Consider the following 237,861-nt stretch of genomic DNA (forward strand, 5'->3'; position numbering starts at 1 on the left):
ATCCAAGTTGCTGTGTGTGTCAATTGTTGAACAGCCTTCAGTTACGTGTCATCCCCATCTGCTAATCCATTCAGCAGTTGGGGGACATTTTGGTGGCTTCCATTTTCTATTACAAAGAGGCTTCTATACACATGCGTGTCTTTCTGCCGACATAGATCTCTTTTCCTCTTGGGTGAACACCTCAGAGTAACATGGCTGGGTCACATGGTAACTCTATGTTTCATTTTTGAGGAACTGCCAAACCGTTTTCAAGTGACTGTACCATTTTTATGTTTCTACCAGGGACATGTGAGTTCATCTTTGCTTCTTTTTAAAAAGCACACAAGAAGTAAGTAAATATCGGTGGCTGTAGAAAGAAAAAAAATATATTTTAATTCCAAAATATAGAGAGTAAGGGAAGGTGAAGTTCCCTTTTCTTCCATTCCTTTCCTAGTTCCTCATACATATTTATTATTACAATTTTGGTGTGCATTCATCCAGAGGCTTTTCTTTGTACGTGCGTGTGGGTGTGTAAGTGAGATTCTGTGAGATCTGTCCCCCTGGCCCCGGCTTCACCCGATCGGTGCACAGGGAAGCCTAGAGATCTCTCTTCGCCAAAGCACAGAGCTCTACCTCGACCTTGCGAATTGTTGCTGAGAATCCTACTTCAATAATCGGGATTGGTAGGGGTTGTTTCACAGCGTTAGACTTTTATTTCCCCATCCCACAAACGAACGAGGCAGGTCTCCTCAACATTGTAGATGAACGTGACACTGTTTCTTCTCCCAAAAGAGGGAAGGCGGCCCATGAGAATGGAGTCCATTTCTCGTGGTTGATCCTGCTCTCCTTCCTGGCAGCACCACAAGCTCGGCCACCCTCCTGGAGAGTGAGAGAATGTTCGGGGACAGCGCAATGGTTGACCGTATGTTTAAACAGCTCTGCCACATGTTATGCGTCTCCCTCTCCCAGGTTTGCCCGGGCAGATTCGTCTTTCCCAGTCGGCCATCTGGTCCTGGGCCTCCTGACGAGGAGGCTCTCTTGAGTTTAGTTGCTCTGAAGGGCAAAAGGGCTTCAACTCTTCAACTTTCAGTTTTGGAGATGAGTAAAATTAGGGGCTTCTTTTTCTCATAACAGCAAATGTAACACTTCTGCCCAATGTGGTGAGACACCTCGCTCTTGCTTGAAACAGATAACAGTGTAATCCATGCCTGGTGAGCGCTCTAAAGTTTGTACTGGGTTTTTTTCCCCTATTTTCCCGCGACAGTCATGATCGGACCAGGACGACATTAAGAGAGTGGTAATTCCTCTACTTTCCATTGTATTCTAAGCATGTGTTCATGTTATTAAATAGAATTCCAAGCGTTAAATTAAATCCAGATCGTAATTGTTAATGACTTCACAGTATTTCCAACATGGGCATGCTGTAATTTACCTAACCATCCCCTTACCGCTGATCAATTTTCACTAGCAGAGGAAGATTTTGAGTTGCACTAAGTGAATACAAGTATAAAAATCCTTAATTGGGGCGCCTGGGTGGCTCAGTTGGTTAGGCGACTGCCTTCGGCTCAGGTCATGATCCTGGAGTCCTGGGATCGAGTCCCACATCGGGCTCCCTGCTCAGCAGGGAGTCTGCTTCTCCCTCTGACCCTCCCCCCTCTCATGCTCTCTCTCTCATTCTCTCTCTCTAATAAATAAATAGAATCTTTAAAAAAAAAAAATCCTTAATTGCCCCCCGTGGAAATTAGGTTCTGGTGGCAACACCAAAAATTAGTTATCAGGTCTTGAATTTTTTTTTCTTTTACTTATCTTCTCATGATTATGCCTTCCTCATTATGTTGAATAAATATTCATGTCAGTCTTTTTCGTGTTACTCACTTTAAAGACTTCCATCTTTAGAAAATGTTGTAACATTTTTTTACTCGTTATTTGATAGCAACTTATAATTACACATTACTTGCCAATCTCTAAGGAGTGTGGTTGGTTCCAAGTCTGTGTATGCATAGGACAAACAGTGTGTGTGTAAAGAATAAATTAGAGACGGGGCACCTGGGTGGCTCAGTCTTTAAGTGTCTGCCTTCAGCTCAGATCCTGGTCCCAGGGTCCTGGGATCGAGCCCTGCATCAGGCTCCCTGCTCGGCGGGAAGCCTGTTTCTCCCTCTCCCGCTCCCCCTGCTTGTGTTCCTGCTCTCTCTGTCTCCCTGTCAAATAAATAAATAAATAATCTTTTAAAAAAAAAAAAGAATAAATTAGAGACATCATGACATGACCTCCTAAATATTTCAAAATGCATTTCTAAAATTAGTAACGCTGGCCTATGTAACAAAAAAAAAATGACACTATCACACCTAAAATTAATAATCATACTCTAATAGCCGATATATATTCAAATTCCCCAATGTCCCCCTAAATGCCTTTCATAGCCTTTTTGTTCATACCAGGAACCAGTCCCAAACCACGCATTCCACCTGGTTGCTATATGTCCTCAGTGTCCTTTAATCTAGACACTAGTCTCTTTCTTCATGGACTCTTACTACAGCCAGTGGGCCGGCCTAGAGAACCCCCCCCACCCCTGCTTGCTTAACCTGTGGTGTCATTTAGCTTCTTCTTCTCTCTTCTGTATTTCCCAGAAGTTACATTTGTAGGATTATTAGACCCCAAGTAAATATCGTTGGCTAGACTGCATCCCAGGGGATTCTGTGACCCCAGAAACCATGATACCAGGAGAATGGGTACTATCTGGTCGTCCCACCATTTCTGATGCTAGATCAACCATTAGTTGGGGTGATGGCAGTCTGAGCCATCCGTTGTACAATTATCTTTTTCTCCTGATGACCAGAACCCCATCGTGTGGTGTTACTTTGGATCCATGTAAATGCCCAGGTCCCGTCAACTACCCACCTCATGTCCTTCACACAAGCTGATAGTCCTTTCTTGGCTCTACATTCTCATGGGAATGGCAAGATTATGATTTTCTAAGCCTATCCTTCGACATCTAGCTAGCATCCTTATGTAAAATAGTTGTATCTTGTCAACGGGAGCTATTTGGTTACCCTGACATATAGTTCCCACTGGAAAGACATTAAATGTATTTCCCCTTTAATCACATAGTTTCCAAATAAGGAGTCGGTACTCACTGCCTCAAATGAGTTTCTTCTGGCTTTCTCCTGAGTATCATTATGGACTCACGAATTTTCATATATTCACTGGGTATGTTTTTATTGAACTATTCTTGGCTCCTGTGATAAGACTATTCTCACCAGAACCCAACCCAGCCCAGACTAAGTTTAATTTAAAGCAAAGTTTCAAAACAAGGGTGGTTCTAATTATAACCTTCACATATTCCAAATATAACCTTCACATATTCTGGAAAGAGGAAGCGCTACTTTCTAAGAGAACAGTGGCAAGCTAATCTAATAAATTATTGTTATCATTTTTATTCACATGCATGCTTTCTCCTCCTCTTCAAGATATGGGAGAGTTCCAAATGTGCACCCAAAGGAGGGCTGCGAGCTTATACCTGTTATGTTCACTTAGACGTGTTGTCATTACTAATACAGCTCAGAGACACTCATATTCAAGAGCTAGTTGACTGACCTATACTTTCAGATGCTTCCAAACCACAATAGCCACCGAATTTTTTTTCTTACCTACACCCAGCCTAGGCTCTTTCTTTCTCACCTAACAGATGGTAGAAACGAGGATCAGAGCCCACCCTCACCAAGTCATGGTTTCCCCACCACAGTTTGCAGAAGAAACAATGAGGGGACCAAGCACTGTTGTTGTTGTTGTTGTTAAAATAACTGTGGAGGAGGGTGTATTGTGGAAACCCTCTCTCCTCAATGGCCGGCATGGTCTCACAGGTCTGCCTTTGCATTTTGTCCTGGGTCACTCCTGGTCCCTTCCCTGGGGAGCAGAGTCACCCGAAAAGAAGTCAAGCATCCTAGTGCCTCACCTTGTGCATGGCCATGCTTTGGTCCCCTTCAGCACAGGCTGAGACCATATCCCGGGCTGTTGCTCACGTCCCTAGCAGTTCCGAATGGAGGCAGCAGAGCCTGCGATTAAGCTGCAAGTTTCTCCAACGGAAGAGCAAAACCTTAGAACCAATTCACATGGCGTTAAGACCCACTTTACCTCCCAGGAGCAGAGACCGTGTTTGTTTTCCTTACTATTGTGACCCCAGAGTCTACGGTGTGCCTGATATATATATTGGGTCTCACTATACATATGGTGAACAGATAAATGAACTTGGCTTCCAAAAGTCCATAGCTGGCCACATATCATTTTTATATTCTCATAAAAAAATGAGCTTCATAAAACAACAATGATCAGGTTCATAATAAATGACATGAATGTCCCTCACAGCTTTCCGCTTCTGTAAGGAAATGTCTTTCTTAGGTAAGGGGTGAATAAATCTTTCCAGTTAGTTAACGCTGAGAGGGATAATCAGGGAAGCCTAAGAAAGTGGTGGACCTCAAATCAGTTATTTGCTTTAGATTGTCATAAAGTGCCAATCGTGTTAGGTTATGGTCTCACCCAGGGTCTTACTATTTGTGATTCTGTTCCTTGTATCTACAAAGAAACGGGCATCACACACACACACACGCACACGCGCTCCTGAAGTTGTAGTATATGGTTTTTATCTGAAACTAGCAGCCAGTTAGAAAAACCTTTTAGGAACAAGCAGATATATTAAACTAGCTTCTGGCTCGGAAGAAACAAACACGTAGCAAACCAAAAGGCGCTTCTGGGCTTTCTGAGCTTTCACGTTTTTATCAGTGCTCTCAAATTCACTCATGATCCGTCTTCCCTTTTAACATTAAAAATAAACCCTCCCTTGAACTTTTGCCCTCTGAAAGTTTGATCTCTGAAGGGTGTTTTTTTTTTCCTTTTTGCTTTTTTGCATTCTTTCAAAATAACTATAATACCCACAAGCGGTATCTGTACTGAGATTAGGTGGTTTGGAATAAATGCTCCCCTTGGGCCCTCTCTGGTTTCCCAGAAGGGGTGTCGGCCTCTCCAGCCTCAGCACCTTCCTGCAAGGCCAGTGTGCTTGGACCCGGTGCTGAAGAGTTACTTTTCTCTCTAAAAATAATCCCCAGTAAAAGACCCGGAAGAAATCCATCCAAAGGAGAGATGAACAGAGAAACAGTTGACAATGGACTGGATCAGAAATCAGTGGAGAGATTTAAGTTGGAAATCTGTCCCAGCAGCAGAATAAAAGGTGATTTTTAACATGAAGTTGGGAAAAGATGAAACTGGTTTGCATGTGGTTAACTAGCTCCCCTACTTCAGAGTTAGTATGCGAACCCCTTGAGCTGAGTCTCCTCGTTGTGCCAGCATTTATGAGAAACCATGAAAACTCAGGCTTCCCTGCACCCCGCGGCCGGCTCCCCCGACCCCCGGAGCTGCGTCTGGCCGTTGTGGTCCATTTCCAACATGGCTCGTGCGTTCCACTTGCTTTGAATGTCGCACAGAATGTAAAAAACAGAATAGGAGCCTGGCCTGAGGATGTTGCCAAAATTTAAAATAATAAAAGATTAATTTCAGGCAAAGAAAACGTTTGCCAGCCAAAGAGAACTCCACAACTCTATTACCAGAAAAGTAGATTATTCACATTCGCTGATGCTACTCTGTTCATCACCTACAAAAAAGCATGTATTAAGATAAGCTTCTCATAAATGCTCATCCACCATCTGATTTATTTTAGGGTTCCAAAGTCCTCTCCTTTTCCCTTCTGCTCTTCCCCACTAACACATACACACACACACACACACAACACACACACACACACCAATACACTCGTGCACATGCATACACACATATTCACATATGCATGCATACACACACACATCCATGCACAACACATACACACATATATAGGGACACACATACACACACACACAACACTCACATAACAACACATACACATATGTATGCACACACATACATGCATACACACACTTATGGACACGCACTCTTCTTTCATTCTCTTGGTATAATTTCTCAAATATTATTATTTGTAGGTGCAAATTTTTAAATCTACATTAAATCTTTATTTTCTCCCTCTAAAATAACAGTGTTTGTTCATCATGCCGTGATCCTTAGAGACTCTTAGCACCATATTCTCTGATTAATATGCAATTAATGTCATTCCATTTCAAGTTTCCTTTTTTCTTTTTTCAAGCTTTTATTTCAATTCCACTTAGGTAACATACAGTATAATATTAGTTTCAGGTGCAGAATTTAGTGATTCATTACTTTCGTACAACACTCAGTACTCATCACAAGTGCCCTCTTTAGAGCCCATCACCCACTTAGCCCACCCCCCACCCACCTCTCCTTCCAGCAACCCTCAGTTTGTTCTCTATGGTAAAGAGCCTGTATCATGGTTTGCCTCTCTTCACCACTACCTCAGCCACGCTCATCTGTTTGTTTCTTAAATTCCACATATGAGTGAAATCATATGGTATTTGTCCTTCTTCCCTTAGCATTATACTCTCTAGCCCCACCCACGTCACTGCAAATGGCAAGATTTTATTCTTTCCCAAATTCTTATTTATCAGAAAGGAATTTTATATCAATCCTGCACACTATTTAATAAGTATTCCACGTAATGTTCTGTGAAAAATCCACACTCATCCACTCATTACTTTTTTCCGTTTGCAAATGAGAACTTAGCCCTGTGGTGTCTTTTGTCAGTGCAAGATAAAAGTATCCGCATAAACCGGGGGCCTGGGTCACACGTCCTTCTGATAGGTGTAAGCAGAGTAAAAAAAAGTTTAGACCCGACTTGAAGGTTAATTACAAAATGAAAAATTCTTTCAGCATATTCTTCTAAAATACAGGAAGACACCTGAAACTAATATTACACTGAAAGTTAATTAACTGGAACTTAAATAAAAATTTAGAAAAATAGCATACAGGAAGAGACCAGTTCTCATTTCTGCCCTGCACGTTGAATTGTCAACTTGTACTGTCCAAAGAAGCAAGATCCTGCATTTTGTCTTTCATTTTGTCTTTCAATTAGAGCCCTATTTATTTGTCCCTGGGAATAATCTTCATGAGAAATAATATTTCTACCTCTGTCCCTATTACTCAGAGAGCTTCCTGGAGGCTCATTGTTCGTCATCAGTGGGTTCATCTCAGTGATGATGAAGTCAATCAACCTCGTCTGAAAACCACAGTTTACAACTTGAAGTGAACAAACATCGATGTCTATAGTAAAAATCCCATAAAGAACCATATTCAACCTCAAGGCTCAAATCAACAATTCTTAGATTTTTTTTAAAAGATTTTATTTATTTCTTTGACAGAGAGAGACACAGCGAGAGAGGGAACACAAGCAGGAGGAATGGGAGAGGGAGAAGTAGGCTTCCCGCCGAGCAAGGAGCCCCATGCGGGGCTCGATCCCAGGACCCTGGGATCATGACCTGAGCCGAAGGCAGACGCTCAATGACTGAGCCACCCAGGCACCCCTTAGATTTTTTTTTAATGATAGCATTACAAGAACACTCTTTGCCCTTTGAGTAAAGACTGACTCACCCTTTTGATGATGAGATAAAATAGGAGTCCAGATTTAACAAAGTTCCTTAGCCTTTTCCTTTGGATCTAAACAAAGGTTCTTTCTTTTTCTTTTTTTTTTAATAAATTTTTTTAAAAGATTTTATTTATTTATTTGAGAGAGAAAATGAGATAGAAAGAGCATGAGAGAGGGGAGGGTCAGAGGGAGAAGCAGACTCCCTGCCGAGCAGGGAGCCCGATGCGGGACTCGATCCCGGGACTCCAGGATCATGACCTGAGCCAAAGGCAGTCGCTTAACCAACTGAGCCACCCAGGCGCCCTAAACAAAGGTTCTTTCAAAGAAATAGTGTCTATACCTCCTCATTCTCTCAAGATTTTGATTTCTTTTTCATTGAGGGGGCTTTAAAAAAAAAAAAAAGGTTTTGTTTCGGGCGCCTGGGTGGCTCAGTTGGTTGAGCGACTGCCTTCGGCTCAGGTCATGATCCCAGGGTCCTGGGATCGAGTCCCGCATCGTGCTCCCTGCTCGGCAGGGAGTCTGCTTCTCCCTCTCACCCTCCCCCCTCTCATGTGCTCTCTCTCATTCTCTCTCTCACAAATAAATAAATAAATAAATCTTTTTAAAAAAAAAAGGTTTTGTTTCTATGGTGTATATGTAGCACGCGGGTAGAGTTTACAAAATATGGCGTGCGATGGTGATTTTAACAAAGGATAGAAAAGATATTAGGGATATTAGAAAGTTCTCTCCATGGCACGAGGTAAAAATGTAAGCAGGTGTATCATGTCGTTCACCTGTCCCTTTGAAGGCTGTCAGCTCCCGGAACTAGGAGTTGAGGATGCAGGTGACAAGCAGGGTCTGACGAGGAAGGTTTACGGTCATCCTCTGATATGATGGGTGAAACCCGGAGAGGGAGTGGAATGACACGGACAAGGAGGGTACAGTGGGCAGACGGAGCCGCTGAGGACAGACGTCCAAGGGACACCACTAGTCAGAGGTGAGCAGAGGAGGAGCCGACCAGGCGAGCGAGGGGGAACAGAAAAGAGAGAGCAGGATAAGCCAAGGCAAGGGTTCAAGGAGGAGGAGCTGGTTTCGCTGCCAAGTGCTCAAAGCTGCCAGATGAAGCATCCATTTCAAGAAGGAGGGGATCATTTGAGGGCTTGGGGGGCAGTCTGTGTCCAGGAGGGAGGGGTGACTGACAGGTGAGGTATGCACAGTCAGCAGGGAGGCCCCGCTCCAGGGGCTCCGCAATAAGCCGAAGGAACAAGTTAGGGCAGCCAAGGATAGAAAAGTTTGAACAAAGGAAAGGGTGTGTTTGCGGTTGTCATTGTTTTGGTTTGTTTTTAATAGGGAGGAGATGCGAGCCTGATTTTCAACAGAGGAAGGGTCAAAGAGAGAGGAAGAGAATGAAGGTATAGGAGCTTACCAAAAAAATCCGAAGGGATCATTGATGGAGCTGGGTCTCCTGGGGGAAGTAGAAGGGGTTGGCCGGGGCCACAAGAACGGGATCCTAGTTAGCCTTGGACAGGAGTTCCTCCGAGAATCAGTGAGGCCAGGAGAAGAAGTACAGGGGTGTTCTAGAAGATAGGAGGAGAGCTTAGATTATCTGTGTGGCCCTTGTGATACTTGCCATACATCTAATAAGTTTGTCTTCTGTTTCTGGCAAAAGGCTGACAATAATAAACCATGATTGATAATCATTGTTCTCAAAGTAAGTCACACCAAAACTGAAATACACCTTTCCCATAAAAGATATTCCCCGTAAAGCAGTAAAAAAAAAAAGACACTAAGTAAAAAAAAGACAAAAAAGACACTAATGTTTATAATATTCTATATTCTATTCTATTCTATTCTATTCTATTCTATTCTATTCTAATAAAGTAGGGTATATCTCTGTATCCAAAGATATATGCCAGCTTCCTGTTTAATTTTGCTATAAAATATCTAAATGGGACCTGCCCGCTGAACCTCATTCAAATCAGACAGGAATTTGACATTCCTCCTCAGAGAGGTCATGAACAAGGTTATGCAACAATCAATCCAGGGCAAGTAGAGTCCTCCCGTTGGCCCCAACTACCCCACCTCCATCGTGGGAGAGCCTGGGACTGCTTGGCGGTGGCCATGTGGAAAGGAGGTAAGAAAGCTCACAAGCAGAGGGCTCCAACCAAAGTGAAAACATCTAAACCTTAGCAGTAGCATGTGGAGCGAAGAATAAAAAGGAAAGAGCATGTTCCTTTGGGTGGTCTCTATCTAGGGCCCTTGGTGACCTGAAATCTCCGACCTGAAATTGCTGAGAAAGGAAACAGGAATGAGGCCTGGCCCTTTGAAGGAAGGTGCCTTGGTTGTGGTGAGCACTAAGACGATGGCGATGTGGCAAAGACTGTGATTTTTATTTTCCCTTTAGATCATTGAATTATTAAAGTAAGGCCCACGTAATCACAAAATCCAAATTACAGGCGTGTATCAAGCAGAGGTCAACCATCCTCTCCCCATCATTCTATCACCCTGCCCAGATTCAAGCATAAAGAGGGTATCGCTTAATCTTTCTGAATTTGTCTGTCTGTGCATTCGCAAGCAAGTGGGCTCCCCCCATGACTACCCTTCTCCGGCTCAGTTTTCTTCATTTCATTGTGTATTGTGGATCTCTCTCCATGCCAGTGGGTGTGGGTTCTTCCTCCTACTTTGTGACAGCCGCAGAAAGTCCCACTTTCCTACAGCATCATTTATTTGGTCATTGGGCCAAAAGAGAAACATTCACACCTACCTCAAGATTGTTACCACATCAAAACCACAGTAAACATCTCTGTACACACATCTTTGTGCTCTTGTTTTTTCTTAAATACTTAGAAGTGAAGGCAAATCACTGGGTCAAAGGGCGTGTGCATTTTCAGTTTTGATACTAATTTCCAGTTTGCCCTCCAAAAAAAAAAGCCATACTACTTCATCCTCCTACCAAAGTTTTTTTTTTTCCTCGTGCCCTAGGCAATACCTAGTGTTAATAACCCTGAAGTCGTTCCTCACTTATCCATGAAGGAACTCACTTGGAACAGCAATGCAGAGACATCAGGGGAGCTTACCCTTCTAGAAAAGCAGGAGGGGAAATCATCTGTTGGGACTGAAGAGGGAGAGACGGAAGAATATTTGAGGATGAGGAAAACTTTAAGGGACAGCCCCTTGGGTGAAGAGGGATGGGAGTTGACCCAAAATGTCTAAGCAGCTGTATTTCCCAGAGGACATTGTTGGGGGCTGGGCAGCACGGGAGTCACTATGTGACTAGATGAATTTCATGTTGGAATCCCTTGGGTTGGTGTTGTTAACAGTGAGTCAACTGGTAAAAAATAGAAACTTCTCAGGCTCGAGTGATGACATGGATCTTCAGAGCTGGGACCGAGAGAAGCAAGTCAAGGAGAAGGGATGACAGGGCAGAAGAAAAGATCACAGGTGGGTCAACCAGCCACATGACCTTGCAAAAGTTATCTATACTCCCTAAGCCTCTCTTTTGTCCCTTCAAGAATGAGAGTAACCATAGTATTTTTTTTTAATTTTATTTATTTATTTTGACAGAGAGAGACACAGCAAGAGAGGGAACACAAACAGGGGGAGTGGGAGAGGGAGAAGCAGGCTTCCCGCCGAGCAGGGAGCCCGATGTGGGGCTCGATCCCAGGACCCTGGGATCATGACCTGAGCCGAAGGCAGACGCTTAACGACTGAGCCACCCAGGCGCCCCGAGAGTAACCATAGTATTTATCTCATGGGGTTATTTTGAGGAGTCAATGAAATATTGCGGTTTTTTTTTTAAGATTTTATTTATTTATTTGACAGAGTCAAATAAGACTAGATTTTGTTTTTTACAAGACCAGATTTTTTTAAACAAGACCAGATTTTGTCAGGTAAGAACAATTGGGGACCTTTTATAGCTAATCTAATCATAAAGGTATCGAGCCTACGTGTGTTAGATGTTCAAAGGTACCCCCCACAGGTCTGTTTGTGGATGATTTTATTTTATTTTTTTAAAGATTTTATTTATTTATTTGACAGAGAAAAACACAGCAAGAGAGGGAACACAAGCATGGGAAACAGGAGAGGGAGAAGCAGGCTTCCCGCAGAGCAGGGAGCCAGATGCGGGGCTCGATCCCAGGACCCTGGGATCATGACCTGAGCCGAAGGCAGATGCTTAAGGACTGAGCCACCCAGGCGCACATGCAGACGATTTTATAAAGGTGCCCCTACCCCCACGTTTCCTCCCCACCTGTACTTGAAAGGGACAAACCCCATCTTGCTCACGGTTCCCTTCCCCACAGTGTATTCCCCGGGTTTCCAGGAACAATCCCTGGAGATAAGGCCTGAGCCTGTAGATCTAACACAAACGGCTATGTACGTGTGAGGGTGTGGAATAAGGATTTGGGGCATGTTCCCGTATTTACAATCACTTTTTCTCATACTTCACAAGAAGGCATTGCCCACCACCGATCCCTAACCCTTTTAGACTTCACTTTTTGATGGGTCGGGTGTTTGTTTCCTTTGGGGTGTTTTAATATGTGGAGATAATCACTGAAACAGATCTAATCATTTGAGCCAAGAAATTGCTGTCATCTACACAATCTTAAAGGGAGTTGTAGTATTTATGGTGAACCACTTCCTTGCCTGACCTCTTTTAATGCATGTGATAGTGATTTCACTGAGCGAATTTGTCAGCATCCGCCAATACCCTGCTGGTCACTGGAGCATTCTGAAACCAAGCCACTGAGGGAGTAAACAACAGAAGAACCAAAAGTAATCTCTTGCCCACCAGAGACCCACTCAGCTGCCATAGTTCCTGTAAAGACTCTCAATCCTGGCTTCTTCCCTTCTTTAAAGTCTTGGCTACTTTCCCGGTTGTAACCAGGTAGGACTGGGGAAATAGGAGAGGACCCTGGGGGTATTACACGCCAGAAGCCATACTCCAAAGACTCAAGAGAATCCCCCACAATGATTTTCCCCGAGCCATTCCCCACCAGTTCGGTGTTTCTCCAACTTTCCTCTTCCCCACGTCACCTTTAAGATTTTTGTCTTTTCTGTGTACCACCTGCACCATTTTTTTACTAAATCCCTTTCTCTGTTATTTGGTGCCCCCCTTCCCCATCCAGACCTTAACCAAAGCCCTATAGGGTAGGGAAAGCTGGGGCCTCCTGAATCCCCCATATCTCTTCTCAGATTCTATCACAACCACAGCAACCTGCACATACAAGGGAGAGGCTCTGTAAATAGTGGCAGATCGAGTGAATCTGTCGACACCGCTAAAAAGAGCATAATGACCTTCCCATTCCTCCTTTTGCCTAGCGTGGGTTGCAAACACCCTGAAATTGGTGGTGCCCGTGTTAGGACTGGTAACCTATGAACTCACAAGAGTCTCATTTCCAAATCATCTGAAGAGACAGAGTTGGTCTTTGTTTTATTTATCTTGAACTATGCTAAAAAGTATATAATGACCTCCGTTGTGTGCCTCCCATCTACTCCTTCCAAATTTACATACACATACACACACACTTCTAAAATGGTCACAGCAATTTTTTTTTTAAAGTGTGAGACTAAGAAGCTTGCTATTAAGGTAGGGTGGAGCTGTTCTCCCCCACAGCTCGTACTGTTTGCCTTGGTAATCAACCCAGGCTAGTAAACAACCTGAAGCACAAGTTCAGCCTCTTCGTGAGCCAAATTCATCAGTTGAAGGCCAAAAATACATGTTCATATTTGCTGACACTATTTAGACAGCTTATGTAACAACAATCAACCCAGCTGGGTAGATGGGCTAACCGTGATTATTATAACCCCCTTGGTTCAGAAGATTTTAGATTAAAATGGAATTTTAAATTAAAACAACTACCTGATACAGCTTTGCAGAGCAACCTGAAAAATCCCCAAGCCACAAACATACTCACGAATGACATATTTGCATTATCTACCCACTCTTTTTGTCCCCTGGCATTAATAACACTTAGTAAGCATAGATAGGAGTTTGCCTGCAGGAAAATACACTTAGGTTTCCTTCGAGATGCAAACTGATGAACAACTTCACCTAAATGTCGTAAGAGTGGTTATGAAACTCACTCTCTTGCATCCACGGCACCCAGTAAAGTGACCTTCCCTCTATGTGAACTCATGAATATCCACTGTGGTAAGAAAGAGCCAGAGATGGTGAGGATGAACTATTGCCCTGGAGTATGCCTAGTCCATAGATGGCAACCATTATCAAATTCAACAAACACTCTACAGAAATGTGAGAGATGGCATGATAAAGTGGACATTTAACTAAGCTTGGAGGGGGTCATGTTGCGGGGTGTGGGTATTGAGACCCTGACGTATAGGCCTTGCAGGGAGGCAGAAATTCTGCCCAGATGCCACTGGGAGGCAATGGTAAAGCTGGGCAGCCAAGGCAGTACCTCTAGAACATCCTTCCTTGCCTGCGGCTGCTCCAGGTTACACGCAGGGGCACCCGGCCCACTGTTCTTCTTGACCCTCGGGCTCAAGGTCCTTCCATGGGCAACTACATACATATCATCCCTTGATCATTTAAGAGAAGGATTCCTGACTGTGCCCCCAAGACTTTGCCAAGCTTCAAGCAAACTGGAAATCTACCCCTCTGTCCCCTGCTTTTCAACTGCCACAGGATACTCTTAAGCTCCCCTAAACAGAAGGTAAGGTGCCGTCCGTTCACAGAGGTGGGGGTAAAACTGAAAGAGAAAGCCGGGGCACCTATATTTGGGTAGAATTAAATGGTTGAAAAACTCTCACCAGTGATCATGAGATTTGGATTCCAGACCTGACCCCGCTGCCTCTGTACTGGGCAAGACCCTTTCCTTTTCTGAGCTGTCATTCCGCATCTGAAAATACTGTTTCCTCCTAGCTCTTAGTTTGTCTGAATTGAAACTTATCCATTTAGATTATTTCCATTGTACTGTATTGGCCGTTTAACTTAATAAACGTGTGTTCATTGCTGTGCCTCTTTTTCTAAAGACATCATCCATTCATAAATTCCACAGGATGTATCTACTACCACTTTGTTCTAGCAATGGAAGTTTCAAGTTTATTTTTTAAAGCATTGAACTTGCGTCTTGGGACAACTCCTAAGCCTGATACATAATGTGGTATATGGTTTATGTTGAATTAAATGAAGGTGGCAAGAAATGAAAAGAAAAATGAAATTCTTGAAACCAGAATATGATTTAATGTCCCCTGTACCAGAAGATTTCACACCTACTTTCTGGTTTTTCTCCTGAAAACATATTTGTATTAGTTTCATCACGGACTCCAACTTCAGATGCTTCGACCTAGCCCTCTGAGGACCCAGATACGTGGCCTCAGCTCTCAATCTCCCTATCCATAAATGAAGCAGGCAGAACTGGGACTGTGAAATCCTTTCTAGACTTTTAGGTCCCCATTGTGATCCACTTTAAGTTGCACTGTGTAGTGGCCAAAATCAACACAAACCCCGAAAGCATGATCTAAGTTGGCTTATCTAATCCTGAGTCAGGACCAACCCATGCCAAATAGCCTCTCCTGAATTTTAAGTCTCCCAGATTCTCAGGAAGCTCCCCACTCTGTGCTCCTTCCTATTTCAGTGTCTACCATGCCAAGCTCACTTTTTAGCTTATTCATTCCCTCCTCAGTGTGTCTGGCTCATGCTTCTGTCTTCTGAGCCTGCTGAAATGCCCAGTGAGTCGCCCAAGCCCACTCAATGGCTTTCACCCACCCAGCCCCAAGCCCCTGGTACTTGCAATAATCTGTTTTATCCTGTACCTTTGCCTCTTCTAGGACAGTCTCCTTCCTTCCTCCCTCTCTCCCTTCTTGCTTTTCTTGATATAAAATTGACAAAGAAAATTCTAATATGTGTGCAACATGATAATTGGATATGCATATACACTGTAAAAAGATTCCCCTCGAGTTCATTAACACAGCCTTTCCCTCATCACCTCATATATTTACTTTTTTCATTTTTTTTAAATGAGAACACTTAAACTCTACTCCCAACAAATTTTAATCACCCAATACAGTGTTATCAACTACAGTCACGTTATACATGAGATCCTCTGAACTTACTCATTTTATAAATGAAAGTTTGTACCTTTTTGCCAGCATCTTATTTCCCCCACCTCCAAGCCCCTGGCAATCGCTTTTCTATTCTGTTTCTATGAGTTTGACTTTTTTTCCCCTAATTCCACATTTGAGTAATACCATGCAATATTTGTCTTTCTCTTGTGGCTTATTTCACTTAGCATACATAATACCCTCTAAGTCCATCCATGTGGTACCAAGTAGCAAAATCTTACCATTTTTATGGTTGCATAATATTCCATATTGTGTGTGTGTGTGTGTGTGCATACACCACATCTTCTTTATCCATTCATCTATTGATGGGACACTTGGATTGCTTCTATATTTTGACTGTTGTAAATAATGCTGCAGTAAACATAGGAATGCATATGTCTTTCTCAATTAGTGTTTTCGTTTTCTTTGGGTAAATACCCAGCAGTGGAATTACTGGCTCATATAGTTCTGTTTTTAACTTTTAAGTAAACTTCATACTGTTTTTCACTGTGGCTGTACCACTTTATGTTCTCATCAACAGTGCAGGAGGGTTCTCTTTCTCCACTTCTTCCCCAACACTTGTTATTTCTGAGTCTAGCCCTTCTGACAGGTGTAAGGTTGCTTTTGGGTCCCTGGTCACTGGAGCATTCTGAAACCAAGCCACTGAGGGAGTGGTTTGATTTGCACTTCCCTGATGATTTAGGGCAGTGTTTCTTTAAGAGTGGTCTCCGATCGCTCCTGGTGTGTGATAAAAACTGCAGATTCCAAGCACCCAAGCTAGACTTCCTGATCCAGAATTTCTGGAGGGGTGAGGCCCCAGGAAGCATTTGTTCAGCAAGCTTGCCCGGTGACTCCAGGCATAATAGTTTGAAATTCGCTGCTCTTTCACCAACTCTTTTTGCGTTTAATTTTTAAGGATAAAGCAGGACTAAAAGAGGGGGGAAAAATGAGCGGGGCGGGGAGAGAGCCATTCATAGCTCTATCCTGGCACCTGGCAGCGCTGGACAGAAGAGCAATCAGTCCGGGCCGCCCACGCCCAGGCCCCCTGAGACCACTGAAAAGTCGGTCTCCCAAGCCACAGCCGGCGTCGTCACCCAGCCCGGGAAGGGAGGGACAGCCCTTCGGGGCAACCCTGACTCCAACGCTCCGGAGCGCCTCTGAACGTGAGGGTCCAGGCGGCCTCCCCCCTCCCGTTACCATTGGCAACGCTGGCCTGCTCACAAAGTCGGCGTGGCGTGGATAGGCGGGACTTCCGGCTCTGGAAGCAGTGCGCATGCGGCGGTCGGCCGGTCACACTGCACTTCCTGTCGCGTGATCTTGGGGACCAATAAAAGTGCATCACTTCGGGTCACGTGCCTCCGTTCCCATTAGCAACCGGAGGCTTCTAAACAAGTTGCCCTCCCTCCGCATCTTCTGCGGCCCAACCACCCTCGGCGACCCCAGCTTGGCGGGGCTCGGCCTGGCCTCTCCCGCTCCTCTGGGCTGCGACTCCCGCCGCCGCCATGGTGAGTAGCCGGCCGGGAGCCACAGCGCGCGGAAGAGATGCCGAGATGGGGCCGAGGGAGGGCGTGGCTGCAGCCGGGCTAAGCCCGCTCCTGGGCCTCCCGGCCGGCCCCCAAAGTTCCGTTAACCTCGGCCGCAGCCCCTCCGCCGTAGTAGCAGCCTCTGTCCCCGGCGTCGTGACATTCCTCGCTCCCGCCTGGGCCGGCCGGCCCAAGTCGCACCTTGAAGGTGGCTGGTGGAGGGAGCTGGAGGGAACGGCCGCCTGCAGAAGGCGCAGGGCAGGATTTTTCATTCTGTTCCTAGAACTCCCCAAGTTTGTTTTTTGTTTTGTTTTTTTTTAAACACACACCCTTTCGCAGCATGAAAAGTTATGTATTATAACGAGTTGTGGAGGGAGAACATGATGGAATCCGGCTTTCGGATGTGAGAGCGACTTTAAGAGTCCACACCATCCACTTTACAGCCCAAGAAACTAGGGTGATCCTTCTTTTATTTTGACCTGTTCAGAAAAGACCAGCTGTCCCGTATGCTAAAACATATCCATTCATCTTTCCAGCGGATATGGAATGTCCGCTTAAATAGCAGCCCTACTCAGAACAGTGCACAGTGTTCAGAAAAAGGGCTGAAACCAGAGTTTCAGGGGCACCATTGAAATGGGCCACTGAAATACATCAGCAGTGAAATAAATGTAACATTGTGGGTCAGCTGTACTCAAATGTAAAACAAAAAATTTTTAAATAAATAAAAGCTCCCAGGTGATCATAATAATAAAGTAAAGCTGCTGGTGAGCTTTACAAAAGCAATTTGAGTAGGTATGGGTTTAAGGACTAGGGGATAGCATGGGGATAGCAAGGGTAGAAAGGGTGTGGAGAAATGCAAGGGTAGCTAGAGGGATTCTCAGGTTTGAGGGTTTTTTGGGGGAGGGGTTTAAGCATGAATAAGGTTTATGTATATAGTCTTCCCTATAGTCTGAAGGAAGAAGAAACCTGTAGAATGTTGAGAGGGGAGAATACTTGGTTAATCAAGTTCTCCAGGAATTTGAAAGAGAACCGATTAAGGCCTGATGAAGTGACCTTCGAAAGGAGGAACGCCTTGAAATTCATTTGTCGGCACACGTTTTGTCGGCACATGTCTGTTGCTTGGGATGCACCGTGCTGGGGATGGGGGTACTCAGGGAACCGGATGGGCAAGATCCTAGCCTTTAGAGACATATGTCCTAAGGAAATCGAGACTGCAGAGAGAAGGTGTGTGGATGCAGAAAAGCCACCGCGAGTGACTTGGGAGCGGAAGGAGATCATGCCTGATTGTTGGCCCTTGGTGTTGGAGGCATCCCAGCCCTGTGTGTTGATAGTGACAAGCCTGAAAAAGAGGCTTGGAAGTTAAACCTTAGTCTCCCATAGGAAGGCTATGACATATGATAGATCATTATTCTTAAAATAAAGATCATTCCTGACTCATTTAGTCTCTGCATTAGATGTTCAATTGTATGATGTCCTTTTCTTTTCAGCATACTATAAAATGAAAAAGAACTTCATTGATCTCTAGCTCATAGTTGTCAAGCTCTCATCTGGTTTAAAATAAAGACCCAATTAATTACTATTTCAAAACCAAATTCATTTTTTAAAGCTGTATGAGCTAAGCTAAGGTTAAGTTGGTGTAGTAGATATCCAAAAAACCAGTGGCCTAAAGAATACAGAAGTATATTTCTCTCACTTAACAGCCATACTCATCTGAGGTCTGTAGGTCAGCGCTGCTCCACAAAATCAGTCAGGGATACAGGTCCCTTTCATCCTGCTGTCCACCCGGCCCCTCCAGAGAAACAGGTGTGACAAAGACATGCCCACATCATAAGGCTCAGGCTTTGGAGATGGCCCATATCTCTTCTGCTCACATCCATTACTGAGCAGTAGTCATGTGGCCACACCTGGCTGCAGGTAGGGCTGGGAAGTATCATCTAGTTGGGCAGCCTTTTACCCAGGAGGAAGGGAAGAACAGAATTTGGTGGACATCTAGCAATCGCTACCTGGATATCTTACATATTTTCATTGTTGGTTCCTTCGTCAGATCTTCAAGACTAACGATTGCGTCTCTCTCTTCTAGGCAGAGTTGGGCCTAAATGAGCACCACCAAAATGAAGTTATCAATTACATGCGTTTTGCTCGTGCAAAAAGAGGCCTGAGACTCAAAACTGTAGATTCCTGCTTCCAAGACCTCAAGGAGAGCAGGTATCAGAGGACTCTAAGGAAAGCCGGGGGGAAACATGGATCCTTTCTGGGAGCCATAGTGGGGATGCTGTAGGAGAGGCCATAAAACCGTTGCTGGGATTATCGTCATCAGTTATTCACTGAGAGTAGCTACACCACGCCTTGTGGATATGTGAAATTCAAGAAATTGGATCGTGGTGGGAGGAATCCATTACCAAACATACACATATGATAATTATGAGATTGCAAAGTTTCAGAAGAGCCATCAGGAAGTAGTGAAACGCATGTAGGTTAAGGATTGGCTCGCCGTATTAAAGATCCCAGAACTTCAATTACCTGAGTTATTAATTAAAGGATTAGAGCCATAAGGCATGACAATTAGCAAGAAAACCCCTACATAGTTCATAGTGAAGAATTAGAAGGGGGAAAAACAGAGAAAACCATGAAAAACCATAACGAGCAGAAATTGTTAGTAGATGATAACTGGTTTCGTTGAACCAGTCCTGGAATAAAGTCCGTAGAAAATGCATACCTGATCTAGAGAAAAATAGGGGAACCAAAGAAAGAAAAGGACTAAGCAATAAAGAGACATCAGATTACTTGGGGGTCAGCCTCTGGCACAGTTAAATGTCAGGTAAGGTGGAAATGCACAAGGCCTCCACGTGAGCACCGAGTGCCATAAAGCCATGCACGGCACTCGGGAGCAGACATCGTCAGCTGTAGAGGGGAGGGGAGGGGCCATTTTACTGTCAAACTGCCCTTGAAAGTAGGAGCCCTGCACAGCTATTGGGCATGTTGCTGAGATTGCTGGAAATGATTGTGGGGCTGAGTCACTCCCCTGCGGGACCAGGGGCACACCACCTCCACCCTCTGAACCTGCATTCCCATCTGAAAGTGAGGGGATTGAAGAAGATGGCTCTGAAGTTCCCTCCCGACCCAAACATTTTCTGTGGGAGAGTGGGTTTAATGTTACTGATGATGATGATGAGTGGTCAGTGCTCAGAGGAGCTTTATTTTTTTTAATTCAATTAACATATTGTATTACTAGTTTCAGAGGTAGAGGTCAGTGATTCATCAGTTGCATATGACACCCAATGCTCATTACATCTCGAGCCTTCCTTGATGCCCATCATCCAGTTACCCCTTCCCCCAGCCCCCAGCAACCTTGTTTGTTTCCTACAATTAAGAGTCTCTTATGGTTTGTCTCCGTCTCTGATTCCATCTTGTTTTATTTTTTTCCTCTCTTTCCCTATGATCCTCTGTTTTGTTTCTTAAATTCCACACATGAGTGAAATCATATGGTAATTATCTTTGTCAGAGGAGCTTTAACTAAGATAAGTCAGTTTCTTTTTCATTTGGGCCTCAATGCTAAGAGAAGCAACATATAATGACCATTGATTTTCTTATAGTCATTTACTCTCGTGAATAGTTCATACAATTATTGAAATGCTAAACAAATAATAGAAAGAAAGGAGAAATAACACCTTCCAGGTGACTTTTGAAACTACTAAATGTGATAAGACTAATTTTGGTGGAGATTAAGGTAAAAAAATTTTTTTTAACTGAAAAACTAAAGAAAAAAAGTAAATGTTTGGGGGACTGTTTGTGAGCACATACCTTGTGTTAGAGGATGTGCACACCCACTGTGTGATCATTTTAGTAGACCTCAAAAATTACCCGAGCTTAGAAAAAAATGAACTGAACTTAAATTATTTTTAGTATGTTTTATTAAGAAAGAAGATAGTAAAAAAAAAAGAAAAAGAAAGAAGATAGTTCCAAGAGAGATTTTCACTATAACCCTTGAACGCTTTAGATGATGTAAATGTGAGTTTCTGAGTTTTGTTGTATTTCTTAAATGGTTTGGGTTGTTTCTCCTGAAGGCTGGGCCTGTGGTTGTTTTTCAGGTTGGTGGAGGACACCTTCACCGTAGACGAGGTCTCTGAGGTCCTGAGCGGGCTGCAGGCTGTGGTCTACAGCGAAGTGGAGTCTGAGCTCATCAACACGGCCCACACCAACGTGCTGCTTCTGCGGCAGCTTTTCTCACAGGCCGAGAAGTGGTACCTCAAGCTACAGACCGATATCTCTGAACTTGAAAACAGGTACTCAACGTTCATACCTGCAGTTAGGACAAGAGAGGCCCAGGCATGATCTCAAAAGTTAGCGAATGCCTTTGCCACTTCTTTTCTTAAGACTGGGGGGTGAGAAAGTCTGGGGAGAGCTGCAGCAACGTGTCTGGTCACCGAGTGATCTCTTAGGTGCAGGATACTGGAATATTCCAGTTTGGTCCATGTGGTTTGGGTTCCGGGCCATTAGTAACTAAGTCTCATTTTGGATATGGTGACTTGCACTGTCCTCCCTGCCATGTTGTAGTAGATCGGTACCTGTGATTGTATTCTGTGGGTGTGGTCCAGATCTAAACGAACATTTTTTTTCGTATTTGTTTTTATCTTCAAGAGAATTATTAGAACAAGTTGCAGAATTTGAAAAAGCAGAATTTACATCTTCAAATAAAAAGGTAATTTTTAGTCATTCTAAGTCCGTATCTTAATAGCCGGTGTTTAAAATCCTCAAGTTGCCCAGAGCATTCAGAGGTTAAAGTGAAAACCATCAAGGAAGAGCATTCAATTCAAGAGCAGACTTCAAAGATTGCCTCATATTTTCAGGCAAAAAAAGAAACTCTTTAAAAGGAACCATGAAAAACTACTACTGTCTCCTCTCGCTCACTCGTACGTGCTCTCTCTCTCTCTCTCACACACACACACACAGAATCCCCGCAATCCATCCCATTCCCTGCCATATAAACTCTTCACCCAGATGATGCTCAGCATGGCTGTCCATCCTGGCCCTGTCTCTCCCACTGCATGACCTTGAGCGGGTTGCCTGAGAAAGCCGAGCCTTGTTTGCCTCATCTGTCAAATGGAGACAGTCCTCGCAGTGACTAGTGACCTGCTTCTCTTTTCAATCATTCTCTTTATTTGCAGTGACCACGTAATACGGCATCGTGCAGATGCACCGCAAATGCTCCCTGGTGTCCGGGCAGGAAAAATGGTGCTGAAAAGAGTTCACGAGCATACACATACAAAACAATTTCCCAGTTATTCCTTTGGAATGTATTTCTGGCTAAGACATTTCCGGGTCAGAGGGCATGCATTCCCCCATTTTTAACACGTATTGCTAAACTGCCAGAGTATCTGCGCCCAGTCACTCCTCGCCCGCGGTAGAGCCGCACTAGGACCATTTTCCCCGACTCAGGTTCATGCGGAAGTCTCTTTCAGCCCCCACTTGTTAAAATTCCTGCCCCTAGAGGCCAGCATTTGTATCTGCTCTGGCTTCAGGCACCTTCCCTCCTGCCTTTCCTCCCTCCTTTCCCTTCCATCTGAATTTATTTAGAAGGATATGGGGAGGATGGGTTCACTTGCATCTCTAATCTGTTTGGGGCACCACGGGCCAGGCACTGTCCTCGTCACTGGGGCGTAGCAGAGAACCAAACCTACAAAAACCCCCACCCCGTGGAGCTGGCATCCCCGTAGATATGATTTTACAGTGTTTTCCACTTAGAAAGTGCAGGTGTTGAGTGATTACATGTGGTTTCTTCTGCGGTGATTTTGGTTTGGTTTCTTTCTTTTGTATCAGCCCATCATAGATACCATGAAGCCAAAACTTGCTCCACTTAACGAAGGTGGAACCACGGAACTCCTGAACAAGGTAATGTCCTCGTGGCGAGACAGGCAGACCCTCTGACTCAGCCCTCTCTTGGCCTGCACAGCTGGAGGGCAGAAAACCTGAGGTAGGAGGCAGCGGATTCAGGCTTTGGTCCACTGAGGGTAATTAGTCCATTGTAGTTGGTCTACTTCATGGTTCCCGGGGGCCAGAAGAGGGCACTCACCTTCCAGAAAGTCTGAAGCAACTCTTAACTGCATCTTTTCATGGTGACCTGAAGGGTATGGCATTTCGGACAGTGTTTATTGATGGACATTTGAAGTTCATGATCTACAATAGCAATGATGGGGTTTTTTATTAGGAGGTTTATAAAAATTAACTACCAATATACAAATATTTTTCACGACTTCTGTATTCTCAACATTGTGCTAGATGTTATTAGATAAAAAGCAATGTAATACTTAGTCTTTTGTCCTCAAAAACCTTATAGTCTCATTGAGAGGGGAGAATTAATCTTCTGGAAACGGGAGAATGCTAATCTGTGTGTGCCCAGGTGGCCGAGAAAACATAGTTCCACCTGGGTGCGAGCGGTTGAGGACAGACTTTGGGGGAAGGTGGTCCCTGAGCTGGGCTGAAGGCTAAAGACAGATGAAGTTGTCAGAGGGAAGAAAGGGGGCATGGCAGACAGGGCAATGGCATGGGCAGCAGTGAGAGGCAGAAGGAAGGCTGGCGTGAGTTGGCACAGAGTGCTGTGCTCTCTGACTGCGCTGATGCGTGTGTCGGAGCGCAGGGAGGAAGAGGACTGGGCTCACAGCTGACTCTCATGATGGAGCTGCTTGGAGCGAAGGCCCATGTCCTCAGCTCAGACAGAAGCATCTAGAGGCTTGGTCATACAGCATGGCGCTGATAGAGACCATGTTTTAGGATAAGTACAGGTGGTGTGCTGTGTCAGCCGGGAAAAGACCCAAGAGTGGCAGGATCAGCTAGGTGAGAGGTGGCATGGGAGGGCTGAGGACAGAGGCCTGAAGGGAGCCTGAGAGACTGGGAAAGAGGCTTAGAGCCACAGGTGACTCACAGGTGTGGAGGCCAGTGGGCTGGACGGGACAAGGATAGCACCAGCAACCAGGGCACGCAGGTATTCAAGCTGTTCTATGATTTAAATTTAATTTTGCAATTAAATTTTTTTAAAGATTTTATTTATTTATTTATTTGAGAGAGAGAGAGAGAGAAACAGCACGAGAGGGGAGAGGGTCAGAGGGAGAAGCAGGCTCCCTGCTGAGCCGGGAGCCCGATGTGGGACTCGATCCCGGGACTCCAGGATCATGACCTGAGCCGAAGGCAGTTGCTTAACCAACTGAGCCACCCAGGCGCCCTGCAATTAAATTTTTAAGAGCAACACTTTTAAGTATTAAAACTACCGTAGCTAAAATAATAAACCTTGAATTTACTCACAAAGGAAATTTCCAGACTTCAAGAAGAGAACGAGAAATTGAAGTCAAGGCTGAAGACCATTGAAATGCAGGTAACTGAGAAATACTTTGACAAAATTATTGAAAGAGTTGCCTACAGACTGAATACTGAATGTGTTTTGTTTAAATCTGCTTATAGGCAACCCATGCATTAGATGAGAAATCAAAGCTAGAAAGAGCACTGCAGGATTTACAGCTCGACCAAGGAAATCAAAAGGTGAGAGAAGTTTTGAATATAGTCGATAATACTGTAATAATTTTGTGACCATGGGTAACTGCAGTATCACGGGGATCCCTTTGTATGGCACAGAAATACCGAGTCTCTGTGATGGACACCTGAAAATGATAGGGCATTGCATGTTAATTATACTTCAATTTTTAAAAAAAGGCAGAATACATTTCAGCTGTCTTTTTCACCTTTTTCAAATAGAATAAAGGTATAAACTTATTATGAAGTGTTGGGGCGCCTGGGTGGTTCAGTTGGTTGGGCGTCTGACTCTTGATCTCGCTCAGGTCTTGATCTCAGGGTCTTGAGTTCGAACCCTGCATTGGGCTCCGTGTTGGGCTCCACAAGGGCATGGAGCTACTTTAAGAAGCCGTCTTAGTTACTGTTCATTTTGACCCACCCCTGCCATTCCCTGAGAGGGACGCCACTGTTGTCCTGCCTCGGGACACCCCTGTCCAGGAAAGGCCGGGGTGGGGGACGTCGCTGGGGCAGGTACACAGCTCACAGGCTTCCCACGTCCCCAGAGCCCACTAGCACACAGATATTCTGACGTTTATTTTTTTTTAAGTTCTTCTTCCTTTTACCTTGACATTCCCATTACAATGGGGGAAAAGGAAGTGAAGAAAGGAGGAATTTTTAGTTCATTGGATGTGTATTCGGTTTTGTTATACAGAACTTATTATTAGTTAAGTCAGCCTTCGGTAAGTATGACAAGATAGAATGAATTTACGGAGTCTGCATCCTCACATCCACCTGCGTCTGGCGGTACTCGGTATGATGCGCTGAAATGCCTGGCTCTCCAGGCCTGTCTGAGCAGGCCACCGAGTACCGCTCCCGCTGCGGGACATTCTCACGTGCTCAGTTCTGTGTCCTGGGGCCTCCCCGTCGGCGCCAGATGCTGGAACAGACTTCCTGTCAGCCGGACCATGTGAGCGGATTTGCAGGGCGGCCCTGGCTTTTCTCATGTCTGCTAAACAGTCCCCAGACTTACTTCGTTAGGCTTCTGTTGTTACACTTTTTTTTTTTAAGATTTTATTTGTTTATTTGACAGAGAGACACAGCAAGAGAGGGAACACAAGCAGGGGGAGTGGGAGAGGGAAAAGCAGGCTCCCCGCAGAGCAGGGAGCCCGATGTGGGACTTGATCCCAGGACCCCGGGATCATGACCTGAGCCGAAGGCAGACGCTTAACAACTGAGCCACCCAGGCGCCCCTGATGAATTTGTTTTAAAAGCCATTTTGGACTTTGTTCCAATTTTACTTTTCAGATTTTGGCAAAAGCAAAAGGTGTACGTGCTTTCACTAGCTGCAATGAAGTAAAATCTTTTCAAAAGACTAGATTTCAAAAATGAGTGAGGAATTTTGTTGGTAGTACTGCTTTATCTTTATATTTAGCAAATATATAGACCATTTTCCTGTTGAGTAATACAACTTTTTTCTATTACAAATGTATCCAGTCAAAAACAAGATCCAGCTGCTTTTATCATGCCAACACAGTGTGCGAACATGCATATCGCATTTATACAAAAAAAAAAACCCTTAAAATCTTATAAATTTAGCAAGCCATATAATCAGTAAGCATTGATTAGGCTCTCATATCTTAATGTAAATAATTATTAAGACATATGTCTATTAAATTTTTGATATACGGGCGCCTGGGTGGCTCAGTTGGTTAAGCGACTGCCTTCGGCTCAAGTCATGATCCTGGAGTCCCTGGATCGAGTCCCGCATCGGGCTCCCTGCTTGGCAGGGAGTCTGCTTCTCCCTCTGACCCTCCCCCCTCTCATGTGCTCTCTCTCTCTCATTCTCTCTGTCTCAAATAAATAAAATCTTAAAAAAAAAAAAAATTTTTTGATCTAAACTCTGTTAGGTTTACTATTTTTCCATCTGTATCATTCAAAAGTCTTCACCAGGGTTGTTTTTTTTTAACCTGACTTTTCAAGAACGGAACTTGTTTGCCATCCCTACCCAGGGACACACAACCTTGTCAGATTTAGGATCTCACCTCTCTCCTGTTCCTCTTTGGAATTCCAGCAATTCATAAATGATATTTTACATATCTGGAGATGAGTGACTACTGAGCGTTGCCATGTGCAGGACATGGGGCATGGGGGCTGAGGGTGAGCTAGGCGTGCCGGCGACCCTCTAGGAGCGGGAGCTTACCCGGGCTGGCGGGGGCGGGGGGGGCGGTGCGGTGGGGGCAACATGCACACACACAACATTTGCTTTCATGTCATGATGCTGAATCACTGTTGTAAAACAGTCACCAGTTAGGATGTCAACGTGAAATTATGTCAGTGCATGTATCTTTCATAGGATTTTATAAAAGCCCAAGACTTGAATGACTTGGAAAACACAGTTGCTGCTTTGAAGAGTGAGTTTCAGAAGACACTTAATGACAAGACAGAAAACCAGAAGTCCCTGGAAGAGAATCTGGCGACAGCCAAGCATGACCTACTGAGGGTTCAGGAGCAGCTGAGCATGGCTGAAAAGGTCAGATTTGTCTGTGTGAGGAACAAGGGTCACTGAGGAACACACTGGGGGCCAGCCGCAGATCTTCCTTTTTCTCAGTGTATTGGCCAATACATGTTAGAAATTTATCATTTCTGGGCACTTTGATATCTATGGTACTAAGCTACTATGATATCTATGGTATCTATGATAGTCTTTGGCACTAAGATATCTATGGTAATAAAAAGTCGCCACTCCTTCCCATGGAATGGTCAAAGACTCCTCCACGGATCGCTTACGTGAGCTGCCCTGCCCCCCCACGTTGCCCATCCATCCCACAGCCCTACAGGGATGGGTGACTTCTCTTTAAAGGATTCTATCCCTTGTTCTTAATTTCTATGAAATACGTAGAGAACCATGTTCTTCAGTTTAGGGATTAGACTCTTAAGCATACGGGAGCTAAAATGTAACTGAACAAAAAAATCCTCTTCCTAGAATACTGGTACCACTTTGGGATTTGGGGCAAAGTCATGCTTATTTCACCTGAGAATTAGTTTACTATTTCACACAGACTTCTCATTGTACTTAGTTACATGCTGACAATATTACTGTTTTCTGGACTTCTCCTTTGAAGGAATGTATTTTTAAAATTTGCATAGCCTTAATTTTATATAAGTAAATTTTAAAAAGAAATTAGAAAATAATATAAATGGAGTATTAGTAAAATTAGAGCAAAAATATACATGTTTATGAGATGTGTTACTTCTTCACTGTTTCGTAGTAACGGACTGATATTTTTCACTGTGCAGGAATTAGAGAAGAAATTCCAACAAACAGCAGCTTATCGAAACATGAAAGAGATTCTCACCAGGAAGAATGACCAAATCAAAGACCTGAGGAGAAGACTGGCCAAGTAAGCCTGGCTGATCCTGTGCGGCTCTTGGATTTGTCTCACCGCCGGTTGATGTGTGTTCTTCACTAAATCTCAGTTTGTGTCCAGAGAGGTCAGGCCAGGGGGTGCTTGCTGTCATTTAGTCCAGAAGGCTGTGTCTGAGGAGAGCAGAGGGGCTTTGGCTGGGTCTTGTCCATACTGTCTGTAAGGGCTTCAGTGTAGGTTCAGCCAGGACTTGAGAGAGAGAGAGAGAGACACACACACAGCTACACTAGACTACCCTTGGCAATGGATTCCTTTAAGCAGGATAGCAGAAAGGAAACCCAGCAAGCTAACAGGGCACCCTTGGGCCTTTCTCCTCAGGAGTGTCGTCAGGAGCCTAAGACCTGGTCATCCCGTGCCCTCCCTCAGTGACAATTTAGGTGGTAGAGAATGCGGTCCCTGCAGATGGGCGCCATCGGAGGACCGGGTCTCTAACCGCGTGCTGCCCTGGGAGCAGGAGGGACGGTGCCGTTACCCGAACTCAGTGTACAGCGCGGGGAGTCTGCGGTGGGCCCACCGGTAGTCACGGCTCAACCCCCAGTCCTCCCGGCCCATGTGTGCTCTGCTCCTCGGCTCATTTCTGTCCTCCGCGGTTTGGTCTGGAAACTCAGCTGCCGTTTTACCTTTATCAGGGCTCCAGGGGAACAGAGCGAGGAAGTAAATCCCAGATCCAGTTCGTCTGTAGAGAGGGAGCTTTGTTAACCTTGTCCTCACGTGGTCCTATCAGCACTTTGTGTCCATCCGACAGCTCGGATAATTATACAGAGTTTCTGCTGTCCTAAGCTGTCATGGGTCTAAATGCCAGATCCAGAGAGTTGGAGTCCGAAGGTGTCCTCACGCTTCGCTGGTCCTTTGTCCTTTGTCCGCCTGTTGGGGGAGCCCCCTCATAGTGCCGTGACTGTCTTTGACTTCCACCCCAGTAGTGATTCTGCGTTACTGGGGTAGTCCCTGGAGAGCTTGCAGGTAAACTCACTGGGTAACAATGACAGCAACAAAAAGTATCATGATGTTATTTGTGGTCTTAGCGGAATTTTTATCTCTTTCCAGGTACGAACCTGAAGACTAAATCCCGAAGATTTCTTCTGGAAGCTGCCACCACGTGGAAGTACAAGCTGTTTCGCACCTCAGGCATGTATTTTGAAGCAGTCTGTCACATTCCCTCTCTCTATTTTTCTAATATATAGACTTCGCTTCTAATATTTAGAACGAGACTTCCTGTTTCAGTTTCCTAATTGAGAAGAGGGGAACCTACTGGCCGACTCTGGCCAGTCGTCCCAGACTCCTCTGAGCGCGCCTGAGTCTTAGTTCCGGTGCAGTGAGAATTCTCTATTAGTAAAGAAGAGACGTTTAGAGTGGGAAGAAGAGTCTTAGCCTTTTGCATTAGCATAAAGAGTATACTGTTTTAGTAAATGTTAAAGCTAGCATCGTCTGTTCTTGTGCATTCCCCGGGGTAAAAATAAAAACAGAGTTATTAAAGATAGTTATTACAAATAAACCTTATTTTTCAAAATCAAATTCATTTTCTCTATTTCATTATAAAATATGAATGCATTGAAAATGTGCCTACCAACTTTTATAGGTAGCATTTTTATCAATTATAAGGAAAATTAATAGAACCACGAGGATTCGATTAACTTCCGTCTCTCTAGCTAAATGCTGTAATTATCAGAGGACGTGCAGACATTTTTTGCAACCCGACTTACCATGAATCTGGATTACTGATGGAGAAGTCAGATCCATCCTGTACTTCTACAGTTGAGAAAGTATCCGGACCCAGAATAAATATAATCTTTATACTTCAGTTTTCCAGAATATTCTCTTAAATTATACTTTTAAAATGACTTATATTCAACATAAAATCAGTTACCAGACCTAAGATTCAACTTTGATCATAGTTTATTTGTATGCATCTACAGTAACTGCATTTTCAAGGGGTTCTGAGTATATTTCCATTGGTTCTGCTTTTTTCTTGAGTGATTTTGGATAAATCATTAGAAATGAGGCCTCAGTCTCCGCAGTCATGTATTGCAACGATTTGCCATAAAGATAAATAAAATAAGGTCCACAAAGCAGCAATGCGTCAGAAAGAAAGGACTGACTTCTCTCACGTTATTTAGAAAGTAATTGTTCGCATTTCCAGAAGCTGAGTGTCACACCCTAAGTGAGTGCTGTCTGCTGAGAGAGGCCATCCCACTTGGACAAATGAAGATTTTATTCACTAAGAAGAGTTTACTGATCAGATGATAAGGCTCGTTATTATTTTTATTCAAGCTTTTAATATTAGCCTTGAATTTGCTGTTTTTCTTGGAGGCTTTATGTTAAAATATCGAAGGAAGAAATGATAAATGTCCCCTGAAGAGGACACAGAAGGCAGTCTTAAAAAGGTGAATGGATTAGAGAAGGGAGGGAAAAATCCAACAGGCCAGCATTTATTGCATATTCTCTCCCCACCTCCCCCTCACCGTTCAGGTCACTCATCAATCTCTCTTCCTTCTAGAGCTTTTACCCACATAGTTCTTTAGCCCCAAATTGATAGTCTCTCCAAAAATCTATCCCATTACTTAAGGACCAGGACATTCTATATATTTCAGAAACAGAACATGCTAGTAGATCCGTCAGAGACCATTTAATCATTCCTTCCCTGCATCTTTCTGAATGTGATGCCCAAGGGGGAGGAAGAGGTGCTGAGAAACCTATATTGCTAAGTAAAATTTCAACTTGTTTTTTGGTAGCAACTTTGAAATATTCTGTATAGTGTGTTCCAGTCCGATAATAAATTCAAAAGTATTTCTGAAACCTTAAAACCTAACTGTGCCCCACGTGAAGATACATACGACATTCTTTGACATAAATCAAGGTGATGATTCTGTCACATCTAAATCCCTTGTACTCTGCTTTTGCCCAGTGTCGGGCTCCCTGCTCAGTGGGTGTGTGTGTGTGTGTGTGTGTGTGTGTGTGTGTGTGTGTTTAACTCATGCCTTTAGCAAAATGAAGTTCTAAATGTTTATTTTTTGCATATTTACCTAGTTTTAAGATTTATCTCACTCGACTGAGAAAGCAAGCCTTTCTGGTCTATATATTTTGGGTTCCTAAGAGCATTGGCTCAAGCCTTGCTTAACCTTCCCATGTGCTAAGCCGTCTAGACGGTATATCTACCGTCTTCCCGTGTGCTAAGCCATCTGCACGGTATGTTCCTGGCTGTCATGATGCAGCTTTGGTTTAACTTAAAAATTCAAGGCTCCTGCTAAGTTATGACTCAGACCTTTGGTTGACAAAAGTAAGTATAAAGGGTTTTTATTATTAATTTCTTCTGTTCAACATGTAAGCATTCATTTTTTCCTCACTATGTGGTATGTTCTGAGTCTCTGTTAACTGTCTAATGATCATCCACTTGCGTCTTATAAGACTATTAGGAAAATATTGCTCTACATTGAATTGAATGTGTAATTCTGTTTCATAAGACCTCTGCTATTTGTTAATTCCATTCCGATGAATGAAACAGTCCATGGAGATGCTTATATTTTTAAATGCTAGGTGCTGTTAGATAGAGTGGATTGCACACATTTGGCATTAATGATTTCCTTGGCTTATATGTAAATGCTTATTATATTCTAAAGCTTTGCCATTAGAAGTTCGAGACCTGATTCCTCTCGTGTAAGCAAGTCTTTTAAAAATAAAAGACAAGGGGCACCTGGGTGGCTCAGCCGTTAAGCGTCTGTCTTCGGCTCAGGTCATGATCCCAGGGTCCTGGGATCGAGCCCCGCATCGGGCTCCCTGCTCAGCGGGAAGCCTGCTTCTCCCTCTCCTGTTTCCCCTGCTTGTGTTCCCTCTCTCGCTGTGTCTCTCTCTGATAAATAAATAAATAAAATCTTTTAAAAAATGGGAAATAAATAAAAATAAAAGACAAAATAGTATTTAGACAATACTATTTTTTAAAAGATTTTATTTATTTGAGAGAGAGAGCACAAGCTGAGGGGAGGGTCAGAGGGTGAGGAAGAAAACAGACGAGCCCGATCTGGGCTCGATCCCAGGACCCCAAGATCATGACCTGAGCCAAAGGCAGACGCTTAACCAACTGAGCCACCCAGAAGCCCCTAGATAATACTATTTAAACAACAATTTTTAATACCACATAGAAAAAAAAGTTGGAGTATTTTACAGATTAAAAAACCACTGATACGAGATAAAGCAAAATTGGAATTTGAAAATCCTTCATAAACTTTTCAAAGTAACAGTAGGACATGAGGTGGGGACGGTGTACCAGAAATGAGGTGGACGGCCCCTCACTGCCTGGCAGAGGAGGGGCCACGTGCTGCCCACAGACTCACGTTCTGGAATCCTGTCCATTGGAGAATCGGAAGTCCCGGGGACCCGGGTTGTGCAGCAGCCCTACTGTGCACTGGGGCCCACAGAGGACAGCCCCCAGCGAGCTGCTCGCCAGCACGCATCGCCTCCCTCCTTGTTCGGGCGGGGGGAGTGCCAAGGGGAGAGCTGTCTGCCCGCCGGCGGGCTCTCCTGTCTGGTGCCCACTCCAGCAGGCCCTCCCTCTGAGCCCTCTGGCCCCATCCTCACTGCGCCTTGGCCTCCAACCTCCCGGGAGGCATTGCAGCAGTGTGGTAGGACTGGCTTCGAGTGCCCCTGCCAAGGCACCAAATCCCAAGTCACAGAGGAGAACCCACGTCTCGGGAAACTCCCCTTAGCCAGCTTCTGTTCTGTCACCCGCGGGGCGCCCACGCACGCTCTTCTAGCTCCTGCCGGCCCATGTGAGCCAGCTTCTTCAGCTCTTCGCGGGGAATAATTCCCTTCCTTTCCAAGCAGGACAGTATCTCTTGCCACAGGCCATGCTGGTAGTCATCCCCGTTGTCTGATTTAGGAGAAACGAGTGCAAGTGGGGGCAGATCGTGGGGAGGACAGAGGTTCTCTGGCCAGTCTTCTCTGTCAAGAGAGGCCTTCCTGTGATTTCCAGGTGAGGGGAGGCTGCTCTCTAGCCCGGGCATGAGCCATTTACTAGACCCAAGCATTCAGGGGGGGTCTGGGGTATCAAGGCTCTTGAGGGCTTCTGCCCAGATGGGCCCATCTCACATCTCAGAGTCCCCGCCCTTCCTAATCAGAGCCTGGCTTGAGCCACGGGGACTTACCAGGCCTGAGAACTCAGTCCACTTGGTGATCATGGCCCTCGAGATCCCATCCTGGCCTGATTCTCAGCACATCCTGTCGTCTGCATAGAGGAGATGTGGGTCTCTTCAGTGTGCCTGGGGCATTCGGATTGTCACAGCGTCTCCTGTGGTGACAGCTGGTTGGCCAGAGCCTGCTGCTCTCTTCATCACCGCGGTCGTTCCCACGCTGGAGTTCAGTAGCTGGCCCAGCAGCACGCCGGCGTCTGTCACCTCTGCACTCCACATCAGGAGTGGGATCCTGTTGTCGTCTGGCTGGCATCCAAGTCCAGTAGTTGGGCTCCCCTAAAAGCAGGTCCTCAGACAAGGGTTTTGGTTGTAGTAGTTTACTTGGGAGGGGACCCCAGGAAGCACAGTGAGGGCATGGGGGTGTAAGGCAGGAAAGGGAAGCAAGCCGAGAAAGGGCGTGTTCATGCACAGGTGACCACTGTGGACCACCAAGCTCCATCCCACTCAGGAGTGAGGAGGCCAGGGCGTCATCCACCAGCTCCTTGTTTACCAGGTTGAGCCTTGCTCCTGGGATGTTAACTCCCAGCTCTTCTTGTGCCTGGGTTGAGCATGCTCCAATGTTCAAGAAAGGCCCTTGGGTGAAGAGACACAAAGAACCTTCTGCAGGCCACCTCCAGGTGAGGATAAGTGGGATGTGTGGGGCATTGATAGCACGTGGTCCCACGATGAACAGAGAAGACAGAAGCTAAATGCAGTGGATGTTCTATACACGCTGTCAATACTTCTCAAAGGGTGAACTCAGAGGAGAAGTCACAAACCCTGCTCAGCCTTTCAGCCCAGTGCGCTCACGTGGCCAGACCACAGCTGCCTTCCCATAGTAGCGGCTCTGAGGAAAAGAATATCCCTGGACTGAGCGAGCACTCAGGCCAGACCTCCCCTCAGTGACTCAAGTATGAGGGCCCATTATAGAAGCTCAGTCCTAGTGTTTGTGAAACTGCACCTCTACGTCCTGCACAAGCACTGCTTAGCCCATGAAAACCTTGGGTAGATTGTTCAAAATAAGATACTAAGTTCGTTTTCTAATACCAAAATTTCCCCATACCAATGACCAAAATTTTTGAAAACCCGGCCACTAGAAAAATCTTTCATACAGAACATAATTCCCGTCCTTTTAAGTGGTGAGTCACAAACATAATTTTCTCTTTTCCTGATGACTGGAAGTCAGTGTTATAAGTATCAATGACTGTCCAGTGACCTCGGGCAGCTGAGGTGTGGAGTGCTGTTTGCCCCAAAAATAAGTGGTTTACAAGCACCGTGTTTTTTTTTTTTTTTTTTAAGATTTGTTCATTTGAGAGAGAGAGAGAAAGAGAAATAGTGCGCAAGCGAGGGGAGGGACAGAGGGATAGAACCTTCAAGCTGACTCCCTGGCGAATGCAAAGCCCATGCAGGGCTTGATCCCATGACCCATGGGCTCACGACCTGAGCCAAACCAAAGAGCTGGACACTCAACCAACTGAGCCACCCAGGTGGCCCAAGCACCATGTTTTTTGAACTATTGCATCTTTTCTTAGGGTTTACCCACATCCACTGATGTCCTTTCCTATCAGGCTGGTAGCTCACTGATTTTGACCAGTGTGCCAGTCTCTGTTTCTAAGTGGTATGGGCTTGGAAAATAAAAAGAGAAGCTTATTATAATTATTTATATCCCCAGAGTGAGGGCTTAAGGGATTCCTCTTCTATGGGTGAAGTGCATAGACTTTGTGGTATCTTGGCAGTTCCAAGACATTTTTAGGTGCTTTATAAGAGAACATTAACCTGCCAGGTTATCAGCTTTATTTCAAATAGTTGCAGTTTGCAGGTAAATAATTCTGGATAAGTGGGATATTATGTCTTATTTATTTCTCTTGCCTTATTGCATTGGCCAAGACCTCTAGTACAATGTTGAATAGAAGGTAATAGAGGACAGCCTTGCCTCATTCCCAGTCTCTGGGGTAAAATTTTAAATACTTCATGAATAAGAATAATGTTTACAAGGGGCGCCTTGGTGGCTCAGTTGGCTAAGTGTCCAGCTCTTGATTTCGGCTCAGATCATGATCTCAGAGTTGGGAGATCAAGCCCCACATCAGGCTCCATGCTGTGCATGGAGCCTGCCTAAGATTCTCTCTCTCCCTCTCCCTCTGCTCCTCCCCCACAAAAAAAAAAAAAAAAAATGTTTACAATATTCTGTATTAGATTAAGGATGTTCTTTTCTATTCCCAGTTAGCTAAGAGCATTTATAAAGATTATAAAATGGGTACTGAATTTTGCCAGATGTCGAGATGATATACTTTTTCTCATCTTTTTCTGTTAATGTTGTAAAATACAACACTTAAGTTTCTGATGTTCAACTATCCTCAGTGTCCTGAAACCACTCCACTCGGTCACCGTGACAGTCTGGCATGCCGGCCACGCAGGCAAGGGTTAAACCACAGCTAATCTGAGTCCTGGCAGGCGGTCTTGCAATTCTCCCAGTTGACAAGGGGGAGGGGGTGGGAGGCTTGTGAGGAACTAGTCCAAAGCCACCTCCCACGAGCTGCCCACCTCCCCCGGGAGGGTTCTGATGAGCTCAGGATAGACAATATAAACTGCTTCCATGCGGTCTAGACCTGGCCCCTCAGCAACGCGGTGACCCCCAGCTCTTGTGGCAGCCATCCTGCCCCTTCTGGCATGTGGGAGAAGGACCCAGGGAGCCGGCACCCTCGCCTGGCTCTCTTCCTTTCATTGTGGATGGAGGTAATAAACTGCCAGAATCTAAAAGTGGCTCCTTGTCTCTTCACCATCTGACTCAGTCCCGCCTTGGCTGCAGCTGTGAGCTTGGTAATCCCTTCAGGATAAAGGACTGGGGCCCCAGCTATGGGAATGTCGCTGGCAGTTGGTCCTCAGCTGCCTGTCCTTTGCAAACTGCCCAGCTAAGGAGAATCTCCTTGGCCAATTTTACGCGCCCCACAGGGTGACAGCATCCGACAAGGGTCAATGCAGAGGTATAAAAGCCAGGCCCTCTTGCCCCCTTCAAGACCCCCACAGGGTCGAGACCCTTTCCATGGGGACTGCCCAGTCCTGCTTCCTTCCCCTTCCCAAGGACCCCCCCCCCCCCCAGCTGGGGTCCTGCACACCAATCTCTCTGTCAGGGTCTGCTTCCCAAGGGGCCCCACCTGCAACAGTCAGGATGCACTATCCTTTAATATCTTGCTGGTTCCTATTAGTTGACATACTATTTGGGGGGTTTGCATCAATATTCATGTTAGCGTTTGGTCTGGAATTTCCCTTCCTTATAAAACAGCTGTTATCTGAAAGCCACCAACAGTACTTCTGAATGAATCACTGCTTCACATTCAACTAAACCTCTGAATCCTTGAACCAGTGCCTGTCCCACTTGGTAACTAAAATCCATGATCTGCTATCAGAATCAAGCCCATCCTGAGGGAGAGAATAAATAGATGGGGAGAAGCCCAAGGGAGGTAGGCGGGGGTAACAGGCAATCCCCAGTGTCCCCCAGGACAGCTGTCCTGTTAACTCAGTCAAGGGCTCCTCGCCGGCTGAGGTTGCTGGTGGGTTCCAGAGGCCTAAGCAGCAGGTCCTAGCAGGAGCTGCGGGGTCGGAGACGCGGACTCTGCCGACGGCGCCGTCTTGTAGGTGCATCCTCGGTCAGGCTCCAAATAGCCCTGTCTGTTCTCTGTCCCTTCGGTTTTACCTTTTCTGCTTCCTTGTACATTCTCGCATCTTCACACCTCCAGGATCCCCAGTGGGGATTTGCTTTAGACAATTATTATATTATTCTAGACAAACCACCTGATGATATCATCTTTTCGAGATATAATTTACATACGATAACCTGCACCCATATGAGGGATCCGGTTTTATGAGTTTGCTCAGATGCGGATGCCTGACCGAGTGTCCACAACGAGGAGGGACCATTTTCACCACCCGCCAAAAAGTAGCTCGTTCTCCTGTACGGTGACCCTCCTGTGCCCTGGGCTCGGGGCCACACTGACCAGCTTTCTCTCGGGAGCGCTCAGCTGGTATCATACAGAATGCTGTCTTTTATGTCTGGCTCCTTCCGCTCAGCAAAATGCACTTGAGCTTCATCCTCATGGCTGTGGGCAGCATCCAGTCTGTTGGCGCTGGGCGGCCCCCCAGGGCGCCAAGTGTCACCACTCGTTTATTCGGCTAAGTCTTAGAATACTTCAGCCAGGACTGACCACGCTGAAATCAGTAAACCAGTTCTTTTTCAGGCTTGAGTGCCTAGTAGGCGCCAGGCCCTGGTGTTTGAAATGCATCACAAACAAAATAGTCATTTGTGCCCTCATGGAGCTCACAGTGAGAGACACAGAAAATAATAATAATAAATCAATGAAATGGTATATACATGAGCTTCCTAGAGTTGCTGGAGCAAATTACCTCAGAGTCAGTGGCCCTCTGTGTGTCTTCTCCCCTTCTCTTCTTCTCTATGGATACTTGGATTGGAGTTAGTGCTCTCCCTAACCAGGATGCTCTCATCTCAAGACCCTTAACTTAATTGCATCTGCAAAGTCCCTTTTCCAAGTGAGGTCACACCCATAGGTTCTGGGTGGACATTTTTGGGGGGCTACCATTCAAACCGTGCAGTGTGTTGGAGGAAGAAGGTACTGGAATAAAGTAACAAGAGTAGTGTAGAATGAGAAGGAACAGGAGAGCTGAGGGTGCTGAGTGCAAGGTTGGTAGGCCGGTCAGAACAGGCCCCCTTGAGGAGTTGTCCCCAGGGACTCGGAAGGGAGTGGCCGGGCATGAGGGAAGGCAGGAAGGAGCCCCAGGGCTGGATCCTGCCGGCTGTGGGGCTGACTGGGAAGAATCCAGATTTTACTCAGAAGGAACCGTTTGCGGAGGTGAGCCTTGGGATGATAAAACCCGACCACTCTGTTGGCTGTGTTGAGAGCAGACCTCCTTGGGCAAGCCTGGGAGTGGGGCAGCTCAGGAGTCCCCCAGCTGGGAGCCCAAGGCTTGCATCAAGGGAGGAGCCGTGCAGGTGGGAAGAGTGGTTGAGTCTGGGTGCTCTGAACCGAAGGAAAACTTAACGGCAAAGCGTGCAGATCCTAGATGTACAGCTCACAGCACTTCCACAAGGGAAGTACTTTATTTAGCACCCAGATGAAGACTCGCCCGTCATCTGCCCCTAGAGGCCTCCAGTGCAGCTCCGAGGCGGCCCCGTCTCTGCCCAGAGACAACCACTCTACCGCCTCCCAGCACCTGAGGCTCCTCGAGGCTGTCCTTGAACTTGACACACATGGAGTCACACCGCGTATCCCGTGTGCAGCATCTTTCCGCCCTGTGCATGCGGTTCATGTCCCACCGCAGTCCGTCCCCCTCCTCCTCCTGCCTCGCGTCTGCTCGCGTGAACTTTCCACGGCTTCCTGACCGTCTCACCGCCGCTGGACATTCGCCGGAGTTGCGGGGCGGGGCTGCGACACGCTGCGCGGGACTTTGGTGGGATCCGTGCGCGCACCAGTGGTGGCCGTGAGACTTTTCCACGCCGCCCGCTGACACGCCTGCCAGCTACGGAGGAGAGTCTGACCCCGGGTCTGTGTTGAGGGTGAAACAAACAGGACATCGGGGCAGACTGGAAGTGGGGTCTGAGAGAGGGGCGCCCGGAATGACTCCAGAGGGTCCGGCCTGAGCAGCTAACGGCTCGGTGACACTTGGGTCAGCAGAGATGAGGAGCAGGTCCCGGGAGGTGAAGGTCAGGAAGTCTGTCTGTGCCTCGCAGACACCCCAGTGAGGACGCTGGAGAGACGGCAGACAGACAAGGCTAGACGTCTGGGCTGGAGAGACAGTGGTGTAGATGGCTTTAACCATGAGAGAGGAAGACGCACCAAAGAGGTGAGTGTGGGTGAGAAGCAGGGGTGCTGTAAGATATCACGAGAGCAGGGAGAAGAGGAAGACTCGGCAGAGGAGACAGGGAGGGGCTGCAGGAAGGAGCAAACAGCAGCGGGGTATGGGGGGGTAAGGAAGGGACACTGAGGACTGGCCTTCAACGGAGCCATGTGGGGTCACTGGTGACCTTGACCAGACAGTTTCCTTAGACTGGGGGCTGGGAGGTGATAGGTTGGTGCAGGTGAAAGTACCGGGAGGAGAGAGACTCGGAGTAAGCATAGACGCCTCTTGATGAGTTTTGCTATAAAAGAGCGAATTCAAAACCAAAACCAAAAGGCAACAGGGCAGAAGTCAGAGGGGAAAGTGGTATCAAGCAAAGGGACCCTTTCCCTGGGATGGGAGAAGCCCAGCGTGTTCTGTCTTCCTCCCCACTAGAACATGCGCAAGCCCGAGATGGTTTTGTTGACTCTGCAGGCATTTTCATGAAAGCGGGAACGGCCGGAGAGAGCGGGCAGAAGTGGGCCGTTCACCGGGAGCCCCGGGAAGGGTGGGAAATGGAAAATGTGTGTTAACGCTGCACAGAGGGTCCGGATGTGCAGCCAGGTCTGCGAACCCTGCGTGCACTGCGGGGTGTGAACGTGCCTACAATCACCCCCCACCCCGGGGGTCCTGCTACGGCGTGGACTTTGACTTAAGGGGGCCCGGGGAGGGGCCCGCGTGAGTCTGCATTTCTCACAGGCTCCCCGGCGGTGCCCACGCTCCGCCACAGAGCCCATTTCCAGGACCGACAGGAGAAAGAAATCCAAAATAATCTGAACTGGTGAGCTTGCGGAATGAAGCGCGTGTGTTTTCTGGCAGAGTGAGGCTCATAGGGCTTCTCCCGTTAGGAAGGTGAAGAACAAGCACAGAACAGCACCGCAGGACACAGTGGAAGTCCTTAGGGGGTCCCCGATGGGGACAGCGCGGCCCCCGGGACACCCTGACCCTCGAAAATATTTTCGCAGCGCCCCGTCTGTTCTTCCTCAGCAGATCACGCCTCCTAGCCGGTCCTGATTGTTTGTTCCCCACACAAATATGTGGGGCGAAGAAGCACACGGGGCCAACGCCAACAGAAAGTACGGAGGGAATCTCGGCTGCCCACTGGGCCCGGTGTTTGCCCAGGGGATCAGCTGAGCGGTCCTGGGGAGCGGCCGCGCTGTTTTCCCACTAAACCCTTTTCTGCGTCTGTTCGCTGGGGCCTGAAAAACACCTGTTTGTTCCACTCAGGCCTTTCTGAAGGATGCCCCCTTGGTGGTGTTTATGCTCACGAGCTAGACAGCACTCTTAGCAACTTGCCGAAAATCGCTTCAGCTTACTTTGTTGAAGGCGGTCGTCCTTGGGAAGGGGTTTTGTGGACAGGAGGACCCCGGATGTCACACTTGTGGTTTCCTTTAACCTCACTCCAAGTCTCTCGAGGCCCTGAGTTCTCCCCAGCATAGACTCTGTCAAGTCTGCAAATTCAAGCATTCGCTTCAGCGTTTTCCCTACATTAGTTTACGTTTCGGCCTTCTGTGCTTGCAAGCCTGAGACCTCTTTTCATTTTCTTTTCTCTCATTTTTAAGGCTGCCATGAATGTCACCTGTGTCCGTGACTTCATCCTGTCCCACAGCGGCGGGAGGGCCAGAAACAGCCACAGCCTGCCGCCGCCGCCCCCAGGCCCCATTCTGTGTGGCCGTCCCCGCCTTGGTCATCCTTCACCGCCCTGGGGTCGGCCGCACAGTCCGAAGGGCTTGGGAGCGCTCAGTGAGGAAGGCCCGCAGTCAGTCCCATGCTGCAAATGTAAAATGCAAACTCAGAAAGGTCATACGCTCATTTTTTCCCCCAAAGTCCATCAGTCACGATACAGTCAAGTGCCTGAAGTGCATATACAGTACTACCTGTCACAGGTGCCATGGAAAGGCTAAATTGAACACATTTTCTACAAGTTCCAGGGAGAAGAAAAAAAAAAAAAACAGTGTTCGATGAGCCCCAGTGAAACCATCAAGACAAATTCTCAATGTAGGCCGTTCTGCAACTGACACAATTAGCCCAGTCTCTCCAGAAAGCTCATGCCACGAAAATTAAAAGGTGGGAAAACCATCCCAAAAGCAGCTCTGGGGACACCCGAGTGGCTCACTTGGTTAAGCGTCTGCCTTCGGCTCAGGTCACGATCTTGGGGTCCTGGGATCGAACCCCGCGTGGGGCTCCTTGCTCAGCGGGAGCCTGCTTCTCCCTCTGCCTGCCACTCCCCCTGCTTGTGCACGCATGCTCTCTCTCTTCTCTCTGACAAATAAGAAATCTTTAAAAATTAAAAAAAATTAAAAATTAAAAAATAAAAGCAGCTCTGTTCGCAACAGCCAAATGCAAGGTGTGAGCCTGATTTGCTCCCGGATAGTCATAAAGCACTGGGGACAACTCCCTGAAATGTTCACTTTGCATATTTTGACAAAGCCTAAAGTTACCTCCTTAGAACATTTTAACCCCTATCACGCTTCTAAGTTACGTGCCCAAGATTTAAATTCTACCTTTTTATTTTTTCAAAATTGCACAAAGTAAACGCTCTTCTGCAGTGAGAACTTGGTCATGGATTAAGGGCTCACCGTGACGTTCTGGCTCATCCTCATGATGTATCTTGATACATATTTTTCTTTTTTTAAAATCCTACCTGGGATTCATTGGGCTGCATGAATCTATAGTGGGAAATGATGAGCTCTTAGACTTTAAATACCACTCTGTCTTAGATTCTCCCTCTTCTTCTAGAATTCTAAGAAAGCATATGCTACTTTATTGCTCTACATATCTTAACCTTTTTCATATTTTTTAACCTCTTTGTCTCTGTGCAGTGTTCCAGAAAATTCCTTCTGAGAGATCCTTGAGTTCATTGACTCTCCCTAGCTGTGTCTAATCCATTCTGAACCCATCCACTGAGTTTCTGATTTCAGTTACTGCGGTTTTCTTTTCTAGAAGTTCCACTCGGTTCTTATTCTAATGATCTGTATTGTTTTCCGTTCTCTGCTCTGTTTCCTGCTTTCTCTGCCAGTCACGGACAGACGAGTATAGAAGTCTCTCTTGTGATTGGCAGCCAGATCAGTCTCTCCTAGCGGTCCTATCAGTTTTTGCTTCCAGTTTCTTGAAGCTGTTTTATTCATTGCATCTGACTTTGAAAATGTTACATCTTTCTGGTGACAGATGTCCTTTCTGTCACTAATAACACTTTTTGATTTCAAGTCTGTTTCGTCTGATGTAATACAGCCCTCCGTGGCTTTCTTTTGGATACTATTTTCCTGGTACTTCCTTTTCATCATTTACCGTAAATGATGAAATGCTGTCCTGTCCCCAGAAAAGATGGGACCTTCTTTTGCTCTGCTCCTCCACCTCTCGGGATGCTGAATGCGACCCCTCATCCTCCCACTGGGAGGCTGGATATGCCCCAGGTGGCTCTGTCCCCTGAAGCCCCTCCAGCTGCGAGAGGGGAAACCCCAACCCCCACCCCTCCTACTACGGGTCACAGGGAAGGCTCATTCTAACCTAGGTCCAGGGGCCACGTTACTCCCTGATCAGAGGTAAAGGAGTGAATGGTGGGACAAGGGATGGAGATGGAGAATGTGGGACACACACACAGAGAAAAGCTATCTGCCATGTCAGGGAGAGCCGGGTGGCCGGTGGGACAGACACCAGCCCCAGGAGGTACAGGAGACAGTAGGAGCCCACGCTCAGGGAGGCTGGCCACGAGAGAGAGCTACAGGTGAGGTCCCAGCCTGGAGGGAGTGCCCTCAGCTGGCCAAGCGGTGCTCAGGACCTGGGTTAAGTCATCAGTAGGCTGAGGGGGATGGAAAGAGAGGCTTGAGAGGTGCACAGAGAAGATGGGGGACCCCGGCCCAGGGCGATGAGACAGGACAGGACAAACAACAACAGCAACAAGGCCCTGCTGAGGCCTCATGGCCCGATCACAGCTCTGCGAGATCTTTCCAGAAGCACCTACCAGCAGTCCGGGGAGCCCAGAGAGGCTCGAGTTTGGGTGGCACAAGGCTGAGAGACAGCAAAAGAACTGGGAGTCAAGGGGGTTAGGAGGGCAATACGTGGCATCGGCTGCCCGTTAGGTCCGGGCCAGGATGGGGCCCTGGTCCCCAGGAGACAGACAGGTAGTAGGAGGGGTGGGGGTTGGGGTTTCCCCTCTCGCAGCTGGAGGGGCTTCAGGGGACAGAGCCACCTGGGGCATATCCAGCCTCCCAGTGGGAGGATGAGGGGTCGCATTCAGCATCCCGAGAGGTGGAGGAGCAGAGCAAAAGAAGGTCCCATATTTTCTGGGGACGGGACAGCATTCGGACATGGCTGCATCCCACTCACTTGCTCACAGTCCGGGCCCAGCAGGTGGAAAGCTCTCTGTGGGAGGAATTAGCACAGAACCCCCCCTCCCCCGCCAGGCTCCCCAGACCCCAGGCAGGAGGACCCGGCGGGGCTTCCTGCAATGATGGGGACGCTCCATATCCTGCTACGCAGCACGGCAGCCACCAGCCACACACGCTGCCCCGCTCTTCAAGCGTGGCTAGTATTGATTTCCTATTAGTTCATTTAACGTTAAGTAGGGGACGCCTGGGTGGCTCAGTCGAAGCGTCTGCCTTCGGCTCAGGTCATGATCCCAGGGGCCTGGGATCGAGTCTTGCAACAGGCTACTTGCTCAGCTGGGGGCCTCCTTTCCCCACCCCCACCCCCTTCCCCGGCCTGTGCGCGCACTCTCTCTCTCTCTCTCTGACAAATAAATAAGATCTTAAAAATAAAATAAAGTTAAGCAATGGCAATGTGGCCAGGGGCTGCCATGTTGAACAGTCCAGCTTTAGCTCCCCTCCTTGAAAACAGAGGCCTGGCCTTGGCAGTGGGGCTCCAGTACGTTTGGGGACCTTAACACTTTAGTCCAAGTTCTCCACGGAAACCCCGTATCTAAAAACATGCTGGTGGGGCTCCTCCGCTCGGGCTCCCCCTACTGCCTGCCAAGCCGCGGGCACACCGTGGGAATTCCGGGGCTCTGTGGGCGCGGCCCGTGGGCAAGGGGTGGGGTGTCTGCACTCGCGACGCCGGGAGGACCCCAGGCGGCTCGTGGCAGCGCCACCGACAGACATTGTGCAGCTGGGATATTTACCAGCTTGTCTTAAAAGGCATTAGACCAACACCAGCTTTACAGGTATGGTAATGATGGAAAGCTTCCTTTTAGAATCCATTTAAGTGAAAAGGTGAATTCATTTAAAGGAAAATGATAGATAGATAATAGTCCCCGTGGTTCACAAATGGGGCAAAATGGAGGTTCAAAATCCTGGCAGACGTGGCTGCAGCGTGGGGAGCACTGAAGGGTCTGATCTGGGGATCCGGGGATTTGGACCAGGGCCAGCGGCATGCCCTGGCACCTTGTTGGAAACGCACACTGGGAGGCCCCATCCTGAACCTACTGAAGCAGGACCTGCGTTTTTTTGTTTCTTAAAGATTTTATTTATTTATTTGAGAGAGAGAGAGAATGAGAGACAGAGAGCACGAGAGGGAGGAGGGTCAGAGGGAGAAGCAGACTCCCTGCCGAGCAGGGAGCCCGATGCGGGACTCAATCCCGGGACTCCAGGATCATGACCTGAGCCGAAGGCAGTTGCTTAACCAACTGAGCCACCAGGCGCCCCAGGACCTGCGTTTTAACGAGCCCCCAGGGCATCTGTGGGCACATCAGTGGGGCTGGCTACTGCCGAGAGTCCCAGGGTGGAGTCCAGGAGCTCCACTTGCAGCCAGGAGAGGCTCAGGTCTCCTGGGAGCTCCTGTCCCCTCAGCACCACACACACACACACACCCACACACATATGCACACACATGTGCATGCACACACTCAGCCCTGATGCGGGGGCCCCCAGCCTGGCTCTCGGGAGAACCCTCCTCCTCACCCCTTGACAACCCCCCCACCGCCACCCCCAGCAGCTCCTCCTGGCTTCTGCACTCCTATCTGCGCTCCCCCAGAGAGAGCAAGCAGGTACGTTGGGCAGGAGGGAGGGGGCGCTGTCCTGCCCCCGAGGTGTGCCTCCAGTCCCCCAGCCTAGCAGGCTCCTGGCACATGGGAGGTGGGCAACAAAAACTCGAATGTCTGAGGAAAACTTCTGAAATGTGGGCGCCTTAGTTGTCGATGCTATGGAGCAATAATGATGAATTGACACCAAAGTGCTCATTTATCAGCTCGCCTTTACTGAGACTCAATGATGCACCTGGAATAGGGAGAAAAAGATGAATAAGACGTGACACCAGTCAGTTAAGCGTCTGCCTTCGGCTCAGGTCATGATCTCAGGGTCCTGGGATCAAGCCCCCTTTGGGCTCCCTGCTCAGCGGGGGGCCTGTTTGTCCCTCTCCCTCTGCCTGCCGCTCCCCCTGCTTGTGCTCTCTCACACTCTCTGTTAAATAAATAAAATCTTAAAAAAAGACGTGACACCAGCCACGGAGCAGAGGGGACACAGATCTTGCACTCTTCGTGACAAGGCTGCATGGACAGAGGACAGGACAGCATTAGAAACCACATATGCAGCCCCAGGCTGGGGGGCGGGGGAGAGGGAGCAATGTAGCCTGGCCCGAGTGGTGGGCGGGGTGCTGGACTTCCAAGAAAGGGGTAGTATTTGGGGGCGCGTGGGTGGTTCAGTTGGTTAAGCGTCTGCCTTGGGCTCAGGTCATAATCCCAGGGTCCTGGGATTGAACCCCACATCGGGCTCCCTGCTTGGCGGGAAGCCTGCTTCTCCCTCTCCCACTCCCCCTGCTTGTGTTCCCTCTCTCGCTGTCTCTCTCTGTCAAATAAATAAAATCTTTAAACAAGGGGGTGGGGGCTAGTATTTCATCTGGGTCAAGAAGAATGGAGAGCCTTCTCCCAGGTCAAGAAGGGAGAAGGTGATCCTGGCTGAGGGAACAGCCCAGGAGGACAAAAATGCACAGCATTTTCCGGAAGGTGAAAAGCCTAAGTGAGCAAGGGTCAAATTCCTCCTGGCCCAATCAAAAAATAAATTCCTCAGGGCCGAACAGACCAGGCTCAGGAGTTTGGACTTTATCTCATGAGGAACTAGGGATTGATGGGGAGTTAACAGCATCATCTCGAGGGTGGGTACATTAATCATTAAAAGCTGGGTGGCTGGAATTGGTGGGGAAGAGTCTGGAACCCTGGCACGGGGCCGTGACCACACCTGTGCAACTGAATCAGGGCCGCCCCTCCTTTCTCCACCATCCTCTTCCCCAAGTCAGATAACTGGGGCAGACTGGCCTTCTGTCCTGATTGACATGGGGCCCGATGAGATCGGACAGGCCTGTCGGAGGGGAGGATTTCTTCCATCCTGGCAGTGGGAGCCCCCAGGGAGCACTCAGGGTGGGGCTGCCCTTGGGCACCGGACCTCTGAGACCTGGACTCGCTCCCCGGGGCCCCTGCCACACAGAAGTTGCCAGCTGGTACCTCTTCCAGAATCCTGTGAGCTGATTGTTAAAGGCAGCCAATATTAGAACTTCAGTTATATAAACTAACAGGTAAATGGTGTAAACCAGAGGATAAATGCGCTCAAACCCCACCACTTCCTAATTGTCCACTGCACCTCCGTCATGCTCTCGAGGCTGTGTCTACTGCGTGTGTGTAACGGAGATCCAGACAACGGTGGGTTCCTGCGCGTCTCTGCCCAACTCCATGTTCAGTGGCACCGTGTTGGAAGTTTGGACTTGGCCACAGGGGGAGTATTTACACTGGTGAAATTGGCGAGCACAACCAACCAGAGTTCTGTAGAGAGCCGCGGCTTTAGCATTTGCCACCACTCACCCCCACCCCCTGCTTTGCTGGTTTCCCGTGGAAGCGCATCCACCCCTCCCAGGCCTGTTCTTCACGCTTCCAGCAGCACAACCAGTCTTCTCAGCTTAGAGAGAGCTGTCGTCAGTGGGCATGAGGAAGGTGTGAGGACCTTACCAGGAACCCTAAGCATCTGCCCCTGAGGATTTACTTAGTCCTACTATGGGATGTCTCTGTGCGCTTCCCACAGCCCCCACCCGGGGTCCCCTGGCCCTGATCAGGCTCCTGGGGCGTCTGGCAGTGTGACTGCTGGGACCCTCTGGCCTGACCCCTGGGGGTGGGGAATGGAAGAGGGGCCTTGACTTTGTCACACCAACCACCTGCAAGCAGACGGCAGGCAACCGCACTGGGCGTCCGTCCGGGGTGGCCAGCTCCTGAATGCCACCGTGTGGCCGGCCACCCTCTAGGGAAAACTCATTCACGAGAGTCGTTTGTTAAGAGTTTGTTAAAATCAAGACCGTCCGTTCATCAGAAGACACCATTGATAGAATAAAAAGACAACCCGAAGGCCATGGGAAGGAATTCGTAATACCTAAAACTGACATGGGGCTCATACTCAGAAGGAGTAAGGAACTATCTAGGTCAGGAGGAAAAAGACAAGTCAATTACAAGCTGGCAAAAGAACACGCACGTCATGAAAGAGGATATCCAGATGACCCAGTTAGCCTATGGGAAGGTATGCAGCCTCATTCGTATGAGGGGAAATTAAAATTAAAAGTCACAGAGAACCATCGCGACACACCCACCAAACCAGGGAGCACTTTTAAAACAGAACGACAGATGTTGCTGAGGATATAGAACAACAGAAACTCTCGTGGGAGTGCAAACTGGTACTACCTCTCTGGGCAACAGTTTGGCAATATCTGCTCGTGCTGAACCTCCAGTTAACCGTCCAGCCCGGAAGTTCCCAGCGATGAGCGTACTCGTCCCTCAGTGGCACTAGAATGTTCATCACCGCCTTATTCACAATAGCCCCAACATGGAGACAATACCATGTCCTTCGGGCATCGCCTGGAGTCGGTTCACAGCGTGGAGTACTATGCAGCAGTGAGGAAGAACAGCCCGGAGAGGTGCGCACTGGAGCAGAATGACTCGCACAAGGAAGCCGGGCATGAAAGCGCACATACTGCCCAAGTTCATGTGTGCAGAGGTCCAAGCAGCGGAAACTAACCTATAGCCATAGACACCAGGATGGTGGGTCCCTCTGGGGAGGAGGCAAGTTGTAGGAAAAACACTCACTAGAATCCCAAAGTTTAAAAAAGCAAAAATAGTCTCCCTTGCTGTGTTGTGGACTTCTACGGCTTTGGCTGTTGGAGGTGGAAAGTTCAAGGACAGGCCGCACGTAGGAAGAGCCTCCACCTTCCTTATCACACTGCCCTTCCTGAGCCACCGGCCAGGCAGGGACTCCGGGGATTGATTTCATTTTGGCTTCAAGGAAGATTTCCACTAGCAACTCCACCTTTTCATCTCTTTTTAATTTTATTTATGTATCAAGCATTTTCTTAGCAGGCACTGTACCAGGCACCGTTCAAAGTATATCATCATTATTAACTGATTTAGCGTGCTACCTTTTCCATTCATTCAGACCTCTGGGGACTCATACCAGTGGCCCCTTTGTCAAGCACGTACTATGTGGCAGGTAGTAAGCTATCAGTTAATTCTGACATGAGCCCTTGGGAGGGGGCGATGTTTGTTTCCATTACAGATTAGGCAACAGAGGCTCAGAGAGGCTCAGTGACTCGTCCAAGGTCGCACAGCTCAGTGGCAGAGCTGAGATCCAAAGCCAGCCCTTGGCGCTTCTCCAAAGCACCAGGCTTAGACAGGTCTAGCGACCACCTTGAGCGGAACCACCTTTCCAGACGGCTTTTTTTAGGCCTTAACTCCTGTATAATGAATCAGAATCTCTAGCCCTTAGACCCACCTGAGCAGTAGAGTATCCCACAGAGCTTGTTCAAAACGGGATTCCTGACCCCCACCCGGCACTACAGAGCCAGACTCCCCGCCCTGCACACAGTAGGCAATTAGGGCCTGTCTGCAGATGGAGGGAAACCTGGCTGCCCCCATTGCTCTTCCTCCCAGAAGTATTTGTCTGCAAAGGAGTGGAGGCCCTGGAGAGTCCCCCTCTCCTTCCCTTCCTTTCTTCCAGTCTCTGGGCAAATGTCCTGTCTCCTCCTCCGGGAAGCCCTCCGGGACCACGCAAGCCTACTGCCCCGATACTGCTCACCGCTTTGCTTTGCCTTAGTTGCCTCCCTCCTGTCTCAGTCTTTTATATGGACTAAAACGAACCACATGAAACTGTCCCTTCTGTAGGTCAACAGTAGTTGAAACTGGGACCTTTTATCCCGGCCAGTTTAAGCATTTCCCTCCCGAAATGTCAGTTCCCGGAAGGGCCGGGGATGTGTGCGTGTGGCTCACGACGAAGCCCAGCACCCAGTAGGCACCCAGGAAACGAGGGTTAGGTGGCTGGGAGAACCTGACGGCTCCCAAGAGCCGCGCAGCAACACCCCGGCCCGGCCGTGGCGCCGGAGAATCCCGGGCGCCGCCCCGCAGTCCCGGGCGCAGTCCCGGGCGCAGTCCCGGGCGCCTCCCCGGCCGCGGCGGCCGGGCGGGGTGGGGCTCGCCGTCATCCATTTACCAGTCTCGCCCCTCCGGCGGGCGCGCGTTAATGAGATTAGCAATTAAAAAGCGAGCGAGCAGGCGCGGCCGAGGCGCGAGGCCACCCGCAGGCCGAGCGGGCAGGGACGCGCCGGGCAGCCGCGCTCCGAAGCAGCCCCGCGCGGCGCCCGAGGGGAGCCGGCGCCCAGCTCGCGGCCATGGAGAAGGCGCGGCCGCTGTGGGCCAACCCGCTGCAGTTCGTCTTCGCCTGCATCTCGTACGCCGTGGGCCTGGGCAACGTGTGGCGCTTCCCCTACCTGTGCCAAATGTACGGCGGAGGTGAGTGCGGTCCGCGCGGGGGCACCTGCCCGGGTGCCCCGACTCCGGGCCGGCAAACTGAGGCTCGCCGCGAGCGAGGGGCATGGGGGCGCAGAGCCCGCCGTCTCGGACCCAGCACCTCCCGGTCCGCTGCCGAGCTGTTATCCAAACCCGCCCCCCGACCCCCGCGCCCTCTGCACCCCCCCACCCCACCCCACCCCAGCCTAGGGGCCGCTGAGTCCCCTCCGCACCCCTGCTCTTGTGAGCCGAAGGAGGCTCTGGACGTCTTCCCCCTGGGGCAAGGGTCTGACTTCTAGTGAGTAAAGCTGACATTTACGTGTAAAAAGTGAGCAGGAAATGGTTTTGTTCAACAGAAACTCCCGCTACAGTTTTCAAATCCGAAACATATTCCCAGCAGTTCGTTTTGAAACCGGTTAAAAGGATCTTGAGCCAGTTCTTTACATGTTTTATTAGAACGTTGGTTTGGATTTGGAGTCACAGATAGCAGGAAAGGCAAATCATTCTATTCCTGTTTGGGGGGTTTTTGTTTTGGTTTTACAAATGTTTCCCCTAAAGCATCAGGGCACACTCACTAGATAGACCCACCCACGCCCATCGCATTCCCTTAACGTGGCCGGGTGCTGGGGACACCTTCGTGACATGCGAGAGAGCCTCTGTGCAGGCCAGCCTGTCGTTTTGGAAGGCGGTGTGGCAAGAGGGATTGAAGTCTCAGCATGAAACAGAGTTTTCCTCCTTGGTTGCATTTCTAGAATTCTACTGAAAGGAAATTATCAGAGGTCTGACCGAGGGTGGCGATGGAAGGACGGTCTCAATCTTTTAATAAGAGGAAAACGTTAGAAACTTCCTGAGCCCTCAACGAACGGGGTTGGGTCAATAAGTTATGGAACATCCGTGCAGTGGGGCTCTTTGCAGCTGCTAAGATGGAGTTTTCAGAAACTTTCATAGGAGTTTTCTCCTGTCATGTATTCAGTGGAGGGAGAGGAAGTTAGATTCAAAACTGTATAAAAGGGATGGTCTCAGTTACGTTTAAAAATATGCCAAGAAAAGAGAATGAGAAAAAAATACACCAAAATGTTAACAATAGTTATATCTCAGGGTGATTTTTCTTTGCCTTGGATCATGTGGGGGGGGGGAATGTCTTCTATAATCAGGAATGTTTTTTCACCATAAAGAACAATAAAAGATGTTAGACCAAAGTATTAAGATTTAACCCATTTAAGGACCAAGACCTAAAGTACTGCTCCCCCTTCCCCTCCCCCCACCCGCTCAAAAAAAAACACAACTTGACAAAAGGTTATTTCTCTGATTCCTTCTTTTATTTGAAGGGCATTAATACAGCATAATGATGGGAAGGGCATGTGTTGCCATGTGTTGTAACAGCTTCATAACTGACTTTTGAAAGAATTGTTTGTCAGGATGAGATTTCCAGGTCATTCTGTGCTCAGCACCCCTACCCACAATACCTTTGTCCCGGCTGCGTGTTTTCCAGCTATCGGGCCAGGTGAGCCTCGCTGTCACATGACTGTTAATTCCTTGTTTCTAACAAAACACGATCCCCTGAATAGACTGCCGGTGACATGGGTCAGTTGGAGTAGTTCTGAAATAGAATATATGTAAGGAGTTGCTAGGGGAACAGCAGGACCTTCAGGACCCAGAAAAGACAAGAAGAAATCCTGTGTCCGGTACGGAGTATACTCGGGCTGGCTGGCTGGCTGGCTGGGTGGAGAGAGACGGATGATGGCTCACGGGTGGGCAGACACCGAGGAGAGGCTGGATTGGTGGCTGGCTGGGTCTGGGGTGGGCAGATATAAGCGGGGCGGGTGGCACCCTCTTAAGCATAAGTGTCTACAAAATAAAGATCCATTGGCTTATCCTGGCCCAGTAAGGGCTTTATCGCCCGACACCTGCTCTTCTTTCCACCCCATTTCCCGCCACTCATCTTCCAGCCCCACCAAATGTTCTGGACTGTTCTGGACAGTTCCCTGTCAGCGAATGCCTACTGTCTGCCTCCACACTTTGCACGAGCTATTTCCTCTACCTGGGAAGCTGTCCATAGCCTGGAGCCCTCCTTTCTCTGCCCCCCCCCCCCCCCACCCAGCCCCACTGGTGGAGCCAGAGAAGCACCAAAGAATATTTGTTGGATGGCTGAGCAGGCTCTGTTGGGAAAAGCGCGGGGTACGTGAGGTAGGGATGCTGGTGGTTTTCCCCAAGCCTTTCCCTGTCCAGGGGTGGTCTATGTGGCCGGAAACCCAGGCCGTTTGCAGACCTATTCTTTACCTAAAGCTAAAGGGTAAACCAACCACATCATGAAAGAAAGGCTCCAGAGGAGTGTTCAACCTCCTTCTAAACAGCGCTGTGACCCACCGCCTCCAGACAACAAAGAGCTTGTTTATAAACTACCGAGCCAAGCTGTGCCAAAATACTTCCCAGAATAAAGCGGATTAGGGGTCCGTGCTCCTTTCCACGGGGCTGGGCCTGTGACTGGGGAGGCCTGTGTCCTTCCTGCTGTCCAGGCCAGGCCCAGCCCAAGGAATGTTAATTCTGAAGATTACGTTTCGGGTACCAGCCACGTCTGTACAGCACGCCGGCGCTAGAGGAAAAAGAAAAGCCTGCCCAAAACCTCTTCTGGGACAAGGCAGCAGGTCTCGGCGACCGTGTCAGCGTCTAAGGCGGTGTTGTTCTGGAAGAAATTCGGGATGCAAACGCGTTGTTCGCCCGTGTAGAAAAGAAAGGCACCAGCAACTGCTTTCTATACCAATGTGCTCGAGTTATGGAAGAGACACGGACCGATGGGAATAGTTGCCTGGCTGGTGGCAACGTGGTGCTTTTCCTCCTAAGTTTTCTCGCTATTATTGTGACCTGTGAAGGGGAGGAAGTCGGAGGACACCTGCCTGCATTGGTTCGATGACACTCGGACTGGATGTCCCATTTCCCCTCGAAGCCCCCTCTGCTCCTCTCTGGCGCTTAGAGCATCGCGCCTCCAACCGTAGCCTTCCTTCCCGGGGAGCCTGATAAACGGCAGGTCTCTGCCCCCCCCCCCCCCCCCCCCCGCCCCCAGAGATTCTGACTCAGACACCTGCCGTGAGGCAGGGGCAGGATCTGCCTTTCTAGCAAGGTCCTAAGTGGTGCTGATGCTGCTGGTCCTCGGAGCACACCTTAGACCGAGGTCAGGGTTGTTCTCAGGCCGCCCCCCAGGCCACCCGCTGCGGGGAGCCAGGTAGCAGGGTGCTGGGAAAACGTTGAGCAGCCGGCTTTTGGTGGCAGAAGTAAGACCTGATTTGTAGCATCCGATGATTATCGCCGTGTAAATACTCCCACCATGGCCAATTTCACACTGTAAGGTCCTGGGACATGTCCCAACGTGAGGTCCCGGGACGCGGGGCTGGCAGAGATGTGCACAGCCGGCTCTCGTGAGCTGGTCTGAGCTGGCCCCGCACCCCCAGCCCTCCAAGCCAGTATCCGGCCTGGGACCGAGCTACAGCAGCTCAGCGCACGGATGGACAGGTGGGTGGCACCTGCTGCTGCTTGCTCTACAGCGTGCATGCGTGCGCGCGCGCGTGGTGCGTGCGTGCCCCTGCGTGGTGCGTGCGCGCGTGGTGCGTGCGCGCGTGAGTGTCCCTGCGTGGTGCGTGCGCGCGTGGTGCATGCGTGCCCCTGCGAGGTGCGTGCGCGCGTGGTGCGTGCGTGCCCCTGCGTGCGCGCGCGCAATGTGCTTCAGTGTTTCTACGGTTCCACTGGGCGGGACGGAAACCTGCGGTTCAGAGGTGGTAGTGCATCAAACCCGTGAAGTTTCCACGGTCAGCTCCGAATGGTAGGTGACAACATGGGCTCTGTGAGTCCCTCGAGAAGCCACGTCTGGTGCTGCTGCTGGGGCTTCTAGACTCAGTGCTGGGAAGCGGCGCGTCTGGGCTCCTAGCAGCAGGTCCTCGCCGTCCTCCTCCCAGCACCCCTGCAGTCGGTCCTGTCTGCCCCACTCAGAGATGGGGGACAAGTCCAGAGAAGAAAAGGGGGCTCCTGGAGGCGGAGCTGGGGCTCAGGCCGCTTCCGTGTGGGAGCCAGGCTCTGCCCAGACCCCCTGGTGTCAGGGTTTCCTGTTCTGATAAAGGCAAGACAGAAGCGACTGCTGCAGAGGCCTGGGCCTCCTCCCAGGATCGGACTTGCCCTGGCTCAGGGCCCTTCCCCACACGGTCTGCTGTGACACTCACCCACGGCTTCCCCTGCACACCGGAGGGCGGCTGGCCAAGCACCTGCTATCTGCCGTGTCCACCCAGGAGAAGCCCTTGTCGCTTGCAGGCCAGCCCTCTCTCTGCCCCTGCCCTTGCCCCAAATGTCTGGTGGCCCCCCCTCTGCCGGGGGGCACCCATGCTTCTCGCCCTCTCCAGGACACCTCCTCCTCCCTAAGTTAAAAGTGGCTCTAAAGCCATGTCTTACCGTGCACAGCACCGTGGACTCTAACGCGGCTCACCCCCGTCCCCCACAGTGGGGAGGAAAGGCCCCCAGCCAGGACCCTGCGTCCACCTGTCAGTGGGGAAGCCTCTACCCATCTGCACATTAGCATCCCCTGGGAGCTGGGCGACATGCTGATGTCTGGGTCCACCCCCAAATCCTGAGTTGGTCTCACGAGTGACCTGACCAGTAGGCATTTTAAAGCTCCCCAGGGGATCCTGCTGTGCACCGGGGCTGAGAACCACCATCTTAGATCCTTTCCCAAACAGGCAGGAGCATAGAAAATTAAACCATCAACAATATAAACCTCTTAGGAGTTTAATTTCAGTCCTTCAACAAGCATGGATTGAGTATCTGCTGCCGGCCAGGGACAAAGATGGTCATCTCCCCTGAGGATGTGACACCATGGAAAGGTCCCTTCCGCATGGAGCAGCAAGAGCATCCTCAGAGGGCTCTTTGGGAGGCTTGACTGAAGTGACTCAAGAGGAAGGACTAACCGCCCGAGAGAACCCAGGAAGACTTCCGGCAGTGGTGGCATTCCATCTAGGCCTGGACAGATGAGTCTGAGCTCATCAGGTAGATTTAGGGACAAAATCATTCTGGGCAGAAGAAACCACATGTGAAAACGACACAGAAGGATGTGCATCTGAGGGGAATGGCTGGAAACTCTTACGTGGCCAGGACGTCTGGCGTGGGGGCAGGACCATGGCGGGAGGGCACGTAAGGAAGGGTCCAGCATGAATGCAAACCAAAGGGCCTTGACTAACAGGCTGGCAATATGGAAATTCACTGGGGCAGCGAAGCCAGGATTCCAGGAGGGGAAGCCGTGCCTTTAGGGCTTACAGAGCAGGGGGCAAGACAGACGCCAGGACCACGTTCACCAGGGTGGCTGCTGAAATGATGCTGCTGCCGAGGGGCTGGGCCAGGAGCAGGGGGCGCCTGTGGCCAAGGCGTCAGGTAGGGTAAGTGGGACTTTCATTTTTCTTACTTGTGTCTCTGTTCTTTGTTTCCAAAAGTTGACCGGAGTTGACTCCAAATAATAAACTTTTGGGGGAAAGCCAAGATGCGAGGAGGTGAATGAGGAGGAGGCAGGCGGTGGGATGGGGTGCTGCAGAGAATAGGACAGCGCTCCTCAAAGTGTGGTCCCTGGACCAGCAGCTTCTGCATCACCTGGGAACTTGGGATCTGTGCCCCTTAAAGACACACACACACACACACCCCAAAAAGAAAAAAATGAGGGTAAAAAGTCCCTGTGTGGTTTTGTCAAGACAGAGGTGTGGAAATGGAAAGACAGCATGAGTTTGAAAGGCTGAGCAAACTTTCCCCTGAAAGTGGCCGCATCTGGTTGTTTGGTCTCTTTGTGGGCCTCAGAGGACAGAAATTTGCGGAGATAAACTTCATATAGAGAGGAATTTCTCTTGTAGGGAGCTTCCTGAGTGTAGCAAACAGATACGGTACTGGCTGCGATCGTTAGAAAAATAAGTAGCAACATGCTCTTAGAATGACGTATTTGTGTGTGTGTGTGTGTTGGGGGTCATAAATGTAATAATACATGCTCGTGGTAGAAAATTTGGAAAATAGAGAAATATATAAAGAAATAAAATACAAAATCACCCCAATCCCAGTACCCCAAAAAGTCATGACCGTTACTTTTTTTTTTTTAGCCTAAAACAACTAGAGGTATATTTTGTATGTAATTTCGTGTCTTGCTGATTTTACTTTCCCTGTGACAATCAACGATTGTTTCCAAAATCATTTAATATTCTTTGAAGCTGTGAACTTACACGGCTCTTGGAGATTCCATTTACAGGTAGAGCGTTAACTAATTTGCCCATTCTCCAGTGTGGTCTGGGACTTGATCTCACAAACCTTGTAGGCTATACGTCTAGGTCTTAAGTACATTCTCATCAGTTTTGCCTCGGACTAGTATGGCTCCCGGCATGCAGGGTGGAGACCCTTCCCCATATCCCCTGCTGATTACAAACGTCTCGAGCCAGCTGTTGACCCACTGGAGGGTGCACCAGAGCTCCTGCTGGGAAGTCAGTCCTTTTTGCAGATATTATTAGCCCACTTGTCCTTGTGAATGGCCTGCTGGGGCTGCCTGATGAGCTGGCTGACAGGTGAAACCCTCAGGGGTGGGCTTCCCTGGCGAGAGGGCCCAGGAGTCCCCCCTTGCTGGAAAAGGCTGCTCTGTGCCTCTCCTCCCCCTTTCTCACAATGGGTGAGGCAGGGTGCCTCTCCTCCCCTCTTTGTCACAATGTGACGCTCTGTCAGGTCAGCTGCAGACGGGGCTGAACGACCCGAGTGGTCTGCGGGGCGAATCCTGCAGGCGAGGACACTCAGAGCTGCACCTCTCCACCACTTTGGCTGGTAGCTCACAAAACTTTTTTTTTTTTTTGCTTACAAAACTTTTTAGAAAATGTTAATGTGGGACTAGTGAGCCCTTTCAGTGACATGGCCAGGGAAGCATCTGGTAGAATTTGTTGTTCCAGCTGCTGTGTCCACAGCCTTCTCTCCCGCTTGGTTCTTTCTAGAGTCACAGGAGATGCGTGGGCTTGCCGTCCGTACCTCACCCTGTGTCATTTCCGCTTTATTCTCTTCCCCTGAGCTACGGGGGTAATTTTTTTACTTTTGACTTACAGCCTCCATTGGCTTTAAATTCATCCGCCATATTTTTTTTTTTTTTTGTCTTCATAAAATCTTTTTTCTCTTTAAATTGTCCTTTCTTCCTCATTGCCTGATGCCGTTCCTTAAGCACAGTGTCCTCTTGACTCTTAGAGACCAGGTACTAGAAATTTGCTACAAATTTCTTCTGTTTGTCACAGCAAATTGATTTCGGAGGAAGGCATTTGCTCTAGATGCTTTAGAGGGGCCCTTGTGTCTTGAGCTGTGGTGTATTATCCTAGGGCCAAAGACTGCCTTCTGAGTGCTCATCCTTTTTGAGGGAGGTGCAGGCCAATGTAGAATTGCCTAAGGTCCGTATTACCTAATGCAGCCACAAAATAAAGCTAGAGTTCAAAGGAACCTTCTATGAAATTTTATGGTTTTAACATGATGGTTTTAGCAACCGTGACGAACTTTCCCAGACCTCTCTGTCATCTCTCTCTGGTAAGAGCTTCACAAATTGCCCACCCACATAGAACCACCATCAAAACCACTTACCATCAAGCGGCCATTCAGCAAACACTCACTGAGCAAGCACCCACTCCATATCGGGCCCTGTGGTAGGAACTGGAGATTCCGCTGTGGGCCTGGCAGACCCCATCTCCGCACTCGGGAGCTGTTTAGGGAAGTAGAGGTGGACAGAGCAGTAGACAGTGAGTAAGGGGCTGTGAGGAGGGATACCCCAAATTAGCTTTGGGTGATCTGGAGAGGTTCCTGGAGGAAGCCATGTGTGTGGAAGGTCCAGTGAGCCTGAAGGATTCTGTCCTGCATCCACCAAATATCCACTGTGCTCTGCTCTCTGCCCAGCTCTGTTCCGAGCAGACCAGCGGCGAGAGCATCCATGCTAAGGGGAGACAGACACCAAGTAGACAGCTAAAATTACAGCATCACTTTACAGGAGTAACTGCTTGGAAGGAAGGTCCAGCACGGTGAGAAGTTGGAGGGTCCCTCTAGCCTGGGGGCCGTGGTCACTAAGGCAGACCAGGAAGGCCCCTCTGAGGGGGGCAAGTTTGGCAGAGAAATGAGAGAAGGGAGAAAGCATTCCAGGCAGAGGGAACAGCAAGGGCAAGTGTGCAGACGCCGGACCAATGGGAAGGGCCACGGGGCTGCAGTGGCCAGAGGGAGGCCACCAGCCTGGAGAGGAAAAGGGAGCCCTGGGTCTCAGAGCCTCAGAGGCCACAGGAGGGAGAGTGGGTGTTATTCTAGGTGTGAGGAGACCCAAAGAGGCTTTGACCAGGTGTCGGGGGGATGGGGGAGGCAGAGAGGGACACAATCAGACGATCAGCTGTCGGGGGGCAGCTGTTGGGAGTGGACGGGCCCAGAAGACCAGCCCCGAGGCACTGTGGTGAACGCTGGGGAGGTGGCAGGGAGTAAGAGTTCCCCAGGCTCAGAGATGTCTTTACGTCCTCGGAATAGAAATGTCCTCTGTGACCGTAAACATCCCCCTGGCCCAGGGTCGTGCGGACGCACACAGGCCCGCGCCACCCACACTCCCTGACCTATCTTGGCAGCCCAGAGCACTCTAAAACTTAAGGACTTAGAAGGAATGATGGAATTAGAGGGTCACCCGTTGGCAACTAACACGACGATGGGTGTCCCCCGCCAAGAATCCCCCAGGGCTGCTAAATCTAGTGGACAGCGGTCTGATGGGAAACAGGAAGGCGACCTTGGCTCAAAATACCTCCCTGCAAAGTCACATCATTTCCAAGGGGCAAACCTGTAACTTTCCACAGAGAAACCTGGTCGATCCCCACACCCCTTTGACCAAGTCAGCCAAGTGAACCCGGCCAAGAACGGGTACAAATCTTTTGTACATTTTTTTAATGGGTTCTTCGTTTGCTCACTGTTGAGTTTTGAGCGTCCTTTATAAATTCTAGATACTGTCTTTGTCAGATACGGGTTTTGCAGATGTTTCTCCCAGTCTTTAGCTCACCTTTTTAATTTTCCTAACCATGTCTTTCACAGAAGACAATTTTAAAACAAAATCCGACTTACCGATACCTTCTTTCCTAGATAGTGCTTCTGATGTAAGCCAAGAAATCTTTGCCTAGCTTATGGTAAGAAAGTTTTTTCCCTGGGCTATCTTCTAGAAGTTTTATAGTTTTGAGCTGTGCTATAGGTCTGTGATCCATTTTGAGACATTTGGGGGGGGGGGTTCTAAAATGTGAGATGTGGGTTGACATTTTTTTCTGCACGTGGGTGTTCAGTTATTCTAACACCATTTGTTGAGAAAACAGTTGCAGAGCAGATTCACTGGGATCACGTGTTTGGATAGTTAGAGGATGGGAGGGGTGATAGAAATGTGTGATGGGCAGGCCCCAAGAGCCCCCATGCCCCCGCCTGGGCACCAGGCCTTGGATTGCCAGTTTTCCCATGGGCAGTGGGCCATCAGGCAGGCCCTGCCAAAGAGAAAATCCTGCCATGGACCTTGTCAGGCCCCATGTGGTTACTGTTTAACACCTTGGGTGAAAATGAGCTTTTCTTGTAACCACTGAGGGTTTGAATGTTGCTCCAAGCAGATGGTGCCCACACAACCTTGGTTGTTAGGTTTGTGGTGGGTGGGAGCCCCCAGCAGCCTGCCTCTTGGACTCCCTGCTCCAAGAAGAACCTGGAGAGATGCCAAAACATGTTTCTGCAGGGCAGGACAGGAGCCGGGCCTGGCAGAGGGCAAGTCGTCAGAGCAGAGTCCAGAAGTGAGAGGGGGAGCACTCGTCGTAGGCCCCAGTGTGAGCAGGGAGGACGGAGCCGGGAATGTGAGGCCTGGTGGTCCCGTGTGCACCGTCGGTGCATTTCTCTCGGTGATGGGACACAGCCCTGCTTGGGCTCTGCTCGGTCTTGACGCCAGCCATCATCCTCTTGGGATTTCTATCCCGAGGAAAGAACCAAACACGTGGGCCAGGCTTTGTCCCACTGCTCTGTTTAGGATGGCAGGAAACTGGCTACAGCTTAGCGGCCAAGGACGGATGAAATGAGTCTGGGTGCGTTTTCCTAGTGGAACTCCGGGCGGCTGCTGGAGGGGTGAGGCACACGTACGTGTTGTGGTCGGGAGAGGGTTTGTGAGATCCCGCCGGGGAAGAAAAGTGGGCTCTGGGGCCGCGGGTACGTACAGTGAAGGCATTGTTGTAAGTATTAGCTGTTCATGGAAGCATCTATATTTCATTCTTTACCTGAACACTTTTGGAACCAGTTCCTTCTGTAACCAGCCCCTCATCCCTGCAGCTGTAGTGTCAGGGTTTTATTTTAATCAGGAGTCCTGCCCTCTTCTCCTTCTGGACCCTTTCTCAGGTCCACTGCCAAGGAGCCAGGAGCTGGGGGAGAGATGAGCAGGGCTTCAAAGAAGGAGGGAAGGAGGGGCGGGGCTCACGGGAGAAGCAGCGGGACAGCGCTCTGCAGGGCAGGGGTGGGGGGCGCCCCTAGCAGGTGTCAGCAGTGGGGAGAGCTTCCATAGCTCCAGCCACACTCCCGAGCTCCCCACTATCATCACAAGCACTTGTCTGCAGATGGCTCCTCAGGAGCCAGCGGGCTTTTAATTTGTGTTAGTCATAGTACTCTTTATTAAAATAAAATTTTAGACTGAGGGCCACTGTATAAAACAGATACACATACAGTAGAGGTGTTCTGAAGAAGAAGCATTATAATTCAGCTATAATTTATTTTTTTAAAGATTATTTGAGAGAGAGAGTACTCATACACACAGAGGGAGAGGGAAAGGGGGAAGGTGGTGGCCTAGGCTCTGTCTGTTGGGGACCCCTTGTCTCCCCACACATACACACCAACCCTTGCCTATGCCATTGGTTGCTACAACAGAAGATGGATTAGGGTTCTGGCAGAGGAACTGGGGCAGCTGAGCCATCGAGGAAGGCACTCAAGGGGCTCGGGACAGTGGCAATTACCACCTGGGATGGAAGGATTTAAACATTTTAACTAGCAAGTCCGCATGTCATCCATGGATAGATGGATGAACAGATGGATGGATAAGTAGAAAGATGAAAAGATGGATGGATGGATGGGTGGATGGTGGATGGATGAGTGGATGGTTGGATGGATGGATGATGGATGGATAGATGGATGGTGGGTGGATAGGTGGTTGGATAGTGGATGGATGGGTAGATGAATAGATGGGTGGATGGTTGGATGGTGGATGGATAAGTGGATGGTGGATGGATGGATGATGGATGAATAGATGGTGGGTGGATAGGTGGTTGGATGGTGGATGGATGGGTAGATGGATGGTTGGATGGATGGATAGATGGATGGATGGGATGGTCAGATGGATGGATGATGGATAGATGGATGGTGGGTGGATAGGTGGTTGGATAGTGGATGGATGGGTAGATGAATAGATGGGTGGATAGTTGGATGGGTGGATGGATGGATGGAGTGGATGGATAGATGTGTGGATAGATGGATGGATGGATGGATGAATAGACGGATGGATGGATAGGTGGGTGGGTGGATGGATGGATGGGTGGATTGATGGACAAATGGAAGAACACAGATGGATGGATGACAGATGGGTGAGAGGAAAGAAAGAACAGTGGGTTGTGGAACAAGATGGAAGAGAGTGAAGGCAGATGGATGGAGGATGGATGGAAAGGTGGGAGGATGGGTGGGTGGAAAGGTAGAAGGATGAATGGATACGTGGCAAGACTGAAGGAAGGAAGGGAGGGTGGATGGAAGGACATGTGCATGGAGGTTATGTGGGCTCCAGAGTAATACCCGTCAGTGACGGCCTGCTCTTGGCTCTGGATGCCCGCAGGGAGCTTCCTGGTGCCCTACATCGTGATGCTGATGGTAGAGGGCATGCCTCTCCTGTACCTGGAGCTGGCAGTGGGGCAGCGCATGCGGCAGGGCAGCATCGGTGCCTGGAGGACCATCAGCCCCTACCTTGGTGGTGTTGGTAAGTGGGTCCTCTCTCGTCCTTGGCCACCTGGACCCCTGTCCGGGATGCAGCAGGGGCTGGGGGTGGGAGCCCACTGGCAGAGCAGCTGGGGCCAAGGAGCAAGCACAAGGCCTAAGAGAAAGCCCCTGGATGGGTGGACACACGGCCCGGGAGGTGGTGCCCCCGCATGCCGGCTGGGAGGGGCTGGACTTCTTAGCCACAGGCCAGCGAGAAAGCGGGGATGCACACGCGCTGGGCAGCTGGTGCCACATTGCTTCTCTTCTCTGGGCCTCAGTTTGCTCTTTTGTAAAAGGGAACTAGCTGCCCAGCTGAGGGGCTATAACGCAACGTCCCAGCCGGCTACCACTCTGGGAACTCACCTAGCTAACTGCTCCCTGCCACTTACTAGTAACAACGTCTCCCTGTCCGTGAGCACCTCCTCGGTGCCGGGTGCCAGCCTGTACGACAGATGCTCATGAGCCCAGGCGAGCTTTGTCACAGCACTGAGAGGCCACGGGGCGCCGTTCATACCGCCGGTGCACGGAGCCAGAGGCTGCACGGCCCCCCCGCCGAGCCACTTGGAGCTGGTGTCCCGGGCACCGCTCAGAGATGGTTAACCTGCCCCGCACAACCCTCACGTTGCAGGGCTGCCTGGGAGCAGCGGGAGGAACTTTGGGCCACACTGGCCACCATCTCTTCTGCTCCACCCTCCCGCCCCCAGACAGGAAGGCAGGCAGGGAAGCAGAGGGTGTTCCAGGAGCAAGGAGGACGTACACGTCCGTGGCCTCCCGAATCGTCTCTAAACCCCAACTGCCTCCTCATCTTGAAGGGCTGTTAATTTTTTTTTTTTTAGATTTTATTTATTTGACAGAGACAGAGACAGCGAGAGCAGGAACACAAGCAGGGGGAGTGGGAGAGGGAGAAGCAGGCTTCCCACGGAGCCAGGAGCCCGATGTGGGGCTCGATCCCAGGACCCTGGGATCATGACCTGAGCCAAAGGCAGTCACTTAACCAACTGAGCCACCCAGGCGCCCGGGCTGTTAATTTTTAACAAGGAGGCGTGTGGCTTTACAATCTGCCCACATAATCAATCACAAAGGGCTTCTCTGAGGTGGCATTTGCTGCCTAATAGGAAAGATACCGGATGCTTGTGCCAAGCAGGGGTGCGGGCGAATGTTTAACCACCAGCCCTCGAGGAGGGCTGCGGTAGGGAGGGCCTGGCGGTAGCGTTCACCGAGGCCGGTGGTATAAATACTTGCACTGGGGCGGACTGCAGACCCCCCACGCGATGTCCCACGGGGTGGGGTTGGGTGGAGACGCGCACAGTGGCTCTGGGGGGCTGGCCGACCCGTCCCCTCGCCTCCTGACACCCAGCCCCATGCCCCCGCTCCCTGCCGCCATGAGGCAGGGCTGGACACAAGGGACCCCACTTCGGGGGAGCCCCGGGGGGAAGCATCGGGGTGGCGCTGGGCAGGCTCAGCAGGCCACTCACGCTCCGTGCTGAGTCCACGTCTGCCACATCGTAGCCCGGCGCTCTCGGGCAATCTCTGTGCCTCGTTTTCTCCTCCGGGAAGGGCAGGTAATGACGCCCCCGTGACCACGTTGTCACGAAGACCTAAAGCCCATCAAGTGCTCGGATTGCACCTGGCACCGAGGGGTGGCAGACATGGCCTCGGCCTCGGCAAAGCCGGGGAGTGAGTTTGCAGGGACGGACCGGCTCTTAGAGAGGGCCCGCAGGCGCCCGGTCATGGCTGGCCCTCCCTCAAAGCTGTCGGAGGAGGAGGTTTGCTCTCCTGGGGCAGTCACCCAGGCGCGTCCCGGCCGGCGGACCCAGGCCGGGCCTCAGCGCCCCTCTGCCTCCTCATAGGCCTGGCCAGCGTGGTGGTGTCCTTCTTCCTGTCCACGTACTATAACATCATCAACGCCTGGGCCTTCTGGTACCTCTTCCACTCCTTCCAGGTGAGCCGGCCCAGGCCGGAGCGGGAGCCACCCCCAGGGGGCAGCTTTGGGAGGGCAGGGGGCTGGGGAGGTGGGGAGGCTGAGCACCCCACGCCAAGCAGAGCCTGGCCTCCACGGGCCCCTGCCATGGTGTGTGTGCACGCGTGCGTGTGGGTCCGTGTTTCTGGGGCGCAGGTTTCTGGCTTTCCCTGGGTTCTCTCTGAAAGATGTGACCCGCCCCTCCCGCCACCCCTCACAAAATATTGAGTGCCAGCCCTGGAGAATGTATGGAGAGAGCCAATGGGGAGGGATTCCCCCAACCCAGCAAGACGGGAGGAGGCCCCTTCCTTCTCCTCTGATTCACCCCCCCACCCCCTCCCTGCTCTGGTCACTTGTCCTTCCAGCTTTCCAACTCCAGGCCGAGCCCCCACTTTTCCCCACAGACCAGAGTTCTCCTAGAAGGACTAGGGGCTACTCCCAAAGAGAAACATTTTAAACATGTATTTCTGATGATGGCCACAGCTGACGTTCATGGTAGCACGTGAGAGGGGGCTGAAAATCGTAGAGAAGAGAGAACCCCGATTCCTCGCTGAGGTGCTCTTTGTCTCCAAGCCAAGAGGAGTCTTCCCTTCTGCCGCCCGTGCGCACTGCTTTTCCTCAGTGCCTGCCCTTCACTCTGGGGGACCCCCCGCCCACTGCCCCCTCTTGCCCTCCAGCAGCCCCCCTCTGTCTCAGACAGAAGGTCACTGGGCAGATGCCCCACCCTTTGCCCCTGAACCAGGCCTTCACAGGACAGACATTGTCCCCAAGTTCCAAAAGCAAGGCAGGGCTGGCCATGCACTGTGGACTAACCCCAACTTGTGGGGCCACTGTCTGGAGTACTGGGGCACAGCCTTGAATCTTTGGCACCCCAAGGAATGCTTGGGTGAATGACTTCTATAATCGGGACTTGGCATTTACACTCGGAAGATACTACATCCACACCCCACTCTGGCTACCCAGTCAGCCCTACCCGGTCACCGCAAATGCCCTGTGTACATCCTTGACAGGAAGGACTCTCTGCTCTGAGCTTAGTTGCAGCCCCTCATCTTCTCCCTGACTCCACAGCCCTGCCTCTCCTCCACCTTATGGGCGGAAACAGTAGCTCCTCTTACTCTCCACTCTGGTGACGATTCCTCCTCCTCTGTGCAGATCTGTCATGTACATCTGGGCAGGTTGTGCACTGAACAACAGCACCCCAACTAAAGAGCTGCCATACACATCACCGGCATTACAGATCTGTATACTCATAAAGACAGTTTTCCAAAGGTGGAAGCAATGTGTCTTGTTCTAACAAAATCAGAATAATTTGACGACCTTCCAAAGATGAAGATAAGGTTGTCTCAAGAAATGAGACCCATTTTTCTAACTCTCAGAAGTTCGAGGACCAGCGATTCCTGAAAATCACTGGACTGTCCATTCATTCCGTCATTCACCCTCAGTCCCTCTGCTCTGGAGCCCTCGTCCGTGTTCACATCAGGATAGGACCAGCCGCAGACACTCACTCACACTTGCTCTGGGCCAAGCATAGACACCGGCAGCCTGGCTTCAGGGGCCCTGCTCCTGTCCATCCCACTACCTGGGCTTCCCAGCCTCCTGTCTGACCTTCCCCGACAGTAGCACCAGGGGCTATTAGAAATGCAGATGCAAAGACCCCAGCCTGACCCAGAGGCTGCATTCCTGCAGACACTGTGGCTGGAGTCCCCTGGGCTCCTCGCTGCAGAGGTTGTGGGTTCTACCGTCATAGATGGTCTGGCCATTGTCCGTTTGGTCCAGTCTCTTGGAGCCATGACAGAGCTAGGTAATCCTCAACAAACACCTGTTTGTTGAAGTGTGGAGCATGTGAAGCCTTCGGGCCGCCTCTCTCCCACCCCGCAAGCCCTTTCTGTGCCCCTGACCAGCCCTCCCGTTCCCTGTCTGCCTTCAGCTATCAGGCCACCTGTCCTTTGGGGACCAGCGCCCTTCTCCCCCACCACCCCCCCCAAGCCCCTTCTCAGGGCCATTCCCATCCTTCCCACTCAGCCCTCCAGCCTCAGCCCTCACTGGTCTGTATAATGCTTCTTTTGATCCCCCAAAGGATCCCCTGCCGTGGTCCGTGTGCCCGCTGAATGACAACCACACGGGCTATGACGAGGAGTGTGAGAAGGCATCCTCCACGCAGTACTTCTGGTACAGGAAAACCCTCAACATCTCCCCGTCCATCCAGGACAGTGGGCACGTGCAGTGGGAGCCGGCGCTCTGCCTCATCCTGGCCTGGCTGGTGGTGTACCTGTGCATCCTGCGGGGCACCGAGTCCACCGGCAAGGTGGGGACAGCAGAGCCTCTGCCCGGGCCTGGGCAGTGCCAATGGGGGCGGGGGGAAGCTGGGCTGGGGAGGAGGGTACGGACACGAATCACCTAGCAGGCCACCAGACAGTGGTGCTTGAAGTTGCAATCTTGAAAGGAGGACTTTCCCCCTACCTAAAAAGATGAGCATTCCTGCGCCAGCCAGCCCCACATCCATACCACCCAAGGGGCACCAAGCAACTAGGCAGTGAGTTTTCCCTTCCCTGGAGATGTCCCCAAGACGCCCTAGCCACTGGCCCTCCAACTTAGCTGCACATCAGTGTCATCCGGAGAACTTCTAGAACTCTGATGTCTCAGTCCTCCTTGCCCCCGGGAGGTCCCGGGGTCATGAGTGTGGGGAGGAACCTGAGCATCCGGGTGGTAAAAGCGCCCCCAGGTGATTCTAATCTGCAGCCGAGTCTGAGAACCTTTGCTCTCGGCTGCTGTCCATGACCCTGCAGAGCTGTCCGGCCTGACTGATGAACCTTCTCTCCTTAGTGCATCCCCAGGTTTATTCTCCTGCAGGGGGGCGCTGAGATGCTCTTTAATCTGCCCGATGGAGGACGTGTTCCCGCAGGCTCTGCAGCACCTGGCATCTTTCTGGAGCTGCAGCAGATGCCCTCCGCCTCCACCCCGGGGTGCTCCCCGTCCTCATACTCGGGCACTCGTCCTAGCCGATCCCCTGTGGGTTGGGCTTGCACCTTGTCTCCGTCTTGCGGGAGCCCTTCATAGTAGAGTTCATTATCCCACTCCCGTGAGGCATTGAGGGGCAGAGGGACCTACCCAAGGGCACCAACCAGTGAGGGCAGAGCCGGGGCAGACCCAGCTTTGCCCCTAAGACTCCCCGTCCTCTTGGTCTGGTGAGCTACCTCTGTTTGCTCTCTCCGTGCCTTTCGTGACATGATTCATCCCAGCTTTTCCCTTCCGAAGGTCCTGAGGCCACCTGTCCTCATCCTCTTGACCACCTGGGTCACCTCCTCCAACCCCACCGTGTTTCTCTTGAGGCAGCAAGACCAGAACTACTCGTGATATTTTAGGTACCCTGTGATGTCCCCAGCACTGGGCCTATCCCATGGCCAAGCTGAGGGACTAGTGAATCTTCTCTGGAAGAACTTAGAGCCTGGCAGCTACTCATTCCATCCCATCTTGAAGTTTGGCTCGTATTTTATGCTCATAAAAAAAATGTTTTTTGCGATTTGTCTTTGCCAGATTATTATGCACGTGACAAAAGGTCTGAGGGCAGCATCTGTAAACCTGGAGATTTAATGAGGCCATCTCTTTCGAGATCATTTATAAATGTGCGAAATGAGGTCATGTCATGCCATGAACTCTTATTTATTCTTACTATTTCCTCTGCTCAAGCCACACCCCCTCTCCATGCAGAAGTACCCCAACAGCTTCATTTACGGGGGAGTAATTCTGTTAAAAACTGTGTACTGTTTCCTGACTTCTTCTCTTGGAATCTGTTCCCCCCCAACACACACTCCAAGAGATGTCATAGATGGGTCAGAAATGGTTTCTCCCGATGGTGTAGGCTGGGTCACATGTCCAGCTTCCCTGATGGGGGAGAAGTGAGCCCAGAGAGCCTTCCAGGAAACTTACTGACCTGAGGGGAAGGAGGGAAGTTCCAAGGGCCTGCCTCAGTATCCCCTAAGTGTCCACCGGTTATGGACATTGGTTATCCCTCTCCAGTTGCCCTCAATGTTCTTAAGCTCATGCCCGATGTCCTTGTCCTCATTTGTCTCCATCTCGCTCCTGGATTATTTTCTTGTCAAATCAGCTGGCTTGATTACTCGAGTACAATGACCTCAGTGAAGAATCAGTGGTAAGAGACATGCCCCACCTCTGCCTGCTGTCCCCCGGGGTGAGAGGGCATGAACCGGTCCTCTGGTGGCCCTGGAAGTTTCCAGGGAGGCCACCAATGATGCCACACCTCAGCAGGAATAGAGGAATAGAGGGCCTAGTGCGATCCAGTCCAAGCCCACCTGGACACGGGCCTCCAACCAGATGTCTCACAGGAGGACCCAACCTTCAAGCCAACAGCTTTCGCCAAGAGAATTTTGCAAAATATTTCTGTGCTTTACATAAAGAGGCTCTGGTGCCCATATGAGTCGATTGAGAGACAAAGCGCCGGGCCCGGATGGACACACGTGCACCTGCAGGTCCCTGTTTGACGGCCGTGGGAGAGTTACCGTTAGTAGAGTTAGCAGGCCCGGAGTGTGGACGGCTGCCAACACCACCACGGAAACCAAGGACAAAACGTCGTCGAGCTTGTGATGCGTGTCAGCAGGAAAAGATTTGGTTGAACAAAAATTCCGTTCATGGGCAGTTTTAAAGACCGTGAGAGGGAAGCCTTTCATAAAAAAAATCAGATCATTGAGTATCTGTCGTATTTCCGATAGGAACATGGTCCCCACACCAACATCATCACTTCTCATCCAGGAGCCCTCATGGCCAGATTTCTCTCAGGTCTCAGTTCTAGAGAGACATGCCCTTGCTCCAAGCCCCTGAGGGGTTTTTTGGTTTTTTGGTGGTGGTGGTGGTTTTGGGGTTTTTTTGGGTTTTTTTTTTTTTTTTTTTGGCCTTCTAAAGACGATATTAAAGGTGTGAGTGACAGTGCTTTCTGTAGGGCTGGGGCCGCTAGGAAGCTCAGAGAGGAAAGAAGCTGCTCCCAAATGGTCTAGCCCTCACACATCCTGTGGGCTGCCTTTCCTTCTGGGCTCATCTTACTGGATCACTCACACGGTCTCTCATCTAGCAGTTAAAAATAGCGACGTGCTAGGTATACTCAAATCCTTTCTGGAGTAAGGTCCTGTCGAAGGGAGGGTGGAAGGCAGAGGCCTCGTACCCATTTTCCTCTGGTCCTACTGATGCAGATTTCCTGGTGGTTACAGAGGTGGGCAGAGGCATCCCAGCACCCCAGCTCCCAGCCCAAACTCAGAACCAGTGGTCCTGCCTTTCCAGCCGTCAGTAGCCTGAACGCCTGAGACGGGGGAATGTTCTGTGGGGACCACCCCCTGGGGGTCTGTCCCAGGGACAAAGGGGCCCGGTGGTGGCTGGCGGCAGGTCTCCCGGAGGCTGACGCTGCCCTCTGATGCCCTCTGGTACCCACAGGTGGTATACTTCACCGCGTTGCTGCCTTACTGTGTGCTCGTCGTCTACCTGGTCAGGGGCCTCACGCTCCACGGAGCCACCAACGGCCTGGCGTACATGTTCACGCCCAAGGTACAGGCTGGAGGGAGGGGGACCTGCCGTCTTCCAGGGTGGGTGTAAAGAGGGGGAGACCCAGGGAGGGGGGTGGGAGCCCACCAGGCTGAGGGAGCAGTGTGGGTTACCTATGGGTGCTGGGTCACCTCCTCAGCCAGGCCGGCCCCAAGCCCTGTTCGTTCTGGGGACACTGAGTCTTTTGTCCGCCCATCCTCCTCGTCCTCCCTGCACCCCAACCGACTGCTACCCGAGCCCCATGTCTGGCCTCCTGGCCCCCACTCTCACCTCGCACCCTCCTGGCAGCCTGTGGACTATGTGATTTATCATCCAACCACTTCTCTCTCTCCTGCCTGTGCACCTCCACGCACCCCTTTCCCTACAGGGGTGAATCCACACTCCGCAGGGTATCCTGTGATCCCTCCCCAGCCCACCCGCTCCCCTGCACCCCACGGCCAATGCTCATCCATCGGCAGGGTGTGTGGAGATGGTGCGGGGGACGGGGGGCACTACCGATTTTGGGACAAACAGGTTCTTCATTTAGCAAATCTGGAAACAAAATGACTGTGGCAGCGCCCCCCCCGCCGAGATGCCCCCCCACATTCCAGATGGCCCCCAATGTCTTAAATCACTTCACCCTGCTCTTTTCAATTGCACACGTCTGCGGGGAAAGGCGCTGTGGAGGATGGGACGTGAGCCCATGCTGCGGGCTCCTGGGGAGTGGCCGGGCTCCTGCGGGGGTTGGGGGGGGCACAGGCACGCTCGGTCCCCCTCGCCGGGCCTCCTGCCCCTGCCAGTGGGTCACAGGCTTGGTTCAGCAGCCCCGTCCCCTGCCTGGCTTTGCAGCTAGAGCAGCTGGCCAACCCCAAGGCCTGGATCAACGCGGCCACGCAGATCTTCTTCTCCCTGGGCCTGGGCTTCGGCAGCCTGATCGCCTTCGCCAGCTACAACGAGCCATCCAACGACTGCCAGAAGCACGCCATCATTGTGTCCCTCATCAACAGCTCCACCTCCGTCTTCGCCAGCATCGTGACCTTCTCCATCTACGGCTTCAAGGCCACCTTCAACTACGAGAGCTGCTTGAACAAGTAAGCCCGCCCCAGGGGGCCGTCCGTATGAGCCCCAGGCGTCGGGTGGGGGCGCGTCCCCCAGGCTCCCAGGGCCGCCCGGGAAGAGGTGGGCGCCGGGAACGCGAGGGGCGAGAGGCAGCGGCTGTGCAGCCCTCCATCCGGGGCCCCAACCCGGGCACCCCTGCCTAAGGGCTGAGGGCAGTGCAACAGACAGGCCTTGGTTTCTTCGGTGTCTCCCTGACCTCGGAAGTAACCGAGCGCTCCCTGGGTGAGCCGCGGAGAGCCCGGAATCTGCTCTCTGCCCCCTTCCCCTTACCCAAATCACGACAAACCTGATCCAGTCCCGTGCGGGAGTCACTAGCCACACGTGGCTACTGACAGATTGAAATGGGGATGGATTCACATAACTGATTCAGTTGATTAAATTTTAATCAATTGAAGCAGTTGTGATTTTAAGTTAAATTAAGTCAATGAATTAAATTTTTGTTTAAACTGATTTCCATTTACCTGTAAATGAATTCAAGTGGGTTTCTCAGTCAGACTCGCCACATTCAAGCACTCAGCAGCCCCCCGTGGTTGGTGGGGGCCGCACTGGGCAGCACCGACACGGAATATTCCCATCATCACAAACATTCTGTCGGACAGTGCTGGCCCGGATGTGAACGTGGCCGAGCTGGGTGGGTTGGTTTCTCATCCCCGGTCCTACTTGAGGCTCCTGCAAAGCCATTCAAACCCCCCCGCCACCGGCAAACTTTAAAAGGTCACCGGTCACTGATCAACAGAGTCCCTTTGTTGGCGAGACCTTGCCCGATCAGAGGGGAGGGACCTCCAGCATCCAGGCTTCAAGAGGGTTCCGTGACCGTGGCCTTTCTAATCATCGAAGGACCATCTGGTGCTCTGCTCTGCAGGGTGATTCTGCTGCTGACCAATTCTTTTGACCTGGAAGATGGCTTTCTGACAGCCAGCAACCTGGAGCAGGTGAAGGGCTACCTAGAGTCCACCTTCCCCGACAAATACAGCGAGGTGCTCCCGCAAATGAAAAACTGCAGCTTGCAGTCAGAGCTGGCCACGGTAAGGCGCGGGCCAGGTCTCCGCTTGCTTCCCTCCGCCGAGAGCTGCCCACAGGGACAAGTGCAAGCCGAGGAGGATTCTGCAGTCAGCCTTAGTGTTCAACCTGTGTGTCATTTCCCAGAGGTAGTGACACCTTCCTTGCAAATGCCTAGGCCGCTGTGAGTGTGCGGGGGTGGGGGGACCTGCCGGTTCATACCCAACGGGAGGCCTTTGTCATTAACTTTTGTCCTCCCGAGTCCATCTGTGGGTGCCACATTTGAGGATCCCGGGGCCTGGAGCTGTTTCTGTCACGGTCATGCTGGGATCTCTGCTGTTTGGAACTGATGTAGCAAATTTCCCCTCCCAAATTTGTCCCATGCCTATTTAACTCAACCAAATCTGCGGTTCAACAGGATCTTGACTTCCCACCCAAACAGAACAAAGACCGTAGTGCCCGTTCATCTCGTCCCTCTAGTTTTAAATACCATCTCTGTCCGCTTCTGTCTTTTCCTCAGCGTTTGTCTTTCCCCGAGTGTTTGCCTTTTTACCTGTTCACCATTTCCTCCGGCACCCCAGACATCTCCCAGGATTGTTTTCTCCCTTAAAATGCATTCCTTTAGAGCAGATTGTTTTTTTACCCCTTTAATTTTAATCCCAGTATAATTACAGGGCTATATTCATTTCAGGTATACAGCACCTGTTTCTTGATGATAAATTTCCTTGGGTATTGTCTGTATGCAATGTCGATATTCAGTCCACTCTTTTGAAAGACTGTCTCCCCCGCGTGGAACATTCCAGGTTAACAGTTATCATCTCTGGACACTTCAGAGATGTTTGCCATGGGATTCTGGCTTCCACTGTTGCTCCTGAAATGTCCTGTCCTTCTTGGAAGCACTCAGCTGCCCAGTGCTTTTGCTCTGATTTCTCTGTGCCCTTCCTGTGGACTCTGGCCTCGGCCACCTAAGCGCGGATGTATTTTTTATTTATCCAATGTGGCTTGGGTGAGGTTGGGCTTCCTGGATCCACGGATCCATGTGTCTTTATCAGTTCTGGAAAATTCATACCCGTTACCTCTTAATCATTGCCTGTACTTCCGTGTCTCTGCTCAGAATTCCTTCCAGACCTTCGCATCCCACCCTGCGTGTCCACTCATTTCTCTTTTATCTTTTCCCAACTTCTTATCTTTTTTTTTCTTCATCATGGATCCGTTCCTGGGATATGCCTACCAGTTCCCTAATTTTCTCTTCAGCTCCAAGTGGCATTTAGCTGTTGATGGAGCCTTTCGGTTCAATAATTTGTTAGACACGATTTTTTTCCCTCAAATTTGCTTTTCATGCTAATAGATTCTTGTGATATGTTTATCTTGGCAATTTTATCTTCTGCTTCTTGGAAAAGGTCGTACATAGCTGTTTTAGGGGTGGCCTTGAGCAGGAGAGTGACGGCAGTCTGTTTTGTCATTGGCACTGTCGAGAATTTGTTGGCTCATAATAACGATAAAAAGCAAGCCAACTTTAGCAGGTTTCATTACTGTTTGTAAATTCTCTGCAAAGGATCACCCCCTATTGTCTGCACCCAGAGCCGGCGAATCCCACTAAGCTTATTGGTCTGCCATGAATCTGCCAATCTAACCAACATCTGCCATCTTGGGGAATTATTCCCACTGATTCTTTCCTTAGGAGCTTGTCTTCTTATGGGTTTATAAATCTGTTCGCAAGCTCGCTGCTTGATCCTCCCTGGTGGTCCCTCGGGTCTAAATTGGGGGAGCTTGACCCAAGAGAGGGCTTGCTTCTGCGGCTGGTAGCCAGGGCCCCCCCCCCAAACCTAAGACCTCTTTCAACCCTCTTGGAGGGTTTGTCTTAAAGCAGGAGCTCCAGGCTCTGTTTCCACAAGTCGAATCCCCACCACAGTGGTATCCTCCGTGGATCTGGCCACAGAGCAACCCCGCCCTCCCAGCTCCCGTGGCTCCACTCGCCCACCTTGCCTCCCAGCCACTGAGGCCTCAGAACGCCTCGGTGGTCATGATACTGGAAGCAGAAATTATCCAAACCTTGTTTTGACTGTATTTCGTCCAGAGTGGATGTGAGTTGGCGCCAGAGAGGGGAGCTCAGTGTTCCGAAATGACTGAAATGTCTCCTCACACTTTGCAAATACGGGCTCCTGACAGCTCACACTTCTACCGAGCCCCGCTAAGCCCGAGGGGCCGGTGTGCGGATGGCAAACCCAACCTCACCATGTGGCTTCTCCTGGCCACCTCCCAGGTCCCCCACGTTGCTTCGCATCGGGTGTGCTTAAGGAGTCCCAAGCCCCTTGGGGGTGTAACTGCTGTCTTCTTACCACGGGCAGGCGGTCCAGGGCACTGGCCTGTCTTTCATCGTCTATACCGAGGCCATTAAAAACATGGAGGTGTCCCAGCTGTGGTCGGTGCTCTACTTCTTCATGCTGCTGATGCTGGGCATTGGGAGCATGCTGGGGAACACGGCGGCCATCCTCACGCCTCTGACCGACAACAAGGTCATCTCCAGCCACCTGCCCAAGGAGGCCATCTCCGGTGAGTGGGCCCATCCGTGGGGGAGGTGGGGCTCAGGGAGGGCCGGGCCTGGGGCGCAAGCAGATGGAGGAGCTCTGTGCTCATCAAGGTGGCCACCTTCCGGCGGGCCTGCCGTGGTCTCTCCTCCTCGGGGCCATCTGGGACTGGTGCGCATGACTCTCCCGTGCCTCTGGTTCTCCATCACGGGGAAGCTCGGTGGCCACCCAGCCTTGGGGAAGGCCAAACCCACCAACATGGGGCTCAAAACTCTTCAGGCTAGGAGGGAATCTGCCTTGGTCTTTGTTTCAAATGAAGTATAACAATTATAACATGTACATTTCTTAAACACAATCTCAGTGATTTTTACATGTTTCCACCCAAGTAACCACCACCTAAGTCAAGATGCAGAGCATTTCCAGCACCCCCAAGAGTCCCTCCCCACCCCTTCCCAGTCAGTATGCCCCCAACCCCAGAAGCCACCTCTCTCTGACTGCTACCACTTTAGGATTGTTTTTCCCACTCTTGAACTTCATATAAATGAAATCACACCGTCTGTGCTCTCTGTGTCTCTTGTCTTCACCAAACTCTGGGCGGTCCACCCCGTTAGTGCCAGTGGCCGTCAGTCTGCCCCTTTCCCGCCTGCGTGATAAAAGATCCCCTATAAGACCATCCACGCTGGGGGGCATTTGGGTTGCTAGGGAAGGAACCTGTATTTCTAACCACCCCCTCCCTGCTTCACACCACCATCCATCTGCTCCATCATCCCACCTGGCGGTGTCTGGGGTACCCAGTGGCTCCGACCCCTGCCCACAATGACGCCATCCCACCACATCTACAATGCCCCTTCTCCCAGCCCGAATCCCACCCAGCTCCCATCCCATCCCCTTAAAGTCCTGACCAGCCAGGTAGAGCTGCTCACCCTTTGTCAGAGCCCTCGAGCACTGAGCATCGCTCCTCGCACCTGGTCTCTGTAGCTGCCTGATGTGTGCCGTTAGCCCCCAGCCAGCACGTAGCCCCTTCTCCTGGTGTGTCCCCGCAAGATGGCACGGGGGCTTGGTGACTGGTGGGACATGGTGTGGCAGTGGGGGGGCAGGTGGGAGCTTGAGAGTCAAATACTTCGTGGGGCCCCTGGGGGAGTCAGCCAGTGGAGACTGGGACAGGAACCTGGGCTCTGGAGGCAGAAGGGCCTCCATCTGAATCCCGACTCCACCACTTCCATGCTGTGGGATGTTGGGCAAGTTCCTCTCTGAGCCTTGGGTTTCCCGTCTGTGAAAGGGGGCTCCCCAGGCTATTGGAGCCCATACATGACACATGCCAGGGGCAGGTATAGTGGGAGCTGGGTGAACATTCCTGTCTTCCCCTCCCCTCCCTGCTCCCTCTTCTGGCCAGATGTGAGTTCTCTCTAGGAGGTCCTGAAATGGGTGCCCCGATTCACCTCCCGTAAGCTCAGAGGCTGAGTTGTTGGGGTAAACAGCATCACCAGACCCACCGGCAGGGTGGGACCCCCACCTTCCCCCAGACAGCAGTGCCCACATCTTTCTCTTTTCCACTGAGCTTGACGCCCCCCGCAGGACAGCTCCCTGAATTGACATCAGTGACTTGTGCAGACACACTCCTTGGGACACCACTGTTGCCCCCCGAACACACACACCTGTGGCATACACAGACAGAAAGGCCAGTCCATGGCCGAGTCCCCTTGGGGTCTGTGGCTCAGCTGGGGCACAGGAAACTGGCTGAACGGGTGGGCGTCTCAGGCAGGTGAGCGTGTGGTCTTGTGGCCCCAGGTCTGGTGTGCCTCGTCAACTGTGTCATCGGCCTGGTGTTCACCATGGAGGCCGGCAACTACTGGTTCGACATATTCAATGACTACGCTGCCACACTGTCCCTGCTGCTCATCGTCCTGGTGGAGACCATCGCCGTGTGTTACGTGTACGGGCTGCGGAGGTGAGGAGGCCCCGCCCCCGACACCCGCCGGGGGGACGTGCCCACGAAGGCCACGCCCACAACGGCCACGCCCACAAAGAAAGCGGCCCCTTCGTACGGGCGCTTCACTTTTCCAGCTTGGCATTGCTTTTCCCTTTGCCCAGCTAATTCTCTGCCTCATTCCCACCTTCAACCAGTATCTCCTCTCTCCGCTTTCTGTATTTTTACTTTTTATTATAGGATGTTCGCCTGTTGACCCTGCAGCGGCTCACTGAGGCAGGGAACCGTGCCTCCAGGCACTAGACACTCTGAGCATCGGTAAACATCAGTATTTTTCCAACATGCTGACCAAAGTCCAGCTGATACACCCTAGAAAATGTGGCAAATTCAGGATGTCAGGTTCCCGGTCCCAGGGCACGATACAGCACTGGAATGTTTTAAATCTCCCCAGATAATGCAATGTGCCGCTGGGCTGAGACCAGGGGTCTAGAGCGGCTCCCAAACTCGAGCGTGGAGGGCCAGTTCTGACACTGACCGCTGGGCCTCACCCCAGGGCTCCGATTACGTAGGTGCCGAGAGCAGCCCAAGGACTCACGTTGCTAAGGAGTTGCCGGGGGTGTCAGGGGAGCTCAGTCGGAGAACCACTGGTCTAGAGAGCCTTGCTGCCCCAGGTGTGGTCCCAGAGTAGCAACCTCAGCATCATCAGGGAACTTGTTGAAAATGCGGGGGGGATCTCGGGCCGCCCAGGCCCACTGACTCAGATCCTACCTTCTAACATGGGAGGGGCCCGAGGCACATTACACTGTGGGAAGCACTGCTCAGAGGTGAGCCGATTACAAAGGTGTGTCACGTGCTGCCCCCCACCCTCAGTCTTTTCTGATCCTCCCAACTGGTTTGGAGGGTGGTGGGAATGGGGAGGACCAGCCATAACTCTAGAAACCAGACCCGCTGAGCCACGTTTCCCACCGTGTCCCTGGAAGCTCTGGGGTCTGCTGTCACACCAAGGACTTCCGTGATCAAATAATTTCGGGACATCACAAGTTAAACAAAACCAACATTTCTTTTCTATAGGACTTCTTGGAGCCTTGAAGACCATTGTGAATCTCAAAAAGGGGGTATAATGTGTAGCACTTCCAAAACGTTTTTGGTCAAGAAAGACTTTTGTATCCATCCCTCCCATTTGCTACCTATCGAGGACACTGGGGTTAGAGTGACTCATTCTCCCTGTTTCCTTGGGACCGAGGGGTTTCCCGGGATGTGGGACATTCGGTGTTAACACTGGGGACGTCCTGGGTTCACCGGGACAAGTCGGTCACCTAGGAAATGGCAGTCTAGAGGGAGAAACAGATCGGTCCCCTGCGACGGTAGGTGTTTCCCAGGAAGAGAGAAGGTTGAGGAAAGAGGACCAGAAGGCAGGGCCCAGGGGAGGTGCTAGAGAAGGGACACAAGTCCATGCAAAGGGCGGGGTGCTAAGTGGTGAGGGCCGGAGGGAGGAAGAAACTGAAGGTGTCTGGCAGAGTTTGTAATGTAAGGGGCAGGATCCGGGAATGGCCGGGAGAGGGCAGTCCCTCTGCTGGCCCAGGGGACAGCACCATCTAGTGACCGCCGAGCAACAGTGCCATGTCACCCTTTCTTCGGCAGCCAGCTAGCTCTCCCAGCCTTTCTCTATCCAGGAAGGGGGGGGGGGGAATGGGAGGGGACAGGGGATGTGAAAGGACAAAAGAACGTGTCATCTTGAAAATCCCAGGTATTCACATTAAGCACAGGAGCCTTCGTGGCCTGGAACCCAGGGTCCAGCCAGGTCAGCAGCAGCTGGAGGTCTGCAGGCTTCTGTGGGACAAGCCCCAGGCCCAAGTGTGGCAAGTGGCCATGGCTGCAGCTGGTGACCATCTCGCCTCAGCCCACCCACCCCGCCCCTCTCCATGCTTACTTCTCCCACCATGGAAAGCGGCCCCCTGGTTTGCTGCCCTGCTCTGTGGCAGCCTCAGCTCCTCTCCCCTCCCCACCCCACACACCCTCTCCCCAGAAGGCATCAGAGAGGGACCCCGGAGAGGTGATCATCGGTGGTGCACAGAACAGAATCTTCCTAAGCAAAGGGATAAAGGGATATGAAAGCCGGAGCCCCCCTCGCCCCAACAGCATGGGTAATCCAGACTTTCTCCCCATTTTCCAAATAGGTTTGAAGGTGACCTTAAGGCCATGACTGGCCGCACCCTGAACTGGTACTGGAAGGCCATGTGGGCCGGCGTGAGCCCACTGCTCATCATCAGCCTCTTTGTCTTCTACCTGAGTGACTACATCCTCACGGGGACCCTGCAGTACCAAGCCTGGGACGCCTCCCAGGTACCCTCCGTCTCAGGGCCCCCAGGCTCGCTCTCAAGCCCCGGCTTTACGTTTGCTGAAACCAAAGACCCATTTCCCTGGTGTGGGCAGGTTATTTGTCATGACGCGGAAACATCACCCAGGTACTGAAAAACACTCAGCCCAGGGCAGCAGAAGTGAGCTTTGGTTTTTCGACAGGTGCTCCAGTAAAGTGAGTAGGATTCCCTCCAGAACTTCCCAGGGGGCCTTTCCTGGAGGCCGGGAGAAGGTCTCCTGCACGGCGCTCATTCCCAGCCCGGGCAGCACTCTCTTCCTCCTCCTCCTCCACCCCAGGCCCTCTAACCTCTGCCCATTAGGCCTCCTGGGGGAAGGCAGAGCGAGCCTGGAGGGCCAGGCCCCTGAGCCCTGGAAGGGACACCGCAGGGGCCTGAGGGGACCCTGTTAGCAGTGGGGTGCCGCATCCCGGCAGGGCCCGGCTCCGTGTGCGGCTGGGACAGAACAGGCTCGCTCAGGGCAGAAGGACAGTGTGTCAGAGTCTCAACAGCCAGCCCGGGCTGTCCCTACACAGACGCGCTTTCATAGTGAACATGACCGACGGCGGCCGGAGGCGCCCCACCCCTGGTTCCAGCCGCTGGGCCTCTCCAGCCGTGGCCGGGGGACCGGGGAGTCTTCCCCAATCCATAGCAGCCTGATACTTTCGTAAGATGCAAGGACAGGAACCACTTGAAAAGTGAAATGAGAAAAAGATCTATAGAATACAAGCTCCAATTACTTATTATATTCAACAGACACAAGACGAAGCTGTCGAATTGCTACAACAGCTTCTAAATGTCACCCCTCCCCTCCCCAGTTTCTGCACTGGTCAGGACAGAACAAAAAAAGGGAAGAGATGAGCAACCCAAAGTCTGTGGGCGGGTTTCCCACACCACACTCTAAGCAGCATTTTGGTTTACAAACCACACTTGGTTGACAGCAAACACCCGCTTCCCCTGGACGGAGCTGTTCCGTGGCTCCCTCATGGAAAGGTGGCCTTTGTGGGCTTTTTGGCCTCATTTCTCATCAGCTTTAATGCGTGTGCATTCAGGGAAACATCCAGCAGCTAAATCCAGAGGCTCATCAAGCCTTCTCCTGACTAGGGCTGTGCATTCAAGATGGTAGCCAACAGCCACCTGGGGCTATTCACATTTAAGTTCATTACAACTCAATCAAAATTAAAATTCAGTTCCTCACTCTCACGGGCCACATTTCAAGTGCTCAGTAGCGCCCTGTGGCTGCGGCTGCCATGTTGGACAACACCGATACGGAACATTCCTACCCTCCCAGAAGGTTCTGTTGGGCAGCACTGGGCTGAGGTTAGCCCCCTTCCATGTAGGGGCCCCGAACGGCACCTCAAGTGGAAGGCCCTTGATGATTCTTGTGGTGACTCTTGAAGGGGAGCGGTACGCGCGATGGGTGAGGTGTACGGAAGAGGGCAAAGGCAAGGGGGACCAGTCTGCCCAGCACACTTGCTAGTGAGCTGCAGAACCAGGTGGCCCCTGACACCCCCACCGCACGCAGCCTCTCCGCCAAGCCACGCGCGGCCTGCCGCGGCCCCTCCTGCCGACCCTCCGTTTCTCCTTTCAGGGTCAGCTTGTGACCAAGGATTACCCCCCATACGCCCTGGCCGTCATCGGGCTGCTGGTGGCCTCCTCCATCATGTGCATCCCCCTGGTGGCCCTGGGGACTTTCATGGGGCGCTGCCTCAAGCGGGGAGACACGCCCCCCGTGGCCTGAGGACTGGGCTTCCGAGAGACCGTGGTCGGCTGCTCCCTGCCCTGCAGCTACGATTTACAGGCGGCATCTCCTTTGGCTGCTTGTAAAAATATTTGCTCCAGAAATACTCAGCCCGTCGTCTTCCTGAGTCCATCGAGAATTGTGGAGGAAGACGGCTCCCTCGGGAGGACCCACACCCCGCCCGCGGAGTGGGCCCTGCTCCCCTCTGCGTCCCCCCAAGGTCGCCCCGTGCTGCCTCCTTGTCACTAGAAATGCGGGCTTTTCAAGGCCAGTCTTGAAGACAATCACTTTCTTGACTCTAGGGAAGTCCTAGGATTAGGACACACTGTGAGCTGAAATTTGACTATAATTTTTACGGAATAAAATTTAAGTGGTTTTTTCCTTCTGAAGAAATCCCAAAATATCAGAGGGCAATTGTTTTTTTAGATCGGTTGGAAAAGAGGTTTTTTTCAAGTGCCTGAGATGACAGATCTGAATGTCACTGGTGTGAAATCAAGTCTCTCTTTTTTTTTTTTGAGTCACAGTGAATACGCAACTGCTGTGTTCTTCACTAACAAGACTGGCCACGCAGCAGGGAGGCCTTTGTTGGGGTCCACAGAGGGGGTCACTTCTGTGATCTGACATCTCTTACAGCGGGTCCAGGCCCGGTCCTCCCAATTACAGTACGCAACCCCAAACCACCTGAGCAGTCCGTGCAGACGGCCCCTATCCCGGGGTGTTGGAAAAGATGCCAGAGCCACGTCCAGGGTGAAAGTAAATCCAACTTTCCCATAGAAGGTGTTATATTTGGACATGGTGGCCAACTCGTTAGAGCAAAGGCCATGAACATCACTTACAATCCATTTTAAATTATTTGTACATAAGTTTTCTAGAGTGTATGCAACTCAAACAGAGCCTCTTGTAACTGAAGACACCATATTTATGATATAGCATCAGTGCACCATGCCCACGTCTCCTGTCTTTTTTTTAACCACAATAAGTAGGTCAAGGTTATCCCTAAGCGGATCCGGCCCCTTCCTACCCTAACATTCCGTGCTTCCCCGACATACAGGATTCAGGGACGTTTCTTTGGGTAGATTCGTACAAACATCTTCGAAGACACTTAAACACTCGTGTGGGACATCAGTTGGAGGTTTTTTGTTTTTTCTCTACTTCGTTTTCATGATCTAAGTGTCCTATATAACAAAAATAGGCATTAGGAAGGACTTCTGCCTTTTTTATAGCCATCTTACCAATATTTCGCAGCTTCACCTCACGGCCAGTTATAAAAAGGTCGCCTGCCTTTAAAATGTGTGCACCAGCATTTACTAACCACAAGTACCCAGTCCTCTGATTTCTCATCAGAGAGTTCAGTGTCGACAAACCTTACCTACCAGGGCTTGAAGAGTTGGGCGCACTCCATGTCAAATACAGGGCACAAATACACGGTTCCTGAATCCCTACAGAGAGGACCCCCCCGCCGAGCCCACAGGCACGGTCACGGTCTTAACAACCCTGGCCGCCCCTCCTGGGGTCCGGCATCAGCAGGGGTGTCAGCCCCAAATGCCAAGTATCCTCAGGACCGTAGAGGCCAACACTGCCCTAACTCATTCCTGTATTCAGTTACCGTGTCACTGCTTCTACCCCTGGCCGCCCATCCGAACCACCTGTGAGCGAGCCTTGACATCGCCCCGTGCCCACCCAGGCCCCGCCCAGAGCCAGCCAAACCCGAGGGCCAGGGCCCCACGATGGGTCGTGCATTTAGGAATATTTACATCAAAAATGACCTTGAAACGTTAGAAAGCATTTTTGAGCCCTTCAACTGTATGGAAAAGCCACTTCTGCAGAATAATTTTTGCGCCCCAAAGTCGGACAGATGAAATCACGCTGTTCTAGAATAATGTGCTCGAGATGAAAAGGCCTCGGGTTTTGATTCAGTTTTATTCTGGTTTCTGTGAACTTCATGAAGAGCAGAATAGTTCTCAAGCATCCTCTTGAACCCGTAGTTAAGTCCTGTCTCAAAAAATCCTTGGTTGACCGTTTTCTAGGTACTGCACGAAAGTGGTCATCTGGTGTTCGTCCACCCTCCTCCCGGAGGGCTGGAGGGAGAAAAGGGACGTTCCATCCCTGTCCACGTAACAGTCACCAGGATGCCACGGCCAGATCGCGGGCTCCAGGGAGCTTTCTATTAATGCTGGAGGCATAATGGCCCTTGGCTTTGCTCTACGCAATCAGGGAGGGAAACAGCTGGGTTTTTAGCAATTGTCCTCATAAATAAAACCCTACACAAGTGTATCTGTAGGTTTTTGGTCATGTACTGGCTGTGGTTTTTTTTGTTTGTTTGTTTTAAAGATTTTATTTATTTATTTGACAGAGAGAGACACAGCGAGAAAGGGAACACAAGCAGGGGGAGGGGGAGAGGGAGAAGCAGGCTCCCTGCAGAGCAGGGAGCCCGACGTGGGACTCGATCCCAGGACCCTGGGATCATGACCTGAGCCAAAGGCAGTTGCCCAACCGACTGAGCCACCCAGGCGCCCCTGGCTGTGGTTTTAAGAGCTCTCTCTTCACACAAGATTTCCCTTCATTATGTAAACAGACGAGCCGATTCGCAAAACATGGCCAATAAAGGAGGATCCACCCAGCGTCTTGTTTCTGTCACCTTCCCCATGTCTCCCCCATAGAGCCAGTGAAGCCCACTGATGCGGTCGGTGTACAAAGACCCTCACGTGATGGTTAGATTCCCTAAGAAAAGTCAGAAAAATTATGTCTCCCTTGGTATAAAACAGGGTGTGAGCTCAGAATCTTCTCAACCCCGCTGAGAGGTGTCCTGGGCAGCCTGCCCGTTTCAGGGTCTCTCTCTGGCTGAGGCCACAAGAAACCGCAGTAGGCGTGAGTGTGTCCTTACAACTGTCCTAGGGGCAGAGGGGCCATGTGCAAACTACTCTGTTCGACCTCTGCCCAAGTTCCGTAGAAAGATTAATCTGTGGCTGTTCTACTTGACAGGAGAGCTGGGGCAGAGAATTAACCCCCCCATCAGTTTCTACTCGACATTAGTCAGGGGAAGAAAAATAAATAACAGATTTAAACAAACACTTGTAAGGTCAAAACGTTATCGACAAATAGGAAATTCTTAACCAGAATGTCCTGACCAGTATCAGACATGGGCACCACCTCTCTTCCTGACCGTGGCCCTGCATAGTACCAGCCTTCATTGAGAGCACCAACTGCATTACAAACCAGTCCCGGGGTAGGTGCTGGGGATGGTGCTGAACAGAACAGACACGGTCCCTGGCCTTCATGGCACTTACATTCTGGGAGGGAAGAGTGACGATCATGGGTAACAAATGAGTACAGAATGTGATCGTTTCTAAGAAGGCAAGAAATGGGTCGAGGGATGGTGTGAGAGGGATATTACTTCAGTCAGGTGGTCGAGGAGGAGCTTTGAGGACAGAATGTCTGTCTAGGCAGAGGCAACAGCACGTGCAAAGGCCCTGAGGTGAGAAAGAGCAGAAAGGAGGCCAGTGGTTGGAATGGGGAGAGTGATTGGAGGGGGGCTTGGAGGAGTGGGCAGGGTCAGGTCAGTAAGGCCTTGTGGGCCAGGCAAGGGGCTTAGATTTTCTTCAAAGAGCAACAGAATCCCACTGCGGGTTTGACATGGGGGCCCTGCCCTGCACGATCTGTGGGAGAAGATTTATATAGCACATATAACCAACAAACAACTCTCTAGAATACAAAGAAGTTTACAACAAATCAAGAAGGACAGACAGTCTAACAGAAACTGGCAGAAGACCTCAACAACGCACAGAACGGGAACACCGAAGACCAAAAAAAGAATGACGAAAAGATGCTCAGGCTCATCACGGATTGGAGAAATGCCAGAATGAGATACCACTTTATACCTCCCAGATGAAAAAATTAGGAAGTCTGGCATACCGAGCGTTGGTAGTCACGGGGAGCCACTGGGCATATAAATGGCACAAGCCATTTAGAACACGATTTCATGTTATTCTTGTATATTTCCGGGCAGAGAACAGGGAGAAACACGCTCCCACGTGAGCCAGGAGGCGTGGGGAAGGCGCGCAGCCGTACGGAGTGCAAGAGCTACCAACCAGAAACCACCGAAATGTCCATCAGCATCAGACCGGACCAGACCGGATAAAAAGAGAAGCGTGATCTCTAAGTCCGGATGAACACGGAGACTGTCGTAAATTCATTCACTATAAAGAGACTGGCAGGAAGGGACGACAGCTGGGACCACCACCACGGAGGAGAAACACCAAGCTGAGTGCGCACACAGCGACACGCCTGTCCAGGGATCCACGGATGTACTCGACCAGTAAGGCGTGCGGGGAAATGTGAAGCAAGACGAGCAAGCAAGGCCCGTGCTAACCCCTCTGCGAGGACGCAGGGGTGGCCCTGGGAAGAACACGGGCCTCCGCAGGGGCAGGGCTTGATCGCCCCCATTCTGTTACGGGCCCCTAAAGCACAGGACGGAGGGCAGCGGCGAAGCTTTAGACTGAGCCGAGGTACTGAGCCGAGGTACTGAGCTTCTACGGCACGGCGCCTTCCCCCCTAGCGCTCCTTCCCCGGAGGGCAGGGAGCCCGGAGCCGGGCAACAGCGGGGAGGTCCTCGCACACTGCGGTGTCTGTCGCCTCCTCCTGCCTCCCCACCCCCTCCTGCTTCCACTTCCTCCCTCTCCCTTCTCCCCTGCCGCCCGCCCCCTCCCAGGTGAGAGCAAGCGGCTGGTGACGGAGGGCCCCGGCCTCGGAGCCACCCGGCCAGTGCCAAGTGCAGCAGAGATGAGCGATGCCCGCGAGGCCCTGCCCAGACTGCAGGGTTTTGTGAGCAGAACATGGTATCGCTGTTCTGCGCTGCTGCAGCTAGTCTGCCACGCGGAGTTAGGTGACCAGAACCCGTCGGTCCTGGCCTAAGCTGCCCCGCCTGGCAGGAGGCCACCGGGCTCTCGGGGCACCAGCCCGGAGTCTCGCTCCTCACTGGCTAAGGCAGCCAACTTCTAAGATGGCCCCAGGGATGCCCACCTCCTGGCGCTCGTGCCCCCGTGTGGTCCCTCCCCTCCCCTCGCATGAGCTGGATCCACTGACTGGTTTCGAACCCACAGAGAACGGCAGACGTGATGGGGCGACACTCCCGAGACTAGGCTACGAGAAAGACTGGCGTTTCGGTCTAGCTGGCTTCCATGGGCCAAGCAGCCGTGCTGGGGAGCCTCACGGGGCAACGGACATGAAATTCTAAAAACTTACCCTAACGTATCCTTATTGGGATACTTTCTTCCGACATCAGGACTCTTGGATGATAAAACCCCAAAAGCCTGATTTGTTTAAGCCGCTTCCCCCCACGCCACCCGCAGCGCACCTCCAATTCCAGTCCTGACACCACGGTACATCCCAGTCCGTCAGGACCGACGCATCTGCGTCACATAACTCTGGGGACCAGCCCCACTCCTCCCGCCCCCCACCCCCTGGTCCCAGAATCCTCACCGGGACAAAGCTTGTCATTCGGAGCTGCAAATAAGAGCACAAACAGACGCCGTGGGTAACACACGGACTAAGATCTCATTCGTACTGAAGTAAAACCAAGCAATCAGAGCATCGGTAACCTTCCTTTTCGCCCCATGGCGAGGAAGGAGCTAGAGGTTACCAGGCGCAAAACACAGATTAGTGTATCGGAGGGAAGGACAGAAGGTCACGGGGGTGGGTGGTAGAGAATTCCTGAAAACCCCTTCGCAGGAAGCCGCTGGGGTGGCTCCTATTCACCAGCCTGGGCAGGAAAGGAAGCTGCTAGAGCCCATGCAGAGAGCCGACACCAGGGACGGGCCCGACACAGCCTGAGGCGGCTCTGCTCGGCTCATGAGGGGGACGGCAGACTCCACATCCCATCTCCAAGGACTTTTGCCTCACTACCCTCCACGTGGGTGGAGGCCTCCCAGGTCATTCCCACCTTGTCCCGGACACATTCCGTGGCCCAAGAGATCAGGTTTTTTTTGTTTTTTTTTTTTTAAGATTTTATTTATTTATTTGAGAGAGAGAGAATGAGAGAGAGCACATGAGAGGGGTTAGGGTCAGAGGGAGAAGCAGGCCCCCCGCCGAGCAGGGAGCCCGATGCGGGACTCGATCCCGGGACTCCAGGATCATGACCTGAGCCGAAGGCAGTCGCTTAACCAACTGAGCCACCCAGGTGCCCTCGAGAGATCAGTTTCTAGTGAGCAACACTCCCTCTGCCAAGGTGAGACCTGTATCCTTTTGAAAAACTAACTTGGGGGGAGGGGTCGGATGCAGGGGACATCTTTTTATGGATGTCACACTTTACTAAATATTTCCCTGGTTTTATCTTTAACTAAAAAATAATTACACAGACGGGGCGCCTGGGTGGCTCAGTTGGTTAAGCGACTGCCTTCGGCTCAGGTCATGATCCTGGAGTCCCGGGATCGAGTCCTGCATCGGGCTCCCTGCTCGGCGGGGAGTCTGCTTCTCCCTCTGACCCTCCCCCCTCTCATGCTCTCTCTAGCTCATTCTCTCTCAAATAAATGAATAAAATCTTTAAAAAAAATAATAATAATTACACAGACGAACACAATTTCTCAAGTGATAACTGGAAAGTAGGATTTCAGAAGCTATGGATTTTCTTGCTTACTTACACTGTCTACTCTTCTATAAAGCCCCTTCATGCACTGCTTTGTTTGAGTTCTAAAATTCTAAAATAAAGGGGCACCTGGGTGGCTCAGTCGGTCTGCCTTCGGCTCAGGTCGTGATCCCGGGGTCCTGGGATCGAGCCCCAGGTCGGCCTCCCTGCTCCGCGGGAAACCTGCTTCTCCCTCTCCCACTCCCCATGCTGGTGCTCCCTCTCAAATAAATAAAATCTTTTAAAAAAATTACAAAATAAAAAAAGAATATCCCTTTCAAGACAAAGTACAGGAATGATACCAACGGTGGTTAGAAAAGAGTATGACATTTATTTTCACTTAAGGATGTACAGTACATGAATTTAGAAATCACAGCACGGCAGGGCTCTGAACACGGACACCTGAGGCTCTGACAAGCCAGCATCAGTCCATCGGCTGCGGAACAGCCACCCGAGCGGCTCTCACTTGGTCTTTGCCGTGGCTGTGGAAGTCAGGTCTTCACGTGAAATGTCCGGGAGCACTTGAGTAATATATTGCAGTAGACATGAACCACGTTTCAAACATTTCATCTTTGGAACAAATTATGCTTATTTACATGTTAAGAACAGGTAGTTCTAATTATTTACCCTACTGGGAGTTTTAATGACTGATTTTAAGCTACAGAGGGCTTCCAGCTATTCTCCTTTAGAGCTTCTAGAAGCAACAACTCTTATTGTTTAAAAAAATAATGTTGAAAAAAAAAGTGATGTTGAAATAAAGGCGCTTTGAGAGATATTTAAGGACCACTATTGAAAAAAACTGTACATATTTGCAAGCACAACACAAATATTGTAGCAGTATTTAATCGGTTTTAAAATAGTGGCAAGTATACTACTCTACACACTTTTCTAATATTTAAACTTCATAATTACAGTTTGAATATACAGTCCAACTTATAATTAGAACTATGCACAGCTTCTAAAGCGTATTTTTCAGGCTTGTTTTTGCACATAAATTAACAATGAAGTTGGTCCTTGATTTGGAGAACTCTAACTACCGGGAAGCACTAAATTTCAGACACACTTATTGATAGAATAAAGCTAACAAAAACCTTTACAGAGTGAGAAGCGCTGACGGTGCCACGCATGGAGCCTCCCCAGGGCTCGCGCGGCTCGATGAACGAACCCCAAGGGAACGCCACAGCCGGGAGGGGGAGCCGACCAGCCGAGGGTCTTTTCCACGCTGCGGCAAATCCTTAAAACAGAGGCGGCTTTGGACCTTTAGCATAAGACACAGACTTTACATTCTTTGATTTCATTTACACCTTTTAAAAAAGATAAATCCTATCTGAACTTCTTTGCACTCCAGTTCAAGCTGAACTCAAGAGGCAGCCCAACCGAAACCCCAACAGGACGCCAGACCCGGCTCCCTTCTCTGGCTGACTACCTGACGTCTGTGAGAGACTCCCGCCTCATCAACACAGGCGTGTTAGCTTATCACTCATCTCTTAGGAAAAGCCCAAAGATGTGTGGGGACGTCTGCTGGCGAACAGCAACTGCTTCTACAGTGACAATAAGGAAACTGAGCTAGAAAAATAATTTTACCATTTTAAACAAGGAAAGAAGCTAGAGTTCTTAAATATATTACTTATTCTGCAAGAGTTGATTAAATCGACAAGGAATAGATTCCTTCCGTTCCAGGAGCTGGATTCAGGTGACCTTTTAATTACAGAAGAGCTTCCAATTATAGCTAGAGCCCCCCAGTAGTGAAGAGATGGTCAGGGCAGGAACACCGGGCCGACTGCAGGTCCCCCGCCCGGCACAAAGCAGAGGGCAGACTTCCGGAGAAAGGCTTTCGAAAGACCTCGGGCTGACGTGGAAAGCGGGTCAGTAAAGACTCCAGTTCTGCATAATGGAATCTTCCAAGCCAAGCCGCTTTCCACAGACACAAATTCAGTCCATCTTTTCTTTCTGGACCAATCTGGGAGCATCGACAAAATCTTTGCCATTATAAAGAATAATGAAAAATGTTCCAATGCTTGCAACTCCCCAAAAGAGCACATAGGCCAGTGTTTCTGTCCAAGTGTCACCTGTTGATATTAAAAAACAAAGAGTTGGAGCACCTAGGTGGCTCAGTCGGTTAAGCATCTGCCTTCGGCTCAGGCCATGATCCCAGGTTGCTGGGATCGAGCCCCGCCATCGGGCTCCCTGCTCAGCGGGGAGTCTCTGCTTCTCCCTCTCCCACTCCCCCCACTTGTGCTCTCTCTCATGCTATCTCTAATAAATAAATAATCTTTAAAAATAAAAAAAATTTTAAAAACCAAAGAGTTGATAAATAAAAATCATTTTATCGAGGGGCACCTGGGTAGCTTAGTTGGTTAAGCGTCTGCCTTCGGCTCAGGCCATGATCCTGGGGTCCTGGGATCGAGCCCCACATCAGGCTCCCTGCTCAGTGGGGGGGTCTGCTTCTCCCTCTCCCTCAGCCTTTCCCCACTGCTTATGCTCTCTCTCACTCTCTTTCTCTCTCAAATAAATAAAATTAAAAAACGAAGAGTTGATAAATAAAAATCATTTTATTGAGGGGCGCCTGGGTGGCTCAGATGGTTGGGCATCTGCCTTTGGCTCAGGTCATGATCTCTGGGTCCTGGGATTGAGTCCCGCATCGGGCTCCCTGCTCAGTGGGGAACCTGCTTCTCTCTCTGTCTCTGTCCCTCCCCCCACTCATGCTCTCTCTCTGTCTCAAATGAATAAATGGGACCCTAAAAAAAAATCATTTTATTGATCCCAGATCCAGCTTTCAGCTGCTTAGCAACATTAAAGTCTAGTGTTTAAACATTAAAGTTTAATCTTGACAACATCAAAGTTTATCAGCACATCTACAGGAAAAATACAAGAACCTCTCAATTAAGGTTAGAACAAGTGGTTCTTGAACTCTGGCTGGCGTTAGAATCCTTTCCAGGGCTCGATAAGACATCAGCTGCCGGGCAACCCTGGAGATTCTGACTCGGCAGGTCCGGGTGGGACCCAAGAATCTGCATTTCTAACAAGTTCCCAGGTAACATTGACGCCACTGGCCCAGAGGCCACAGCATGAGAACCATCTGACTGTCCTATGTGACATCACACAAATAATTACTTACTTTAAGATTAGGTACTTTCACATTAGAAGAAGCTATTAGTAATACATTCGCCACAATCAAAATGCCTACACACAAAAAAATAACTTTACAAAACATACATGCTTCAGAAAAGCTATGTATGAAAGCGTATAAAACAAAACTCAGGGACATATTTTAATGATCTACTTCACACGACTCTCCCGATCGGCACTTTTTGCAACGTCTAGAGTTCGTGAAGGTTAGTGGCAGCGGGAAAAGATCTACTTTGTTCTACTCCTCGCGCAGCTGAACCGAGTGCTTCTGCCCTCCCGCGCCAGGGGACCCACACAGAGGAGGAGACGGTGGGAGAATAGCAGGCTCCGCGCTCTTTCCTCATCGGCTATCGGGGTTCACGCTGCCCCTGCCCCCCACTCTCTAAAAACCCAAAGTACAGGCTGCAAATCAGACGCTACCCTATCTACACATCACAGCGCTCATCACCTTATGGCAACGAATGGACACGCAGTGCTGCCATCCACGGCGTCAATCTCTTCGTACACAAAACACGGACCAATTCACGTGATCGCTCGTGTTCACACCTTTGAGTTTTTAAATTCTTTTCGGACAAAGAAGAAAGGCAGTTCCTCACAAGCCCAACCGGGACCATCCCCCAAAGGAACTGTCCCGTTTGTTCAGGCCGAGCTCTCTGCCTTGACTTGCCTGCCTCTCCGGAGGTTCCACAGGGAAGCCAAGGAAACACAGAACAAAGTGACGAAACGAATTTCACGGGACACGGGCTCCCAGAAAGTGGCATCCACTAGGCAGTGTGTTTTAAAGCAGTCAGAGAGTCGAGGGAGCGAAGAGCGTGGCCCTCAGAGGAATCACGGGCGGCACGTGCTGGCTGGCCCTGTCCTCTTCCTTCCTGCCCCAACCCGGGCCCGGGACCCGACTTAACGCCACACAGCTCTGCCTGTGCTCCAGAGCCCTCAGCCTGTTTGGTACTCTGCGCTAAGAATGGTTTTTACATCTTTCAAGAGTTGTAAAAATAAACAATGTGCAACAGAGAGGATATGCAATTTGGGAAGTCTAAACTAGTTATTATCTTGCTCTTTACAGAGAACGTCCGCTAACTCCTGCCCGAGAGTAACAGGATGGCTCCCTCCCCTACGTGGTGACTGTCTATAGTGCTGAACCCCGAGGGGAGTATGGGGATTACAGAGAGCAACAGGCACCTACAGAGTCTCCCTTCCAGAATGCGCGTCGGGCGTGGGGTTAAGGGTCCCTGGCTCAGCAGACTTTTGCTGAGAGCTTATTATAGCCCAGACACAGGAGACAAAACAATGAGCAAGACACAGTCTCTGCCCTCAAAGAGTTTCCCATCCAGTGGGAAAGACAAATGAGTGTGCAAATCACGGCTCACGAAGAGACACACACTGGGGAAGCCGGGGACACTGGAGACGCACACCACCTCTGAAGAAGAGATCCCCAGGGGCTTATGCAGCCAGAGGACAAAGCGCTGTAAGAAAAGGACACAACGCTGTGGAGAGAAGGGGGTAAGGTCTGTGTGGGAGAACAAAGGGTCACGGTGAGAGGGGCCCATGGGAATGGGGCCCTGCCAACAGGCGGGGCTCAGACAAGACAGGCCCGAGTGCACAATACAGCCAACGCGCACGCTCCTGCCCCAGAGCTCTGAGGAATACTGAACGGAGATGCACTCATCCTAAACGCTCATGAACTTAGTAACACAGGAAAATACTGAGAGAAAAACAGAAAACCAGTAACGACCTTGTTAGCACAAGTTCCTATTAGGTAATTCTGCTCTCAATCTACTAAAAAAAAAAAAAAAATTTTTTTTTAGAGACGGGGAGAGAAAGAATCTTAAGCAGGAGCCCGGTACAGGGCTTGATCTCACGACCCTGGGATCACGACCTGAGCTGAAATCAAGAGTCAGATGTGTAACTGAGCCACCCAGGCGCCCCTCAACCTACTAAAATTTAATGATAAGTAGTGTATTAATCTATTAATAATATTTGTCTAATAATAGGTGGTTGGTTAAATAAACTATATATCCATAAATGGATTTTAATGCAGCCATTAAAAATAAAGAACACGGGGAAATGCTTATATTGCTCAGTGAAAACAGATTACAAAAAATACATCTTTCACTTGTGAAAAAATCACACACACAAAGATTAAAACATCAAAACGTTAAAAGTAGTTAGCTTATGTCTGGAAGACAGGATGATAAATAATGTTTTCTTCTTTCTTGCCTAACTGTATTTTCTATAATTCCTATGTGTTACTTGGGTGATAAGACAAAAAAAAAAAAAAAAAAAGTTTAAATCTTAAGTAAAAAAACTAAACAATTATCAGTGTATGTTCTTCCTCCGGTCACATCTAAGGACTAATCACATCCACTCACTTTGCTCACTAAATTTAAGGGGGAAACATCAAGTGTTGAGCAGACTCACAATCTCAAGATGCTGTATAAGGAAGTACCAGATTCTCAGAGATCAATGTGAGTCTGTGAGAGAAGGGCAGACTTACCGGCCATCAGCAAACAGATAATGCACATCGAGAAGGCAACAACCATGATAATAGGCAACTGAAAAGAAAAATGGAGAGACAAGCCATCACTTAAGAACGCTACTCAATGGTTCTGAAGTCAGTTGCACTTGAAAAAGAATAAAACCCTTCTGCAATCTAAAATACAAAATATCTTTCCCCAGCAAAACATCATTATTTTGGGGGTTCAACCACAGCTGCCCCAGTTTTCAGACTGGTTAGGTCACAACATCTGAGGAAGCACGGCTCTGGTCCAAACACAGGCATGCTGAGGGGGCTGCCCGAGTGAGAGGCCGGGATGCCAGCAACATTCGGGAACACTCTGCCCACTGGATGAGACCCCAGAAAGGCTCCTACAAAGTCTGGTGAGAAGAGGAGGCAAAAAGGAGAGAAGTGTCAAAAACACACTCTGCCTTCCATGTTACAGGATGGCCCCCAGCAACCCGATTGTGACAGGAGTCGAGTCTTCCAGAAACGAGAAACCTTCCACACTCCCTTTTGCTCATGTGTTCTCACATAAACCGACAGTGAAGTGTCACAGAAAACAAACGCCCCACGGTTCTTTTACTCCTTTCCTTCATCTTCTCCTCAGGGAAACAAAGTATTTACAGTCCATTTAGAACAATGTGTAAAGTTTTAAATCAAGGGGAGTCGGCACCATCTATACCTCCAGACATAATGCTTTTAAAAACTTGAAAAACGGGCACCGGCGTGGTGCACTCGGTTAAGTGTCCAGCTCTTGATTTCGGCTCAGGTCATGATCTCAGGGTCGTGCTCAGCAGGGAGTCTGCTTGAGATTCTCTCTCCCTCTGCCCCTGCCCACTGCCACTTGCACACTCTCTAAAATCAATCAAACAATCTTAAAAAAAAAAAAAAAAAAAAGGCTTGAAAAACATAAAGGTTTCTTACAGCCAGGAATTTCAAATCCCGTGGAACACTTAAAGGACTATGAGATTCTAATTCATCCACTGAGTAGTTTCCAAGAAACAAGTCTATGGAATCCTAGAACAGAGGAAGGAAATTAGTAACTCCCCAATGCGAAGTAATGATACGACCACACGAGGACCAAACATGAGCACCAAATACAAACCTACCTGCCTAAAGCCATCAGAGAAGTTGTTCTTGTAATACCGTATCAGGGAGTTCCAGCCATCCATTAGCAGTCCCAGCTGAGTTCTCTTCCCAGTTCTGGTTAAAAGAGTTGAATTCCGAGTTACAGATCTGTATATTAAACTCTCCCACAGTTTTGTGGCCAATCAGTATGTGGTATGGAGATAAGTGAGTTACAAAGATTTTAAAGATCACCCCTGAAAGCATAAAGGAGACACCTCACAAAGGAATCCTCTAGCGGGTCCAAGAAATATGCATTCTTTTTCTAAAATATTACCTAAGTGGGCACAAAGAGAAAAACACTCAGGGCCAGCGGCAAAGGTAAGAAACGTGAAGAGAAACACCCAGACCAGGTTAAGCAGCCAGAACACGGCAGAGACTAGGAATCTTAGTTTGCTCCCAGGGAGTCCCTATGGCAGAAAAAGACCCACATCTGTACAAATCCCCACGTCTTGACCTCTCACTAACCAGTGTGGTCCTGGAAAGCTGCACGGGCATCACCTGGCTGCTACCCCGAGGTTCAGGGTCTCAGCCCCGCCCCAGCCCGCAGTGACCGGGGTGCACCGCGAGGTCTGGGAGGGGCTGAGGGGCCGAGGCTGCCCCCCACGCGGCACAACTACCCAGGGAGGCTAGGAACCCTCCAGCGCCCGGGCCTCCCCTCCCAGCAAGCCTGACTCGACTGTGACCCGAGGCGCCGGGGGCTGGGGTTCTGCTGCGGCCCAAAAGCTCCTGGGGCATCCTGCCGGGACGCGAGACCCAAATATCTGCAGGGCTACTTGAAAAGCATGGCTTGCCTGGTAAAGTCCGTCTTCAAGGCACCAGTGCCCGCGTACTGTTTGGCACAAGCATTTGCGTTGTCAGCCCAGGCTGTGAACACAAGGAAAAGTCAGCGGACAGCGACTTAAGCGACAACCAGAGTTCCTAAACCCAAAATAGTTTATTTCACCATTTGAGCGACTCTGCCTCTATTGAGGAAATTACCCACCATTTTTGTAAGTCTTCTCAAATTCATTTTGTTCTTCAAGCTTCTGTCCCACATGCAAAACTCCTAGTCTCTGGAATAAGAAGCACACCATATTCGAGTGTAACCTATTTCAGCACACGCGATTCAGGACCCAAAGCAGACAGTCCCACATGGTATCACACGGTTCCTGGCTGCAGGCGGGAGATGTGGTCCTTGCCTGCGGGGGGGGGGGGCAGCTCACCATGGCCTCCCCCTCTAAGGACTCCTCCCCCCGCGCCCCAGCCCCGCAGGAACAGAGGGGCAGAAGGGAGAGCAGCGGTGGGACCCAGCCATTACCTCCTCCTTCCCGGCTGCCCCCCAACCTCCCACTGCCTCCACTCTTTAGCCTCCCCACCACTCGCGTCCCCGGGCTTCCCTCAGTCCCAGCCCTACCCCTCCTGCGGTCTAATGCTACACACCTACCTCCCCTCAAACTGCACATACACCGCGCCCTTTGCACATCATCTCAGAGGACTCCTGGACATGCTGAATCCCCCTATGGACTCCCCTTTGGGGGTCACTGGGCAAAGATTAGGAGCCCCTGCTTGGACCTCATCTCGGACCTCAACCACCTCAGAGCCCTCACTGTCACTGAGCACCACAGGTGACAGCTCACTATCTCTACCCCAGAACAGCACTCCCACCTCAGATAGTGCAGGGGCCGCCCTCAGTGACCCTTAACTGGAGGGGGGGGCACAACTGGAGGCCCCACCAGCTGACACCGACACCCCAAGACTCTCTGAAGGTTGGTTAGATTTTATACTACTACATTCAGCACACGAAAGAGTTAAGTAGAGATTCCAGAACCTAGTTAAATATTAAGGCTTTAGTTTATTGGGCTTGGAAACAACCATTATTACTACTGTTTTGTTTTTTTGCTACTATTGTTTCTATTAAAAAATATACCTTGAAGTCAATCCATCAGATTGAGGAGGACATGGTACAATACAAACTAGAGCTGATGCTCAAACAGGGAAACCGCTCCTTTGGCCTGTGTTACTTAGGATTCAAGGGCAATTTGTTTTAAAGGAGGTGTTTTACTTCCATAATTCCTTCCTGGTATCATAAAATTGTCATAAACAAAGCTGAATCGTCATAAACAAAGGTTACCATTTAAGCAAGAAACCATTTGGCATGCATTTTGTTTGCCCCTCATAATAAATGCCAATGTGATCTGGAAATCTGGGCTTTACGTTTTTAATTCCAAGTTAAACACAAGAAAGTATTCATAGTTATTTTTCTCAATAGCCCAATCGTAGTGGTAGAGCAAAGCTGTGTCAGAAACTTCCTACCTGAAGGTTAGTATCGCTTGCCAGTAATAAGAGAGATGCAAATGAAAACAACCTTGAGGTTCTACTCTTTACTAATGGGAAAAAAAGTTTTAAATAAAAACATCTCATGCTGGCAAGAATTCAATGACATGGATTCACTTATCATGCTCGCTGGTGTTAGTGGAAACTGTTATGACCCTCTTGGAAAGCGTATTCTCTTTAACTCAGTAAATTCCACTTCTAGCAATTAACCCAAAGGGAAGAATTCAAGTTAGTAACAACATCTGCAGATTGGTCTCTACAGTGCAATTTATAAGCCAACAATGTAGCAACTTAGTAAGTGCAACTCTTAAAACAACTATGGCTCCGTATATAATGCTAGAGGAAAAGACAAAATTAAAAACTATGTAAAGGGGTATCTGGCTGGCTCAGTCAGTGGAACACGCAACTCCTGATCTCAGGGTTGCTGAGTTCAAGTCCCGTGATGGGTGTAGAGATTACTTAAAAATAAAATCTTAAAAAAAAAAAAAAAGAACCCAAACTGCATACGCATACGCTGACCATAGGTATGGAGATGTGCACACCCACGGATGGAAAGACAAAAACACAAAAGCTGGGTTAGGGTGGGGAGCAACGTGAATGTTTTCTGTTATTTGCTTTTGTAATGCTTTTTGTTAAGGTTTTTAAGGATGCAGCCTCTTCCATTTTGGCCTCTATTGCTGATTTCGTAAAAGAGACAAAGCATGTGCACCTGGAGCTGGGCCTGCAGCGAGCGGCGGGCCAGCAGGCTCTGGATCACATTGGTTCTGTCTAGACAGTCCATGCAGTTGCTGCGGAACACACCCTCCTGGCTCGTCACCACCATGCCGGCCATATCCACTAGAAAATAACTAAAACATATTTGTATAAACACCCTCATACCGCAGTCAGGCCAACGCGCTGACCACCTCTTGTGTCACATACACCCCGTCGGTAACATTAGGGAACTGGCGCATTCAAAGGTCTGACGGGAAGTGTGTGGCTCAGGGGAATGGGATGACGAGAGAGCCAAAGAGAAGTCTGAAGAGCTGAGGCCAGAAGCAGGCCCCACTCTGACCCAGCTGTTCATCATGGTCCCGTATATCAAGATTTCTCGAAGCATGGGCCCTACACTGTCCGTATCAGAATTCCCTGAGCCGTGTGCTAAAAATGGATACACCTGGTCTTGAGATAAACTCAAGTTGGAGTCTCTGAAGCAAGGGCCGGAAATCGTGCATTAAGAACTTTTTAAAAACCTTTCTTAAAATGGGGCATATATGCAAATACTATGAAGTTTATAAGGTTCAACAGGGTGTTGTTTGAAAAATCAGGTTTCCTTTCTCCCCTTTACCACCCAGGTGTCTGCACTGGAGCCAACCATGGTCACCAGTTCCTGTGTTTCGTGAATTTTTAACAATTTCCTCAGCTAATTCAATGAACTCAAAAACTGGACAACGCGCAGTGTGGCAGGGAAGAGCACGGGCCCCAGCAGCAAACAACTGGTTTGTGAGCCTTAGCTCCCCCAGGTAACGTACCAGCTGCGTAACTTCAAGTAATCACCCTCATCTCCACAAACCTAAGTTTTTCACCAGTCGTGCACAATGCACAAATTGCTTAGCAGAGCGCATGGGACAGAGCACATGGTGAATGCCAGGGAATAGTAAATTTATTGCAATCGCTCCCCAAAATCAAAATGGGCAGGGAAACACAACAGATTTACTATGGGCCAAATAAAAATCATGACCTTAAAAGTTAAGGGCCTAGAAGAATGCGTTGAGGCTAAATATCTACCTGAGATTCATGCAGAGCTGGTGAGGTCCGTCTGGAGCTGGTGTGTGTACATACACGTGCATGAGTGCATGCAGGCTTTGGCACCCCATGAGGACTCAAAACATAAATACGAGGTATTTTACAAATGCTGTGTCTTCAACTATACACGGAGTCTACGAGGCAGGAACATTATCTCCACTTTACAAATGGAGAAACCAAGGTTTGAAGGTAACTAACTTGCCCCTGGGTCACATGGCTAATAAGAAGCAAACAGATTTCAGGGCGTCTGGGTGGCTCAGTCAGTTAAGCGTCCAACCCCTGACCTGCGCTCAGGTCATGATCTCAGGGTCATGAGACTGAGCCTCGAGTCAGGTTCCATGCTCAGCGGGGAGTCTGCTTGTCCCTCTCCCTCTGCCCCTCCCTCTGCTTGTGCTCACGTGTGCTCTCTAATAAAAATCTTTTTTAAAAAAGCAGCAGATTTCAAAATGAGGTGTGTCATACCCCAAAGCCCAGATTCTTTCCATTTCCCCCCAAACCCGTGGGGAACATGTCCAGAGAGGTCATGTGCAGCTCTGATGTCCCCATGGAACACAGCAGGTGGGGAGGGAGAGAGATTCTGGGGTCAATCCTCCTTTCTCAAACTCTTGTGTGGCAGCAATTAATGGGCAAACCCAAGGAGCCCCCTCCTCTGACAGTGTCCCAGGTCCAGCCGGCGTCACTCTAGCCCAATAATGACGTATGTCAATCCCCCCCTTCACTAGCTGCTCCTGACAAAACCTCGTAGAAAAAGAGCAGGTTTAACTAACTGTAGCTGACTACTTAACATGTATAAAATAGATTTCTAAATATTGGGAAATGCCTAGAGGAAAAGTTCTACTATGTTACTGTATAACTAACATGAAAAAGTGCCCGAGGGTTGCCAGGGTCAGAACTACACACAGGCAGAACATGACTTCTTCTGGCTTTAAAATAAGTAAAGACGGACATGTGCAGGTGACTGCAAACCCGTGAGCCAACACGGTAAGTAACACAGTAAACACGCACGGAAAGTACCATGAAGTTATTCAGACCCTTTGAACCATTAATCCTACTCTCAAAAATTTATTTTAGGAAATAATTTAACAGAAGCTAAGAATACATATACCCAGAGCGATTCATTGCAGCTCAGTCTTTTGTGGTAGGAAGAGAAAAGAAGACAGATGGCTAATATGAAAAAGAACATTTAACTGAACCTGTATTATGACACAGTGGAGTATAGAAAAGCCATTAAACACCTTCGTTACAGAGACAAAATATCAGAGATCCGTGATAGAATGTTCAGTGAAAACAACGGAATATAAAATACTAGTACACTAACCTCAATTATGTAAAGCTTTGTAAACAAGTGGCACCTGATTCATAAAAATGTGAGAATACCTGGCTTTGGGTTGCTTTTAAAATATTTTTAAATCATTAAGTCTCATCTTTACAATGAAAAAACTAAAAGTCATAGTATAAACAAATGCTGTCAACCCGGTGAACTGTATTTGTGTACGTCTGCTGGATAAGGCATAATAACTATGATTCATACACACACGACCCTCTTCCCTTGACGTCCACGGGGGAATGATATAGCTTACCTTAGTTCATCTTGTATTTCTGCTACCTGATCCAGCAGAATACTTAGTCGGTCCCATCTCATATTTTTACATTCTTTATGGAAGTCAAAGGCAATATATCTACCAAAAGAAAAGATACGCAGAAACTGACCAAAGATTAGTCATTTTCCTTCTACCGCTATGTTCATAAGCAGATTTTCCTATTTGAGCGTACAGATTTCTTCTTCACTGCGGGTTTACACACACACACACACACACACACACAGTCTCTCTCTCTCTCTTCTATCTTCACATGTTCTTCTAGAGGCCCTGAGATAGGAGTAGAGAAGAAGCCCAGCAGAAAGTAGAAGTGAGCTCAGGTACAGCAATCGGGTCTATCATATAAAGTAGCCTTATCCAAATGAATAGCCAGGGTGTATTCTTTGCCCCCATATACAAAGAATAAGGTCCCTTTGTATTATTTTTTCAACTGAATAAAATGTTTAAAATGGTCGAACTCAAATCAGTGCAAGGAGGATTCGACGAGTGTCAGATCTGTACTGGGGTTTGTCAGAAGCACAGAGGCCACATGGCCCCCACTCTGGTCACTTACTGTCCATCACCTTCCTTAACAAATCAAAACACCCACTGTCCTTATCACTATCTGTACATCTCACATAGATGTGGCAGAGGGACCTTCCCTGCCGGTCTGCAATGGGTTGTTTTTAGTTATCTGGTATTTAATAGGCCACTTCTGAAGGTTAGAACACATCTGACAGTGAAGGTGTCCTACCAGGAGCTGGACAATGTTGCCAACTGAGAGGGGGAAAAGAAAATCATGAACCAGGTCCTGAAAGTCAAGGGAATCAGGAACCAGGTCAAGTCATAAGTAGGAGGACTGGAAGGACATCAAGCTCTGGTCGACTACACAGTGAAATTCAGATGAGGCGTCTGCCCACGCGTCACTCCCTTGGCTCCAACAGACCGAAGGAGCATCAGTAGAGTGCGGGCTTCTGAGCAGGTCCAGAGGGGCTCCTGCCACCTTAATGGTTATCTCACTGATGAGGTGAGAATGGTCTCCTTAGAAATCAGTACAAAAACAGAGGTTAGCTAACCATGAGGCTAGACTTGGTGAAGACTGGGAGTGGGGGAAGCACTTCCAGAGGCCGCTCCCACAAGACTGACAGAGTGACAGTCACTTCGGGGTACTCCCACAGAAGCAACAGCCCTAGACTGGCTTGAAGACCGTAAGCAGCTGGCCAGCACCTAAATGCATTTGGATTCTTAGCACGCATCCTTCTAAAATCACATTGGTATCTTCTAAGAATGAACTGCATTGTTATATTTTGACAATGCGTGACTGTAAATATACTATTTTGCTTCTGACCCCAATAGTCAAGCAGTTCTGCTTCTTTCCAAGTTCTAGGAAGAAACCCTCAGAGACACATCACCTTGCATGGCTCATTTTCTCATCCAGTTCCCAAAAGAAAAACTTCCCATTGCTAACGAGTCCCACCATTCCTCAGAAGCACAACCACACGACCTCTCTCCTTCAGGTCATTCACCAATCCATCAACTTCATTCATTTAATGTACTCAAAGCAATAATCACTGAACAACTAAAAAGCGAATCAGTCCAGTAAACCGGTATCTGAAACATGACATTAAGTCTACCATTTAATTTCACTTTTAACTAACAGACTGATTTTTCCCCCTGCCAGAATATGGATTTACTCAATTAAAAAATATTCAAATATACTTTTTAATATGCTCCTCTGTCTGGTGGTCTTTGGAGCTCATGGAAGGAAAATGACAACAGCTCTGGGTGTTCGCTCTTTAGGTGAGGGCCATGGGTGCCCTCCACGCTCCTGGAGCACCAAGGGCGTAACTCTAGACTCTGACGCTGCAAGTTCTCGAAGTGAGCTGCGGCTACAAACTCAAGACAACTCTCAAGCCACGTGTATCTGTGGAAACCCCCTGGGGCAGACAGAAGGCCTTAACAAGGGGTGGACACAGCAGACAAACTTCTCTCAGAGTACGCATGCTAGACTCCAAACCCAGAGGTTCTAATTTTTCAGGTCTAAGGTATATTCTAAGTTCCTCTGAGTCCTCCAAAGAATGTTTAAGAAAGTTCCACTGGGAGAAGGCAGAAGTATGCATGGAGTGGGGGGGGTCTGATGAACTTGCTAGAGCTTTTGAGTTGGAGGAAAGACACTTGAATTCTTCCCCAAATGCTCATTGTATCATTCTCTTTTTGTGGATGTTTAAAATCTCTCATTAGGTTAAAAAAATTTCTCCCCAAATAACCCCATACCATTTCTTTGGAAAGTTCCCCCCCGCCTCACCCCAGTGCCTGTGACCACTTCCTACCACAGTACACCCTCACCTCCTGCCCAGTTTCTTGCTGCAGAAAGCTCCAAAAGGGCTGACTCATCACCTTGCACCTTTCCACAGGGCAACTGTTGGATGTTTTAGGATCCCTCTCTTTTGACAAAGCTGCACAGTTTGGTAGGTAAGGCTGCAGCTCCAGACAAGGCCACCATGCAAGTGTAAATTTCTCCAACTCATGTGGTGGTCAGGACCACAGAGATCACACCAAATGATCACAAGGAACTGAAATTCATGACCCAGTGGCCACGTGACACAAAGCCTCAGGAGGGGATTTTGATCAGGGACCAAACTTTCACAAAATTCAAACTAAAATCTGACTGTTAAGAAGTTATTCTGCAGTATAATTATGCCAGAGAAAAATTTCAAGCTAACAGAATCATGCTTTGATCTAGTACTGGGGGGAAAAAAAGCTGAGCTGTAATTCAGGTTTCCCCTACTATCCAGAAGTGGAGTGTTCCTATGACCTGAAGTAGCCTAAAGCGAAGCGTGCCCCCTGCTTTCCAAGTCTGCCTCATGCCATAGGCCACTATACTCTTACGAAAGACCTCCGTCTGTGTGGTAATGACCTTCTCATAAAGGTGAAAAATCGTCTTTGGCTTTCTTTCGGTTAGTGACAACAGGTACCAACATGGTCTCTTATAATACAAAGTGGTGTGACACAGACTTTTTGAAAAGTGGGGATCACCGTATGTCTAGTGATATCTACGTACTGGTGTGTCCAGTAGTCCCCTTATCCACAGTTTCACCTCCCACAGCTTTGGTTCCCTGGGGTCAACTACGGTCTGAAAGCAGATGGTCCTCCTCCTGACATGGGGTCAGGCTGCCAGTGGCCTGATGCTCTGTCACAGTGCCTTTGTCACTGGGCTGACTTCATCACGTGGGCATCTATCCCTCACATCATCATAAGACATACAACTACAGTACAGCAAGGTATTTTGAGAAAGACCACATTCACATAGCTCTTATTATAGCACATTGTTTTAATTATTCTATTATTGCTGTTATTATTCTATTATCAGTTTATCTGCTACTGTGCCTACATTATATATTAAACTTTATCATAGGTATGTGTATCTAAGGAAAATTACAGTATACCTAGGCTTCGGTACCATGTGTGGTTTCAGGCATCTACTGGGGCTCTGGGAACGGATGCCCGTGGGTGAGAGGGGATGGCTGGATATGTAAGTGCACATCTCATCTGAAAAGACCTGCGCAGATTTCTAGGGAGGTACCTGATCATTCCACTGCCCAAGGAAGACACCATTGTTGCAAATGCCTGTTCGAGTGGTTTCTCTGAGCCCTTCTGATTCACCTGTAAAAAAGTAAAAACACCACAGCTTTCTTTTAAGTTCCTTTAAAAGGAAAGAGCGACATCAGCAAAATGGTGGGCCAGGAAGCTCCAAGCTCTTGTTCTCGCACAGAAACACTGAAAACAACGGAAGCTGTCTGAGCCAACTTTGTAGGAGCTCTGGAAAACAATCAAAGGTTTAAAGCAATGAAGCAAATCCCCAAACAAAAAAAAAAAGGTATCTTCAAAACTGTAGGACAGTTTTGTGACATTTTTACTTGCCCTTACATTTTTACTTGCCAACTCCATCCCTGGGGCAGTGACGGTCTCAGTCTTAAGCAGCAACCAGGTTCTCAGTTCACCTCTTCAAAACGGAGAGAGAACCCCAGACCTTATCTGCAAGTTACCGCGTACGTTTGGTCTGACCTGAAGGATGGGTCTGTCTGTCTCTGTCTCACATAACTCTGAACACAAGCAGGGGAAGAGGAGGACACAGCTCATACAAGCTACAAAGGGCTACAAACCAACAGCCGCGTAGAGCAAAGGATTTCGGAAAACATAAAATAGACCATCTACAGGCTGCAGAAGAAGCTGGGGTGATACTCTGGGAAATTAGGACATTCAGAAGCAGCCATGTATAGGGAGGATTTTAGAAAGCCACATGCACACCCAGGCAAGAGGCATGTCTGAAAGTTCCTGAGAAGACCTAGAGCCCTCACCTCAGGCTGACCCCTACGCTCGAGCAAGCCTGGCTAACCAGAGAAAAACTGCTCCAGCACAGAACCAGTCTGCAGAGAATGACAGATGGGGCTGTTCTCTCTTTTTCGGTTTTTGCCTTTGTCTGTTTCAGTTCCTGGCATTCAAAGAAATCTCTGTCAAAACATTAGCTGAACATGAGCCCAAAGAATAGAGGCTTCAGTAAGTATAAACAAGGGAGTCTTTTCAAAAATGGTTGGGAAACATCTGAAAACAAATGGGATTACCACAGCCATCAACAATCGAAACAAAAACACAAATAAAAACGCTGCAAAATCCCGGGAAAGGAGAATCTGACTTCCAGAGTTACCATATTATAACCACCCAGCACCTGATTTTCAACAACAAAAATACCAAGGCATACCAAAAAATAGGAAAACAAGGCTTATTCAGTGGAAAAGGATAAACAGACAGAAACCATCCCTGCAGAAGACTTAATCAGAAAAAGGGTTTTAAACAAGTGTCTTAAATATGCTCAGAGCTAAAGGAAAACAGGGTATGAAAGGAAACCAGGAAAACGGTACATGAACAAAATAAGATTACCAGCAAACAAACAAAAATCATTCAAAGGAACTAAACAGTAGGTGTGGAGTTGAAAAGTACAAAACAGAAATTAAACATTCACTAGAGTTCAAGAGCACATTTGCGCAGGAAGAAAATCGAATCGGCACACTTGAAAATGAGACAAATGAACTAACCAAGTCTGAAGAGCGGAAAGAAAAATGAATAAGGAAAAGTGAGCAGAGCCCTGGAGCCGTCTGGGACATCACCAGGGGACAACACACCCATTCTGGGAGTCCCAGAAGGAAAAGAGAGAAAGGACTAGAGATCTTTACTGAAGAAAAAGAAAATGGCCCTAAACTTTCCAAATTTGATGAAAGACATAAATCTTCAAATCCAAGAAGATCACCCAATTCCAAGGATGATAAGAGAAACCCACACCAAGCACATTCTAATCAAACTACTGAAAGACAAAGAAAGGATCTTGAAAGCAACAAGAGGGAAGAGACACATCACATACAAAGTATTCTCAATAGGATTACAGGCCAGTTTCACTTCAGAAAACTTGGGAGGCTAGAAGGCAGTGGACGGATATATTTAAAGTATTGAAAGAAAAGAACTCTAAACCAAAAATTCTGTATCTGGTGAACTGTCCTTCAAAAACAAGCGAAATTAAGACTCTCTTAGATAAATGAAAGCTGAGAGAGCTCATTATCACTGGGCCTGCCCTACAAGAAAAGCTAACAGGGATCCTTCAGGTTGAAATGAAAGAACGCTATAAAGCAGCCTGAAGCCACATAAAGGTATTTAGATTTCCTCTAAAGGTAACATAAAAGGCAGCATTAGTGTAATCTTGATCTATACCTCCATTTTTTTTTTTTAATATTCTACAGGACTCAGAAGTCAAATGCATTTAAGAAATTATAAATCTATGTTACTGGGAACAAAATGTATAAAGATGTAATTTGTGACATTAATAACATAAAGAGGAGGGACAAAGCTTTATAGGAGTCAAGTTTTTATATGCAAACTGAAGTTAGGTTGGTATCAATTCAAATTAAATATTACAACTTTAAAACATTGTATGTAATCCTCATGGTAACCAAAAAGAAAATATCTATAGAATATAAACAAAAGAAAATGAGAAGGTAATCAAAATATATAACTACAAAAAAATTCAACACAAAAGAAGACAGTGATAGAGGAAGACAAAGGATAAAAAATTGTAAGATGTACAGAAAACAAATAGCAAAATGGCAGAAATAAGTCTCTACAGGTAAGTAATTACTTTAAATATAAATGAATTAACTCTCCAATTAAAAGGCATAGATTGGCAGAATGAATTTTAAAAATGATCCAACCACATGCTACAGAAAACATTCACTTTAGATCTAAAGACACAAGTAAGCTAGAAGTGAAAGGATGGAAAGATACTCCATGCAAATAGTTAGTAATCAAAAAAAGGCAGGGGTAGCTCTATCAACACCAGACAAAATAGACTTTAAGTCAAAAACTGTTGTTAAGGACAAAGAAGAACATTATATAGTGATAAAAGAGTCAATTCACCAAGAAGGTAAAACAATTAAGATATATATGCACCAAACATCAGAGCCCAAAAATGTATGAAGCAACACTGAACGAACTGAAGGGAGAAATAAACATTTCTATAATAGTTGGAGATGTCAACAGCTCCCTTTCAGTAATGGAGAGAACAAATAGGTAGATCAGTAAGAAAACAGAGAATCTAAACACCACAAACAAATCAGACTCAACAGACATAAACAAAACACTCCACCCAACAGCAGCAGAATATACATTTTTCTCAAGTGTGCATGCAACAGTCTCCAAGACAGAGTAATTGTTAGGCCACAATACAAGTCTTAATAATTTTTAAAATAACTGCCATACAAAGTATCTTTTCTAATCACAGTGGAATGAAGTTAACCCTCAATAATAAGGAAAAACTAGAGATTTCATAAATATGAGGAAATTAAACAGCACACTCTTTTTCTTCTGAAGATTTTATTATTTGAGAGAGAGAGAAAGCACAAGCAGGGTGAGGGGATGAGGGAGAGAGAGAAGCAGGCTCCCTGTTGAGCAAGGAGGTCAATGCGGGGCTCCATCCCAGGACCCCGGGATCATGACCTAAGCTGAAGGCAGACACTTAACTGACTGAGCCACCCAGGCAGCCCTAAACAGCACACTCTTAAACAATCATTGTGTTAAGGAAGAAATCACAAGAGAAATTAGAAAACAGACAAATGAAAACAAAAATACAATATACCAAAACTTATAAAATAAAGCCAAAGCAGCACTAAGGGAAATTTACAGCTATAAACATATACACTGAAAAATAAGACCAGGGCACCTGGGTGCTCAGTCAGTTGAACAGCCAACTAGTGATTTCGGCTTAGATCATGATCTCATGGGGTTGTTAGACAGAGCCCCGCGTCGGGCTCTGTACGCAGAGCAGAGTCTGCTTGAGATTCTCTCTCTCCTCTCCCTCTGCCCCTTCCCCCACTTGTACATGGTCACATAATTGCGTGCGCACTCTCTCTCAAATAAATTAAAATATTTAAAAAAAAAAAGACCTTAAATCAAGGACCTCACTTTACACTTTAAACGAGAAAAAGAAAAGCAAACGAAACTCAAAGCTAGCAAAGGGAAGGAAATAAAGATCAGAGATAAAGAGAATGAAGTATAGAAAAATAGAGAAAAATTAATGAAACCAAAACTTGGTTCTTTGAAAGATTAACAAAATTGACAAACTTAGCTATAACGACCAAGAAAAAAAAAGAGAAGACTTGACTTAACTAAAATCAGGAATGACAGATGAGATATTACTACTGATTCTGAAGAAACAAAAAGGATTATAAGAGAATTCAATGAACATTTTGCAGTCAATCAACCAGACAAATGGACACATTTCTAGAAACAATCCACCCAAACATGAATCATGAAAAAACAGAAAATCTGAATAGACCTATAACTAGCAGTTATCAAAACAACACAAAGAATGGGAGAAAATATTTGCAAAGCACATCTAATAAGGAATTAGTTCCAGAATATAAAAAGAACTACTATAACTCAACAACAAAAACCACCACCACCTAATTTAAAATGAGCAAAATACTTGAGTAGACCTTTCTCTAAAGAAGATATACAGATGTCCAATAAGCACATGAAAAGATGTTCAACATTACTAGTCACTAGAAAAATGCAAATCAAAGCTACAATGACACACCACTCCACGCCCATAAAGATGGCTATAATCAAAAAACATAACAAAACGAATCCTGAAAATAACAAGTGCTGGCAAGGATGTGGAGAAAGCAGAACCCAGGTGCACCTCGGTGGGAATGTAAAAGGTAGCCACTGTGAACAGCAGCAGCGGTTCCTTAAAAAGTTAAACCTAGAATCACCCTATGATCCAGCAATTCCACTTCTAGGTATGACCCGAAAAGAACTGAAAGCAGGGACTCAAATGGATACCTGCACATCAATGTTCAGAGCGGCATTTTTCACAACTGAAATGTAGAAACAACCCACGTCCATCGACAGATAAATGGATAAACAAAATATGGAACATACAAAGGAATGTTATCCAGTCTTCAAAATGAATGAAATTTTGATACATGCTGTAACGTGGACAGTCCTTAGAAACATTAAGCTCGGTGAAATAAGCAAGACCCAAAGGAATCAGTATTATATGATCCCCTTATGTGGTAAATCTAGAATAGGAAAATTTATACAGATAGAAAGTAGAATGGTTACCAGGGATTGAGGGAAGGATAATAGGAAGTTAAATGGACACTGAGTTTCTGTTTGGCATGATGAAAAGTTCTGGAAATGGTCTAATGGTAACACTTGCACAACACTGTAAAATACTTTAATGCCACTGAACCGCACACTTCAAAACAGTTAAAATGGTAAATGTTATATTTTTTTTTACATGTTTTTTGTTTTGTTCCCCCCAAGAAACATGTAAGAAACATACCAGATTGATTATTACTTGTTTTCCATAAATAATTACTTGTGAATCAAAATGCCTTTGGAAACCATCCATCTAGAAAGAGAAAATAATTACACACTTTACCAAATTACACTATATTTATAAAACTCTTTAAAGTATCTCCTGGGGCGCCTGGGTGGCTCAGTCGTTGGGCGTCTGCCTTCGGCTCAGTTCATTATCCCAGGGTCCTGGGATCGAGCCCGCATCGGGCTCCCTGCTCCGCGGGAAGCCTGCTTCTCCCCTCCCACTCCCCCTGCTTGTGTTCCCTCTCTTGCTGTATCTCTCTCTCTATTAAAATAAAAAAAATAAAGTATCTCCTTAAATGTCCTGTTTGTATATTCAAGAGAATGACACTAGGATTGGGACCAGGTCTTCAAGATATTCTAAATACCATGTAGTAAGCAGCAATTATAAGCCATTCTGTTCTGAGCTACAATACCATACTTTAAATCTGAGCACGACCTCAAACAGAATACACTAAAGACTCTAAAACAGCATGAAGCTGCAAATCTTACAAGATCTCTAAAATCTGAATTTGCCATGCTGTCCAATCATCTGCTAGTTTTCCGCATTTCCAATGTGCCATCTCTACAGCCTTTGGGTCAGAGGTTCACTAGGTGCCAGATCCAAGGAGAATGGCTGCAGAGATGCTGGATTCTAACTCGTGAGGAATAACTACATGTTCCACATGCAAACTATAATGCTATGAAGCTCCTATTTTTAGCCAACGGAAAAAACACAGAAGATACTCACATGATTGGCTACTTTGTTGATTAGTGGCTGTGGTTTGTACTTGAGGTTTGGTCTTTGAGACCAGAAAACTGGTATTGATCCTCGAGTCTAAAAGAAAAGAGAGAAATATGAAAAGAAACATACACATTAACTTGTTTCTCTCATCAAAGGAAAAAACATAAATATAACCTACCAACTACGAAAGGAGTCTGTGTATGCCTACTCCTAAAGTTCCGATTCTGTGGGAATACATTTGGAAAGGACTTTTCCTCCTGATTTTATATACATGTATACTACTTGGGTAGTAAACAGTCCTGTTTCCCCTAAATTTCTAAAATAAACCAATTTATTTATAAGCAATTAATAAGTTATGTCTGTTATATAATCCGCTATGATGATGAAATTAGAAAACTGCTTTATTCATTCTCCAACGAGTATATTTCTGAACTTACAAATATGTGGAGCCACCACTGCTCTGGGGCAGCAAGTGACCCAGAACTCCATAAGGAGGCAACAAGAGCCAGACTGCTCCCCAAAGAAGTGCAAGGCGGGTAAAGCCTTCACAAGCTGACTTCTGTCCCATCATCACTGCCTTGAAGAAGTCAAGGGGGTGAAGCGGAGAGGTGGCTCCACGTCCCTAACCCTTGGACCTCCTCCCCTCCTCTCTCCGTAGGGATTTAATTAATTCAAGGGCAGGAAATGTGGGGAGGTGAGTGCCAAGTTAATCGAGTAGCTTTGTTCTGGGGGAACTTTACCCACATTGTAGACAACGAATGGTATTACTTTAAAAAGCAGGGGAGCGGAGGGAAATTTCAACACCAGGGCAGAAAAGTATGGTGGAAGCAGAGGAGGCGAGCTGGTTGGCCACCTCAGAGACACATCCACTTGCCTGTACGAATGAGGCCCTGCTCCCGTTATAGTGCACAATTTGTTCTGTTTCTACAAAGTTGGCGGCATGGCCTTCAGAATCAATTCCTAAATCGAAAAAAAAGCCAAAGTTAACCAGATTTGTTACATGAGAAACACATCAGAGACTCACCAATTCGGTTTAACTTGGAAAGAATTAACTCAGTTCAAATTAGTGGAAAAGTCCTTGTAAAAATAAATTTCAAACGCATGGTACACCATCCGAAAGCTAAGAGAAGCTCCCTCATTACAACAGGCTTAAGGCGGAGTATTAAGGACCTATTAATAAACAGATGAAGTTGGTTGCTGTTTAATATATCAATTGTTTATACATACACAATTCCTCTAAAACAGTGTTTCTCAAACTTGAAAAATATTTTCAAGAAAAAGTCATTCTCAAGGACCCCTGAGAGTATGCCCATAGATCCCAGTTTGAAAAATACTATTTTGAAAGTTAAAACTATTAAACACAATATTAAATGGAATGTGGGTCATTATGTTAACAATATTTTGTTGTAACAGGGCAAATGGTCTGCCAGATGCTTATAATGATTTCAATTATCAAAACAAAAGCACAAAAATTGTATGATCCTAGAATTCTTGTAACTCCATGAACATACCCACAAAGCCTAGTTTGAAAAGCACTGCTCTAAAGTGTTTAGTCTTAATATTGGTTAGTCCTTTCGATTATTTGAAGCAATCCTCTACAATCCTATTCACATAATCTACTTTTATACGAAAAACTTGCAGAGGCAACTTTCAAGCTAGTCCCTGACTCAAATTACTAAATTATTATAAAGAAATCAACAGATTTTTTTAACCACCTCAAATATTTCTTAACATCCTTTCTATCTTATCTATTTCTCAAATATAACATTTTGAGGTGAGGTAGGTGGTTTTGTTAACAGTGACGGGGACAAAATTACTGAGTCAAATCGGCAACGAAATGCTTTCTCAAAACCTTCTAAAATTACTTGTCAGAAGCATCTTATACTTGGGTTCTTTCCATTAATTCTCATTAAGGAATATTTTTAGAAGTTAGAGTGAGATTGGTGTGCATGGGGGTGGGGATGCAGGGAGGGAGGGAAGGAGAGAAGGGGTGCGGGGGCTAGGTGGGGAGGCAGACCTTTATGAAATGATTTCCAAGATATATGAAATTTAAAAAACAGAAAAAAACCAAGGTACAAGAAAATGTGCTCAGTATACAACCAATGTCCACAAAAGGGGGAGGAGAACACACAACTGTAAAAGCATTAAAAAATGATCTGGAAGGATAAATAAGAAGCTAACAACTGAGTAAGATGCAGCAGATGGGCCCAAAGCCCAGAAATATATTTTATTGCACATCTCTTTATATTTCTTGATACCTGAACTATGTGAATGCATTACCTATTCAAAAATTTAACTAAAAATATGTCTCCATCCAAGAAAATCTAGTTATGAAGGAGTCGTGAATTCCAATTCTGATTCTGTGATCTTGGCCAGGTCACTTACTAAAATGTCCTTCTGCTGTATCACCTGTAATAAGGGAATAACCTTTACAACTTTGTGGTCCAAAACTTCTACAATTTATCTAATGGCCCAGAGAATTTTATTCTTACAAAAAAAGAAAGAGGGGCGCCTGGGTGGCTCAGTCGGTTAAGTGACTGCCTTCGGCTCAGGTCATGATCCTGGAGTCCCGGGATCAAGTCCCGCATCGGGCTCCCTGCTCAGCAGGGGGTCTGCTTCTCCCTCTGCCCTCTTCCCTCTCATGCTCTCTGTCTCTCATTCTCTCTCTCTCAAATAAATAAATAAAATCTTTAAAAAAAAAAGAAAACAGGAAGAGTTAGAAAAACTCCTTTTCATAATGCCAGTAATTTTTAATGCAGATTTTAAAAAGCTTGGTTTAAGTAAATTAACATGTTGCTAGTACAAATCCTAGGGAATAAATACTCAAAATGTAAATCTTTAAAGTTGAAGGCATAAAGTCAAATGTCTAGCTTTATGCATGCAAAGAAACCGAGAGCAGTGAAAGAAAATACTTTCTGATACAAGTTTCTGATATGAAACTACACTGAGTTCAACTGGCTTTCAGACATCCCGCAAACAACATGAATAATTCCTCTTAAAGCAGTAAGAAGCAACCTATAGGGTCTCATTAATATCTGCCATGTAACTACAGTAACTGGAGTAAAGCACAGAAAACCTACCGAATTATTATAATGAAGCAGGAGATAAATATTTAGTGAGGCTATCAAATGATGAGAATAAAATACAAAAGGTTACATTCGTCACCGTATGACAAGACATTAATTAGTGATAAAACCCAGTATTGAATCACGCTGACAAAATTAATCTCACCTCTTACATAATAACGCACACCGGCTCTGAAACAACTCCTCCTCGAGATGAGAATCCAGTCAAAGTATTTTCCATTAATAGAACACGAGTGCATAGTAATAACTTAGCTATGTTAAGAAAAATATAACATTTATAGAAATCATAGGTATTATTTCCAGATTACATCTGAACCCATTTACCCTAGCAAGCAAGAATGACTCCGTCTTTAAGAGAAAAATGAACCAGGGCGCCTGGGTGGCTCAGTCGTTAAGCATCTGCCTTCAGCTCAGGTCATGATCCCAGGGTCCTGGGATCGAGCCCCGCATGGGGCTCCCTGCTCAGCGGGAAGCCTGCTTCTCCCTCTCCCACTCTCTCTGCTTGTGTTCCTGCTCTCGCTGCGTCTCTCTCTGTCAAATAAATAAATAAATAAAATCTTTAAAAAAAAAGAGAAAAATGAACCAAGAATGTACAATCTTTTTGGGTTCTTCATGAATGTTCACAAGCCTTTAATATTGTAATATTCGACTGTGAAGTTTGGTCAAGTCAGTAATCCTATAATGACATACAGACAGTATGTTTGAGTGGTTCATTATATTGTTTCTATTTGAAAAATATGATTTCCTTTCCCTGCTATCCTCAACCACTTTCTAAAAGTAAAACATTACCTGCATCACCAAAAAACTGTGCTTAGAATGAAAAACATAAATGTAAAGTAGTTTTGCCTTCAAATAAGAAATGGAAAAGGGGGGGGGTGCTAGACTACTGCAATTAAAAAAAACACAAAAATATATGTATAATTACAAATATAAATCAGCAATAACAGTTCGTATGCATATGAAGATTACAGATCAAACTGTGATTTAAGGATTATCCAGAAACAAATTCTGACTCTACTTTGTCCTTGAAACAGGAAAAGTAAAACTGAATATGAAAAAAAAAAAGTATCTCCCCCAAAAGCTTTTCTTAATCTAAACCTATCTCCCTAACAACTAGTAAAGGTATGTGCTATCCACCTGCTCACTCCCGCTCAGCAATGCAGAGGGCTCGATCCCTGCGAACCCTCAGGGCTCGGGTCTCTCCACCTCATGGCCAGAATGAAGGGCTTGCGGAAGCCTCTGGAGATGGCAAATCTCTTACATTAAAACAATGTTATTAGGAACTATAACAAACAGAAAAGAATACACAATGTATCTAAATATTTACAAAAAGAGCCATGTCTGGGGAGCTATTGCTTAATGGATTGAGAATTTCCAATAGAGGAGAAAGAAATGGCTTGGTGCTCTTCATACGACATTAGCAAGGTAATGCCACTTTCTAAACTGTACACTCAGAATTGGTTAAAATGGCCAATTTTGGTTAAATATTGTCTGATCATAACAAAAATCACTGAACCCACTCACACATCCACCCCCACGCGCACCCCCGGCACCTCTGGAGCACCGAGAGCGGGCGCCCCTCCCCATCTTGCTCCCCTGCTGCCCTCCACACACAGACCGCTATCCACTCAGTTTACCACTATCCACTCAGTTCACCACTCCCTTGCTGGTCTTTCTAGTTTTGCCACTGAGCAAATTCCTAAAAGGAGTTACACTGTATATGTCTTTTGGCTTGCCCTCTTTGTTCTGCAGTACGTGCCTGGGGCTCCCTTGTTGCTGGGGCTGGATTCTATCCCACCGTGCGGATTCACGGGCTACACCAGTCTATCCAGCCGACTGTCCAGGTTGTTTCCAGTTTTTGCTAGCAGAAAAGTGCCGCAAACAAACATTTTGGGGAGGTGGCTCTAAGGAGCTAGGACTGCTAGGTCACGGAGTATACTCATCATCTGATTTTATTAGGAAATGCCAAATTCTCCTAAGAATTACTTTGACTTTTCATCTTTACCGCTTGATATTGTAACAGAAAGGTTTCTTTCACTGTCTCGATGGCCTTATCTTTCTTCCTTCCTCAATTTGTTTGGGTTTGCCCTATGCTTATCTTTTATATGTAACATTTTTTTCTTAACACAACCTGAATCACCCATTATAGAGCATTAACAGCACGATAAATTAAGTATCTATGAACCTCCCATTCAACTTCAGAATAGTACCAAAACCCTGACTCTAATTACTGTTACTTCTCCATCCTGTCTTCTTGCCCAGAAGCAGCAACTATTTTCAGGAGACCATACTCCTGCCTTTTTAATTTCACCACAGGCAACCACGACTTAAAAACACGTGGCTTGGGCGCCTGGGTGGCTCAGATGGTTAAGCGTCTGCCTTCGGCTCGGGTCATGATCCCAGGGTCCTGGGATCGAGTCCCGCATCGGGCTCCCTGCTGGGCGGGGAGCCTGCTTCTCCCTCTGCCTCTCTCTCTCTGACTCTCATGAATAAAAACAAAAACAAAACAAAACACATGGCTTGCTTATGTTTGAGTTTTTTATAAAAACAGCACCACATTCTTGACAAGCTTCAGCCCTTGTTTATTTCCACCAGTACGTTCCACGCTTGGATGGCACAAACCAGTAAACCACTCCTCCTCGGTGCTGTGAGAGCCCCGACTCTTCTCTGATGGAACTGATGGCGTTGGTTCCATCCAACTGTGGTGCTGTGAACACTCTTGCAAACACCCCCTGGTATAAACATATTGGGTATGCACAGGGGAAGTTCTGGTAAATTCAAAAGAGAATGCCAAATCACTTTCAAAATGATGGTACTGAGGGACACTAGCAATATGAATTTCTAATGATTCATCCTTCTCTTTGACCTGGGATCATGAGACTTAACGATGACTCATCCTGAACTCCCAATTCACTTTTCTTTAAAACCCACAGCACTAGAGAAGAATCCAAGGCCGTATCTGTTCATTCATTCACCCATTACCTATTTTGGGCGAGGGCACAAAGATGACTAAGATATGAGCCTGCCCTTAGAGAACTAAGTGGAGCACAGAATATGAGTGACTGCTTTATGAATCATTTCCTCGGATTACAAGAGAAATACATACACACTTTAAAGAATCCAGAAAGCATGGAAGGAACAAGAAAATAACAATCATACAGCAGCCCATCACCATGATATCACTTTTACCATGTGAACAGATGTACTTCCGGTCTTTATCAGTGAGTTACGCCCAGGGCCACGCGCTCGCACTTGGATGCCCATACCACACCTTCTCAGCCTCCAACACTCCTCCCGCATCCCACTCACCCAACTGACATAGTTTCCTGGTCCTCTGTGGAAATAAAAGCCATCCCCTTGATAGAGAGCTCCTGCCACAGCTCTCTATCAACTGGCATCCACATCCACGTGTCTGCTTCCCTTCCTGGCAGAGGAGGACCTGGGCACTAGACTCCACCTGTCGCACACTCGAGGACATCACTCCAGCACTTGACTGTGCTCTCCCCTTCTGCAAACTCTTCTCATCAGTTCCCCCATCTGGGGAGGAGAGTCGGGGGAGCAGGTACATAACTTCCCTGCCGAATGTTCACATTTAACCACCCAGCACCTTATCAGCTGATTACCCCCTGTGCTTGCAGACAGTCTCTTCATTTGTTTGTGGGACACCACCCTCCCTTGGGTGGCTCCCCTCTTCCTCACTGCCCTTTGCTGGGTCACCATTTCTCCTGTCCTTGCGGTTCATTCACACTGGTTCCCCCACTCTGTCCTCAATGAGGCCTACAGTCTGTGGCTTCACCTTCTAGAACTCCCTTCAGGCGATCTTCTTTCTCCAGGCCTTTTCTTTTCCCTAGATGCATTCCTTCCTTTGATGAGCTCATCAGCTTCGTGGCTTTAAATGCCATCTGTGCTCATCAGACAACTCTCAACTTTATGTCTGCAACATGACCTTCCCTCGTAAACTCCAACGCCATTACTCCATCTGCTTCTGTGACATCTCGTCTTGGAAGCTAGAGCAATCTCAAGCTTAACTGTCCCAGTGGAACTCCGGATACTCTGGCCTCACCCCCACCTCCAGACTCTTCCACGCATCGATGGATGGCTTCCTTCCACTTACTCTGGCCAGAAACCTTAGATTCGTACTAAGCCCCCTTCTTCCATACCCCATGTACAATCTGTCAGAAAATTCTGTAAGCTCTACCTTCACGACAGGTCTGGAACCTGACCATTTCCACCACCATCACTGCTACCATCCTGGCCCCAGGCATCACCGCCTCTCACACCTAACTACAACAACTGCCTCTATCGTGAGTCCTTGTATCCTCCCATGCTCGCCTTTGGCATGTTCTCCACACCGCTGTCAGTGAGCCTGTCTTACCATGCCAAGCCTCTATTCGAATCCCAAGTTTCTCATCACAGTTACAGTACACACAGAGCCTACAAGGCCCTGCAAAACCCAGACCCGGCTCCTTCCTTCAGGTGACTCCCACCTCTCCCTGTCCACATTCGCTGCTTGAGCATGCTCCTGACTCGAGGCCTCTGTTCCTGCTCATCTCCCTGTGTATACATCAAACACTGAAACTATGTTAGCCAGAGGCTTATTTAAAGCTTTAGATGGAAAGCTAAATGAATGGATAGCCTGTTTCTAAAATCGCCTAGAAAAGGTGTCCCAAAACTCATTTAATATTACTGTCCATTCACAAGCTCATTTTGGAAACATACACACACACACACACACACACACACACAATTGGCCCAAACACCTTAAAGCACTACCTAAATTCATTGCTTATTTTAGTCTTAGGAGAACTTGGAAATATTCCAGGGAGGGGAGGGAGACACAGAATAAACAAGAGCTTTTATTCCCAGCGTTTCTGGTTTTTATTCTCCCACAACTGTGAAAAATGTTTCCTCCGTACTTTTTTGCTTTTAAGTATAACAAGAATAATTTAAAGAAATCCTATCAACATAATGAACAAACAGATCACAGACTGTTTCTGTAATAAGCTTCTCGGGGGTTCTTAATACAAAGATCACCTCGGTTTCTGCAGGGAGAGAACAGTGCTGATTACAGGCGCTCGTCAGCTACCTGTCCTTTATCCGCCAGCTCCCTCGGCTTCCCTGTTGTGGTAAGTTCTTAAAATGAACTTACAATTAGATGATGACTATTTGTTTTGCATCTGTACGGACTTTCCCCCTGCCCTAAGCATTATCCTTTGTGTACCATCTATTCCCATTTTTTTTGTGGCTATTTCAAATGACAAGGACGATTTTTAATTATAACTCTCCTCTCCACATTGCTGGTCGCCCTAGTTCCTGAATCTAACTATTTTAAGGGAAAGGGGAAGTTTTCAATAGTCAGGTTCAAACTACTCTTGTTTATTGGTACAAAGTCTAATAAATACAAAACACAGTCTGCATGCTCCTTCTTTAAACCACCAGCCCCAGAACTCTTGAACAGAGAGAATAATTCAGTCTCAAGAGTTCATTTAAAAAAGGGGGGGGGGTATTTATAACCAGTATTCTAAGATTTTACGTTAATGGGTTTGATTTTGTTATCAAGAGCAATTTCTACTAATTCTAAAACACTCTCTTCATATGACTGAGATTGTTCCTAAGTCTGCCTTGTACTAACACCGGACTAAGGACTGCCAGGCAACTGAAGAGTGACACCATGAAAGGATACAGCCGTGTAATACTGGGAGCGCAAACCGATGGACCTGAAATGGAGAGAGACAGGACACTGAGGAATACACATGCTCTTCAAATAAAAAGAAGCACTGCATAAAACATACTTCTACTATATAAAAATATTTGTGTTATGGAGGTAACATGCAAATACAACAAGGTATCAAGCTTATGGGTTATTTTTTTTAAATGTCTCTCACGTACCCTGGTCTTTCCAATTAAAACACAATTTAAGCATGTGATGCAATCATTTGGGCTTAAGTGTTCAGGTTTTGGAACACTAATAAAACTGCATGAAGCTGCCAAACGTCTACCTCCCTCCCTGTCACTCTTTGCCTACAGCAACTTCACTGCTCCAGAAAGAGACTCCCATGCGAGCTGTTTGCAGCTCAAACTACTTTTCCGAAAGAAGCAAAGCAAATGACAAGAAATAAAGACACCAAGCAAATCCATGTACCTAGATTTGATATGCTATGCTTCTCGGCTGGGCCTCGCTGCTCCCCCCTCATTTGTACAAACTAAGGACAGAGGAAGATGATGACATCCATGCATGTAAGTTATAAACTGAGTTAAATGAGAAGTATTTACCAAAATCCCTGGTGATTAGGCAGCCATTTTACATATCTATTCAATTAGAACTTGGACTGTAACAAATAAGTAGGTTTTATTTAGTGTCCATTACCTCTGGCTGGGCAGAAAGTTCTCTTAGAAGATGACCATTCCATACAAACCGCTGATCTGCCTGAGGAAGAAGATTTAAAATTAATCAAGTATCACCTGCCAACCTGAGGTTCTACAGATGAAAACTCTCAACAATCAATGTCTCCACCTGGTGGCTACACACAGGTCTTCCCCTCAAATCCGCCCCTCCTCCGGGTGTCCTGTCCCACTGGCTCAGGCCAGTGCTGTGGGCCCAGGCAGAAACCTGGGAGTCCTCTGGGGTCTTTTTTTTTTTTAAAGATTTTAAAGACAGACACAGTGAGAGAGGGACACAAGCAGGGGGAATGGGAGAGGGAGAAGCAGGCCTCCCGCCAAGCAGGGAGCCCGATGTGGGGCTTGATCCCAGGACCCTGGGATCATGACCTGAACTGAAGGCAGATGCTTAACAACTGAGCCACCCAGGCGCCCTGGGGTCTTCCTCTTATCTGTAGTCAACTGCCAAGTCCTAAATCTCCTTCCAAATCTACCCCCCTCTCCTATGTCCCTGCTCCCGTGGCCCCAACTAGCACCTGACTCCAGCCTAACTACTATGGGCAACTTCCCCGGATAGTCTTGGCCTTGTCCCTGCCACCCACCCCTCCACATGCTGCCAGCAAGAGCTCTCCAACGTGACCTGTCTCCTGTCTGCTGGGAATTCTTCACTGGCTCGATGTCACCTAAAGAACACACCTCCGCATGGCCTAACCCGTGCTGGCATGTGGCAGCCCCTACGGTAACTGCCGAGGGCATCTCTGACTTTCAAACTATAAATACAGGAGACGTTCCCTCAACAACACAGGAGATTAACCGACCCTCTCCATTCTGTTTACAAAACACACAGACTGCCACTCCCCATGCTTGTCCCCAGCTGAGAGTCCCAGGAGCAGCCACAACCAGCCTCGGGACACACTTCCCAGTGCAGGTGTGTGCTCCCAATCGCCCGCACGTATTAGTCATCATTACATAATCAAACTCAATGCCTTACACATCAGTGAGACAGGAGACATTTGATAAACAAATGGCAGATACAGCAGAGCAACTGCTTTAAAAAAAAAAAAAAGCAACTGTTTCTGTAGTTAAAAGCCAAATTGCTTGATTGCTTAGCTTACATCTAAATTTGCATCCAAGTCTACATAAAATTTTACTAGATTAGAGTATAAAATCTTAAAAGAGCCAGTCAACTAAAATATTGATTTAGGATGAACCATATGAAATTATCGTTTTTACTAGTCAAAAATGGTCAATTACTAGCAATTTCATAGGGTCTAGCCTAACAGGTAACAGACAGCAACCTTTAAAATTCTGTCTGCCCCCTAAACACAGAATCTAAGGTTTGTTACTAAAATATCCAGGCGGCAATTATCCAGGTTCCTGAACAGCAGGAATTTTAGGATGATATCATTTGAGACCTAGTTTTAAAGACACACTCATATTTAAAAAGCGGGGGGGGGGGGGGGGGGGCAAAATAACAACAAAAAACCCCCACCTTAAATCAATATTTTTCAAGTTCTTACATCAGTAAGTTCTTACTTTTCTCGTTGTAAAAACTATAAATACCACCACTGCAGAAAGAATATTGCATGTTGGCATGTTAATTTTTTAAGGGTAATTATGTTGTTAACGTTAATAATTGTTATACTGCAGAGCACTGAAAGCCAGGAAACTACCAGCATGCCTTTTTTTTTATTTGACAGAGAGAGACACAGCGAGAGCGGGAACACAAGCAGGGGGAGTGGGAGAGGGAGAAGCGGGCTTCCCGTGGAGCACGGAGCCCGATGCGGGGCTCGATTCCAGGACCCTGGGATCATGACCTGAGCCGAAGGCAGACGCTTAACGACTGAGCCACCCAAGCGCCCCTCAGCATGTCTGTTTAGACAGACTTCTCAATTCTTATACCACTGGTTCTCAGTCCTGTCTGGGTCACACATACAGATTCTGGGATCCTGAATTTGCAATTGTGACGGACACTGAGAACACGGTGTGTTTTCAACCCCACATGTGAGTCTGACATAGCCAGGATTGCAAAAAATCAATAAATATTTTTATGGATGACATAGAGATATGTCCCTTTACAAAAAAAAAACAAACCAAAATAAGTAAAAATAGCTGAAGATGAAGCCTACCCTTTCCAAGAGACTCATTTCTTGGAATTCTGGACTGGTGTTCGACAGCCGCTGCAAAGTATGGGTCAAATCATATGTCGTTGAGAAGTAAAACCCATCCACATTCAGGACGTGGTTTATCATCGCTAGGAAAGTTTTATTATCTTGTAACTGTAAACAAAAGGGAGGAAAACATCAGTCTGTCTCATACTTGAAACCGAATCTGTCCAGATCTGTAAGCCAGCCAGCCCTGTTAAATGCCACTGGCATAGGACTGACAGAGAGGATGCTCACCATTCCCCTAGGACCTAGGCCAGCTCCTGACCCACGGAGGAGGTTCACTCAACAGCATGGGGTATTGTTACATTAACTGATGGGATAGAACTCCTGCCCTTTAGTAGCCTTCAGTTTTTCTCTAATGGGCAGAAATTTATTTTAACAAAACATCACCGCCTTAGGTGATGACCTCCCACGTGCCAGACCCTTTAGAGACTCTCTTTCATCCTCACAACAAACCTTGCAGTTTAGTGTTACTCACGCTCATTTGACAAGTTAAAAACATAAAGTCATGAGAGGCCCAATAACACAGCAAGGAACTAACAAGGGAATAATACCATCCTCATTCCTAAGAAACTTTACTGGGCTGGATGGGAATTAAATTCTTTTTTAAAATGCAAAGATTAAAAAGAAAAGTCCAGTAAAATAATACTTATCTTTATTTTCTGATAATCATTTTAGTTGGCCTTCCCAATGAATACTGGGACATTTACTTTTATCCTTGCTTTAAGAAACAATTGATAATGTTTGGTCATGCTTAATGATTATCAAATGATTAATATGTTAATCTACCTGTTACAAATCCACATACTACAAAATTTTTAATTTGGGCTCAGACATGTATTTATTTATTTTAGACCAAAAGGTACAAAGCATATGTAGTAGGCAATGTTAAAATTAGTTGCATGGCCTACCAACCAAGTATAGCAATCAAGAAAAAACTGTTCAAGTAAATAATACTGGGCTAGTAAATAAATACAACCATTTTTAATTGCCTTAAATACCATGTCTTATAGGGGTGAATATATTGCTATGGAGTATCTTTTCTATGCCCTGGCCAATTGCCATACACCTGTCTTTTCTTTTTAAAGATAGATTTATTTATTTATTTATTTAAGAGGGAAAGAAAGAGCAAGCACGAGCAAACTCCCTGCTGAGCGTGGAGCCCAATGCCAGGCTTGATCCCAGGACCCTGAGATCATGACCTGAGCCAAAACCAAGAGTCAGACGCTCAAATGAGCCACCCAGGTGCCCCTAATTGTCATATCTTATCCTTACGCCTTATCCTTGGCACTCTCAAAGTCATGGAATACTCCAGAGAGTTCCTTTCTTGTGAAGTCTGTCACTGGTATCACTTTCTCTGGGACATCTTCAACCTTCTCATCACAACCACTTCATCATGAATGTCGAGAAGTTCACCCTCACTAAGACCCCTGGCTGCAGACCTGTGAAGGGCGAGGGCCGGCATTCCCAGGGTCAGCCGCAACTTCCGTACCCCACTCATGTTCAATGCAAACTTCCCTTCAAGAGCTGCTGCTTTTTTGTTCCTTTGCCCTCCAACTTGCTGCACTAATACTTGACTTCATATACCATGGTAACTGAAATTGAACCCGCTTTGTTGGGGGACTGCATTCCCTAATACCTGAACAAGGGTAACTAAAAGCTGTGCATACAGGAATCGTGCTAAGGGGGGGCAGCCGCTGGGGCATAAACACACACTGCTGTTCACATGTGGCAAACGCGAAGAAAACTTTTTCTCTGGACAAAGAGGGAATGAAATGGGATCAGTGGAACTTCGAAGGTATCTGTATTTTATTTCTTTACAAAAAGGATATGAAGTTAATTCTGGTTGCTGGATACTGGGGCTTTTTCTGTTTGTCCTTTTCTCTACATATGAAATTTCAAAACTTAAGAACTTGAGTCAGTTTTTAAAAAAGCAAACCAAGAACAATAAAATAAATACAGGACTTTTAGAAAGCACGTTTTCTGGCCAGGTGTAAAGGTGTGTAGAGGAACCTTACTCGCTGGGCTGTTGAAATCATTAGGCTTAAAAGAAATCCGTCCAACCTTCGTTCTGCCGCCCCAGCTGTCGCCCCCATGGGACTGCGTCAGCTTTTGTGATTAATAAGTGATTCCAGTTCTTACCTGAATATCAGTTAAATGCAACATCGTCTTCTTATAAGAAAGGATGTCAAAATCTGCTGCTTTCCAGATTACGTGATTGAAAAATTCACCTATTTTTGTCTTTTTGGTAATAACAATTAGATAATTACCTGCAAAAAGCAAAGCCACACACAACATAAATATAAAAGAGGCAACTCTAAAACCAACAGTAGCACTTGGCACCATTTAAGCTCCACAGGCAGCAAGTGAGACCGCACGGTGCCATACAGATAAAAGGCCCATGATTTTTTTTTAAAGGAAACCTTAGGATTTATGAATAGAAAGAATAGCGTATTTAGAAAAGTTCCTACTGAAAGGTCAAATCTTTTCTCAAAAAAACAAAAGCAAAAGCAGTGATCTTGGCAGATGCAGAGTAAAGCCAGAAAACGCTTCTTTCTCGCTCCCAAGGCACACAGGCCTCTGCTAATGCATTTCCCAGCATGTAGCTTAGAGCATCATCATGTGTCATGAGATATGACCACTGCGGGAGAGGTAATGTCCCGTCTACACCACCCCTATGGCGTCCATGTCATTTTAAGTGGTAGAGAAATGTGCTGGGGCAGTATAACTAACTGGTCACTGCAACATCACAAAGATGAACTGTCCAGAATTAAGAAGGCATCACAGTACTATGAATAATACCCCAACCGTGATCCTAGCCGCCGCCGCCGCCTCCCACAAATAAAACAGGGTAAGCCTTTACCACTAAATTAATTCTTAAGCTCCATTCAAGGCTCTACCAACAAGTGCCCTTCCTGGAAGTCTCCCTACGTACCCCTCTCTCCTGGAACTTGTCACACCGTACTACAGTGATTTACTAGTTAAATGCATCATTCACTAGATTGTAAACCACAGGGGGAAAAAAGGGCCTGGCATCTTCCATAACTCAGCATCTAGCACACTGCCTGATATTACAGGAATTTTTTTAAGTTCAATGAAATGAAATCTAGATAAACAAAATCACTTTCCTAATAATTCAGAACCAGGTAACATTCTCTAAGACGCACCAGGTTATATTCAACCTCAATATGGGGCTGACGGTATAGAATACTCTGGGTCATCAGTGCATTAAAATGTTTAAATACTCTTAGAATTTATGAAGAAATGTCTAGTTGACTAGAGATTTCAGTTGAAATAAAACCAAAAACCAAACTTTTTTCAACAGAACCTCAGGCTGATAGATTTTACCACTTGTCATTTGGAGTATGTCACTTTTAGAAATTAGTGACAAATACCTAACCTACAGTTACTGCTCCAAGCATGATAGGAAGTATGCCTTCATTTTATACTGTGTCGTTTTCATTACCTTCTTTGCCCATCTTAGCTTATTTTTTCTTACCTGCCACCAGATGGATTGTGCCCAGTATACCGAATATTGGTCTTGTAACAGCTGAAGGAGGAATATCTTTCTTGACTTTAAAAGAAAAAACAAAAAGGAAAAGAAAAATCACATAGAAAAAGCTCACTGATACAAAAGGAGATTTAGTTTGACTTCCGTAGTTACTTGAAAATCAATATGCATGATTTGTTCTAAGAAAGCAACAGTCCTTCATCTAGTGCTAGACCTCCATTTTGGCAAAATATAAAATAAAGATGTTCATGTGACATATAAAGGCCTCTGCCTGTCTAGAATAAGGTGCCCAAAGTAACATGCTTCAGCATCCTCATCAAGTAAATCGTGGGATACTTCTATGGTCATTTTTCAACCAAATTTATTCAACCTCTTGCCAGAAACTAAGTCTGTGTCTATTTCAGAGAACTAGAAAGTTAATGGAGAGGAGGGCATGAATTTAATACCAACATGCAACTAAGGGAACACAAACAGAGACTTGCCCATCCACTCTACAAATGTGGGAAATGGAGGCAAGACCCAAGGGATGAAGGAGGAAGGAAACGCAGGTGTGCAGGGAGGCACCACCATTAACCTTGACTTTACCAATAATGCCCTTAATAATAAAAAAGTATCTTGGATTATAGGGTTCATTTCACAATTGTTAAACTTTAAGTCAATGTGTTTCACAAAACACATTCTGTAGAACTCTAGGGAATAATGCACCAAAGTGGGGAGGGTAGGAGTCCTCATCAAATGAGCTGATTTTGCTACAGACATCCACATCACCTCTCTTCCCTCTCCCGGAGTCACAAGGCATGGACCTCTGAAGAGCCTACAGGGGAACAAAGCTGCTCCGTGGTTTCATTCACAGCTCCCAGGCTTATGTGGCTATATAATTTTTCTTTCACAGTTTAATTACCATCCTAGAACTCATTTTGAAACGCTGCTGTCAATCCAAGTCCTGTTTCTTAAAGGCAGTCCTGTTATTCTGAATGAAGTAATTCCAAATAAGGTCTGAAGTTCACTTCTGTTTCTCTCAGTGGTTCAATTTACTTAGCAATGCTATGCCACAATTAACGAACATGACAAATGGGAATGCCAGCGCAGTGAAAAGCTTAGAGAAAATCCTGAATATACCGAGATCATCTGATAAAAATGTACTAAAATATCAGTCCCCATCCCAAAAAAAAAAAAAAAATTAAATGTACTATTTATTGATGGAGCTCTAAGTTACATTAACTGGAGTATAATAACAATAAAACTGATAATTCCTAAGAACACACATTAGTTTTTCATGGAAGGAAAAAAAAATCCCTCTTTCCGTGGCAATGGTCTGCATTCCCAACAGCTAAAAAAAAAAAAAAAAAAAAAAAAACTAGCAGAGCAACTGTGAGTGAGTCGGCCCCTTATCACCACTGGCTTCAGGTCAAAGTATCTCTTCATGTGTCCACTGATGACTACTTGGTGTCCTTTTTACAACCAAACTATTGGTGACCTTTAGCACTGTCGCCTCTAGTGGATCTGCAATCTCTACCTACAAGTATCACTGAAAGGTCAAAAATAATTGAAAACACATCCACGCTAAAGCTTTTATAAGACACTAGGTTGTATCAACACGGTCTAAAGTAGTAGTGTTACTAGACTTTAGAAGTGCCCTAACATTGGTTAAAACCAACCAGCTATCTTGAGAGAGCAGCCACCAAGCAACAGACACAGGAAATGCCAAATTATCAAACCAAAACAGCCCTCTAATTCCATTTGGTCAGAGGAAAACTATATATGGTACTTACCAGAATAAGCAGGTAACTAAGAAAATAGAAATTTATAGCCATCTCTTTCTTATACTTTACTATCCTATCCAAAATATTTTCATATTTCACTTTATCCATTCAGAGGGTATTTACATTTACTGAATTCCTACTCTGTGGTTACTCAAATACTGTACTTAAATACAGAGAACTCTGTCTAGAGCGGAATATTTAAACACATGAAATATGAAATTCTAAATGTGATATCATGTGGTATATTAATTTATCACCACAATTATTTCACATCTAATCAGAAATCAGTGTTCCATATGATTGGGAAAAAATTGTTTTTTACACCCCTGAGAAGCAAAACCGAAATACAACTGGAGAGACAGACAACATATAGACAGATAAAGCTTAGGAACATTATTTGCCTACAACACAAGTTTTAGTCAGTGATACACACATATATATATGTGTGTGTGTGTATATATATATAATTTTTCATTTATTAAATTACCCTCAGTCATGAATATTTTCAAAAACTAAAGCTGCTGTTAAAATTCCACACACTTAATGCTCAAACAACTTTCTCATCCTCAAATACCTTAAGTCTCACAGCTAGAAAGGAACTGACATCAATAAAACCGATCCTGTTAAAGTACAGATAAGGGAAGAAATAAAGAAATAATTATGTTTTTAAATTCTTACGGATAGTAAAAATTTCAAGATCATTCCTCCTTTTCAGAATAAGGAGGAAGCATAAAACGAATGCGTAACAATCAAATGAGGTGGCGGAATTCAAAGTTATAAGACGAGACTCTGAGAGCCACACACAGATATACCCCGATTGTTTATTTTAATTACTGCAACTGCGGTACAGAGTCTGTCTCAAGGCTGCTTCTGCCCCCAGCTGAGAAATACCTGACAGGGTAACTTCTGTGGACACGCGGTCGATGACAAGTACGTCATCTGCTCCATCATCACAAGCTTCCACATAAAATTTTTCAGGTGTGACATGCCTAAGAAGAAATTAAAAACTATAAATAACCACAGCAGATGAAATGCAGGCTTCTAAAAAAACAACAACAAAAAACACAAACCTATTTATTGTAACAGCCTCAGCAGTGCTTAAATTTGACATCAAATTGATTTCCCAGCTACTGAATAGGTGTTTTGTTGTCCTGACACATTCACTGCAACTGTTTTCACTGGTATATTACGCTCACAAGGTTTGCTGTAAAACCAGTTTGACTTACACAAGAAAATCATAATAAATTCTAACTTATTACATTCAACATAGTGCAGAATGCAGATGGTAGTCAGGAACCCAGTCTACAGAACCAGGCTAATCGGGCTGTGTGAACTTAGGCAAATTACTCATCCTCTCTGTTCTTCAGTTCCCTTATTCATAAAACAGAGATATATCAGAAATCAAACAACATTGTCGTGGGGATAAAATAAGCTCATTTTTGATAGGCCCTTAGAATAACATCTGACACATAGTAAGGAAGATATATTAACTAAAAGTACAAGAAATATATTTTAAATAAAACATTTCCAGGAAACTGTTTAAAATAAACTACTTTAGGGGCACATCGGTGGCTCAGTTAGCTAAACATTTGCCTTCGGCTCAGGTCATGATCTCCTGGTCCTGGGGTCTAGCCAGCATCAGGCCCTCTGCTCAGCGAGGAGTCTGCTTCTGCCTCTCACTCTGCCCGCCACTCCCCCCTGCTTGTTGCCCTCTATCAAATAAATAAATAAAATCTTAAAAAAAAAAAAATAAACTAACATTTGGGCATTTTTGTTTTTGTTGTTAGAATGCCATATTAAAAAAAATGAGAACGAGGAAAAAAAAAACTTCTCATTCTGCAAAATAAGAAATAAAGGGGGTAAAATCAGGATTGGGACAGACTACTCAGAGCGTATGCAACTTTGTAACCAGAATCCAACAAAAACCACACTTTGCGGCTCCTCAGGAGAACACCAGGATAACTCAGGGATAACCCAGGCAAGCGAGCGGGGTGCTGGAGGTCAGGGGCTGCCTCGGGAAACAGTAACTCCTCCCACAAACAATACAGTGAAAACAATGCAGGAGGACGTACAACCTTCCAGGAGCTGACCAGGCCTGGGGAAGGAACCAGTTTTCTTTCTGTGCGGTGTTCTGTTTTGTTTGTATTTTCCAGGAACTAATCTTTATTGCCTTAAGCCTCATTTGAAAGAATTTCCATCTGTGTAGCAGCCAATGTGAGGGCTTTGTCCTTTCCTATTTTAAACTCTACTCCCTCTATTCCACTGGCCCTGCCTGTGAAAAATCTTAAACAAACCCACACGGCCATCACCGACACCATTTCCTACATATGATGGTGTTTAGGCTACCTGGCATTACAGGACCAAGTCCTGCAGCAGGCCAGACCATACTGTACTTTCTGACTACAAGCTCTCAACTTTTAAGGATCCAAATGCAACTTACATCCTGTTATGGTTCATCTGTAACCAACTTTTTAATATTAGGCTAGTTTCCTCCAGGGGCGCGGGGGGGGCGGGGGGGAGTTGCTAAGAGAATGAAAACCAATCCATTTTAATACAAATCAAGCAAAATACAACAAAGACAAATCTGCTTTAAATATGGGGGTCTTCAACTCAAACCAAATACAAGAGTTCATTCCTTTTTACAATGCCGAGTAGCATTCCAGTAAATATATCACCATCTGTTTATCCATTCACTTGTTGATGGACATCGGAGCTGCTTCCAGTTTGAGATATTACGAATAAAGGTTCTGTGAACTTTCTTGTACAAGTCTAAGGTAGACACACCCCTTCATTCCTCCTGGGTGACTACCTAGAGGTGGAAAGGCTGATCTCACGGGAGTTATATGCTTCACTTGTACAGCGAGGGAAAGGGCGGGGTTGCTGGCGCAAGGAAACTTTCCGGGGTGACGGAGGTGTTCATTATCTTGATACTGGTGATGGTTTTGTGGGTATAGAAAAACGTCAAGGGACGCCTGGGTGGCTCAGTCGTTAGGCGTCTGCCTTCAGCTCGGGTCGTGATCCCGGGGTCCTGGGATCGAGTCCTGCATCGGGCTCCCTGCTCAGTGGGGAGACTGCTTCTCCCTCTCCCTCTGCTGCTCCCCCCACTTGTGCTCTCTCTCTCTCTCTGACAAATAAATAAATTTAAAAATCTAAAAAAAAAAAAAAAAGAAAAACGTCAAAATGTGTAATACTACTGTACCCTTGAAATACGTGGAGTTTACTGTCTGCCCAAATATACTTCCAATAAAGCTATTTTTTTTTTAAACTGAGAGGTCCTGAAACCAACTAAAAGGAATAAAGCAAATTTCCAGACAATCTACTCATAGGGTAGTTATCTCTAGTCTTAGATCATGAAAACAAAACAAAACCAAATCAACATGCCAGTCCTTGTCTGCAGATGTTGTGTGCAAGCATAAACTGCTAAGAGTGAGTCAATACATTTACTGAAGGCTAACCATGTGTGAAGCATTACACAAGCATTAGGGGACTGGAAGGTAGGGGAGAGATAAAAAATAAACTGGAAAAAAATTTCAATAAAAAAACAGACCTCAAAAACAAGACTTCTTTATGAAATCAATAAAAGCTTTCAAAGAAAGCGCTGTCTCCAAAGCAGAAGCCATTCTGACAAGCCCCCTCCTGAGAGCACCCCCCACCCCCGCATCTCATACACGCCGTGTGTGCGGGTCTGCGCAGATAGAGCACAGATGCCCCACGGCATTCTTTGAGGCTTAAACAGGCTTAGGACCTGAAAGAGTGCCCATGGCTGGTGCTATATCGAACATCCTGTCCCACCTCTGATGTCTGGAGAAACTCCAGGAGTTCTTTTCACAAGGTTCAAATGAATCTCTCCTCTGTTCTCTTCTAAAATAATGATTACAGCATTGCTAAGGAGCAGTCCATTACCAATGCTGCTTCAGTGTTAAGTCAACTCCCAAAGACTTGTTCTGGGCCCCTGTAGGCCAAAGCAACCACCCAGAATCACGGTCAATCAACAAACACATGGGGGCCTTGTTTAGATGGGAAATCAAAGCTGATGGTTAGGGTTTGAAGCCAACAGCCAAGAAAGAATTCTTGAGACGTCTTTGGTGCAAAAAGGTGGTTTTATTTTTATTTTTTTTTAAAGATTTTATTTATTTATTTATTTGACAGAGAGAGACACAGCAAGAGAGGGAACACAAGCAGGGGGAGTGGGAGAGAGAGAAGCAGGCTCCCCACTGAGCAGGGAGCCCGATGCGGGGCTCAATCCCAGGACCCTGGGATCATGACCTGAGCCGAAGGCAGACGCTTAACGACTGAGCCACCCAGGCGCCCCGAGATAGAAGTTTATTGAATAAACAGCAGGGGAGTGGCAGACAGGACAGCAGAGGAGAAGCTGTTTGCCAGGAGGCAGGGGTGAGGGTGGAGTGAGGGAGCATGGGGACATCACTGTGCCTGGTTGTAAGTAGCTCATTGGTTAGTAAAACCCTATGGCTATTTCGAGGTGGGTTGTTTAATAAACCTGTTTGCATTGCTGCTTTGCATTCAGCTTGGTGGTCGCTGTGAGCCTTTTGCCTTGCTCAGGTTCCAAGCCTCTTCCCAGGGTCCTGGGATCGAGCCCCGCATCGGGCCCCCTGTTAGTGAGAAGCCTGCTTCTCCCTCTCCCATTCCCTCTGCTTGTGTTCCCTCTCTGTGTCTCCGTCAAATAAATAAAATCTTAAAATAAATAAATAAAAAAACTTCTCTCTCTTTTGTTCTGCCTTGGGTGAATTCTTTCACCGCCCCGCTCCTGCCAGCCCCACCCGATGGGGACACCCCATAATCTCAGCCCTTCATTAAGCCTGGGGATGAGAATGCTTACCCTAACTATTTCATAGACAGCAGGAATTAAATGAGCATTTATGAAGTACTTTTGCAAAGAATAAAAGGTCTGCCTCATAGGTATGGTAACTTTTTATCATTAACAAAAACATCCTTTAAAAGAGAAGGGAGAAGTTGCAAATTTTCATGAAAGGACCAGAAAAGTTATTTAATTTAACTCACATTTTAAAGAAATAATACAATGGAAGATTCTGATATCTTTGCCACATGGGCCACCTCTGAACAATTTGGTTTTGATAGGAAGATACTGGAATCAAACTATATCTTCTAAATATATATCCCCAAAGATCAAGACCATATAAAACAGAGTTCTGATTTATCAAAAATATTCCAGAATAATACAGAATGTGAATAAAAATTATGAATGAATGTCTTTCTTGATTTATTTGTAAATATGACTCTATAACAAGAAAAAAGCTTTTAGTACAAAAGACAATGTTAGCTTTAAGAAGCCTGCATGAAATGCTGGTTACACCTTGCTACTTCTTCCAGCAATCATTTTTACTCTGCATAGTCAAAAGTTGAACAATGAGGGGCGCCTGGGTGGCTCAGTCGGTTAAGTGTCTGCCTTCGGATCAGGTCATAATCTCAGGGTCCTGGGATCGAGCCCCACATCAGGTTCCCCGCTTAGCAGGGAGTCTGCCTCTCCCTCTCTCTGCCCATGCTCTCTTTCTCTCTCAAATAAATAAATAAAATCTTTAAAAAAAAAGATAAAAAAAAAAGTCTGAACAATTAAACCACAGACAGAATGTGCTGGAAATTAAATTGTATCGTCGAAGTGACTGTGGTAGACTCCATTCTAGATAGAGATGTCCCCGCAAGATCCCCGTCTCCTGATTACTCATTCAATCTAGGTACTGCCCTGCAGATGGAATTAAGTTTACTAATCAACTGGCCTTAAAACAGGATTACCTTAGGTAGTCGGGGTGGGCCCCAATGGAATCACATGCATCACAGGAGCCCGTAAAAGCAGAAGGAAAGGAGAGCCAGTCAGAGAGGTGCAGCAGAAGGGGAACGGGAAATTTCTGGTATGAGACGGATTTGATAAGCTGCTGACGGCTCCTGAGATGTTGGGGCCACATGCAAGGACAGGAGAGAGGCTTCTAGAAACTAAGAGTGGCCCCATGCTGACAGCCAGCAAGGAAACAGGAACCTCAATCCCACAACCACAGCAACTGTATATGGTCAACACCCTGAATGAGCTTGTAAGAGGATTCTTCCCCCAGCCTTCAGTGTGGAATGCAGCCCTGCTGATACCCTGATTTCACCCCACTGAGGCCCGTGTTGGACTTCTGACCTGCAGAAGGTCTGAGATAACCCAGCTGTCTTGCTCTAAGTCCCTCAGTTTATGGTCATTTGGTACAGCAGCAACAGAAAACCGACACAGGGATCAAATCTCCTAGAGAATGAACTACCCTCACATTAATCCCCCACCAAAACCCAATCCACAGATACAGTATCGTCCTGACACTAAAGCAATGAGATGCTTCCCTCAGTGGAGTTTTTTTTTTTTTTAAGATTTTATTTTATTTATTTGAGAGAGAGAATGAGAGAGAGAGAGAGAGAGCACATGAGAGGGGGGAGGGTCAGAGGGAGAAGCAGACTCCCCGCTGAGCAGGGAGCCCGACGTGGGACTCGATCCTGGGACTCCAGGATCATGACCTGAGCCGAAGGCAGTCGCTTAACCAACTGAGCCACCCAGGCGTCCCCTCAGTGGAATTTTTTGATGCCTGGTGTTTGGGCCCCTAAGTGAGAAACCTTTTTTAAACCACTTTTAATGGAAAGTCTGTAATTTTATCAAACCAAAGCCTCTCCTCATTAATCTCAATATAAGGAACCATGTTTTCTTGACTGACTAGGGTCTATTCTGAACACACCGATATCTGTGCCATCCCATGAAAACATGACGGTGTCTTCAAGTTCTAGAAATAGAGTATGCTGGAAAAGTTACAGCTTTGTACAGAGCTGGTTTGAAGCCCAGCCCACAAGTCCCTGAACAAACCACTGAAATTCCGGGCCCGGCTCACTCCACCAGAGACAGCCGAGAGAACACACGCAATGTATCCAGCACCAAGAAGAGACTCTGAGAGATGGCAGCATTATGACTTTACTCAAAGATCTTAGACCACTGTGGGTTCTGTTTTTTAACTCTCGTGCCGTTTTTAGTCTCCTGACAAAGCCATCGCCTGGGTTCCTACTCAAGTGCTTCAGTTTTACGTCTGAAACAAGGCCTGAGGAAGGCTACACAATTGTGACCATAGTGTGAAGTCCTTGGGTGTTACTGTATCCATGTTCTTCATCCTGCTCAGGGGCCAATGCGCCTCTCCGTTCACAGCTGTATTTGGGGGGACAGGGTTAGCACAATTCTCCACGTGAATGAATGGTGTGTCACTTCTTTAATAACCAATGTTACTTTTCATACAAAAAGATGACTAATCAACATACAATCTCAGAAATCAAATTCCTCCACTTTTTAATACAGTGCACAAAACACAGAGCCAGCTCAACAAAAAGCCAGTAGAAAAAGGCATACTGTTTTCCCTCAGTGGCTCACCCTCTTACACTTTGACTACCTTTATCTCTTTTTTTCTTTGAAGATTTTATTTATTTATTTGAGACAGCGAGAGAGAGAGAACACATAAGCAGGGAGAGCGGCAGAGGGAGAGGGAGCAGAAGACTCCCCACTGAGCAGGGAGCCCCACGTAGGGCTCAATCCCAGGACCCTGGGACCTGAACCAAAAGCAGATGCCCAACCAACTGAGCCACCCAGGTGCCCCTGACTACCTTTATCTATATAAATGCATTTAAGCTTTTCACTTGTAAAACTTCTATAATGAAAATAAATTATTTGAATGAAATCAATCAACTGGAAAGTCACACTTGTTTCCATATATAAGTTGCGGTGTGTAACCTAACAGATACCTTTCAGTTACTGATAAAATATTCACTGTAAAATCCAGTGTTTATAAGAGTAGAAAAGTCTCCTATTAAAAATTTATATATATATATGTATATATACAAAGTTATATAAAACATGCACATATATATATCTTTTGAAAACATATATGGAATAGGAGTACCTGGCTGGCTCAGTTGTTAGATCATGCAACTCTTGATCTCAGGGTTGTAAGTTTGAGCCCCATACTGGGTGTAGAGATGACTTAAAAAAATAAAAGGTTAGTGGCGCCTGGTTGGTTCAGTCATTTTCAAGCTTCTCACTCTTGATTTCAGCTCAGGTCATGATCTCAAGGTCATGAGATCGAGCCGCACATCAGGCTAGGTGCTGAGCATGGAGCCTGCTTAAGATTCTCCCTCCCTCTTTCTCTCCCTCTCCCGCTGCCCCTACCCACCTCTCTACCCCTATCTACACTCTCTCTCTCTAAAAATTAAATAAAATAATAAGCAAAAGTTTTAAAATATATATGAAATAAAAAGTATCCCTACTATAAGCAATTAAAGTTTTTCCCAATCTGGTATCTAAACTTAAAACTGATATGAGAAAGTGTGGGAACACTGATAAAATACATACATCTTGGATTAAGACTTTCAATCATATACAAAAAAGTAGAGAGCTATAAAACTAAGCCTTTACTAATTGTCATATTCCTGATAATCACAAAGTTAGTGACTTCACTAAGTCCTTAGAGTCCTAAAAATTATAAAGTTAGAAACTTAAATTTTCTTTTATAAGAAAGTGACACTTCCGGGGAGGGGGTGGGAGAATGGGTTAGCCTGGTGATGGGTATTAAAGAGGGCACGTTCTGCATGGAGCACTGGGTGTTATGCACAAACAATGAATCATGGAACACTACATCAAAAACTAATGATGTAATGTATGGTGATTAACATAACAATTAAAAATTTTTTTAAAAAAGAAGGTGACACTTCTATTAACACTTCTAGTCTAGATAGACACATTTGAAATGAGAAGATCAACAAATTAAAATTTTAACTGAAGTAGAATGAAATGAATTTCCAAGAGTAAACACCAACCACTAAAAAAAGCCCTGATATTCTTTCAGAACATGGAATCTGGGGGGTACCAACAGGTGCGTGCAGCACGTGGGGCAGACACTAGACATTCAAATGCAGGTCTGGAAGAGGGAGAGTGCTTGGAAATGGGCTTACTCACCAAGTCACCACAGAGACTCATCACCGGTGGGGTGAGAGCCAACAAAGCAAGCAGATTCCAGCAGCAGAATGTTGAAAAGCCTCAAGAACCAGAAGGAAAAGGTACTAAGGACTGGGGTAGGTAGGGGTGAGGTGGCTCACAGTCTGTGTAAGTCGCTCAGATCCCCACCAAACCTACAGCAGGCACCTGTCCCCCCTGACCCTGGGATTTAATGCTTAGAACAGTTCAAGAGAAGATGCTCTCTGGCCTCCAGACATCAGGCACAGCTGAGGACCAGGGAGAGAGCCAAGTGAAGTTGGGAGACAAAGAAGGTCTACTTAGAGACTGGAAAACTCATCCAACCCTCTTCCTCTGCCAGATTCCCAGAATGCTGGCAGCCCAGCTCACATCATCCCTCTCCCTGAGCCCTCACAGGAGCTTTGAATACCGTCTCTGAAGAAACTTGTTGTCCTGAAAGCAAAGACCAGCAACTGCTGACCTTCAGCTTCCCACCTCAACATGAAAGAGTTGAGTTCCTGTGCAATCACTCTACACAAAGGCCACCAGTTGGTAAGTCCTGACCCACAAGCAGACCCTCCAATCAATTTTTAGTGCCTCCTTCCTCAACATGAAATGACAGTCAAGGATCACCAGATATTAGGAAAGGTTCCATCACATAAGAAAGAGTCCAAAACAAACAGAAAAACAACTCTGGATAAACAAACTATGCCAAGAACAGACTACAACTTCAAAACACATTTATAATTGATGGCCTCAGAGAGAAGACATTGCATTCATGAAATAAGAACAAGAAAAGCACATTTAGAAAGCAAGAACATATTCTTGGACTGAGAGCAGAAATAATAATTTGACTATTCAACAGAAAGACTGGATGATAAAACTGAAGAACTCTCCATGAGAACAGAATAAAAAGATAAGAGCTCTAAAACAGAAAAACACAGGAAGGAAGTGGGGGGAAAGAGGGAAGGAGTGGGGGAGGGAGGGGGAAAGAGAGAAGAGCCTGATCCAGAATATTCAACATAAATTCAGCAGGAATTCCAAAAGAGCACACAAGAAAAAAGGAAAGAAAATATTTCAAAGAAATAGTGAAAAACAAAAACAAAACGGAAAACACACAGACACACTAAGCATTAAACTTCAAAACACCATACAAAGACAATCCTGAAGTTTCCAGAAAAAATAAAAAAATTAAAAAGAAGAAAGCAGCATTGAAATATTCAACAGTCACACTACTGGATTATCCAGCAACAACACACTGCATTATTCAACAGCAGGTCTTTAAAATTCTACAGGATAATAATTTCTAATTGAGAATTCTATCTTAACCACACTATCAAACAAGTGTGAGGAAAAAATGAAAACACCTTCAGATGTACAACATCTCAAAAGATATCTCTCTTAGAAGGAAAAGTTTGTTTCACCAAAATGGAATAGATCAAGAGGCAGTCTGAGAATCCAAAACAGGACAGAAGTGGAAAAAAAATTCTCCTGACGAAGGTATTGTCTGGGACCACAGCTATGCAACAGGCCTAAAGAAAAGCCAGTACGGATTGAAGCAGGGGGTACTGGGCTCCCAGAAGTAAATCTCAGAGAAGAAAATGAATTCAGCTACCCAAGGTGTTTCAGAGGAATTTTACTGCTGTCCCATAGACTGAAGATTCATTAGCAATAGCACAGTTTTTAAAAAGTCATGCAAATAAAAAGATAAAAGGAACCTTTCAATTCCAGGAAAAGCAAAACATTTTTACGAGGAAATATACTACTGACTTCATTTGAACCCTATCTACATGAGCACAGCAATGTGAACACTGAATATCTTACTATAAATATACTGAGAGGAGAAGGGAGGAAAAGAGGGAGGGGTATAAAAGCTAAATTCTCATCCTCTGTAGGAAGTCATCAGATAACTAAAACTGAAAAAATGCAGGAAACAGCAGTACAAGCATGCTGTTCAGAAATGTGGAATAAAGGGGCATCTGGCTGGCTCCAGTCGCTGGAGCATATGACTCTTGATACCGGGTTTTAAGTTCAAGCCCCATGCTGGGTACAGAGATCACTTAAAAAATAAAATCTTTAAAACAAAAAGAAAGGAAAGAAAGAAAGAAATGTGGAGTAAAATACCAGAAGAAATTGCTTAACAAGTTGAAAGTCGATGTCCCTGGGACAGTAGGAATTGGGAGTGCAGAAGGGTGCTCTCTTTTATTATAAGCTCTGTGTACTGATGACTTTTAAACCATATACAGGTATTATATTAAAATAAAAATTAAGTTTTAAAAATGTGTTAAGGGGTGCCTGGGTGGTTCAGTTGGTTAAGCGTCTGCCTTTGGCTGAGGTCACGATTCCAAGGTCCAGGGATAAGCCTGGCCCTGACCCGCGGTCTCCCTGCTCAGTGGGGAGTCTGCTTCTCCCTCTCCCTCCATTCACCCCCGTGCTCTCTCACTCTCTCTAGTAATAAAATATTTTATAAATAATGTGTTAAAATAACAAAAACAAAAATAAGAGTATTTGTGGATCGAGATAAGAGAATTCTAGCCCAACAAAGGCTCTAGGACAGTTGCTGGATCCTGCCTCTCAGAGCGATGCTGCTAGAATCCAAGTTGCTGGTGCTGCCACCAGCCTATTTGGATAATGCTACTGAAAACAGCTTAAGAATTGGAGCAATGAAGGGCGCCTGGGTGGCTCAGTTGGTTAAGCGACTGCCTTCGGCTCAGGTCATGATCCCGGAGTCCTGGGATCGAGTCCCACGTCGGGCTCCCTGCTCAGCGGGGAGCCTGCTTCTCCCTCTGACCCTCTCCCCTCTCATGCTGTTTCTCTCTCTCTCTCTCTCTCTCAAATAAATAAATAAAATCTTAAAAAAAAAAAAAAGAATTGGAGCAATGAAGATATGAACAGTGACTGCCAGCTAATCAACATTTCTAAGAAGAGTCATCCTAAGTGAGGACTCAGAATCCCACTAATGATCACAGCAGGTGTCATCTCAACTCAGAGACATCTACACATCCCTTTGCGGTCTTCCTCTTCCCACCACTCTTTAATTGCCCTTAATATTGACCTGAAGTATATGTGCTTTACCCAGTAAATTGTATTCTGTAAGTTTTATGCTCCCCAGATTTCATTTCAAAAGCTAGTGAAATTAACTTCAGCTCTCTAGCACTTACTATCAGAAACACCTGAGTAAACCATCCAGTGGTGTAATTTTTGCTGGTGTGCATGGTCTTATTGTTATTTTTGTTTGGGGAGCTTCACCAAATAGGCTACCAGGTCTCTGTAGACAAGGACTCTGCTTATCCATTCTCCTTGGTGTTTCTCACACAAGACGACTGCAGAAGCTCAATCACTATTCTTAGAGAATACAACATAATCAGTCAGCAAGTATCTACATTAAGCTGGGTTTTTTTCTATGGCCCTTAACTAATGTTTTCTTTGGCTCAGTGACAGAGTTAAAAAGGATTTAAAAACTGTTTTCCTTTCTCCTAGCTAAGGAAAGATCTTGGGAGGGTCAAACAAGTTAACTGGACTGGAGGGTATGGCGTAACTAACGAGAGGGCAAAGAGGGAACAGTTCTCTGATTAGAAAGTCTACAAAGTGTCACTGGTGCCAATTTCCGCCTGGAGCTTTTCAAAATTAACCAGCCAACAGGCTATACTGAATTCTCAACATAATAAATACATGGAAACCGAGACAGAAGCTTCAATGAGAACCAAAAATCTGGGAGAAAATCCTTTCTCTACAGCCAAAAGAATGGCCCTCAATTGCTGTGAAGTCTCTCATTTCATTAAACTCTCACATTACTTTTTCTATGAAATACATTTCAGAAGTTAAGACAAGGAGATTCCATCCAAGAAGATTATATGCTCATTAACTGTGCTGTTGATATCAATCTCTGAAGTTCAAAATAATACTGTACAGTAAAAAGAGCTCTGGTCCTGTATAAACTGTCTGGCGAGGCTGTCCAAATCCAACAGGCATGAACCATGAACTCTAATGGGACAAGACTACTGCCTTGTTTCTCTCAACCCTGGGTTCTGCTTTCTGTTAAGAGGACACATATTCTGGAAGATACATCAAAATAGCAGAATACTTAAACAACAATCACTTCCTACTCTGACTGCTTTCATTTGGTTGACTATTTTGCTTTTATCGATTGCTGACCAAGTATGAGATAAAAAAGAAAATTCAGAGGACTAAGAGTTAAACTCAACGCAGGCAATTCTATTATACTTAATAGAAATGCATTTAATCTGAGCCTGGGTGGCTCAGTCATTAAGCGTCTGCCTTTGACTTGGGTCATGATCCCAGAGTCCTGGGATCGAGCCCTGCATCGGCCTCCCTGCTTGGCGGGAGGCCTGCTTCTCCCTCTCCCACTCCCCCTGCTTGTGTTCCTGCTCTCCCTATCTCTCTCTGTCAAATAAATAAAATCTTAAAAAAAAAAAATACATTTAATCTTATAGCTACCTGGGATTCACTAGCTCTTAAGAGTGCTTTTTTAAAAATTACCCTTGTCGGGGCGCCTGGGTGACTCAGTTGGTTAAGCGTCTGCCTTCGGCTCGGGTCATGATCCCAGGGTCCTGGGATCAAGCCCCACATCAGGCTCCCTGCTTGGCGGGAAGCCTGCTTCTCCCTCTCCCACTCCCCCTGCTTGTGTTCCCTTTCTCGCTGTCTCTCTCTGTCAATTAAATAAATGAATAATATCTTAAAAAAAAAAAATTACCCTTGTCAAATTTTAAGAAAAGCAATATATTTAATTTTTTTCAGACTTGGCAATATGATTTTCTGGTGTCTAAAAACATTCCTTTCCCCCCCATGTAACATTTACATCTCTAGGCAACAACTAACCTCTTCAAAATCCTGTCCGATCCCGAGAGCAAAATTAACCCATTTCAAAAATATTACTATTTGCTGACCTCACGCCCATTATTATGAAAAACAAACAGAGAATAACGAGTGTTGGTAAGGATGTAGAGAAACTGGAATGCTGGGAGCTATTGGTGGGAATATAAAATGGTGTAACCAGTGCAAGAAAACAGCATGGTAGTTCCTCAATAAAATTAAAAATAGCGGGGCGCCTGGGTGGCTCAGTCGTTATGCATCGGCCTTCGGCTCAGGTCATGATCCCAGGGTCCTGGGATGGAGCCCTGCATCGGGCTCCTTGCTCAGCGGGAAGCCTGCTTCTCCCTCTCCCACTCCCCTTGCTTGTGTTCCCTCTCTCACTGTGTCTCTCTCTCTCTGTCAAAAAATGAATAAAATCTTTAAAAAAAAAAAATTAAAAATAGAATTACCTTATGATCCAGCAATTCCACCTCTGGGTATTTGGTCAAAAGAATTGAAAGCAAGGTCTCAAAGAGATATTTATGCACCCATGCTCACAGTAGTATCATTCACAACAGCCAAAAAGGTGGAAGCAACCTAAGCACCCACTGACGGATGAACGGGTAAACAAAATGCTGTCTACACAAAATGGAGCATTATTCAGCCTTAAAAAGGAAATTCTGACACATACTATAACATGGATGAATTCTGAGTACATTATGCTAGGTGGAAATAAGCCAGTCACAAAGAGACAAACACTGGATGATTCCACTTCTATGACGTACTTAAAGGAGTCAAATTCACAGAGAAAGTAGAGGGCGCCTGGGTGGCTCACTCGTTAAGTGTCTGCCTTCGGCTCAGGTCATGATCCCGGGGTCCTGGGACCGAGCCCCACATCAGGCTCCCTGCTCGGCGGGGGGGCTGCTTCTCCCTCTCTCACTCCCCCTGCTTGTGTTCCTGCTCTCGCTGTCTATCAAATAAATAAAAATAAAATCTTAAAAAAAAAGAAAAGAAAAGAAAGAATGGTGACTGCTGGGGACTAGGGGGAGGAGGAATGACTCTAGTCACAAAACTCTGGCAAAAACATGTATCCTCAAAAATCTTACATAAGAATTAAATCAAAGTCTTAATAAACCTATCCTACCTCTGGTTCAAAACATACAGGAATAACATTATACTAGACCTGGCTAGCAAAAAGTAAACACTCAGACAGTAAAGAAGGGTCGTCCTCTGAGCCCACTACACCTATACCCAGAAGGTGCTCCCACCACCCCTCATCCATCCGCCCTTTCAGTCCCAGGGGTTCCCGCCTCACTGAGCCACTGCTAGGGTACCTTTCTTATAGCCCAGGTTCATACCAGACAACCCAATCCCAGTTGATATTTCCAGGAAGCTAATGCACTTTAATTCCATCTTCTTCCTCAAAACCCTGGGGTCCCACCTACTTCTTATTCTCTGCAGGTGCTAAGAACCATTAGCTCCAAAACCCAGACTCTTTCACAGCACCTAATCTGAAGCTCTAATCCCCAGCAAAATTTTCCAGGGCCCCCAAGCCTTCCAAAGAATGCTGTTCTACCATCCCAGTATGCTCCGGTTCTCACTTGGCTTCAGAGTGCCTAAGAACCACCGGGACAGCTAACGTTAAACATGCAGATTCCCAGGCCCCACCTTGAGAGATTTTTTTTTTTCCCCACTCAGTAGGCCCCTTGTGAGGCTCTGGAATATGCATTTAAAACAAGCACAGCAAGTGATCTGATGCAGCCCAGCACTAACCTAGACTCTCCAGCCTGAGCCCCCAAGCCAACGAATACCTTGGGATATAAACTCTGCGTATCTGTGCCCACATTTATAACCTTCCCTTCCCTCTATCCTTCCTTGCAAAGAGATGAGTGAATAAGCTGACTGCTGCTTGTACTGGACAGACCACATATGTCTTCATCACTGTGGGACTCAGTTTACATCTGGTCAGGGTCACGTCACAGCTGTCCCGCTGACCTCACAGCTATGGCAGTCTTTTACAAGGAAAGGTGACTTAACAGAGGGAACAATGCTTCTCCAGAGGCAAGCTGCAGCCTAATTCTCTTTCTAAAGTATTTCCTTTCTGACGCCTATTTCAGCTGACCTTTCAAAGGCAGGGGTTCTTTAAATTAGTTTCCAATAATGGATTTCTGTTGTAATTGTTTGGTAATTTCAAATTTATCATTGTCTGACATTATCTATGCTTTACACAAGTAACTTAAAAAGAAAAAAGGAGTCACAAAATAGATTATCTAGAACTGCCTGGATGTTTTAAAAGAATTTTAAATTTTGAACATATCAATATTGTTTTCCATATGGACATGTCAACTATTTTCAAATCTAAGGGCCTCGCTTCTATACCAGGCACATCCAAGGACTAAGGTGAAAGCAATCTGATAAGAAAAAAAGGCAATTTGAATAATGCAGTGTAATGGAAAGATCTCTGGACTCTGTGCCTGCTGTGTTCCAAGGCCAGTTCTGCCATGGCTCGGCTGTGTGACCTGACTGTGGGGCCAAGGGCAATTACTTCCATCTTCAACAGTGATGGAGGATATACATCAACCTATGACTTCACAGAGGCATTGGAAGACAACCATCTACATGGAATGACTTAAGCTGCTGCTACTTCAAAAGAATACATTCCAAAGTACCCAAGTGTTTCATTTTGAAATGCTGGTGGTATCTCTACACTGGAAAGTTCATTTACTTAGGTGATTCACTGAGAATCTCTCTGCACAAGGCTTTATGCTAGGTACTGAAGAGGAGTAGAGAAGAAATCAATGTTAAGGCGTTTTGAATATGTTCCACATATTTGCAACCTAGTGGGAGAAACAAAGCATATGCACCATAATGATTTCATCATTTCTAGGTGGCAAAGTGAGTAGTTCAAACAGTGCTATGGAGGGGCGCCTGGGTGGCTCAGTGGGTTGAGCATCCAACTCTTGATCTCAGCTCAGGTCTTGATCTCAAGCACCACACTGGGCTCCACACAGAGCCCACTTAAAAGGGGCAGGGGGAGCGTCTGACTCTTGGTTTCAGCTCAGGTCCTGATCTCAGGATCAGGAGATTGAGCCCCACATCAGGCTCCACGCTCAGTACAGAATCTGCTAAAGTTTCTCTCTCCCTCTGCTCCTCCACCCTCCCCTGCACTCCCATGCATGTGTGCACGTGTGCTCTCTCTCTCAATCTCTCAAATAAATAATTTAAAAAAAAAAGGCAAACAGTGCTATGGATTGATCATTCTACTGCCAGTCTTCTTGTCTATGAGATAATACACTGCACATCAATCCTAAGAAACAGAATGTGCAAGCCAGATGGACGTCTGGTGTCCAATCCCTGTGACAGTAGACTCTTCTGGGAGCTCAGTGAAGGGAAAGATGTGGGGAAAAAGCTTCTCAGAGAAAGTGAATCTCTGTAAATCACACTGGGTATCTTATCTACACTCTCTTTCAATCGTAATAATCCTGTGAAGTACGACCGTTCTCATTTCACAGATGAAAAACGGATTCAGAGATTAAGTAACACGGCCGTGACACAAAGCAGGTAACAAGGTCAGGATGTGAATCTAAGTCTCTGTCTGCATCACTCAGCTCTACCATGGGTCCATGATTGTGATTAGCATGTAAAGACAGGGGAGAAGGCATTTTGGTAGAAGGATCAAAATAAAATAAGCCTAAGCTTGAGGCTAAAAGAGGGTGGCCAACTCAGTGGAAAGGGGAAAAAATGCACTGAGCAATTAGGGGAAATAAGGTTAAGGGTTAGCTTAGAAAGAGGCTGGAATCCAGATGACTAAGAAATGTGGGCTCAGTCCTATTGGCAAGATGGAACTGCAGACTGTAAGCAGGAGAGCAGCTGATAAAATCAGGGCAATAATGAGGAAGGTAAACTTCACAGCAGGACAGAGACGGACTGCAAATGAGTGACATAATGTAGAACAAATTACCATTTAACATCCTGGGCGCTTCAATATTGTGACAGACTCAGGAGTAGCTGTAGTTTTGTAATAAATGATCAAACTATCTCAAACTATGGCTCTCTCTTAAAACATCTCTAGGCATGTTTTTAAAAATGGCTATTACGTCCTACTAATTCTTACATGGGTCAGAAACTACTGCCATGTCCAAATGCATCGAAAAAAGAACACCCCTTTGGTCAGAGGCCACATTTAAGAACCTTGAACTGCATACCTCAGAGCGGGAAGGGCCAAAAAGAGAGATTCCAACCCACAAACTTTTTTTTTTTTAAGATTTTATTTATTTATTTGACACAGAGAGACACAGCGAGAGAGGGAACACAGGCAGGGGAAGTGGGAGAGGGAGAAGCAGGCTTCCCATTGAGCAGGGAGCCCGATGCGGGGCTCGATCCCAGGACCCTGGGATCATGACCTGAGCCGAAGGCAGACACTTAACGACTGAGCCACCCAGGCGCCCCTCAACCCACAAACTTCTTGGTAAGAAAAACAAAACTATAGGAAAGTTGGATCTTCACATATAAACTGGCACTCAAAACTTCTCTCAGGGGAATAAAGTTAAGGAGTGACAAATTAGAGACTGACTTTCACATAACCCAGATTTACATTCTCACTCAAATTCATAGTCCCCACTTCTACAAAAATCAATACAAAAGCATCATCCCCACTACTTAAGGGCCAAATTTCCTTTCTCTTTCATGGCTATAGAGCTTTTTCTTTTTTCAGGTTTGGACTGATGAATAGTGACTCCTTGGCAACATATAAGCAATCATCAGAATTCTCAAGTTCTCCATCCCGTTCAATCTTTGCCACAGGAAAATTCAACGGCATTTCATAACCTAACACTGAACTGCATCGAGCCAACGCTCCATATTGCTTAAACACATTTGAGACCTGGTGTAGGATCGTATTAAACCCTTCAGTGACTATCAGATAGTCAACAATAACCTAATTAGCCAGCAGAGCACACGTGACGCCGGCCTAGCCAGTACCCTAGTCAAAGACATTATGCTGGATTCATTCACCAACAAGGTGATCACCTTGCAGAGGGGAACTGGGAGAGAATAAGGAAACCTGGCAAGGAAAATGTGGAGGGAAGCGTGCAGCTGGGGCTTTCAACGAGGATTCCAGTACATGAAAGTGGCAAAGGAGTGGGCTGAGGAAAAAGTAATCATCTTTTCTGCAAAACATCTCATGTCAAGTAGATTGGGACCTCACTCCCAATTTTGCACCGGAACTTTAAATTGAACCTTCCAGAAAGTTAAGTGAGTTTGAGGTTCCAGAGCATAGGAAGTGCCCAAACCACATTTTGATGTCCTCATATCCCTACGAAGGAAATACGATCCCTCTGCCTAAGTCCCAAGGTATTTTAGCTCATTTAGGGAAAGGTAAGCTTCCCCAAAATTACATTTGCTTCTGAGGTCAAGGACATTCTCAGACTAGGACCTTTCAGTCTAGAGGTAAAGTATTAAACCCAAAGTAGAACAAAGTTATTCAGAGACAAGAAACCCAAGGGGCTGACGGTATGCTAAAAGAAATGCACATTTTTATTTATTCAGGACAAGCCAAAAGAACCTACAAATACTTAATTTACAACTCTAACAGCCAGAGCCTATTTTCTCAAAGCCTCAAGAACTTGGCTTGACCGAAAAGTCAATCTGCAGTGCCAAAATTCTCAAGAATGGTCTCTGCCTGTCAACAGGAACTTAACCTGCTTTGTGCTTCAGCTGTATAATATTTAAAAACCAAGTAAGTCCTTCAGGATCTCAAGAGTATCGACTGTTCTTTTTTCTGCCTTAAAGGCTGGTCAGGCAGGCTTTGGTGCCCAGATAAGGTATGTCGATTTGTGCGTGGACTCTAACGTGCCGTTATGGGTCCATGACACAAGAAAAACAAACCAAAAAAAACCACAACACAACAACAAACTTCTCTTTTCCTCTGCTAAGCAATAAAGATAAATTTAGCCGCCACCTCTCAAACAAAGTGGGTGGGAAGGAGCGCGCCCCGAGTTTGCCGCATCGCAACGCCGACCCCGGCTCGCTGGAAGCCGGTCTGCAGCTTCGCTCTCCCGCCGTAGGCGCTGAGGCCGAGCAGGGCGCAGAAGGCCGGCGACGCTGTCATGCCCGGGCTCCCGGGCCTGTGGCGACTCCGGCTGGGCCTTGGGGCGGCCGCAACCTACCAGCTCCCGGACCGGCCGCGCCGGGAGAGGAGGGCGCCGACTGTCTGGGGCTCCCACACCGGCCCGCAGCCCCGGGACTCAGGAGCCCGGCCCGAGGCGGGTGGCCCGCACCTGCCGCCCCGCCCGCCGCCCCTCAGGCCCCTTCGCTCAACGGCCTCCGGCCCGCAGGACTCACAGCTTCAGCCGCTCGTAGGTCGCCGCCGCCATCGTGCACCACTCGCTCCTTCTTCCTCTTTCCGCCTGCCCCGCCCCGCGCCGCCACCTCAGCCACCGCGCTACCGTTCACCCAGCTCCGCGGCCGCAGCGCCCGGGTCGTCCCGCCCCTCTCCCCGCCCCACCCGGCCCCCAGCGGACGGGAGGCGGCCGCGGACAAACTTAGTGCGAGCTCTAGAGAGTGCGAAAGAAGCTGTCCGGCGCGCGTATTGGAGCGCGCCGAAGAGCGCCGTGACGTAGACGCTGCGGATTGGCGGAAAGCGTTTACTAGAGAAAGGCGGAGCCGTGGGAGCTGTGGGCGGGAGCCGCGGCGCCAGGGCAGAAACGCTGCGCTGGTGTAGAGAAACCTGTTGAAGCTGCGACAGGGGTGATCTACATCACTGCGAGGGTTGGGCTAGCACAGGGCCAGTGGCGCAATGGATAACGCGTCTGACTACGGATCAGAAGATTCTAGGTTCGACTCCTGGCTGGCTCGAGGCGTGCTTTTTGCCCCGTCTGCTTTGATGTTACAGGGTCTCCCTGGAAAGGACTCTGACTAGAGTGTGAAGGTTAAATATCTTGAATTTTACCGCCACTTTGCCTGAAATGTTATCTTTTCAGCTGTGTCTGGCACCCGGAGTTGTGTGAGGTGGTTTGTAAAATTGCAGAGCTTCCTGTGATGATGCAGGCGTCCCGATAGATGGGGTACATACAGGAAGACACCCCTGAAAAGGTGGCCGTTTGGAACGGGGGGGGCGCGCTATGGCCGGAGGTTGGCCACCTGATGACACCGAAGCGGATTCCAGGCAGCGGGTCTGGCCTTCTTCCCTGGGGCAGGGAGCCCCGTAGTGACGTGAATAGCGGCGCAGCCCGTTTCCCGGGACGTCGTGGGCTCCCCCGCAGCCTTGTCCTCGGAGGGCTCCTCGTGCAAAGGCCGCCTGGCCCTCAGGTTTCCCTGGGATGCCCTAAAACATGCGTGTTTTTACGGTGAGATCACCCCCAGGTTATCTGGCGTATTAGATTATGCTTGGCTCGAAGACCTCCAAAGTCACGAAACCTCTGCGAAGGAAAGCGGACTCGAACCCTTGGACTGGCCAGGACATCGGGCATCGATCAATTAATCTTTCCAATATGACATTCTTTTTCCTCCTTTTCATTGAAAATTTGTGAAATACAGAAAACTATTTGGGATAAAAATAATGTGAGTTCCCATCCCGAGATCATTGCTATTAATAAATTTTTTTTTTCCCTTTTCGATATTTTTGCTTCCAGGCTTTTTAATATGGATATACCTGCCCACGTATTTTTCCAAATTTGGGGTTGTACTAGAAATGTCTTTGTGTTCCCATTTTGTCCCCTTAGCTTTCTGTCTGAGATTTAAGGTCATTAAATATACTTTGAAGCTACCCCATCCAAGAACTAGACAATTTCAAGCATTACCCTCTTGTTGGGAATTTGGGTTGTCAATTTAACACTTTTTAAAGATAATGCTGTGTTGGATTATTTCTGATGTGTCTTATAAATTTCTAGATGTGGAATGATCAGGTGGACATTTTGAGACTTGGAACATATTTTCTTTTTTTTTTTTTAAGATTTTATTTATTTATTTGAGAGAGAGCATGAGAGGGAGGAGGGTCAGAGGGAGAAGCAGACTCCCTGCTGAGCAGGGAGCCCGATGCGGGACTCAATCCAGGGACTCCAGGATCATGACCTGAGCCGAAGGCAGTCGCTTAACCAACTGAGCCACCCAGGCGCCCAAGAGACTTGGAACATATTTTCAAATTGCCCTCCAAAAAAAATAAAACCAACACACTTCCATTAACAGCATCTGTTTTCTTGCTTGCTAACCAACACTGAGTATTATAGGTTGCATTATGATTTCTTTGCAATTTTCATAATAGCAAAACGGAACTTCTTTTTACATATATTACTTGATGCATCTATTCTCTTGATGTATGTGTATTGTTTTTCTTAGGTCTGTTAGATTTTTTAATATATAAAGGATATTAATTCTTTGGCTCTCAAACACAATGCAGTCTTCTCCCAGTTTATCATTTACCTTTTCCTTCAATATTTTTGAACCTAATGTAATTTTCACTACTATATATTCCCATTTGCCAATATTTCACTTTATGGTATCTTCTATGGCATATGTGGTCTTTTCAAAATTTTTTTTGTGTTTGTATTGCTTTTCCCATTTAATCCGTTTGTAATTTATTTTTTGGTCCTCCCAGGGAAGATCAACTAAGTCTTAAAGCCTATCACTCTTCTTGAGTGATTAAGGGCTCTAAACTCTTTGCTTGGACTAATTCAATCAATCCCACAACAATCCTATAAAGCAAGTTCAGTTATCTCCATTTTCACATGTGTGGGAACTAAATTTGCTTAAGGTTATTGAGCAATTAAGTGGTGGAGCCTGAGTTAGAACTTGAGTCTGGGCTCTCGACCCCAAAGCCATCCTGGCCTTGAGCTTACTGTGCACCAGAGGGTGACCACGTGAGTGGACTCGGTGATTCCGGATCTGGGCATGAATGACAATCACGTGTGCACCTCAGCCTTCAGTCAGAAGATCTCTAAGTCCTGATGATGCTTCAACTCACCAGCTGTGGGCTCTTGGAGGTTTCCTCTCCTTTAATAAAATGGGGATATAAGTTGCAGCCTACCTCTTAAGGCTTTAAGAAAAGAATGCTTCTAGTGGAACAGCCACCACCCTGCAGAGAGCTCCTGCCCGGACTCTAAACATGTCACCATGTAGAAGGTCTATTCACAGCAGAACAAAGAGACACAAAGGTTGAACCTTCTTTGCCAGTTGCGTAATACAGGCCAAGGCTTTTATGAACGCTCAGTGAGAATGGAAAATGGAAACTAATCCAGGCAGAAACACATTCTTCTGGGGCTTTTCAATGCCTAACGAGCCAAAATCCGATCTAAGGAGAACAATGTTCAGGGTAAGAAATCAGGCAAGGATAAGTAATATGAGTGGACACCTTTAGCCACGTTTTTCCTGTAGTGAAATTATGTTACCTATGTGAATACAAATATAGTTTTTTTACGAAATCTGCCAAGGGGCTTCCCATGGAAGCAATCCTAGCTGCAGATGAGGTTTGTTGGCACTATACAAATGATCTCTGCAGCCTGCTTTTATGTCCATGCTTCTATTTTTTTTTTAAGAAACTCTTTTTTTTTTTTTTAAGATTTTATTTATTTATTTGAGAGAGAGAGAATGAGAGAGAGCAAGCACATGAGAGGGGGGAGGGTCAGAGGGAGAAGCAGACTCCCCGCTGAGCAGGGAGCCCGATGCGGGACTCGATCCCGGGACTCCAGGATCATGACCTGAGCCGAAGGCAGTCGCTTAACCAACTGAGCCACCCAGGCGCCCTATGTCCATGCTTCTAGAGGGGAGTGTGGCTCCCAAATGTAGCTCTTACATATTTTGATCCGTTAGTCTGTTGTGGGGTTGCCTTCCTGCCAAGTCTCCAAATTGGGTGCATTTCCTCACTTCCCCTCTATCACCAGCCTGCTTGTGGGCCAGGTCACTCAGGGCCCACAGCCACCTGTCCTTGTGGGCTTGGATCAGTTGGAGGGACGCATGTATAACCAGGTGATGGGAGTGCCTTAGGTAACCAGGGCTTCTCCTAAAAGTGTTACATTTGCAGCAGTCACATACCTGGAACCTTCTTCTGGACCAGACCACTGGCTTATTCCCACCCCTGCCGCAGAGTATGGCCTATTCTGATTTTACACCCAGAATCCAAGGTCCAAATCACTTTCATATATGAAGCACTTCGGTTTTTAACCCAGGGAAAATGTGAACCCCACTTTTAGCAATGCTTGAAGAAAATGCACCTAATAATCCCAGAGTTTGTTGGACTCTGTAGTGAGCCGAGTAGTATACTCCTCCATCAAGATGTCCATGGTCTAATCCCCAGAGCCCCTGAATAACTTATCCCACAAAGTAAGAGATTTTGCAGATGTGATTAGTTAAGGGTCCGGAGACGAGACGGGGATTATCCAAGACCACATGGGCATGCCTAGAGTAATCACATGAATCCTTACAAGAAAGCAGCAGGAGGGGAAGAGAGAGGGGAGGTGTGACAACAGACTTCAGAGACAGAGCCACAAGCCAAGGGAGTGCGGGTGGCCTCTAGAAGCTGGAAAAGGGCAAAGGACAGATTCTCCCCTAGAGCCTCCAGAAGGAACTTGGCTCTGCTGACACCCTGATATGACCTCTAGAAGACCCATTTCTCCAGAACCATGGGATGTGTGTTGTTTTAAGCCACTAAATTTGGTTATTTGTCCGAGAAGCAATAAGAAACCAAGGGGCACCTGGGTGGCTCAGTCGGTTAAGCGTCTGCCTCCGGCTCAGGTCATGATCCCAGGGTCCTGGGATCGAGCCCCGCGTCGGGCTCCCTGCTCAGCGGGGGGCCTGCTTCACTCTCTCCCTTTGTCCATAAACTAAAAGATTATAAAGAATAGGGCCCCAAGAATAGTACCTAGTACATGGTGAGCACACAATGGAATGTCAGCTGCCACTGTTGTTACTGCCTTAATCAGGGAACTTAAGACCAAAGCAGATTTCCCCACTGCTTCAGCCCCAAATGGCCCAAAGGCCTGAGCTGGCTAGCGTCTGCTCCTGACCGTGCCATCTCGTCCCACGACCAGGTTCAAAGATGTCACGCGGATCACCCGAAATTGGCCATGAGGGGAAGACGTACATCATAGAAACCAGCAAACACTGCAAATCAGGGCCTCATCACCACCTCCCAAAGCTGGGGCACCGGCATACCTCGGCCCAGGCCACCTTTTCCCCAGACTGTGGTCTCATCCCTTGTGGCATCAGGGTCCTAGGAAAACTGATTTGTGAAATCAGTATACGTGCTCTCTCATCACGTAAAAAGAGGTTTTATTTTCCAGTAAGACACCACCGCTGTCAGTATCCTCATGCTTCGCTTTCCCAGGTCCCTGGCAGCCACTAGAACTAACCTGAAGCCTGAAGCAGCCCCTGGACTGAGCAGTGAAAGGCGAGCCCCCGGACCCCCTCTCCTACCCCAGGGACTCCAAGCACACATTCAGCCCCCCTCATTCTGCAAGCGCCGCCCTCCTGTGCGTGCTGGCCTCAAATCCAGAGGGCCACTCACCTCTGGGATTCTTTGATCAGAAACTCCTTAGAAAAAAAACAACATACACAAAAGGAGACGGAGCGACCACCCCTGCAGCACGACCTCGTGTCTCAGTGTTAAGGACCCGGGGGAAGGAACTGCCAATTCTTGGAAAATGATTCTCCAGGGGTCACTCACGTTCCAGCACATCCTGTGAGCTAGACTGCCTTAGTTCCAGACTGTCTTTTCTAGGATGTCTCGGGTGGCAAACACAGAGTCTCTCTCTCTGGAACAACACTCAGGCAGGCTTACCCATCATTGTAAGACTGAGGTTCCCTAGGCTCGGGTGTCCTCTTGTCATGCAGCCCACTGTAAGTATGGGCACCTCTTCATGGGACCCTAGAGGGACGACAGCTCAGGGAGTCAGTGTAAATGCTGATTAAAACCTCAAATGCTGATAAAATGCTGATAAAGTGCTCCTGGCTGGTGCTGCATTCACCCGTCCTTTTGTCTCTGACCTAGGAGTCTCATAACTTCCGCCACGTTCCATGAAACCATGACGTGCTACCTTATTAGCTGGCAAGGAGGATAAAATCTGGGACCTTTTGTAGTTTTTTTTTTTTTTTTAAGATTTTATTTATTTATTTGAGAGAGAGAATGAGAGAGAGCACATGAGAGGGGGGAGGGTCAGAGGGAGAAGCAGACTCCCCGCCGAGCGGGGAGCCCGACGCGGGACTCGATCCAGGGACTCCAGGATCATGACCTGAGCCGAAGGCAGTCGCCTAACCAACTGAGCCACCCAGGTGCCCAACCTTTTGTAGTTTTGACACCCGTGTGTTCCCTTAAGGATCCAGAGCTCTAAGAGAAGACCAAATCCAGTTAGCGAGAAGCACTGTCTGCTTACTTCCACACACACAGAAGAAAACCCAATAAGCATCATTGTGTTGGAGAGCACTTTAATCGTCTACAAATTGATGCAGTTTATTGGCATGATATTTTGAATAATCTTATAGCAACAGTACAATTCTGAGTAATTCTGTAGTAACAATAGCTGGAAGAATTTATAGTAACAGTACAATTTTGAATAATTTTTATAGGAAAAGAAGAGATACAGAGAAAAATAATTTCCCTGCACGGTGAAATTTTCACACACTATACAGAAATTTCCCACATCTGTCCAGTTCCGGCTCAGAACGATAGCTAATATATTTTACTCATTGTATTCTACTCCTTTTAAGACTGACTTCAAATAACCTGGAAATGAGAACTGATTCCTGGCACGGAGGAGACTACAAAGAACTTGGGTTTCCTGGCAGACAGCGTTGCAACGAGTGCGTCCTGCAACAAGGCTGGTGTGGGGTCAAGTCCTGCACACGTGGTTGGTGGCTCCACCTCAGTGGACTCGGCCGAAAGAGGCTCTCACTCGAGCACTGACCACGGAGAAGTGGGAAGTCCTGTTGCCATGTACGGGCAATGACCCAGACAGGGCGTAATGCCCTCCCACGGTGAGAGGTGACCACGTCACTCTTTCCCCAGCCGCAGGTGGGAGAACATCAGAGAGAGAAGGGCAGGCCAAACCAGGTCATTGGCTTTCCTCAGACCCCCCCTGGCAGCTTTTGAATAGTCCTCGCTGGGGGGAGGGAAAAACTATGGGCCAAATGAGGCGGGGTAGGGGGGAAGACTGGAGGCTGGCCTTGGGGTCTGCCATCAGACCTTAATTCTCCTTGTTTATCTAAGTCCAAGAGCTATCTAGGGAACTCAGGAAGGGCTATCCGCTCTACCTTTTAAAAGAAACGAATTCCTCCTGGTCTACCGGGTCCTTGTGTCTCCTTTCTAGGTGCCTATAAATACAACCCCATTACAATTCTGTTTGGCTAACAGCTTACAGAATGTCTAAGATACCACGCAGGTGACCCATCTCCCTTGTGACTTTAGCGCCAGAGCCTGAGAAACAGAACTGGCGCGAGATTCCTACAACTCGCCGCCCCGATTTCTTGGGCTTCTGGAAAGTCTCTTATTGTTCTTTCCTCAACAGTAGAAAACACCGTATTTGCAGATTATCTGAATCACCTCCATCAAGGCCACTTAAAACATATCATTTAAAAAATTAATCACAGATTTTTTAAAAAACTAGTTGCCCAATTTGCAAACAAATCCGTTTCTGACAGTTGCTCTCGGGCAATTTTCTGCACTTTTGCTGGACTCGCAAGGGCAGCAAAGGTGGGTCAGCAAGGCCAGAAACGTTTCTCGGTTGGCAAAGCCAAGTGAAGACACCCCCCCCCCGCCCCGTCCCGGCCAGCCTTGCCAGAGCCGAGCTGGGGACTCCGGGAAGAGAGGGGTTCAGCCCCAGGGTTCACTCCCCCGGCCGCACGTATCCACGGGCTTCTGGAAGCTTGGCCTGTGCCATGGAATCGACGAAAGCCCATAGCCTGGGCTGAAATGACATCTGGCCGTCTAACAGTGTGAATGTAACAACAGGAGACAACTCTCGGGGCCAATTCTGTACATCTTAGAGCAGCTGCTACCCAATGAATCAAAGCGCGGCCTCGAGTCGGGAGCCGGGCCCACTGACAAGTCTGCGAGTCCCACGTGCCTTGGGCTCCGCCCCCCCGCCCACCCTCCGTGGCCCCCCGCTGCCCTGGGGGTGAGGTGACGAGGCGGACAGCCGACACCAGTGCCATACTCCCAGGCCGGCCCCTGCCCTCCGGCGGGCCCTCCCCACGGGCTGAGAGGGCAAATGCCAGCCAGCCTTCTTCTTTATTTTTCTGTTACACCATCTTTTCATTGGAATACCAGGGATACGGACGTCCGGCCTCGGGAGTGTGTGACAGGCTGGGCCAACCGTGCTTCCTGAGTGCATAGGCGGCCTTGAACTCCGGCCGGTGCGTGGCCCTCCCACCCCGGGGGGACCTGCCTGATGAACTGCATCAGGGCAGTAACACCCACGTGCCCTCCGACCCACTGGCAGCCCGAGCCCGGAGCGGCTGCTGTCTGGCCCGCGTGGAGGCAGAGACTCCGCACGCCCCGACGGAGGCCTGGGAGGTCAGTGCAATGGCCAAATGCCTCATCTGCGGTTTGGCGAAGCTCTTATCTGTGAGGTATTTTGTGTGTGTGGAAGACTGAGAACGGGGGAGGACGATTAAAAACAAGAAGAAAACCCAGACAAGAGCAGTGTACCTTATACGGGTCTCTTCCCACGTCACTGCCTGTGCCCAGAATTGGGTGAGGGAGAGCCGTGCGAGGTGAAAACACTCATCTATCCAGAAGCACCCCCTCCTGTGCTGCTTAGAGATCACACACACACACACACACACACACACACTCTCTCTCTCTCTCTCTCTCTCTCTCTCCCCCCCGTGGAGAAAGGGGCTAGCTCTCAGCAGGTGGGCAGGACGGCCCAAACCCCGTGGTTCATTAAAGAAGCTAAAACAGGCACAGAGATGTCCCCACGTGGGATCCTGAGACTTGCCTTTGTGGGAGTGACTCCGGAGTCGCAGACTCTCGAGAGCTCCGGAGAGAAACAGTGTAAACAGCTGGGCAAAGGGGGCCTGGGGCCTGCACCAAGCCCTCGGCCCAAAGCACACTTTGCTGGAACAGGGCAAATCTCCATCGGGCTCCCAGCTGCCGTTAAGGGAGTGAAGATTTGCAGGGGCACACAAAACGCGGTCAGTGTACCAGGAGGAAACCCTGCCTGGCTCACTCATTTCAAAACTTGGCTCTGGTTTAGTAAGCAAATTCTTCCTAAGATAGCACCCGCGAGAGCTTCCCTCTTGCCATAATGCAATGAAAATGTGCAACTATTCGAAAGAAGAACTGAGTCTCTGGGGTGGCAGGAAGTCTTAAATAATGCTGTGTGTGTGTGTGTGTGCGCACGCACGTGTCTGGATGCAGTCTTAAATCATGTTGTGTACGTGCATGCGGGGGGGGGGGGCGGATAGCGTCTGGAGGTGGGAATTTTCCCAAGGGACAGGGGAGGGCTGCATGGATCGGCAGCTGAGATCTGTCTTCAGAGGATATTGTGAAACATGCTCACTGCGACCCTTTCCATCCGAGAGGGGCTGGAGAGTGCCTTCGGCTGCACGGATGCGATCCCCTATCACATGCCACACATGGCTGGAGTGTCTTCCTGAGTAATGTGACAGGGCGTGGCGGTGCAGAAAGGCACTTGGAAAATACACATGCCACACAGGTAGGGCTCAGCTCCCTGGTTCAAGGAAAGGCACCCCAGGCGTATATGCAGAAACTTACCTGCCTAACCCCTCTCCCCTCCACCCCCCCCCGGCTCCGCCCCGGGGGCCGCTGGAACTAACAGGCAGATGTCTTGTCATCTCCCACGGGACGCCTGGGAGCGGCTCCGGCTAGAAGCGGTGCTGGTGAAGAGCTGCAGACGAGGGGCTTTGCTCCAGTCTCTTGACATGGCAGGAGTGACAGAACAGGTGGTCCTCCAGGGGGTAGCAGCGGTGACCGTCTTCATCATTGAGCTCCAGACCACAGTCCTAGGGGAGGCAAAAAGGCCCAGTGGTAGCAGGACAGCACAGAAAGGACTGCAAGACTGACCCAAAGGCCGACGTCCCGGAGACCAGCAGAGCGGACTGTGCGGGCAGCGAATGCCGGCGCGGAACCGGGCAGTCCTGCCGAGTGAAAGCATGACACACGCCCCCAACGCGCACTTGAACCGGGGCTGGTCGGAACGGAAATGGGACGTCGGTGGATCCCTATGCTGTACCTCCAAGACTCAGGGCAAACAATGAAAATAAGATCGTTCATGAGAGATCCCTCATACTGGTTACACATATTGAAAGAAAACTGGATACACGGGTTGAATAAAATATTAAAAGAATGAATCCCATCCGTTTTGCTTTATTTTTTTAATGTGACTACTAGAAAACAAAATGACACTCGTGACTTGGACCCGTGGCTCTTGGGTTTCTATGGGCCAGCGCTGGCCTGAATGCAGAGCGAAGACTGTAGTGAGCAGATGGCCCCTTGCTCTCCGGCGCCTGGTGCTAGCAGTGAGCTCCTCCCTTCACCCCCACCCCTCTCCCATTCACCCCACCCACAGCGTCACGAAATAAATCTACTGTCCTTCCTTGGGTGAATCCACTTAATTCTGGCTGAAACCCCACGGATGCTTAAAGTGTGCGCAACCTTCACGAGGGGCGGGGAGGGGTGACCCCAGGCCTGCCTGATAGCCATGGAGCACCCGCCCGGGCATGACACAAGGTAAAGAGGGGGCAGATGGGTCCCCATCCACCTTCACACCACCCATGCCTGTTTCCAAGGAGGGGCGGATTTCTTCATGATTTCCAGGGGTCAGCTCAGAAAGGGGTTCTTGGCAGATAGAACAGCCTATAAGCTGGAGGGGAGGGTGTCTGTTCCCCAGATCACACAGCTGCCTGACAATGTGGCATGTGAAACCCGTGGTCCCCGTGAGCCGCCCACTCTGTGGCCTCAGGGAGCCAACTGCAATGGTTTCAGGACTTGGCAGTTAACCAACGTGGAGGAAACAGCAATGATCTTTACGTCCCAAACATGTGTGTGTCCTCCAACCTCCCCTACAAGGCAGGCTTCACCCCTTGACCTGGAGGGCAGCCCTTGACCACACCTTGCTGACCATCTCAGGCCCCAGTCAACCCGGGGATGCTCTTCTCTTGTACTTTTGGGCATCTGGGCAGGGAGGGGCCTACCTCACAGTGGTAGCACTCCACATGGTAGTCTCTGTCCATGGACACGACACGGATGGTCTCATCTGAGCCCTGGACAGAATGAAAGGAAGAATAAGAGGCCAGCTGGGGGACCCAACTTTTAACTGATGAGAGAGGAAGGAGGAGGGACAGCAGTTCTACCTTCTGGAATGTCAGAGTCAACACTGAAAAAAACCACCTACATGGAGAGTGATTTAAAAAAAAAAAATGAATGAAAGGCAAGATTTCTGCTCATCTTCTAATCTGGGAGTCACTATCAAGTCAGGGAGTTTGACCCGATTATAGGGACGAATAGAGCACACGAAGGGCAATTGGCTGGGGAAGCCAGCCAAGAAGAAAGGGGCTTCTTGGTGAGGACACTATTAAGGTCAGAAGTGAGATTTCAGAAGGATTTTGTCAAAGGCGTAAGGACAAGACACAGATCTTGTAGATGATCCCAGGGAGATATTCGTGTCATGGAAGACGCCAGGAACAGGCCTGAAAAAGCTTCTTACCTCAGGTGGAAGGATGGGAAGCCCACAGGCTGCACACTTGGGGGCCAGCACCCTGCCGGGAGAAGCAAAGAGGCAATAAAATGCATATTGTGCTGTTTCTAGGAGGCAGGTCCTGGAGCCCACACTAAGCCTTCCTCACGGCTGGCCTCCCACCCATCCCTCTTCAAGTGAACCCTGCCCCCCACCCCCCACCCCCAGCCCTCGAATCAAGACAGCCTGGCTTGGGGCACCTGGGTGGTTCAGTCAGTGAAGCATCTGCCTGTTGCTCAGGTCGTGATCTTGGGGTCCCGGGATTGAGCCCCGCATCGGGCTCCCTGCTCAGTGGGGAATCTGCTTCTCCCTCTCCTGCTCCCCCTGCTTGCGTGCGCTCTCTCTCTCTCTCTCTCTCTCAAATAAATAAAATCTTTATTAAAAAAAGACAGTCTGGCTCATTCTCTGGGAGGTGTTTTAGTAGCACTTCGAGATTATTCCCCAGTGGTAACAAGCCTAGCTAGACCCTCTCACTCTACTAGGGACAGAGACCAACCTGTTCACTCCCCTCATGGTGCCCAGCACAGGCCTGGGCAGACCGAGGGTGGTGGCGACCAGCCCTGAGTCGCTGCCTTGTGAAGTCAGGTCAAGCTGGAGCCACTGGGCTTGGCAGAGGCTTCCTGAGGCCTAACCGGGATCTGATTATAGGGATTTGGGTTCTGATTTTCCAGGAAACATGATTCTGTTACCAGTCCCTATCTGCACTGGAGTCAGCTGACTTTCCGAGGCCCCTGCTACACCATTTAAACCACGAAGCCTTTGCCGGACTGTGGACTCAGGATTCAAGCAGAGCCTGCGGGTGCACCTCAGCAGGTGTCTCTCCTTCGCTCGGTGAGATCAATGTGGCTCGGGCCTGCAGGCCCTCTGCACCCTATCCCTCCTTACTTGTGGTAATCTCGGACACAGTAGATCTTGTTCTCGGAGTCCACGGTGAAGGGCACCCCGTCCAAACACTCGTTGCAGATGACACAGCGGAAGCAGCCGGGGTGATAGGACTTCCCGAGGGCCTGCAGGATCTGGAGGCAGAAAGGAAGAGGCTGGGACTCAGCGGGGATTATGGGGACGGGTTGGACAGTGGAAAGGAGAGGAACACATCAAGCTGAGGGTCCCTATGCGATCACATCGCACAGCACACACTCGTCAGGGTTTCGCTTGGACCAAGGTCAAGAGAGGACGGGGTGGGAAAGGCAAATCAAGGTAAATGTATCAACAGGAGGGAGCCAAACAGGATCCTTCTCCTGGGCATAACCCTCCTGAGGAGAATCTGGAGGGCTCTTTTGCAGTTCTTTGCAGGAAATGATGTGAAGCAGGCAGGGCCACGCCAGGCTTCATCCCAGATTTAGGAAGCAGCTGGTCCACAGAAGGATCAAAGTTAATTCCACATGGAAATGGCAGAGCTCAGAAAACCTCTTAAGTTCTGCCTCCCAAGTGCCTCCTCCTAAGCAGCTTTCACTCAGAGGCATGATAATCCAGAAGCTATGACTCAACCGCTGATCATTCCAAATCCAAGCATAAGCAAAGCTTCTTTGTTGCTGTTGTTGCTGGTTTTTTTTTTAAGATTTATTTATTTGAGAGAGAGAGAGAGAAAGACCGCATGCACTAGCACAGCAGGAGGGGCAGAGGGAGAGAATCCCCAAGTGCACTCCCTGCCAAGCGCAGAGCCCGACGTGGGGCTCAATCCCAGGACCCCAAGATCATGACCTGAACAGAAATCGGGAGTAGGACACTTAACCAACTAAGTCACTCAGGCGCCCTATTGCTACTGTTTTCAAACACAAAGTAGAGAAAGTCCCACAAACCTTCTTCCTCTTAGTGTCATTTGATCTTGTTCTGATGCCTGGAGAGGTAAGAAGCTGTCCTGGAACCAGGACAGAGCCCACACATGCAGGGCAGGAGAGAGAAGACTTGGTGACATCAGCAAGTGACCAAATTACCTCCCTGCAGAACTGCCTACCTCCAACCCCCTTGCTAGGTGACATCAAACTGTTTTCCTATTAAGTCAGTGCATCTCAAAGTGTGGTCCCTGGAGCCACAGGACCAGCATCACCTGGGGGCTTGCTCAAAAATGTACATTCTCAGGGCCCATCCCGGATCTCCAGAATCAGAAGCACTAGGGTCAAGCCCAGCGGTTGGTGTTTTCGAAATATGATTCCAATGCATGCTAAAATCGAAGAACCACTGGTTTGAGTGTGTGCCCGTGTGTGTGACACCTGCAGGAAAGGTGTGGGCCTGCCAGTGCCCAAGGCCTGCTTCCCCCCAAGGCCAACGCCACACCTCACATGCTGCAGCCACAGAGGTAAGCTGGAGGCTTCGTGCGCTCTCCCTTCTTCCTCTGAAGGCTCAGCTCTCTAACCTCCTCGTTCCCTCTGGTGCGTCACTAACCTTTGAGGCCCCTCTCGACCTGCGGGAAGCTGCCAGAATAGGACAAACAACAGGCTGGGCTTCCAAAGTCCACTTGGCAATGGGGACCTCAGAATGCATTTTGCTCCCTGGCTAACACTGTCTTGGCGGAAGAGACCCTTAAATGAACTTCACCCACAATGTGCCTGAAGTGTGGCAGGACACAGATGCCTTTTGCTGCATGCTGACTCCCTGTGATAATTCTTTTTAATGTGGGGGAAATGCCCAGTTTCAACCTGCACTCTCAGAGCATTCCCCTCTACTAACCAGGGAGGCGGGGGGGACAAGGACAATTTATACAAAGAACTGGACAACTGGTTGCTTCTCTTAAAGAACCAAGAATGGTGTCAGAAGGAATCTTTTCTGGCATTATAAAAATTCTTGGCAGTAGTTAAGGGTTCTGTCTTTAAAAGTGGGCGTCACGGGCGCCTGGGTGGCTCAGCTGGTTAAGTGACTGCCTTCGGCTCGGGTCATGATCCTGGAGTCCCGGGATCGAGTCCCGCATCGGGCTCCCTGCTCGGCAGGGAGTCTGCTTCTCCCTCTGACCCTCCTCCCTCTTATGCTCTCTGTCTCTCATTCTCTCTCTCGCAAATAAATAAAATCTTAAAAAAAAAAAAATTTTTTTTAAAGTGGGTGTCACTACCAGACAGACATTGCTAAAAGTTTTCAAGTCCTAGAGAAGACCTGCAAGGACCCAGGTTCAACTTGGCATTATTCTCGTGGGGTAGAGATGGTCTCCAAAGCTTCATTCCTTCCCTTCCTGCGGGTCCTCACTTCAAGAAGTGGAGGAGAGTACCCCCCCTCACCACCCCGCCGTGTATTGAGAGCGGCCTTGTGATGTTCTGTGAGCAACAGAATGAGGAAGAAATGATATGGAGAGATTTCGGAGTCAAGGACTTAAGAAGCCTGGCAGCTTCCCTCCCTCCTTTGCTGTAGGAAGTCCAAGCTAGACGACTGAATGAGATCAGTGGCCACAGGGGAGAGGCCATCTTGGGCACTCAACTGGGACACCAGCTGAGCACCAGTGCATAAGTGACCCCAGGCAATGCCACATGGAGCAGGAGAACCATCCCGCTGAGCCCTGACTAATGGAGTTCTATGAATCACGAGGCCCTAAGAAGGCTTACGATACCTGGAAATAAAAAATAGCATATAATCATGCTCATATATTTGGACACCGTTGGCCTCATATGCAGTGGGTTTGCCAGAAGGACTCTAAAATTGAGGACCAATTCCGCCCAAGAATCGGATGCCTGTGGAGTCTGGCTGGCGTCTGTGGAAGGTAGGGGTGAGGGTGTGTGGCTCCTGCCGGCCTCCCCTGTGGGAATGGAGGGAGGGCCGTGCTCCCAGGGAGGTCTTGGCTACAGCGAGGACCCGGCCCTCTCAGGGCTAAGCTCCGCTGTGGTGTGTCGGAGCCTGGGCAACAGCAGGTTCTCCTCATGAACAGGGCAGGCTTCACAGCAGCTTTATTCCTAAATAGCCTCAAACTGGAAACCACCCAAAATCCCATCAGCAGAGCAACAGATACACAAGCTGCTATATCCATACAATGGAATTCTACTTCGCAATGAAAATAAATGAACTGTTGACACAGGCAACATGGATGAACCTCAGGAACATTTTCTGGGGGCCCCTGGGTGGCTCAGTTGGTTAAGCGTCCGACTCTTGATTTCAGCTCAGCTCATGATCTCAGGGTCGTGAGATCGAGCCCCACGTCGCTGGGCATGGAGCCTGCTTAAGATTCTCTCTCTCCGGGGGCGCCTGGGTGGCTCAGTTGGTTAAGCGACTGCCTTCAGCTCAGGTCATGATCCCAGGGTCCTGGGATCGAGTCCCGCATTGGGCTCCCTGCTCTGCGGGGAGCCTGCTTCTCCCTTTCCCACTCCCCCTGCTTGTGTTCCCTCTCTCGCTGTGTCTCTCTCTGTCAAATAAATAAATAAAATCTTAAAAAAAAAAAAAAAAAGATTCTCTCTCTCCCTCTCCCACTGCCCCTGCCGCCCCCCAAAAACAACAACAAAGGGGCCCCTGGGTGGTTCAGTCAGTTAAGCGTCTGCCTTCGGCTCAGGTCATGATCCTAGGGTCCTGGGATCGAGCCCCGCATCGGGCTTCCTGCTCAGGGGGGAGCCTGCTTCTCCCTCTTCCTCTGCCACTCCCCCTGCTTGTGTTCCCTCTCCCGCTGTCTCTCTCTCTGTCAAATAAATAAATCTTTAAAAAATAAAAAATAAATAAATTTACAAAAAAAAAAAAAGAAAAGCTACAGAGTGGGAAAAATATTTGTAAACATTTTCAGAAAAGGACTTATATTCAGAATATAAAAAAGAACTCTTGGGGCACCTGGGTGGCTCAGTTGGTTAAGCGACTGCCTTCGGCTCAGGTCATGATCCTGGAGTCCCAGGATTGAGTCCCGCATCGGGCTCCCTGCTCGGCAGGGAGTCTGCTTCTCCCTCTGACCCTCCTCCCTCTCATGCTCTCTGTCTCTCATTCTCTCTCTCTCAAATAAATAAATAAAATCTTAAAAAAAAAAAAAAAAGAATTCTTAAAACTTAATAAGTAGGGGCACCTGGGTGGCTCAGTTGTTAAGCATCTGCCTTTGGCTCAGGTCATGATCCCAGGGTCCTGGGATTGAGCCCCACATCAGGCTCCCTGCTCCGTGGGAAGCCTGCTTCTCCCTCTCCCACTCCCCCTGCTTGTGTTCCTGCTGTCGCTCACTCTCTCTCTGTCAGATAAATAAATAAAATCTTTAAAAAAAAAAAACTTAATAAGTAATAAGCAACTCAATAAAAAAATAGGAAAAGATTTTAACAGATACTTCAAAGACAATATATGGATAACGGGTACCTGGCTGGCTCAGTTGGAAGAGCATGTGACTCTTGGTCTCAGGGTTGTGAGTTCAAGCCCCACGTTGGATGTAGAGATTACTTAAATAAATAAACTTAAAAAAATACATATGGATAACTAGAACATGAAAATGCTCATTACAAAAATACTCATAATGATGCTCAGCATCATTAGCCATTTTGGAAATATAAATTAAAATCACAATGACCTATTACTACACATCTATTAGCATGGCTAAACTTAAAACAAATAAAAACTGACAATACCAAGTGCTGGGTAAGCATATAGAGCAACTGGAACTCTTACTGGTGGAAATGCAAAATGACATAGACTCTCTGGACAAGTTTGACAGTTTCTTATAAGAGTAAACATAAGGGGTGCCTGGGTGGCTCAGGCGTTTAAGTGGCTGCCTTCGGCTCAGGTCATAATCTCAGGGTTCTGGGATTGAGCCCCACATCGGGCTCCCTGCTCAGTGGCGAGTCTGCTTCTCCCTCTCCCTCTGTGATCTCCCTCACTCTCACTCTCTCTCAAATAAATAAATAAAAATCTTAAAAAAAAAGTAAGCATAATTTACCATATGCCTCTATAATTCCACTCCTAGGCATTTACCCTAGATAAATGAAAACTTATGTCGGGCGCCTGGGTGGCTCAGTCGTTGGGCATCTGCCTTCAGCTCAGGTCATGATCCCAGGGTCCTGGGATAGAGTGCCCGCATCGGGCTCCCTGCTCAGCGGGGAGCCTGCTTCTCCCTCTTCCTCTGCCACTCCCCCTGCTTGTGTTTGCCCTCTCTCTTTCTCTCTCTACCAAATATATAAAATATTTAACCAACAACAACAACAACAAACATTTTCTAAGTGAGAAAAGGCAGACCCAAAGGACTCTGTACTGTGTAATTCCATTTATATGAAGTTCCAGGACCAGCAAAACAAATCTGGGGCAACAGAGCTCAGAATAGAGGGTACCTTTGGAGGAGGGTTTCTGGACTGGGAGGAAGACAAGAAGGAAGTTCCTGGGGTGTGGGATGTGGGAAACATCCACACTTTGACCTGGGTGGGGTTACACGGGTATGTGCATATGCAAAACTTTATTCACCTGTACGCTTAAGATGTATAGCCTTTACTCTAGGAGTTGTTTCTCAATAAGAGAGGTAAAAGAAAAAAATATAGCAATGATTAGCAATTCCCTTCTCCAGAATGGAATTAATGGGTCAGCTTAGAGAGGGATTTACCTCTTTCCGACTAAAAGAATATTGTATAATAATTTTCTTTAACCAGCATATTAAAGAAATTCTTAAGGCCTGATCTCCAATGGTGAACAGTCTGATCCCTGAGACAGACTAAGTATTCTGCATTTGTTAACCTCGCAACCTTACCCTATAAGGAGGCCAGGAAAGAAAAACTGTCCCCACTGAAGAGATAAAGATACTGAGGCCCAAGACAAGCTCAGAGAGCCAGTGGCTGAGTGAAGAACAGAATGTATAAAACTTGCTTCTTGTTCTGCTGTCTCAGAACTAATGACAGGCCCCCAAAACTCATCTTAGGAACAGATAGAGCCAGGCAGAACATGAGGCACAAACAACTGTGTTTATCCAACTTTCTGTACCCAACTCCAAGGGAGATGAAGTTTGGCATTTGGCATCTCACCCGGGACACCACAAGGATCACAGAAAATCAGAGGGAGGCTGGTGTGATCCAAACAGCCCACAGAAAAGAGCATCATCAGAAACACAACACTGTGGTGGACTACATGATTAAGGATGCTAATACCAGTAAACGCCAACAACGTGGCTTCTTGTAGAGCAAGCAGCGGACTTACACAGGTCTTCTCTTAACAAAACCAGAGGCAACCATAAATCAAGGTAGGAAACACAGTTTTCAACTGTTAGTTTCTTTTTTCTGTGAATGCCTCCCCCTCCCACCGTGCCATCATCTTGTTCCACTGACCCTACTCACCATGTCCATGATCAGATGTCCACAAAGAAAACACCTGTCAGCAGACTGCTGGAACCCAGAGTACTGCAGAAGAAGCAGAAAAGAAATTTAAAGCCAGGCAGGACAGATGACCCAGCATCCCCTTGCCCACAAGTCACGAGGATGACAAGGAACTTCTCAGAAAGATGTGTCACTCTATACAGGAATCTGTCGTTTCCCAGAGGACAAAAACAGTTGTGTGATGAATCATGGCATACCTTCTGCCACAAAGCCATTACAAATACCAATACCACTCACCCTAACAACAGCTGCATCTGGGCATCCACAACATGCCAGGCTCTGTGTAAGAGGCTGTACATAGACAGGCTTTATTCTCTAAGCCAGTGGTTCTCAAAGAGGAGTTCCCTGACATCACCTGGGAACTTGTAAGAAATGCAAATTCTTGGGCTCCACCCCAGACCTACTGAATTAGAAACTCTGGGAGGGGACCTGGTAACACGTTATGTCTTCACAAGCCCATCAGGGGAGTCTGATGCAGGCTGTATTACTTAAAACAATTTTTTTTTTTTTTTAAGATTTTATTTTATTTTTTGAGAGAGAGAGAGAGAGAGAGGGAGGGAGCACGAGTAGGGGGAGGAGCAGAGGGAGAGGGACAAGCAGACTCCCGCTGAGCAAGGAACCCGATGGAAGGGCTCAATCCCAGGACCCTAGGATCACAACCTGAGCCAAAGGCAGATGCTTAACCGACTGAGCCACCCAGGCGCCCCTCCTTAAAACAATTCTTAAAACAAGGTATATATCATACCATTTCTCAGATGAAAACAAGGGAAACTCAGGATTAAATGACTTTCACAAGGTCACACAGCCTGTAAGGGGTAAGGACAGGATTCAAATTCAAGTCTGGTTCTGGCTAAAAAGCCAATGGCTTTAGGGCGCCTGGGTGGCTCAGTTGGTTGAGCGACTGCCTTCGGCTCAGGTCATGATCCTGGAGTCCCGGGATCGAGTCCCGCATCGGGCTCCCTGCTCGGCAGGGAGTCTGCTTCTCCCTCTCCCGCTCCCCCCTCTGGGGCTTTCTCTCTCTCTCAAATAAAGAAATAAAATCTTAAAAAAAAAAAGCCAATGGCTTTAGTTTCAAAGAAACTTGGTAAATATTCTCTATCTTACCGAAACACACACGCACACGCGCGCACACACAGGCACAGCTGGAGTCTTGAGAGAAACGGGAAACACTTTTCAGGAAAGCACACAGAAAAGATACCAGAGGCTGGAAGATACTAGAAGTTTAGATATTACAAACACACATTATGGGGGGGGGACATGTAATGGAAAGGAAGGTTGGGAAAAAAGAAAAAGGGAACTTCCTGCAACCTCAAGGGCGACAGTTCTCTATTTTCAGGGTGAGCCAGCCGCACCCCCACCTCAACCTCCCATGAGCCTGTGCGGCCGACCGCCTGCGGGGAGCCAAGGCGGGGCACGGACTCAAACCTGGCCAATCAGAGCCCCACGTTCCTCCAGCACCAATGATTTTGCCCACAGGTGGGCATGTGACCCAACAGAGCCAATGAGACCGGAGGGGCAGGACAGGCTCTGTGGCTCATGGGCATTGAAGGCGAGACGATGCGAGCCCCGGGGCGCTGCGGCCCTGTGGCCACCAGGCAGTGCCTTCGAGAAGCGAGCTAATGCTGCCGAGGCAGGGCCCCAAACTGAAGACAAAACGACCCCGAGGCCCCTGCTGAATGCCTTTCCTTTTTGCTTCCCCCAGTTTGGGTCTGCTTGTCTGGTACTGGCCAGCCTGGGTCACAGTGCATCAACCTCAAGCCATCTCCGGGTCCCCCGGCGACGCAGGCGCAAGTCATCTACCATTTACGGGGCGCCACTCCATGCTGGGCACGGGGTTAGGGTCTGACGAGGTCACGGCGAAGAAGCATGTTCTCTCCTCCCTAGGCGCTTACAGTCGGGTGAGGGAGAAAGGTTTGTGGGTGCCACCCTGCCGTCTGCTTCCTGCTCGGCCGGGGAAGCCCAGGTGTGGCGGCCCCCCAGAGGAGGGGCGCTCACTGCCGGGGAGGGGGACAAGGCCGTCGGGTATCCGGGCGAAGAAAGGGTGAAGACACCCCAGCCAGGGGGAATGGCACAGGCTGAGGCCCAAAGGCGTGAGGCTGTGCAGGGGCGCAAGCAAGCGGCCGAGCGGGAGAGGCGCGAGGCAGGTCCGGAACACGGCTTCTGCGCATGCTCTGAACCCTAGACACGTGGGGCCTGGGTGAGCTGGGTGGACACACAGGTAGCGTGGCAGCTAAGCTGGCCCAGGGAGGCCGTGGTGGCGCAAGGATCAATGCTCAGCCACATTCTGGGAGAGGTGGGAAGGAGGAGGGGTCCATAGTTCTCAGGTAATGGGAGGCTTCTGCTTCAGACAAGCGGCCTATGACGGGCTGGGGGCCAGCCCAGGGCACCGTCCAATGGCCAGGGAGATGTCAGCAGCTGGCCTGAGGGGTGCTGACAGGGCCGGAGCTCAGGCCTGGGAGTCACTGGTACGCAGACGGACTCTGGAAGCACGACAGAGGCTGGATGCCCATGGAGAGCAGCCGGGATTGGAAGGAACGAAGGCCTGAACCCCAGTCCCGAGGTTTAAGAGGGAGGTGGGGTAGGCAGAAACGGGCAGAACACAAGAGGACAGGCCAAGTGGCCCTCAAGTCCTTTCCAAGCACAAAGCTCTGCGGTTTGTCATTTGCTTCGGGAACAAGGGCCACCTGGTGCATCTACAGAAGGAAAGTGCGGACCCCCTTCTCTGGCCGCACTCAGCTCCCTGCCGGCGCCGGGGATCACGGAGAGAAGCCACACTCTTTGGCCCCACAGGCCCCTGCCCCTGACCCTGGTCAGGACTGCGGGCAGGGGAGGTTTGGGTAACAAACTCACCAGGAAGTCTTCCTCACAAAACACTTTGCCGTTGACAAAATAAAAGGCTTTTCCTCTCAGCTTCCGGCCTAAGGAAAAAACACAAAGGCAGGGTGAAGAGAAGATGCTGTAGGCAGTGATAAAAGGAGAAAAGGCAGGCAAAGTGTGTGTAAACAGAAACAAGCATGCTAAAAATGCCAACTGTCACTAGGGGTGTGTGACTGGTGGCACCTGGCAATGGGCAGGCAGAGGCCAGGAGGCCAGGCCCCTGGTGGGTGCTGTGTAGCCGGGGACACCAGCGCGGCCTTGGGAATCATCCTACGCCCACTTCTCCCGCTTCCTCTCCGCTGAGAAAGAAGCCAGCGAGACATCTGGTGAGGGGATGGCAGAGGCACCCTCGGGGGGGGGGGGGGGGGCGTTCAGGGCAACAGTCTGTTGTGAAGCTGTTTCCCACAGGTGTTTGGGATGTTACCTTTGACCTGTTCTCCAGGGGACACTGGTGACAGTCTATCAGGAAAGTCCTATAAATTGGTCAACTTTATTTTTCTTATTTTCGTGTCTCTCTTCATCTCGACTATATAGAAACTACACATTGTTGGACGGATAATGATTTTTCTTGTTTTCTCCTGATCTAAATGGGGTGAGGAAGGGTGGGGAAAAATTCAAAGCACCCCGGCTGCTTAGGTGTAACTTCAGTTTCCATAAAGCTAGGACACTGACAAGAACAGCATACTTTATCAATGCCCTTGATCCCTTATGAAAAAATACAGAGGGTCGCATGTTCAAGGTTAAGCAGGAGCATCTTTGTAGGAGACCCTGGGTCCATGACCCCACAGCATTCCCAGATCTGAGAACACTTCTAGCACCAGGCACAACACATACGCAATGGACCGTGGAAGTTTCCAAAACTGAATGAATTCTGAACTCTAGTGGAATCACTAGACCCTTGGAGCCAGCGTCCATGACATGAAACCAAACTCACCAATGTCGCAAACGCTACCAGTGCTCGAGACAGAGAAACCCCCTTGATAAACACGGAGTGCCTCGCCTGGGACCCCCCCCCCCCCCCCCCCCCCCGCCCAGAGCAGCCAAAGAGCACAAGGCGACAGAGAAAAGCCTGGTGACATAGACCTGCTGGAGCTTAGAGAGGGCCTGGAAAGTATCGAGACAGAGGAAAAGCCACCAAAAAAGGGAAAGAAGTTTAACTACAAAAGCAAAAAGCTCCAGACGGATTAAAGACCTCTGTGAAAAACAAAAGTTATCCTAAGAAAATGCGAGCAGGTGTCTTTGACTTGGGCATGGCAAAGGATTTCTCTGGTGAGATATAAAAGGCACACTTTGTAAAGGTAAAGACTGGTCAATAGGAAATCAAAAATCCAAACTTCTGCTCAACCTAAAACAATATATACAAAGTTCAAAAGACAAAGCTGTTGAAAAGCCAAGCTGCTCTGAGCAGGGAGACAGAAAGAGCGGGTCAGGGGCCAGCAGACTGGAGGCCGTATGGAGAGAACAAGGAGAAGGAGTAGGCAGAGGCGCGGAAGGACGATGGCTCTAGGGCTGACCGTCCACGGTCCTGCCCCTGCACCCCCTCCCCAGGAAGGCCCCGCCCTTCTCCTGGCCGGCCCAGACCCTTCTTGGTGTCCTGCTTGTTGCTGCAAGACCCATGGCTGTCTCTGTGTCTCCCCAACCCTCTGATCGGTTCCTTTAGAACTTTTTAATACTCTGAATATATACTGCACTCCTTGAGGATAGAACGTGACCTCACCTCCGTCTCCTAGGAGGAAGGCTCGCCAGTGGTCTAACTGAAGAAATAAAGGGAAAGGCTGACCAGGGACCAGAAGATGGCTACGATACATATAACAAGGCAGTAGCATCCAAAACATAAAGAACACCAACCACCCATCCGACAAAGATAAAGTGAGCAAAGGGTAAGAAGCTGAGAATGCAAAGAGAAAATCTGTTAAACTCTAGGCAGTAACCACTTTAAAAGATGTTCAACCACACCAGGAATCAGGACATGCAAATTAAAACCACAAGGAGATGCTATCTCGTTCCTGGCTGGGCTAAGATCACTAAGCCTGACAGTACCGTGTCTTGGTGAAGGTGTGGGACAAGAAAGAGGAAGTCTTTCCCGCTGCTGGTAGGAGTGTCGGTTGGCATATGAGCACCCTGGGAAGAATTTGGCAAGAGCCCAGAGAGCTGAAAATCCACATGACCCACCACGTACTCCTACGGATGCCCTTTGAGAGAGGATCTCCTAACGTGCAGAAGGAGAAGCATGTACAGGTGTTCACGGAGCATTGCAAAGAAAACCTGGATACCCAGAAGCATCTTCAGTGTTCTTCAATATAGAAAAAGTTGATAAATACATTGAAGAAGAATATGGAGTCATAGTCAATGGATGCGATACTACACAGCAGTCAAAATGCATGAACTAGATTTGTATATATCATTATGAATTGAACTGAACACACTGCTGTGCAAATAAGGAAAACTGCTCCATGATATATATGAGTTATGTGTAGTATCTACATAAGTTAAGGCATGAATGAACACATATGCACACACAAACTAGTACTGTATATTGTTTATGATACTTGTATACGTGATAACACAAGAAAAGCTGGGACTGGAAGGATCCATACGCTCAATCCATGACAGCAGCTGTCCTGGGGAAGGGGGAAATGGAATATGGGAAGGGGAACCAGGACGATTCCAATTCATCTGTAATATTCTACTTCCTTTAGCAGAAATACGTCAAAAGGACAACATATAAATGTCCGTGCATTCTGGGTGGCAGGTAAACAAGGGTTATTTCCTACTGTACTTTGCTGTAGTTTGAAACTATACACAAAACACACACTCATTCTATAGGTGAAATACTATAAACCAAAGGCAAATGCCAAACCAGAGAAAACATCTGCACTAGAGGACAAAAAACAACTTAACCTACCCCAATATGCAAATAACTCAATTAGCAGTCTGATACAGAAAAATAGGCAAAGAGGGGCGCCTGGGGGGATCAGTCAGTTAAGCATCTATCTCCGGCTCAGGTCATGATCCCAGGGTCCTGGGACTGAGCCCCGCATCGAGCCCCATGTCCAGCTCCCTGCTCAGTGGGTAGTCCGCTTGTCCCTCTCCTTCTGCCCCTCCTTCCCCCTGCTCGTGCTCACTCTCTCTTTCAAATAAATAAATAAAATCTTAAAAAAAAGAAAAAGGGGCGCCTGGGTGGCTCAGAGCCTGGGTGGCTCAGCCTTCGGCTCAGGTCATGATCCTGGAGTCCCGGGATCGAGTCCCACATCGGGCTCCCTGCTCAGCGAGGAGCCTGCTTCTCCCTCTGACCCTCCCCCCTCTCATGTACTCTCTCTCATTCTCACTCTCTCAAATAAATAAATAAAATCTTTAAAAAAAGAAAAAGAAAAATAGGCAAAGAATGGGGAAAACAAAACAAATGATAAAGTATGAATGAGCAACAAACAGAAAAATTTTAACTTCTCTCATGATTAAAAAAATTGCAAATTAAAGTAATATACCATCCTCTGTCAGACTGGTAAAGGTTAAAAATACCACTGAGTGTTAGTAATCACACTGAAGACACTCTTCACTCTGTGAGGGATTGTAGAAATTGGAACAAGCTTATAAGAGAAAATTTGGTATCAAGTATCAATGGGATTTAGAAAATTCAGATTATTTTGACTCAAAAATTCTACTGCAAGAATTTATCCTAAGGAAATAATCAGAGTTGGACTTGTTTAAAGGATCTTCATCTCAACATTATTTAACACAGCTGAGGGGCACCTGGGTGGCTCAGTTGGTTAAGCATCAGACTCTTGAATTCGGCTCAGGTCACGATCTCAGGGTCATGAGATCGAGCCCCACATCAGGCTCCACACTCAACGGGGGGTCTGCTTGAGATTCTCTTTCCCTCTCCCTCTGCCCCTCCCTCTGCTTGTGTGTGCACACCCTCTCTAAATAAAATCTTTAAAAAACATTTAAAAAATTAAAAAATAAAATAGCTTTAAAATGAGCATTAAGCAAATATCTAATTCCTATTAAGTAAATGATAGCATTTATACTATAATGAGGCCATTAAAAAAAAGATTGTTTTCAAAAACAGACTTGATGACACAGAGAGATATTTAAAATACTTTAAAAGGTGGTATAAAAGCATGTTTGTGTGTGTGTAACAGACACAGAAAAACATGCTCACACACCTATATGAATACAAAATTATGTGTATGTTCATACACACCAAATGTATACCAAGTGTTAATAGTCATTATCTCTGAGTATAGAAAATGGGTGATTTTTAGTTTTTTTTCTTCCTGCAATGACTATATATTATTTCCATAGCCTGAAACAAATTATAACAGGGTGAGGGAGTGTGGAAAGAGCGATGGGGCATATGCTAGAAGGCTGCAATGCAAGTCTTTAGCTCTCCAAACCTTCTCTCAGGTCCTTCCCTCAAAGTTAGTTACACTCACTTCTGGAAGGTTCTAGAACCTTTGCAAGCATTTTCTGACTCTGAGAAACTAGGGTAACAAGAAGGAGCACTTATAACTAAATGATTTCAGGGTTCACTAACAGAACCCACCTTTACAGCCATGGAAGTTCATTTATAATTCTCTCACTTAGTTGGAACTTTCCCCTCTATAAAAATATTCAAGAGGACTCACAAAGGAAAATGAGAACTAACTAGAACAGCCTCTCTCCACTTTTTGTCCCCATCAGGAACCTGGGTGGGAGCCTCCAGTCCCTCCCTGGGCAGCCACGGCGACAGGAAGGACACAAATAGCCCACCACGAAGGAAAACGATGCCCACACTGTCTGACCACAAGGAAAACCCAAGTCCAGCCTGGGAGTGGGGCTGGCCTGTTTTGCTGCTCCCAGTTCCGAGAGGAAAGGAGGCGAGGCTGCAGGTCCCGCAGTGGCCACTGGAGAGAGCGAGGGGGCCGTCTGGAAACAGCATAGGACTTCCTAGACAGAGATAAGGCTCCTGAGCCAAGGCAGAGAACACCGAGCTCTGGTTCCAGGAATGGGGTCTGGGAAGTTCTAAGGAATCTGAGCTGGGAATTAACTTTCTGTCTTAATAGAGAGTATATTACCTCTGTTCCAGAAATCATAGAGGAGGATTATTAAACATGCCTGAGCCCCGAGTGCTCTAGTGTTCTAAGAAACACAAACAAGAGCTTTTTCACTTGTAACATCAACAAAGATTTTTTAAAGGATCACGTTCATTTATGGCTGCCGTCCTGGCATATTTCTGCAAGCTACTGATGAGAGTGTAAAATGATAAACTCTCCCCGGAGGGGAAACTTTAAAAATGTTTATCGCTGACTCGGTGAGGCTTTCTGGGACTTAGCTTAAGGAAAGAATCAGAAATGTGAATAAATATTTACTTAGGTCCACACCGGAAGCCTTAGGAGAAATGATTACAGAAAACAGAGAGCGTCTAAATGATGAAATATTACGTGGCCATTTAAAGTACCGTTCAAACAGGTGTTTTACTGGGACTGGCGAATGCTTATACTATAGAAGGTTACTCAAAATACGTGAGCCAATGAAAAATGCAAGCTGGACAACTGTACAATTCCATTTCAGTAACTTACGCACATACACACATACACACTGATATACAAAGGAGAGAAAACCCTAGAATGCTGCATGCTGAAACCGACAGTGCTTGGCACTGGTAGATGGTATTTTACCAGGAAACTGCACTGCCGATAGTGTTATTTAAACTTATCTAGTATTGTGTAGCACTGGTGGGTTGTATTAAAGGGAATTCCTCTTACTACTTCATACATTTCAATACTTGACATTTTTTCTACTATTAGGGACACCTGTACAATGGTATTAGAATTTCACTTTTTGCTTTCATACACTTACATTAAATTTTCCTAGAATTAGAGATTTAATCATTTGAAAAACAATGCTTTTGTTTTTTTAAAGATTTGTATTCATTGATTTATTCTGAGAGAGAGGGCGTGCATGAGGGCAGGGAGGAGCAGAGGGGAAGGGAGAGGGAGGAAGGGAAAGAATCTCAAGAAGACTCTGCACTGAGCATAGAGCCCCACATGGGGCTCTCCGTGGGGCTTGATCCCACGACCCCGGAGACCAAGATCCAAATGGAAACCAAGAGTCAGAGGCTCAACTGACTGAGCCACCTGGGTGCCCTTAGTTTTTTGTTTTTGTTTTTTTTTTTAAAGTAGGCTCCGTGCCCAATGTGGGGCTTGAATTCACCACCCTGAGATTAAGAGTCATATGCTCTACCGACTGAGCCAGCCAAGTGCCCCCAATACTTTAATTTTTAAAAGAAAACCCTTATGTAATAATATGAAGAGTAATAAAACAAGATCTAAAAACTGTGTATCTCAACTATGTAAAGAAGAAATTCAAAGAAAAAAAAGACTGGAAAAAAAAAATCTGCCCAAGAGTGATAGTGCCTCTGGTGGACATATCTGGTATCTGCATGATTGTGGAGAGGGGGACCTTGTTTGCTAATTGTGTGCTCCTTGATTCTTTCCTACACTTCCCCAAACTTTTACTAATGTGCAGGTAGGACTTACTTTAATCATCCTCTAAAAAACTTCCCAGCTGGCTAGACAAATCCTGTTGCTGCCGGTCCCCAGAGCTGAGAAGTCCCCTGTCCAGACCCCAAAGGCCAAGGGAAGGGCTTAAAGGTTGCATAAGCTTTTCTTCTATTCCAAAATAATAATAATAATAATAATAATAATAATAATAATAATAATATAATAATAATAATAAAGGACACCCCCATAGGGAAAGAGTGGGGCCCTAAGTGTGCTCTGAAGGACTCAAACTCCACCTTTTACCTCAGTTTTAAAAGACCAACTAAGTTGAGAAACTAGATCCCACACCAAATTAGTTTGTATTTTATCAGTAGGAGAAAAAAACAAAACCCTAACATCTCTTGCGTGCCTTTTAGGTTTCAAGTACCGTGTTTACAACTTCCATATATTAACAAGTCTAAAAACGTTTCATGTTGCCACACATTACCACACGTTACGGCACCATCAGCCCTCCTTTCTGGCTTTGTCCCACCCCACGCCCTTTACAGGCAAGTGCACAGATCCCTCCCTGTCACTCACTGTAGGTTTTTGGTTTCAGCAAGTGTGGAAACCGTTCACCAAAGAATGAGGTAGAAATAAAACCCGTCATGTGTCAATATCACGGAGCAGTATTATTAATTAAGTATTAAGCAGAATTAATTATCCTTGGGAATCGCTGGAAAGGACGCCCCAGGACTGCTCCCACTTTCTGGGTTTCCTTTTCTCTTCCCAAAAACATGATACTGATGGGATGAACGTCACCTCCGCTTCGTACATTCTGAGGCTCAGAGTAGTAAGTGGGCAGGACGGGAACCCAGGTTTGTCCGACCCTGAAGCGCATGCTTGTCCCACTGTGCCACGAGACCACCCGCACGATTAAATGCCTGGGAGCGCACACCTACACGTGGAATCCACTTATTCTCTTCCTACCAGGGAACGGAGAAAGGAATTTTCATTTTTTAATGTGTATTTATTTAAGCAATCCCTACACCCAGCGTGGGGCTTGAACTCACGACCCCGAGTTCAAGAGCTACACGTTCTACTGACTAAACCAGCCAGGCACCCGGAGGCTTCTCGTCCTCAAAAGCAGGAAGGCAGAGGGCAAGTACTCTTGAGGCTGAATCACTCCAGATCTGGCCAATGACACAGACACCAACTAACCTGGAAATTCCTGGAATCACTTGCCACCGTCCATGCAGGTGGCAGGATCCAGAACCAGGAACGGTCCTCACTGACACACATGCTAGAGCAGCCAACCACCACTAGGTGGCACCAACCACAGCCCGGACCAGGACAGCTTGGAGCTGCACAACCCACTGAGAGCCAGGCCGGCTCGCGGAGGAGGAGGAGGCTGGCTTGGGTCCCGTCACTCGCTAACCCTGTAACCCTCGCACCTGAGGCACTTTAACGCCCACCTACCGTTACACAAAAGCTAAATCCGTCAGGCACACTTGCCCACAGTGGCTAAGAGTTGGGATTTGAACTCAGCTCTCTGGCATGAACTCAGCACTCTTCCCACCGTGAGATACCCTTTGTCCCCCAAGGAGTAGCTCTCAGTCCAGGGGTGGGGGGAGGAGATGGATTTCCTGGCCTTGCCCATCAAACCTCTTCCCCGCTCTTCAGAAGCACCTGGTGGGTTTGTTAAGCACAGACTGCTGAGCCCCATCCCCCCACCCCAACTCTGATCTAGAAGGTCTGGGAGGGGCCTGAGACCCTCCCCTCCCCAGGTGATGCTCAAGGGGCTGGTCCAGGGACCACACTAAGACAGGTGATGCCTCAGGCCAGTCTCTGAACCAGCATTTCCCCTTGCCAAGATTTGTCTTGGTCAAACAAAAGTGTGAAGATCTAGACCATCCCTGAACAATGTGCGACCAACACAACTGTGCGGGGGAAGACAGGTCGGTGCCCCATCTTTATAATTCAGTCTGAGGATCCTCCTGCTTCTGGCAGAGGAATTCCTCCCACCAGGAAACACCTAGTGATGTGCACACCAAAAATATACCAAAGAAACAGTTTTCCCAGAGCTTTAGAGTAGTCAAAGGTGCTCCCTCTTTTCCAATTGCAACAAACAAGTTTAGAAAATACTGACTAATAAATGTACAGACTCATCAAAAGGCCACTTCCCATTGACAGTGAACAGATATTTTATATTCACCTTTGGGGGCCCCTTCTGTTGAAAAGAAAACTCTGGATGAAGCCAGTGTAGCTCAATGAAGGAAAGTGTGACCACAATCACAGATGTCACCAAGAGAGGTCGGCCAAGTAACCTGACAAATAAACATGCCATACTCACCATTCTCCTTTCCCTCCAGAAATAGGAATGACTTGTCTATTCTGGAAAAGTAATTGGCCCTGAGCTCTAAGACTTCATCACAAATTTCAGTGTCCAAAATACCTCCCTGAAAAGTAAAAAGGGAAGGTTTTCCTAGCCACAAGAGGAGTTCCCAAAAAAAGGAAGTAAAAATGAGCAACTGTTTATAGATTTTGTTGTTATTGTACTGGCCCAAGAGGGTAACTTCTATCAGTGCTGTCCACTGGTTACCAGCCATCTGTGGCTATTCATATGTAAATCTAAGTTAATTAAAATTTTAAAAACGTGGGGCGCCTGGGTGTCTCAGTCAGTTAAGCATCTGCCTTTGGCTCAGGTCATGATCCCAGGGTCCTGGGATCCAGCCCCACATTGCATTGGGCTCCCTACTCAGCAGGGAGCCTGCTTCTCCCTCTCCTGCTCCTCCTGCTTGTGCTCTCTCCAATAAATAAAATCTTAAAAAAAAATTTTTTTTAAATGATTACAATTCAGTTCAAGTACTTGAACAAGAGCATTTCAAGTATCCGGTGGCCACTTGTGATGAAGGCAAGCTATGCACCATTTGCTTTATCGCACCAAATTCTACCTCATCTACTTCTTCAAACAGCTTCTTCCAGAAAAGGCTAACTCTTAAAGTGAACCGCTAATACAAACCAACAGAAAAACCAACCAAATTGGTTCCATACAAATGAAACAATCAAGCTGGATTTCCCAGGCTGGTGCAGCCTTAGTGGGCCAAGGAACAAGGCAGAAGGTGGAAAATAGAAAAGCAACCAGGGTCAGGTCCTGGGCTTCGCCACTTCCCAGAAACGAGAGGTTGGCTGGTCACCTGACCCTGTGGGTTCCTTGGTAGAGGGTGCTGTGGAGAGGACAAAACTGGGGGGTCCCAGCGGAGAGCCCAATGTGGTGCTGGCTCATATTAAGTGTTAGCGTAAGTCACAGTTGCCAGGATCCTGTCAATGACCTTCAGTTTCCTCAGCAGAAACCTACGTGAGCTAAAAATCTCATCCGCCCCCACCTCCCATCCTCCCAAACTCTCCAGGTCACTCCTTCCTTCTCAGTTTACCTGCGATAAAGGACCAGGTTTTTGTTTTGTTTTTCATTTCCATCTGTCAGACTTATTTTCTTGGAAAATACAATAATGTGGAAAAATGAAACATACAATCCAAGCTGCAATCTACGAAACATACAATCCAAACTACAATCTACTCCAATTGTTGTGAACGTTCCTCAATGGTCTCAATTTCCTTTCTCCTCACTGACCACCACCGTCAGGGACCACACCATGAGTAGCCCCACTCCACACTCCAGTTCTCTTCTCACTGGCTGCTCCCAAGTCTTTTTATTTGCTTACAGTTTTACAAATCCATTCTCTTTTTGTTTTCCATTCCTACTACTCCAGACCATTATCACCTAGATCAGAGAAGAGAATGCTGCACAGAGAAAGAAAGCCTGGAGACCTGCAGAGGGGCTCCTTTGAGTATTCAGCAGGGCTCAGATCCGTATGTGCCTGTGAAGAGACTTAATGAAGCCCAGGGGAAAAAGTCATCCACAAGGGCCAAAAACAGTGCCTATTCCCACCAGCCAGAAGGGGAAAACTCATAATCCACAGGGTTCTGCTCAAGAAGGTTTTACCCTGGAGTGAAGAATAATTGACCCTAGACTGAGCTCTGCCCTGAAAAAATCACTATCTCCAAATAACCTACCTGCATCCCGGGACAAAGCTCAAGAAGATTTAAAGGAATACAAAGATATCCAGGACTCAACGAAGTGAATTCACAATGTCTGGCATCTAATCAAAGATTACCAGGCATGCAAAAAGGCAGGAAAAGAGGACCTATAATGAAGAAAATAGTCAATCTATGGAAATCAAGCCAGATCTGATACAAATCTTAGAATCAGAAGGAAAAGAGATACAAGTTATTGTTACTGTATTCCATATGTCCAAAACATTAAAAGAAGATCTTTTAAAGGGCCAAAATTGAACGGCTAGAGACAAAAACTAGAGTATCAGAGATGAAAAATACACTGGATGGGATTAGGAGATTGCACACTGCAGGGAAAAGATTAGTGGATTTAAAGGCATAATAATAAAAATTGGCCACTCAAAGGCCAAAATGAAACAGAGAGGGAAAGAATTTTAAGCATAAAAAGAACATAAGGGAGTTGTGAGGTAACTTCAGTTAGTTAAGATTTAATTTAAAGGATAATTTGTTAAATGTAACAAAGAGGTAATAAAGGGGGTAGCAAATTCCCTGAGGGAGAAGGGAGGGGGGAAGGGTGCAGCAAAAAAAAAAAAAGAAAAAGTGAAGGAATAGTGGCCAGAAACATTCCGAATTTGACAAAGGCTACAAACTCCTAAAATCTCAACAAACCCTAAGCACAGGAAACATAAAAAGGACTCCAAGGGATATCATAATCAAATTTCTCAAAATCAATGATAGAGAGAAAACTTAAAAGCAGCCAGAGAAAAAGGACATGTTACCTACAGAGAAAAAGAGATAGAGAGGACATCAGATTTCTAACGGAAAACAATGGAACTACATCTTTAGAGAAATGAAAGAAAAAACTATCCACCTAGAATTCTCTAGCTCCATAAAAATATCCTTTATTTAAAAAAAATTTATTTATTTATTTGAGAGAGAGAGAAAGCATGAGTGGGGGGGAGGAGGGGGAGAGGGAGAGGGGGAGAGAGAGAGGATCTCAAGCAGACTCCATGTTGAGCACAGAGCCCGATGTTGGGCTCGATCCCATGCCCCATGAGATCATGACCTGAGCCGAAACCAAGAGTCAGATGCTTAACCCACTGCGCCACTCAGGCGCCCCCATAAAAATATCCTTTAAACCCAAAAGTGACATAAAGATGAATTCAGACATACAAAAGCTAAAAGGATTCATCACCAGCAGATCTGCACTATAAAAAAAAAGTTGAGGAAGGCCTTTAAGCAGCAGGAAAATGGTACCAGATGAAAATCTGGATCTAAACAAAGAAATGAAGAGGACCAGAAATAGCAACTGCAGGGATAAATGAGATTTTTTTCTTATTAGTTAAATCTCTTTAAAAGATAATTGACTAGAGCAATGGAAAAAAATTGAGAGACCAGAAACAAACCCTAACATTTAGGGTCAATTAATTTTCTACACATTTGCCAAGACAATCCAATGGAGAAAGAATAGTCTTTACAACAAATGGTGCTGGGAAAACTTCATATCCACGTGCAAAAGAACGAAGTTGGACTCCTACCTCCCAACTATATAAAAACCCACGCAAAATGGACCAAAGACCTCAACTTAAGAGCTAAGACTGTAACATTCAGAAGAAAATATGGGCATGAGTCTTTGTGGCCTTGGGTTGGCAATGTTTTCTCTTTTTTTTTAAGATCTTATTTATTTATTTGACAGAGAGAGAGAGAGAGAGAGAGCACAAGTAGGGGGAGCGCAGGCAGAGGCAGAGGGAGAAGCAGGCCCTCCGCAGAGCAGGGAGCCCCATGTGGGACTCCTGAGCCAAAAGCAGTCGCTTAATCAACTGAGCCACCCAGGTGCTCCTGGCAATGTTTTCCTATACAAAGCACCAAAAACACAAGAAATAAAAGAAAAAAAATAGATAAATTAGACTGCAGGAAAGCAAAATGACCGTCCACAGAAGGAGAGAAAATATTTGCAAATCATATATTGGAGACTCATAGGTAAAACATAGAAAAATCTATTAAAACTCAGTAATAAAAAGATTTTAAAAACTCAATAAAAAATGGGTAAAGGATCTGAATACACATTTCTCCAAATAAGACGTGCAAATAAGCCCATAAAAGATGTTCAACATCATTAGTCATCAAGGAAATGCAAACCAAAACCACATTGAGATTCAACTTCACACCCATTAGGATGGTCAGAATCAAAAGGTCAGATAATCATGAGTGTTGGCAAGGATGTGGGATCCTGACAGCCTCACACACTGCTGGTAGGAATGTAAAATGCTGTAGCCACTTGGCAAAACAGTTTCTCAAGAAGTTAAACACAGGGCGCCTGGGTGGCTCAGTTGGTTAAGCGACTGCCTTCAGCTCAGGTCATGATCCTGGAGTCCCGGGATTGAGTCCCACATCGGGCTCCCTGCTCGGCAGGGGGTCTGCTTCTCCCTCTGCCCTCTTCCCTCTCGTGCTCTCTGTCTCTCATTCTCTCTCTGTCAAATAAATAAATAAAATCTTTAAAAAAAAAAAAAAAAGAAAAGAAACAAAGGCACAGAAGAGCAAACATACAGAGAATGTCAAGAGAACAGCAAATGGCTGACTGTGAACAGAATCTGTATCAGAAATACATAGATCAATTGAGGCGCCTGGGTGGCTCAGTCGTTAAGCGACTGCCTTCGGCTCAGGTCATGATCCTGGAGTCCCAGGATTGAGTCCCGCATCGGGCTTCCTGCTCGGCGGGGAGTCTGCTTCTCCCTCTGATCCTCTTCCCTCTCGTGCTCTCTGTCTCTCATTCTCTCTCTCTCAAATAAATAAATAAATAATCTTAAAAAAAAAAAGTTAAACACAGAGGTACCGAGCAATTCTACTCTTAGATATATACACAAAGAGATGAGAACGTGTGTCCACACAAAAACATATCCTGTTGACCCTTGAACGACATGGAGGTTAGGGGTGCTGCCCCCCCATGCAGTCAGAAATCCACATATAACTTTTGACTCCCCCAAAACTTAACTACGAACAGCCTAATGTTGACCTTCTGAAAGTCTTACCAATAACGTAAACAGTCGATGAATACGTATTTTGCATGTTGCATGTATTATACACTGCACTCTAACAGCAAAGTAAGCGACAGAAAAGAATATTAAGGAAGACACATTCACAATGCTGTACTGTAAAAAATCCACATATAAGTAGACTTTGTAGTCCAAACCCGCATTGTTCAAGGATCAGCTGTACAAGAATGTTCATAGCAGGATTATTTATAATAGCCAAAAAGTAGAAACAAGTGTCTATCAACTGACAGATGGGTAGATAAAATGTGGTATATCCAGACAATGGAATATTATTCAGCCATAAAAAAGATCGAAGCTCTGACATGTGCTCCAGCATGGATGAACCTGGAGTGCCCTACGCCAAGTGAAAGCCAGTTAGAACAGACCACATTTTATAGGATTCCATCTCTACGAAACCTCGAGAATAGGCAAATCTATGGGAGTAGAAAGTAGATCAGTGGTTGCTTAGGGCTGGGGCAAGAGGGGCAGAATGGGGAGCGATGGCTAAAGAGTACATACGGGGAATGCCCAGCACTACCCACAAAGTACTGAAGGGCGGCGGGGGGTAAATCAAGATCAACTGAACACTATCCCCATTCTCCCAAAACTGACCATCTAGGGGGAGATGCAGACCCCTGCAACGGGCTTCAATCTAACCCATAACTTCAAACACCACAAGACGGGTAAGAGAACAAGACGTCCGTGAGACCAGAGGGGCCAGAAGAGAGACCCTGTGGGGGGACAGCACCTCAGAGGGTGGTATTCGCCTGGGTGGAGATGAAGTGCAAGGCGGACAGGCACAGGAAGGGGCAGGTGGTGTCCCGTAGGGCCAGGGGACTCTGCGGGATGGCAGGACAGGAGACAGGCAAGGAGCTGGAACCAGTTTAAGGAATGCTTTCAATGCTAAGTGAAGGATTGGTATGTGATGTTACAGCAAGAGGCGGTCTCTGAGGCCTCTGAGCCAGGGTGCGGTCCCCCCAAAGGTGTGTCCACAGGCTGGCTGTGTGGATGGAGGTGGCAGGACAGCAAACAGGACCCAACATGGTTGGGAGGTGTCAGCAGTGATCCACAGAAGGAAGAGAGAGGGTCTTCCCCACTTCCCCGCATGCCGGGACCCAGCCACGTGGCCACTGTAGGGGCGGCTGCTGGTGTGAAGGGGCGCCGCTGTCCCCACGGCCCTGGTCACGGGGAAACCTGTGTTCTCTGCCCCGGCGTGGCATTGGCCGGATTCCCGGGCTGCTCAGTGCCCCGGAGGTGCATCTGGTCCTTGAAAACCCGGCCACAGGATCGCCGCCCAGCCTCAGTGTATTCTCAGAGCAGAGCCTGGGAGCCCCTGTGGTAAGGGTTCTCTCCCCGCCTTTTTTTTTTTTTTTTAAAGATTTTATTTATTTAATACAGAGAGAGACAGCGAGAGAGGGAACACAAGCAGGGGGAGTGGGAGAGGGAGAAGCAGGCTCCCCACTGAACAGGGAGCCCGATGCGGGGCTCGATCCCAGGACCCTGAGATCATGACCTGAGCCGAAGGCAGAGGCTTAACAACTGAGCCACCCAGGCACCCCTTCTCTCCCCCTTTTAACTCAACTAGCAGAAAGGCTGTGCTGATGTTGAGTCATCAAGTCAACAGGATCTTATGCAGCATCTGGTTTTGAAGACGGTGGAGCCACGAGGAAGCAGGCGTAGGATGTGCTTCTAAATGGAACAGGCTGGGCAGCAAGGTGAGCACACATGACGACAGGGACAGCGGCAGGCACCGCCCCAAGGCACAGCGGACACCTTCTGGTCTCGGTTTGGGTATTGGGTTACGGGGAGTTTTCTTCCCCTGTATCTTTTTTTTTTTTTTTTTTTTTTTTTTACAGCGGGACCCTATTGCCCTTGTGATGTAGAAAGTATGAAAATAGTAAACTTCATTTCTTCTTAATAAGCGAACTTTGGTTTAGGAACTAGAAGCTTTCCCTGCACCATGCAATATGGTAGCCAGTAGCCACGGGTGGCTATGTACATTTAAACTTTTTTTTTTAAGATTTTATTTATTTATTTGAGAGAGAGCACGAGTGGGGGCAGGGTGGGGGAGAGGGGGAAGCAGGCTTCCCACTGAGCAGGGAGCCTGATGCGGGGCTCGATCCCAGGACCCCGGGATCATGACCTGAGATGGAGGCAGACGCTTAAGCGACTGAGCCACCCAGGCGGCCCTACATTTAAACGTCCATTAAGAGGAAATACAATGTTCAATTCCTCAGTCTCATTAGCCACATTTCAAGAGCTCCAAAGCCACGTGTGGCCACTGGCTACCACACCAGGTGCTGCGAGTCTGGAGTTGAGGAAACAGGGAGCTGGAGGCCAAAGGAAGGCAGAGGGGGGCAGGCGGTGAGGCAAACTGCAGGGCCACAGACATGTTCCCAGGGGGCCGCGTCAGATCCCCCCCGGGCTGCTCATCACGCGTGTGCACACGGGCCTCCGCACCTGCACGGACCCTGCTTCCTGAAATCTGTGGAGCAGAGGGGGCTGCTCGTGACTGTGACTGACCTACAGTAAAGGGTGGTGGCAACAACACACACCCGGCCCCCGGCCCCCACGCACCACCCGTCAACTGCTCCGAAACTCCACTTCCTCCTGTGTAAACGAGCGTCGGGGGTTGGGAGGCAAATGAGGGGCCTCCAGAAGACAGAGCAAATACTCCACAAACAGTGGCTTGTGTTCCAGCCTGCGTCAGGGGCACAGAGGCACCGCGGGTTCCACAATGGAAACCAGGGGTACAAAGGAAATCGTCAGTGAGGGGACACGAGGGAGACAGGAAGGAGGCAGGGAAGAGAACGTAGTGCAGAAGGAAGATGAATGGGGCCAGGTGAGTCAGGGGTCTGCAGAGGGACAGACCGGTAGGGTGTGTGCATGCACGCGGACACGTGTGCGTGTATGGGCGTGTGTGCACGTGTGTGCATGAGTGCATGTGAGTGTTGTGCGTGCACGAGTGTGTGCGTGCGAGTGTTGTGCATGCATATGTATGAGTGTGTGTGCATGAGTGTGTGCGTTTGTGCGTGCACGAGTATGCGTGAGTGCATGCGTGTGAGTGTGTGCATGTGTGTGTGCATGCACATGCACCTTTGTGTGGTTGTGTGTGTACAGACAGGAATAGATTTATCAAAAGGAATTGGCTCATGTGATTATGGAAGCTGACAAGTGCCAAGATCAGCAGAAAGCAAGCTGGAGGCCCAGGAAGAGCCGATGGTGTGGTTCCAGGCCAAAAGCAGGGAAAAAATCGATGTCCCTGCTCAAGGCAGTCAGACAGGAGGAAATTCCCTTACTGGTGGGAGGGTCAGCCTTTTTGTTCTATTCAGGCCTTCAACTGATTGGGCAAGGACCACCCACATTAGGGAGAAAAATCTGCTTTACTCAGTCTACTAATCGTTACTCTCGTCCAGAAACATCCTCACAGACACACCGAGAACAATGTGTGACCAAATGCATGGGCACCTCTGGCCCAGTCAAGCCGACACACTAAATCCACAACCACCCCAGGACCAGAGGTGGGGACAAAAATTGAAGAGAACATTTGAGAGAACAGAACACTTAAGACAGAAAAGAAGAGATAGTCTTAGCAAGAGAGCCAGAGAGACCCAAGTAGCATCTGTGATGCCAGAATGAAGTTCAGACCTTGCTCCCAAAACCCAGGATTCCGGCTCGGAGATGGGGCACCTGGTACAGTGTCTTCATGCTGATGACAGTGCAGTGCCCCCCACATCCCAGAGCATCTTGTGTCCTCAGGGTTGAGGGGACAGGGGACACACTGCATACCACCAGGTAACACCCTGGGTCTGGGATTCCTGAAGGAAGAGAATGCAGATCTCCACCCCAAGCCATGTGCGTGTGCTACTGGGCACCCGGAATGTCGATGCGGGAAGCAGGTGCAGGTCACACTGGAGCTGCCCTCGACAGTACAGCGCTCCAATATCCCAGACCCTGCCAGTGTCACAGGCATGAGGGATCTGATGCCTTCCCTCGGTCCCCTGACAGTCTCGGCCTCTGACTGGACCTACAGAGTCTGAGCTGGGAAAGCCAGTCCGGCCCCAGTGTGGGTGCCCCTTGCAGAACTGGGTCTGCTAGCGACGAACGCAAGAGACCCTCTAACCCCACGTTGAGTCAAGGTCGCCGCTCTGCCCTCTCCTGACCCACACGGCCCTTGGCCCCGGCCTGTCTATTTCTGTTGCTTCCTGACTTCTTCCTCGCCCACTGGCTTCCTTTAGGACGTGCCCACTCTTCCTTTCTCACATTCTTGACCCCCGGCTTTTTCCTTAGATCCAGCTGACTCACTCAGCTTACCCGTAACTGCTGAATGCGACAAGAAACATCGGCATGACTCAATGGCTCAGAAATGCAGGCATCGAAGCCTGCAATCCTCGTCTGTGCTGTGGGTGCATCCTGCTACAGACGGGGTCCTCTCTCCCCTAATCCGAGTCCCCGGCTGCTCTCCTGGGGGCACCCGCAACCAGAAAGTCTCCGAAAACCCAGTCTTTGCCATCACACAGCCCCGAGACTAGATCCCAGGGGCAGAGCCAGCTTCCTTTCTTTGGCCCACGGTCCCTCCGAGCGGAGATAATCTAACACAGAGGCGGAAGCAAACTACACTCCCAGGAATCTGTCTGTTCCTCTGCAAAAGGAGGCTGATAATAATGCTGAACTCCCTGGAGCGTCCCAGGACTTAGCGAGCTCCCGTCGGGGGAGGGCTCGGTGTGCGGTCAGCCGACAGGCAGCTGATAAATATTGTGATGACTGGTTTAAGGAAGCAGGGCGGCTGAGAGTTAAAGGAAGACCTCCCTAGTGCCAGCGCCACTATTTCATAATCTGTGAGCATTTTCAAACGCGGGGGGGCGAAGTAGTATTCAAAGTCCAAAAAAAAAGGTAAACACGATCTCGGGGGCAGTATTCAGACTTCATAAGAAAAACAAAACAGAAGGGCACCCGGGTGGCTCAGTCGGTTAAGCGTCTGCCTTCGGCTCAGGTCATGATCCCAGGGTCTTGGGACCGAGCCCCGCATTGGGCTCCCTGCTCTGCGGGGAGTCTGCTTCTCCCCTCCGCTCATGCTCGCTCTCGCTCTTTCTCAAATGAATAAATAAAACCTTTAAAAAAAAAAAGCTGATCAGATTCCCCCCCCTACTTCAGAACCTACTGGATGATGTGCTCTCAGTCACCAACTACCGATTTATTCAAGAACCTCTGTTCCACAATGCTGGGCTTAATGCTGGTTGTTCCCTTTACCTGAAGTAATGAAATGGTACTTTTTGGGAGTTCTAGATGCAGGCTTGTCGGTAACTCAGACAGACTTTCGCCTGACCGGGTCTAAAGGGGTGAGCTTTCACTATGAAGTCCGTTCACGATCCTTAACAGCCACCCGTGTGTGGTTTCTGGAAGGTGGGATGGGCAACAGCATCTATTCCTCATCTCACGGTGTGCTTTCCCGGAGGCGTGACGGGCTCGTCACAGCGCACCCCCCACCCTGGAGCGGGAGCACCAGTAACGACATTGAAAGCCACCTGCTCTGGCCGTGACTTGTACATGCCAGCACGGTCTCCTGCGTGGACCCCTCCGGCCCCCGTGGCCGCTCTCTGAGCTCAGGCCTGTATTGGCACAATTTCCATCGGCCCGGACCTGCCTGCCCGCCCCCCCAGTCCCACGCCCAGGCTCTGGCCCTCGTGTTCTGGGGGCTTCAGGGCAGGAGGGCATGTGGCCTCTCCTATCTGCTCCATCGTCCCCAACTCATGCAGACAAAAAAAAAAAAAATCACGACAACCATGAACATGGACATGGCGACCAGGTTTCACCTGGACTCCAGGATGGGAGTTGTTCCGTCTTTGCCAAATGAACTAAATCTGACGTTTCAGACCCAAAACTGCCTCAAGCAAGGACACGGGCCTCTCCCTCACGGTCTGTTCTGGAAGATGCTGAGGAGGGCCCTTGACCCACACCTCTTCTTCCTCCTTGTTGCACCTCTCTCAGCCACAGCTGGGCACAAGCGTCTCCTCAGGCCACCTGACACGCAGCGTCAGACCCGGAGTGTGGCCGAATGCCAAGGTTGGGCCTGCCCTCTGCACTGACCCTCCTCCTGCTCCACGCTGTGCCAACGGCTTCCTGAGGGCCCCAGCTGAGGGCACTGCCACTGGGGTGGGCAGAAGCAGCCGGGGAAGGGAGACCCCCCCCCCAGCACACATCTCCATGGCAACCACACACACTGGCCGCCCAAGGAGCCGCGGAGAAAGGAGGGACTTTAACAAACCACACAAACGCCCCCACGCTGCACCCTGCATGCGTCCTTCTGGGACGAGCACCAAGGAGACCATTTGGCAGAGGGAAAAAGGATGCAGGGGAACAAAGACGTTCGGGCAGGGGGGCGGGCTCCATGTAACAACCAGCAAGCGCCACCCGAGCCACAGGCCATAACACGGTGGCACAAAGCAGTCGATTCCTCTGTGACCGCTCAGACCACCAGTCTGGAGGCTGCGGAAGTAAGGATGAGTTCGCGGCAGGTTTCATCAGAAAGGACAGAACATCATTTATACGCCACGATCCCAGCTCTAAAAACTGCGCGTACAGGGCGCCTGGGTGGCTCAGTTGGTTGAGCGACTGCCTTCGGCTCAGGTCATGATCCCGGGGTCCTGGGATCGAGTCCCACATCGGGCTCCCTGCTCGGCAGGGAGTCTGCTTCTCCCTCTGCCCCTCTCCCCTCTCATGCCCTCTCTCATTCTCTCTCTCAAATAATAAATAAAATCTTAAAAAAAAAAATAAATAAACCCAATTCAAAAACTGTCTATGGGGCGCCTGGGTGGCTCAGTTGGTTGTGCGACTGCCTTTGGCTCAGGTCATGATCCTGGAGTCCCGGGATCGAGTCCCGCATCGGGCTCCCTGCTTGGCAGGGAGTCTGCTTCTCCCTCTGACCCTCCTCCCTCTCATGCTCTCTGTCTCTCATTCTCTCTCTCGCAAATAAATAAAATCTTAAAAAAAAAAAAAAAAAAAAAAAACCTGCGTGTACATTTGGGCAAAACCTGGAAGGAAAAACGTACGAGTAAAAACATCTGTCCTGGAATCACATACTAGGACCCTGCCCCTGAACTTCCCTCTGTGGTCTGTCCTGTTGTTCCCACAGCTCAACAGAACGTGGTTGCTTCTTGCCAGGGGGCAGGGAAACGCATGGGGCCCTGGAGAACTTGCACCATCCATGGAGGCATGGGTTTGTGTGAGGACTGGAACACCTTACGGTCCTCCCAGGACACAGGGTGTGGGAGGCTGCAGGGAAGCCTCCGGAGGAGCATCTCCCACTAGCCCCTGTGGCTCCCCCTGGGAGCTGTCCCAGGCCAGACGGTCTCATCGGATGAGGTGGGCTCTCTGCCTCCCCCCAGCACAGCACCGCACCTCGGCACTGGCTGCTGGCATCCATGACTCCCACCGCAGCCTTCTAGACCTTTTTGTTTCAGTGTCCTCCTTTTCGGTGTGTGGGATAAGGACCCAGGGGAGCTGGGTGCCCCTTTGGCATGTCCTAGACAGGACCCCGACATTCTGTTTCCATAAAGCAACAGTAACATCCAAGGAGTGAGTGTGTACGTATAGAAATCTATTTCTGTGGTGGTGTAAGCTGGATCATTTTCATAACAAAATGGGAAAACAGAAAACACACACACCTACACGCTCACTAACAGATACACTCACCGACCAGAAAAACGGGGCTATGCAAAGCTAATCAGATCCAGGAGCCTTGGATTCTGGTGCTGGCCCCATCACTAGGTCTTATCTTAAGAAATTCTCTTCCCCTCCTTGGGCCCCCATTTTTTTTCTTCTGCCAACAAAGGAGGGAACGGGCCCGGCCCCAGAAGTGCTGTCTGCACGGCGCCTGTGTTCACAGACACACTTGAGGACCTGCCAGACCAGGACATGGAGGGCCCAGGTGCCTCCTTCTGCTGAAGGGAGTTACAGGGCAGCAAGAAGTCAACAGAACAAAGGCACAAAGGCACATTACTTCGAGTGCCCAACAGAAGCTGCTCAGACAACTGCCTGCGTCTCCAACTGCCCCTGACAAGTGCAAAGGAAGCTGTGTGTTTACCCACAACAGGAGTGGTGCAGGCCCCTTGGGGAACAGGAATGTGCAGCACGCACTTTCGAATGGAGTCTCTGTCCTCATTCCTACAGCAGCTTTTGTTCTAGGGCCTGGCCTGCCGGCACCCACGCCCCAGAGAGTGTGGTTCACAGTCTACGTGACAGCCATCGGGGCCTGCCGAATTCAAGACAAAGCCATTTCTTCCTGCTAGGAGAACAGGGAAGGCTTCCTGGAAGAGTCAGCCTTTGAGCTGGGCCCTAACGGCTGGACAGAACTTAAATGTATGAAGTGAGCGGGGAGAGCAGATTCTAGGGGGCAGTGTGATCAGAGATATAGAGGCGGAAAAGAGAGTTCAGTTTGTGACAAATTATAGGAAGCATTACGACAGAAAGCAGAACACAAGGGCTTAGATGCTAGACCAAGAAAACCCCCAACCAGCTGTGTTTTCCTTAAGTGCCTGTGTTTGTCATCATTTGAAGATAAATTCAACCCATTATGGAACTGATAGTTAGTCATGCGCTGACGGACTCACCGGTACTCCCCCCACCCCTGAAAAACTTTCTTAGTTCAAGTGGCAATTGCTCGAGATGAAAACCAGCTTCTACATAATATTTTCTTTTTCCCTGGAAAACAGCAGATATTGAGAAACAGTTGCGGGAGCCAAAAAGGAAAGATAATTTCCTAGAAAGAAGAAGGATCACAACTCTTGCACAGTTAAGACTCAGACAACATGGTCAAAGATTTAACATCAGGGCGCCTGGGTGGCTCAGTTGGTTGAGCGACTGCCTTCGGCTCAGGTCATGATCCTGGAGTCCCGGGATCGAGTCCCGCATCAGGCTCCCTGCTCGGCAGGGAGTCTGCTTCTCCCTCTGACCCTCCTCCCTCTCATGCTCTCTGTCTCTCATTCTCTCTCTCTCAAATAAATAAATAAATAAATAAATCTTTAAAAAAAAAAAAAAGATTTAACATCACTCGTCAAGCTAAGGCGGGAACCAGTAAGACATGACCACGGGGATAGTGCAAAGAACCCCGGCTGTGAAGGCACTGGAAGTGCTGAAATAAGTTCACTTTTAGTTGAAGCAAAAGCAGTCTCCCCAGGGCCGCAGTCAGCTGCATCACCAGCAGGCACGGTGTGCACTGTTAGGGACGAGCATCGTGTATGGTCTGCTATCAGGATGGTAAAACCCACATGGCTCAGAGACAAGGAGAAGCCAGGGGCCCGGAGAAACCAAACCCCAGACAACGCCAACATGTCCGCTGAGGATGCTCAGCAGACTTTTGACCCATTTCAAAGGCTTTCACAATTTTCCCTACAGAGGTGAGTAACGATCGGCGTACCAGCCATCAACTCTCGGACACGCGTTTATGGGAAATCGCAGTGAGGACGGAAGGAGGAGGTTTTGAACCCGGGCATAGGCCTAGCAGTCACTGCTGGGCAGGCTGGGGGGCAGCTCCATGCCCACCTCGTTACTTTTACCCTGGGAATCAGGAGGCTCCCGGCTGTGCCACAAAACAGCGGAAAGCAAATCTCTCCCTCCTCCTTTCTCCAGAGGCGTCTACACTGAAGGGCTTGGCACTGAGCCAGGAGCTCAGGCCTGGAGTCACTTGAGGAGATATGAACAGTACTCTTGCGCACTCTAGAAATTCCACCCCTAGAGCTTCCGATTCTGCTGGTCGGGGTGGGACTGGGGCATCGCGGGCTCTTATAATAATCCCTGAGGGGATTCTAATGAACGGCCAGGATCGAGAACCCTGGGGCCAGATAACAAGACCCCTTGTCCCTGATGACACTCTGGCTTTGTTGTAATGTTTCCTTTGAATCAATAGCCGCGAGCCTCAATCTGGAACCGCAGAAATCAGCAGGACATTCTCTTAAAAAAGCTCCTCGAAATTAATCTCTGGTAGAGACCATAAGCCAAGCTCAATTCCCGACTCGGTCAGACTCGACAAACATCCGGCAACGCGTTAGAATCTTCCACGGTGGTTGCCGTCAATTCAACGAGCAGTTTGCAGGGCTGGGCACAGGCTGAGCTCAGGCTCCTAATTTGCTGCTTTAGTTACTGCGCGTGTACAGGATAGAGATGCCCGCTGAGCGTGCTCACAGGCCCGGACAGCTCTGTGGTGTGCACACACGGGCATTCATGCACACACTCACACTTCACACGCACAGAGCAGCCTCCAAATCAGAGCGGGGTCACAGAGTGATAACAGGGCCCCCGTTAGTAACGCTGGGTTGGCTGGTCCCACGGTGGGGGAGGTAACTGACAATAGGGCAGATGGTGGTGAATCCCAATGCTCTCTCCCCCACAACCCTGCTGAGACCTCGGATACGCATTAACAAACCTGATGTTATTACAGTTTGCTTTGAACCCACTCAACTCATTACCAAGGTCGGCCCCAGACAATCGCTGGTACTCTGGTCAGTCCCCTTCCTCTGACGGGCCCTGTGCTGCGACTCTAAAGGACACGGACCTGCCCTGCTGTGGGACCACGGGAGGCCTGGGTCAAGTGTCTCCAGGAAGGATGCTCTTCCCTGTCCTCCCTTTCTCGGTCCCCATGTTCCTAGGACCCCCCCCACACACACACACCGAGCCTCCACATACACTTACCACAAGCCGCACAGGTGAAGCATGCGTCGTGGTAGAGATTCCCCATGGCCTGGCAGGCCTGGCCGGCCCCAAACACCCCTTTGCTGCATTTCACACAGGCTCCTGAAAGGCAAGAACATGCCAGTGAGTCATAAAAAAGCCAGTGAACAAAGTGAGATGCCTATCCCTCCCCATAACTGGCCCATCACCAAATCTTGTGGATTGCTCCTTTGAGATCTCTCTCCCTCTCCACCAGGCCGGTCTTCAGCCACCCCCCCGCCACCACTGTCCTCCACACGAGCATGATATTCAGAAAATCTCTGCCTTGTCAGCCTCCTTCCCAGCCCAAAGCCTTTCAAAGGCTCCCACCGTTTATCAGACGACGTTCAAAAAACTGCCCCGTGATTCCAATATGCCAAGCACGCAGGTCGGGCAATTTCAACACTGTTTCCTCCAATTCTCGATGGGAACCAATTGGGTTGACTATCCTCACTTTTTGCAAAAGTATCAGGCCCCCAGCCCCAGGTCTGTCAGACCGCAAAGACAGTGTTTTCCCTGCCCCTCACCTCCACACAAGCCCCGCTGGTGCCCGGCTCTTAGCCTTTGCTCACGGACTCCCCAGCCGGGCATCCTACACCCACCCTTTGTCCCTTCAAGTCCCCAGGCCTCCCTCCCGCTCCGCTCTCCAGCTCTGAAGACAACATGATGGAACAGGCTCTAACCTTTAGCCTCCCACCCACCCGCTTCCCACGTGGTGTGAGTTAACCTGGTAACTTCTCTGAGCATCAGTTCTCAATTCGGAAAAAGAGGTTCATTCCACCTGCCCTGCGTGTTCCCAGGAGCGGCCGTAAAGGCTGCTCAGCAAACCACCAACTTCCAGAATTGGTCGCCTCCGCCCCAAACTGCCGATCGGAGGGCCCGTTCTTGAACTAGAACGCCACAATCTGCTGGCTGTGTGACTAGGGCAGATCATCGGAACTCCCTGCTGTCCACTTCACTCGTAAGCGCTCAATGAGCAGGCATACACGGACACGGATGCAATGGTGCTGCTACATTTGGCTAGAAGGTGCTTCCACTGGGCTCCTGAAGAAGTTCGGGCCCTCCCAGCATCGGACCCTGTGAGTAAGCCGGAAGTCCCTCTGTCCAGACCAACCCAGAATCTCTGCGGCAGTGAACCAGGCTCTGGGCCAGTCCACAGGAGGGAGGGCCTTGGGGCCTCCCTCCCAAAGAACTCCTCCATTAGCCTCAAATGAAAAACATCACTATTATAGAAACAATGCATGAGATTTAAAAAAAAAATTCAGGGAGTAAATATACCAAAATATAGAGTGGTTTCTTGAGGTTATAAAATTATGGTTGGTTTTACTTCTTTGCCTTTTCTCTATTAAAAAAACAATTCTTACAAGAGCAGGCGTTACTTTATAGCTGAAAAAAAAGTCTAGTGTCAAAAAAGCGTCTGAATATGTTTAAATATATTGTATAATGCTAAGATTTTTGAACACACACACCCTAGCTCCCCCCCAGCGTCCAGCGGGTAAACCAGCTTGCGTTCTTGGTCAGAGGGGGCTCAGGCACCCTCTTCTAACTCTGGTTCCCATGGGTCAGGCTGTTCTCAGGCTGCGAATCCCCAGCCTATAGGGTAGGAAGCCCTGTGTTTCAGAGTTCTATTGATTCAAGGTGGTGGACTGAATCACCCTCAAGGAGGTCCAAGCTAACACCTGGTTTGTGAAATGCACCCACACTGACCACACCAGCCTCGCAGAGAGCACACAAAGCCAAGGGCCCTCAATTCGCTTCACCAACACTCCCTGGGAAAGTAGGTGAGGCCGTCTGTAGGAAGAGTAGGGTGTCAGCCAGGAAACCTAGCTGTCTCGGGAATTCGTTTATGGAAAGCTCTAGAGAACCAAAGTAGTAGTTATTGCAGTTCTTCTGATTCAGCATTTTATTACGAAATGTTCAAACAAGAAGAGAGGTTGAAAGAATCACATAGGAGAAACACCCATATTCCCCCCACCCCCATTCTACAATCGTGAACATTCTGCTGTCAATCAATCCAACAACCCATCTTAGTTTTGATGCATTTTAAAGCAAGGTGCAGACAGCAGTCCACCTCATCCCTAAGCACGTCAGCCTGTAAATCACTAAGAGTTCATGATTTGCTTATAGTTATTTTTTCCAAGATAAAAATCCATAAACAGTGAAATGCACAAACGATAAGTCTACCATCCAATGAGTTTTGACAGATGACCTATGTAATGCAAACCCCAAGCAAGATACGGAGCATTTCCAGCACCCTAGAAAATTCCCCAGGGCCCTTCCCTTCTATCTTCAGCACATGTGATAATGAAGAAAAGCGCTCTCTCCCAAAACATCAACTCTCAGGAACTGGCAAGGTATTAATCATACCATTCTGAGATCCACTTCCAGACCACCCATCCCAAGTCCCCTTACCGACCTGACTCCAGATCCTACAACAAGCAACAAAGGCTGCTTTCTTCAGGCAGCAACTGGAGTACAAAGGAGACCATCCCTAGACTGGATGGGACATCAAAGCAACACGGCTCTAACTCTGCTCACGAACCACCCCCGAGGCAACATCATCCTTTCCCTGTTGATCACGGTGGCCTCTTGGCTTAACCCACTGTCGCGATGTTAGCTGCAGACAGCGGAGGAGCCGGGAGACCCTGTGGTGTGGGCAGCCCTTCCTCCTGTCCACAGGGCGGGTGTGGGACGAGGGCTGGCCTTCCAGACGGGGCACCAAAGAGGAAAGGCGAAGTTCATCTCCTGAGTCCCTGGGATGCTGCCGACTCACGATGAGGACGTGGGCTCCCCTGGTTTGGGTCCGGGGAATAAAGCCAGACCCCTCTGCCGTTTCCCGCTCAGAAAGCATCACCAAGTGGCCAAGGACAAGTGCATGGGCCTCTTGGGGCTTCCTGCGACTTTCCCGCCGCACGCACACCAGGCCTTCCATGCCCGCCGTGGCCCGCCCAGCAAAGCTCTCCTCTGGTTTCCTCTCCACCTGAGGGCCCTGACCTCCCCCTGCCTGACTCGGACTCCTGCAGCCCACGTCCTCTGACCACCCAGCAGGGGAAAAAGCGAGGAAGGAAGCTGCTTGTGCTCCCAGCCGTGGGTCACGGAGTGAGGAAGGGCCTGTGAGAAGCCAAGTAGGTGGGGAAGTATTTCATCCTTGGGCCTTGTGGTATATGGATAGAAAAGTACTTCGTGGGCAGGAAATAGGTCTAGTCTTCCTTTGGTAGGAAAAAAGAAAAAAAAGGAAATTTAATATTCTAAGGAATAATGCACCTACCCGACCCCGCGCCGGGAGTTTCCATCCAGCAGAGGATCTGCTGTCACCCCGTTCTCAGACCCAAGTTCTCGAAAGGCACTGTAACTTGCCGAAGGGCACACGGCTGGTAGGTCTGCGAGATGGAATTCGAGCCCAGGTTCTAACCCAAAGGACCCGTTATCCCTGTCGGGTTGGCAACTGTGGCGGTTCCTGCCACACTCAGAGGGTGTCCTTCCTCACGTTCAACACACCACCTGCTCAGGGATTCAGACCCAAGCCCAGCCCTGCCCCAGAGCTCCCACTGACCGCCCTGGCCTACCTCCCATTCTGCCCTATCCCCGGGACACAGCTGTGTTCCCACCTGGGACCCCAACCATGGCCCCTCCTGCCCTCCCAGAGGGACACCCACCCCACAGTGGCTTCTCTGTCACTGGCTCAGAACCAGGCTCCCTCTAGATGCTGGCCATGGGACGGGAAGCAAGGTGACTGCCCTCGGGTAATGGTCAGCCAAGGACGCAGGAACCTGGAATCTGCCACCTCTGATAGGAGAGCTGACCGATCTCACCTGCGGTCCTGCACTGAGTTCACTAAGTGCCCAGGGCTGGGGATGGACTCCGGCTTATGAAATAAGAAGAAACATATACATTGGCCTCTGTCCCCAGTTCCTTCCAATATTTGGTCTTTGACCCCAGTTCCTGACACAATCCCTTGGAATTTCCTGGTGATAGGAACGTCTCGGATGGGGGCTGGTCACTAGGAAGACCAAGCCATGATTCGAAGCTTGGAACTTTCGCCCCCACCCCCATCCTTCAGAGCAGAGAGAGGGGCTGGAAAAGAAGTTAATGATCCATCATGCCTACATGAAGCTGCCATAAAAATCCCCAAAGCACGGGGTTCAGAGAGCTTCTGGGTTGGTGCATGCATCCACGTACCGGGAGGGTGGCACCCCCCAACTCCACAGGGCAGAAGCTCCCGTGCTCACGACCCTCCCAGACCTCGCCCTATGCAGCCCTTCATCCAGCTGTTCTTCTTTATCCTTTAGCACATGCTTTATTATAAAATAAGATGGTAGACGTGTGTCCCTGAGGTCCATGAGCTGTCCTAACGAATGATGGAGCTCGAGGAGGGGACCGTGGGGACTCTGACTTACAGGCAGCCGGTCAGAAGTGCAGGTGACCACCTGGACTTGTGATGGCAGCTGATGTGAGGGCAGTCTTGTGGACTGAGCCCTTGGTCTATGGGGGCTATGCTACCCACAGGTAGAGAGTGTCAGAACTGAATGGAACCTTGGGACAGCCCGCTGGTGTCAGAGAGGTGGTGGGTGTGGGAAAGCCCCCACATCTGGTGTGGGCCCACTGTGAGTGTGAGCTGTAGCAGGTACAGAGAAGAGACAGAAGTGAGTCCTTGCAAGGCAGGGCTCAGCAAGGAGAAAAGGTTACTCGACCCCTCTGCTTTCACGTGGCCCCTTAGCTATAGTATTTTAGAGAAACGTCTAACAGAGGAAAAAGAAGGAAAATGTCATCACATGTTACTCTAATCATCTGAGCTCGTAAACCAGGAAGAACATGAGGGAAAGAAGGAATTACATGTTTAGAGAGAGGGATATGCATTTCTCCCCCTTGCAGTTAGACCTACTGCCTAAAATCCATTCTCCAAACCGTAGCCAGCATGACTCTTGGAAAACAGCTTTAAGGAGATAGAAGTTACATATAATAAATGCCACACATTTAAACTGCATAATTTGGGGACACCTGGGTGGCTCAGTCAATTAAGCGTCTGCCTTTGACTCAGGTCATGATCCCAGGGTCCTAGGATGGAGTCCCACATCGGGCTCCCTGCTCGGCGGGGAGCCTGCTTCTCCGTCTGCCCCTGCTTGCGTGCACGCTCTCTCTCTCTCTGACAAATAAAATCTTTTTTAAAAAAGTTAAAAAAAAATAAAGAGTACAATTTGTTAAGCTTCGACAGCTATAGACACCAGTGAAATCATTGCTATAATCAAGACAGTGAACACACCTACCATCCCCAAAGATTCCCTGCCATCCCCAAAGATTCCCCACCTCTCCATTCCTTTTGCACTCCCTCCTTCCTCCCTTCCCCAGGCAACCACTGATCTGCTTTCTGGGATCACAGATTGGTTTGTATTTTCTAGAGATTATATAAATATGTACTCTCTTTTGTCCAGCTTCTTTCACTCAGCACAATTATTTTGAGGACTTCCGTGTTGCCGCACATACAAAGCATTCATTCCTTTTCATGGCCAAGGAGTGTCCCATGTCTGGATATATCACAACGCGTTTATCCGCTGCCCTATGGATGGACATCCGAGATGTTTCCAGTTTGGGGCCGTGACAAATACAGCTGCTTATGTACAAGTGTGTGTATAGAAATGTGTTTCCTCTCTTCTCGGGGAAAGACCTAGGGGTTGAATGGCTGGGTCTTGCAATAAGTGTACGTTTAACTTTTTAAGAAGAAGCCTAACTGTTTTCCAGAGAAATTCTAACATCGTACAGCCCCACCAGCAGTTTATCAGACTTCTAGTTTCTCCGCATCCTTGCCAACACTTGCAATGACAGTTTGTTTAATTTTATGCATTCTACTAGGTCCATAGTGACATCTCCCTGTGATTTTCATTTTTTTTCCTAGTGACGAACAATGTTGTGCCTGAGCAACTTCACATTGTTGATTTACCATCCTGTATCTTCTCTAGTGAAGGGTCTGTTCCAATCTTGTGCCTGTTTTTTTCTTTTGGTTGAGCTATGAGAATTACTTTTTTTTTTTTTAAGATGTATTTATTTATTTTGAAGAGGGGGAGGGGCAGAGGGAAAGGAAGAGAGAGAATCTCAAGCAGACTCCACACTGAGCGTGGAGCCCGACACGGGGTTCGATCCCATGACCTTGAGATCATGACCTGAGCTGAAATCAAGAGTTGGATGCTCAACCACTGTGCCACCCAGGCGCCCCGAGAATTACTTTTATAACGGGGACACAAGTCCTTTATCAGATACATGCTTTGTAAAGATTTTGCTAGTCCTATTAACTCCGGCTGCTTCACCTCCCCGGACCGTCAGCTGCATTTGAACACACGGAGTCCACCCGGCTCTGCCTCAGCTTCCCTGTGTCACAGCCTGGATACTCTATCAAGACAACAGCAAACCACACGGCTCGCCTCATTTGCTTCCCGTCTCTCAAGAATCACCATCCTTTGTTGCCTGATATCCAGTGTCCTGAACACCTCTGGTTCATACACTTGGTCTGGTTTTTGTTTGTTGGCGGTTTTTTGGTCATCTCAGGAAGGAGGTTAATCCAGGCCTGTGACTCTATCTTTAGAATGGTGGGACACAATTTATACCTGTTTCTTCCTTTAATAACAGTCCCACAGAACATTATCATCATTTTACAAGCAAAGAAACAGACATTCAAAGATTATTAGAATGCCCAAAGTCGGGCTGAGTAGACACCGGGTCCTCTCTAGTCCACACACTGCACGCATTTATTTATTTATTTATTTATTTATTTATTTAAAAGATTTTATTTATTTATTTATTTGACAGAGAGAGCGAGAGAGCACAAGCAGGGGGAGCGGTAGAAGGAGAGGGAGAAGCAGGCTTCCCACCGAGCAGGGAACCTGATGTGGGGCTCGATCCCAGGACCCTGGTATCATGACCTGAGCCAAAGGCCAACGCTTAATGACTGAGCCACCCGGGCGCCCCCACACGCTGCATTTAGAAGAGGGACTAAGAGAGTAAAGAGGAAGAAAAGAGGTCCAAGGGCTCAAAACTTCATGTTTTCATATTTGGGGCACCGCAAATCCACAAATAAAGCTCACTGGGGGGAGCAGAGCCCTTTCTTGGCTGCAGTTCTGAGGTGGAGACCAAAGCCACCACTCCCTGACCAGAGATGTGGCCTGGGGTCCTGGGATTCCTGCAGGAGCTTGGGGAACAGGGTGGGTGTTTGAAAGATCATTAATAATCAGTAGATTGGGGTGGAGATTTTTTTTTAACATGACATTTATCATTTTGGCTGATTTCCTTCTGGCACTTCTGTTAACAGAAATTACTTGTTAGAACCGTTTTAGGATCACATTAAAACTGAGCAAAAGGTACAGATTTCCCGTATATTCCTGCCCCCCCATATGCACTGCCTGCCCCCACTATCAGCATCCCCCAGCAGAGGGCTGCATTTGTTCCAACTGATGAACCTACACTGACACATCATTATCACCGGAGTCCGTAATTTATTACGTGAGCTGTTGAACATCCAATGGGTTCGGACAATTGTATAATGACACGTCTCCATCATGTATCACACAGAATAGTTTCACTGCCCTAAAAATCCTCCGTGCTCCCCCTGTTCATCCCTCCCTCCCCAACCCCTGGCCACCACTGATCTTCTTCCTGTCTGCATAATTTTGCCTTTTCCAGAATGTCATGGAAGTAGAATCGTACAGTATGTAGTCTTTTCAGATTGGCATCTCTTGCTGGGTAATATGCATTTAAGGTTCCCCCATGTCTTTTCATGGCTTGATCGCTCATTTATTTTTAGCACCGCTGAAGAAGATTCCACTGTCTGGACGGACCACCATTTTATTTATCCACTCACCTCCTGAAGGACATCTTGCTTGCTTTCAAGCTTGGGCAATTATGAATAGAGCTGCTATAAATATCCACGTAGTAGACGTCGGTGTAGACGTGTTTTCAATTCATCTGGATAAACACCCTGGCGCAACATTGCTGGGATGTATGGTAAGAGTGTGTTTAGTTTCGTTAAAAAAAACAAAAAACTGTCCAACTGCCTTCCAAAGTGGCCGTCTGGGATTCTTTTAAAAATCATAATATTCCCACAGGAAAGGGCAAGGACTAGGGACAGTTTCCTGTTTTAAATGATGTACGACAGGAGGCCGAGAGCCACCAAGGATTATTCGAGCGCTTCGTCCACCTGTCTTTCATGGCTTGTGGCCCAGGTAGGGCTAGCAGTTTACGTCTCCTCTTATCTATCAAAAAAAAAAAAAAAAAAAAAAAAGCTTGCTGAGGGCGGAGACCTGGCTTGCTGTGGGCGGAGACCTGGCTTGCTGTTCTGGTAGCCCCACAGACAGAAGGAACGCAGAGGAAGTACCAGACAAGCACTGGATGCAACCAAAAGGCAGAGGCGGGGGAGGGGAGGGTGATGCAGGTTCGGGAAAAGGTAAGAAAGCCAGAGGCATGTGTACAGCTGGGATGATGAATGTGACAGCAAGGAGCCAGCTGGGCTGGACGCAGGGAAACTCCCGACGGTCCCCTGGGACACGGGGGGCGACAGGAAGTGCAGTTCTGAACCAGGAGGTGTGTGCGGTGCCAGAGAGGAAGGACAGGGGGAGACGGACAGACATCGAGCACCTCAGGCAGCAGGCCAGACTCACGAGGGTCTGGAGGGTTTGCAGGAGGGGCCAGGTTTCCTGCTGGGAGGGGCTCAAGCCTCCTGGGGCTCCTTCCAGGCAGAACCTCCTGGAAGACAGGGCCCCTACCTCCACCCTTGATGGGCCCCTCCCAGGTTGACTTGTCATCCGGGAGGCTGGGGGGTGGGGGGGAGGGCACGGCCTCGGGCAGTGGTCCAGAGCTTTCTATACAGTCTTCCAGGTGCTAGGAAGAAAGGCTGGGTACCACTAACACTGATGCATGGTAATGTCCTGAAGAAGCCAAAAGCAGTAAGACGGGCCTTACTAAAGGAGCTTTTCGATTCACCAGAAGTAAACAAAAAGCGTTACTACGCCAGGAATTCGACATTTGATGATCACTGTCACCAGCAAGGCCGCCGCTCTGGCTCCGTGTTGAGGGCCCCGGTGACGGACAGCTCGGGCCCGCCTCTCCCTGCACAGCCGGGGTTCGCAAAGCGCTTAAAGCCGGAGAAACTTTTCTCAAAAAAAATCAGTGGAACCTCAAATCCATAGAAGAGACAAAAGGGAAAGCACTCTGGCCTCGGTGGCACCGATCCGGCTCTCACTCTGCCCCGAGCCGCAGTTCCAGGATAACTATTCGAGAACCAATAACTGATGCAATGCAGACACCACCCAGCCTGGGCAGCGTTCCCCGAGAAGTAAGTTATCCCGAATTGGGATTAAATGATCTCCCGTGCACCCAGAGCCAAAAAGCGACTTAGGGTTAGGGCCACAGCACCTTGCCCACACTCCCTTGCAAAGGCTGGACTGACAAACAGGGAGGCCAGCAAAGCAGCCTCAGCGTGAGGTTCGGCAACAGGATTCCTGCCTCCTTCGGCCGAACGCACAGCCAACCTGGGTGATGACCAAGGAGGGGCCTTTTGTTGGTATGATAAGGTTTGAAATAAGAAGGCTCCATCAGGCTAGCCCATAGGGCCCTGCACACCCCCCCTCCCAGGTCCCACCTGGGCCTTGCCCCGTCCCGGTGACTGCACCTCTCTCAGTGAGGGAGGGAGGCCTCGGGGAGCTGCTCCCACCCCAGGGCATCCTCCGTACTCTGCCCGGACGCTGCACATCATATGGGATCGCACAGCCAGGACCCACCTACTGTGCTGGAAAGGGATTGAGGTGGGGGTCAGGGCATCCGTCAAGGCTTGGGGGTTGGCAGGGAGGGGGCAGGTCTCCGTGGGGCACACGGAACGAGTTATTCTGGACACAAGTTGAACAAGGCTTTTTCTTCGGCCACAGGCTGCAGCCTATGGACCTGGGTGGTCAACAACAGGTTCTGGAAGAGGGGCCAAGCGTTTGGGGCAGAGCTGGACCAATGACCCGGGCAAGAGTCTTCCTCCCGGCCACACAGAAGCTCACAAACCCCCCTGGAGGCAGTGGGTGTTAGGCCCCTGACCCCCCCCATGCCGATGGCCATTCTCTACCACGACCTCCAGAGACTCTGGTTCCAGTCTGGGGGCATAGCCAATGCCCCTCAGATGGTTCTAAAGGGCAGCCAAGGTTGAGAGCCATGGATGGAGATAACCAATGTCCTCCTACCCAGCATCCCAGGCCTTCCCTGCTTCTGCCCTTGCTCCCAGGCACCTGAAGTTCCAGGGTCAAGGCCGGACACGTTCCCCATGCCACAAAGGAAGTATTTAAGGCCATTCTGGGCTATGGGGTCATTGCGCCAGCCTGCTTTCTTCACTCTGAACGCTGCTCAAAACCAACAATGGCTTCACTTCATCACAGTGGGGAAGGAAGTTTCTATCACAACTTCCTAATCCCTGCAGGTTAGAGCTCGCTTCACCCGACTGCCCACGGGTTCCAGCTGGCCCCAGGGCACTCCCGTTCTCCGGCCTCAATCCTTCCCTGCCCTCAGCTCCCCATAGAACACAGAGCTCAAGGTGCCCCGGAGCAGGCCCTGCACCCCCAGCCCCGCTCCGGCAGCCACTGGGGCACGCCACCCTCCTCCGTCCTTCATCCACTGCCAGTCTCCACCCGCCACTGCCGGCACCTTTCCCAGATCTGATCAGCCCAGGAAACAGTTTTCCCCCTTGCCTGGAGCCACATGCAACACGGGATGCCACGTGTCACTCACCGGCAAAGACAAGAAACAATGACAGCATCACTGAGGTGCAGCACGTGGTGTTGGTGCAAGCCTAAATGTGGACCAGCCTTCGGGACAGCAGTGTGGCACCATGGAGCAAAAGCCTTAAAAAACCTCCACACCAACTGACCCAGTAATTTAACGGGATTTTTCCCAAGCAAAAAAAATCAAAGATGCAGCCCAAAATGGGTGCGCACAGAGGGGGTGAGTAGATTAGCAGCTGCCTAGGATTGGGGGAAAGGGGGCAGGGAGCATCTGCCAACGGGGGAGGTCTCACTTTTGGGGGGTGATAAAGATGTTCTAAAATCAGATACTGGCAGCGGGGGGCGGCCTGGGTGGCTCAGTCAGTTAAGCGTCTACCTTCGGCTCAGGTCATGATCTCAGGATCCTGGGATCGAGCCCCACATCGGGCTCCCTGCTCAGCTGCAAGTCTGCTTCTCCCTCTCCCTCTGTGATCTCTCTCTCTTTCTCTCAAATAAATAAATAAAATAAGACTGAGCCCAACAACTGAGCCACCCAGGCGCCTCTCGTTGTAATTAATTTAAATTAGTTTTGGATAGTCCCATGTATCGGATAACACAGTTCTATAGAATTATCTTAGAACATGAAAAATGCTCATAATACAATGTTAAATGAAAAAAGGAAGAGGAGGGGCGCCTGGGTGGTTCAGTTGGTTAAGCGACTGCCTTCAGCTCAGGTCATGATCCCAGGGTCCTGGGATCGAGCCCCACATCGGGCTCCTGGCTCCGCGGGAAGCCTGCTTCTCCCTCTCCCTCTCCCCCTGCTTGTGTTCCTGCTCTCTCTGTCTCTGTCAAATAAATAAATAAAATCTTTAAAAAAAAAAGGAAGAGGAGACCACCATGCAATATGCAACACACTGTTTTCTTTTTTTTTTTTACTATATTTATACCTGAAGATACAGTGAGGAGTTATGATTTTTATTTTATTTCTTTAAGTCTCCTGCATTTTTTTCAAATATTCTACAACGAAAAGATATTACTTCATATTCAGAAATAGTAGTAGGTTGTTGTTTTTTTTTAAGATTAAAGAATATTTAAAATTTAATGTATATTCACCACATCATGTTTTGGCTCCGAAATTCTCAGCCTCTGATGCCCAAAGGAGAAGTTCAAAGTCCTCGGAGCCCTCTGAGGCCTCAGCACCAGCGCCTCCCTATGCGTGAGCTGCTGAGCACCCTCCCCCCCCCGCCCCCCCCCCGCCCCGCCATCTCCAAGGTCATTCACCTTTCAGGGTCTTCTCACATGATCCAGACATACAAAAAAGTTATAAAAGTAGTACAAAGACTTCCTATATACTTTTTATCCAGCTCTCCCAAATGTTATTGTCTTGTATAATCATAATACAACTACCAAAATTCAGAAAATTAACACTGGTCTAACACATGCCTGTATGCAGATGTGTGTATGTATACGTACATATATGGATATATGTATATACACTGATCTACAGACCTTATTCAAATTCTATGGATTTTTTTTTTTAAGATTTTATTTATTTGACAGAGAGAGACACAGTGAGAGAGGGAATACAAGCAGGGGGAGCGGGAGAGGGAGAAGCAGGCTTCCCACTGAGCAGGGAGCCCGATGCGGGGTTCAATCCCAGGACCCCATGACCTGAGTCAAAAGCAGGCGCTTAATGACTGAGCCACCCAGGTGCCCCAAATTCTATGGATTTTACCAGGTGTTCCACTGATGTCCTTTTATCTGGACCAGGATCCCATCCCGCACCCCAACCATGGACAACAGAGCAGGCTGAGCTCAGGATGCACACTGTGTTCAGAAGGGATGTTGAGGCACAGAGGGGCTCTGACCTAAGTGATTCCAGAGCAGTGAGACGCCCCCACCTCGGACCACAGCCCAAAGCCACAGCCACTGCTAACCATGAGGAACCAGAAAGGAACCAGAAAGAAAATCCTTTTTTTTTTTAAAGGAAAAAATAAAATCCTGCGTTTTCCTTAGAATCACACAAGGCTGATTTTATTTTATTTTTTTTTAAGATTTTTATTTATTTATTTGACAGAGAGAGAGAGAGAGAGAGACAGCGAGAGAGGGAACACAAGCAGGGGGAGTGGGAGAGGGAGAAGCAGGCTTCCCACGGAGTAGGGAGCCCGATGCGGGGCTCGATCCCAGGACCCTGGAATCATGACCTGAGCCGAAGGCAGACGCTTAATGACTGAGCCACCCAGGCGCCCCTACAAGGCTGATTTTAGAAATGCTTTAAACATGCATTCGCCAAAGAGGGGGAAAAGGGTGTGACGGAGAAGGAAAAGAAGACCAGGCTGATGGAACCTCCAAGCTTGGGGTCGGGGTGGGGGGGGGGAGGGGTGATGTCTGTGTTCTCCGGTTTCCAAACAGAGCCTGCGTTCCTTCTCTTCCACCCACTGCCCCAGGGATTAGGAGCAGGAGACTCCGGGCCGGGGAGAGTCTCCCCTTTCGGTGCCACTGCCGGGAGTCACCACCACCCACAGTTTCCCCCTTGGAACAAACACACAGTCTGGAAGCATGCTCTGCTCAGTTCTGCAGCACACCCAGTGAGCAGTCTTGGACAAGGCACTTAGTCGCTCTGCGCCCTACTTTCTCCATCTCCGAGCCAGGAAGGAATAATGGGCGCTCTGCAAGCTGGGCTGGAAGCATGGAACAGCACTCCTTCCATAACTGGCCCTGAGCCTTGCATGGGGACAATGTGGGGAGACCGGGTGGGAGCCCCATCGCAAAACAGGGGCTATCCCATCAGTGGGCTGCTTGCCCCAGAGGCTAACGCGGGGCAAATCATGAATTCCCCCTTTCTGAGAAAAGACAAAAAGCACTGCTTCTGAAGACTGTCGCGTTTCGAACCTGTGGAGTAGGCCGGCCATCTGCAGTGTAGACAGACAAGATTTCCCTGGGAGCGAGGAGCAGGAAGAAGGGCATGGAAGGTTCTTTCGGGGCCCAGGAGTGCCAGGACCCGGTTTTGTTTTCACGGGACCGACCTGGCGGCTGACTGGGTCCGATCTGAAGGAAGCCTGCTTGCTGTCCAGACAGAAGAAAGACTTGCTCACCACCAGGAGCGGCCTACACTCTGGCTGCGCTGGGGCAGGGGGCAGCTCCCTCCTGCTGCTGGTTCCCCAGAGGAATGACGAGGGGTTGGTCGGGAGGGTCCAGAGAAAAGCTTCCTGTGGCCCCCAGCTCTCCACTCTGATTCTATAAGGACTACATAAAATTAGACTCTGGCTGGCCTTCAAAAAAAAAATCAAGCCGGTGGGGAGACACGGAGCCTCCCACAAAGTTCACGTTCGTCCGCTCAGATGCTTGCTGTGTGCAAGAACAAAAGTCTGTCTTAACAGTGACTATCCCTAGTCGGAATGATGGGTCCCTTTTATCGTTATTTTTGTTTGTTCAGTTTCTGACTTTCCTGCAGTTAGTTGTGCTTAAGTTTTTAGAAATGGCAAAAACCACAGAAGTGTTCTGTGTTCGTGAAAGCCGGTTTGCGGGGGGGGGGGGGATCAAACCCTTGTGAGAGTATAGCAACTACCAAAAAAAGGGATGAAAATCACTTGTGAAGACGCTATTTCAACAGAAGAAGCTGGGAGGGCGTCAGCCAAGTGACGCCGGCTCAGAGAGGAGTTGGTTTAGAAAGTCACCCGTGGAGCAGAACCCAGAGAAACCCGTGACACAGCTGGTCAAGAACCAAAGGAGGGCTCACACACGGTTTGGGGGGGCGTTACAGGGCACGGCCCCTCCGGAAAGCTTTTTGGCAGCGGCCGAAATGTCAAACACACTTCTACTACATGATTCAGCAATTCCAGGAGGAGTGGGTAAAGTATATCTGCACACAAATGATCACAGTGGATTTATTATTCAGCCCTGTGAAAGAACCCAAACACTCCCCCACAGGGAAAATGGAAACAAACTGCGTACTCCCAGAATGGAATACTACCTTGGCAGCAGGGAAAAAAAAAAAACAGGACAAACATGTGACACACACAGAGCTGAATGTCACAGACAACCTCTGTGAACTACGCCAGACAAAGGAGTACTACGGTCGATTCTCGATATTCACGGTATAATGTTCCACGAAGTCACTGAAAATACCAAATTAGCGAATAGTGAACATAGCTCCCAGAGGAAATATAGGGTCAGGTTCTCACCAACCTCTGGGCACAACGTTTTCATCAACTGATCGATACATAACCTTGTTTTATCTGTGCTTCTGTTGAAAGACACCTAATGTAATACATATTGTTGATTTCATTAACGTTGAACTCAGGGCCCACAGCACCAGGACAGGTTAGATAAGCATATCCCCGGGGCACCTGGGTGGCTCAGTCGTTAAGTGGCTGCCTTCGGCTCCGGTCATGATCCCAGGGTCCTGGGATCGAGCCCCGCATCGTGCCAGGCATCCAGCCCCATATCCAGCCCCATATCCAGCCCTGCATCCAGCTCTCCGCTCGGCAGAAAGCCTGCTTCTCCCTCTCCCACTCCCCCTGCTTGTGTTCCCTCTCTCACTGTGTCTCTCTCCCTGTCAAATAAATAAATAAAATCTTAAAAAAAAAAAAAAAAAAAGATAAGCCTATCCCCATAAGGCCATCGCAGCCTCCTTGAACTCAGGAATACCAGGCAGCACTTCAGCCCTGAACTTGGGGAACGTTTCAAACATAAAATTCACCAACAAAGAGCACAAGAATGCAAAAAACATGGCACTAGAGAGACCGCCCAAAAGACGCTTGTTTACAGGATGAGGGCCAAAGCAAGCGGCAGAGCATCGCCCAGCTCACCCTCAGCTGGGATCGTGTGTGGGGCCACACCTCTACACATGTCCCCAAATGATCACCAGAGTGCCATGAGTGGATTTTGGGGGTCCAAATAAATTTTAGCAAGTAGGCAAATTCGAAAATACAGAAATCTGTGAATAATGAGGATCGGCTATATGTGAATATCGTATGAATCCACGTATATTATGTTTTAGGACAGGTAAAACTAATAAACGAGGAAAAAATCAGAATACTGGTTGTCTGGGAGTGGACACTGACTGGAAGAGGCCCGAGGGAGCCTCCTGGGGTTGAAGCTCATCTAGATCTTTTTTTTTTTTTTTAAAGATTTTATTTATTTATTTGAGAGAGAGAGAATGAGAGAGAGCAAGCACATGAGAGAGGAGAGGGTCAGAGGGAGAAGCAGACTCCCTGCCGAGCAGGGAGCCCGATGCGGGACTCGATCCAGGGACTCCAGGATCATGACCGGAGCCGAAGGCAGTCGCTCAACCAACTGAGCCACCCAGACGCCCGAAGCTCATCTAGATCTTGACAGGAGCGCAGGTTACACGGGTGCGAGCATTCGTTAAACCCATCCAACGACACATTTCAGGGTATGTAAATGCAACTTTCTAAAAACACAGCCACAAATTCCTTGACACACCCTCCAACCAGAGGTAGGGGGGAGTCCACCACCCCTCCCCGTGAATGGGGGAGGGCTCGTGACTGCTTCGACCAATGGAGAACTGCAGAAGTGACACCAAGCCACTTCCACGGCTGGGTCAGAAAAGGCCACGCAGCAGAAGGGCCCTGGGCCTGCCCCCGAATATTCTGGGGCCGAGATGGAAACCCCACCAACAAAGTGCACAGCTGGGCTGAGGCCCTGCTGGTTTACTCAGCATCAGTTCCCTTCTTCCTGCTGCCTGCTCCCGTCGCTTCCTTTGCTCTCTGGCTGTGAACTTGGGCAGGGCTGCCGCTCCCCACACCCACACACCCACCGCAGGCATGCGTGGCTCTGAGGGGTGGCAGCCGGGGGCCACGGGCAGAAGAGGGATGACCGGCTCTAAAAGTGGCCTGACCTCCGAGGCCAGCCACCAAAGGGCCTCTGTCTAAGCCCCACCGCCAGAGAGGAAGGTGTCAGCCATGCCAGAACAGACCAAAGACATTCAGGCCGTTGGAGGCTGCCTGGACGGCCACCCAACTTGGCCACTCTCCCCACACCCAGGCAAGGCCTCCAGAGCCCAGCCAGAGGTGCAGGCTCTGGGCCCTTGTCGGCCGGGGCCCGGCGGAGCCTGATCCCAGAGGGCCCTCTCCCACTTCTCTTGCAGGAAACACTGTCTTTCATTTCTCTAAGGACAGCGAGGGGACCAACGGTCCCCTGGATTCTCCGCCTGTCCTCACTAGACTCAATGTGTTATGAAGGTCCTGGAAAACTGGCTCAGCTACAACGACCACCTGATCAGACCCCAGAGTACCTTCTTCCTCCATCAGAAAACAGCCACTTCAGGGGCTGTGAGAGCCATCCTGCCCCCTCTTGCAGCGGGCATGCGGCCTCAGTGGGCTCATTTTGGGGGGTGGCAATTGGACCTATTAGAATCTTTATGTTTGGGGCGCCTGGGTGGCTCAGTTGGTTAAGCGGCTGCCTTCGGCTCCAGTCATGATCCCAGGGTCCTGGGATCGAACCCCGCACTGGGCTCCCTGCTCCGCGGGAAGCCTGCTTCTCCCTCTCCCACTCCCCCGCTTGTGTTCCTGCTCTCGCTATCTCTCTCTCTGTCAAATAAATATATAAAATCTTTAAAAAAGGGCGCCTGGGTGGCTCAGTTGGTTAAGCGACTGCCTTCGGCTCAGGTCATGATCCTGGGGTTCCGGGATCGAGTCCCGCATCGGGCTCCCTGCTCGGCAGGGAGTCTGCTTCTCCCTCTGACCCTCCTCCCTCTCATGCTCTCTCTCTCTCATTCTCTCTCTCTCAAATAAATAAATAAAATCTTTAAAAAAAAAAAAATCTTTAAAAAAAAAAAGAATCTTTTTGTTTAAGCATTTGTGGATCTCAACAAACCCACTGGGCGTGGCTTTCAGATGGGACAAGGTAAAGACGCTTTGATATTTCGGGGCAAACAATAATTTTAAGTGCCTAATACAGCAAGCCAATTACCACAGGCCATACTCTAAATGCTTCAGGAAGCACAGCCCCGACCAACAGAAAAACAGCGCAGGCTGCCTGCGAGTTTACGCTTTCAAGTAGCCACCCTTAAAAAGTAAAAATGGGTGAAACTGGGGCACCTGGGTGGCTCAGTCGGTTAAGCGTTTGCCTTCGGCTCAGGTCGTGATCCCAGGGTCCTGGGATCGGGTCCCACACTGGGCTCCCTGCTCAGTGGGGAGCCTGCTTCTCCCTCTGGCCACCGCTCTGCCTACTTGTGCTCTCTCTCTCTCTCTCTCTCTCTGTGTCAAATAAATAAATAAAATCTTTTTTTTTTTAAAGATTTTATTTATTTATTTGAGAGAGAGAGAATGAGAGAGAGCACATGAGAGGGGGGAGGGTCAGAGGGAGAAGCAGACTCCCCGCCCAGCAGGGAGCCCGATGCGGGACTCGATCCCGGGACTCCAGGATCATGACCTGAGCCGAAGGCAGTCGCCTAACCAACTGAGCCACCCAGGCGCCCTAAATAAAATCTTTTTTAAAAAATGAGTGAAACTAATTTTAAAGACCTATTTTACTTAGCCCAATACATTCAAAGTATTCTTGGTTAAACACAGAATCAATGTAACAAATATTAATGGGCTCCTCTACATTTCTTTTCCCACACCAAGTCTTCAAATCCCCGGACTGTACTTCACACTCAGAGCACATCTCCTTCGGACCAGCCACATGTTCAAGTGCTTGGCCGCTGCCTAGGGCTAGCGGCCCCCAAACTCACCAGTACAGATCTCTGCTAACAAGTCAGTCTTCACAGCGGCCATGTCCACATTTTCCTGGTGGGCAAACTGAGGCACAAGGCTGTCGAGGCATCTGCCCAGGGGAGATCCAGAGCCCACGCGCAGTTCCTCAAATTCTGACTTTGGTGTAACAATGAACGTCTTCTTGGCTAAGAACCCGCATGTCTGCCAGCACGTTACCTGCTCCCGTCCAAACTTCCCCAGGACTTTGGTCCCTGGAACCCTGCAAGGTTTCCACCCAGACAAACCCCGGCATCCCAACCTCCTCCAGCCCCTCCAGCCTCCGGAAGGCCACCGGAAGCACCTTCCACCAGGTGGGAGAGCTCATACAAGTCCCTCCTGGTCAGGGTGAGGTTATGACGGCTAGCCGGGTGCTCCTGCCTGCCTAGCATTCTCTAGCATGTGCGTGAGGGGTGTGGACTGGCCCCGGAGCGTGTGTCCATACCAGAGGTAACATCCCCACTCAACGCCCCGGCACTTGGGAGGGAGTTGGGGAACGTCCCCATTCCTCCTTTGGCCAGGGGGTTCACTCACTCGTTCGACAAGTGCTGTGTGCCAGGCCCTGCCCTGGGCCCTGGGATACAGTGGTGAACAGAACAAACACTCCACTCTCATGGAGCCCACATTCCAGCAGAGGAAGGAAGCTCTGCAAATCCTAATTCCATCTCCTGTATACAGTAGGTCCATAATGACTGCCGAGGGAGCATGTTCTCTGGGCTTAGAACTGGATGTGGTGATGGACAGAGGTGGGTGAACGGTCTGGGGTAGGGCTGGGGTGAGGGGCAGGTGGGGGCAGGTGACCCACTCAGGGGTCCCACCCACAACCCCAGCTTCAGGACTCCAGAGCTCCACGTGGCCAAGCAAGACAGGAACCATCCAGAGACTCGCCCAGGTCACGTGCTGTCTCTTCTCGGCAAAACGGGGCCAAGCCTCAAGTCTGCCCCAAGGAAAAGGACGTCTCCACGTTTAGAGACACTGGAGGTTCAGCTACCACTCGTCCCGTCACCCAAGTCCTGGCCCAAGCAGCTCAGCGCTCTGCTCCGCTAGGCTGTCCAGGCATCACAGCCACCACCGGGCACGAGGGGACAGAAAAATGACGTCTATGGCATCTGCAGCTTCTCAGTCCACCATCGCTGAGCAAACGGGGGCACTGTAACCGGGACATTTTACCTTTATTCTGCTGCAGGCCAGGCCTGTGTTTTGTATTTGGAAACTTACCACTAAACTCAATATTTGGTTTTATTTCCTCGTTTTCCTTATTTAAGTGCTGCTTTTTATACAGCTTAAGGGTTTCTTTTTCCCCAAAAAATGCAGTTTTGGCTTCGTGAGTGAGACCGAGGACGCCAAGCATTATTAGCGGGAGTGTCACCCTGGTTGGGTGATCTCTGGAGGGACTGATCTCATGGAGGGACGCGGCGGGCCAACTCAAAGAAGTGCCTGCCATCACCAACCACTCGCCTGCTGCTGGGGGTGTGTCCATTTGACACACACGTTTTGCACACACGTCCCATCCCAGGCTTCTCCGCCAACAGCCCTGACCCATCCCTGGCTCCGGAGGTTCGCGGCCCAGAAGGGAACAGGATTATAACGAGCTCGGGACGTCCAGTCTCTACAAGGTGAGGAGTCCAAGGGCAAAAAAGCGAAGCAAGATGCCCAAGCCGGCACATGCCCGCCTCCTGCTCTCCTGCCCCCAGCATGTTAACGGTGAGGGGACCTCTGTCAGCAAACGCCCCGGGGGGGCCCAGCACAACCAGCCGTCAGCTGGGCTGCCCCCAAGTCCATCTTTCTAAATTCAGTACCTCCCTGCCCCACCGGGAAGCAATGCAAGCCACCGTGGGGGAGAGAGGAACAGGACAGGGACCTTTGAGCAGATGCAAAAGCCAGGGCAAGCCCTGACCGTCATGTGAGCAGATATGGCCTCAAGTTGGTTCCGCCCTCCCCGAAGGGAGGCTCGGGAGGACAGGGAGGCTGCTGTTAGGGTCAGAGAGGCTTCGGGCGGCAAAAGGCAAGCGGGCTGCTACCTCAGCACGCCGAGATGACCGCCACGTGCTGTCCGGCCCAGAGCCTGCTGGGACGTGTGCTCACCCCCAGACTCAGGGCCTGCACTGTAAGACGGATGCCCTGTCCACTCATCCTCAAATTACCTCAGTCTCTACCCCTCCCAGGGTCAGCTGAAGGGCTGGTACACACTGAACTCAAGGCCCCTTCTCTCCAACGACAGACGGCCTCAGAGCAGGCTTCCAGAATGTTCTACGTACTGCAAATGCATGTGTGGATGGAGGTCCCTGAGAGGCTCCCAACAGACTTCCAGTAACCGGGAGTAACCAGTCCTTGCTCTCCTGGGACACGCAGAGTTGAGTCACAGGCCGAGAAAGATGAGGAAGGAACTTGGCCAAGTCTAAACTCATGGCTCTCAACACTTAAAAATAGCCTGGCCGTGGACCCTAAAGTATTCCCTTCGAAACACTCAAGCAGAAAGTCTCCAGCCTTCCAACGTGACCCTGGCATTCTGTGTCCAGCTGGTTTCCCTGGGAGGGGACAAATGAAAAACAAAACCTGGAGCAGATATAAATATTTGCTGGCAAGTCCTACCCTGCCATTGATGCGCCCTGGGAATTTGGGAGGCCTGTTTTGTTGTTGGGTAAGGCTTCTGTTCACTTTGCCAGTTGGACTCTGAGCGTCGTTTCATCCCATGTTCGGTTCTAAGCATCCCCGCCCAGTCCCGGGGTTGACACTGATCCTCAGGCCGAGGCATCCCGGCACACCCCTACCCTTGCCCACAACACTTGGGGGTGTCACAGGCTCCCCGAGAGCATGGCCTGCTGGTCCTAACCCACAGCCACCAGAGGAACACAAGAAGTCAGGGGGTTCAGGGGTCGTGGGCAGGTAAGGTCCCTGCGTGGCCTCTGGGTGTCCTTCTGAGCCTCGTGGTCCCACCTCGGGCCTGCAGGGAGGGGCTGGTGGCAGGCTCCTCCAGCCAGCTCAGGCGCCCCTCCATGCCCTGCCTCCCTCACTGCTCCACCACAGAAGGGGACGACCTCAGCCCTGACTGACTCAGGGCCGCATTCCCCCCGAAAGTTCCCTTTGTCAGAGAGCCACTGTGCTCTGAGGAGCTGACAGGCAGCACAGCAGAGTAGTCAAGACCTCAGACTCAGGCTCCTCGATACACGTATTCAGCAGGTTACTTAACCTCTGTGTGCCTCAGTTGGCCCGCCTATAAAATGGGGCTAGCGAAACAGGCTTATTGGAAGGACTGAACAAGCCAATGCCTGTGCACTCAGCAACTCATTTTAGCACAACTATCTCAGAGCCATAACCCCAGCTACAAATCCCTTCCTCTCCTCCCTTCACACCCCAACTGAAGCCCCTTCATTCCTCCAACAGACGGCCTCTGAGCACCTGCTACGTGGGCCCCTGACGGACCCTGCCCAGCATCTGCTGACCCAGCACCACCAACGCCGTCACACGAGTCCAACGAGGAAGCCTGGTGCCAGGGAAATCAAGGTCAATCAAGGTCAGCAAGCCCCGCAGCCAGTGCTACTCGCTGTCCCCCGAATTGAGGACCCCACGTTTCATTAGAATGAGAGCCCCCAAAAGGCCTCCAGGGTGGGTGACCGACATAAGACCAGGGGCTCCTTGTGTTTGACGCTTTCCTAGACATCTCTCCTTTCCTCATCCCACTTTCCTCAGACACACTCTGCAGAGCCCAGTGAATGACCTCCGGCTGAGTAAACGCTTCTACATCTGGCCAGAGAGCCAAGAACAGCCGTGCATGACGCATCCTGAGTCACGGCGGGCTCCGCACTGGAAGCTTTCTGCAGAAAATCTTCACCTTGATTATCCTAAGGGTGGCAGGCACCTCAGTGATTCATGGCTCTTGTTTCAGTTGTATGTATTTTCCAGATACTCTAAAGTAAAAATGATTACCACTTGCAGTAGACAACGTAACCATAACTAAAATACAAAATTGCTCCTTGCTTCCGTAGAGGTCTGGGAGGGGGAGGGAAGGCTAGGCCATCCAGCCCCCGCCTTTCTGGGCTCTCACCGCTGCTGACAGTGAGGCTGCCCCATCCCTGGGTTACTCAGTCAGCTAAAAGCCAGGCATCCAATGGGACCCAGAGTCACAGACACAGCGCTCTGGGCCAGGACGAGCCCTCAGAGGTCAGCGCGGCTCCGCACCGAGGAAGAGCGGCTTGGCCACTGTCACGCCTCGGCCTACTGGTAGGATCAGGCTCAGAGCGCCTGGCTTCCTCACCCCCCAAATCGGGTCCTTCTTCCACAGTTCCTCATCCTGTGTGGGGGTCATAAATCAAAAGATATAAAGAAGGGGCGCCTGGGTGACTCAGTCGGTTAAGCGTCTAACTCTTGGTTTCAGCTCAGGTCATGATCTCAGGGTCGTGGGATCGAGCCCCACATAGGGCTCCGCACTCAGCCCAGAGTCTGCTTGAGATTCTCTCTCCCTCTCCCTTTGTCCCTCCCGCTCATGCTCTCTCTCTCTCTCAAATAAATAAATAATCTTTAAAAAAAAGAAATGTAAAGAAATATAACTTTGTTTTTAAACCTCTGGCAAGAACTGCCATGTCAGAAGGTCAGCTTCATGCTGTGGATTATTAATGGAAAAAACAAGACATTCTTTCCTGGTCACAGAGGAATATAGCAGAAACATACCGTCCCAAGGAGGGAGGACGGCAGAGAGACAGTGTGTGATGGGACCTGGCCGACGCCGTGGGAACCTGACGTCGGGGCTCCAGCTGGAGACCCCCCTTCCTGGAGTGGGGTCGCCGGGGCAGGCACCTCTGTGCCAGACACAAGGACGCCGGCTGGGGAAGGGCAAGGACAAGGGCCCTGGGGGGTGGGGGGAAACTCCAGGAGCTCAGGGCCCAGCAGTGAGGCTGGTGTGATGGAGCCCCTGAGCTCAGTGTGTCTGGGGGGGGGGGGGGCGGGGGGCCGAGCATGGCCTACCGGCCATGGTGAGGGAAGTGCGGGGTCACCGCCAGTCACGTTCTGTGCCTCCATCCGGTTACACAGGTGCGTTCACCTTGCGAGCGCCTATGACATGCGTATATTATACATCAATAGAAAGCTAAACACCATACGCCTTCCTGATTTTGAGAAGGAGATTACCTGGTCTACCAAAAACAACGCACACAGGCTACCCGATTTCTAAAGGACTGGGTGTCTCTGTCCCGGGCCGCGCACTGCGGGGCGGGACAGGCAGAACCAGAATCTGGGGTGGCATTTACAGTAGTTACCCGGAGGATCAGAAATGTACTTCCGGGGCGCCTGGGTGGCTCAGTCGTTCAGCGTCTGCCTTCGGCTCAGGTCATGATCCCGGGGTCCTGGGATCGAGCCCCGCATCAGGCTCCCTGCTTGGCGGGAAGCCTGCTTCTCCCTCTCCCGCTCCCCCTGCTTGTGTTCCCTCTCTCGCTGTGTGTCTCTCTCTCAAATAAATAAATAAATAATCTTTACAAAAAAAAGAAAACGAAATCTACTTCCGCAGCAACGAAAGCAGGGCTTGTTAGGTCCACACTGTGGCTCAGGGTCTCCGAAAGGAATCTGAGTATAAGTTCCCCGGGGAACCACGCTTGGTCCTGCCAGCTACTCAGAGCCAGACGGTTCATGAGCTTCTGGCACCTTCTCTTCTACTTCAGCCCCTCGTTTGGCTTCACCGAAATGCCTGGTATTTGGGGGGGTCATGGGGGCCTCTAGGGCTCATGCAGGCCTCTGTCCTGGAATCCTGGGGGGGGCTACCCTACTATAGGATTGCCCCATGTTATTTTCTCTTGCCAGGAAAAGTGCTCTGGAACCACCCTCAATTTTTCATTCGGGGCTAGATGTAAGCCCCACATTTCAAGCATCCACTGCTCATCAAGTCCGACAGGGAGCGCTTCAAAGGGCATTAAGACAATCCATGTGGTGCTCGACGTTTGCGAGACTGTCCACTAGGAAGGAGCAGATAGGACATTTATTTACACGGTCCTTGTCTGGACGGCTGTGTCCTAGTCAAATGAAATCAGGTGTGACGGGCTCCCCGGCCCCCGGCGGGGGGAGGACTCACACCTGTTTACAGGCTCCCAGGCAAAGGCGGGTCTGCCGCTGCATCCGGAAGGTCCACGGGGAAACAGGAAAACCAAGGACAGAAACAGCCTCTCCTCTCTCTGTGCAGGATGGGGAGGAGCCCGCCCATTCACTCGCTGGGTGAGGGAGACCCCGCAACCAACCTCTTCTACCCCCCCCACCCCCCCACCCACAGGCCTGACCAAGTCCGGCAGAGCCTCCTCCACTCCAGGGCAGAGTGTGGTGCTCTCCTTGGTGGCGTTCGCAGTGACAGATCCCCAGACCCCCGGCCCGGAGGGAAGGCACAGGTCCTCCAGGCTCAGAGCCCACCGATGCCCCCCGCAGCAGCTGTGTGCAGAGGGAATCTGGAGGGACAAACAGCAACAGGCCAGCAGCTCCCCCATGGGAGCGGTCAGAGCCCAACTGGTGTGAAGTGCCACCGCTTACACCTGTGTGATCCTGAGCAAGTCATGGGCCTCAGTTTCTCCCCCAGGAACAGAGACTACTGGTGTCTCACTGTGAAGGGTAATGCAGGGCACATCCCCAAAGCCTACCACGCCAAGGGCCCTAGACAGACACTCACTAGGATCAGAGTCACGGAGCCCAAGGGTCACTGTACGAGGGGTCTCATGTGCCTGAGGACGGGGGCTGTGGTGGCCACTTTGAGGTGGTGGCCTCACCCGTCAGCCCCTCGGGCTCTGCCCCTGCTGCCCAGGGCCACCTTCCCTGAGGTCAGGCCCTTCCCAGGGCGGCCCACACCTGATGACCGATCGAGGGGGGAGCGTGAAGGCCCAGACAGCTCCCCGCAAGGGGGGACGTTTCTGAAGGGCTTCTCCAGCTCCGCACTCCCTGCGGCTGGGCCCAGGCCCGTCAGGCCCACACTGCGGCGGGAGACTTCCTCTGCCCGCTCCTGCGTCCCTCCCCTGCTCCCAAGGGCTCCCCCTCGGAAGCCCCTGCGCGCCCCACTGTCTGAGTCAGCTTCCCGGGAAACCCAGGCCGTGACAGGTGGCTTCTCTGTATCCTTTTTCCTTGGGAAGGGAGGAGGGAACCCGTGGGAGGAAGACAGTGGATGTCGTGGTGGAAAAGGCCAGGAAAGAGTCAACAAAAGGCACGGTGACCTCTTCCCTTCCTCTGCAGTGTAAACAGTGGTGTTAAAGCAGGAGCCGCACGGTGGGGGGGCAAAGCAACAGCACTCACCAACAGCATCCAGAATCTGTCCTGGCCTCTGTCCTCATGGGCAGAAAGACACCAAGAGACCACAGAGGAAGAACGGAGAAAAAAGATGGGGAGAAGCAGCCCCTGGGACCACATGGTACTGACCTCACAAAGACGGCCAAGGAAAGTGCCAGAAGCGTCCTTGGAGATGAGCAGATCGGTTACTGGAAAGTGAGGTGTCTTCAGACCTGTGTGTCCTCAAAGGCAAGAGCCCGAGGTCTTCCCACAGTGTAAACACCCACAGGGACGCCTCTGTTGGCCCCAGGAAGGGGCCTAAGTAACCAACCCAAACATCTTTGCTTGGCTTCTGGCTAGACCTGCATCAGCTCTGACAGTGACAGTATCCCTACCCTGCCTCTCGCTGCCAAGACCCTGTAGCGAGAGCCCTTCTTCTACTTGGAAGTAAAACTTCCTCCTAATTCAAGAAATGCAAGGTGTTGGGCAGACATGGTCTTTCAAAGGACACCAGATCTAGGGAAGAGAAGGCCTCCGTGTGGGGAGCCCCTCAGCGGGGCCGGACGCTTCGCACCACAGATCGGGGGGTGGCGGGGAGCCCTAGAAGACAGGAGGGTTTGTCCAAGGTCCCCCAGCAGGGCGAGGCCAAGGACTGACCGCCAGAGGCTCCGATGAGAGACTTCCTCCTCGGCCACACGGCTGGCCACGGGAGGTGCGGCCGGCCACTGGAGAGCCGACAGAAGCCCAGCTGTCAAAGCTGCTGCGGGGCAGGCCCTGTCCTGTGTGCTGGGCCGCGCGGGCCCCGGCACAGCTCTGCAGAGAGCAACTAGAGAGGGCAGCCAGCCCCAGCCCCACAGTCCCACCGCTGGGGGTTCCTCCCACAGCTGGGCTTGCACCCTGCGGATGGGCCCTTCTCAAGGTCCACCGGGACAGCTACATCGTGACCCCGGGCACATCCACACAGCGGTCACACTGAGCCAGCTCAACACACGCTGACGTCCAGACACCCCGTTCGTGGCAAAGGCAAAGAGCAGGTGCACGGCATGGAGCACGGGGACTCACAGACACACACACACACACACACACAGCACGAATATCCATTACACCCGGGGCACTTGACTAGGAGCCCAGGTGGGAAGGACATTCACTATTCACTGTGCGGTTTTTGGTTTGGTTTTTTTTTTGTGGTCTTTTGAGTTTTCTACCCACGAATACCAGGCTTCGGCAAAAAATAAAATAGGAGTCCACTTACGTGAACTATCCAGAATAGGTTAGTCCACAGCAACAGAGCACATCTGGGTGGTTTCCAGAGGCTGGGAGGGAGGGATAATGGGGAGCGACTGTTTTTTAGGGGTACGGGGTTTCCTCTCGGGGTAATCAAAATGTTTTGAAACTATTAGATTTGGTGTTTGTAAAACACTGAATGTACTAAATGCCGCTGAACTGTTTACTTTAAAATGGCTACTTTTGTGGTGTGTGATGTTCACCTCAATTAAAAATGAAAAACAAAGTCATAAAATAAATAAATACAGACATAAGACAGTTTTCCGCATCTGTGCTCAGGAGGCAGCATGGCGATGCTGGTTAGATGCTTGGGCAGAGCGTCTGAACCGTGGGCCTCGACTCGCAGCTACGCCCAGCACCACCACCTGGGAGGCCTCGGTTAAGTGATCGGACTTCCCTGGGGCTTTATCGTCCTAGTCGATGAAACAGGCCTAATGACAGAACCAGCTTCCCAGGGTGGTTGCAACTAGTAAATTAAATGGTAGAAGGTAATTGCCCAGCATGGGACCTGGTGCAGACTGGCCCCAGGGCCTTTGCCCCTGCTGTCTGCCCACCCAGAACGCCCTCCCCTGGGGCAGATGCTGCCTCCTTCAGGCCTTTCCTCAAGTGCCACCTTCCTGATGGGGTGTTCCCTGGTCCCCTGACTTAAAACCGGAAACCTCCCTGCCAACACCGGCTCGGAGGCTCCATCCCCTCCTCAACCTGTATCTCTCCCCAGGACTTGATTATGTATTTGGTCCGCCTCCTGTCTCCTTCCACTGCACTGTCTGTCCTGTTCATTGTGTACGCTGAGGCCTTGAGCAGGGCACCGCCCAAGGCAGGTGCTCAATAAACACATGCTGAATGACTAGGATTAGCGAACACCTCTGCCCGGATCCGGTGTGTAAGCCTGCCTGCCTGACAAAATAAGACTGTTTTGTCGTTTAATGAGCTCAGAATTAAAAATTAGGCACCAGGGGCACCTGGGTGGCTCAGTCGTTAAGCGTCTGCCTCCGGCTCAGGTCATGATCCCAGGGTCCTGGGATCAAGCCCCGCATCGGGCTCCCTGCTCGGCGGGAAGCCTGCTTCTCCCTCTCCCACTCCCCCTGCTTGTATTCCCTCTCTCGCTGTCTTTCTCTCTGTCAAATAAATAAAATAAAGTCTTAAAAATAAAATAAAAATCAGGCACCAGTTTACAGTATTTCCAGCTAAGTGTTATCCCCCCGGGGCGGGGGGGGGGGCAGGGAATCTGCAAAGGGAAAGAGACAGCAGTAAGATGGTGCTGTGTGCCCTGGAACATAAGCCAACAGTCACCCCAACCTCTCAGTGCCCTTTGTGCTGTGAGGGCTGGTCCCATGAGGCTTCAGGAGGCTACAAACCACCGCGCTGCCGTGGGCACCCGGGACCCCGTCCCTCCAAGCACCTGGGCCAAAGCCAGTCATTCACGGAGAGCTGACATTAGTAAGGCCTTCCCCGGCCCTGCCCTCCTCCGGGGGCCCAGCAGGCACCCTCCTGGGACTCAGCTTCCCAAGGCTCTCAGGCCTCAGAGGGGGAGATCGTGACCCCAATCCTCCGGAGTTCAAAAATGGGGGGGGGGAGACAAAAACCCTCAGACTCTTCTAAAAATAGGCTTTCTGGTTAGTTCTCCTATGAGACCACGACACCATGACTCCACAGAACAACAGATCTGCTTTCTCGCGGCCTGTGCAGAGCGAAAGAAAAAGCTGATGCCAGCAGTCGCCAAGAGTTCAAGGTCTGAGAAAGAGACTAAAACAAGACCCCGAAACTGTGAGTAACACCAGCAAGGAAGCCTCTTCCATCCCATTGGGCGCTGGGGCTGCGGGTATCACCTGGCTTCGGGCTGGAACCGAGGTGGGGGTTGAGTTCAGTTCGGAGACACCTCGTCCACAGGTCTCAAATTGCCCCGAGAGTCCACACATCGCTTGCTTTCTAGCCAGTTCCCAGGTGAAGGGATGCTGCTGGTCCAGAGACTACGCTTTGAGAACCGCTATTGCTCGAGTGCAAAGCCTTCCACGTTAGTCTTGCAACTGCACACAGGACCTGTACACACACACACACACACACACACACGGGGCCAGAGAGAGCGCCCCTGCCCAGCCGCTGGTCCTCAGATAGCCAGACCTGCCTGGCCCAGCCGCCAGTGGATGGAACCCACAGGGGTACTTGGACCCCAGAAGCTGTTCCCGTTCAAGTCCTGCACGAGCCAATCACTGCGAGGGGCTCTGGGGCACACCCGAAACCCCTGAAACCCAGAGTCACAGCATTTCCCTTTTCTGAGAGCAGTCATGAGCCATCCTGCCCCGCTTCACCCCATGCACGTGGGTAATCCCCAGCTGCAAGATCCGCTTTCTGCTCAGGGATGCTTTCAAGTTTCTGAATCTGAAGATGCAGCCAAAAGAGGAAACCACACATTTAAAAAAAAAAAAAAGGGGGGGTGGCACTCAAGGGGAGCTACAGCATCCCTGATGGGGAGCACCTCCCCCAAATGCAGGGACCTTGTCACCCACGGTGGGCAATGCCACCAATCTCTCACTCACCAAAGTAATCGGCCTTCGGGTGCGCATCCATTTCACGCTCCAGACGTTGGGTGAGGGCTTCTAATTTCAATTCGGCGGCTGAGGGCCCAAGCTCAGGGCCTGGGAGGAGGGTCTGGCAGGGCAGCCTCACCCTGGGGGGGCTGGGGCTCTCCGGGAGCCCAGGCCCCAGGCTGCCATCTGACGACCAGCCTGGGGGACCTTTACAAGACAACTCAGGCGGAGTGGACATCACTGGATGGACAAGGCTGGTGGGGCTGAGCTTGGGACCAATGCCAGGGTCTGTGCAGACTGGCTTAGGACCCAGCCCAGGGGCCGCACCCAGCTGCAAACTGTCCATGCTGGCTGGTGAGGATGATGAGGCAGAACTAGAAAGGTAAGATTTGGGTCCGTCTTGGAACCAGGGTTGAGGGTCCACCATGGGTTTGGGCATCGTGCCTGAAGCCTCACTCCCCACCCCCGAGTTTGTTCTTGGAAGAGCTCCTTGGCTGGGGCAGCTCTGGGCCAAGGGTGCTAAGAAAGAGGGGGGCCTGGGCTGAGGCGGCCCCAGGAGGGCCCCGTTTTCCGGGCCTGGGGAAGAGAGGCCAGGGCTCACCCTCTGGGAGGAGGCGGTAGTCCAAAGCCCAGCTGGCTTCTCATCACCACGGTCACCACCACCACCCTCCTGGCCGGTCTCAAATGACTTGCTGGAGCTCGGGGAGAGCTGAGGCTGGTACAGGGGGTGGTCCCTGGAGGGTTTGGGCAGTGGTGTGTCAGTCCCTGGGGTGCCAGGCCACCCACTCCCTGCGCCCGGCCTGACGCTGGGGGACACTCCTGGTTCGTCAGCCCACTTTGGGCTTGCCAAGGAGAGGTTGTCGTAATAGTCTCCGTGCGTGAGGCAGGAAGGATCCTCGCAGGGGCCCACCTGGCGGAAGGCAGACATCTCCCAGCTTGCCAGGCTCTCCTTGGGGCCACAGTCCTGGCTGCCGTGGCTCGCGCTGCGGGCAAAGGGCCTGGCCCTCTGCTCCTGGGGTGGGTACAACGGTTGCCCGGGGGCCAGGCAGGTGGCTGTCCCAGGACCCGCTGTCGAGGCAGCTAGAGGGGGCTTGGCTGCACCATCCACGGTCAGCTTGCTGCTCACACCGGCTTCCCGGCGGGCCTCTGGGCCCGGGGGGCTGCCACCGTTGACCGGGCCTCGGCTCCCCCTGGGCAGGGTCTCGTCCTGCAAGAGCTGTTGTTGCTGCTGGAGGTGGATTTTGGCCATTTTGGTGGCAAACACCCGGCGTGTTTCCTCAAACTCGGGATTGTTGCCTGCCCCCTTGTCCACTCGGAAGAGTCCATCCTTGGAGGCCTCGTACATGTTCAGGTCCTCAATGAATTTACTGGCCTCCAGGCCCAGGTCGCCGTACTTATCCATGTCGCGGACGGGCGTCAGAGCCTAGCGAGGTGTCGGGGGAGTGTGTGGGGGGGGGGGAGCGTCGGCCGCTGAAGGGCAGCGGTCAAGTCCAGCCGGGGACAGGTAAAGCCTTCCACCGGCCCGGCGTGACAGTCATGACCCAGGTCCGGCAGAAGTTGAGGCCTCGAGGCCAGCTGGACCAAGCTCGCTTCCAACTCCCTTTCCCCGCAGAGGTGTCCACGTGGGGCCAGCTGGTGGCGCTTCACCGTCCCAGCCTGCTGTGCGTTCTTTTCTCTCTTTCAAATCCTAAAAGGAAAAAGAAATAGGAAAAAACCCAGTCTCCTCCGGGAGCAGTCAAGCTCGGCAACCGACGCCGCGAGCAGCCGCGGGACGGGGCCGGGGGCAGCCGGCTCGGCCGAGAAGGTGGAGGCCGCCGGACCGGCCGCAGCGGAGGCGCGGGCGGCCGCAGGCGCAGGCACGTCCGGGGCGCTGGGGGCTCGCGGCTCCGGGGCGGCGCGGAGAGGGGCGCGCAGACGGGCGCACGGGCCGGGCAGGAAGGCCGCGGCAGCCGCGGCGGGCGGCCTATTGTGCGATGGCGGCGGCGGCCGGGCGCGCGCGGGCCGGAGGGCGGCGGGACGCGGAAGTGAGCGCGCCGGACGCAGTCCCCGCCGCTCGGTGGCCGGCCGGGCACGTCCCGGGCCGCGAGGAGGCGGAGGCGGGGAGGCGGGGAGGCGGCCGAGGGGCGGGGTCGGCGGCGGGCGGGCGGGCGCCCCGGGGCGGGCCTGCGCCTCGCCGCGTGGCCCCAACGCCCGCACCCCGGCCGGGCTGGGGGACGCGGGGACTGCGTCAGAGCCGGCGAGTGGGCATCGCGCGGGGGCTGCCCCGGCCACCTCGGTCCCCGGCGATCCGGGCTCCGGTCCCGCCCCGCCTCTGGCCGCGCTGGGCGAGAGGGAGGGGTGGGGTGCCTCCGCGGGTGGCCCGGGCGGCGCGCGGGGGCCCGGACGTGCCGCTTGGGACTTTGCGGGAGTCTCGAGGGCCCGCGCTCCTCGCCCCACCGTGCCTCAGTTTCCCGGGGCGGGGGGAGCAGGCCACCCCGTGCGCCCCCGAGGCCGCCTCCGCCCGGGCCGTGCCAGCCTCCCGGCTTGCCCGAGGTGCGCGATCGGAGGCCCGGGATCTCACCCGGGGCCGGCCCGAAGTTCTCTTTAACAGGTGGGCAGACTAAGGCATAGAAGGGGTAGAGTCCGAGATGCCAACGTGGGTGCCCAGGTCCTCTGGAAGGGGGAAGAGAAAAAAAAGTCACATTGTTCCCCGGAGCGCGCGCCTTTAAAGCGCTCAGCGCAGCAATAAAAACACGCACCCTGGGGACTCCTCATTCATATGGGGATTCCTGAACCCGACCCCCCGGTCCGCGCAACCGCGGGGGGCGCCGGGCCTGACTCCAGGGCGCCCCCGCATGGCCCGGCGCTCTCTGCACCAACTCCGAGGTGAGCCTGGAGAGGTGTCATTGCGCACACAGGCAGCCAGAGTGATCCTAAGGCAAATACCAGACCAGTCACTTCCTGCTTAAACCCTCAGTGCTTTCCCGGGCTTAGATTGAAATCAGCTCCCTACCAGGGCCTTCCCCAGCCTGATTTGGGAGCCTTCCACCGCTGTGCTCCAGCCGCAGGAGCTTCCTGGTGTCTGCCCAGAGCCTGACCTTGAACTTAACGTGGCTCATCCTTCCCATGTCTGCTGAAATCACCTCCTCCTAGAGGCCTTCCTTTTAGGCACTCTCTTTATTTTCTGATCGGTCTTGATCACTATTTATAATTCTTTATCTGTTGACATGCAGTGTGTTTGGTGGGCAGTTGGTTTTCCGCCTCCTAAGACTGTTATCTGTATGCCCGATGACTGGTACATAGTTCCTGATGGTTGAAAAGGTGATTTAGTGACTGTCTGCCAGGACCGTGGTAAGGAACAAATAAGGTAATATACATAAAAGTGCTTTGTGTATAATTACCAGGAAGCTTGTTGAAAATACAGAAATTCACGACGAGACCCCCCCCCCCCCCCCCCCCCCCCCCCGCAATCCAACCTACTAAACCAGGATCTTCATTTTAACACGATTCCCCGGTGCTCTGTTTGCACAACAGTGGAAAAAGCACTGCAGTAGAGAACTATATAGGATGAGGTATTTTTACTTTTACAAAGCCGTTTAATGTTTTTATCTACAAAAGTAATACCTGTTTGTGACAGCAACTTTGAACAATACAAGGATACATAAACTTTTGAAAAGTTGCCCACAATCCCCCTGTTCAGAGATCATTATTATTAAACAGTCCTTATGTATTCAAGTAATACTTATTCATTAATAGCTGGGCTTCCTCACAAAGTGAGTGATAGGCTTATGAACTTTCTAGAACAGTGATTCTCAGAGTATGGTCTCGGAGCCAGCTGCATCAGCATCACCTGGAACTGGTCTAAACCTGTCGTTCCCAAACTTGAACATGCATCAGAATTCCTTAGGGAGCTTATTAAACACTGGTTGCTGGGGGCGGGGGAGGCGGTAGGGAGCGCCTGGGTGGCTCAGTCGGTTAAGCGTCTGCCTTTGGCTCAGGTCATGATCCCAGGGTCCTGGGATTGAGCCCCACATTGAGTTCCCTGCTTGGCGGGGAGCCTGCTTCTCCCTCTCCTACTGCTCCGCCTGCTTGTGCTCTCTCTCTCTCTCTCTCAATGAGTAAAATCTTAAAAAAAAAAAAAAAAGAAAGAGAGAAAGCAAGCAAGCAAGCTGTGGCCCATTTTCCCTGACCCCCGAGTATTGGGGATGCAGCTGACCAAGTGCTGGGAGCACGTGGCCATCCCTGTGTCAAGACCGACAAGCCCAGAGCCAACTTCCTGGGTGTTCAGTTCTAACAGCTGGAACCCTGGTACTAGAGTCACAAACACCTGCCAGGGCTTCTTGTAAACCAGTTTTCTCTTTTCGTGCTAACTTGGCAGCAGTGCCTGGGCCCAGAATCCTTGGTCCCTACCTGCTCCCCACTCCAACCCTCATTTTGCTTTGCCTGGAGGGCTCAGAAGCCATGAGTTTTACTCCCCATCCCCACTGCAGTTCTAGAAGCTACTGCACCCTCTCCACCAACTAAACACAGACACCTGAACCCACCATCTGCATATTTTCTCACCAGACTGGCTTGTCCCCTCTCGGTCCGTGGAGTACCTTATACCTTTACAAAGCAGCTTATAAAGATGGCATCCCGTGAGCTTCAAACCACATAATATACTACTAGGAAGGGGTACTCAGACATGGCCAGCAGCCCACTGGATATTTAACCACTGCTGTTTAATATTTAAAAGACAGACATATTTCCCCATTCTGTGCCCAACATTTAGAATCCCAGCCGTGATTATTTACTGTAGGCCAGTTTTGTCTGTTCTGTGTGCTTGGAAACATCTGTTGATTAGAATCTCAAAATATGTGTTAATCCTTGCGCATCAGTTGTTTAAAAAGCAAAAATACTGAAAAGCTCAATATTTTTATCCATCAGTAGGCAGCGCATGGATAGTTTTGTTTTCGCGTTTACCGATAATGTTTTGTTTTGTTGGGTGAGAAATGTCCCACATTCTGTTTCACCAGGAAAGCTGTTCCAAGGCAGTGATCATTCCCCATGGCCCTGCCTGGAGGACCAAAGCTGTTATCAACACGCAGTTTTCCTTTAGTCTTGAAGCTTATTTTCATGAGCATACGGATGTAAAAAATACCCGCCTTCAGGGTGCCTGGGGTGGCTCAGTCAGTGAAGCGTCCCACTCTTGATTTCGGCTCAGGTCATGATTGCAGGGTCATGAGATAAAGCCCTGTGTCAGGCTGCGTGCTGGACGAGGGACCTACTTAAGATTCTCTCTCTCGGGGCGCCTGGGTGGCTCAGTTGGTTAAGTGACTGCCTTCGGCTCAGGTCATGATCCTGGAGTCCCGGGATCGAGTCCCGCATCGGGCTCCCTGCTCGGCGGGGAGCCTGCTTCTCCCTCTGACCCTCCCCCCTCTCATGTGCTCTCTGTCTCTCTCATTCTCTCTGTCTCAAATAAATAAATAAAATCTTAAAAAAAAAAAAAATTCTCTCCCTCTGCCCCTCCCCCTACCCTTCTCTCCCTCTTAAAAGTGCCCACCCGTGAACACACTTGTGAAATGTGGTATTTTCAACCTGACCTGCCTAGAATCTCGGTAACATCCATCAGGTCCTACACCTCTTCAGCTCCAAACCCTCCAGCAGCATCCCGAACCATGCTGGGAACAAGATCCTCCCCTTGACCCCATGTGATCGGGCCTCTTGCCACCTGTTCCTACCTCCTAATTTCCCTCTATCTCCCCTTCTTCCTCCATTTCTGCCACACTGGCTTCCTCACCATCCCTGGCTCATGCCCTCACCTTGCTTTCATTCACTCACTGAACAAACGTTACTGAGCACCTAGGATGCCCTGGGCCCTTTTCCAGGTGCTGAGGATACAGCAGTGAACAAAATAGACATGCCTGTCCTGTCTGGACTTACATCCCAGTGGGGCAGGATAGACAATAAACAAAGCAGATACATGGCTCATGGAGGACATGAGAAAGTGAGGAGAGAGGCGGCGAAAGATGAAACCAGGAAGAGGATGAGGAGGGGACGCCATTTTGAACGCACCGGTCAGGGACAGTCTCACTGAGCACAGACTTGAAGAAGAGCAAATGGAAGGAGCCCGTGTTGGAGACAGACATCTAAATAGCTCTCCTCAGGAGTTTTGTTGAGTAAAGCGGAATAGAGGGGGAAATGCCATCAAGAGAGGCTTTTTTCAATTTTGTTTTTTCAATATGGGAAATGGTACATGTTTCTATGCCAATGGGAATGGCCCACTGAGGTAGGTGGGAGTTGGGGGAGGAGAATTGCTCTTGGAGGAGAGAGAGAAGGGAATGTTTGGAGGGACATGCCTGAGTAGCAGAGAGGGCTGGGCTCCACTGCCTATTTCATCAATGTTGTAATAGAAAGGAGGTGTGCAAGATTCAGGTAGGTAGGTATCTAAGGCATCGGAATCTTAGAGTGGTACGTAGGTCTTCTGATTACTTTAATTTCCTCAGTGAAAGAGGAAGTAAGGAGAGTTAGCTGAGAGGGAGGCCAGGGAAATTGCTGTTGGGAACCTGCCATCTAGGGGAGTGGGAGAGTGAATGGCCTGGAGAAGCATGGAAACTTCCCCTTGGCTCCCAACCCCAACCCTGAGATCTGGGGCATGGATTTCAATGAGGCCAGCCAGCACAGTGGCGTGTTTTTCTCTAGCCAAGGTTCAGTTGCACAGATGTGGGCGTGAGGTAGGTGGAGAGCTGGATCTAACCAGGACAAGCTTCTGCCAAGTGAGTGCAACATAAATAGAGTGGGCAAGACAGTTGCTATTTCTCCTGCCTCCACCCTGCTCCCCTCCCCTGATGTCCCTTATCCGTGTGACTCCCTGGCTTATAACCCTCAGGTCTGCCCTCAGCGGTCTCTTCTCTGGGAAGTCCTTCTCAACTCCCTTTCTCCAACCTCATTCACACCTGACATAGCAGTGAACGTCTGTCTACTCACTAGGAGGCAAACCTCACCAGGCTCTGGATCATTGGTCATTCTACTCATCGCTATGCCCCAGGAACCTAGAACGATGCTGGGCACATGGTAGGGCCCCCCAAAATGCTTGGTAGATATATCAGAAAAGGGAGTACAGGCATTATCATCTATAGGTGGACAAAATTCATTGGACTTACCTGTGACCCAGATTTGGAGAGACAAAGAGGAGGTTGTATTATTAACCTGGTAACTTTGTGTGTCCCTGCAAACCTTCTATGGAGCTTGATGATTCCCTTACACAAATATTTGATCTACATCACATATCCTCTATCTTGCTAATCAAGAGTATGACTATACATAAATACGGGGGTGTGTATTTTAATGTATAAAAGATATTTGACTTAAGAATATGTTTGCATGCAAATAAATAAAATCTTTTAAAAAAAATGGGGCGCCTGGGTGGCTCAGTCGTTAAGCGTCTGCCTTCGGCTCAGGTCATGATCCCAGGGTCCTGGGATCGAGCCCCGCATCGGGCTCCCTGCTCGGCGGGAAGCCTGCTTCTCCCTCTCCTACTCCCCCTGCTTGTGTTCCCTCTCTTGCTGTGTCTCTCTGTCAAATAAATAAATAAAATCTTAAAAAAAAAAAAAAAAAGAATACGTTTGCATGCATACACATGTATTTTTTATATAGGTGAATTGTTGACTACAGGGCATTCGAAAACCCTTAATCCAAGAGACTGCAGGAGTCAGCGGTGCCCAGGCAGCCCGCAAATTACCAAGGCCCCCGTCTTTAGACAGAGCCCTGCTTATTTTGCCGTTAACTGAAAGGGCCTTTTCTGTCGCTTTTGCTTGGCTGCAGGGAATGTCCCCGCACACAATGCTGTGTGTGTCCCAAAGCTGGAGGGCCACTTCAGGGAAAGCTCTGAAAAGAATCTTTATATTTCGGCCGAACAGATGGATGAAGAATTAAGAACCCAGGTTCCTCTGGGCTCTTTCCATCCCCCGGATGCCCAGAGCAGGCCAGGAAACCTTGGCCCCTCCAAATCTGTTTCCCGGAACTCGGGCCGCTCTGGCCTCGGGTTTCACTGTGCGATTGCCCAGAGGATGGAGAGAAACAGACGTGATGAAGGCCTTTTCCTGGAGCTTTGTGTCATGATCGTCTGCCCTGGAAGGCTGCCCAGGCCAGACCCAGATGTTCGGACCGTGACCTTGCCGTGTGCGGCCGCTGGAGCCCTCTCTCCACTGGTCTCAGGCCCGCGCCCCGGGCCTTGCACCACACGGGGAAGGCCCAGCTGCAGGCATGTGCCTGGCCACAGGGCCCCAGGTGGCTCCCACACACCCACAGGGGTGGGGGGCGGCCCCCCCCCGGCCCCGGCCCAACCCCGCCCAGCACCATCTGCTCTGAGCGCCACCAAAGATGCTTCACAGGACACCGTGAACTGGGTGCTCCTTTACGAATCAGCTCCAGGGTCTGCTTCCTCTTTCTGACTTTTTAACAAGTAAAACACGCCTGTAGTTTCAAATGCAAAAGGTGTCAATGAGCACCGGGTGAAAAGTCTGTGTCCTCCCCGGCCCACCCGTGCCCCCTCCAGAGACAGCCACCATCTATGACCGACGTCCCTGTCGTCCTGCCTTCCTTCTCTGTGATGCAGAAAGTACCACGGCACCGCCCCTTGCCTTGTGCACGCGCCAGGGCCCTTGAAAACCTTTTCACGTCACTTCACACGCAGCTGCCTCGTTCTTTGTGAGGCCTGACGCTTTTCTCTCTGGTTGTCACGGACTTTTTAACCCGTCCCCGATTCCCAGACCGGCAGGCTCTCTCTATGCTCCTCCCAGTCCACGCACAGCGGCGACGGCTCACTCGCACGCCATGTCACACCCGCGCTGGTGCGTCCGTGGGATAAAGCCACAAGGCAGACGTGTTCCCGAAAACACCACTTTGCTGCGGAAATGACTGGGTGCCTGGGTCCCTTCACTCACCCCAAGGAGGTCTGCACCTACTCACCTCCGCTCTCTACATCCACGGGCGTGACGGTGCTGAATCCCCTTAAGGGCTCATCAGAGAGGTCCTGGGATCCACTCCTTTGTATTGAAGAGGAAACTGAGGCACAGAGGAACTAAGTCCCGCCTCGGGGAGGCAGTGGATCTGGGATGGGCACCAGGCAGCCCAGCCGTGTGCCACCCCACCTGTCATGACACGGTCGCCTGAGTGCTCGCTCGGCTACCGAAACCCCTGCAGCTGCTTCCAGGGTGCGCGTATCAGCGGATCCCTGCCTCCCAAGTCCGCAGGGGAACCACGTCTTCCGTTCCCAGCACCGCTGTGTGCCCCGGGGGGAGGCGGGCCTGCCAGCTCCCTGTGGGCGGGGACGGGGTCCGCCTGCTCCACTTGGGATCTCGCACGCTGCTCAATGAATTATTACTGAATGAAGCGGTATCGTCCTGGAAAATGATGATGCCAATCATAGCTGGCATTTGTGGGGCGCTAAGAGCTCACATAAATTACCTCCTTTAATTTTCACAACAGCTCAGAGGTAAATCCCATTGTTATTTCCACTTTACAGATGGAGAAACAGAGGCTCACAGGGGCACGCAGCTGGTAGGCAGAGGGCCCAGGACCCAGTCCTGGACCATTCCGAGAGAAGAAAGAGCCAGAAAATGAGGCTGAGGTGAGTGGCCAGGGAGGCAGGAAGAGAAGAGAAGAGCGAGCATCTGGGAAATCGAGAGAGGAAGGTGGGAACGCGTCCATGCGCCGTGCCCCATGGAGGTCATTGACAGGACCAGTTTCTGTGGCGAGTGGCACGACTTTTCCCAGACTCGTGACCTGGGCCTGCATCTGTTTTACGTGGGTAATAAGAAGTGGGTAATTCCAGAAGGGCAGAGGACGTGGGGAGGTTCGTGCTACCTTTGTAAAGCAACATCAAAAAGGAAAAAGTACCCGTGATGTTTTCATTAATCAGCAGTGTGGTTGGGTGTGAGCTTTGCAAGAGGCACCTCTCAGCTGGAGGGCAGCCCGGGGAGGAGCCTAGAAGCTGCCCGAGGAGCTGGACTGAGGGTCTGGGTGCGAAGCAGCCCCTGGACCTGCGATCTGGGAGAGGTGACTGCCACTTGGAGAATGTGAGCCCTGGAAACAGGAGGGAAGAATGCCCTGTTTATTTTCACCTGCCTCATTTCACGCCGGCTGATGTCTTCATGCCCACTGTCCCCTCCTTTTAGCCTCAGCCACACATGCAGCCCTAAGGCCAAGGCTATGCGTCATGCTCGGTCCGTTTGGCACAACCAATCTATGGCGAGCTCAAAAGGGGAAATACTGGGAAGTAGAAAATGCTCACAATTCTCAGGGGCACCTGGGTGTCTCAGTTGGTTGGGCGACTGCCTTCGGCTCAGGTCATGATCCTGGAGTCCCGGGATCGAGTCCCGCATCGGGCTCCCTGCTCGCCGGGGGGTCTGCTTCTCCCTCTGACCCTCCCCCCTCTCATGTGCTCTCTCATTCTCTCTCTCTCAAATAAATAAATAAAATCTTTTAAAAAATAAATAAATAAATAAAAAATAACTCGGGCGCCTGGGTGGCTCAGTTGGTTAAGCAACTGCCTTCGGCTCAGGTCATGATCCTGGGAGTCCCAAGATCGAGTCCCGCATCGGGCTCCCTGCTCGGCAGGGAGCCTGCTTCTCCCTCTGACCCTCCCCCCTCTCATGTGCTCTCTCTCCCTCTCTCATTCTATCTCAAATAAATAAATAAAATCTTTAAAAAAAATTAAAAAAAAATGCTCACAATTCTCAAAGTCTGTTTAAAAAAAAACACCCCAAAACATGAAAAAGATTTGCTCCATGCCCTCTGAGAGCTGTGGATGGACCATGAGGCATAGCGGGCGTCCACAGGGCACTCACCACATCTGAGGGCTGGTTAGAGCCACTGTTTTCTTTCTTGTCAAAATAAATGGGCCTTTTGTGTTGAAAAAGATTTCATGGTTTGATTTCCTCTGAGGACGGCCAACCCTCATGGACGTGAAAGCACCCGCTGAAACTCCACTGCTGTGGGCCGGGGTGGGGACGGCTGCCTCCCTCTCTCGCCCTCCTGGTCTAAGCGGGAACCCCAGCCCTCCCACTAGGCCCCAGGATCGAGGCCAAGCTGATGGCAGGGCTGGGAGAGGACTGGGCCTCTTGAACCTCCGGCGGGCCCTCCCCACTCCTAGTGTGGGGGGCACGATCACCTGATGCCCCAGTGGCCGCACTCTGGACACAGGGGCACTGAGGCCACCCCCCCCCCAGGCGGCCCCCAGGCCCGTTCCTGCGATCGTCCCCCCACCCACCGGTGTCTCTGACCTGAGGACTCCTTTAGGCAGCAGTCTCAAGCCTCCCTTCCTTCTCTCCCTCCTAGGGGTCAGTCCCGGGGTTCTCTCGCCCTCCTCCACCTCCCTCCCCGTTCTCTCACCCAGATGTTTTCCCCCAAGAAATCCTTTGCACGTCCCATCTTGGTATTGGCTCCTCCGAGGATCCCAATGAACACACCTGGAGCTTCTAGAAATTGATGGGCGTGCAGCAAACAGCCCCAGTGTTCACTACCTGGTGGGCAAGCTCAGTCTTCAACAGTCTTACGCTGATGCCCGGCTGTAATGGGGGGTGATCCCTCGGCCCCTTTCTGAAGAGACAGACTCCCTCACGAGAGGGGCACACTGCACCCCAGGCCTTCGTGGCACCTGCCGCAGAGTGAGCACCGAGCCCCAGCCTGTCTCAATCACACCCGCTTGAGTAACTTGGTGTCTGCCACAGGCGCCTCGGTGGGCTGGTGATTCCCACGTTCAAGGCTGAGGTCACAGGCTACCTCACGGTGAGGGCGCTGGGGCGAAGCGGACAGCTCTACCTCTCCTTCGTCGGCGGACGTGACATTCTGGCCTTAACCAGGGACTCTGGGGGCCATGAGGTCAGAGGGCAGGGAAGGGGAGGGGAAGGAGGGCGCAGGGGTGCGGGGGGGGCAGCAGGGTCATTTTACCGTGTACCCAGAAATCGGTGCTGCCTTTTTCTAAATGGGTGGTAAAGTCCCGTTGCCACTATCCTCTCTGCAAGGCTGGTCCACCAGGTCCCTCCTCAAGGAGAGGTGCGGGGGGGCACCTGGGTGGCTCAGTCATTGAGCGTCTGCCTTCGGCTCAGGTCATGATCCCGGGGTCCTGGGATCGAGCCCCGCATCGGGCTCCCTGCTCGGCGGGGAGTCTGCTTCTCCCTCTCCCACTCCCCCTGCTTGTGTTCCCTCTCTCACTGTGTCTTTCTCTGTCAAATAAATAAATAAAATCTTTTTTAAAAAAATTTAAAAAAAAGGAGAGGTGCGGGGACTGGGGAAGCGGCACACAGGCAGGAGGTTAGAGAAAGCAGCCGGCAGAGAACAGCGGGAGGCCCGTGCTGGGTTGAACAGGGTCCCCCCCAGAGTCATGCCCTCCCTGGAGCTTCACAACGCGACCGTGTTTGGAAACGGGTGTTTGTAGATGTAACTAGTTAAGGAGGTCGCGTGGGACGAGGGCAGGTTCTAGGTCCAGTACGCCCCGTGTCTTGATTCGAAGAGACACAGAGACACAGGAGGAGAACGCCCTGTGACAACAGGCACAGCTTTGGGCAATGCAGCCGCAAAGCCAAGCATAGCGAAGGACACTGGAGCCCCCCGAAGCTGGAAGAGGCGAGGAAGGACTCCCCACCTAGAACCTTCGGAGGGAGCAGGGCCCTGCCCACATCCTTGCTTTTGGACTTCTGGTCTCCAGAATGGTGGGAGAACAGATTTCTGTTGTTTAAACCACTCAGGGTGTGGCCCTTTGTTGTGGAACTTTCCCAGCCCCAAAGTGGCACGGGGCGGCCTTTGGCTCTCCTTCAACCAGCCCCCTCCTGAATATTCAGAATCCCCCAGTGAGGCAGATCCGGAAAATGCATTATAGCATGTCATTCATTCATTCAACAAATGGAAGACACATTATAGCATGTCATTCATTCAATCAACAGTTACTGAGCACCTACTCAGCGCTGGGCCCTGTGCCCCGAGCTGGGGAGGCCACGGGAAATAAAGGAGATGGGCCGGCTGCCCTGCGCAGCATCCAGGCTAACGGGAGACAGATGCACAGGGAACAATCACACATGTGGATGGGGAGCCCAGTAGGGCAGGAGGGACAAGGTTTGGCTGAGGGGTGGGGTAGTCGGAGAGTAACTGTGAGGAGTGTGGTGTGAGGGCAGGGAAGTGCTCCCCCGGGCCAGGAACTGAAAGAGGGTGTGGCCGCTCAGGCTCTGTGTAGGATGGGTGGAGCTGGGAGCTGGGAACAGGGGGCATCCCCTAGGGCAGGTCAGGGGTTCTGGATTTCTTCTAAATTCAGGGAGAAACACTCCCAGTTAAACCTTCATCCCACGTGGTTATTCTCACAAATGGATTGTTGTTTTTTAATTTTATTTTAAAGTAATTTCTACACCCAATGTGGGGCTTGAACTTACAACTCTGAGATCAAGAGTCACACTCTCTGGCCCCTGGGTGGCTCAGTCAGTTAAGCGTCTGCCTTCGGCTCAGGTCATGATCCCGGGTCCTGGGATCAAGCCCCATGTCTGGTTCCCTACTCAGTGGGGAGTCTGCTTCTCCCTCTCCTCCTCACTCCAGCTCTGTCGCTATCTCTGTGTCTCTCTCTCAAATAAAAATTTAAAAATTAATTAATTTAAAAAAAAAGAGTCACAGGCTCCACCGACTGAGCCAGCCAGGTGCCCCTCTCACAAATGGAATTTTAAGATGGGGAAGCTGAAGGGCCTGGATGAGGCCATGGTGAAACGCTTTCATCTCCTCGGGAACTCTGGGTCACTGGCTGGAAATGTGCCCTCCCCCCCTTTGAATGTGTATGTACAGACCTCACACTAAGCCTCTATTGAAAAACAGGCTCACATCTGGATTCCAAATTGAGAGGAAAATGAAGGAAAGCAGAGGTGGGGGGTGGCCCTACTGCATTTTGCAGTCATCCCAACCCAAGAAGTCGGCCCTTAGGCGGAGCATGGCGGCTCCATATTTGTGGATGCCCATACACCCTGAAGGGCCTTACTTCGGGGCAGTTTTTAGAGAAAAACATTCTGTGGGTCTCATCTCTCTCTCAGGGCTGTCCTGGATCCCGGAGGCCCGGTTGCTTTTGTGTCTGTGGGTGTTTCTTCTCTGTCCAGACAGTGGGAACCTGGGAGGAAGCAGCGGGGGGTGGGGGGAGACAAGAAGAGGCACGTGTGGTGAGAGGAGGGGAGGGGCAGGAAGAGTCAAAGCCCAGGTCATCCCAGGGCAGACCTGTGAGTCTCATGAACCCCAAGCAGGGTATATATAAAGAAAATCACATCAAGGCACGTCCAACTCAAACGGCTGAAACACAGAGTTAAGGAGACAATCTTAAAAGTAGACAAAGGAAAAAGGGCATCTTCAACAGAACAACAAAAACATTTTCATCAGAAACAGGCAGCCAGAGGCCAATGGAATGGCATCTAAAATGTTGAAATAAAAGCATGTCAACCAAGAAGTCTGTAGAGAAAGTACAGGGAAAACCAGTGGGGGAGGGGCAGAGGGAGAAGCAGACTCCCTGCTCCGCAGGGAGCCCGACTTGGGACTTGTTAACTGTATCTAAAAAAGCCTCTCTCAGTGCATGCTCCATTTATTCTGCAGTGTGCTAAAACAGTGTAAAAAAGAAAAGTTGGGGGGGAAGACTTTGCCCAAGTAAGTTTGAAAAAGAGTAAAACTAAAAAATTTAAGTAAGTTTCTTTACTACAGGACTTCTCAGAACTCTTTTTTTTTTTTTAAGATTTTATTTATTTATCTGAAAGAGCGAATGAGAGACAGAGAGCACGAGAGGGAAGAGGATCAGAGGGAGAAGCAGACTCCCCGCCGAGCGGGGAGCCCGATGCCGGACTCGATCCCGGGACTCCAGGATCATGACCTGAGCTGAAGGCAGACGCTTAACCAACTGAGCCACCCAGGTGCCCTAAAAAAATTTCTTTAAAGACTGTTGGCTGTTTAAAACAAAAATAATAAGCAATGTATGTGGGATTTACAGCATATAGAGAAAAAGTATTTGCTAGTAGTTCAAAGGACAAGGAAGAACAGTTCAGTTTGTACGCTGTGAAGTGGTACAATATAAACTCAAGGAAGACTATTACCAGTTATATTTGCATGCTGAAGTGTCTAAAATAACCACCAAAATAATACAAAGAAATATAATAAATATATTATCTATTTGATACTCAGGACAACTGGGTAGACAGTTCTGGGCAGACCATTACCATCCAACTTAAGAAAGATGAAGAAACTCAGGCTTGGAGAGGCTAAAGCTTTGCCCAAGGTTGCCAGGTAGGAAATAGGTGCCCCAGAAATCAACCCAAGTTTTTGGGCCCTCCAAGACTCTTCCATCATTCCAAGAGTCAAGAAACTTTCTCTGTACAGAGCCAGATGAAAAATATTTTAAGCTCTGTGAGCCATAGAGTTTCGGTCGCAGCTTCTCAACTCTTTGCAAAAGCAGCCACAAACAAATATATACACAATTCAGCATGGCAGTGTTCCAGTAAAGCTTTATTTATAAAAACAGGTGCTGGGCCGTAGTTGGCCAATCTCAGCATTACTGCACCACTCAGTCGTTTTTAGTTCTGGCCCGCGAAGGATCATCCTGATCCACAATGAAGGTCCGGAACAACGGACATAGCCAACTGGCTGTTCCCACCCCTCTCCCCTTCCTGGCTCCCTTGGGCTCTGGCCCCATCATTATGGTTAAGTAGAACACTTAGTTCCTCTTCATTCCTGCTTCAGGGGAAATATCCAAGTAAAGGCCAGCGACTTCTGGGCCCTGATTACTGCATCACCCATTGTAATCCCTCAGCTTTCCTTCTTTCTAGGCTTAAAATAAATGGACTGTGCTTCCTCCAGCGTTGTATCGGTTGTACAATGCCTTCTCACAGCTGTCTCCACATGGCCTGTGCTTTGAGCTCCCTCCCCAGCAGGCTTCCAGCCCTTGGGGTCAGCCCGGTTCTTGACAATCAAGACTTAAAACACACACAAACTAGATCTGCGACAGGCTGTTGGCTCCAGGAGCGTCCCATGGCGAACCCTCCACCCCAAGCCTGTGGCGGCCCAGGCAAGAGGGGCCAGAACCGAAGCCTTAGCCTTAGCCTTAGCCGAGAGGCTGCAGGAAATCATCCAATTGTTACGCTTTTGTTCCCTGCCAAGAAATCCGCAGACTGTCATTTAGAGCCCTAAATGAGCAGGAGTTTTCAATTTACGAAAGATCCCCAGACTATTTTCAGCAGTCTTCCCTCCCAGGACCCCCCTCTCACCTACCAGCTGGCTTCGCTGGGTCAATTTTGTAATGAAGGAAATAAAAACCTTGGTTGTCCTTAACAACTTGCTCAAGGTCATGGTGCCCACTTGGGGCCAGAATCAGAATTCAAAGTTGTCCTGAGGCACCAAGCTTCACCCAAAAGTCTGTAACCACTTTTTTTTTATTGTTTTCAGTTAGCAAGCATATAATACATCATTAGTTTCTCGTGTAGTGTTCAATGATTCATTAATTGCATATAACACCCAGTGCTCATCACAACACGTGCCCTCCTCAATGCTCACCACCCTGTTACCCCCTCCCCTGACCCCCGTCCCCTCTGAAACCCTCAGTTTGTTTTTCGAGGTCCAGAGTCTCTCGTGCTTCGTCTCCCTCTCTGATTTCTCCCCCTTCAGTTTTCCCTCCCTTCCCCTGTGGTCCTCCACGCTATTGCTTATGTTCCACATATGAGTGAAACCATATGATAATTGTCTTTCTCTGCTTGATTTACTTCACTTAACATAATCTCCTCCAGTTCCATCCATGTCGATGCAAATGAGTGGGTATTCATCCTTTCTGATGGCTGAGTAATATTCCATTGCATATATGGACCACATCTTCTTTATCCACTCATCTGAAGGGCATCTCGGCTCCTTCCACAGTTTGGCTATTGTGAACATTGCTGCTATGAACATTGGGGTGCCTGTGGCCCTTCTTTTCACTACATTTGTATCTTTGGGGTAAATACC

At 49.0% G+C, this 237,861-nt stretch overlaps 4 protein-coding genes and 1 non-coding gene across 9 annotated transcripts; 3 read left to right on the forward strand and 2 right to left on the reverse strand.

Moving 5' to 3' along the window:
* The first annotated feature begins 16,921 nt into the window (after nucleotides 1-16,921).
* On the forward strand, nucleotides 16,922-29,516 carry LZTFL1 (leucine zipper transcription factor like 1). Of its 3 annotated transcripts, none has more exons than XM_064597031.1 (10): nucleotides 16,922-17,061; nucleotides 19,160-19,284; nucleotides 21,168-21,362; nucleotides 21,718-21,778; nucleotides 22,897-22,968; nucleotides 24,380-24,445; nucleotides 24,532-24,609; nucleotides 26,933-27,109; nucleotides 27,877-27,980; nucleotides 29,049-29,516. In XM_064597031.1, exons 1-10 carry the CDS (start codon nucleotides 17,059-17,061, stop codon nucleotides 29,065-29,067), a joined length of 900 nt encoding a protein of 299 aa, XP_064453101.1. In that variant the 5' UTR covers nucleotides 16,922-17,058; the 3' UTR covers nucleotides 29,068-29,516. The 3 variants fall into 3 exon arrangements, with proteins under 3 accessions (XP_064453101.1, XP_064453102.1, XP_064453100.1); XM_064597032.1 differs by having other exon boundaries at nucleotides 27,877-28,033; nucleotides 29,049-29,186; XM_064597030.1 differs by lacking the exon at nucleotides 29,049-29,516 and adding an exon at nucleotides 28,323-28,664.
* Nucleotides 29,517-49,528: 20,012 nt separating this feature from the next.
* SLC6A20 (solute carrier family 6 member 20) lies at nucleotides 49,529-80,284 on the forward strand. The gene is made up of 11 exons (XM_045862591.2): nucleotides 49,529-49,793; nucleotides 61,663-61,803; nucleotides 63,653-63,744; nucleotides 65,840-66,067; nucleotides 69,202-69,312; nucleotides 70,138-70,379; nucleotides 71,270-71,432; nucleotides 73,755-73,959; nucleotides 75,723-75,882; nucleotides 78,039-78,204; nucleotides 79,807-80,284. Exons 1-11 carry the CDS (start codon nucleotides 49,673-49,675, stop codon nucleotides 79,954-79,956), a joined length of 1,779 nt encoding a protein of 592 aa, XP_045718547.1. The 5' UTR covers nucleotides 49,529-49,672; the 3' UTR covers nucleotides 79,957-80,284.
* A 6,602-nt stretch (nucleotides 80,285-86,886) lies between these two features.
* SACM1L (SAC1 like phosphatidylinositide phosphatase) lies at nucleotides 86,887-145,844 on the reverse strand. The gene is made up of 20 exons (XM_045862595.3): nucleotides 145,706-145,844; nucleotides 126,457-126,554; nucleotides 123,791-123,865; nucleotides 122,434-122,561; nucleotides 120,253-120,402; nucleotides 118,113-118,172; nucleotides 117,429-117,462; nucleotides 111,891-111,992; nucleotides 109,534-109,619; nucleotides 108,666-108,752; nucleotides 107,898-107,966; nucleotides 102,588-102,667; nucleotides 99,008-99,106; nucleotides 96,352-96,490; nucleotides 94,312-94,381; nucleotides 94,121-94,193; nucleotides 93,311-93,404; nucleotides 93,126-93,218; nucleotides 92,199-92,256; nucleotides 86,887-88,644 (listed from the first exon to the last, which is right to left on the reverse strand). Exons 1-20 carry the CDS (start codon nucleotides 145,735-145,737, stop codon nucleotides 88,508-88,510), a joined length of 1,764 nt encoding a protein of 587 aa, XP_045718551.1. The 5' UTR covers nucleotides 145,738-145,844; the 3' UTR covers nucleotides 86,887-88,507.
* A 301-nt stretch (nucleotides 145,845-146,145) lies between these two features.
* Nucleotides 146,146-146,218, forward strand: TRNAR-ACG (transfer RNA arginine (anticodon ACG)). The gene has a single exon. It is a non-coding gene; the product is annotated as a tRNA-Arg (tRNA).
* A 5,542-nt stretch (nucleotides 146,219-151,760) lies between these two features.
* LIMD1 (LIM domain containing 1) lies at nucleotides 151,761-222,874 on the reverse strand. 3 transcript variants are annotated; one of them, XM_064597036.1, is made up of 9 exons: nucleotides 220,912-222,866; nucleotides 191,410-191,511; nucleotides 167,127-167,194; nucleotides 165,381-165,425; nucleotides 164,238-164,300; nucleotides 157,936-158,066; nucleotides 157,021-157,072; nucleotides 156,509-156,577; nucleotides 151,761-155,317 (listed from the first exon to the last, which is right to left on the reverse strand). In XM_064597036.1, the coding sequence occupies exons 1-9, from the start codon at nucleotides 222,302-222,304 to the stop codon at nucleotides 155,180-155,182; spliced, it is 2,061 nt and encodes a 686-aa protein (XP_064453106.1). In that variant the 5' UTR covers nucleotides 222,305-222,866; the 3' UTR covers nucleotides 151,761-155,179. The 3 variants fall into 3 exon arrangements, with proteins under 3 accessions (XP_064453106.1, XP_064453107.1, XP_045718553.2); XM_064597037.1 differs by lacking the exon at nucleotides 156,509-156,577 and having other exon boundaries at nucleotides 220,912-222,874; XM_045862597.2 differs by lacking the exon at nucleotides 165,381-165,425 and having other exon boundaries at nucleotides 220,912-222,860.
* Nucleotides 222,875-237,861: the final 14,987 nt, after the last annotated feature.

This window comes from Mirounga angustirostris, unplaced genomic scaffold (assembly GCF_029215605.1).
Source record: "Mirounga angustirostris isolate CCGP_5_RB_7025 unplaced genomic scaffold, mMirAng1.0.hap1 SCAF_1, whole genome shotgun sequence".
In the NCBI taxonomy this organism is placed as follows: Eukaryota; Metazoa; Chordata; class Mammalia; order Carnivora; family Phocidae; genus Mirounga; species Mirounga angustirostris.

Bases quoted from the DNA above. Each gene is read 5' to 3' on its own strand.
- SLC6A20 (XM_045862591.2), top strand. From the start codon at position 49,673: ATGGAGAAGGCGCGGCCGCTGTGGGCCAACCCGCTGCAGTTCGTCTTC. The intron at 71,433-73,754 runs GTAAGGCGCGGG...TACCACGGGCAG, and splicing joins TGCAGTCAGAGCTGGCCACG to GCGGTCCAGGGCACTGGCCT. The intron at 78,205-79,806 runs GTACCCTCCGTC...TTCTCCTTTCAG, and splicing joins AAGCCTGGGACGCCTCCCAG to GGTCAGCTTGTGACCAAGGA.
- LIMD1 (XM_064597036.1), bottom strand. From the start codon at position 222,304: ATGGATAAGTACGGCGACCTGGGCCTGGAGGCCAGTAAATTCATTGAG. The intron at 167,195-191,409 runs GTAAGTGTATGT...TTTTTTCCTTAG, and splicing joins CTTCACCTGTGCGGCTTGTG to GCCGGAAGCTGAGAGGAAAA. The intron at 156,578-157,020 runs GTAAGAAGCTTT...CATTCTGTCCAG, and splicing joins TTCCCATCCTTCCACCTGAG to GGCTCAGATGAGACCATCCG.
- SACM1L (XM_045862595.3), bottom strand. From the start codon at position 145,737: ATGGCGGCGGCGACCTACGAGCGGCTGAAGCT. The intron at 117,463-118,112 runs GTAATGGACACT...TCTCCATTTCAG, and splicing joins AACTTTCTGCCCAGCCAGAG to GTCCATCGGTTTGCGCTCCC. The intron at 92,257-93,125 runs GTAAGAAACCTT...TTTTCTTTTCAG, and splicing joins GGGATTTGAAATTCCTGGCT to TTGCCTATTATCATGGTTGT.
- LZTFL1 (XM_064597030.1), top strand. The intron at 22,969-24,379 runs GTAATGTCCTCG...TTACTCACAAAG, and splicing joins CCACGGAACTCCTGAACAAG to GAAATTTCCAGACTTCAAGA. The intron at 27,981-28,322 runs GTAAGCCTGGCT...CTTTCTCCTCAG, and splicing joins CTGAGGAGAAGACTGGCCAA to GAGTGTCGTCAGGAGCCTAA.